This window comes from Salvelinus fontinalis, chromosome 12 (genome assembly GCF_029448725.1).
Source record: "Salvelinus fontinalis isolate EN_2023a chromosome 12, ASM2944872v1, whole genome shotgun sequence".
NCBI classification, from domain to species: domain Eukaryota; kingdom Metazoa; phylum Chordata; class Actinopteri; order Salmoniformes; family Salmonidae; genus Salvelinus; species Salvelinus fontinalis.
This window is the reverse complement of record NC_074676.1, coordinates 909,758-1,198,115: the sequence shown is the minus strand read 5'-3', so window position 1 is coordinate 1,198,115 and position 288,358 is coordinate 909,758. Positions and strand designations below refer to the sequence as shown.

At 42.4% G+C, this 288,358-nt stretch overlaps 3 protein-coding genes and 1 long non-coding RNA gene across 13 annotated transcripts in view; 3 read left to right on the top strand and 1 right to left on the bottom strand.

Moving 5' to 3' along the window:
* The window catches only part of LOC129866601 (uncharacterized), an 18,702-nt gene extending 13,128 nt beyond the window's left edge, over positions 1 to 5,574 (bottom strand). Inside the window, exon 1 of the long non-coding RNA XR_008761496.1 lies at positions 4,879 to 5,574. This is a non-coding gene — a long non-coding RNA (uncharacterized LOC129866601). The remainder of the gene's footprint in view (positions 1 to 4,878) is intronic.
* The window catches only part of LOC129866600 (reelin-like), a 293,866-nt gene extending 219,886 nt beyond the window's left edge, over positions 1 to 73,980 (top strand). Inside the window, exons 23-68 of one of the 2 annotated variants that reach the window (XM_055939357.1) lie at positions 954 to 1,066; positions 2,002 to 2,139; positions 6,321 to 6,507; positions 6,739 to 6,944; positions 7,266 to 7,437; positions 7,756 to 7,962; positions 8,475 to 8,710; positions 16,543 to 16,700; positions 16,993 to 17,200; positions 17,467 to 17,543; positions 17,731 to 17,889; positions 18,104 to 18,298; positions 18,839 to 18,967; positions 19,332 to 19,476; positions 19,741 to 19,881; positions 22,948 to 23,125; positions 24,806 to 24,890; positions 25,058 to 25,240; positions 25,550 to 25,718; positions 26,459 to 26,564; positions 27,221 to 27,447; positions 31,046 to 31,269; positions 43,620 to 43,770; positions 45,748 to 45,882; positions 46,270 to 46,393; positions 50,064 to 50,313; positions 53,372 to 53,540; positions 53,660 to 53,800; positions 53,986 to 54,163; positions 56,452 to 56,645; positions 56,883 to 57,139; positions 57,504 to 57,658; positions 58,110 to 58,324; positions 59,908 to 60,085; positions 60,359 to 60,534; positions 60,766 to 60,872; positions 61,008 to 61,250; positions 61,520 to 61,695; positions 61,883 to 61,956; positions 63,713 to 63,874; positions 64,185 to 64,342; positions 64,721 to 64,940; positions 66,751 to 66,948; positions 69,031 to 69,129; positions 70,637 to 70,769; positions 72,467 to 73,980. In XM_055939357.1, coding sequence (XP_055795332.1) covers positions 954 to 1,066; positions 2,002 to 2,139; positions 6,321 to 6,507; positions 6,739 to 6,944; positions 7,266 to 7,437; positions 7,756 to 7,962; positions 8,475 to 8,710; positions 16,543 to 16,700; positions 16,993 to 17,200; positions 17,467 to 17,543; positions 17,731 to 17,889; positions 18,104 to 18,298; positions 18,839 to 18,967; positions 19,332 to 19,476; positions 19,741 to 19,881; positions 22,948 to 23,125; positions 24,806 to 24,890; positions 25,058 to 25,240; positions 25,550 to 25,718; positions 26,459 to 26,564; positions 27,221 to 27,447; positions 31,046 to 31,269; positions 43,620 to 43,770; positions 45,748 to 45,882; positions 46,270 to 46,393; positions 50,064 to 50,313; positions 53,372 to 53,540; positions 53,660 to 53,800; positions 53,986 to 54,163; positions 56,452 to 56,645; positions 56,883 to 57,139; positions 57,504 to 57,658; positions 58,110 to 58,324; positions 59,908 to 60,085; positions 60,359 to 60,534; positions 60,766 to 60,872; positions 61,008 to 61,250; positions 61,520 to 61,695; positions 61,883 to 61,956; positions 63,713 to 63,874; positions 64,185 to 64,342; positions 64,721 to 64,940; positions 66,751 to 66,948; positions 69,031 to 69,129; positions 70,637 to 70,763 — 7,530 coding nt within the window. In that variant the 3' untranslated portion in view covers positions 70,764 to 70,769; positions 72,467 to 73,980. Of the gene's footprint in view, positions 1 to 953; positions 1,067 to 2,001; positions 2,140 to 6,320; positions 6,508 to 6,738; positions 6,945 to 7,265; positions 7,438 to 7,755; positions 7,963 to 8,474; positions 8,711 to 16,542; positions 16,701 to 16,992; positions 17,201 to 17,466; positions 17,544 to 17,730; positions 17,890 to 18,103; positions 18,299 to 18,838; positions 18,968 to 19,331; positions 19,477 to 19,740; positions 19,882 to 22,947; positions 23,126 to 24,805; positions 24,891 to 25,057; positions 25,241 to 25,549; positions 25,719 to 26,458; positions 26,565 to 27,220; positions 27,448 to 31,045; positions 31,270 to 43,619; positions 43,771 to 45,747; positions 45,883 to 46,269; positions 46,394 to 50,063; positions 50,314 to 53,371; positions 53,541 to 53,659; positions 53,801 to 53,985; positions 54,164 to 56,451; positions 56,646 to 56,882; positions 57,188 to 57,503; positions 57,659 to 58,109; positions 58,325 to 59,907; positions 60,086 to 60,358; positions 60,535 to 60,765; positions 60,873 to 61,007; positions 61,251 to 61,519; positions 61,696 to 61,882; positions 61,957 to 63,712; positions 63,875 to 64,184; positions 64,343 to 64,720; positions 64,941 to 66,750; positions 66,949 to 69,030; positions 69,130 to 70,636; positions 70,770 to 72,466 lie in introns of both variants that reach the window. The other variant, XM_055939356.1, reaches the window with a different exon arrangement.
* A 44,336-nt stretch (positions 73,981 to 118,316) lies between these two features.
* Positions 118,317 to 231,002, top strand: LOC129866598 (pleckstrin homology domain-containing family A member 5-like). Of its 5 annotated transcripts, none has more exons than XM_055939352.1 (25): positions 118,317 to 118,653; positions 157,192 to 157,312; positions 157,451 to 157,555; positions 164,972 to 165,044; positions 174,046 to 174,146; positions 175,798 to 175,913; positions 187,746 to 188,115; positions 190,863 to 191,074; positions 194,160 to 194,432; positions 194,640 to 194,904; positions 195,141 to 195,224; positions 205,905 to 205,967; positions 208,110 to 208,190; positions 208,507 to 208,656; positions 208,851 to 208,952; positions 209,597 to 209,752; positions 214,010 to 214,210; positions 214,892 to 215,009; positions 215,238 to 215,389; positions 224,662 to 224,913; positions 226,167 to 226,325; positions 226,612 to 226,745; positions 227,368 to 227,516; positions 227,838 to 227,986; positions 228,194 to 231,002. In XM_055939352.1, the coding sequence occupies exons 2-24, from the start codon at positions 157,232 to 157,234 to the stop codon at positions 227,948 to 227,950; spliced, it is 3,510 nt and encodes a 1,169-aa protein (XP_055795327.1). In that variant the 5' UTR covers positions 118,317 to 118,653; positions 157,192 to 157,231; the 3' UTR covers positions 227,951 to 227,986; positions 228,194 to 231,002. The 5 variants fall into 5 exon arrangements, with proteins under 5 accessions (XP_055795327.1, XP_055795326.1, XP_055795329.1 ...); XM_055939351.1 differs by having other exon boundaries at positions 187,743 to 188,115; XM_055939354.1 differs by lacking the exon at positions 214,010 to 214,210 and having other exon boundaries at positions 187,743 to 188,115.
* A 904-nt stretch (positions 231,003 to 231,906) lies between these two features.
* LOC129866597 (zinc finger protein AEBP2-like) lies at positions 231,907 to 270,528 on the top strand. 5 transcript variants are annotated; one of them, XM_055939348.1, is made up of 9 exons: positions 231,907 to 232,636; positions 243,181 to 243,418; positions 245,543 to 245,650; positions 245,855 to 246,047; positions 249,502 to 249,626; positions 261,607 to 261,674; positions 266,752 to 266,865; positions 269,214 to 269,243; positions 269,345 to 270,528. In XM_055939348.1, exons 1-9 carry the CDS (start codon positions 231,996 to 231,998, stop codon positions 269,349 to 269,351), a joined length of 1,524 nt encoding a protein of 507 aa, XP_055795323.1. In that variant the 5' UTR covers positions 231,907 to 231,995; the 3' UTR covers positions 269,352 to 270,528. The 5 variants fall into 5 exon arrangements, with proteins under 5 accessions (XP_055795323.1, XP_055795325.1, XP_055795324.1 ...); XM_055939349.1 differs by having other exon boundaries at positions 231,908 to 232,636; positions 243,181 to 243,403; XM_055939346.1 differs by having other exon boundaries at positions 231,908 to 232,636; positions 249,484 to 249,626.
* The last annotated feature ends 17,830 nt before the right edge of the window (positions 270,529 to 288,358 follow it).

The window sequence follows — 288,358 nt, the reverse complement described above, 5'->3', positions numbered from 1 at the left end:
CTGTTTAGGAGCCTCTTGGACCTAGACTTGGCGCTCCGGTACCGCTTGCCGTGCGGTAGCAGAGAGAACAGTCTATGACTAGGGTGGCTGGAGTCTTTGACAATTTTTAGGGCCTTCCTCTGACACCGCCTGGTATAGAGGTCCTAGATGGCAGGAAGCTTGGCCCCAGTGATGTACTGGGCCTTTCGCACTACCCTCTGTAGTGCCTTGCGGTCTGAGGCCGAGTAGTTGATATGCCAGGCAGTGATGCAACCAGTCAGGATGCTCTCGATGGTACAGCTATAGAACCTTTTGAGGATCTGAGGACCCATGCCAAATCTTTTCAGTCTCCTTTTGAGGGAGAAGTTGTTGTCCTGGCACCACCCGGCCAAGTCTCTGACCTCCTCCCTATAGGGCGTCTCATTGTTGTCGGTGATCAGGCCCACCACTGTTGTGTCATCGGCAAATTTAATGATGGTGTTGGAGTCGTGCCTGGCCGTGCAGTCATGAGTGAACAGGGAGTACAGGAGGGGGCTGAGCACGCACCCCTGAGGGGCCCCTTTGTTGAGGATCTGACTTGCGGATGTGTTGTTACCTACCCTTACCACCTGGGGGCAGCCCGTCAGGAAGTCCAGGATCCAGTTGCAGAGGGAGGTGTTTAGTTCCAGGTTCCTTAGCTTATCGATGAGCTTTGAGGGCATTCTCCGGTATTAGGTCTGTTTATGATCTCAGTTGTTAGTGGTACTGACTGAGCTACTCTCCAGAGCTTCTTTACAGCTCTTTTGTGGAACTGATGCAGCCATACATTAGTTTAGCAGACGGTTTTATCTAAAGCCACATACAATAAGTGCATTTATCTGATGTAGGTATAACAACCATAAAACATGTAGATACTGGAAGATCTATAATGAAGTGTGTCTGTACTGTCAGGTGTATTGATATGGAGTTGACTGAGTATTTTCTCCCCTTACCAGGCCTGCCTACCAGGGATGCCCAGCTGTTCAGAGTTCACTGCTCCCAGTGTGTACCATCCCTCTGAGTTCACTGACTGGAGACGCATCACTCTGCCCCTGCCTCATAGAGCATGGTGGGTAACACGCATTCTTTCATCCATACAGGTTGGTATACCCATTGACAGAATGCTTTACGAAAGTCTGAGTTGTGCACATTAATCTCAACTCTGAATTGGGCCCGCAGTGCGCACACACACACACACACACACACACACACACACACACACACACACACACACACACACACACACACACACACACACACACACACAATATGAACACTCAGATATTCACACACACCTCCCACTCCCCTCTCCCTGAGGGCACTCTGACCTACAACCAATATTCCTGTCTCCCTTCACCTCTCCATCCCCACCCCCCCACCCCACACCTTCTTCTACCCTCCCCTCCCCAGCCCTATGGCCTTAAATAAGTAGGTTTCCTAATCTCATCTCATTCATGAAGGATTCCTGGCCACCTCTGGGTCGATTTTGGGTCACTATTGCAGGGAACTAACCTGCTCTGACTGTAACAAATTAACCTAACTGGGCGTGGTGGCTCCACCATCCATCACCATCACACATGCAGGGTCATGCACTAAAATACACATTAGGGGTCTAGGTGGGGGTGCACTTTCATTTCACAGACATAATCCACTGGTACTCAGACATACGTGCTTGTATATAGTTACACAGGTGATGGAGCACCCCCATCACGGACGGTAAAGCAACAAAAAGGATGATATAGTATGGATGGATCCAATATTGATCCGTGTCACCTCCCCAGTCTCATTAGTGTTCTGGGGTTTTATAAAATGTGGTGTTCAAGCATATCATTTCTCCATTTGTGTTTTTAACAATCTGCCAATGCGCATTTTATCAACTCTGTTGGTATTCCTGCTCACCAAATGTATATCCTGGTCCTGACATTTGCTTATGAGCTTTCCTGACAATACATTCAGGATGGTTTGGTTCTCTTTGATGTGTCTGACTGTTGTCTGTGTGTGCAGGTCCAGTGCCACGCGGTTCCGTTGGATCCAGAACTACTATGGAGAGCAGGATGAATGGGCTCTGGACGACATCTACATCGGACAGCAGTGCCTTCAGATGTGCCACGGACATGGATGGTGCGACCACGGCCACTGCAGGTCAGTGAGGGCCACTGTTGGGGAACTTTACTTTTAAAAGTTTTTTTTTTTCGTGACAACATTACTTCCATTAAAAATAACTTATTAACTTACAGTGTTACTTAGTGTGGAAACTAACTCGATACATGACTTTTTACCTTGCCAGAAACAGAAAACCATCTGAAGATGCCTTGCGCGTGTTGATCATTCTAATACCCAGTAAGAGGGTGCACAGCGTTGGGAGTTTACATGTAACCCGTTACATGTGATCTGATTACAAAGACTGTAGTCTGTTACGTTACCATAAAATACATTGTAATCAGATTACAGATTCTTTAGAAAAACTACATGATTACTTCTAGGATTAGTTTAAAATGTAGAAAGGATGTTTGTGAAAAAAAAATACACCTTTCTGCTTTCTCAATGACATTCAAATCAGCATCGAGAAAAGTTCAAATTTGTTCCACCTGAGTCTGACCACAAGTCAGAGACCACTATGATGACACACCACCAAATGTGTTTGATGGATCGCAGGAAAAGAGCAGGAATATGCTTTTGTAGACAACAGTCGAATGGTGCAACTGCTGTCTGAATCCAAAGATTATACATCTCACTTCAATAAACACTTGCAGGTAAGTAAGGACAGCAGTGGTGTAGTTTACAAGCGATACGGTTATCACAATGATGTGAATCACACTGCTGCTCTCTCACCTCGGCCTATTTGCGCCCTACGGATTGTGGTTGTCGTGGATGGCTGTTCACAAATGTATAGGTGTATTTTAACCAAATAATGGTTGAATTGAAGAAGTGTAAGCTGCCTATCAATCATTGTTTTTGAGACCCATGGACAGACAGTGAAAAATGCAACAGCTGCTTAGTGCAGATCCCAGCCTATCCGTTACAAACATAGATTGCAGTTTTGAAACTGCAGTAAAAGTAGAGTAACTGCAGTCGACTGTGGTATTTTGTATGCAGTAATTGCAGAATAACTGCATTGTACTAGTTATACTGCACTCTGACTGCTATGTATTTTTTGTTACTCCCTCCTAAACTACTATCTGGTATTGTGCTCCACATACAGTCAAAAACAATTTAAGAAGACCCTGAGTGGGACTTTTTATTGCGCAATCTAATTTGTGCTGATAAACCCAAAAAATCCATAGGCTTAACGGACACATGCTCAAACTTGTGCTCTTTTGATATACAGTACCAGTCAAAAGTTTCCTTGCAGGGTTTTTCTATATTTTATTATTTTCTACATTGTAGAATAATAGTGAAGACATCAAAACTATGAAAACACACCTATGGAATCATGTAGTAACCAAAAAAGTGATAAGCCAATCAAAATATATTTTATATTTGAGATTCTTCAAAGAAGCCACCCTTTGCCTCGATGACAGCTTTGCACACTCTTGGCATTCTCTCAACCAGCTTCAAGAGGTACTCACTGGAATGCATTTCAATTAACATGTGTGCCTTGTTAAAAGTTTGTTTGTGGAATTTCTTTCCTTCTTAATGCATTTGATCCAATCAGTTGTGACAAGGTAGAGGTGGTATACAGAAGATAGCCTTATTTGGTAAAAGACCAAGTCCATATTATGGCAAGAACAGCTCAAATAAGCAAAGAGAAACGACAATCCATCATTCATTTCAGACATGATGGTTAGTCAATGTGGAACATTTCAAGTGCAGTCAGAAAAACCATCAAGCGCTATGATGAAACTAGCTCTCATGAGGACCGCCACAGGAAAGGAAGACCCAGAGTTAGCTCTGCTGCAGAGAACAAGTTCATTAGGGTTACAAGCCTCAGAAATTGTAGCCAAAATAAATGCTTCCAAGAGTTCAAGTAACAGACACATCTCAACATCAACTGTTCAGAGGAGACTGCATGAAATCAGGCCTTCATGGTTGAATTGCTGCAAAGAAACCACTACTACAGGACACCAATAATAAGAAGAGACTTGCTTGAGCCAAGAAACATGAACGGATGATCTCCGCGTGTGTGGTTCCCACCGTGAAGCATGGAGGAGGAGGTGTGATGGTGTGGAGGTGCTATGCTGGTGACACTGTCTGTGATTTATTTGAATTTAAGTCACACTTAACAAACATGGCTACCACAGTATTCTGCAGTGATACCATCCCATCTGGTTTGCGCTCAGTGGGACTATCATTTATTTTTCAAGAGGACAATGATACAACACACCTCCAGGCTGTGTAATGGATATTTGACCACAAAGGAGAGTGATGGAGTGGTGCATTAGATGACATGTACTCCACAATCGCCTGACCTCAACCCAATTGAGATGGTTTGGAATTAGTTGGACCGCAGTGTGAAGGAAAAGCACCAACAAAATCTTAAACAACAGGCCTATAGCAAATGCAGCACATGGCATTTGTTTTTCACATGCAAATAGCACTTTTCGATAGTGCCCAAGGCATGTCATTCCATGAGAGAATTGTGTTATTATCTGTATTGTAAGTAGAAATCAATAGGTTACAAGCCTACATAACCAATAAAGTGAAATGCAACACCCATTTCTAGCCAGCTATATAAATTCTAACTGATCTACCCTGCAATAGATGTTGTTCAATTGGCAATATTCCTTTTTGCCTTCTTCTAATGCTTCATAATGGGAAGTTATTTTACTGATAGAATTTTGGGCAGATAACTAGAAACTGTAACAGCAATAGCCCTTTTCAAAGGGAAAATGTATGCACATTATAACATGCGTGACTCAAAGTCAAAATAAAACAGCTCACCTTCATCTGCACCTTGGTTATTTATTTCACTGCATTCCTCCAAAGTAGAAATTATGCCGCAGGAAAATAAAAATCTCTCAAAACCTCTGTCTGGGAGCTGGTTACTCTTTGGAGTTAGGACGAAAAAGAAAAAAAGTGTCTTCACAGGCTCACTCATGGGCGTAACTACATGAGGACACTGAGGTCCGGACAACTGAAATGTTTTCTAATTAAAAATAAAGAAATAATACAAATATATATTTTGTACACAACCAAGGAAATAAATTATGGGTCAAGATCGTTAATATTGCTCCCAGCGTTGATCAAAGCTCAGAACGCTTATATTCTTGATCTGACTGAGTTCTAATCACGTCTGCCTCTGCGAACGAGTGGAATCATGAACAGTGGTTTGTTCGCTATGTTCGCCTGCGTCCCCCGGACTTTGCTCCCGGATTTGCCTTTTTAGCAGTACATTCACCACTCTCTCAAACGGCTAACTCTGCCCTCTCGCGACACAAGCCGAGGTGCCTGAAACGTTAAACGAACTACCCCAGCTCGAAGTTGTCTCAAGTAGGCTGCTGACAGTGTGTTCATGAAATGCCGGACAAAAGGCAATTTTAAAACTGTCCCGCGACTACTGCCGTGTCTACAGACATCCCCCGAACAAACATAAACCGCATAATGAGTGCACTGCTAAATAATCGCTTATAGATTTGTCAGTCAGTCAATGAATGCATGCAGAAGGAGACAGAGGAGAGAGAGCGAGAACGGAAGCAAGCAGAGAGAGGTTAGTACAGTGGTTCCCAAACCAGTGGCTCCCAAACCAGAACCTATATTCCCTACAGACCTACATTAAAATGCATAAAAAATGAAAACAATACAATTGTAAAATGTGATACGTTTTTGTTCATATCGGTGGTTGTTTGTCTTATCTCCATCGCCCATTGGAGTAGTTTACCCATTACCCACCTTTTACCACTACTTCACTGATATTAATACAGAATCGTAAGTAATATTCCAATCATTCGGAGGCAATGTGATTCAAATATCACCGGTGTGCTCCATTGATGTCTGTTTGTGTGGAGCTTGATTAGTAATGCCTAGGAATACAAATGTCAATGCTATGTAATCTGGGAAAAGAGTTAATGATGAGTAGAGTATGTTGAGTTAATGATATTATGCAACTCATCGATACAACTGACTGAACGGTCGCTGACGCTACATGTCAGTGTGAATCATTTCTCATATTTCCCCCCTGTCAGGGTTGTAACATTACAATTGTATAGCAAATAGGCTATGTGTTTGTGGCTTGACTGAGGTGATAATGGTTTGTGTCATTTTTGCTTGTTTTTGCTGTTCTTGAAATAGCATTCAAAGTTTTTTTTATTGTATAGAAATGCAGTAATGAGCTTGGGGAAACCCTTTATAACCCTTTATCATTTCTTATACTCTCCTCTCCCCAGGTGTGATGAAGGTTTCTCAGGTCCAGACTGCCAGGCATCCTCTCCTCTTTCTTCCAGCATCCTGTCAGACTTTGAGTCCCAGGATGGTCTGCTGGCCGTGTGGCAGGAGGTGATTGGTGGAGAGGTGGTAACACCTGACATGGGCTGTGGGGTGGTCTCCTCTGGGTCCTCGCTCTACTTCAGCAAGGTAGGATGACACAGACACACACACACACACACACACACTTACACAATGTGACATCATACCCGGTAGCTAAAACTGGTTGCAATGTTGTCATTATGATGTCTTTTATAGCATCATGGTCAGGTCGTATACTGGTTGTATAAGAAAGTTAGCAACCAGGCAAAGATGTGGTTATCTGACCCAGATAACAACCATTAAACAACATTATTGTTATGATGTGTGTGTGTGTAACAGGCCGGATTGAGGCAGCTGGTGAGCTATGACCTGGACACAGAGTGGGCAGAGTTTGTGCAGTTTTACCTGCGTGTGGGCGGAGACTGTGTACAATGTAACATGGCAGACAGCAGGGAGGAAGGAGTGCTGCTGCAGTACAGTAATGACGGAGGAATCAGCTGGGGACTCATCGCTGAGATGTACTTCACCGACTTCACCAAGCCACGGTAAGGAGAGCAGAGGGAGGGAGGGGAGAGAGAGGTGCTGCTGTACAGTAATGACAGAGGAATCAGCTGGGGACTCATCGCTTAGATGCACTTCACAGTCTTCCCCACGCCACGGTGAAGAGGAGGGACTGGTTCCTCTCAAGGGTTCTTCCTTTGAGACTACTATGCTTTTGCGCGCTGTTGGGGGTCTAGGCCATGCAGATGAATGTAAATCACATTATGACTGGTGATGTAAAAAGGGCCTTATAAATGTGATTGACTGACTGTCTGTCTGTCTGACCGGCATACTGACTGACTGTCTGACTGATCTCTCCTCCCTAGGTTTGTCCACTATGAGTTGCCACAGGCCTCTAAGACCCCGTGTACCCGGTTCAGATGGTGGCAGCCCCTTCACTCTGGGGACGGCTATGACCAGTGGGCCATCGATGATGTCATCATCTTGTCAGAGAGAGAGAAACACATCATCCCCATGGCCAACCCCACTATGCCACAGGTGAGTCTCTCATTGGCTGACGACCCCACGCTGCCACAGGTCACGATTTCATTAGTTGAAAATAACTGACAATCCTATTGGCTAACACTGAGACAGATGATAACAAAAGCCTTCTATACTTTGTGGCAATCTATCTGATTCTGGGATTTTGTGGTCAATATAATCACAATGAAACATAAACATTGGAAATTGTGTATAGGACATGTCTGAATGTCTGAGCTCACTATGATGCCGAACGTCAGCTATGTGTCTACTGTTGCAACTTATTGGCTGCAGTGCAGCACCATCCTTTAACATCTGCTATCGCTCTGTTTGTAGAACTTCTATGAGAAGCCGGCGTTTGACTACCCTCTGAACCAGATGAGTGTGTGGCTCATGCTGGGCAATGAGGGTATGGAAAAGGAGAGGAACAGCAGCTTCTGTGCTCCCACCCCCTCTGCCATGGTGTTCGGGCGATCTGACGGAGACAGGGTGGCAGTGACCAGAGACCTGGTGCTAAGACCAGGGTACACACTGCAGTTTAAGGTATGTGTACAGTCTCTCTCGCTCTCTCGCTCTCATTCTTTCTCTCTTCCTCTCCTCTCTCCCTATCTCTTTCGCTCTTCTCTCTGTTTCCTTTTCCCTCCTTTCTCTTTCTCTCATCTCTCCCTCCTTCTGTCTTTCTCTCAGGAAGTTTTAAGTTGACCTTCTAACACTTTTACAGGTTTGTACATAAGGCAATTACTTTTTTAAATGTTTTTTTTTATGTGTTTGTGTTATGTTTATTACTGACGCCAAAAAGTGGATCTAAAACAAAATGTCCCTCTCAATTCAGTTCAAAAGGTCTTTATTGAATGGGAAACATATGTTGACATTGCCAAAGTAAGTGAAAAAAATTAACAAGTGAAATAAGCAATCAGAAATTAACAGTAAACATTACACACACTCTCTCTTTCTTGTCTGTCTTTCTCTCTCTCTCTCTCTCTCTCCCCCCTTCCCCCTTCCCCATCACCCCCCCCCCCCCCCCTTCCCCATCATCCCCCCTCCTCCTTCTTCAGTTGAACATCGGTTGCGAGTCTCAGTTCAGTGCATCGGCCTCAGTCCTGCTGCAGTACTCCCATGATGCTGGCCGTACCTGGGCGCTGGTGAAGGAGGGCTGTTACCTAGGCTCCTCTGGGGCGGGCGGCTGTGAGGGCAGTGTGCGGGAGCTCAGGGAACCCACTGTCTATGCCACGGGAGACTACGAAAGCTGGACCAGGGTTACCATTGTCATTCCGCGTAACGTGGCCGCCAGGTAGGGGAATATTATGGGGTGGGGTCTTTGACACTGAGATCAATAACAAAGACACAATTACATGTACGAAAGATTGTGAGATGGTATAGGTTCATGTTCAGTTCATTCAATATTGGTCACTCAAGCTGGATTTGATTTAGGAATCAAACTTATGAAGACTTACAAACTTTCAGTGGTAGAATTAGGTATATTGTATTTCTTGTTGGAATTGCCCTGGTTTTGGCGGGGATGGCGGCACACATGGGGATGCCATCCCTGTCACTTCGGCACGGCTTCAGGTGTATTACTGAAGATTCTGTCACTGAGGAGGACTTTCTGGTCGCCGTAGGTGAGAAGGTAGGCTATGAAAATGTTGCTTATTCGTCACGGATGAATAAAACTGTGGTGTTTTTTCTTAAAGAAGAGCATCTTGTTGATTGTATGTTTGAGCATGGTGTACTTCTTAAAGGTATGTTTATTCAAGTTACAGTGGTTGCTCATCTAAAAGTTTTGTGATTATGCTGCGGGACTTAGAAGTAATTTGTGGTTTAGTACAGTACTCTGTGTCACTACTTCATTGCTCCAGACCAGCGTAAGGGGGAGTTAGAACATTGATTATGCTTTTGGGTCCCAAGGCGCTACTGTGTCTCTAACTGACAATGAATGGGCGACATAAACCAAATAGAAACTGATAATGGTGCACGACTTCAGTATTTCTTACTAAAACTGTTGTTACTCGAAGCGTTTTATTCTAAGAGAAACTTAGACTACAATTAGGTGTGGAAATGTTAGGATTATTTTGCTCTTACTGCAGCACTGTAGCCTACTCCCAACCGGTAACATTGTATAGCGCCTGAGTGGCGCAGTGGTCTAAGACAATGTGTCTCAGTGCAAACTACATTGCTACAAATGCTGGCTGTGACCGGGAGACCCGTGAGGCGATGGTAGGCTTTTGGTTTCTCTCCCTCTAAAAACAGAAATATAATTCTAAATAACAAACCGGCTTTATTTACAAATTAGTAAGCATGTCTCACCCCATGTTCAAGAATGGCCCTTTATCTCGCTCACTTTACGTTATTTGAAAACAAAATAATCTAAACAAAGCGATTATTATTATTAATTAATTTTGAACTATATACAAAAATAAAATAGATATTCTCACAGATATATATTATTAATCCTGTTTGTCACAAGCGTAGCAGGCTGTAAATTCTGCAAACAAGGTTTCTAGGATGGGCCATTAGCAGGACAATACAGTATATATTGGTCATATTGGTCATGGCTCCCGAATGGTGCACAATGGGATATCCTTGCAGTTCTTCAGCTGAGATAGCGATGGGCGCACGAAGTTCAAGGCACGAGGGCAGGGGGCACGGGACGGGCCACAGAAGATGGACCTAGCCCATGGGGAAGGAAGGGGGATGGGGAGGGGCCTTACCGAGCATTTCCATAAGTCCACGCACGTTTCTTCAACTGTCTTCTGACTGTGATTAGAGCGATGTTGATGTTGTGCCGTGATACCAGCAGATTACAGATGGCCTTTGCCGATCGCTCATCTTCTTCATTCATCAGTGAGTCGATGGCTTGAATAGTCTCGCTGGAAATGGAATACAATGTAAAAATGTGCAGCATACAGTAAAGACCGGCATTATTAGGCCTACTTTACAGTATTGTCGCCTACTGTACCTGTTCCTTTTCCTGGGCTTTCGCGTTCGGCATAACACAGGCATCTGATTATAGTGTTTGTGAATAGCACTGTCTTTTTTTTTAAATGTTTTTTTTAAATGTCTCCAGTAGATTTTCCATTCCTCCTGAAAGCCCTAATCTGCTCACTTAAATGAATAGAGGTCCTGGTCATGGTACGTTGTTACAGCATAATCAAAGTGAGGAATATCGGCGATCTACTGTATACTTATAGCCTATTGTAACCTGAAAGTCACACCTTTCCCAAGTACTCCTCACCCCGCCCCAATCGTCTACATTTTATTATTGATGGAGAGCCATATAGATCACAAAATAGTTGGGAAGTGATTCCGTGGCACATGATTTATGAATTGACATGCAATGTTCTGTTCCTCCTGAAAGCCCCAACAGTCAAAGTAATTATCTGCGTTGCTACAGATGCTGCAGACGCTGGTTCGATACCCGTGCACGCACAATTGGCCCAGCGTTGTCCGGGATAGGGAAGGGTTTGGCCGGCCAGGATTTCCTTGTCCAAAACCAACAGATGGAGAAAACCGACACCATTCGAGCAATTTATTTCAACAATAATCTTCATTTTTATTTGACTATACAAACAACAAGAGGTCTTATTAATTATAGTCTATTTCTTCGGAGCCTAGACCTATAGAAAATAACTTAACTGGCTGAGGTAGGCTATGAGGCTTAACAGCCTTAACAGCCTAATAGAAGTAGGATTTGTTTTATTAGGCCTACTTGCAAATGGTAAAAAAAATGTAGCATCCTACATAAAACAACAATTTAAAGAACAAAAGGCTGTCTGTGTCGGGATAGCCTGCTCTTGTAACGACAGAACAAACAGAACGTACTGTCAGCTTGAGACGTAAATATCCCTGGATAACCTCACACAATAATATTAGAATTGATTAAATAAAGTCATACAGGCCACTAAGCTACTTATTCAATGAGAAAAGTTGTATTTCCCCTCAGACACAATCTTGTGGATGTCTGGTTTGATGGATGGATGTGATTTTGATGTGCAGGCAGTCCTCGGATGACTTGTGTGAAAGCCGGTTCCTGTCGCGAGTCTATATTGCGCTGATAGAGGAAAATGAGGACTCATGTCGATCCAAACATTGTTAGCACATAAAATGCTAGTTTCTTTACTGTGCTGTATTCCTCTGAGCATGCCACCCAAAATGCACAGGGACTCGGCACTCCTGAGCGCATCCCTGATTTGTCTCGATGTCTGGAATTCAATCAGCTCAGTTTGAATTGCGGCCTCATCCGGCGAGGGTATAGTTTTCTTAGCGAGGGAGGAGTATTCTCCACCTGGGCGGACTGTGAGAGGATCACGTACAAACGCAATGAAATCCTTGGGCATGCTGTGGTCTTCAAATCTGGTGGATAAGTTGTCCCTCAGCTGCTTGATGAAATCATCCATCACCCCTGTGTTAATGCTGTGGTCTGGTCCAAATTGAACAACTCAAGCTTCCTAGTAAAGGCCTCAAATTTCTCCATCATGTCCACGACTGTTTCCCTCTTCCTTGTAACTGCAGATTTAACACGTTTAAGTTACAGAATATGTCCGCAAAAAAAGCTGTGTGTGCAGCTTGCAGTTAACGATTCAATGTTTCTGCTTCGGGCCTCTATATTGGGCAGGAATACCATTCAATGTTCAATGCTTAGATTCATAATTACGTCTGAGATTGAATTATTTGCAAACAGCAATATTTTAATTGCAAATAAGACACTGGTTTGGCATTAGGAAAAGATGGGAGATCTCTCTGTACATTCTTCTCTGAAACTTCGATTTCATTATCCACCTTCTTGATACTTTTTGAGAGTGACATTTTATCTTGCTATCAAGCAAATTATTCTGAACTAATGTTGACTTTAAAAAAAGTAGTGTAGCCTACAGTAGGCTACGTACTGTATACCTGTTTTTCCTCACCAATCAACGCACAGAGAAATAGACAAAAATAATAATTGAATAGAGACATAGGGATTTTATCAGATCAAAAATCGTATCTTATTGCCAGTGAATTTATTATGTGCTAAGCATATGTGTTAAACATGTTAAATGTGTAGTGTAGGCCAATTAATTGTGCTAATATTATATACTTATAATGCTCTGGCCCGCCGACTATTGGCTATTGTCACATGGCTATGAGGCTCTATGAGGCCTACCTGCAGACTCTGTTGCTCCGGCTGCAGGAGGGCACAGAGGAGCTCCTCCGGGAAGCAATGGAGGTGTCTCGCCTGCTTTCCCTGCTCCAGAGGGATGTGGTTACCTCCCAGTGCCATCTCTGGCTGGCCCAATCCCGTCTGCCATCTGCTCTCCAGAGCACTTTGCCACTCCCCCCATCACCCCAGGGCTGATGTTTGGCCCAGGGGTTGATGACATTCTGGAGCAGACCGATAAAGTTCGTAGGGACCGTGAGACCCTGAGACGGTTCATGCCGCCTCCTCAGGCCCCAAGTCCAAGGTAGATGGACCGTCACCACCCACCTGCACCCGAGCAACGGTGAGGTCCCTCTGCTGCCCCATCGCCTCGTGCTGAGGGACGACAGCGGGGTGGGGCACAGCGTGCGGTGGAGTAACAACCTGTCTAGCGTCACCGCCATAGGCGGGCCCTGGCAGGACACCTTATATACCCTTCCCAGGCCTCGGCCGCTTCTCCTGGTCTCATAGGGCAAAGTGGGAGGAGGGTGTGGAGTCCCCCTGGGTGTGGTCCACAATGCTCGACGGGTAGCGATGCCGGCCTCTGTCCTTCAGGGGCCTTCGTGTCACCACAGTGGCCAACCCCCTGAAGAAGAAAACCCTGCGGCTGGAGATCCTGAGCAAGGCCATGTCCAGGTACAAGTGGTTTGTGATGCTGGACCTGAGGGATGCGTACTTCCATGTTCCTGTTCACCCAGCTCATTGGCAGTACCTCCGATTTGCTTTCGAATGGACGTCTTACGAATTCATGGTTCTTCCCTTCGGCCTCTCCTTGGGACTCCAACACTTTCACAAAGTGCATGGTCGCTGTCCTGGCACCTTTCATGTCCCGAGGATTGTTGATCCTCAATTATCTGGACGATTGGCTGATTTGTGCGCAGAGACATGCTCCTGACCCACATCTGCAAGCTGGGCATTACTGAAAAATGACAAGAAGAGTCGTCTGACGCCCACCCAGAGCGTGGCCTTCATTGGCATGGAACTGGACTCCCCATGAGAGCATGCCATCCCACCAGAATGGTTCAGGTGATCTTATCTTGCCTCGTCCACTTTCGGCAGAGGCGGGTGATATTTGTCCTGAACTGCCAACGCTTGTTTGGCTTGCTGACGGCGGCCTCATTGCTGATTCCCCTGGGCCTGCTCCATCTCCGGCCTCTTCAACTGTGGTTCAACTCCCACCGGCTGCACCCGAAGCGCCACTGTCACCGCCAGCTGCAGGTGACCGCACAGTGCCTCAGGGCATTATTGAGGTGGAGCTGTTGCTCCTTTCTCTCAGGTGGGGTGGAGATGCTAAGGATGTGCTGCCAGGAGCTGGTCAGCACAGATGCCTCCCAGATCGACTGGGGAGTGTGACCAAGAGCAGGTTGGCCAATGGCTGTTGGCTACCCCCTTGGAGCAGCAGGCACGTCAATACACTAGAGCTCCGAGCTGTACTACTGGCCCTGCGATCTTTCCTTCCACATCTGAAGTGAAGACATGTCCTGGTGAGAATGGACAACATCACAGTGGGGGCTTACATCAACCATCAGGGTGGAATGAGGTCCCACCGCCTCCATCTTATGGCACAGGAGCTCCATCTCTGGGCTTGTACCTGGCATCCTGAATGTGACAGAAAGGTGGCTTTCTTGGTAGCTTCATGCTACCAGATGGACCCCAGTGGGAGGAATATATCTCTCCGCCCCAATACTTCATACGTCCCGAAGGGTCTGTTAGACAGGCATGTGAACATCCCTTTTATCCTGTCTGCTTACAACCCCCCCGGCAGTGGTGGGGGAGTCTGGATCTCCCTCCGGCATGCTGTGCCCTGTGCGGGCACTGGCTGCCTATGTGGAGCAGACATGGTCAGTGAGAACAACAGACCAGCCTGCTATGCTGCTATGGTGAGAGAGTCCTGGGAGTTGGGCTATCAAAGCACTCACTGGATTGTCTCTCACTGGATTGTGGACACGATTACGACAGCATGTCACCTGGCTGGCAGACCAGTGCTAGGATCTGTGGTGGCACATTGTACACGAGGTGTGGCTGCATCCTGGGCCCCTCACTGATATCTGTGTATCCTGCACCTTTGCTAGGTACTATCGGGTAAAGGTGGGACCTCCCTCTGCCATTGGTTCAGCGTTCCTGGGCATCGCCTTCCTTTCCGGGGACTATGCCGACTTTGCCGGGACCCCCTTCCAACATTGGCCCCTGCGTCTCGGTCCCGCGCTGGGACTTCGTCGCTGGCTGGCCAGGTCCCTGTAGCACCGACTAAATCTGATACGGGTATACCAATGTATTGGAGTGATCCAATATAGTGAAACATAATGACGGTTACGTATGTAACCACGGTTATGTGAGCTATATGGAACACTCCAATACTCTACGGTGGAGGCGCCTGAAAAATGACCCCAGCCGGGACACAGGTGTACAAGGGAGTAAATCTGTAAATCCTTACCTCACTTGTATCCCTCCGCCATGGAATGATACCAATATCGGTATATTGGAGTGATCCATATAGGTCATATAACCGTGGTTACATACATAACCTTTGCTATGTTGTTTCCGCGACAGGTGTTTATGTTTTTGGAGTCACCGGAGCGGGCTTTGGAGTTATCGTTTAAAGTCAAGTATGACAACAGACTGTATATGGATTATGCTAGTACGGGTAGTCAACAGTGTTGTCAGTGTGGAGATGTTGGCCATAAGCGACATGCTTGCCCAAAAAGGGAGAAGGCGGAGGGAGGGACGCAGGTGGTCCTCGTAATGCCTAGGCCCACTGATGTAGGGAGATGTGGCTGACAGTGGTAGAGCAGCCACAAGCACCTGTTGCTGAGGAACAAGTTGCTTGTGTTTAGGGTACTGAGTTGCAGCTTGTACAAGAGGGGGACATAGTGTCTGATGTGCAGCAATATTGTTGTAGGAGGTAAGGATGGATCTGGGGAGCCATTTCCCCAGACTGCTAAGGAGATGCCCAGTACGAGTGAAGTGGTACAGGAGGTGCGTTCAGATGGGGCCTGTCTCCCAGGCAGTGGAGGAGGTGCCCGGTACGAGTGATGGGATGCAAGTGGAGAGTGTTGAGAGGGATGTGGCGGAGGGGAGTCAGGGGTTTGTGGCCCCTGTTGAGGAGGATATGGATATGGACATTTTTGATATTCCTATTGATATGATAGCTGCTGGCAACGACTCAATTTTACAATCTAGATGAGGTAAATGGGTTCCTGGACCAGACTTTTGGGAAATCTGGTAAATTGGCAGATTCTTTTTTATGTTGATGTTGTGAGGTGTGAAGAAGTGTTTCTGCTTGTTACTGCTGTCATGGCAGTAAAAGGTAGTGGGAAAATTAAAACAACGATTATCATGCCTCATCAATCAAATTCATTCAAATGTATTTATAAAGCCCGTCTTACATCAGCTGATGTCACAAAGTGTTGTACAGAAACCCAGGCTAAAACCCCAAACAGCAAGCAATGCAGGTATAGAAGCACGGTGGCTAGGAAAAACTCCCTAGAAAGGCCTGAACCTAGGAAGAAACCTAGAGAAGAACCAGTCTATGAGGGGTGGCCAGTCCTCTTCTGACTGTGCCGGGTGGGGATTATAACAGAACATGACTAAGATGTTCAAATGTTCATAGATGAACAGCAGTGTAGATAATAATAATAATCACAGTGGGTTGTAGAGGGTGCAACAGGTCAGCACCTCAGGAGTAAATGTCGGTTGTCTTTTCATAGCTATCATTCAGAGTATCTTTACCACACCTTCTGTCTCTAGAGAGTTGAAAACAGCAGGTCTGGGACAAGGTAGCACGTCAGTTGAACAGGTCAGAGTTCCATAGACTGACCCGGTGAACAGGTCAGGGTTTATTGTGTTGTGGGTTCCCAGACCCAATTAAGTATTTTTTTAACTCTCTCTCTCTCTCTCTCTCTCTATCCCTTCGCTCTTTCTCCTCCCCCCACACACACTCTCCACTTCAGTAAAACGAGGTTCCGGTGGTTCCAGGAGAGTAGTGTGTACAGGGACGCTCCAGCCTTTGCCCTAGATGGAGTCTATATCTCTGAGGCCTGCCCCAACCACTGTGGAGGACACGGAGACTGCATCTCTGGGGTCTGCTTTTGTGACATGGGATACACAGGTACGTAATGATACATAATGATTGTAGAGAGGATGAGGGGGGAGCGTATGGGGACATGGGGTCTGCATCTCTGGGGTCTGCTTTTGTGACATGGGATACACACATACTGAGGGTGGGAAGAAGTAAGCAGAAAGAAAGACAGAGGGAGAGAGAAAGAGAGAGCGTGGGGAGTTCTAGCAGTTCTATAGGAAGAGTGAATAGGAGAGGCTTCTAAAAAAGTGGAGAGGGGTCTAAAAAAGACACTCACCTAATGATCAGTTGTTAACCAATTAAATCCTTGTGTGTACTCCAGTTGAGCAGGACAGCTGCGTGCCAGCCGTGGCCAGCCCCACAGAGCTGGCAGAGGGCTTTGAGAGCAAGCTGAGCCCGGTTTGGCAGACCCTGAGTGGGGGGCAGGTTGGAGGGGGCTGTGGCACCATCAGCGAGGGAAAGGCTCTGTACTTCAGCAGCTCTGGGAAGAGAGAGGCACGCACTGTACCTATGGATACGACGAACACACGGTTAGTATGATCACACTGCTGTATTGAATAGAATTGAAAGTATGCATACCTCGCCTGTCTTGTAGAGCAGCTTTAGGCAACTTCCAGAGGAAGTTTGCTCTAAACCTCCAGTGTTAACATATTTAATTGATGCAGCTAATTATATTCTACACCCCCTTTCGCTGGTGACCTAACCCCCCTCTCTGTCTGTCTGTCTCTGTCTGTCTGTCTGTCTGTCTGTCTGTCTGTCTGTCTGTCTGTCTGTCTGTCTGTCTGTGTCCCTGCAGGCTTGTCCAGTTCTACATCCGTATTGGAGGGAAGAATGTTGGACCCACCTGCACCAGACCTCGCTCCCGCAACGAAGGTGACTCTCCATCTCTACTGAAAACCTCCAATTCAAGCTCTGACAGACTCAAGTTTGTAGACCTCAATAAGGCTCTCTTCTGCCTCTGCGTGGTGGCCCTTTGACATTGCATGCATGCTGTTGCTGTTACAATGATTTTCTGGCTGCTTCCTCTCCTCTATGACCTCCCTCGTCTCCTCTTTTCCAGGAGTGATAGTCCAGTTCTCCACCAACAACGGGGTTCAGTGGCAGTTCCTACGTGAGCTGGACTTTGGTTCCTTCCTGGATTCCCAGGTGGTCACCATCGAGCTGCCTCCACCCGCCAAGACTCCCTACACTGTGTTCCGCTGGTGGCAGCCACAGCAGGGTGAGGCCCCCAACCCCTACATGGATCACAGGAACACACCATACAGTCATTGAGCCATCCATACAGTACTTGCAGGGACTCATGCAAAGAATGTGTATAAAGCAGCAGTCACACAGAGTGTATCCTTCAAAAAGGATGAGCCATACTATCTATCTCTCCCTCTTTTTCTCCTCTTCTCTCTCTCCCCCACCTCTCTCTCTCTCTACCCCTCTAGGTAAACACTCAGCCCAGTGGGCTCTGGATGATGTTCTGATCGGTATAAATGACAGCTCCAGGACTGGCTTCCATGATAAGTTTGACGGGACGTCTCCTCTGAGACACAACTGGTACCGCATACAGGGGGGAGAGATCACTGTAGACTGTCTGTCTCTGGATACAGCTCTGTCCTTCAACAGCGACACCACTGACAGTGAGTTAAACTACAGTACACACACACACACAGGGAAGGGGGAGATGTCACAGTTGTCTGTCTGTCTCTAGACACGGTCCTCTGATGCCACAGACAGTGCGTCCTACTACTGCACGCAGACACGCACATGACACGGTCAACTTCTGCATCACAAACAACCCAGGCTGCATTGAATCAGCCATTTTCATCCTGGTTGTTATTTATGTGTGCATCAAGCTGTGAGCGGATTTACTTTGTGCAAATATGACATTACATCCAGTCCCATCCATTACCCCAGACCTAGCAAGAGCAATTTTCCAAAATATCTAAAAATATTACACCCCAGCTAGGCAGCACAGCACGTTCCCGGATGCATAAAGCACTGTTAAATGTGATGTGTATTACCATGAATGGGGTTTGTTTCACTGCCATCTCAGACTGTGTGCAGGTTGTTACTAAAATAAACACTTGCATTAACATCTGCTAACCATGCGTATGTGACCAATAAAATTGTATTTTATTTTATTTTATTTGACCATGCCACTGTCTCTCTCCCTGCAGAGAAGCCGCGGTATGCAGAGAGCTGGGACTTTGAGGTGTCCGGCTCCTCCTTCCTGCAGTTTGAACTGTCTATGGGCTGCAGTAAGGTTGCCACCTCATCCCACGGTGTCAGGCTGGAGTACTCCACGGGTAACGAACTCTAATAACCGTCATGGGTGATCCTTTATAAATGATTATACATTACAGAAAAATCAAGAGAAAACTCTGTGCACAGCAGTGCGTCTAGATCCAGGTGCTGGTTTTGGCGGGAACAACTATTATTAGAAAACAACAGGGCAGCCATTTCTGGTGTGCGGTTTTTATTGTTTTTAAATTATTATACATGCTTATACATATTTATAAATGCTTTTTACATGGTTATAAATTATACAAATGCTCATAATTTATAATTATTAGAAATGGTTAGACATTTTTTCAAATAATTACTGAAAAGTTCAAAATGGTTCCTAATGTTTATACATGGAAGTTATTCTAACGTATTACCACCCGACAGACTGTGGGCGCCACTGGGCCCTGCTCACCCCAGAGTGTGTTCCACCTGCCATCGGCTGTGCCGGCTACACCATGAGCTCAGTCTACACCGCTACACAGTACAACCGCTGGAGGAGGGTTACGGTGTACCTGCCCAGCGCTGCCAAGTATGTGTGTGTGGTGTGTGCGTGCGTGTTTGTGCATGCTTGTGTGTGTATGTGTATATTATTAGTTTGCTTAGTGGCACATCAGAGCTTCTCTCTCTAAAATGTATCCTTGTGATTTGAATATTCCAGTCATAAACAAAATAATACGATTTAAGCATTGTAATAAAGTAACACTTCATGTGAACTATCCTTCATAACCCTTTATAATAATGCCATAAACATGTCATAAAGATTCATAGCATGTGTTCTATTCTGTGGTGTTAGTTCTCCCAGGACTCGGTTCAGGTGGATCCAGCCCCACTTCATCCCTGGGGCGGACGGTTGGGCCTTGGACAACGTGCTGCTGACCCCTGGCTGCCCCTGGATGTGCTCTGGACACGGACTCTGTGACAACGGATGCTGTTTGTGAGTTACACAAACATACACACACACACACTGTCTCACAGTATTTAATGTTGAGCTCAGAATTTTTGCATGGAATTTACTGGAAGTGTGTTATATTTTATGTGAAAACCATAGGGGGCTATTAGGGGGTTATTATTTGTATATATATATATATATATATATATATATATATATATATATATATATATATATATATATATATATATATATATACACTACCGTTCAAAAGTGTGGGGTCACTTAGAAATATCATTGTTTTTTAAAGACAATACAGTGTAGACATTGTTAACCTGTCTAGGATCAGCGTGGCGCTAGCGGCACTCCCCCCCCCCCCCCCCACTGAAAAACCAGTGCCGCGAAATTCAAAAAAAATATTTTTTTAAAATATTTAACTTTCACACATTAAAGTCCAATACAGCTAATGAAAGACACAGATCTTATGAATCCAGTCAACATTTCCGATTTTTAAAATGTTTTACAGGGAAGACACAATATGTAAAGATGTACATCTATTACCTAAAAACACATTAGCATAATCCACCATCTTTTATTTGTCCACCAACACCAGTAGCCATCACCAATTCGGCTAAACTAAGATATTTATAGCCCCTAACCAACAAAAAAACTCATTAGATGACAGTCTGATAACATATTTATGGTATGGGATAGGTTTTGTTAGAAAAAAGTGCATATTTCAGGTATATGGCATAGTTTACAATTGCACCCACCATCACAAATGGACTAGAATAATTACAATGAGCAACGTGTTTACCTAACTACTAATCATCAAACATTTCGTAAAAATACACAGCATACACGAATCGAAAGACACAGATCCTGTGAATACAGACAATATTTCAGATTTTCTAAGTGTCTTACAGCGAAAACACAATAAATCGTTATATTAGCTTAGCACATAGCAATTAGCAGCCCAGCATTGATTCTAGCCAAAGTGAGCGATAAAAGTCAACATCGCCAAAAGATATTAATTTTTTCACTAACCTTCTCAGAATTCTTCCGATGACACTCCTGTAACATCACATTACAACATGCATATACAGTTTGATCGAAAATGTTTATATTTAGCCACCAAAATCATGGTTAGACAATGTGAAATGTAGACAAGCTGGTAAAGAAAACGTCCTTGCGCCACTTAGACAGTGATCTACTCTTATACATAAATACTCATAAACGTGACTAAAAAATATAGGGTGGACAGGGATTGATAGACAATTTAATTCTTAATACAATTGCGTTATTACATTTTTTAATTTATCCTTACTTTTCAATACAGTTTGCGCCAAGCGAAGCTACGTCAAAAAACATGGCGTCCTAAGCCACTAAAATGTTTCGACAGAAACACGATTTATCATAATAAAAATGTCCTACCTTGAGCTGTTCTTCCATCAGTATCTTGGGCAAAGGATCCTTTCTTGGGAGAAATCGTCTTTTGGTGGAAAGCTGTCCTCTTGCCATGTGGAAATGTCAACTACGTTCGGGATGAACTGAAAAGCGTGTCCAACTTTTCACATCGTTGCAAAAATAATAGTCCCAAAATCGCACTAAACGGATATAAATTGCTATAAAACGCTTTAAATTAACTACTTTGTGATGTTTGTAACTCCTATAACGAGTGAAAAGATGACCGGAGAAATATAACAGGCTAAACTAACGCTTGGAACTGGAGAGGGTCGGTGTCTTCCACGCGCGTTACGCAGCAAGAAAAGACTTGCTAGCTAAAGGTTTTTTTCATTTGTAGGGCCTGTGAACGAGCAATCGAGCCCGTTGGAATCGTCATCACGTAAAGGCATCCAGGGGAAGACGTAAGAAGTGTCCGTATAGTCATAGCAACGACAGAGCCCTTTTAAATGACTTCAGAAAAGTGGCCAACGTTTCTCAAATCTGACTCCATGTCAGGGAAATTGCTGTAGAATGGGCTCTGTTCCACTTAGAGACAAAATTTCAACTCCTATAGAAACTATAGACTGTTTTCTATCCAATAATAATAATAATATGCATATTGTACGATCAAGGATTTTGTGGGAAGCCGTTTAAAAAATTAGCCACATTAGCATAAATAGTCTAAACAGCGCCCCCATCCCCAACAGGTTAATGTTCTAAATGACTATTGGAACCGGCAGATTTTTTAGGGAATATCTACATAATCGTACAGAGGCCCATTATCAGCAACCATCACTCCTGTGTTCCAATGGCACGTTGTGTTAGCTAATCCGTTTATCATTTTCATTTTAAAAGGCCAATTGATCATTAGAAAACCCGTTGCAATTTTGTTAGCACAGCTGAAAACTGTCGTGCTAATTAAGGAAGCAATACAACTGGCTTTCTTTAGACTAGTTGAGTATCTGGAGCATCAGCATTTGTGGGTTCGATAACAGGCTCAAAAAGGCCAGAAACAAAGCACTTTCTTCTGAAACTCGTCAGTCTATTCTTGTTATGAGAAATGAATGCTATTCCATGCGAAAAATTGCCAAGAAACTGAAGATCTCGAACAACGCTGTGTACTACTCCCTTCACAGAACAGTGCAAACTGGCTCTAACCAGAATAGAACGAGGAGTGGGAGGCCCCTGTGCACAACTGAGCAAGAGGACAAATGCATTAGAGTGTCTAGTTTGAGAAACAGCAGTACCCGCAAAACACATTTCATGGGAACGTTGCAAGAACGTCCTTTTTTCATCATTATACAGAGCATTAGGAAAGTATTCAGACGTCTTCCCTTTTTCCACATTTTGTTACGTTACAGCCTTATTCTAAAATGGATTCAATGAAATGTTTTCCTCATCAATCTCCAGCAACTGGGAGACTAGTCAGGATCGAGAGACCTGCAGAGAAGGATCTGCAGAGAAGAATGGGAGAAATGTTGTGTTAGCTAATTTTAGTTTATCAGTCTCAACGTCAACAGTGAAGAGGCAACTATGGGATGCTGGCCTTCTAGGCAGAGTTGCAAAGAAAAAGCCATATCTCAGACTCGCCAATAAAAATAAAAGAACACATATGGATATGAAATAAACAGTCACCTCACCTGTAACCCCCACCCTCTCCAACAGGTGTGACCGGGGTTATGGCGGGGCCCACTGCGTGCCCTTGGCCCCCCTCCCCTCCATTTTGAGAGACGACTTCAACGAGAACCTGGCGGCGGAGCAGTGGCCCGAGGTGTACGGGGCTGAGAGGGGGACTCTCAGTGGGGAGCCCCTCAAATCTGGCACCGCACTAATCTTCAAAGGGGTATGGGTTCTATTGTTTAGTGTGACCTATACTGTACAGACATTTATGTGAAAAAGACCTAGAGAGCAGATAGAGAAGACGCACGCATGCACACACACACTTGTGCACACACACAAACACACAAACTCACACATTATCTGCCTAGCAGACTTAGTAAGTGTACTTTATCATTGATTATAAACTCAGCAAAAAAATAAATATCTTCTCACTGTCAACTGCGTTTATTTTCAGCAAACTTAACATGTGTAAATATTTGTATGAACATAACAAGATTCAACAACTGAGACATAAACTGAACAAGTTCCACAGACATGTGACTGACAGAAATGGAATAATGTGTCCCTGAGCAAAGGGGATTTCAACATCAAAAGTAACAGTCAGTATCTGGTGTGGCCACCAGCTGCATTAAGTACTGCCGTGCATCTCCTCCTCATGGACTGCACCAGATTTGCCAGTTCTTGCTGTGAGATGTTACCCCACTATTCCACCAAGGCACCTGCAATTTCCCAGGACAATCCTGGGGGGAATGGCCCTAGCCCTCACCCTTCGATCCAACAGGTTCCAGACGTGCTCAATGGGATTGAGATCCGGGCTCCTCGCTGGCCATGACAGAACACTGACATTCCTGTCTTGCAGGAAATCACTCACAGAATGAGCAGTATGGCTGGTGGCATTGTCATGCTGGAGGGTCATGTCAGGATAAGCCTGCAGGAAGGCTATCACATGAGGGAGGAGGATGTCTTCCCTGTAACGCACAGCGTTGAGATTGCCTGCAATGACAACAAGCTCAGTCCGATGATGCTGTGATACACCACTTCAGACCATGACGGACCCTCCACCTCCAAATCAATCCCGCTCTAGAATACAGGCCTCAGTGTAACGTTCATTCCTTGGACGATTAATGTGAATCCGATCATCACCCCTGGACAAAACCGCGACTCGTCAGTGAAGAGCACTTTTGGCCAGTCCTGTCTGATCCAGCGACGGCGGGTTTGTGCTCACAGGCGACATTGTTGCTAGTGATGTCTCGTGAGGACCTGCCTTACAACAGACCTACAAGCCCTCAGTCCAGCCACTCTCAGCCTATTGCGGACAGTCTGAGGACTGATGGAGGGATTGTGCGTTCCTGTTGTAACTCGGGCAGTTGTTGTTGCCATCCTATACCTGTCCCGCATGTGTGATGTTCGGATGTACCGATCCTGTGCAGGTGTTGTTACACGTGGTCTGCCGCTGTGAGGACGATCAGCTGTCCGTCCTGTGTCCCTGTAGCGCTGTCTTAGGCGTCTCACAGTACGGACATTGCAATTTATTGCCCTGGTCATATCTGCTGTCCTCCTGCCTCCTTGCAGCATGCCTAAGGCACGTTCACGCAGATGAGCAGGGACCCTGGGCATCTTTCTTTTGTTGTTTTTCAGAGTCAGTAGAAAGGCCTCTTTAGTATCCTACGTTTTCATAGCTGTGACCTTAATTGCCTAGCTGTGACCATTCCACAGGTGCATGTTCATTAACTGTTTATGGTTCATTGAACAATCATTGTTTAAACCCTTTACAATGACGATCAGTGAAGTTATTTGGATTTTTACGAATTATCTTTGAAAGACAGGGTCCTGAAAAAGGGAAGTTTCTTTTTTTGCTGATTTTATGATCTTGATTTCTCTTTCCGTTTTGCTTGATTTGTAGGAAGGTCTGCGTATGTTGGTGTCAAGGGACATGGACTGCACCAGCACTCTCTACATCCAGTTCTCCTTCAAGTTCATCACTAAGGGTAGGTCTAATTTTCACATACAGTACATTCTGGCTATATCTGCTTACAGTTCTCCTACCACTTATGTCTGCAAAACTACTTCTAATCTTTACTATGTGTCATGTTTTGTAGATATGTTATACTGTTAACTATGTGTGGGTTGCGTTAACTCTGTGTTCTGTTCCCAGGTGTCCCAGAGCGCTCCCACTCGGTGCTACTACAGTACTCTGTGAACGGGGGGATCAGTTGGCTGTTGTTAGATGAGTTTTACTTCCCTACTTCCACCGATACGCTGTTCATCCACCTTCCTCTGCCCACCAGTGCCCAGACCAACGCTACCCGCTTCAGGCTCTGGCAGCCTTACAACAGCGGTGAGTAGTGAACACACACAGTGAGTCTGTGGTCCGTTTATCTACATAAGAAGTGTGTGCTTGTACACTCCACTTCATGGATTTTAAAGGAATGGACTGGTGTAAGGAAACGGTGGAAACTTCATCCAATCCAATGCGTTTAATGCAATGAGAGTGTACATTTTTGGGTGAAGAGTAGCGAATCGAATCACAACCAAAGACAAAGTGCAAATACACTCATACTTACAGTATACACACATCTCAAAATAATGACATACTGTATGAAGACATGTTGTATGTCTGACTGGCTATATGTGTTCTGTCCTATAGGTAAAAAAGAGGAGGTGTGGGTGATTGATGACCTGATCATCGATGGCAGCTCGCTCAACAACCCTCCTGTAGTCTCTGACAGCTTTGAAGGCGGACCCCAGGATTACAACTGGCTCTTCTACCCAGGAGGCAACACTGGACTCTACTGCCCCTACCAGAAGAGTGGCCTGTGAGTAGACCTACTGGTTGTACAACCCTTTAGTGCACTGTGTAAACACCGAACCTTGTACCTACAACCCTTCATCTCTGTGTGCCTCTAAGATGTAAATTCAACATATGTGCGTCAATGCCACTTTAATTCAGTAAATTCAAGAAGTTAACTACCAATTTAGTTTACATATTCATAAAGGCCCAGTGCAGTCAAAACATGTGATTTTCCTGTGTTTTATATATATTTCCACACTATGAGGTTGGAATAATACTTAGAAATTGTGAAAATTATGATAATGCCCTTTTAGTATAAGATCTGCTTGAAAAGACAGACTGAAATTTGAGATTGTTTTGGTGGGATGGAGTTTTGGCCTGACTGGTGACATCACCAGGCAGTAAATCAGAAAGAGAGTTCCAAACCTCTCTGCCAATAACAGCTAATTTTCAGTTTTCTCCTCCCCACTCGGATGACTCCCAGACAGTACTAGCAACATTCTTACTTCAGAAATTGCTCTTTGCTAAGAAGCTATTTTTGTTAATTTTTGTCCATTTTAATTGAAATCAATCGCGGAAAGTTACTTAATTGTTACCCAATATGTTTTTGATATTGATATTTTTTTTAAACTGCTGGATTGTCTCCTTTTAACGTAAAATGTCTGTTTACTTCCTGAATTTGATTCAATTGAGTTGGACTTGACCCCAACCCTACTGTAAAGGACTGTAGATAACAGACTTTGTCTAATGCATGTGCGTGTACAGGGAGGACGATGAGTCTGCCATGGTGTTTGTCTCCAGCGAGTTGGGAGAACATTCCATTACCACCAGAGACATTGATGTCAATGAAAACACCGTCATACAGTTTGAGGTATGAAGAGAAGAGAGAGAACAGACTGATTGGTTGGGAAAACAGAGCGGGAAAGAAAATGAGTGAAGTATAAGAGGAGAGGAATGGGGAAAGTGGGAAAGCGGAACAGAGACAGAGAAATTGAGTTGGAAAGAGAAATACTAACGGAAAAGATAAGAGGATAAAGAATGAGAAAATGTATCCCAATTTAAAAGTGGAGGGCAGAGCAAAGGGTTTTCATAACGATAATGACTGATTTATATGAATGATTCATATTCATAACAAGTTATTATAATTACAATTCTCTGTGATACAAATGAATGCGGGCTGGATAAGGATCATAATTATTTTATAATAATTCATCACAACATAATTATATGAAATAGAAGTATTTAGTGGTCTTGTTGATGCAAACACACTAATACTAATAAGTCAGTAGTATATCAAAGAACTACAGTGATCTTGCTGAAGCAAGAACATTAATGAATATAATACTGCATAATGTTCATAATTATACTAGTAATACTTTATAATATAACAACTAAGAATTTGATTGATATTATGTTTATAATTTAAACATTTGTCCTGTTTATTTTTCCTGTGTTGTGTTTCAGATGTGGTCTTTATAATGATAATGACAATAACATAGCAGTAATAATGTATTCATTTGTTCTCAGATCAATGTGGGCTGCACGGCAGATTCTTCCTCCTCTAACCCAGTGAGACTGGAGTTCTCCAGGGACTTTGGGGCTACATGGCATCTCCTGGTGCCCCTGTGTTCGGGGGGCCCCCAGCCCTCATCCCTATGCTCCACAGAGCTGCACCCCGCCAGCGTCTACTACCCCGGGACAACACAGGGATGGAGGAGGGAGGTCATCCACTTCGGCAAGCTCAGACTCTGCGGGTGAGAGACTACAGGACATAGAAGAGAGCCTAACTAATATGAAAACCATCCCATTGAAACTTCTCAAATGGCCAGTTGACATATATATATATATATATATATATGTATAGGAATGGGCCAAAATTCACCCAACTTATCGTGAGAAGCTTGCGGAAAGCTACCCAAAACGTTTGACCCAAGGTCAACAATATCAAGGCAATGCTACCAAATACTAATTGAATACTAAAGGCCGCTCAGCAAGGAAGAAGCCACTGCTCCAAAACCGCCATAAAAAAGCCAGACTACGGTTTGCAACTGCACATGGGGACAAAGATCGTACTTTTTGGAGAAATGTCCTCTGGTCTGATGAAACAAAAATATAATTGTTTGGCCATAATGACCATCCTTATGTTTGGAGAAAAAAAGGGGGGGGCTTGCAAGCCGAAGAACACCATCCCAAGCACGGGGGTGGCAGCATCATGTTGTGGGGGTGCTTTGCTGCAGGAGAGACTGGTCAACTTCACAAAATAGATGGCATCATGAGGCAGGAAAATTATGAAGCAACATCTAAAGACATCAGTCAGGGAGTTAAAGCTTGGTCAAAATTAGTCCAGGTAACCATGTTTACCTGTTCAGGAGTCTTATGGCTTGGGGGTAAAAACTGTTGAGAAGCCTTTTTGTCCTAGACTTGGCACTCCGGTACCGCTTGCCATGCGGTAGTAGAGAGAACAGTCTATGACTGGGGTGGCTGGGGTCTTTGACAATTTTTAGGGCCTTCCTCTGACACTGCCTGGTGTAGAGGTCCTGGATGGCAGGCAGCTTTGCCTCAGTGATGTACTGGGCCATACGCACTACCCTCTGAAGTGCCTTGCGATCGGAGGCTGAGCAATTTCCGTACCATGCAGTGATGCAACCGGTCAGGATGCGCTCGATGTTGCAGCTGTAGAACCTTTTGAGGATCTCAGGACCCATGCCAAATCTTTTTAGTTTCCTCAGGGGGAATAGGCTTGTCGTGCCCTCTTCACGACTGTCTTGGTGTGTTTGGACCATTCTAGTTTGTTGTTGATGTGGACACCAAGGAACTTGAAGCTCTCAACCGGCTCCACTACAGCCCCGTCGATGAGAATGGGAGTGTGCTCGTTCCTCCTTTTCCTGTAGTCTACAATCATCTCCTTAGTCTTGGTTACGTTGAGGGATAGGTTGTTATTCTGGCACCACCTGGCCAGGTCTCTGACCTCCTCCCTATAGGCTGTCTCGTTGTTGTCGGTGATCAGGACTACCACTGTTGTGTCATCTGCAAACTTAATGATGGTGTTGGAGTCGTGCCTGGCCATGCAGTCGTGGGTGAACAAGGAGTACAGGAGGGGACTGAGCACGCACCCCTGGGGAGCTCCAGTGTTGTGGATCAGCGTGGCAGATGTGTTGCTACCTTCCCTCACCACCTGGGGGCGGCCCGTCAGGAAGTCCAGGATCCAGTTGCAGAGGGAGGTGTTTAGTCCCAGTTTCAGTGTCTTTAGATATTTTTGTCAGATGTTACTATGGAATACTGAAGTATAATTACAAGCATTTCATAACTGTCAAAGGCTTTAATTGACAATTACATGAAGTTGATGCAAAGAGTCATATTTGCAGTGTTGACCCTTCTTTTTCAAGACCTCTGCAATCCGCCCTGGCATGCTGTCAATTAACTTCTGGGCAACATCCTGACTGAGGGCAGCCCATTCTTGCATAATCAATGCTTGGAGTTTGTCAGAATTTGTGGGTTTTTGTTTGTCCACCAGCCTCTTGAGGATTGACCACAAGTTCTCAACGGGATTAAGGTCTGGGGAGTTTCCTGGCCATGGACCCAAAATATTGATGTTTTGTTCCCCGAGCCGCTTAGTTATCACTTTTGCCTTATGGCAAGGTGCTCCATCATGCTGGAAAAGGTATTGTTTGTCACCAAACTGTTCCTGGATGGTTGGGAGAAGTTGCTCTCAGAGGATGTGTTGGTACCATTCTTTATACATGGCTGTGTTCTTAGGCAAAATTGTGAGTGAGCCCACTCCCTTGGCTGAGAAACAACCCCGCACATGAATGGTCTCAGGATGCTTTACTGTTTGCATGACACAGGACTGATGGTAGCGCTCACCTTGTCTTCTCCGGACAAGCTTTTTTCCGGATGCCCCAAACAATCAGAAAGGGGATTCATCAGAGAAAATGACTTTTCCCCAGTCCTCAGCAGTCCAATCCCTGTACCCTTTGCAGAATATCAGTCTGTCCCTGATGTTTTTCCTGGAGAGAAGTGGCTTCTTTGCTGCCCTTCTTGACACCAGGCCATCTTCCAAAAGTCTTCACCTCACTGTGCGTGCAGATGCACTCACACCTGCCTGCTGCCATTCCTGAGCAAGCTCTGTACTGGTGGTGCCCCGATCCAGAAGCTGAATCAACTTTAGGAGACGGTCCTGGCGCTTGCTGGACTTTCTTGGGCGCCCTGAAGTGTTCTTCACAACAATTGAACCGCTCTCCTTGAAGTTCTTGATGATCCGATAAATGGTTGATTTAGGTGCAATCTTACTGGCAGTAATATCCTTGCCTGTGAAGCCCTTTTTGTGCAAAGCAATGATGGCGGCACGTGTTTCCTTGCAGGTAACCAAGGCTGACAGAGGAAGAACAATGATTCCAAGCACCACCCTCTTTTGAAGCTTCCAGTCTGTTATTCGAACTCAATCAGCATGACAGAGAGCCTTGACCTCGTCAACACTCACACCTGTGTTAACGAGAGAATCACTGACATGATGTCAGCTGGTTCCTTTTCTGACAGGCTAAAATGTAGGGGAAATGTTTTTTGGGGATTCAGTTCATTTGCATGGCAAAGAGGGACTTTGCAATTAATTGCAATTCATCTGATCACTCTTCATAACATTCTGGAGTATATGAAAATTGTCATCATACAAACTGAGGCAGCAGACTTTGTGAAAATGTATGTGTCATTCTCAAAACTTTTGGCCATGACTGTATATATATATATATATATATATATATATATATATATATATATATATATATATATATATATATATATTCACTGATTGTACCAAACATGAGAAACACATTCCTAATATTAGGTTGAACAGCCATTATTTGTCAAAAGCATTCCACAGGGATGCTGGCCCATGTTGACTCCAATGCTTCCCACATTTGTGTCAAGTTGGCTGGATGTCCTTTGGGTGGTGGACCATTCTTGATACACACGGCAAAATGTTGATCAGGAAAAACCCAGCAGAGTTGCAGTTCCTGACACTCTCAAACCGGTGAACCTGGCACCTACTACCATACCCTGTTCAAGGGCACTTAAATATTTGGTCTTGCCCATTCAGTCTCTGATTGGCAAAGATACACAATCCATGTCTCAATTTGCTCAAGGCTTAAACATTTTTTTAACCTGTTTCCTCCCCTTCATCTACACTGATTGAAGTGGATTTAATTAGTGACAACAATAAGGGATCATAGCTTTCACCTGGTTAGTCTGTCATGGAAAGAGCAGGTGTTCCTAATGTGTTGTATACTCAGTGTATAGATCCCTTTCTCTCCATCTCTCTCTTCTTCTTCATCTTCTTTTTCTTCTCTCTCCTCTCAGATCCATCCGGTTCCGTTGGTACCAGGGCTTCTACTCTAGCGGTTCATCCCCCCCTACCTGGGCTTTGGACAGTGTGTACATTGGCCCCCAGTGCCAGGACATGTGTAACGGACACGGGTCATGTGTGAGGGGTACACACTGTGTGTGTGACTCGGGATACTCAGGACCAGACTGCTCCCAACCCGACACATCCAACCCTGACTTCCTCAAGGAAGACTTTGAAGGTAGGCAATGGGTATAGAACTGGTAGATATTGTATGGTTTCGGATAATGGCTCCATTAACCCTGCCTGATCTTAACACTTACAATTACCCTAACCTTGCTGGTTGAATATACATTTCCTTGAATGTGCAAGAAAACGCAGATACCCGCACAAACGCAGAGGGTGTGTGTGTGTGTGTGTGTGTGTGTGTGTGTGTGTGTGTGTGTGTGTGTGTGTGTGTGTGTGTGTGTGTGTGTGTGTGTGTGTGTGTGTGTGTGTGTGTGTGTGTGTGTGTGTGTGTGTGTGTGTGTGAGAGACTAGTAGACAGTCACTGTATCTGTGATGTCCAAACACAGTGTTCAGATATTGAGTGTTTAGCCATCAATACTGATATTGATCAGATGATCTTTTGAGAACTGTATGAATGGATGTGATTAATACACTTGTGGTAGAAAGGGCGCCTAAGTGTGACGAAATACGTTGTTGTGCGACCAGGAGTTTTATTTTGGCAGCAGATAATAATTGTTGTAATGATAAGGGTTAGCTGTACCATGTGCCCTAGTGTGTGCCCTAGTGCCCTAGTGAAACATTTAAGCATAGATTCATGGTTACACCATTACTGCAGCGAAAACGGCTTGTTTTTAACTTCTTATGGCTGCAGGGGCAGTATTAAGTAGCTTGGATGAAAGGTGCCCAGAGGTGCCCATAGTAAACTGCCTGCTCCTCAGTCCCAGTTGCTAATATATGCATATTATTATTCGTATTGGATAGAAAACACTCTGACCTTTCTAAAACTGTTTGAATGATGTCTGTGAGTATAACAGAACTCATATGGCAGGCAAAAACCTGGGAAAAATCCAAACAGGAAGTGGGAATTCTGAGGCTGGTCGATTTTCAACCAAGACCCTATTGAATTCACAGTGAGATATGGATGAGTTTGTATTCACTTCCTACGGCTTCCACTAGATGTCAACAGTCTGTAGAACCTTGTCTGATGCCTCTACTGTAAAGTGGGGCAGAAGGAGACAGGATTTAGTCAGGTCTATTATGACCTGACCATGCTCTGACCATGCGCGTTCACATGAGAGGGAGTTATGTTCCATCGCACATCTGAAGTCAATGTAATTCTCCGGTTGGAACGTTATTCAAGATTTATGTTAAAAACATTCTAAAGATTGATTCAATACATCGTTTGACATGTTTCTACTGACTGTTACGGAACTTTTGGACATTTCGTCTGCTTTTAGTGAACGCGCTTTCTGACTTTGGAATTGTTTACCAAACACGCTAACAAAAATAGCTATTTGGACATTACCCAACAAAACGAAAATTTCTTGTGGGAGTCCTGGGAGTGCATTCCGACGAAGATCAGCAAAGTTAAGAGAAGATTTATAATGCTTTTTATGAGTTTTGTTGACTGCACAATTTGGCGGGTAACTGTATGGCTTGCTTTTGTGGCTGAACGCTGTTCTCAGATTATTGAATATTGTGCTTTTGCCGTAAAGCTTTTTGAAATCTGACACAGCGGTTGCATTAAGAACAAGTGTATCTTTAATTTTATGTAAAACATGTATCTTTCATCAAAGTTTATGATGAGTATTTATGTTATTTGACGTTGCTCTCTGCAATTTCTCCGGATATTTTGGAGACATTTCTGAACATGGCGCCAATGTAAACTGAGGTTTTTGGATATAAATATTAACTTTATCGAACAAAACATATATGTATTGTGTAACATGAAGTCCTATGAGTGTCATCTGATGAAGATCATCAAAGGTTAGTGATTCATTTTATCTCTATTTCTGCTTTTTGTGACTCCTGTCTTTGGCTGGAAAAATGACTGTGTTTGTCTGTGATTTTGCAGTGACCTAACATAATCGGTTGCGGTGCTTTCGCTGAAAAGCCTATTTGAAATCGGACACTTTGGTGGGATTAACCTTTCATTGCTACCCATCCCGGATCCGGGAGCATCCTCATCAAAAAAGCTGACTAGCATAGCCTAGCCTAACGCGACAGGGATATCATATAATATAATTTTCATGAAATCACAAGTCCAATACAGCAAACGAAAGATAAACATCTTGTGAATCCAGCCATCATTTCCGATTTTTAAAATGTTTTACAGCGAAAACACAATATGTATTTCTATTAGCTAACCACAATAGCAAAAGACTCAACCGCATATTTTCACAATTTTTCTACCGCATAGGTAGCTATCACAAAACTGACCAAATAGAGATATAATTAGTCACTAACCAAGAATCAACTTCATCAGATGACAGTCTTATAACATGTTATACAATACATTTATGTTTTGTTCGAAAATGTGCATATTTGAGGTATAAATCATAGTTTTACATTGCAGCTACCATCAAAAATATCACCAAAGCAGCCAGAATAATTACAGAGAGCAACGTGAAATACCTAAATACTCATCATAAAACATTTATGAAAAATACATGGTGTACAGCAAATGAAAGATAAACATCTTGTGAATCCAGCCAATATTTCTGATTTTTTAAGTGTTTTACAGCGAAAACTAAATATTGCATTATATTAGCTTACCACAATAGCCAAAAACACAAATGCATTTATTAGCAGCAAAAGGTAGCGAGCGCAAAAACCAGCAAAAGATATAAAATGAATCACTAACCTTGACCAACTTCATCAGATGACAGTCTTATAACATCAGGTTTACTTCTTATGCCTGCAGCCCGACGCCGGTACACTTATGACAACAGCCAGCTCAAAGTGCAGGGCGCGAAATTCAAAATATATTTTTTTTAAATATTTAACTTTCACACATTAACAAGTCCAATACAGCATATGAAAGGTACACATCTTGTGAATCCAGCCAACATGTCCGATTTTTAAAATGTTTTACAGGGAAGACAAAATATGTAAATCTATTAGCTAACCACGTTAGCAAAAGACACCACTTTTTTTACTCCACCAGTTTTTTACTCCATCAGTAGCTATCACAAATTTGTCCAAATAAAGATATAAATAGCCACTAATCAAGAAACAACTTCATCAGATGACAGTCTGATAACATATTTATTGTATAGCATATGTTTTATTAGAAAAATGTGCATATTTCAGGTATAAATCATAGTTTACATTGCAGCTACAATCAGAAATTGCACCGAAAGCAGACAGAATAATTACAGACACCAACGCCAAATAACTAAATACTCATCATAAAACATTTCTGAAAAATACATAGTGTACAGCAATTGAAAGACAGGCATCTTGTGATTCCAGACAATATTTCCGATTTATCAAGTGTTTTACAGCGAAAACACAATAGAGCGTTATATTAGCTTACCACAATAGCCAAAAACACAAGCAATTTCCCAGTAGCAAAAGTTAGTGATCGTAACAAACAAGCAAAAGATATATAATTTTTGACTAACCTTGATTTTCTTCATCAGATGACAGTCCTATAATATCAGGTTATACATACACTTATGTTTTGTTCGAAAATGTGCATATTTAGAGCTGAAATCAGTGGTTACACATTGTGCTAACTTAGCTACTTTTTCCACAACGTCTAAACAGCAACGATATTTTTCTGACACGTTTTCTGACACACATATTCTGACCAAATAGCTATTCATAAACATAAGTAAAAAATACATGTTGTATAGGAAATGATAGATCCATTAGTTCTTAATGAAATCGAAGTGTTAGAATTCTAAAAAATAACTTCATTACGACATCCAGCTTCGGTATAGCTGAGTACCCCAAAGTTGGGCGCCCACGACTAATTCACATGCACGACAGATATATGAATTAGCATCATAAAATGTTTCTTACTTTTGGTGATCTTCCATCAGAATGTTGTAGAACACAGGTGTCAAACTCATTCCACGGGGGGCCGAGTGTCTGCGGGTTTTCGCTCCTCCCTTGTACTTGATTGATGAATTAACATCACTAATTAGTTAGGAACTCCCCACACCTGGTTGTCTAGGGCTTTATTGAAAGGAAAAACCAAAAACCTGCAGACACTAGGCCCTCAGTGGAATGAGTTTGACACCCCTGTTGTAGAAGGTGTCCTTTGTCAAGAACAGTCGTTGTTTGGATTTAGAACGTTCATTTTCCCTCTCGATTTAGCACGCGCACTTGCCAAGTGGCACAAAGCTCTCCAAGTCAACAAACGGAAGAGAACGGAACACGGCAAAACTCCCAAAAATTTTTCAATAATCTGATGAAACTATATTGAAAAAACATACTTTACGATGATGTGGTCACATGTATCAAATAAAATCAAAGCCGGAGATATTAGTCGTCCATAACGACAGCTAAACAGAAGGCAAATCCATGTCCCCTTTCGCGCGCTCCAGAAAACAGAAAATGGACGGTCACGTCATACAAAGAGCTTTTATTCCACCTCAGACCAAGATAAACACAAAATTTCTTCTCTCGCCGCCTCTTGACATCCAGGGGAAGGTGTATGAAGTGCACGTAGACTCTTACGTATCATGCCCATGTATAGGCAAGAAGTAGAACAGAGCCTCGATTTCAGACTTTCCACTTCCTGGTCAGGAAGTTTGTGCCAAATGAGTTCTGTTTGACTCACAGATATAATTCAAACGGTTTTAGAAACTAGAGCGTGTTTTCTATCCAATAGTAATAATAATATGCATATTGTACGAGCAAGAATTGAGTACGAGGCCGTTTGAAATGGGCACCTTTTATCTGGCTACTCAATACTCCCCCTGCAGCCCAAACAGGTTAAACAATACACTTATGTTTTGTTCGAAAATGTGCATTTTTAGAGCTGCAAACCGTGGTTATACATTGTGAATATGTAGCATCGATTCACCAAATTGTCCGGAGCTATTTTGGACACTCACCTAATCTGACCAAAGAACTCATCATAAACTTTACTAAAAAATACATGTTGGACAGCAAATGAAAGATACACTAGTTCTTAATGCAACCGCCGTGTTAGATTTTTTTAAATAACTTTACCATAACAAACAGCTTACGTTATAGCGAGACAGCGCCCGCAAAAAGGGCGAATAATAGGACTCAACATTTTCCACAGAAATACGAAATAACATCATAAATTGTTCTTACTTTTGCTGAGCTTCCATCAGAATCTTGTACAAGGAGTCCTAGGTCCAGAATAAATCGTTGTTTGGTTTTAGAATGTCCTTCTCTCCTGTCGAATTCGCTCCACAAGGGTAGCCAATGTTGATGACGTTCCCAATTTCTCTCGACGCAGAGAACAGAAAACTCCAAAAGTCCCATTAAACGTTGAATAAACTGATGAAACTCGGTTGAAAAAACCTACTTTATGATGTTTTTCTAATATGTATCAAATAAAAACAAAGCCGGAGATATTAGCCGTGTATACCGAACGCTTATCGTAAAACAATATGGAGGTACTTCCCGCGCACTGGTAGACAAAGGAAATTCTGGACACGTCATTCCAAGAGCTCTTGTTGGACCTCAGATCAAGCTAGACACCCCATTCCACCTTCCACTGCCTGTTGACATCTAGTGGAAGGCGTATGCAGTGCATGCATATCCATAAATATAAGGCAATTCAATAGGCAGGCCCTGGAACAGAGCATCGTTTTCAGATTTTTCACTTCCTGTCTAGAAGTTTGCTGCAAAATTAGTTCTGTTTTACTCACAGATATATTTCAAACAGTTTTAGAAACTTGAGTGTTTTCTATCCAATAGTAATAATAATATGCATATTGTACGAGGCAGTTTAATTTGGGCACGATTTTTTTCAAAGTGGAAACAGCGCCCCCATATTGACAACAAGATTACCTTTAAAATGGTATAAAATACATGTATGTTTGAGGAATTTTATTTATGAGACTTCTGTTGTTTGAATTTGGCGCCCTGCACTTTCACTGGCTGTTGTCATATCATCCCGTTAACGGGATTGCAGCCATAAGAAGTTTAACCCCACCAGGTCAAAAGATCTGACCCATATTACCTGCTCAACATTTGTTTCTGGGACCGCATTTTACATTAATAAACTGCTTGCACAGTTCAGTCATGTCATTGTGTGGGACTGATTTCTTCATCCCACTCCCGCCCACACATGCAGCTTTTCAAACTGCACTGGATTCCCACTTGCAAGAACTGGTTCCAAACCCGTGTAGTCCTGCATTTTAGCATGTGACGCAGCTCACTTGCCAGCCAGGTCCAAGCAATTTTGGGCCCTGTAGGCAATATCAAGGTGCGCAAAAATACCCTAAGAAGAAGGTTAAATTACCAGAGGTTTTCATGTGGACCAATATATTAATCTATCGTATTACTGGGATATATCAACAACTAAGGTAGACGTAGTTTGTAGCGAGAAGAGTTGGAGAGGCTTGCACTTTCACCTGACCTACATTTATAGCCTTATTTTTAGGAGTGGGACAATTTTCAGACGGAGACAAATATGGGTGATCAATATTTATTTATAGGAAATGTAGTAAACTATAGCCTGATCATATTTAGGATGTACATTTCCTTAGAATGATAACAGTCCTGTGCTTCCCCCGCCCATGCAGGCTATAGTCTACTCTATTTAATTGAGACCACACGCGCACCTGATCTTGCACATGTGGCTACAATGGGAAAGTAATTCTGCTTTGAAAGTTGATCAACTTGTAAACTCACTTTTGAGAAAACCGTCTTTCAATGTTTTGGTACTACTATTGGAGAGCCCTTCTTTGTCTACACCCATTCAGCATTGTTCACACCCTCTTAAGCCTTAGCCCCATCCATCTTTTTAACTTCTACCGATTCAGAAACCCGGATCCGGGAGCACCCCCCACCCCCCCACCAGTAAAAAAGCTGAATAGCATAGCTAGCATAGCGTCACAAGTAAATACTAGCATCTAAATATCATTCAATCACAAGTCCAAGATACCAGATGAAAGATCCACTTCTTGTGAATCCAGCAATCATTTCTGATTTGTAAAATGTTTTACAGGGAAGACACAATATGTAAATCTATTAGCTAACCACGTTAGCAAAAGACACCATTTTTCTTTGTCCACCATTTTTTCTCTCCACCAGTAGCTATCACCAATTCGGCCAAATAAAGATATTGATAGCCACTAACCAAGAAAAAACCTCATCAGATGACAGTCTGATAACATATTTTTTGGTCTAGGATAGGTTTTGTTAGAAAAATTTGCATATTTCAGGTAGAAATCATAGTTTACAATTGCACCCACCATCACAACTCGACTAGAATAAATACAGAGAGCAACGTGTATTACCTAATTACTAATCATAAAACATTTCTTAAAAATACACAGCTCACAGCAATGGAAAGACACAGATCTTGTGAATTCAGACAATATTTCAGATTTTCTAAGTGTTTTACAGCGAAAACACAATAAATCGTTATATTAGCATACCACATGTGCAAACGTTACCCCAGCATTAATTCAAGGCAAAGAGAGGATAACGTTATCACCACCAAAATATATTAATTTTTTCACTAACCTTCTCAGAATTCTTCAGATGACACTCCTGTAACATCATATTACAACATACATATAGAGCTTGTTCGAAAATGTGCATATTTAGCCACAAAAATCGTGGTTATACAATGAGAATAGTAGCAAAACTGGCCTGAAAATGTCGGGCGCCATATTGGACAGTGATCTAGTCTAATGAATAAATATTCATAAACTTGACTAAAAAATACAGGGAGGACAGCTATTGAAAGACAAATTAGTTCTTAATGCAATCGCTGAATAACATTTTTTAAATTATCCTTACTGTGCAATACCGGGTGCGCCAAAGCGAAGCTACCCCAAAGAAAATGGCGGAATATGCGTTTAACATTTTTCAACAGAACAGCGATTTATCATCATAAATAGTTCTTACTATGAGGTGTCTTCCATCAGAATCTTGGGCAATGTATCCTTTCTCCGGTCTAATCGTCTTTTGGTCGAAAGATGTCCTGTTGTCCCGTCGAAATGGCCACTAACGTTCGGTATGTACAGGAAAAGTGCCCAGATCTTGGAAGGGCGTCACAAAGAAATGCCTTAAAATCGCACTAAACGGATATAAATTGCTATAAAACGGTTTAAATTAACTACCTTATGATGTTTTTAACACCTATAACGAGTAAAAACATGACCGGCGATATATTACTGGCTAAACCAAAGCTTGGAAAGAGGCCAGTCCGACGTTCATCGTGCGTCAGGCGCAGGGAACAAAAGAACGGTACATCCGGTCTTTGGCCTTTTATACAGGCCCTGATTGCGCAATCGACTCCATTCAAATTGTCACCACTTACTGACATCTAGAGGAAGGCGTAGGCAGTGTTTGTATCCTCATAGCATTCACAGTGACATTAAAACTGACCTGGGACCAGAGGCCAAGATTTCTGAAATCTCACTCCCTGTCAGGAAAAGTGCTGTAGAATGAGTTCTGTTCCACTCAGAGACATAATTCCAACGGTTATAGAAACTAGAGAGTGTTTTCTATCCAATAATAACAATAATATGCATATTGTACGAGCAAGAATTGAGTACTAGGCAGCTTAATTTGGAGACGAAAAAATGCTAAGTCGAAACAGCACCCCCTATATTCGCAAGAAGCTAAGCGTTGATCCAACCGTTCTGTACTGACATGCCAGCTACTTCCAGATATCTAAGAGAGAGTGAACAGCTCACTGAACATTACTTGCCCTATCGCTCTGTGGTTTCTCGTTCAGAGCGCACACTGGACGCTCTGACCAATAAGTAGGATTGTTCCGAAAGCTTTGACCTCAACTACAGTCAAGCACCCAAGCTAACATTGGCTTGCTACTTCCAGAAACATAATGAGAGAACACACCATTCTGACCATTTTACTCCCCCTAGCAGAACTGGTTAGGCTTTGGTGACTGTATTGGTGACTGTAACTGTGCTGCTAACAACAATTGAATTAGCCGGACATATTCAACAGGTGTTGATTGAGTTAAAATATGCATCAGTTATTCTGCGCTCTGGCACACTAAGACGAGAGTCTTTTGTTAAGAAATGTAGCTAGATAGCTAGCTAGGTAAACAATGAATCCCAACGCATGACGAAACGTTAGTTAGCGATCCAGCCAGCTAACGTTAGCTAGCTACCTAACAGTACACAAACTTGAAATGAAAATACTTTGTCAAAATGAGATTGGAGTCTTTTGTTAAGACATGTAGCTAGTGTCAAGGATTTGCGTCAATTCAAATCTGGTATCAGGACAAAATGTGATTCAGAGTCACCGAATATACTTTAAGTATTTTTATTAAACTCAAGCGATAAATGGTAAATGCAATTTTCGTATTTACGGACTCTCTGTACCACCTCGCAGGGCAGAACAGAGGACTGGCAGGATGTAAGTAAACAGCTGTTCTTATTCTGTGACAGACTAGTTCCAACCCGTCTGTTGGCCTATCACAGTAGAGGCTGAGCGTGGTTTAAACTCTGCTCAGCCTGTCGCCGGCGCTCAGGCTAGTCCTAGCCTCTTTGCGCTCTTTGGTGTTCCGGCGCTGTTGCTGTGTAGATTACGCTCCCTCACCCCAGAGGCTGAGGTCAGACAGCTCTGCAACATTGTCTGAGCTATTTGCACCTGCATACAAAAGCACACTGTTCTCGCTCAAGGCTAACCACAGCTTCCCAGCACACTTATCTGGGGCTAACTGTTACTTCCAGCACACACACACAGACACCCAGGCGCCCAGGCCAACAGTTGCTAATATTCAATCACATGTGATATAGCATTGGGTTATAGTGCAATAAACACAAATCCTAACATTAGCTAGCTAAACAATGGACCATAATCACAACTCATGACGTTACTACCCTGCATGAATCTGCAGGTAGCTAACCACCAGGTTCTATGGCTATAACTAGTAAAACAAATGTGTCTGAGATACAAAGAATAAGATCATACACATAACGTTAGCTAGCGACCTAGCCAGCTAATGTTAGCTAGCTAACAGTACATTTGAAATTAAACCACTTTCTGTCTCCTGTCTGATGCCATGCATGGTTGCCTTAGTTTGACGATGTTATCCAGACTGGTGTTTTCTCCATCTCTTTAGCTATCATACTCGAATTCCACTGATTTCAAAACTCGGTCCTCCAGAAAATGGAGAGCATGCACATAACGTTAGCTACCGAGCCAGCCAGCTAATGTTAGCTAGCTAATAGTACACTTTAACGTGACATTAGGTTTATGCAGTTTTACTACACTATATTTTTTAAGACGTGTTTGACCCGATTACCTAAACATACTGGCCAGCTCCAATTGACAGATGCGTGCTTTATGGTAGACCAATCCAAACTCATCTCTCGGCATGTCCAGCCCACTCATTATTTCAGCCAAAAAGAGACATAAAAAAGGCTCTCTTTATTTAACTAGGCAAGTCAGTTAAAAACAAATTCTTATTTACAATGACGGCCTACCCCAGACGACGCTGGGCCAATTGGGCCAATTGTGAACCACCCTATGGGACTCCCAATCACAGCCAGATGTGATACAGCCTGGATTTGAACCAGGGACTGTAGTGACACCTTTTGCACTGAGATGCAGTGCCTTAGACCACTGCACCACTCGAGAGCTAATTGATAATTACTGCGTAGAATGTTGGCCAGTAAACGACTGGGACAATTACCATGGAAGAAATGGTTGAGTCTTACTCGATGGATGGTACATTCTGCTTTCTGTCTAATCAATAAATTGAATTCTGTCTTGACTTTGGAAAGAGTAACAGCTACCTGGTCTGAAAAATGTGTTTGATGGGAACACTAACACAGTTAACATCGACTGACTTTGTATTGATCATCATTAATTAATTTGATTTTCAAATCGATCACAGAATGTAGGATTTTGTAACAATGAACAGTTGAAATGCCATCTTTTGACTCTTAGGAGATTCTGACATTTTAAGTTGGCAGTAGTAAGCGTGGTGGTAAGACAAGCTTATTATGTTGAATTTCTATGTTCTTGATTAAAGAAGACAGAGGTGTAAATAATGTATCAAATCGGAAGTGTACTCTTTTGCTTTAGGATTGTTTGCTCGCCAGGCCTCAGAGTATATCCTGGAAAGCCTTGGTTGCGTATGGATAGTAGTTGGTCTAATTCAATATTTTCCTGCATGCCCGTCTGTCCCAATAACCAGACGGAATTCAGTTATTTCTAACAATATGCTGTTCAGAGAATTTAAAAACCTGGGTTCATATGAATTTGGAGCATACACATTAAAAAAGGCCATTTTCTTTCCATTATGGAAACATTGAAGGATTGTGATTCTGCCTTTTTGGTCTTCACTTTTATCCAAGATTGTAATTTTGAGTTTCTTATGTATCATTATGATTACACCTTTAGTTTTATTTGGGGTTGATGAAAAAGCAACCTATTTGTGTATCCTTTTTGTGTTTCTTGGAAGTATATCAGTATATCAGTATGGTTTCTTGATAGGATATCAAGACAGCTGGAACATTTAATAGGAGAGTTTACGCTTTCAAATTCCAAGAGAGAATAGCTAGCATTGCCATCATTTTAAATTAAATAATGTACTATTAATGATGTAATTGTTATCTTTAGTTTTAATAGGCCCGTGGATGTGAAACCAAAAGCAGGACCCACGGAGTGATTCTGTTTTCTTTTTTAGGAGATTGATTTCCCCTTCTAGCTTAGTTCGCGCTTTTTGGAGTCAGCCCTTTGTCACATTGTCCACTGTCTCAAACTTTTACACTTTAGTTGAGGAGGAATCCACTTCAGAAGTGACCAGTGCAAGAGATTAATTTATCGGTTTTAATTGCAAGTCGAGGGCAAAGGTAATTTCCTCACAAACAATCTCTCAGATAGTATTGGCTAAATCGTTCTATTGTTGGGTATTGAGAGCTGCCATGTTCCCACAGATGAATGATGAATTTACAGAATATTCGAGCTACTGGAGTGAAATAGACCTGCTATTGTTCCTTGTAAAACAGTGAATGTCTCACACCTAGTATGTTGACCTTTACTTGAAAATAAGTCTGACAAGTCATCGTTATTTTGCAGAAGAAAAAGCCACTAGAAAGCCACACGTTTTCAATGCATGCCACCTTTTAACTTTTAACTTGCTTTTATAATAAACTAATGTGTTAACAGTGTTATATATTAGTTTCTTGGGCACAACATGTGCTGTAAAAGTAGCTAGAATTCATAAAGCCCATTATAGGCTGTTATCTCAATCAATTAAACAATTATTCCTTTCTGGTGCTCCTAAATTTCATGTGATGCTCCTAAATTTTTAAAGTTGAGAGCACCAGTGCTACCAATGAAAAATGTTCATTTGTATGCCTGTGTGTGCGTTTGTGTGTGTTTGTCGTGCGTGCTTGTGTGCATGCCTGCTTGCCCTTGTGTGTGTGTGTACAGGAGGGGTGGTGGATGCTGACCGTTTTAGGCTGCTGAGTGGAGGGAAACCTAGCAGGAAATGTGGCATCATGTCCAGTGGGAACCACCTGTTCTTCAGCGAGGACGGCCTTCGCATGCTGGTCACCAACGACATGGACCTTTCCAACGCAAGGTACCGTGTGGTGTGTGTGTGTTTGAAGGTTGTTAACTGATAGCTGTGCTTCTGCGGCCAACTAGTGGTGAGTTGAGGTGACATAATGTATTTAACCGTTTGAGAAAACCTGGTCCTCACTTCTCAAGTGGAATGGTCCTCACATTGATAGTAAAATGTGTATGTGTGAGCTAAGTATAACCATTTGAATTCAGACGAAAAGAGAAAGAAGTGTATTTTCTCAAGACACACTTACACTTACACACACACACACACACACATACACACACATTAATGTACATATATTTATCAATGTGCATTATAATTATATATGCAGTTGAAGTCGGAAGTTTACATACACCTTAGCCAAGTACATTTAAACTCAGTTTTTCACAATTCCTGACAATTAATCCTAGTAAAAAATGCCCTGTCTTAGGTCAGTTAGGATCACCACTTTATTTTAAGAAAGTGAAATGTCAGAATAATAGTAGAGAGAATGATTTATTTCAGCTTTTATTTCTTTCATCACATTCCCAGTGGGTCAGAAGTTTACATACACTCAATTAGTATTTGGTATTATTGCCTTTAAATTGTTTAACTTGGGTCAAATGTTCCGGGTAGCCTTCCACAAGCATCCCACAATAAGTTGTGTGATTTTTGGCCCATTCCTCCTGACAGAGCTGGTGTAACTGAGTCAGGTTTGTAGGCCTCCTTGCTGGCACACGCTTTTTCAGTTCTGCCCACATGTTTTCTATGGGATTGAGGTCAGGGCTTTGTGATGGCCACTCCAATACCTTGACTTTGTTGTCCTTAAACCATTTTGCCACAACTTTGGAAGTATGCTTGGGGTCATTGTCCATTTGGAAGACCCATTTGCGAACAAGCTTTAACTTCCTGACTGATGTCTTGGGATGTTGCTTCAATATATCCACATAATTTTCCTGCTTCATGATGCCATCTATTTTGTGAAGTGCACCAGCCCCTCCTGCAGCAAAGCACCCCCACAACATGATGCTACCACCCCCGTGCTTCACGGTTGGGATGGTGTTCTTCGGCTTGCAAGCCTCACCCTTATTCCTCCAAACGTAACGATGGTCATTATGGCCAAACAGTTCTATTTTTGTTTCATCAGACCAGAGGACATTTCTCCAAAAAGTACGATCTTTGTCCCCATGTGCAGTTGCAAACCGTAGTCTGGCTTTTTAATGGCGGTTTTGGAGCAGTGGCCTCTTCCTTGCTGAGCGGCCTTTCAGGTTATGTCGATATAGGACTTGTTTTACTGTGGATATAGTTACTTATATACCTGTTTCCTCCAGCATTTTCACAGGGTCCTTTGCTGTTGTTCTGGGATTGATTTGCACTTTTCGCACCAAAGTATGTTCATCTCTAGGAGACAAAACGCGTCTCCTTCCTGAGCGGTATGACGGCTGCATGGTCCCATGGTGTTTATACTTGCGTACTATTGTTTGTACAGATGAGCGTGGTACCTTCAGGCGTTTGGAAATTGCTCCCAAGGATGAACTAGACTTGCGGAGGTCTACAATTTTTTTTCTGAGGTTTTGGCTGATTTCTTTTGATTTTCCCATGATATCAAGCAAAGAGGCACGGAGTTTGAAGGTAGGCCTTGAAATACATCCACAGGTACACCTCCAATTGGCTCAAATTATGTCAATTAGCCTATCAGAAGCTTCTAAAGCCATTACATAATTTTCTGGAATTTTCCAAGCTGTTTAAAGGCACAGTCAACTTAATGTATGTAAACTTCTAACCCACTGGAATTGTGATACTTTGAAATATAAGTGTAATAATCTGTCTGTAACAATTGTTGGAAAAATTACTTGTGTCATGCACAAAGTAGATGTCCTAACAGACTTGCCAAAACTATAGTTCGTTAACAAGAAATTTGTGGAGTGGTTGAAAACAAGTTTTAATGACTCCAAAGTGTATGTATGTATGTATGTATGCAAACTTCCGACTTCAACTGTATATATTTTGTAGGTTTATTCAGTTCTTCCTGCGTCTGGGCTGTGGTAAGGCCTCCCCAGACCCCCGCTCCCAGCCTGTCCTGCTCCAGTTCTCTGTAGACGGGGCTCTGACCTGGGGCCTGCTGCAGGACTTCTTCTTCTCCAACAGGTTAGCATAACTCTCACTGTACATCATATCAGGATAAGGTAAGACCCAGATGCAGACCGTGTCGAGAAAAAGAGAGGCTGGGAAAAGAGAGGAGCTGACAGGACAAACGCTGTTAAGCTTGACAAACAAGACCAACAGACAAACAGAAAACACAGGTATAACTACACAGGGGACAATGGGGATAATGGGGAAGATGGGCGATACCTGGAGGGGGGTGGAGATAATCACAAAGACAGGTGAAACAGATAAGGACGTGACACATCACTGTACTGTAAATGTTGTTTTGTGTTATACTGACATGCTTAATGACGCAAAAATGATTTACTAATGCATACAATAAATCATTACCTTCATCATAATCATCATCAACTTCCTCTTCTTCAACAGCAGTAACCAGGCTCGCCTCGTGGCCCTGGAGATCCCTCTACGTGCCCGTACCTCCGCCACGCGCCTACGCTGGTGGCAGCCCTCTGAGAATGGACACTTCTATAGTCCATGGGTTATTGACCAGGTGAAACACCTTACCTACATCTATCTATCACTACAGTGCTAATTTGCTAAATTGTAATTACTTCGCTACTATGGCCTATTTATTGCCTTACCTCCTCATGCCATTTGCACACACTGTATATACACTGTCTTTTTTTTCTATTGTGTTATTGAATGTACGCTTGTTTATTCCATGTGTAACTCTGTGTTGTTATTTGTGTCGCACTGCTTTGCTTTATCTTGGCCAGGTCGCAGTTGTAAATGAGAAATTTTTCTCAAGTAGCTTACCTGCTGCAAGCCCGAAGCCGGCAACAATATGACAACAGCCACTTCAAGTGCAGGGCGCGAAATTCAAAAGATATTTTTTAGAAATATTTAACTTTCACACATTAACAAGTCCAATACAGCATATGAAAGGTACACATCTCGTGAATCCAGCCAACATGTCCGATTTTTAAAATGTTTTACAGCGAAAACACCACATATATTTATGTTAGCTCACCACCAAATACAAAAAAGGACAGACATTTTTCACAGCACAGGTAGCATGCACAAAACCAACCTAACTAACCAAGAACCAACCAAACTAACCAAGAAACAACTTCATCAGATGACAGTCTTATAACATGTTATACAATAAATCTATGTTTTGTTCGAAAAATGTGCATATTTGAACTATAAATCAGTTTTACATTGCAGCTACCATCACAGCTACCGTCACAAATAGCACCGAAGCAGCCAGAGTAATTACAGACACCAACGTCAAATACCTAAATACTCATCATAAAACATTTCTGAAAAATACATGGTGTACAGCAAATGAAAGACAAGCATCTTGTGAATCCAGCCAATATTTCCGATTTCTTAAGTGTTTTACAGCGAAAACACAATATAGCATTATATTAGCTTACCACAATAGCCATAAACACAAGCCATTTACCAGCAGCAAAAGTTAGCGATCGTAACAAACCAGCAAAAGATATATAATTTTTGACTAACCTTCATCAGATGACAGTCCTATAACATCAGGTTATACATACACTTATGTTTTGTTTGAAAATGTGCATATTTAGAGCTGAAATCAGTGGTTATACATTGTGCTAACGTAGCATCTTTTTCCCAGAATGTCCGGATATTTTTATGACACTCACCTATTCTGACCAAATAACTATTCATAAACGTTACTAAAAAATACATGTTGTATAGGAAATGATAGATACACTAGTTCTTAATGCAATCGCCATGTTAGAATTCTAAAAATAACTTCATTACAACATCCAGCTTACGTTATAGCGAGAGAGTGCCCAAAATCTGGGCGCAAACTAATAGTACACATGTTAGACAGATATATGAAATAACATCATAAAATGGGTCCTACTTTTGATGATGTTCCATCAGAATGTTGTACAAGGGGTCCTTTGTCGGGAACAATCGTTGTTTGGTTTTAGAATGTCCTCTTCTCCAGTCAATTAGCACGGAAAGCTAGCAAGTGGCGCGAAGCTCTCCTTCGTGAACAAACGCAGACAACGCAAAACGCCTAACGTCCCGAAAAAATTTCAATAATCTATTAACCTGTTTGGCGTGCAAGCCCGACGTCGGTACACTTATGACAACAGCCACTTCAAGTGCAGGGCGCGAAATTCAAAAGATATATATTTTTTAATATTTAACTTTCACACATTAACAAGTCCAATACAGCATATGAAAGGTACACATCTCGTGAATCCAGCCAACATGTTCGATTTTTAAAATGTTTTACAGGGAAGACAAAATATGTAAATCTATTAGCTAACCACGCTAGCAAAAGACTCCACTTTTATTACTCCATCAGTTTTTGACTCCATCAGTAGCTATCACAAATTCGGCCAAATAAAGATATAAATAGCCACTAACCAAGAAACAACCTCATCAGATGACAGTCTGATAACATATTTATTGTATAGCATATGTTTTTTTTGAAAAATTTGCATATTTCAGGTATAAATCATAGTTTACATTGCAGCTACATTCAGAAATTGTACCGAAAGCAGCCATAATATTTACACACACCAACATCAAATACCTAATTACTCATCATAAAACATTTCTGAAAAATACATAGTGTACAGCAAATGAAAGACAGGCATCTTGTGATGCCAGACAATATTTCCGATTTATTAAGTGTTTTACAGCGAAAACAAAATGTAGCGTTATATTAGCTTAGCACAATAGCCAGAAACACTTGGGCGCCGGCGACTACGACAGATATAAGAAACAACATCATAAAATGGGTCTTACTTTTGCTGATCTTTCATCAGAATGTTGAACAAGGTGTCCTTTGTCCAGATGAGTCGTCGTTTGGATTCAGAATGGCAACTTTCTCTCTCCATTTAGCAAGCGCGCTAGCCGGGTTGCACGGATCTCTCCATGTAAACAAACGGAAGAGAACGGAACACGGCAAAACTCCCGAAAAAATTTCAATAATCTGATGAAACTATATTGAAAAAAATACTTTACGATGATATGGTGACATGTATCAAATAAAATCAAAGCCGGAAATAATAGTCGCCTATAACGTCAGCAAAACAAAAGGCAACCCCACTGTCCAAATCGCGCTCTTCAGAGTACCGGAAATTGGGTACACGTCATTCCAAGAGGATTTATTCCATCCCAGATCGAGATAATCACCTCATTTCTTCTCTCACAGCCTTCTTGACACCCAGAGGAAGGTGTATGACGTGCATGTATACTAATAGCTCTTGTGCCCATTTATAGGCAGGAAGAGGAAGAGAGCATCGATTTCAGACTTTGAACTTCCGGGTCAGGAAAAGTGCTGCAGAATGAGTTCTGTTTCACTCAGAGAAATAATTCAAACGGTTTTAGAAACTAGAGAGTGTTTTCTATCCAATAGTAATAATAATATGCATATTGTACGAGCAAGAATTGAGTACGAGGCTGTTTGAAATGGACACATTTTATCAGGCTACTCAATACTGCCCCTTGCAGCCATAAGAAGTTAAAACTATATTGAAAAAACATACTTTACGATGATATTGTCACATTTATCAAATAAAATCAAAGCCGGAGATATTAGCCGTCTATAACGACAGCTTTTCAGAAGGCAATACCCGGTCCCTTCTCGCGCCTTCCAGAAAACAGGAAATTGGTGTCACGTCATGCCAATAGCTCTTATTCGACCTCAGATCAAGATATACACTCCATTTCTTCTCTCACTGCCTGTTGACATCTAGTGGAAGGCGTATGAAGTGCATGTATACTAATACATATCAAGCACATTTATAGGCAGGCCCTAGAACAGAGCATCGATTTCAGATTTTCCACTTTCTGTCAGGAAGTTTGCTGCAAAATGAGTTCTGTTTTACTCACAGATATAATTCAAACGGTTTTAGAAACTAGAGAGTGTTTTCTATCCAATAGTAATAATAATATGCATATTGTACGAGCAAGAATTGAGTACGAGGCCGTTTGAAATGGGCACCTTTTATCCAGGCTACTCAATACTGCCCCTACAGCCCAAACAGGTTAAATAAAGGTGAATATATATATATATATATATATATATATATATATATATATAAAAATAAATAAAAATATATGTTCATCCACTTATTCATCCATCCTTCAATCTGTCCATCTTTATCAAATACAGTATCACGCATATGACACGAACCTATGTCTCTCTACTCTGCCAGGTGGTGGTGGGTGGCAGTGCCAGTGGCTGGGGTCCTTTAGAAGACGACTTCTCCTCTATGGACGTGCGTTCCTGGCTGCTCCACCCCGGGGGTACCCGCATGCCCGTGTGTGGTTCTGACGGGGCAGCCTTCGCTTTCATAGAGAAGTCCAACACGCGCTACGCTGTCACCACAGACATCAGCCTGGGACAAGATGCTTTCATACAGTTTGATTTCTCAGCTTCATGCTCTGTCACAAACTCCTGCTACGGTGAGCCACAAAATATATATATTTGACAGGTTGTCAATGTAAGTCAGAATATGTTACATTTATTTTGTCAAGGTAGTCAGAGAATAGTTTTATAAGAAAAGTAGGTAAAAATGTGAGCATTCAGGATTGTTGTTGATTGCTGTTTTCGCTTTTATTAATGTTCCCTGGCTATGCTGTCTAGGTAAGTGAGGTCGGGCACTGATGTTGGGTGATTAGGCCTGGCTCGCAGTTGTCTTTCCAATTCATCCCAAAGGTGTTCAATGGGGTTGAGGTCAAGGCTCTGTCCAGGCCAGTCAAGTTTTTACATACCGAAAGCACCACAAACGATTGTTAGGTCAGCGCCAAGTCACAGAAAAACACAGCCATTTTTCCGACCAAAAAGAGGAGTCACAAAAAGCAGAAATAGAGATAAAATGAGTCACTAACCTTTGATGATCTTCATCAGATGACACTCATAGGACTTCATGTTACACAATACATGTATGTTTTGTTATACATTGGCGCGTTATGTTCAGTAGTTCCAAAAACATCTGGTGATTTTGCAGAGAGCCACATCAATGTACAGAAATACTCATCATAAATGATGAAAATACAAGTGTTATACATGGAACTTTAGATAAACTTCTCCTTAATGCAACCGCTGAGTCAGATTTAAAAAAAGCTTTACCGAAAAAGCACACCATGCAATAATCTGAGTACAACGCTCAGAGACCAAAACAAGCCAAACAGATATCCGCCATGTTGTGTAGTCAACAGAATTCAGAAATAGCATTATAAATATTCACTTACCTTTGATGATCTTCATCAGAATGCAATCCCAGATCCACAATAAATGTTTGATTTGTTCGATAAAGTTCATCATTTATTTCCAAATACCTCATTTTTGTTTGCGCCTTGAGATCACAAATCCAAATTCATGACGTGCGAGCAGATGAAAAGTCAAAAAGTTCATCAATTATCAATGTCTACACTGTATTTCTGATCAATTTGATGTTATTTAAATGGACAAGAAATTTGCTTTTCTTTCAAAAACAAGGACATTTCTAAGTGACCCCAAACTTTTAAACGGTAGTGTGTATATATATATATATAGTATACCTTTACCAGACCTCTTATGTTTTACCAAACTGTTGGAGCTAGGAACATTAGCTGTTACCTATGCCCATGGTAACATCGTCAAAAGTATTCAGACCCCTTGACTTTTTCCATGTTTTGTTATGTTACAACCTTATTCTGAAATTGATTAAATTGTTCCCCCCCGATCAATCTACACATAATACCCCATAAAGACAAAGTAAAAACAGGTTTTAAAATGTTTGGGGAATTGTAAAAAATTATTTAAAAAATAAGAAATCACATTTACAAAACTATTCAGACCCTTTACTCAGTACTTTGTTGAAGCACCTTTGGCATCGATTACAGCCTCAAGTCTTCTTGGGTGTGACGCTACAAGCTTGGCATACCTGTATTTGTGGAGTTTATTTCCATTCTTCTCTGCAGATCCTCTCAAGCTCTGTCAGGTTGGATGGGGAGCTTTGCTACACAGCTATTTTCAGGTCTCTCCAGACATGTTTGATAGGGTTCAAGACTGGGCTCTGGCTCGGCAACTCAAGACTTGTCCCGAAGCCACTCCTGCATTATCTTGGCTGTGTGGGTAGGTTCGCTGTCCTGTTGGAAGGTAAACCTTCCATTCTGAGGTCCTGAGTGCTCTTGAGAAGATTTTCATCTTCCGAGGATTTTTCATAAAAGGATCTCTCTGTACTTTCCTCGGTTCATCTTTCCCTCGATCCTGACTAATCTCCCTGTCCCTGCCACTGAAAAACATCCCTACAGTATGATGCTGCCACCACCATCATGCTTCACCGTAGGGATGGGTGCCAGGTTTCCTCCAGACGTGACGCTTGGCATTCAGGCCAAAGAGTTCAATGTTGGTTTTATCAGAGAATCTTGTTTCAAATGGTCCTTTAGGTGCCTTTTAGCAAACTCCAAGCGGGCTGTCATATTCCTTTTACTGAGGAGTGGTTTCTGTCTGGCCACTCTACCATAAAGGCCTGATTGATGGAGTGCTGCAAAGATAGTTGTCCTCCAGGAAAGTTCTCCCGTCTCCACAGAGGAACTCTGGAGCACTATCAGAGTCACCATCGCGTTCTTGGTCACGTCCCTGACCAAAACCCTTCACCGCCGATTGCTCAGTTTGGCCGGGCAGTCAGCTCTAGGAAGAATTTTGGTAGTTCCAAACTCCTTCCATTTAAGAGTGATGGAGACCACTGTGTTCTTGTGGACCTTCAATGCTGCAGACATTTTTTGGTACCCTTCCCCAGATCTGTGCCTCGATACAATCCTGTCTCGGAGCTTAACCGACAATTCCTTCCACCTCATGGCTTGGTTGTTGCTATGACATGCACTGTCAACTGTGGGACCTTATATAGACAGGTGTGTGCTTTTCCAAATTATCTCCAATCAATTTAATTTACCACAGGCGGACTCCAATCAAGTTGTAGAAACTCTTCAGGGATGATCAATGGAAACAGGATGCACCTGAGCTCAATTTTGAGTCTCATATCGAAGGGTCTGAATACTTATGCAAACAAGATATCTGTTTTAAATTTTTTATACATTTTAAAACATTTCTAAAAACCTGTTTTCAGTTTGTCATTATGGGGTATTGTGTAGATTGATAAGAGATAAAATGTTTTTAATACAATTTTAGAATAAGGCTGCAAAATAACAAAATGTGGAAGAAGGGAAGCGGTCTGAATATTTTCCGCTGCTCCTGTTTGGCACAGCGGACTAAGGCACTGCATCTCCGGGCTTGAGGCGTCACTACAGACACCCTGGTTCGAATACAGGCTGTATCACAACCGGCCGTGATTTGTAGTCCCATGGGGCGGAACACAATTTTTCCAGTGTCGTCCAGGTTTGGCCGGTGTAGACCGTCATTGTAAAGAAGAATTTGTTCTTAACTGACTTGCCTAGTTAAATAAAGGTTACACATGTGTATGCGACTAATAACATTCGATTTGATTTATGCGTCTTTCTGTACCCTTGTCCATCACAGCCATTGAGCTTGAGTATTCTCTGGACCTGGGTCTGCACTGGCAGCCTCTGGTGCGTGACTGTCTCCCCACCAGTCAAGACTGCTCCTCCTACACCCTACAGAGACTGCTGGTGGCAGACATATACAACAAGTGGGGCCGAGTCACTCTGCCCATTCCCACCTACGCCAGGTCAGTTACACGTTGTTTGACTGCCAAACCAAACCGAGGTTGTTATTCTTCAAAATCACTGTCTAAACAGCTTTAAATGTTGGTACGAGTTGTATTATGTCATTAAAATGTATCTGCAGGTCTGCAGCTACGCGGTTCCGTTGGTTCCAGCAGGCTCCATTTGACAAGCAGCAGACCTGGGCTCTGGACAACCTCTACATCGGCGACGGCTGCTCCGACATGTGCTCCGGACATGGACGCTGCCAGCAGAGCTCCTGTGTGTGAGTGACTGATATTTCAATAACACACCAGCATGAAAGAATAATTACAGACACGAATGTGGTGTTCCATTGCCATGTTGAAGTAGTAGTCCCGACATCCGTAACAACAATGTCACACACAGCAACCTGAGAGGCCATTCAAAAACCTCCTTACCCCTTTCTCTCACCTCTCGTCCCCCATGTAGGTGTGACCCAGAGTGGGAAGGCGAGTACTGTGATGAGCCTGTGGCCCCCCTGCCCTCCCAGCTGAAGGACAGTTTCAGCCGGGCCCCCTCTCTTAGCCACTGGCACCTGGTAACCGGGGGAAAGCTCAGCACTGTGTGTGGGGCCGTGGCATCTGGGGCTGCACTGCACTTCAGCGGGGTCAGTGCCTATCAATCAATCCATTGTGCCTGTAGACCACACTACCTACAGAGAGAGTTTTCATATGTATTCTTCGTAGCTGTTTACATACCACCACAGATACACTTCAGCGGGATCAGTGCCTATCTATCAATCCATTGTGCCTGTAGACCACACTACCTACAGAGAGAGTTTTCATATGTATTCTTCGTAGCTGTTTACATACCACCACAGATAGACGCTAGCACTACAGTAAGACAGCATTGAATGAGCTGTATTCCGGCATAAGCAAACAAGAAAACGCTCACCCATAAGCGGAGCTCCTAGTTGCCGGGGACTTTAATGCAGGGAAACTTAAATCCGTTTTACCAAATTTCTATCAGCATGTTACATGTGCAACCAGAGGGGAAAAAACTCTGGACCACCTTGACTCCACACATGGAGATGCATACAAAGCTCTCCCTCGCCCTCATTTTGGCAAATCTGACCATAATTCTATCCTCCTGATTCCTGCTTACAAGCAAAAATTAAAGCAGGAAGCACCAGTGACTAGATCAATAAAAAAGTGGTCAGATGAAGCAGATGCTAAGCTACAGGACTGTTTAGCTAGCACAGATTGGAATAAGTTCAGGGATTCTTAGGATGGCATTGAGGAGTACACCACATTAGTCATTGGCTTAATCACTAACTGCATTGATGACGTCATCACAACAGTGACTGTATGTACATACACAAACCAGACGCCATGGATTACAGGCAACATCCGCACTGACCTAAAGGCTAGAGCTGCCGCTTTCAAGGAGCGGGACTTGGACTCTAACCAGGAAGCTTATAAGAAATCCCGCTATGCCTTTCCGATGAACCATCAAACAGGCAAAGCATCAATACAGGAGTAAGATCGAATTGTACTACACTGGCTCTGACGCTCGTCGGATGTGGCAGGGCTTGCAAAGCATTACTGACTACAAAGGGAAGCACAGCCGAGAACTGCCCAGTGACACGAGCCTACCAGAGGAGCTTAACTACTTCTATGCTCGCTTTGAGGCAAATAACACTGAAACCAGCTGTTCTGGAAGACTGTGAGCGAGCATGTGCTGACCAACTGGCAAGTGTCTTCACTGACATTTTCAACCTCTCCCTGTCCGAGTCTGTAAAACCAACATGTTTTAAGCAGACCACCATAGTGCCTGTGCCCAAGAACACTAAGGTAACCTGCCTAAACAACTACTGACCCGTAGCACTCACATCTGTAGCCATGAAGTGCTTCGAAAGGCTGGTCATGGCTCCCATCAACACCATTATCCCAGAAACCCTAGACCCATTCCAAGTTGCATACCGCCCCAACAGATCCACAGATGATGCAATCTCTATTGCACTCCACACTGCCCTTTCCCAGCTGGACAAAAGGAACACCTATGTGAGAATGCTGTTCATTGACTACTGCCAAAGGAGGCAAAGGAGATGATTGTGGACTACAGGAAAAAGAGGAACGAGCACGACCCCATTTTCATCGACAGGGCAGCACTGGAGCAGGTTGAGAGCTTCAAGTTCCTTGGTGTCCACATCAACAACAAACTAACATGGTCCAAGCACACCAAGACAGTCGTGAAGAGGGCACGACAAAACCTATTCCCCCCCAGGAGACTGAAAAGATTTTGCATGGGGCCTCAGATCCTCAAAAGGTTCTACAGCTGCACCATCGAGAACATCCTGACTGGTTGCATCACTGCCTGGTATGGCAACTGCTCGGCCTCTGACCACAAGGCACTTCAGAGGGTAGCACGAACAGCCCAGTACATCACTGGGACCAAGTTTCCTGCCATCCAGGACCTCTATACCAGGCGGTCAGAGGAAGGCCCTAAAAATTGTCAAAGACTCCAGCCACCCTAGTCATAGACTGTTCTCTCTGCTACTGCACGGCAAGCGGTACCGGAGTGCCAAGTCTAGGTCCAAGAGGCTTCTAAACAGCTTCTACCCCCAAGCCATAAGACTCCTGAACACCTAATCAAATGGCTACCCAGACTATTTGCATTGCCCCCCCCCCCCCCTCTCTGTTGTTATCAGGGTTAGAATGTATTACAATTCAATTTGGGAAGTGAGCTGACACTACAATTTAATAACAGAAAATTCCTTATTGCAAATAAACTGCTATTTTTACTTGAATTTGATTTTCTCTTTATCACCTCAATTAAAAATATTTAAATTGTCATTTTAATACATAAATTAAATTGAGCCCAAACCTGGTGTGTCTCTCTCTTCATCTCTTTAACCTCCATGTTTTCTCTTGTATCTGTCTCTCTCTCCAACAGAGTTGCAGTCGTCAGCTGGTGACGGTGGATCTGAACCTGACCAACGCAGAGTTCATCCAGTTCTACTTTATGTATGGCTGCATGACCCCGCCGAGCAACCGTAACCAGTGTGTACTACTGGAGTTCAGTCTGAATGGTGGAATCAACTGGATCCTGTTGACAGAGATCTTTTACGACCTGTACAGAAAGCCTGGGTGGGCCTTTTTTATGAAAAATAGATACACGCACACTTTGTTGATTGCTCCCACGGTTTATGTTCTACCCAAAGGTCTTCGTCAGGCTTAACACACATGAAAAAAGTAGGAGTATTTATAGACTTACAAGTAATGAAGTACAGTAAAATAGGATATACAGTAACTGGGAATTGGCTTTAACCTGTCCACTTCTTTCACATCAGATGTTCCCAATCCTAACCTGTGTGTCATGTGTAGATTCGTCAATGTACTGCTGCCCCATGCGGCCCGTCAGGAGGGTGTGCGTGTGCGCTGGTGGCAACCGACCCACGAGGGGTCCGACCACAGTGACTGGGCACTGGATAACGTCCTAATCGCTGGTTCCGACCCGCGGGCACAGATCTCTGACACCTTCGGAGGGGTGGCGCTGCCTAACCACGAGAGAGCGCCCGCTGATGGTACCCCCACGGGCAGGATAGGCCTGTTGAATGAGGGAGAGGAGGAGAGCACCTCAGGTATATACACAGGGGATCTGGACGAGACCACAACATACACCACCACAGGTACATACACAACTACAGGTACATACACAGTTGGGGGAGGATCTTTCAGTCATACAGGCCCCAATTCTGACTTGACTGCCCATGTCTGATTGTTGAGTTGAGTTTGCGCATCTCATATTAGGTTTCATCCTATCCTAATAAGCAATGACCGCATCAAATACAACTGCTTTCAGAAGGAACATTTATTGAATCTAGGTATTTGAAAAAAACGAATAAGGTATTTGAAAAAAGGTATTTTGTTTGATGAGATGGATGCTTACTTTCTCTCTCCCTCTTCCTTTCTCTGACCCCTCTCCCCTGCTTCCCTCTCTCTCAGTGAGTGATCACTGGCTGTTCAGTGAGGACTGTGCGGTTCAGAGGTTCTGTAGCTCTCCAGACGGAGTCATGGTGTGTGGTAATGATGACGGCAGAGAGGTGTATGCAGTCACACATGACATCGTCCCGGACAAAGGCTGGGTCATGCAGTTCAAGGTAACAATCTCTGTTCCTACCCCCTAGACCAGGGATGTTCAATTCCGAAACACTTCTGTTTTTTTGTTTCTACCTATTAGTTAATTGCTCTCACTTGGTATCCCAGGTCTGAATCAGTTCCTGATTAGGAGAGGATGAAAGCCAGAAGTGTTTTGGCCCTCCAGGACTGACATTGAACACCCCTGCTTCCCTAGACAGTTATGAGATTAACCGCTAGGTGTGTGTGTGTGTGTGTGTGTGTGTGTGTGTGTGTGTGTGTGTGTGTGTGTGTGTGTGTGTGTGTGTGTGTGTGTGTGTGTGTGTGTGTGTGTGTGTGTGTGTGTGTGTGTGTGTGTGTGTGTGTGTGTCTGTCTTTTGGGGGGTTGGGTGTGTTTGTGTATATTGTGATCAAAAGTACAGGATATGTGTGTATGTACAAGTAATGTTTTTGCAAGTCCATGTGTCTCTACAGATTGTGGTGGGCTGCAGTGTGCCGGAGCGCCATGCCGAGCATCAGGTCCATGTCCAGTATTCTGTGGACTTCGGTGTCTCCTGGAGGTACCTGGTGCCCCAGTGTCTCCCTGCTGACCCCTGCTGTGGAGGACAGATCTCCCAGCCCAGTGTCTTCTTCCCTGCCCAGGGTTGGAAAAGGGCCGTCTACCCCCTAAAGGACAGCCTGGCAGACACGTGAGTGACAAGCCTGATCCATACAATACAAACATGCACATAGAGTACCAGTCAAAACTTTGGACACATCTACTCATTCCAGGATTTTTCTTTATTTGTACAATTTTCTACATTGTAGAATAATAGTGGAGACATCAAAACAATGGAATAACACATATGAAATCATGTAGTAAGCAAAAAAGTGTTAAACAAATCAACATATATTTTTGATTTTAGATTCTTCGAAGTAGCCACCCTTTGCCTTGATGACAGCTTTCCACACGCTTGGCATTCTCTCAACCAGCTTCACCTGGAATGCTTTTCCAACAGTCTTGAAGGAGTTCCCACATCTGCGGAGCACTTTTTGGCTGCTTTTCCTTCACTCTGCGGTCCAACTAATCCCAAACCATCTCAACTGGGTTGAGGTCGGGTGATTATGGAGGCCAGGACATCTGATACAGCACTCCATCATTCTCCTTCTTGGTCAAATAGCCCTTACACAGCCTGGAGGTGTGTTGGGTAACTGTCCTGTTGAAAAACAAATGATAGTCACACTAAGCGCAAACCAGACGGGATGGCGTGTCACCTCCTCTGAACAGTGTTGAGATGTGTCTCTTACTTGAACTCTGTGAAGCATTTATTTGGGCTGCAATTTCTGACACTGGTAACTCTAATCAACTTATCCTCTGCAGCAGAGGTAACTCTGTGTCTTCCTTTCCTGTGGTGGTCCTCATGAGAGCCAGTTTCATTGTAGCACTTGATGGTTTTTGCAACTGCACATGAAGAAACTTTTTTAAAGATCTTGAAATTTTACGGATTGACTGACCGTGTTTTAAAGAAATGATGGACTGTCGTTTCTCTTCGCTTATTTGAGCTGTTCTTGCCATAACATGGACTTGTGCCAAATAAGGCTACCTTCTGTATACCACCCCTACCTTGTCACAACACAACTGATTGGCTCAAATGTATTAAGAAGGAAAGAAATTCCACAAATGAACTTTTAACAAGGTACACCTGTTAATTGAAATGCATTATAGGTGACTACCTCATGAAGCTGGTTAAGAGAATGCCAGGAGTGTGCAAAGCTGTCATCAAGGCAAAGGGTGGCAACTTAGAAGAATCTCAAATATAAAACAAATTTTGATTTCTTTAACACTTTTGTGCTTACTACATGATTCCATATGTGTTATTTCATAGTTCTGATGTCTTCACTATTATTTTACAATGTAGAAAATAGTAAAAAATAAAGAAAAACCCTTGAATGAGTAGATGTGTCCAAACTTTTGACTGGTAGTGTACGTAAGCATGCACACACAAACACACATAGTCAACCTGGCTGGCACACTCTCTCCTTGCTTCCTCCAATACTTTCTTTTGGTTCAAGACATTCGGACTGTCTCAAGTTACAGTTGAAAGGAGGCTTCCTTAAAAAACAGCCTCGGGAAGATCATTTAAAAGTCTTGCCTCACTTCATTTTTATGACCATCCTGTGTGTATTGTGTGTATGGCGGTGCATTTTTTTGGGTTCAGCACTCTGATATCCAGTGGGCTGTGGAGAACTTCTACGTCGGTTCTTAACCTACATTATGTGTTCTGTTCTGCAGGCCGGTGCGTTTCCGGTTCTACCAGCAGCACAGTGATACCCAGTGGGCAGTGGAGAACTTCTACATTGGGCCAGCGTGTGACAGCCATTGTGGGGGACATGGAGAGTGTCTGGACCAGCGATGTATCTGTGAACCAGGCTTCACCGGACCCAGCTGCTACGCCAGCACTGCACTCAAGGTATCAATCAGTTAATCAATCTTTATGTAGCACATTTCATACAATGACGTACAAAGTGTCCCTATCCAGCTTGAAGGACCATTTATTTTGTACACATAGCAAAAACAATGCAATTCAAAATGCGATTACGTTGCCCTCCCCCTAGGGATTCTGCACCATGGCAGATTATCTGGCTCGGAACGTTTGTGTGTGTCAGGGGGTGTTGGGAAAAGGGCAGAAGACAAATGTCCATACTATGGACAATAAAGTATCTATTCTATTCTATTTCCCCAGACATCTCTGAAGGAGCGTTTTGACTGGGAGGGGCTGCCGGGCCCTCAGTGGCAGGTGTTGGAGGGGGGTCGCCCCTGCACTGATTGTGGGGTTCTGGTGGAGGGGACCGCTTTGTACTTTGCAGGAGCAGACGCCAGGCAGGCCGTCACCGCTGACCTCGACCTCAGAGGAGCCAAGTTAGTACCTCTACTGATCAAAAGTCTGTCAACGACACAGGATTTTGTTATAACATTCCCTTTCGGTTCCTACTACCACTCAAACTTTTCATAAGATATATTGTTTTTCCCATATGTTCGCTAAGATCACTATCGCTGGAAATGCTTCACACACACACACACACACTGTGTTTGAGTCCCGCCATCAGTATTCCACTGTTAATGGCTGTATGAACTGTGGTTTATGATCAGGTTTGTAGAGTACTGGGCCAGGATAGGAAGTGAAGACAACATGACCATGTGCCATCGCCCTACCTGTCGCAAAGAGGGAGTGCTCCTGGACTACTCCAAAGACGGAGGTAAACTGTCATAAACTGTACGAAACAGTAGTAAACTGATGGAAAGTTTCGTTTGTAGTAGATGTAATCTTTAGTACACTGATGAAAAATAGAGGATTTTTTCCCCCCCTGAGATTTCATTCATACCCCCCCCAGGTGTGTCCTGGACCCTGCTTCATGAGATGGACTATCTGAAGTACGTGTCTGTGAGGCGTGATTACATTGTTTTACCAGAGGGGGCGCTGTCTAACACCACACGGCTGCGATGGTGGCAGCCCTTCTCTGTCTCCTCCGGTCTGGCATCACCCGGGCTGGAGCGTGCTCAGTGGGCTGTAGACAACATCCTGGTGGGAGGGTCTGACATCAACCCCTCCACCCTGCTCGACACCTTCGATGACGGTAAACACAGCATAGCATAACGTAATATAGGATAACAAAACATAACATCAATTCCTCCACCCTGCTGGACATCTTTGATGATGGTAGATAGTTTGTGCTGAAACACCTCTGACATGGAATGGGAGGTGAAAGCGTAAAGATGAATCTGGGCTCTGTTTTGTCCTGTTGTTGATTGTGAAGGTGTCTTAAGCTTGCCATTTTACTCTCCTTATCTCTCTTGAATAATATTCTGAAATCTTCTGGATCCTCTCTCTCTCTCTCTCTCCCAGAGGGTGTGTCCCATGAGGAGAGCTGGAGCTTCTATCCCAACGCGGTGCGTACGGCTGGATTTTGTGGCAACCCATCCTTCCACCTCTACTGGCCCAACAAGAACCAGGACAAAACACACAACATCCTAGCCACCCGAGAGCTTATAGTACAGCCTGGATACATCCTACAGTTCAAGGTATCGTTCGAGCACTTATAGACTGGCTAAATTCTATAGTTCAAGGTGCTACCTCTTAGCATTTACAACATGGCTACATTTGGCAGTTTAAAATTATTATCATAATCTACAAACATAGAGGTCCAAGAATCGATCCCTGTGGAACCCCACAACTTACTTGTGGCTCTCTCTGTCTCGCTGTATGTAGATTGTGGTGGGCTGTGAGGCAGACAGCTGTGAAGACCACCATTCTGTCCTGCTGCAGTACAGGAAGGATGCCAGGTAGGAGAGATTTCTTCCTATGTCCTAACTTACAGTGCTGGGACAAATATATTGGCACCCTTCCATTTTCTTAAATAATTCCCTATTCCTTCTCAAATTTGTATAGGATTTGTATAGGACACCATGTTATTGGATTTTATTTTTGTACATTTAAGTTTACAATTTTAATTTAGAAAATGAAGACAAACGGCTTGGACATAATTATTGGCACCCCGGAGCTAGCACTTTTTTTGTGCAGAATCTGCTCTAATCCTTCCAGGTTGGAGGGGTGCACTCCACCAACTGCTGTTTTCAGCTCTCGCCATAGGTTATGGGTGGGATTCAGACCTGGACTCTTCACTGGCCACTCCAGTTTCTTGAAACGTTCCAGGGTGCTTTTGACGAGTGTTTGGGGTTGTTGTTCTGAATGCAGACCCACAACCTTCAACAGAGCTACTGTTTTTCAAATAAAATCAAAAAAATTGAATAAAATTGTATTTGTAATATGCACCGAATACAACTGGTGTAGACTATACGGTGAAATGTATGCTTACGAGCCTTTCCTAACGATATATAGTTTAAAAATAAAATAGAAACACAAAACGAGTAAAATAAAATAAACAATAATGTAGCTATACACAGGGAGTACCAGCACCAGATCAATGTGCTGTAATCACTGCCAAAGGTGTTTCAACAAAGTACTGAGTAAAAGGTCTGAATACTTACGTAAATGTAATATTTCAGTTGTTGTTTTTAATACATTTGCAAAAAAAATCTAAAAACGTGTTTTTGCTTTGAGATTATTGGGCATTGTATTGGGCATTGGTGACGGGAAAAAAATAAATGTCATCCATTTTAGAATAATGCTGTAAGGTAACAAAATGTGGAAAAAGTCAAGGGGTTTGAATATTTTCTGTAATCACTGTATGTACATGAAGGCAGGGTAAATTGACTAGACATCAGGATAGATAATAATAAGAGTAAAATAAAGAACAGAGTAGCAGCAGCAAATGATGAGTGAAAAAGTGTGTGAGCGTGAACTTCTCAAACTCAACTGAACAAGCCTAAATCCTGGGAAAACATTTACGTGGACCAATTAAACAAAATTAGAGTTATTTGGTCCCGTGTGGCTCAGTTGGTAGAGCATGGCGCTTGCAACGCCAGGGTTGTGGGTTCAATTCCCACGGGGGGACCAGGGTTCAATTCCTACGGGGGGACCAGGATGAATATGTATGAACTTTCCAATTTGTAAGTCGCTCTGGATAAGTGCGTCTGCTAAATGACTTAAATGTAAAATGTAAATGTAAATTTGGCAATACAGATCAACGCTGTGTTTACTGACGACCAAATGAAGCATTCAATGAAAAGAATAGCCTCCCTACAATCGAAGATGGGGGAGGTTTTGTAATGCTGCGGGGTTGCTTTGCTGCTTCTGGTACTGGAGTCCTTGAACACATGCAAGGCATCATAAAATGAGCAGATTATCAGGTGTTTTTGAGTCAATGTTCAACTCAGTGTCCAGAAACAGGGTCTCCATTGAACATTGTGGATCTTCCAGCAGGACAACGACCTCAAACCCACATCTAAAAGCACCCAGGAACGGTTCAATAAAAGATGCTGGACTCTTTTGGAGTGGCCAGATCTGATTCACATCCATAACCTATGGCGAGAGCTGGAGACAGCCCTTGGTGGAGGGCACCCCTCCAACATTTAAGGATTAGAGCAGTTTACAATACAATCCTTTCTTTCTTCCCTCTCCACCCTCTCTTCTCTCCAGGTCTGACTCATGGCAGCTGGTCCAGTCAGAGTGTCTTCCCTCCTCTGTGAACAACGTGGGCTGCTCTCCCTTCATGTTCCATGAATCTACCATCTACAGTCCTGTCAACAGCTCTACCTGGACCAGAGTCACTGTCCAGCTGCCTGACCACGTCTCCTCAGGGTAGGACCGCTTTTGCAAATTAGCCTTTTGCCACTCACTAAGCTAGCAAGGTAACAAACTGGCTAATGACGTTTGTTGTGGGTAACTAAATGTGAGCATTCCATGCAGGAGCAGAACAGTTCTCCGAAAGAGAAGGGAAGCTTCTGAACCAGCATTTTATTTCTGTGTCTGAAGGGTGATCAAGGCTGTTATCAACGAGCTTCTATGAGGAACATTTGTGTCTGTAAATGGTATCTCTCTCAGTTCCGCTCTTTCTTGTCACAGCTCTATAACTCTTTATCTCTCTCACACTCTCACCCTTCTCCTGCAGTGCCACGCAGTTCCGTTGGATCCAGAAGGAGGGCGTTGGCGAGCGTCACGGCTGGGGGGTGGACCACATGTACATTGGGGAGGCGTGCCCAGGGCTGTGTAGTGGTCATGGTTACTGTACTAGCGGAGTGGTCTGTATCTGTGACGAGGGACACCATGGTGGGTCTGACTGAGTACCACACAAACACTAACCATAGGGGCCAGTACAATGTTCCCTTTACCTGACAGCTAGCATTCATATTGGTTAAACTTTATTCTTTATGCATTCAAATGTTAGGAGTGTTCCTACTGTCTCATCTAAAATGTAGCGCCATACGGTTGGGGTCAATTCCATTTCAATTCAGTCAATTATGGAAGTAAAGTGAAATTCCAAATCATCATTGCTTTTCAATCAAATATATATATATATATATATATATATATATATATATATATATATATATATATATATATATATATATATTCTTTAATGGACCCCAACTCTGTAGCACCACAATCTAAACAAACCACCCTTTCTTTCTCTCCTCCATCTCCCAGGTGATGACTGCTCCCTGTCCGGCAGTGACCTACCCAGCTCCATAAAGGATAACTTTGAGTCAGGCAGCATGTCAGAGGAGAGCTGGCAACTCATCCAGGGTGGCGGGGTGGGAAGTGGGTGTGGTCAGCTCTCTCCCCACGCCCACGGTGACTCGCTCTACTTCAACGGTTGTAAGATGAGGCAGGCTGTGACCAAGCCACTCGACCTGACACGAGCCAGGTAGGGCTGGACAATGGATTGTACTGTGCTGTACTAGCCTAGTCTTGCCAACTACTAAAGGGACAGTGAGAGATGCTCATTATACAGTAGAAGATTATACTGTACAGTAGCTGTAAAATGAGGCAGACCAAGCCTCTGGACCTCACATGAGACATGTACTGAACAGGGGTGTCATGCACCCCGAAAAGGGGGAAAAAGGTACGTGAGGATGGCTGGGCGGTGGAGAATTTAGTATTGTTCAAACACCTGAAGCAGCTTTTTCCTGCAATCTAGAGCCAAAATCATTATGCTTAATTCTATGTCAAAAATGTCTATTTTTCTCCATTTCTCTAAGCACACCACCTGAACTGTCTCTATCCACCTGACTATTTTTTCTTTTTTTTAGTTATTGCTTGCTTTTCTAAAGTCTACCGACCTTGCCAGCAGGCACGCCATTTAAACTCTCTAGGGGGTGTGGGACACTACCGTCCCACCTGGCCAACATCCAGTGAAATTGCAGAGCGCCAAATTCAAAAACAGAAATACTCATTATAAAAATTCATAAAACATACAACTGTTATACATCGGTTTAAAGATTAACTTGTTGTTAAATCCAACCACAGTGTCAGATTTCAAAAAGGCTTTACGGCGAAAGCATACCATGCGATTATCTGAGAACAGCGCCCAGCAGACAAATCATTACAAACAGTTACCAGCCAGGTAGAGGAGTTACACAAGTCAGAAATAGTGATAAAAGTAATCACTTACCTTTAATGGTCTTCATATGGTTGCACTCACAAGACTCCCATTTACTCCCATTCAATAAATGTTCATTTTGTTCGATAAAGTCCCTCTTTATATCCAAAAACCTCATTTTGTTTGCGCGTTTCGTTCAGTAATCCACAGGCTCAAAGGCAGTCACAACAGACAGATGAAAAATCCGAAAAGTATCAGTAAAGTTCGTAGAAACATGCCAAATGATAATCAATCCTCAGGTTGTTTTTAGTCATAATAATCAATAACATTTCAACCGGACAATAGCTTCGTCAATATAAAAGGAAAACAAGAAAGGCGTGCTCTCGGCCGTGCGCATGAAAAAACCTCTGGGACACTGCAGTGTCCACTCATTCAAAGTTGTCTTACTCCCTCATTTTTCAGAATACAAGCCTGAAACAATTTCTAAAGACTGTTGACATCTAGTGGAAGCCATAGGAAGTGCAATTTGAGTCCTAAATCAATGGCTACTATAATTACATTCAATAGAAAACTACAAACTACAAAATCCCACTTCCTGGATGGATTTTTCTCAGGTTTTCGCCTGCAATATCAGTTCTGTTATACTACTCACAGACATTATTTTAACAGTTTTGGAAACTTTAGAGTGTTTTCTATCCAAATCTACCAATTATATGCATATCCTAGCTTCTGGGCCTGAGTAGCAGGCAGTTTACTTTGGGCAGGTTCTTCATCCGGAGGTAGAAATAGTGCCCCCTACCCTAGTGACAAGCTAGCTACTCTTGATTGATAGCCTGAAATGTCTTCTTGGTAGATGGCTATGAGGTTGGGAGATTGGGAACGTATCTGGGCTAGCTAAAGCCAACTTCATAAAATTGCTGTGGCTAGTATTATTACAGATTTTTTTAAACGTATAGCACAAATCTGTGGCTCATCCTAGCCTAGCATAGCCCAGCCTAGCTAATCCTAGCCAATGCCAATGGTCAATATACCGCAGGACTAAGATGGAAAACTTGGAGCCTAAATTTGGTAGGACAAAAATACCAAGGCAATCTTACAATTTTTTCTCTCTCGCTCTCCCCTCCTCCACCCACAGTAAGATCATGTTCGTCCTGCAGATAGGTAGTGTGTCCCAGACAGACAGTTGTAACACAGCCCTGGACCAGCCTGACACAGTGGACAGAGCTGTGCTGCTACAGTACACTGTCAATAATGGAGTTAGCTGGCACGTGATCGCCCAGCACCAGCCCAAAGACTTCATCAAGGCCCAGAGAGTGTCCTACAACATCCCACTGTGAGTGAACCTATACATACAGAGATGTTTTTCCTTCCAATAAAGGTTTATTTCATTTAGATGTAAATTGCACACATTAATACTGACACACAGCTCTTTCTCAGTTCATCCTTCTGTGGTTCCTTACGTCCTCGCCCCAATATATCCAATTGTAATGTTCTAGACACGTTTCATTGGAATGTTTCATGAATATTCCTGTGTCTAGTTTTCTGAGGGTTAGGACAAAATTCCATCAACGCCCCATCAAACATACAATTTCTAAATGTTCTAGACACGTTTCATGGGAACGTTGCAGTGTATCAGTTGTCAGGAAGTCACCTGATGGTCCCAAAGAAATATTCTCATTGCACAGCACGCCTTGTTACTTGTTACTTGTTGGCTCTGATTAATGAACCACTCACAGCTCTTTCTCTGTTGGCAAACACAGTACTTATACAGTAATTATTAATCATCATGTCCTCACTTGTGATTTGAACTCACAACCTCTTGCTTCACTGCATTCCAATATTTCTACTACGCCACCATGTCTGTGTCAGTTAGCAGTTAATCTGACTACTCTTTCATCATTGATTTGATTTACTCATTTCAGCAAGGACTTTCTGTATAGTGCTCTAATGTTGCTGAGGCATTTTACCATGTTCTAATGTTACTCCTGAATCTCTATGATCCATAAAATAGTTTTTCTTCTGTGTACTTTTAACAAAGCACATTTTTTGTCCATTAAAATAACATCAAATTGATCAGAAATACAGTGTAGACATTGTTAATGTTGGAAATGACTTTTGTAGCTGGAAACAGCAGATTATTTATGGAATATCTTCATAGGCGTACGGAGGCCCATTATCAGCAACCATCACTCCTGTGTTCCAATGGCACGTTGTGTTAGCTAATCCAAGTTTATCATTTTAAAAGGCTAATTGATCATTAGAAAACCCTTTTGCAATTATGTTAACACAGCTGAAAACTGTTGTTCTGATTAAAGAAGCAATACAACTGTCCTTCTTTAGACTAGTTGAGTATCTGGAGCATCAGATACTCAAAACATTTTTTTTGCCAGAAACAACAAACTTTTTCTGAAACTCGTCAGTCTTTTCTTGTTCTGAGAAATGAAGGCTAATCCATCTGAGAAATTGCCAAGAAACTGAAGATCTCGTACAACGCTGTGTACTAATCCATTCACAGAACAGTGCAAACTGGCTCTAACCAGCATAGAACGAGGAGTGGGAGGCCCCAGTGCACAACTGAGCAAGAGGACATGTACATTAGAGTGTCTAGTTTGATAAACAGACACCTCACAAATCTTCAACTGGCAGCTTCATTAAATAGTACCCGCAAAACACCAGTCTCAACGTCAACAGTGGGGAGGCGAGTCCGAGATGCTGACCTTCTAGGCAGAGTTCGTCTGTCCAGTGTCTGTGTTCTTTTGCCCATCTTAATATTTTCTTATTATTGGCCAGTCTGAGATATGGCTTTTTCTTTGCAACTCTGCCTAGAAGGCTAGCATTCTGGAGTCGCCTCTTCACCGTTGACGTTGAGGCTGATAAACTTGGATTAGCTAACACAACATTTCTCCCATTCTTCTCTGCAGATCCTTCTCTGCAGGTCTCTCGATCCTGACTAGTCTCCCAGTCACTGAAGATTGATGAGGAAAAACATTTAATTGAATCCATTTTAGAATAAGGCTGTAATTGAACAAAATGTGGAAAAAGGGAAGGAGTCTGAATGCTTTCCTAATGCGCTGTATAATGATGAAAAAATTAAACTGGACACAGGAATGTTTTTGCAAAGTTCCCATAAAACGTGTCTAGAACATTACTATTGAATATTCTGAGAACACGGTAACCACGTCCTGGGTAAGCTCTGTTCGACATTAAGGGAATGGTCTCTTGGAAACAGTTATTGCACGTCACTGAACATTCCTATGAAAACGTTAGATATGACCTAATAACGCTTAAGGGAACGTTCACTAAAGTTGTGGGAACATTTGTTTTAAGCTAGGTAGAGAGGACATGAGTGATCAAGGAAATAATAATTGAGAAAGACCCACACCCGTTCTTAATCTCTGACCTCTAACTTTCACAGAGAGGCGAGAGTTAAAGGGGTGGAGCTGCGGTGGTGGCAGCCGCGTCACGACGGTGTGGGACATGACCAGTGGGCGCTGGACCATGTGGAAGTAGTTCTGTGAGTATCTCCAACCATCCTAGTAACCCCTGATTCCTCATTCCCCAAACAATCCCCCAGGCTGTTCTCCAAACCGCCCCGTTTTTAGGCTCAATCTGCCAGTCTGTCGTGTTCCTAATGTTTTGTACACTTACGAATTGCAATTCAAACAAACGTTATACATTACAATTTGTACAATATGTTACGAATTTGCAAAATGTATGATATGTTATGAATTCCCATTTCTTGTGGCTAACGTTAGCTAGGTGGTTACGTTAGCTAGGTGGTTAGGTGACTCACGCTAAGTCTAGGCGTTAAGGTTAGTGTTAAGGTTGGGAGTTAGGTTAAAATGTGAAGGTTAGGGTTAGAGGAAGGGTTAGCTAACATGCTAAGTAGTTGCAAAGTAGCTCAAATGTAGTAAGTAGTTGCTAATTAGCTAAAATTGTCCATGATGAGATTTGAACACGAAACCTTTGGGTTGCTGAACATTCGTGTTATATGGCTACCCATCCACCCTGACCAACCACCCTACGTTCTTTTTTGCCATAAGTAACCTTCTGTCTCACGTAACCATAACAAACGTAACACATTGAGTGTCGGAATTGCTTTTGCTATGTTACGTCTAGTCTATGAGACCAGGCTGCATAAGATGCTATTGATTGTCATTAAGTGGCCAATGCATTGCAAATGTTTCACATAAGTGACAGAATGTGTATGTATAGGCTTGATGTTCACTAAGTTGGTCCTGTCAGTGCTGGTATCGTCAGTTGGCAAACAACATATACCCAATATAGTACAAATATTCACTGTTTAGGTTTATATGATATTTGTCTTACGTCACGGCAAAGCACACACGTACAGTACATAATACATACAGTCCTTACATGAGCTGTCCCTGGTTTCGTTTGGCCTTGACCTGCACTCCTCCACTCCCACTCTCCCACTCCCATGGCTGGTTTTCAACATTCAACAACAGTGTCTGCTGAACAGAATAACTGTACGCGATCCTCACACTTCTCTCTTTTATTTCTGTCTCTCTGTTCCACCACCACCCCTCACACTCCTCTCCTCCTTTTCAATTGTTTCTTTCGTCATCCCGTGCCTCTCCTCCCTGGCCTCAATCACTAACATGTGTGACCATACTCCTCCTCTACCTCTTCCCTTTCCAACGCTTCTTCCTCTGCCTGCGCTTATGCTATTCTGCTACCTCATGTCTTATCATGGCTCCATCTCCTCCTTCCTCTTCCTTCCAATATCCCTTTTGTCCCTATTACTCCCGCTCTTGTTCTCTCTGGTGTATAATGGACGGATTGGTCCTCTCTTTATCTTTCACTCCGCCATTTCCATCTGTTATTGTCTATCGCTCTCTTTCTCTCTACATCCTTGGTCTCTTTTGCTTCTCTCTTACTCCCCTATTCCTTCTCTTCTCTCTTGCTCTACCTCTCTCTGCCTTCTTCCTGCTCCCTCTTTCTTTCTCTACCCCCCCCCCCCCCCCCTCCCTCCTCCCTGGCCCCCTTCGCCTCCCCAGGCGGCCGGGGTTCCTGCACCCCCAGACCTTTCTGCGAGCCTGCAGCACCCCCCTCCACCCCCTCCTCCCCTCTCGCGCTCTAACCTCTGCTCTCTTCTGTATTCTGCTCCCTGTGGCATTGCTGTAGAGTCAGGTAAGTCTTCCGCCTCTCCCCTCCTGTGACACCCCCTCACCCTTCAACTACACCCCTGACCCCTTTTTCTGTCAGCATCTCCTTCACCGGAATGCCCCCCACCCCATACTCCACAGAGGCACAGGACACCCATTATCATAACCCAGGTGCAGGCTCTTTTCAAGGCCCATCCATGACACAGACAGAGCTACAGTTCAGACAATACAGATAAATAATTTGAGGAAGCAGGTCTCTCAAAATGTAAAATATATAGCTTTTCTGAAGATCTCAATTGGTCTGCTTCATATTTATGTGTATTTGTGTGATATAATGCATCACTATGTCAATGTCTGTTGCGCTCTTGCAGCCATTGTGTTTTAAGTATGGGTTTTGTTTAATGTGGTTACATGTGTGCAGATCCTAGACACGTAGCACACTCTGAGGATGACACTGCTCACACACAAGTTACACAGTTCAGGCACTGTAATATGGGTAACACACTTACCTCTTCATTCTAACCTGAACATCTAACATCATATTAATTAAACCCAACACACACTAGAATATAGAGCATAGTGGCATAACTTCAGATTCGTCAGACACCACTAAAGACCTAAAACTCATCAGCCCCAATCATCATCATCAGAGTAACCTCCTCCATCCAAGTCCTTGCATGGCTTTTTAAATCCACCGTTGCAAAGCTCCCCCCCACCTCCATGGCTGCCGGTCCATGTACCACAACCTTCTCTGAGTTTGGAGCTCCCGCCATACTGTCCCTCGCTTTTGTTAATGATAAAAAAAAAGAGAAAAAACAGAAGCGGCCAGACAGACATCCCATTTTAGTTAGCAAAGCACCCCAACACACCCTCACCCCCATCCCCGTTTCTGCCACCCTCCGACCTTCAACCACACCCCTCCACCACACACCTCCCGACCCCCCCCCCCCCCCCCCCCAGCTTTGCAGAGGCCACTGGATGCACTCCAGGCTTACTGGCACCTCCCGCTGGACAGAAGATGCAATGACAGGCTAAGCAAGAAGCGCGATCTTCAATCACAGCTTCTTTTTGAGTTTAATTACCTTCTCTTTCAATGTATCTCCTCCCTCCCTCAATCCCCTGCACCTTTATTACTTTGATTTGTTTTTCCAAGTGATATGATGGCTGTTACTCTACGAACTCTGATCTCAAACACTCTCCTTCCTTAGATCCTTAGAACCGTGGTCAGAGTTAGAAAACCCCAGAACCCCGGCCACATCTGTAGCTAATGTCTGTGACCGTGTCTGTAGCTCTCTAGCTAGTCTTGTGTCCTCTAGTTTTGTGTTGTTCAATGTCTTGTCCTGTTGACCTGTCTGCTTATGATACTGCCATTGAGAACATGTCAATACATACAATATTGTTCACCTATAAGATGATGTTCACATACACATTTCAGTAAGTAATGCACATCTTTAAAAAACTGTCCACCTTCCGCTAAATCGAATATATTTTTTGAGTGTCAGAGGATATGTGTGAAACCCAACTGAAAATGCCAGCATGGATCTAGAAGTGTGTGAGCTTGCATATGAGAGTGTATGTGTGTACATGTAAGAGGGTGTCTGCGTGAGTGAGTGTGTGGATACTCTTAATACCACTTCCTGGTCACTAATGGTCTCCCTCCGCTCTTCCTCTCTTCTTCCCACTCTCTCTCTCCTCTCTCTCACTGTCTTTGTCTCCTCACAGCACTCGTAAACAAAACTATATGATGAACTTTGCCAGACAGACCGGCCTACGCCACTACTACAGCCGGAAGAGGCGGGCACTGCTACAACATCGTGCCTAACCTCTGAGAAGAGGATTCATCCTACGACCTGCCAATCACACATATGACCTACCAACCAACCACATTCCTTTCTCCTGATGACATATCACCCTGTTGAGTCCCACCCACCAGCCAATGGATTCCAGTCAGCCTTGGACCACACTCCCTCCCTCTCCAACCTTCCAATCCCCACTCTGCCAGACATGGGCCCATCCCATCAGTGTACGCTGTAGCCAGTCAGAAGCCTTCCCCACACCCATATGATGGGAAGTAAGGAGACGTGACGGAGCAACAAAGGCAACCATTTTGTTGACTTTTCATTAACTTTCGGGTTTCTAGTTGTTTTCTAATCGTTGCTCTACATGGTTATTATGATATGATGATTCCCTGTTCCAGTTGCGATACGATGATATCCCCTGGCTTTCCCCGTCACCCCATCCTACCCACCTCCTAGTCCTACTACTACCACACTGTGAAGTTATTCCGAGAAATCAGTAATGACCAGGTAGCATAGAGTTGGATAGAGGGCACACTGTCACAGAAGTGATAATGGCAAAGATAGGGAGTGAGCCCCCTTTCCAACTCTATGCCAGGGAGCTGGGCTAGCTGGATGCTTCCAAGATCAACTGAGCCGCAGGGAGGAAAATTCCTCTGCTTCGCGCCAGTACCTGAGGAGGAGGATGATGATGATGGAGATGAGGATCATAACAGTGATAAGGATGCTAAAAAAAAAGTACTGTGTTCTTGCTGTTCTGTTCAGTGTGTCTGTGTTCTTTTTGTGATGGTTTGACTGTTGTGTTCCGTTCATTCGTTTTTTACTAATTCATATTGTGCTATTTTTGATTGGATTAGTTTTTTCTCGTTTCCGTCTCCTCAGAGGCAGACGGAAGAAAGGAAAGAAGGAAAGAACAAATCGCAAAAGGGGGGAACAAAAGACAGAAAATAGAAGACAAAAAAGAAAATAAATTTAAGACTGAACAATGATTTTTTTATTTTATTATTTTTATATATGTTGGTTCCCGAAAATACAGATATTTATGGTAAGCGGTTCTCCACGTAACCTATTTAAAGAAGCACTGTGCGTGAAATCTGTATGTTATTTTCTAGTGTTAAGTTATTAGGCAGTCATCCAGCCTCTCTCAAGGCTATCGGGCTGCAACATCCCCCCCTCCTCCCCCCTCCTCTCCCTTCCCCCCCATTCTCTTGTGCTGTTACCCGCATCTCTCTCTTTCTCTCTGCTAAATTCTGCTCCCTGGAGATGAGGCTCCATCAGTGTTGTTTCTTGAAGTCTAATGTGTAATGTGGACCCTCTCCCAGCCCTATCTCTCAGTGTAACTCCAGTATAGCAGTCTCCTGTACATACAGTATATGTATATCCACTATGCGGAGACCCAGCAGCCTTATAAAAGGGAAATAAAGAACTGTCCAAACCTCAGATAGCTGCTTGGTACAGTGTGTGAGTGTGTTAATAGATTTATAAAACAACTTTTTACCCACATAACGTCAAAAGGAGACACCACTATGGGTACCGAATTAACTGCAACACTGTGTCAGGCGCTAAAATAATTATGGTTTTCACTAGTTACCACTGCCACAAAGTCAAAATTGGCTATATCATAAAAGGTCAACAGCAACTATAATCACAGCAGGTGTAGCTCATGGTGTAGATCAGGGTTCCCAAATGGTTATTGTTGGACATAAGACATGGGTTCTCAGATCCTCAAAACATTCTACAGCTGCACCATCGAGAGCATCCTGATGCCTGGTATGGCAACTGCTCGGCCTCCGACCACAAGGCACTACAGAGGGTAGTGCGTACGGCGCAGTACATCACTGAGGCAAAGCTTCCTGCCATTCAGGACCTCTACACCAGGCGGTATCAGAAGAAGGCCCTAAAAATTGTCATAGACCCCAGCCACCCTAGTCATAGACTGTTCTCTCTGCTAACGCACGGCAAGCAGTATCGGAGCGCCAAGTCTAGGTCCAAGAGACTTCTAAACAGCTTCTACCCCCAATCCATAAGACTCCTGAACACCTAATTAAATGGCTACCCAGACTATTTGCATTGCCCCCTACCACTTTTACACCGCTGCTACTCTCTGTTGTTATCATCTATGCATAGTCACTTTAATAACTCTACCTACATGTACATATTCCCTCAACTAACCGGTGACCCTGCACATTGACTTTGTACCGGTACCCCCCTGTAAATAGTCTCGGTATTGTTATTTTACTGCTGCTCTTTAATGTCATGTTACATTTATGTTCTTATTCTTATTTGTACTGCATTGCTGTTTAGGGGCTCGTAAGTATGCACTTCACTGTAAGGTCTGCAACCTGTTGTATTCGGCGCATGTGACTAATAACATTTGATTTGAAGACTGTAAAAACACAAGAAAATCAGCTCGTGTGGAAATATGTTCCCAAGTATTGCCATGCATAATAGAGACATGTGATCGTATACAAATGTAAGCAAAGGTTTGAAATGATTTTGCTTTAGTCCAATATTCTGTTTGGGCTTGCGGTCAATTTGCAGTCTACAAATGATTTGGAATTAATGTTCCGGCAACTAGAACCATCCGCTTAAGGAAAAAGCAGGTTATTGTTACAGTGCATGGCAGGGAGGAAGAGGGAGAAACAGGATGGTCGATAAGAGCTGGGAACTCCTGGGGGCTGATAACAGATCAGTGACTAGGAAATAAGGATGCTTTGTCTAACTATTTGTATAGGTCCCAATACTCATCATACTAATATATGCATTTAGCAGATGCTTTTATCCAAAGTGACTTAGTCATGCATGCAACAAAATCTGATGGGTGACCCAAGGAATCAAACCCACTATCCAGATGTTGCAAGCGCCATTTTTTTACCAACTGAGCCATGGAGGGCCCATTTTCTTAAAAGCTTCTTAAGGCTAAGTTCACCATTAGAACCTTTGTAGGAGCATTATGAAATCTCTGAGTTGTGTCCCAAAACCATCATTACCGAAGTTGAACTTGAAAACACTCGTTATTTATTGACTGCCTCGGACCATTCATAGAACAGCTAAGTGTGTCGTTAGATGCATTTTTTTCCCCTACCGAGTCACTTTATACACAGACGATCTCCGTTAAACATATAATCAATATGGTTATGTCTGTCTCAATATGGTCTGTCTCACTGTGACCACCGTTAACTTCACATCGAGTTGACTACAAATACAACGTTGCCAATGTCTTTGCTACATATGCCTATATATTTCAATGATATTGGAATCAATTTCATGTACATTTAATTGATTTATTTTGCTATTTGGCTACTGTCAATACATTTCCTGATGTGTAGCCTAATGTGTGCAATGATGTGCCAAATCTTGGTTTAGTGAATTACTAAAGCCTCAATATTTGCAGCCACAGGTGATAATTTCTCTCTAGGAGCTGATCCGTCATCACTATCATGGAATAATTCTAACGTTAAGGTAAGATTTGAATGGAACACTGATCCGAGAGCAGAGCTGGCTTTCTTTCAATTATATCAGTGCGAACACAGGCCTCAACGATACACAGCGAACGTTCTCTCTGCGTGGCGTTTTTGCGAAATGCATGTTACATCTTCGGCCGTTGCAGGAAAGATGCATTAGCCTTGCTGCGGGGACTTTCTTCCTTTCAGCCACAAGAGCATTAGTGAGGTCTGGCACTGATGTTGGGCGATTAGGTCTGGCTTGCAGGCGGCATTCCAATTCATCCCAAAGGTGTTCGATCAAATCAAAATCAAATCAAATGTATTGGTCACATAAACATATTTAGAAGATGTCATTGTGGGTGTTGTAAAATTGTTGTATTTTTAAGCTCCAACAACGCAGTAGTATCTAACAATTCACAACAATACACAAATCTAAATGCAAAATAATGGAATTAAGAAATATATAAATATTAGGACGAGCAATGTCGGAGTGGCATTGACTAAATACAGTACAATAGAATATTGTATATACATATGAGATGGGAAAAGCAGTTTGTAAACATTATTAAAGTGACTAGTGTTCAATTATTAAAGGGGCCAGTGATTCCATGTCTATGTACTATATAGGGCAGCAGCCTGTAAGGTGCAGGGTTGAGTAGCCGGGTGGTAGCCGGCTAGTGATGGCTATTTAACAGTCTGATGGCCTTGAGATAGAAGCTGTTTTTCAGTCTCTCGATCCCAGCTTTGATGCACCTGTACTGTCCTCGCCTTCTGGAGGATAGTGGGCTGAACAGGCTGTTGCTAGGGTGGTTGATGTCCTTGACCGTTTTGTCCTTCCTGTGAAATCAGGTGCTGAAGGTGTCCTGGACGGCAGGTAGTTTGGCCCCGGTGATGCGTTGGGCAGACCATACCACCCTCTGGAGAGCCCTGCGATTGCGGGCTGTGCGGTTGCCGTACCAAGCGGTTATACAGCTCTCAATTGTGCATCTGTAAAGGTTGCTGAGGGTTGAGGTCAGGGCTCTGTGCAGGACAGTAAAGTTCTTCCACACTGATCTAGACAAAACATTTCTGTATGGACCTCGCTTTGTGTACGGGGGCATTGTCATGCTGAACAGGAAAGGGCCTTCTCCAAACTGTTGCCACAAAGTTGGAAGTACAGAATCGTCTAAAATGTCATTCTGTGCTGTGGCATTAAGATTTCCCTTCACTGGAATTAGGGGCCTAGCCTGAACCATGAAAAACAGCACCAGCCAATTATTTCTCCTCCACCAAACTTTACAGTTGATACTATAAATTCGGGCAGGTAGCGTTCTCCTGGCATCTGCCAAACCCAGATTTGTCCGTCGGACTGCCAGAGTGCCCCAGTGTCTCCCTGCTGACCCCTGCTGTGGAGGACAGATCTCCCAGCCCAGTGTCTTCTTCCCTGCCCAGGGTTGGAAAAGGGCCGTCTACCCACCAAAAGGACAGCCTGGCAGACACGTGAGTGACAAGCCTGATCCATACAGTACAAACATGCACATGCAGTACCAGTCAAAACTTTGGACACACCTACTCATTCCAGGGTTTTTCTATATTTTTACTATTTTCTACATTGTAGAATAACAGTGATGACATCAACACTATGAAATAACACCTACAGAATCATGTAATAACCCAAAAAAGTGTTAAACAAATCAACATATATAAGTAGCCACCCATTGCCTTGATGACAGCTTTGCACACTCTTGGCATTCTCTCAACCAGCTTCACCTGGAATGCTTTTCCAACAGTCTTGAAGGAGTTCCCACACCTGCTGAGCACTTTTTGGCTGCTTTTCCTTCACTCTGCGGTCCAACTCATCCCAAACAATCTCAATTGGGTTGAGGTTGGGTGATTGTGGAGGCCAGTTCATCGGATGCAGGAGGTGTGTTGGGTAACTGTCCTGCTGAAAAACAAATGATAGTCCCACTAAGCATAAACCAAATGGGATGGCATATGAATGCAGAATGCTGAGGGAGACATGCTGGTTAAGTGTGCCTTGAATTCTAAATAAATCACAGACAGTGTCACCAGCAAAGCACCCCGACACCATCACACCTCCTCCTCCATGCTTTTTTTTGTCTGGGAACCACATATGCGGAGATCATCCGTTCACCTACTCTGCGTCTCACAAAGACACAGCGGTTGGAACCAAAAACCTCAAATTTGGACACATCAGACCAAAGGACAGATTTCTACTGGTCTAATGTCCATTGCTCGTATTTCTTAGCCCAAGCAAGTCTCTTCTTATTGGTGTGCTTTAGTAGTTTTTTTGCAGCAATTCGACCATGAAGGCCTGATTCACACAGTCTCCTCTGAACAGTTGATGTCAAGATGTGTCTGTTAGCATTTATTTGGTTTGCAATTTCTGAGGCTGGTACCTCTAATGAACTTATCCTCTGCAGCAGATGTAACTGGGACTTCCTTTCCTGTGACAGCCAGTTTCATCATAGCTCTTGATGTTTTTGCGGCTGCACTTGAAGAAACTTTCAAAGTTCTTGACATTTTCCAGATTGACTGACCATCATGTCTTAAAGTAATGATGGGCTGTCTTTCTCCTTGGTAATTTGAGCTGTCTTGCCATAATATGGCAGGGCTATATTCTGTATACCACCCCTACCTTGCCACAACACAATTGATTGGCTCAAACGCATTAAGAAGGAAAGATTTTCCACAAATTAACTTTTAACAAGGCACAACTTTTAATTGAAATGCATTTCAGGTGTCTACCTCATGAAGCTTGTTGAGAGATGTCCAAGAGTGCGCAAAGCTGTCATCAGAGCAAACGGTGGCTAATTTGAAGAATCTCAAATATAACATATCATTTTATTTGTTTCGCACTTTTTAGGTTACTACGACATTCCCTGTGTGTTATTTCTAAGCTGTGATGTCTTCACTCTTGTTATACAATGTAGAAAATGTAAAAAAGAAAGAAAAACCCTGTAATGAGTAGGTTTTGTCCAAACGTTTGACTGGTACTGTATGAAAGAAAGTACCACACAGGCCAATAAAATAGCCTACACATGGAAAAGGAACCTAAACGCACATACAGTACCAACCAATACCACCCAGTGCTACCTAAGCTGCAGTCTTCTGGTTTGGAATTGCACCTTTCTTCTTAGCAGCCGCCGCCATGGCATTAGTCAACAAGTTTAAGTTCAACTTGACTGTAGCATGCGTTACATATCAATACCCCCACCCCAAATCCAGATCTGAATGGCAGGAGTGTGCATAAGCTGTTGTTCCAGCCCATACCTGACTACAAATCATAGCCTATCGCAGTGATTTGGTACGTTGATTATTTAAGTCAGGTGTTAGAGCTGGGCTGGGACAAAACCCGACACACACTCCTGCTCTTCATCACTTCCTGCAATGGCTGAAACAGACCATAGCAGGAGAATAGTGTTCCAGGTTGAAACAGCTTACCTAGTTATGAAGACTCAGGCGCACCCATTGGTCCTGGAATTGAGGAGGTGCAAATAAGATTTGAAATTTGGCATCAACAATATGACAGTAAATCTACCTCAAAAACGAATGTGTGAATTCCAATTAATTTAAAACCCACCATAGCAGGTAGGACTAAATAAGGTTACATAACCTTGCCTACTAGCTATACTAATGATCTGCTGTCCAGAGGGTAACAGCAAACATATCCATGTTTTCCTGCATTAAAACAAGCACACTGTTGACCCAAGAGAGGATGCTAATCAGTCAATCTCTGAAACCTTTAAAAAGCCAGACTACAATTATACAGCTAGCTAGAGAAGCTACAAGTCAAATAGTACTTGAAGTAGGCTACCCAACCTTCACCCACAGACACAAACATACACTATAAATGACGCCTAACCCTAGCTTCACCATCTAAGTTAGCTAGCAAGGTAGACTGTTGGTTTATAAAAGCCAAAGAAACCTAAACTTGTATTTTATTGATTTATTTTGCATTTAAATGGCTAGACAAATGGACGGCTAATGTAGCCATCTTGCCAGGCTAAATTGGTTAACTAGCTAAACATGAGTTGGTTCGGCAGTCTTTTCCTCGATTCGGCAGTCTCATCCAGATCATCATGGCCCTAGTGAGACAGGCATTTGTAGTTCTGTATGATAGCCACATTAACAGCTAGTTAGTGTTTCATTTTTGGCGAGTAAATACAGCCGAATACCTTGTCTGAGAGAGATTTACACGGTTATCAAAACGTCACGCCAGGGTAAGCCTACATGAAACACAGCACTTATTTCAAGTGTTTCTAAAATCCTCAATGGATAAAATGAATGGTGGAAAAACGATTGGAACCATTTCCGTGTTTGACCGCTAGGTTTTATGGGTATTAGAACTCTGTGGTAGACTATAGGGAATTGCACAGTAGCCTGCAATTCCTCAGCAGCAGGAGCATGTGAGAGAATGGTGCTGAAGAGCGAAATCGGCTTTCAATCTGTTTTTCGGCCCAGAAGCTGGCAATTACCGGGCTAATGCAAACCCTAGTGAGTGAATGAGAGAGAGCGAGAGAGAGAGAGAAAGAGAGTCACTGTCCTCTGCCTGTGTGTATGTGTGTCTCACTGAGCTGAGAGCAGAAAGGTGGAGGCAGTGATCTCATTTGAGAAAGAGTGTGTTGTGTCACTGTGTGTGTGTGTGTGTGTGTGTGCGTGTGTGCGTGCGTGTGTGCGTGTGTGCGTGCGTGCGTGCGTGCGTGCGTGTGTGACTCTGTGTGTGTCACTGTGTCTGTGTGTGTGTTCTTTGTGTGTGTGCCTGGCAACTGTCCCATAAGCAGGCATGTTTCCAAGCTCCAGCTGCTGCCCTCAGATGACTCTCTGTCTCTCTTTAGGACTTTTCTAAAATGACAGTGACAGTGAGTGAGTGACAGATTTATTTAGGATCATCTTTGGACTAAATACTAATCTCCATGCTATAGGGTGTAGCCTGTGGGTTGTTGTCGTTTACACTTGCTAAGGCATCAACCAATGGTGATTCAAATAAAAAAGTATTTTCCTTGAATTAAGTGTAATTTGTTGATTTTGAAGAGGTAACTCAGCTGAATGTGAGCACTGAGAAGTGGTGAAATGACAACGACCACTTGAATAGATCCTGACAGCAGACTGTTGTACATTTAACCTGTTCCCAGATCAGGTTGTGCGGTGTAGCCATGCCATGCTAACATGCTACTACTGTACATTGGGGTCTGCAGCACACACACTGTGTGGTCAATTGTATCTGGTAGAGGGCATCAAAGCAGCATTATCTTTGTGAATTAAGTACTATTAGCTACAGATGTTTGCTGCAGCTCATGTTTTAAGTCGTACAGACGAGTATTTTGAGACTCAGGCAGTGTGGTAGGGATGTACCTGTGTTAGTCGACCACATGGTGGCAGTGTTGGATAAATGTATTGCAATCACTAATTCTCTCCATCTGCCTTTCACTTTTCCCTACCCTGGCCTGTTGTGCTGCCCTTCTCTGACCATTCAGGTACGTTACAATACATTTTTCCAGCTTGAGTGTTTGTACTATCCAACACATCTGGGGCCGGTTTACGAAGCTTTTGAAGCTTGGTCCTGGACTAAAAAGCATGCTGATTTTGTGTCCAGGAAACGGGCCATTGATGTAAATGTACATGATTATTTTATTTTGGATTGACAGCTAAACTTACCCTTCTAATGGTTGGGACTGGGAGCCTCTGTTATCTCTATCGATCACTTGTGCTGGGTGAATGACGGTCCTATTTATCAGCTGTCATCCCCCTCCAACTGTGTTGACAGTGCTGCCCTACTCTGTTATTGCTATTGATCTACGCAACGTCTATTTACGTCTGCGGTTTATACTGTTATAATACTGGAGGCTGAAGCTGCCAGAAACAGCTGTAAAAGGGGGGCTTATTGGGATGTACTGTGTTTTGAAGAGGCTGTCAACTGTAAAACTATGGTTGTCATAGTACTCTCCAGGATGCTAAATCACTATTGCCCGACAGGAGAAACTAGCAAAAGTAGAATGCTCTACACACTATAGCAGTTTAAGGCATTACTAAAAAGAGCTGTTATTTATCCAAACCAATCAGCAATTGTGTATTTGCTTTATACTTGACAGAGCAGAGAAAGCTTGTAGCACAGCACCCCCAGTAGTGGCTATGACAGGGGAGACGGTCTTTCTAGCTCCTCTGTTTTTCATTGTGATTAGATGGAGAAAACAACATAAGTCAACTGTTTCAACATGTCATTGTGACAGATGCCTCAATAGGCTACCAAATGCAAAACCAGCAGCGTGTGCATGCGCAAGTCTGTGTGTGTCCTATGTGCCACAGGGATACAGCAAAAAGTAGGATGCTAGGACCCTGCAAAATAGGATGATGTTGAGAGTGAAATATGAGACCTGACAGGAGTAAACTCACATGAACAATGACTTCACATCAAACTCAATCTAGCCAGACAGTCTACCTTTCAGGCTGAGATGTCTGTTCTGCTCTAGAAAGCAAGCTGGCCTCGTTTTCCCACTTCTCTCTTTCTCCCTCACTACCTTGATCTCTGTCTGTCTGTCTCGCTCTATGTCTCTATCTCTCACCCTCCCCTCTCTCTTGTTGTAGAGTTAGGCTACATACATTGATTGGCATCATTTACATGTCGATTCAGAGGATATTATACTATCAACATTGATGTGGATGTGGGACACTGTGGTGGACTTCTAGTTAGTGTTTTAATAGTCTATGTAGTGATATTATACTAATCATATCTTCCTCCATTAAATGAGGCTGATGCTAACTAACCGTTACTGCAGAGTATCTTGGGAAAATAAAATCAGGGCAGTTTGGGTTTTAGTTGCGCTCGGTTGTTGCAACTGAATGGAATGTCTTCCTTCAGAACATTCTGAAATGCTGATTGGTATGTTCTGGAATGAAGGAAGTGTGTGCATGTGCTGAGGACTATCTAGCCAGATCTAGGCTGATGTCTGAGCATGCACTTCCCCTTAGTTGCAGTCTGCTTCTTCAATGCTGCTATGCTGCTACTGAGAAGGACCATACAGAGCCATCGCCTGAGGATCCACAACACACTACATTATTCATGATCAACACATTTTGCTCATGTAGTGCCCAAAAGATCCTGGTTTGCAAACAATGAAACGAAACAAATGAAGAGCCTAATTGAGCGTGTCAGATGCAATGTATCATATAGTGAGGAGAACAATTGTACACCTGTACATTCACATGCGAAGGGCGCATTACTGCTCTCTCTCCCTCTGTCACACGCATCCATACACTCTTGATGACCCAGTTACTGCCCTGCCCATCATTACTTCCGATCAGTCAGCACTCTGTCTGAGCATGACCATGTTAGGCAGTGCTCCCCTGTCTCTCTATCAGGCCAGGCCAATGGCCTGCATTGGTTAACTCGGTCTGCCCTAGGGGCCTGGAGGAAGTAGAGCAGCCTATCCTGCAGCAGCCGGATAGGCTGCTGAGTCCCTGCTCTGCTCTGCTTCTTCTCATGATAGTGTCAGAGTAAGATCTTCTACATCTAAATCTGGCTCTGGTACTCACTGGTGTGCAGGGTTGGGCCGATGTACAGTGAATGCTCTATTGGGTATTGGTGATGTTTTAACTGTTCAGTACGGGCCCTCGTTCGGTTTGCACTGTGAACCCAAATGAGTACATAAAAATTATAAATACAAAATGTAAACACTAGGCCTATATGCTATGCTTACGCTGTGTTGTACACCTCTTGAGTAAATCCAGGGGCCAAAATCTGATATCAACTTTGGAGGGGACAATAACATGACATTTTCTCAAGAGCAATTCCTGAGGGGGACAGCAAAAGTAGTGCTGTAACACATAGCCTACGTTGTAATATGTTAAATGTATATTGAGGAACCATCATCACTACTACTGGATAAATGGTAGGTACAGTAGTTAACTGAAGGGTTTTCCCAACTTGTTCAAATATTTAAATCATTATAATACTACTACAAATAATAGTTATAGCAGTGTTCCTTATCAGTCCAGTATGTATTCAGGTATTTGTACTTACTACCAGCAATACCAAAAAAGGCCAGTAGGTGGCAATGGTACTGTACACTGTATGGGTGCAGATTTCGTAAATACAATGAACATGGTGTCCCTCTTGAGACTGTCCAGCCTGTATTTATGTACATTACAGACAACTATGCCATTCAGTCTCTCTTGGCCCATGCTAGCCCGTAGCCAAGTCTTTAACCTGCGGAGTGCACTGAAACTCCTCTCAGCCTCACATGAAGACACTGGCACCACAAACAAAATTCTGATCAGTACCTCAACTTGGTCAAACAACCCCCGCACCTCCACTGGAAGCCTCCTGAGGACCTCTGCTGCCTCTCCACTGCTGCTACAGGGGTATTTGTTGTGAAAGAGAGAGATTCTCTTTCAGTGCAGATCCATGTTCAGCTCTGGGTACTGATCTAGAGACTCATCCAACTCCCCCGTGAGAAGCGCTCTTTCCAACTTTTGCAGGACGTTTAGACTGTCCTGGTCAAAACGGTACCCAAACTGAACCTCCACACCATCCAACACTTAAAAAAATTCTGTCCTGTAGTGATCCACTGCTTTGCCAGCAAATCGTCTTAAGTGTGTCTCAATGGATTCAATGGATTCAATAGAGTCAATCAATGTTGTTGCTTTCTCATACAGTGCAAGGTAGCTTTCGTAATTTCTCGTGCCCCTAAGAGATGACCGCACACACTCGACTGCAGCCTGCATACCAGAGACAATCTGAGTTTTCTTCTGCATTGAAAAGATTAGACATTCAAGCTCTCCAAGAACAGCAGAGGCAAGTGTGAGGCCCAACACAGTCTTGCCTTTGCCGAAGTGCTCAAATAAGCCACTGGCAGTTGAAGATGTCTTGGATGCAGTTTTTGCCATCTCCTCTAGGCTGCTTAGTACCCGCTCATACTGCCCTAGCACAGCTCTAATAGCAGTATTTCTGCACAGTCCACCTTGTTGGACATAGGGGTTTCAGGGTGGTCAGATTTGTATCTTTGGACGTAGCAATTGATTCAAACATGCTCTTAAACTTTCCTGACTGGCCATAGAGGACACCTAACTGATGGACCCAAGAAAGGGAATCCCGGATCAGTGGGAGGCTGAGCAGCCAGCCTGTGTAATCAGATTTACACCGTGTGCTCAACAATGCACATAGAGGGCTAATGGCTGCTGCCTCCTCACAATTGCCTGTGCACCTGTGTATTTTCCTACCATGTTTGAGGCACCATCGTAACTCTGCCCACGTAAGCCAGACATGGGCAAATTGAGCCTCAACAACACATCAGTTGCCACTTTCGCAATGCCTTCGCCTGTTGTCTCCGACACCCTGTATAGCCCAATAAACTCCTTGTGAGGGACAAGGTCATGGTCAACGTAACGCAGACAGACACTCTCCTGTTCAGCACCAGAGACATCTTGAGTACCATCAACAATTACTGAAAATTGTACAATCGGAAAAGACCTAATCTCAGCTGCAATGCCTCGAATGACTGTATTGTCCATGATGTTCAGAATTTAATTCTGTGCTTTGGGGCCTGTGTACATTGTGGTACGCTCTGTTAACCACTTCAGCAAAATGGGATCATCCTCTTCTGCCCTAAGTTTCAAAAGCTGGTATAAATTCCCACTGTCATCCGTGTGGCCTCTAAAGGCTTGTCCCTGTCTAACTACATGCCACACCGCACTAACAATTTTCATCAAGCAATGCCTTGCGTCCTCCTGCTGTTTACCCCACCCGCTGGATAACTGGACACTGATTGGATTTAGCTGGTGTGCTGTCACAGTTACAAAGTGGCGGTGGGTTTGGCAGTTTTGATGTGCTGTGAATTTTTCAATGGCTTTTCTCCAGTTCCTAAATCCTGCACTAATGAAGGCAGCATCTGCTCTTTGGCCAAAAGATGGCTGGCTTGAAAACTCTTGGCTACAGTGAAAACACAACATTCCTTTTATTGATGGATTATAATGTAGCCAGGGGAAATCGCGAAACCTTCTCTCTTGAAACGTCAACACTCTGTTGGCAAGAGTTTGCGGTTCTATAAATTGTGGGTGTGGCTGATATGGTTTTGTGCCATCATTGAGGTAACTGGACAATGCTGTGCCACTGTCCTATACTGGTGCTGCTGGCAGCAAGGTTGACACCTGGTCCTGCCGTGGCTGTGACACTGTCCTCTGAAGTCTATCTCCCTGGCTCTTTCCCTTTCACCACCCTCACTGACTCTGTCTCCTAGAAAAGAAATAAGGTGTTTGCCCTACTCCTAACTACCGGTACACAAAACTACACAATTAATCACAACAGCAATATCATTGCCTGAAACAAATCTTAGTTCAGTCACCAGTTTAAATTGAGAGTGGGGGTATGCATGACATTTTCCAATGATGTCCCTATCATAATTTTGCCAAACAAAGACTCAACAAACTTACCTGAGACTCCCTGTCTCTGCCAGTCTGTCCCTGCATATCTGTCCCCAGCTCTGCTGTCTGTGTGCCATCTGTTGCCTGCTCTGCCTAATGACACCATTGTGAAACATTTCCATTAGCATTTCACTTCTTTCTTATGAACATTTTATCAACTCGTCTTTGAGATATTAGGCTACTAGGGTTCTTGCGTTGCGTTTTGGTGTACTGAAAAATACTCTGATGTCTGTCTTTTTTTCCTGCCATTTTTTCTACCTGGCTGGCTGGCTGGCTAGTTGGCTGGCTACACACACACACACACACACAAGTGTGTAGGTTATTTACAGTAGGAGATGGGCTTCTATCATCTTATCTTCTATCCTTCTATATGGGCTTCGATCTAAAAGGTAGCTAGCAAATGTGAAACGGATTGCAGTGACAAGAGTTGACAGCTGTATGAGTTCACCATTTACACAACATATGCTGCAGCCTTTTGTAATTGTAATATAGATTGTTTCATATTGGCTGGCTTCCAACAATAGCTGAATTTGCAAAGCTAGCGAGCAACAATTCCCTTTCTGTGGTGTTTACTATAATCTTTGCTACCTGGTTAAATAAAGGTGAAATAAAATGTTATTAAAAAAGTTCCCTAGAGACAATTTAGCTTTTGCAACGAGACCATTAAATATATTTAAGACAATGGTATAAGAGAGTGTAGTTCTGTTCAGTTTGGACTTCAGTTTATCGATTAGCCTCACGTCAGTTACTTGCGTTGAGTGCCTTTCAGACAGTAGATATGAACCCTCTGTTACCTTGCCAAGGAACTGGCAGTGGATTAAACCATTGTGAGGCAAAGGGCGGGGTTTCGCAATCTTTTAAAACTTAAAAACACGCTATTAAGTGTCTATAATCAGCACAAGTGCTTTCATTGTGTATTATTAATATTATTGAAATGACATAGTTATGTTTACAGTGATATATTGGAGGGGACAAATCAAATTTTTCCCAGAATGGGATTTCCGCCTATGAGTAAATCTGAAGTAGGGCTGGCCGATATATCGAATTCTCTGGATTCATTTGAGTATACGTTTTAGCGCAAAATTCCAAATGCCTGTATCGCAAGTATGTAACGATATGACCTGAGAGTCGAGAAGCAAGTTCAGGGAGTAAGTGTTTTAATAAAAAACAACAATAAATAAACATAACATAATACAAAAAATGGAACAATAACAATGCACAGACATGGAACTGAAACAGAAACAACGCCTGGGGAAGGAACCAAAGGGAGTGACATAAATAGGGAAGAGTAATCAGGGAGGTGAGTGCTGACGTGCAGGTGCGCATAACGAGGGTGACAGGTGTGCGCCATCACGAGCAGCCTGGTGAACTAGAGGCCGGAGAGGGAGTACAAGTGACAAAGTATCACTTTTTTTTACCGTATTTTCATTTATGAGTTTATTTCCACTTGTTCTCATGTTGTCTTTTTGGTCTCATCTCCATTCCATTCTGTGCCGTGTGCTCCTTCCTATTTATTCACACACACCAAACCCCTCCCCCTGCCAATCACAACAACAAAGATGAGAGATCTCTAACTCACTATTTGCATTTGAGGTTTGGTCCAACAGAATCAATCATATGGACATCGAAAGACATTGAGACATTATTGTACTGTAATAGGAGCAGTGAACCTTTCTAACCATACCCTTATTATGTCACAACTCCTTAAATTGGGTGCAGAGCAGACACTACTAAAACAGGACTTCTGAATATTTGATTCTGGAAAATGAATGCTCAGTTTGTCGCATTGCGGTACAAAAACTGAATTGGCAACTCGTTCTCATTCTGAGAAATAAGGTAGGTCAAGTGATTTCAACATCTGAAATAAGTGGACAGATGAGCATGCTGTTCAAACAGTTGGAGACGGACAGAAGCTAGAAAATAGATCCAGTTAGCTAGCAAATAGATCCAGTTAGCTAGCAAATAGATCCAAGTTGGCTAAAATTTAAATATAAAGATTAGCTTGTGTTTGAGAGATTTGTTTATGAGACCTGCTAAAATAAGTTAATCATTATTAGTGAATGTGCACTATGCATACATAGTTCTGGTTGAATTTATAACAAAAAGGGCCTTTAGATGTACAACAAAGCTTAGTTAGAGAACATTATTTTAAAATCAAGATACGGTGTATTCGGAAACAATTAAGACCCCTTGAGAATTTACGCCCGAGCTCTTCTCCAGGTATGTCGACAGCGGCGTACAAACATCTGGGCCGAGAGTACACTGACCTCCTGCTCTTGTTCCTGGAAGAGTGGAGGTTGATACCCCAAAGCACTCAAAAGGACATGTTCCGGGCATACTCCACCCAGACCAGTTGTCGGCTCCAGGTAGTGGGGTTGGTTGAGACCAGGTATCTCAGAGGGGTTTCTAGGTCTTGGATGGCTCGCTCCAACTGGCCGTTGGATTGGGGATGAAATCTGGAGGACAGGCTGGCCGACGACCCAGTAAGGGTACAGAACGCCTTCTAGAACTGAGATGAGAACTGTCCACCAGGAGTCCATGGATGCGGAAGACGTGCTGCACCATAAGCTGGGCCATCTCCTTGGCAGAGGGTAGTTTTGGGAGAGGGATGAAATGGGCGGCCTTGGAGAACCGGTTGACTACCGTCAGAATGACAGTGTTGCCATCAGATGGAGGGAGCCCAGTGACAAAGTCCAGAGAGATAGGGGACCAGGGACAGGTAGTGGCTGAAGAACGCCAGAAAGAGCTTGCCGTGGAGTCATGTTCTGAGCACACCCTGTGCACACGGTGACGAAGGCAGAGACGTCAGGAACCATTGTGGGCCACCAGAAATGTTGTCGGGTGAAGGCTAGGGTACGACAGGAACCTGGATGACAGGTCAGCCTTGAGGAATGAGCCCATTCCAGGACCCAGGACCGGACTGAGTTAGGAACAAATAACCGGTTAGCCAGGCCCCTTTCAGGTTAAGGCTGGGAACGTTGGGCCTTGCGAACCAAGGGTTCAATACCCCAATCCATTGAAGCAGCAAGGCATGAGGTAGGGAGAATGGTTTTGGAGACCGAGGGTGTGGCAGAGGAACTGTATATGCGGGAGAGGGCATCCGGCTTCACATTTTTGGATCCTGTGCTGTAGGAAATGGTGAACAATAAAGCCCACCGGGCCTGCCTGGAGTTAAAACCTCTTAAGGACAGGGGGTGCTGTTTTCACTTTTGGGGAAAATCGTATCCAATTTAAACGGCCTCGTACTCAATTCTTGCTCGTACAATATGCATATTATTATTAATATTGGATAGAAAACACTCTCTAGTTTCTAAAACCGTTCTAATTATTTCTCTAAGTGAAACAGAACTCTTTTTACAGCCCATTTCCTATCCGGAAGTGAGATTTCCAAAAGCGAGGTCTCTCTTCAAGAGCTTGTCTATAAAAGGGCATGTCACTTATGACTGTAGAAACACGTCATACACCTTCCCCTGGGTGTCATGCGGAAGAGAGAGCAGAAATGACTTGATTATCTCGTTCTGGGATTGAATACAACCTCTTGGAGTGAGAGGTCCGCCATTATTTTTTTTTGGAAGGCGCGAAGTTGGACCTGGAATCGCCTCCTGGAAAACCGTCGTTATAGGTGAATATGATCTCCGGCTTCGATTTTATTTGATACATGTCACAATATCATCCTAAAGTATGTTTTTTCAATATAGTTTAATTATATTATTGAAATTTATTCGGGACTTTAGACGTGATGCGTTGGAGGAATTTGTTCAAGAAGGAGAGGTTAGCGCCGCACGGCCAGTGTGCTTGCTAATTCAAGAGGGAAATAGTTCGTTCTGGATCCAAACAAAGACGGTTCTGAACAAAGGACCCCTTGTACAACATTCTGATGGAAGATCAACAAAGATAAGGACCCAATTTGGGATGCTATTTCATATATCTGTCGAACTGTGCTATCGCTACCGTTTGCCTTGAATCAATGCTGTTGTGTGATAGCTATTGTAAAAAGCTAATATAACAATATATTGTGTTTTCGCTGTAAAACACGTCAAAAATCGGAAATATTGGCTGTATTCACAAGATCTTTGTCTTTCATTTGCTATCCACCATATATTTCTCTGAAATGTTTTATGATGAGTAATTAGGTAGTTGACGTTGGTGTCTGTATTTACTCTGGCTACTCCCGTGCTATTTCTGACTGTAGCTATGATGGTAGCAGTAATGTAAAACTGATTTATAGCTCAAATATGCACATTTTTTGAACAAAACATAGATTTATTGTGTAACATGTTATAGGACTGTCATCTGAGGGAGTGGTTTCTAGGTTAGTTAGGTTGGTTCTAGGTTAGTTAGGTTGGCTTTGTGCATGCTACCTGCATGCTACCGGTGCTGTGAAAAATGTCTGTCTGTCTTTTGTATTTGGTGGTGAGCTAACATAAATATACGTGGTGTTTTCGCTGTAAAACATTTTAAAAATCGGAAATATTGGCAATATTCACAAAATCTTTGTCTTTCATTTGCTATCCACCATATATTTTTCTGAAATGTTTTATGATGTGTAATTAGGTAGTTGACGTTGGTGTCTGTATTTACTCTGGCTACTCCCGTGCTATTTCTGACTGTAGCTATGATGGTAGCAGTAATGTAAAACTGATTTATAGCTCAAATATGCACATTTTTTGAAAAAAACATAGATTTATTGTGTAACATGTTATAGGACTGTCATCTGAGGGAGTTGTTTCTAGGTTAGTTAGGTTGGTTCTAGGTTAGTTAGGTTGGCTTTGTGCATGCTACCTGCATGCTACCGGTGCTGTGAAAAATGTCTATCTGTCTTTTGTTTTTGGTGGTGAGCTAACATAAATATACGTGGTGTTTTCGCTGTAAAACATTTTAAAAATCGGAAATATTTGCTATATTCACAAGATCTTTGTCTTTCATTTGCTATCCACCATATATTTTTCTGAAATGTTTTATGATGTGTAATTAGGTAGTTGACGTTGGTGTCTGTATTTACTCTGGCTACTCCCGTGCTATTTCTGACTGTAGCTATGATGGTAGCAGCAATGTAAAACTGATTTATAGCTCAAATATGCACATTTTTTGAACAAAACATAGATTTATTGTGTAACATGTTATAGGACTGTCATCTGAGGGAGTTGTTTCTAGGTTAATTAGGTTGGTTCTAGGTTAGTTAGGTTGGTTTTGTGCATGCTACCTGCATGCTACCGGTGCTGTGAAAAATGTCTGTCTGTCTTTTGTATTTGGTGGTGAGCTAACATAAATATACGTGGTGTTTTCGCTGTAAAACATTTTAAAAATCGGAAATATTGGCTATATTCACAAGATCTTTGTCTTTCATTTGCTATCCACCATATATTTTTCTGAAATGTTTTATGATGTGTAATTAGGTAGTTGACGTTGGTGTCTGTATTTACTCTGGCTACTCCCGTGCTATTTCTGACTGTAGCTATGATGGTAGCAGTAATGTAAAACTGATTTATAGCTCAAATATGCACATTTTTCGAACAAAACATAGATTTATTGTATAACATGTTATAAGACTGTCATCTGATTAAGTTGTTTCTTGGTTTCTTTGGTTTGTTCTAGGTTAGTTTGGTTGATTTTGATTTTGCTACCTGTGCTGTGAAAAATGTCTGTGGTTTTTTCTATTTGTTGGTGAGCTAACATAAATATATATTGTGTTTTCCCTGTAAAACATTTAAAAAATCGGACATGTTGGCTGGATTCACAAGATGTGTATCTTTCATTAGCTGTATTGGACTTGTTAATGTGTGAAAGTTAAATATTTAAAAAAAATATATTTTTTGAATTTCGCGCTCTGCCTTTTCAGTGGAATGTGGGAGGAGTTCCGCTAGCGGAACGGGGGGGGGGGCGAGACAGGTTAAGGCGCTTGGCTGTACGGAGATATTCCACCTTTTTATGGTCGGTCCAGACCACGAAGGGCTGTTCTGCTCCTTCCAGCCAATGCCTCCACTCCTCCAGCGCCAACTTGACAGCCAGGAATTCTGTTGCCAACGTCATAGTTCCTCTCTGCGGGACTGAGACGATGAGGCAGGAAGGCACAAGGATGGAGCTTCTAGTCCTGTGTAGATCACTGGGACAGGATGGCTGCCACTCCAACATCAGAAGCATCAACCTCTACCACAAATTGACAAGATGGATCTGGATGGACGAGGATGGGTGCTGTGTTGAACCGAAGTTTCAGGTCCACAAGGGCTTTGTCAACCGCTGGAGGCAATGTGAACGGTACTTTGGGAGAGGTGAGTGCCGAGTGGTGGGCCGCCAGAGTGCTGTAACCCCAAATGAAACGGAAAACGTTGCAACTGCACCCTGGCTGTAGGTTGAGGCCACTCCACCACGCTTTCACTTTTTCCTGATCCATTTGGACGTTCCATCAGCGATGACGTATCCCAGAAAGGAGATTGTTGAGTGGTGAAACTCACATTTCTCGGGCTTCACAAACAATTGGTTCTCCAGGAGTCGCTGAAGGACTTGTCTGACATGAAGAACGTGTTCTTGGGCAGACCGGGTTAAAAACAGAATGTCGTCAAGGTAAATGAACACAAAACGGTTTAGCATGTCCCGGAGCACATCGTTTACCAGAGCCTGAAAAACAGCAGGGGTGTTGGTGAGTCCAAACGGCATGACCTTATACTCATAATGTCCATTTGCTGTATTAAAGGCTGTCTTCCACTCATTTCCTTTGCGTATTTCAGCCACACCCATTGCCTACAGGTGTATACAATTGAACACACAGCCATGCAATCTCCATAGACAAACATTGGCAGTAGAATGGCAAGTACTGAAGAACTCAGTGACTTTCAACATGGCACGGTCATAGGATGCCACCTTTCCAGCAAGTCAGTTCGTACAATTTCTGCCCTGCTAGAGCTACCCCTTGTCAACTGTAAATGCTGATTGTGAAACGGAAATGTCTAGGGTCAACAATGGCTCAGCTACGAAGTGGTAGGCCACACAAGCTCACAGAATGAGACTACCGAATGTTGAAAGGCATAGCGCGTAAAAATCGTCTGTCCTCAGTTGTAACACTCACTACCGAGTTTTACAACCAAACTGCCTCTGGAAGCAATGTCAGCACAATAATTGTTCTTCGAGAGCTTAATAAAATGGGTTTCCATGGTAGAGCAGCTACACACAACCCTAAGATCACCATGTGCAATGCCAAGTGTTGGCTGGAATGGCTCGCCGCCATTGTATTCTGGAGCGTTGGAAACGCGTTTTCTGGAGTGATCATGCTTCACAATTTGGCAGTCACAATAGTCAAATCTGGGATTGGTGGATGCCAGGAGAAAGCTACCTGCCCCAATGCATAGTGCCAACTGTAAAGTTTGGTGGAGGATGAATAATGGTCTGGGGCAGTTTTTCTTTGTTCGAGCTAAGCCCCTTAGTTCCAGTGAAGGGAAATCAACGCAACAGAATGCAATGACATTCTAGACGATTCTGTACTTACAACTTTGAGGCAACAGTTTTGGGAAGGCTCTTTTATACATGAAGGGCACATTTCGGCATTTTCTGTATGATTATTGAGAAACTCCATATTGGAAATGTACGGTCCCTTACTAGACGTCCGCGAATGTTTGTAAAATTCGCCGACGGTGGCGGGCCGTGCACCGGGCGAGATCTTCCGGGAAGATATCGAACGAAGTCCCTCGGACATTCGGTTTCCGTTTTTCAAAATGTTCACATTTTTGTCATTTTTCCGCTGTCCCGGTAAATTCCAGCAGATGGCGCATGGAATCTTAATGCAAATGTACAAAACTTCACCAATCACGACATGGCCGTTTCTCCTAAATGGAAAAGTCTTCGAAGACGAAACTTGGTGAGCATAGGTTTGGCATAATGGGCAGTTAGCCCCGAACAAGATGACATTGAGGCCTCAACGCTTTTTGAGTTAAGGCCATTTTTCTGGGATTAAAGGTCAAAAACTAAAATAGAGCGCTAATTTGACCGCTTCACGTCAAAGTACATGAACCTATGGTGTCAGGAAAAAAGAACCAGCCATTTATCTATCGTAATCTAAGAGAAATTGTACAATGTACAATTGGTGATGCTCAAAGAAATGTGTTTTTTTTCTCCAAAAAAGTTACAGATCCAGTTGCGGCATGTTCAGACGAATCTGTTAAGGTGGGTTTCGGAACTCTACGTGATTTCTGTGATTTTCGGTGATTTTCGGAAATAACACTCAATCATTCAACCCTCTGTAAATAAGTCAGTTCTTAACGTAAATACTTAAAACTCAAAATTGTGTAAGAACCTACCCCAAGGAAGATATGTGTTCACTTTCAGCTTCCTGTGCCAACCGGAAGTGCCTTAAAATGGTTTCATAGGGGCTGTTTCAAAGGGTTAAAAAGGTCAGATCTTTTCATAACTTCATATGTGTGATTAGACAACCCTCATGAACTGTAAATCAGTCCTTTCTCCCAACAGATGTCAACATTTTTTAAATGGTTTTTAATGCCTTTAGGGGGGTGCAAGGGGTCCACTGTTGGGTAGGGAGCACCCCCCACCCGTGCCCATCCAATAGGGTGCCTCTGGTCATTTGGACGTTAAAAAAAATGGGTATAGACAAAGAAGAGCTCTCTAGTAGATTCCAAAACATTCAAGGGAGATTTTCTCAAAAGTGAGGTTACAAGTTTATCAACTTTCAAAGCAGAATTATTTTCCCATTGTTCCTCAACTGTAATGTATGACATACCATTTTCTAGCTCTGAGTCTCCACTTTTATCCAATGTAAAAAACACAATTTCAAATTTTGCTACTTTAGACCGAATCGGGACGGTTTGTCATATATGGTTGAAATTTCATCATCAAAACAATGTATTTTCCACTGAAATTCCACGTCACAATACGTCAAAATTTAAACAATGTTGATTCAACCAGTTTGTGCAGAGTGGACGTCTTCTCTCTGAGTTATCGGTGATAACGGAACTCTGTATTCATGCTGCAGTGTTCTCTCCCACCATCACTCAGAAGGAACAGATGACGCAGGGCAGGGCAGAACACACACACACACACACTAACACTGTCTGATTAAGCTACACTCTACTGCTGTTACTGTGATCACATCACGGAACCTGCTACTGCCCAGAGTAGAGAAGGCCGCTGTTGTTATTGCTGGGAAAAGTCAAGTACCGTACACTCACTCACTAACAGGTAATAACTAGGAGAGGGGGAGGAGGGAGGGAGGGTAAGGATGGTGGAGAGGGGCACATAGGGGAGTGAAGGAGGGAGAGACAGAGGGTGGGGGAGAAATGGAGGAAGAAAGAGGAAGACAGAGGGGGACATAGAAAAGGCAGCAGCCTAGTGTGAGTGGGCGGAAGAGAATCCTCGGAGAGTAGATAAACATGTGAACACTTAATGCTGGGTCCGCTCTCTGTCTGTGTGTGTGTGTGTGTATCAATTCCCGTCTATCCTGTTGACTGTGTGGGAAGTTAATGGGACCAGCTGCTTTTCCTCTGTATCTGCCAGCTAAGGATTGGTTGGAGCCTGCAATGGCAAACTGTATAACTGGTCCTCAAGTAAATAAATAGGAAAAACATCAACTATTTATTGAGGATTAACCAGCTGGCTGACTCAATTGAGGTTAGAGAACTGTTGATAGCTAAATGTGTGTGCTTCATTAACCTGTAAATGTATCCCAGAGAATGTCAGCACAGTGGTATGAAAACCTCAACGGGATCGGTGTCCCCCCCCACAGGACGGTTGAGCTATCGTAGGCTAATGTGATTAGCATGAGGTTGTAAGTAAGAAGGCATTTCGCAGGACATAGACATATCTAATATGGGCAGAAAGCTTAAATTCTGGTTAATCTAACTACACAGTCCAATTTACAGTAGCTATTACAGTGAAAGAATAAGCTATTCTTGAACCCTTTGTAATTACCAAGCTATTGGTCATAAAACTGTAGACAATCTAGACACTGAGTGGACCTGAGTCATGTTGTGGGGGACGATTGTGTGTGTGTGTTATGGGGGTAAGATGGCACAGGTAGAGTGTGACATTGGTGTGGTAAACCTCTCCAACCCCCCATCCCATTAACCTTATATTGCAGTAGGCTTAATCAGGGTGATTATTTGTAGTCTTAAACAAATCTACTTTGAAACAATGTACCATGTACCATTTACCATGTACCATTTACCATGTAAATGTATTACATTTTTCGTTTGCATCACAGAAGACTGAAATATAACAAAACTATTTGACATAGAAACACAGAATTTTAATCAGTTAAAAAAATATATATATTTATTAATGATTAAATTATTACAAATATTTATGACATGAGAGGCTACCCATGGGTCCGAAGAAGGTGCTTTTGGTCAAAGGGTTTTAAAAAGCATTCTTGAAGCAGCATTTAGTTTCTCTCACTCCTGAAGCTGTTTGATGTTATTCTGGTGCACCACTACTCATTTCCAAACTCCCTTCCCTCATTCCCTTCCCTGTTGTCCAGCCCCTCGACCCCCCCACACCCAACATTGAATTGTAAGTATTGTGTGAGTTTACTTTAGAGGGTTCATATCACACAAAATGTGATTGGTTTAGCTGGGAACAGTATGATCAAGCAAGACAACCATTATCATGAGAGGCTAGTGACTAGTGCTTAGGGACAACTTCACCAGCTAGGAAGTAAAGCAAACAGGTGCAAGCGGACCTGGCTGAGGCAGGCAGTGTACTATATTACTGTGAGAAGTGGGACAGAAGATTCTTTGCAGAATCTAAAAGGGGAAACCCTATTTCTGAACCCTGACTCTCATACAGTAGGCCTACTGAGTGATTAGTCATTCATGAGATGCATTGCACAAAGTCAGATACAGAAAACAGAGGAAACTTTGTTCTGTTGAATGCATAACATCCATATACAGTGCATTCCGAAAGTGTTTAGACCGGTTGACTTTTTCCACATTTTCTTACTATACAGTCTTATTCTAAAATGGAATAAATAAAATGTTCCTCGTCAATCTACACATAATACCCCATAATGACAAAGTCGCTGCCAAAGGCGCTTCAACAAAGTATTTAGTAATGGGTCTGAATAGTTAAGTGAAGGGTCTGAATAGTTATGTAAATGTGATATTTCAGTTTAGATTTGCACTCATTTATAGAAACCTGTTTTTGCTCACTCATTGCGCGGTGTGTGTAGATTGATGAGGGAAACAAACAATTGAATCCATTTTAGAATAAGGCTGTAACGTATGCACTGTATTGAGTGACAGAGTGGATTCCAGTGGAAGACTCATTTCAAATTCTCTGGCTGAAGATGCAACAGCAATTACAGAACTTGGCTATCATTTTATTTGGCATTTTATAGGGATGCCAGGAATGTTTTGATCTTTGTTGGAGGAAGTGAAATGTTTGTTTTTCTCTGTCTGTCTGTCTCTGCACGGTCTCAGTGATGTAGAATTGGGTGAACTCGCTGTGTTCTGCGAGAGACCACTCTACCCCGAACCCATCATATAACATTTCAACTATAGGCTTTACTTCTTGTCTTTATACTGGGGTTTGCCTTTCAACTGAGCTTTATTGAAGTCTTCATAATGGGTTTTGCCAATTGACTTTCAATGTAATTTCCTTGTCACAATAGGCCTTCCTTTATGGCTTTCATTAGCACTTTGGGTGGCATTAGTTTTGTCAACTACAGTGTTGTACAGTACACTCCAGTGTTGAGTTGTTTTTCTGTGACATCAACATACTACTAGTCTGTATAATGAGGGTTGCCTTTCAATGCAATGTCCTTATTATAATAGGTCTTCAAATAGGATTTCAACATTGAGTGCTAAAATTCTTTGTCGACATCAGTGTTGTACAGTACACTCCAGTCGTATTGCTTTGCTGGGACAACAACACGACACTGCCTATGTGCAGATGGTTGAACAGCTTGCTGCGACTCAGACTTCCCCCTCTCCACCCTTGTTCCTTGTGGGGGCGTATATACTTAAGCAATAAGGCCTGAGGAGGAGTGGTAAATGGCCAATACACCATGACTAAGGGCGCAGGGTGTGGCAGGTACAGTGGCAAGAAAAAGTATGTGAACCCTTTGTAATTACCTGGATTTCTGCATAAATTGGTGATAAAATTTGATCTGATCTTCATCAAAGTTACAACAATAGACAAACATAGTGTGCTTAAATTAATAACACACAAATTATTGTATTTCTATTGTCTATATTGAATACATCATTTAAACATTCACAGTGTATGTTGGAAAAGTTTGTGAACCCCTAGGCTAATGACTTCTCTAAAAGCTAACTGGAGTAAGGAGTCAGCTAACCTGGAGTCCAATCAATGAGACGAGATTGGAGATGTTGGTTAAAGCTGCCTTGCCCTATAAAAAACACTTACAAAATGTAAGTTTGCTATTCACAAAAAGCATTGCCTGTGAACCATGCCTCGAAAGAGATCGCAGCCCTAAGATTTTCTATTTTTTTTATTTCACCTTTATTTAACCAGGTAAGCTAGTTGAGAACAAGTTCTCATTTACAACTGCGACCTGGCCAAGATAAAGCAAAGCAGTGTGACACAAACAACAACACAGAGTTACACATGGAATAAACAAGTGTACAGTCAATAACACAATAGAAAAAAAATAAAGTCTATATACAGTGTGTGCAAAAGGCGTGAGGAGGTAAGGCAATAAATAGGCCATAGTAGCAAAGTAATTACAATTTAGCAAATTAACACTGGAGTGATAGATGATAGATAGATGAGCAGATGATGATGTGCAAATATAAATACTGGTGTGCAAAAGAGCAGAAAGGTAAATAAAAACAATATGGGAATGAGGTAGGTAGATTGGGTGGGCTATTTACAGATGGGCTATGTACAGCTGCAGCGATCGGTTAGCTGCTCAGATAGCTGATGCTTAAAGTTAGTGAAGGAAATATAAGTCTCCAGCTTCAGCGAATTTTGCAATTCGTTCCAGTCATTGGCAGCAGAGAACTGGAAGGAAAGGCGGCCAAATTAGGTGTTGGCTTTGGGGATGGCCAGTGAGATATACAGTGGGGCAAAAAAGTATTTAGTCAGCCACCAATTGTGCAAGTTCTCCCACTTAAAAAGATGAGAGAGGCATGTAATTTTCATCATAGGTACACTTCAACTATGACAGACAAAATGAGAAAAAAAAATCCAGAAAATCACATTGTAGGATTTTTAATGAATTTATTTGCAATTATGGTGGAAAATAAGTATTTGGTCAATAACAAAAGTTTATCTCAATACTTTGTTATATACCCTTTGTTGGCAATGACAAAGGTCAAAGGTTTTCTGTAAGTCTTCACAAGGTTTTCACACACTGTTGCTGGTGTTTTGGCCCATTCCTCCATGCAGATCTCTTCTAGAGCAGTGATGTTTTGGGGCTGTTGCTGGACAACACAGACTTTCAACTCCCTCCAAAGATTTTCTATGGGGTTGAGATCTGGAGACTGGCTAGGCCACTCCAGGACCTTGACCTTGAAACTACAGAAAACGTTTGGTTGAGGTTATTGCTGACAAAAGAGTGTCAACCAGTTATTAAATCCAAGGGTTCACATACTTTTCCCACCCTGCACTGTGAATGTTTACACGGTGTGTTCAATAAAGACATTACAATGTATAATTGTTTGTGTGTTATTAGTTTATTAATTAATCACCCTCCCGGATCCGGGATCATCCTCATCAGAAACGCTGACTAGCATAGCCTAGCCTAGCGCCACAGGGATATTCATATAATATAATTTCATGAAATCACAAGTCCAATACAGCAAATGAAAGATAAACATCTTGTGAATCCAGCCAACATGTCCGATTGTTAAAATGTTTTACAGCGAAAACACAATATATATTTATGTTAGCTCACCACAATAGCCAAACACACAACGCCATGTTTCCACCGCAAACATAGCTTCACAAAACCCACAAATAGAGATAAAATTAATCACTAACCTTTGAACAACTTCATCAGATGACAGTCTTATAACATCATGTTATACAATACATTTATGTTTTGTTCGAAAATGTGCATATTTATAGCTACAAATCCTGGTTTTACATTGGTGCCATGATCATAAATGGCACAAACAGCCAGAATAATTACAGAGAGCAACGTGAAATACATAAATACTCATCATAAAACATTTATGAAAAATACATGTTGTACAGCAAATGAAAGAAAAACATCTTGTGAATCCAGCCAATATTTCCGATTTTTTTTAAGTGTTTTACAGCGAAAACACAATATATATTTATGTTAGCTTACCACAATAGCCAAACACACAACGCCATTTTTTCACCGCAAACATAGCTTTCACAAAACCCACAAATAGAGATAAAATTTATCACTAACCTTTGAACAACTTCATCAGATGACATTCTTATAACATCATGTTATACAATACATTTATGTTTTGTTCGAAAATGTGCATATTTATAGCTACAAATCTGGGTTTTACAACGCAGCCATCGTCACAAATAACACCAAATTGTCCGGAGAAATTTTACACAGCGACGTAATCTAACCAAAAAACTCATCATAAACTTTGCTGAAAAATACATGTTGTACAGCAAATGAAAGATACACTTGTTCTTAATGCAACCGCTGTGTTAGATTTAAAAAAATAACTTTAGTACAAGCACAGCATGCAATAATCTGAGACAGCGCCCAGCCATTCTCCTCCATGTTGGAGCCAACATATTCCACAAAAATACGAAATAACATCATAAATATTCTCTTACCTTTGATGATCTTCCATCAGAATGCAGTGCAAGGAGTCCTAGTTCCACAATAAATCATTTTTTTGTTTTAGAATGTCCATTTCTTCTGTCGAATTAGCAACTTTGGCTAGCATGGTAGAGCGCACATGTCCATGAACTCTTGGCGCATGGAACGAAAAATTCCAAAAGTCATAATAAACGTCGAATAAACTGGTCAAACTCAGTTGAAAATCCATCTTTATGGTGTTTTTCTCATATGTATCCAATAACGTCCAAGACGGAGCATTTCGTCGTGTCTACCTAACGCATTGCAGAAAAGAATATGGTGCTCTCTGGTGCGCAGCAAAATACTGCCAATATGGTGGACCTGTCACTCCAAAAGCTCTCATTCGGTCTCACATCAAGCTAGACACCCCATTCAACATTCTACTGCCTGTTGACATCTAGTGGAAGGCGTATGAAGTGCATACAGAACCATAAATATAAGGCAATTGAATAGGCAAGGCCTTACACAGACACCCATTTTCAGAATCTTCATTTCCTGTTTGGACGTTTGCTGCCAAATGAGTTCTGTTTTACTCACAGATATAATTCAAACCGTTTTAGAAACTTCAGAGTGTTTTCTATCCAATAGTAATAATAATATGCATATCGTATGATCTAGAACAGAGTACGAGGCCGTTTAATTTGGGCACGATTTTTTCCCAAAGTGAAAACAGCGCCCCCTATTAACAAGAGGTTTAAGCAGACTGTGTTTGTCTATTGTTGTGACCTAGATGAAAATCAGATCAAATTTTATTACCAATTTATGCAGAAATCCATGTGTTTCCAAAGGGTTCACATACTTTTACTTGCCACTGTAGATGAAAACATTTACCAGCCACTGTGGCAGGTAGAAGAAAAAATCTGCCAGCCACTCAGATTTCTTACCAGGAAAAACGGTGCACAATTGGCCCAGTGTCGTTCAGGTTAGAGTTTTTTCCACTGTAGGCAGTCATTGTAAATAAGAATTTGTTCTTAACTTACTTGCCTAGTTAAATAAAGGTTAAATAAAAATATCCTTGAGCTGTTTCTACAACTTGATTGGAGTCCACCTGTGGTAAATTCAATTGATTGGACATGAATTGGAAAGGCACACGCCTGTCTATATAAGGTCCCACAGTTGACAGTGCATGTCAGAGCAAAAACCAAGCCATGAGGTCGAAGGAATTGTCCGTAAAGCACCGAGACAGGATTGTGTCGAGGCACAGATCTGGTGAAGGGTACCAAAAAATATCAGCAGCATTGAAGGTCCAAGAACACAGTGGCCACCATCATGCTTAAATGGAAGAAGTTTGGTACCACCAAGTTTGGTACCGCCTGTCCAAACTGAGCAATTGGGGGAGAAGGGACTTGGTCAGAGGAGGTGACCAAGAACCCGATGGTCACTCTGACAGAGCTGATGGGAGATGGGAGAACCTCTCAGAAGGACAACCATCTCTGCAGCACTCCACCAATCAGGCCTTTTATGTTAGAGTGGCCAGACGGAAGCCACTCCTCAGTAAAAGGCACGACAGAGTTTGCCAAAAAAGCCCCTAAAGGACTCTCAGACCATTAGAAACAATATTCTCTGTTCTGATGAAACCAAGATTGAACTCTTTAGACTGAATGCCAAGCGTCACACCTGGAGGAAACTTGGCACCATCCCTACGGTGAAGCATAGTGGTGGAACCATCATCCTGTTGGGATGTTTTTCAGAGGCAGGGACTGGGAGACTAGTCAGGATCGAGGGACAGATGAACGGAGCAATGTACAGAGAGATCCTTAATGAAAACCTGCTCCAGACTGCTCAGGACCTCAGACTGGGGCAAAGGTTCACCTTCCAACTTGACAATGACTCTAAGCACACAGCCAAGACAATGCAGGAGTGGCTTCGGGACTAGTCTCTGAGTGGCCCCGCCAGAGCCCGGACTTGAACATGATCAAACATCTCTAGAGAGACCTGAAAATAGCTGTGCAGTGACGCTCCCCATCCAACCTGACAGAGCTTGAGAGGATCTGCAGAGAAGAATGGGAGAAACTGCCCAAATACATGTGTGCCAAGCTTGTAGCGTCATACCCAAGACGACTCAAGGCTGTATTCGCTGCCAAAGGTGCTATTAACAAAGTACTGATTAAAGGGTCTGAATACTTATGTAAATGTCATATTTCTGTTTATATTTTCAATAAATGTGAAACATTTCTACATCTGTTTTTGCTATGTCATTCTGAGGTATTGTGTGTAGTTTGATGAGGGGGAAAAACTATTTACTCCATTTTAGAATAAGGCTGTAACGTAACAAAATGTGGAAAAAGTCAAGGGGTCTGAATATTTTCCGAATTAGCGATTTGCTCAATGCAATGTAATTGTTGTGACCTGAATCTTTTAACGAATGCACTGTATGTTCAAATAAATAATTTTGATACAATAGTAAAACAGATAAACAGTTCTATAACTGAACATCAACAATGTGCCTGCCCTGTCACAAAATGCTGAATGATTTTGCTTATTTATTATTCTAGTTCAGGGCTGTAACGCTGAATTCTTTTTTTTAAGGAGTACATAAGTTGATATTTTGGAGTACACAACTAAATAGAGGATCACAGTGAAATTATTTAAGTGTTTTAATGTTCTGGATACTGTCACGACATCCGCCGAAGTCGGTCCCTCTCCTTGTTCGGGCGGCGTTCGGCGGTCGACGTCACCGGCTTTCTAGTCATCGCCGATCCATTTTTCATTTTCCATTTGTTTTGTCTTTGTTTTCTACAAACCTGGTTTCTATTCCCCAATTACATGTTCATTATTTAACCCTCTGTTTCCCCCATGTTTGTGCGCATGTTTGTTTATAATGTTCAGGTCGTTACTTGTTGGCTGGTATTGTTTGCCGGGTTTGTTATTACGCCCACTATTTACGAGTGACCGGTAATTTCCCGCACCTTTAGTATTTGTTTTATACTGTTGCTGTTCGTGGAATAAATTATCTTGTACACTCATCTCTGCTCTCCTGCGCCTGATTCCGTGCACCAGTTACCCACAGCCTGACAGATACAGCCCTTAGCCTTGGTAATATACCACAAACCCCAGATGTGCCTTATTGCCTATTAAAAACTGCTTATAAACATAATTAGAACAGTAAACAAGTAATTTTATGTCATACCCGTTGTAAATATTGTCTGATATACCACGGCTTTCAGCCAATCAGCATCCAGGACCCAAACTACTCAGTTTATTAGGTAGCCTAGACTACCACAAGCTTCCCATTCTCCATGGATTCCTCTCTACATTTTACATGGCTTAGGTCACCAGTCATAGCACAAAAAAAACCTTGCGCTCTTCCGAAGGGTTTCATAGTTGGTGCGTTTCAGTTGGCTACTACTGTACTAAACAAAAATATAAATGCAACACGTAAAGTGTTTGTCTCATGTTCCATGAGCTGAAATAAAAGATCCCAGAAATGTTTCTTACGCACAAAAAGTGTATTCCTCTTAAATGGTGTGCATAAATATGTTTGCATCCCTGTTTCTCCTTTGCCAAGGTAATCAATCCACCTGACAGGTGTGGCACATCAAAAAGCTAATTAAACAGCATGATCATGTTGTTGAGATGCTGAGATGTCTCAAGTCCAACCGTCCTCACAACCACAGACTACGTGTAACAACGCCAGCCCAGAACCTCCACATCCGGCTTCTTCACCTGCGGGTTCGTCTGATACCAGCCACCCGAATAGCTGATAGAACTGAGGAGTATTTCTGTCTGTAATAAAGTACCTTTTCTTTGGAAAAACTAATTCTGACTGGCTGGGCATATGCCCTCCCAGGCCTGGCTGCGTCCCTGCCTATTCATGTGAAATCCATAGATTAGGGCCTAATGAATTTATTTCAATTGATTGATTTTATAATATGAATTGTAACTCAGGAAAATAGTTGAAATTGTTGCTTGCTGTGTTTATATTGTTGTTCAGTATGTAATGTCTCCTCCAGGCTCCAGAGGCGGGGGTAGGGGGGGGGGGGGGCGTTGCTGTGGTCTTTTCCCAAGTGGTCGGACCCTCCCCTAGCTCGGAGGCTCCAGCAGGAATGGGTCTGTTACGGTCCCTGGAGAGCCTGGCTGAAGGTCTTCATTTATGATGCAATATTGTCACGCCCTGGCCTTATTATTCTTTGTTTTCTTTATTATTTTAGTTAGGTCAGGGTGTGACATGGGGAATGTTTATGTTTTGTTGGTTTTGGGTGTTTATTTGGTAAAGGGGTTATGGGGTGTAGTAGATGGTTTTGTGTTGAGTGTATATGTCTAGAGTTGTCTATGTTGGTTAGTTATCTAGGAGAGTCTATGGTTACCTGAATGAGTTCCCAATTAGAGACAGCTGATTTCGGTTGTCTCTGATTGGGAGCCTTATTTAGGGTAGCCATAGGCTCTCATTGATTGTGGGTAATTGTCTATGTAAGAACGTTAGTAGCCTGTATGTTTGTGCACAACGTTTGTAGCTTCACGGTCGTTTTGTTATTTTGTTGTTTTGTTAAAGTGTTTTTGTGTCGTGTTCATCTTCGTGTTAAAATAAAAGAAGATGGCATATTTTCCAACTGCTGCATTTTGGTCCGTTAATCCGCCACACGATCGTGACAGAATTACCCACCATAGGACCAAGCGGCATGACCAGCGGCAACAGGAGAAATACAAGGATTCATGGACATGGGAGGAAATTTTAGACCGGGAGGTACCAGGAGAATATAACCGCCCCAAAGCTGAGCTGGAGGCAGCGAAAGCAGAGAGGCGGCGATATGAGGAGCTAGCTCGGAGACAGGAAAAGGAACCTACAAAGGATCTGGGCTACACTACGTGGGAGGAGATCGACAGGTGGGCGATCAACCCAGGGAGAGTGCCGGAGCCCGCCTGGTATTCTCTGGCGCAGTGCGAGGAGGGATACCGGCGAATGGAGGCAGCACGACGAAGCGGTAGGAAGCCTGTGGGAAAACCCAAAAAATTTCTTTGGGGGGGGCTTAAAGGGAGAGTGGCGAAGTCAGGTAGGAAACCTGCGCCTACTCCCTGTAATTACCGTGGAGAGCGAGAGTACGGGCAGACACCGTGTTACGCAGTAGAGCGCACGGTGTCTCCTGTACGTGTGCATAGCCCGGTGCGGGTTATTCCACCTCCCCGCACTGGCAGGGCTAGATTGAGTATTGAGCCGGATGTCATGAAGCCGGCCCTACATATCTGGCCACCAGTGCGTCTCCTCGGGCCGGTTTACATGGCACCAGCCTTACGCATGGTGTCCCCGGTTCGCCTACATAGCCCGGTGCGGGTTATTCCACCTCCCCGCACTGGTCGGGCAACGGGGAGCATTCAACCAGGTAAGGTTGGTCAGGCTCAATGCTCAAGGGAGCCAATACGCCTGCACGGTCCGGTATTTCCGGCGCCACCTCCCCGCCCCAGTTCAGTGCCACCAGTGCCTACACCACGTAACAGGCTTCCAGTGTGTCTCCAGAGCCCTGTTCCTCCTCCACGCACTCGTCCTATGGTGCGTGTCTCCAGCCCGGTATCACCAATTCCGGCACCACGCACTAAGCCTCTTGTGCGTCTCCAGAGTCCTGTGCATCCTGTTGCTGCTCCCCGCATTAGCCCTGAGATGCGTGTCCCCAGTCCGGTACCACCAGTTCCGGCCCCACGCACTAGGCCTAATGTGCGTCCCCAGGGTCCAGTATGCCCTGTTCCTGCTCCCCGCACTAGCCCTGAGATGCGTGTCCCCAGCCCGGTGCCACCAGTCCCGGCACCACGCACCAGGCCTACAGTGCGCCTCAGCCGGCAGGAGTCTGCCGTCTGCACAGCAATGACTGAACTGCCCGTCTCCCCAGCGCCATCTGAGCCATCCGTCTCCCCAGCGCCATCTGAGCCATCCGTCTCCCCAGCGCCATCTGAGCCATCCGTCTGCAATGAGCCTGCAAAGCCGCCCGTCTGCCATGAGCCTGCAAAGCCGCCCGTCTGCCATGAGCCCACTGAGCCGTCCGCCAGACAGGAGCCGCTAGAGCCGCCAGCCAGACAGGAGCCGCTAGAGCCGTCCGTCAGACAGGATCTGCCAGAGCCGCCAACCAGACAGGATCTGCCAGAGCCGCCAACCAGACAGGATCTGCCAGAGCCGCCAACCAGACAGGAGCAGCCAGATCAGTCAGCCAGCCATGAGCAGCCAGATCCGTCAGCTAGCCATGAGCAGCCAGATCCGTCAGCCAGCCATGAGCAGCCAGATCCGTCAGCCAGCCATGAGCAGCCAGATCCGTCAGCCAGCCATGAGCAGCCAGATCCGTCAGCTAGCCATGAGCAGCCAGATCCGTCAGCTAGCCATGAGCAGCCAGATCCGTCAGCTAGCCATGAGCAGCCAGATCCGTCAGCTAGCCATGAGCAGCCAGATCCGTCAGCCAGCCATGGGCCATCCCTCAGTCCGGAGCTGCAGTCCCTCAGTCCGGAGCTGCCATTCTTCAGTCCGGAGCTGCCCCTTACCCTGGTGCTGCCCCTTACCCTGGTGCTGCCCCTTACCCTGGTACTGCCCCTTACCCTGGTACTGCCCCTGATCCTGGTACTGCCCCTTACCCTGGTACTGGACCTTAGTCCGGAGCTGTCCCTTAGTCCGGAACTGCCCCTTAATACAATGGGGTTAATGTGGAGGGGGGTCGTTTGGAGGAGGCCTAGGAGGTGGTTAGGTACTGTGGTGACGTGGGGACTACGACCAGAGCCGGATCCGCCACCGTGGAGGGGAGCCCACCCAGACCCTCCCCTAGACTGTGTATGGTGCGCCCGGAGTTCGCGCCTCAAGGGGGGGGTTATGTCACGCCCTGGCCTTATTATTCTTTGTTTTCTTTATTATTTTAGTTAGGTCAGGGTGTGACATGGGGAATGTTTATGTTTTGTTGGTTTTGGGTGTTTATTTGGTAAAGGGGTTATGGGGTGTAGTAGATGGTTTTGTGTTGAGTGTATATGTCTAGAGTTGTCTATGTTGGTTAGTTATCTAGGAGAGTCTATGGTTACCTGAATGAGTTCCCAATTAGAGACAGCTGATTTCGGTTGTCTCTGATTGGGAGCCTTATTTAGGGTAGCCATAGGCTCTCATTGATTGTGGGTAATTGTCTATGTAAGAACGTTAGTAGCCTGTATGTTTGTGCACAACGTTTGTAGCTTCACGGTCGTTTTGTTATTTTGTTGTTTTGTTAAAGTGTTTTTGTGTCGTGTTCATCTTCGTGTTAAAATAAAAGAAGATGGCATATTTTCCAACTGCTGCATTTTGGTCCGTTAATCCGCCACACGATCGTGACAAATATTTAGAGGATAGTCAGTGGAAGAACCAGTCTGGATGGTTAAGTAATGTTGTTAGTGCTAGTAGGATGAAGTTTGTGCTTCTGATTTTTTTTAAATACATAAGAGTTTGACAGTTTCAATCTGGTTGGGGTATTACGAATGTTGTTCTCACTTGTTAGTTACACACAGTTTGTGCTTTTCACTTAGAAAAAAATGCATTTGATTTAACATTGACAGTTGCTCATCATTCATGGTTTTTCTGAGAGCTGAAGTAGGCCTATTGGGGATGTGCATCTTTCCCTTTCAAGATGATTCAACACATATCTAGATACATGGGCTCTGATTTGATACAGAAACAATACATTTTAGTTTGAAACGATTTGGTGCGATTCGGTTGATTAGAGAACGAATCAATGTACAGTACCTGTCAAAAGTTTGGACACACCTACTCATTCCAGGGTTTTTCAGATATTTTTACTATTTTCTACATTGTTGAATAAAAGTGAAGACATCAAAACTATGAAATAACACATGGAATCATGTAGTAACCAAAAAAGTCTTAAAACAAATCAAAATATATTTTATATTTGAGATTCTTCAAAGTAGCCACCCTTTGCCTTGATGACAGCTTTGCACACTCTTGGCATTCTCTTAACCAGCTTCATGAGGTTGTCACCTGGAATGCATTTCAATTAAAAGGTGTGCCTTGTTATTAAAAGTTAATTTGTGGAATTTCTTTCCTTCCTAATGTTGTGACAAGATAAGGGGAGGTATACAGAAGATAGCCCTATTTGGTAAAAGACCAAGTCCATATTATGGCAAAAACAGCTCAAATAAGCAGAGAGAAATGACAGTTTATTATTACTTTAAGACATAAATGTCAGTCAATCTGGACAATTTTAAGAACTGAACATTTCTTCAAGAGCAGTTGCGAAAACCATCAAGCGCTATGATGCAACTGGCTCTCATGAGGACCACCACAAGCAAGGAAGACTCAGAGTTACCTCTGCTGCAGAGGATAAGTTCATTAGAGTTACCAGCCTCAGAAATGGCAGCCCAAATAAATGCTTCACAGAGTTCAAGTAACAGCCACATCACAACATCAACTGTTCAGAGGAGACTGCATGAATCAGGCCTTCATGGTCGAATTTCTTTAAAGAAACCACTACTAAAGGACACCAATAAGAAAAAGAGACTTGCTTGGGCCAAGAAACACGAGCAATGGACATTAGACCGGTGGAAATCGGTTATTTGGTCTGGTGAGTCCATGTTTGAGATTTTTGGTTCCAATCGCCGTGCCTTTGTGAGACGCAGAGTAGGTAAACGGATGATCTCCGCATGTGTGGTTCCCACCGTAAAGCATGGAGGAGGTGGTGTGATGGTGTGGGGTTGCTTTGCTGGTGACAATGTCAGTGATTTACTTAGAATTCAAGTTCCACTTAACCAGCATGACTACCACAGCATTCTGCAGCGATACACCATCCCATTTGGTTTGCGTTTAGTGGGACTATAAAACAAGTTTCAGCAGGACAATGACCCAACACACCTCCTGCATCAGATGATCTGGCCTCCACAATCTCCTGACCGCAACCCAATTGAGATGGTTTGGGATGTGTTGGACCTAAGAGTGAAGTAAAAGCAGCCAACAAGTGCTTAGCATATGTGTGCAAAGCTGTCATCAAGGCAAAGTGTGTCTACTTTGAAGTATCTAAAATCTAAATTATATTTTGATTTGCTTAACACTTTTTTTGTTAGTACATGATTCCATATGTTATTTAATAAATGTCACTATTATTCTAAAATGGAGAAACTAGTAAAAAAAAAAATTACAAAAATGCAATGACTATGTGTGTCCAAACTTTTGACTTGTACGGTAGCTGAGCTGAGACATAAGGGAGACCCCACCACCACTATCCGATTTTTTGTCCCCCTACTTTGGTTCTGAAATCACCAACACCCAATAGTTAACTTGTCATTTTTGCAGATGAAGTGTTTTAGCTGGTAATGTATCAATATTTATTGTTTACAAATTAGGTATGTATATATAACGTATATGTATATATAAACCAACATTTGGATTTCACCTCCATCTCGAAATCAAATAGTTTTACCATTTGGAAGTTTTTGTGGAGTGATTTTCTCCTCTTGCTTTGGCCATGCAGTGTGCCCCGCAAAAATGATTGACGTTGTCGTTATGAAATTATCAACTTTACCCTGTATACCTAAAAATGACCATACACTGATTGTTTAAAGCAAAACTACCAAAACTATTGCTGATGGTGAACCTGAACAATCAATATAAAACCCCGTTCAGCAGGTATAGCCAGATGAGTCAATTTTCAACAGTGCATAGATAACAATAGCCTAGAAAATTACACAGGTTGTCACTCAACTAATAAAGCCTATTATCACCCAAGCCATTTTAAAATGCTGAAGGTTCTGCACAGATGTGTAGGATCAGGAACAGGCCACCTTACCTCGCTTTTGTCAGTGTGCGAAGCTGGCCACAGTGCGCAGTTTGATTAGGCTACTGACATTTGCTTGGGGTTGTTCGGGATGCAAAATTACTTGTAAATCAATGACTGTCAACACAGTTACCTGCAGTTCGACACTGGAGGAGAGGATGCATAAGTTGTCATAAGACGAGAGGTATTTCGGAAGGTAGAAAGTGAACCATGGATTCGTAACAAGTTTCTGACAGATGCATACTACATTTGGATTCGGTTTGGGGTCTGTGGACCGATGTACTTGTATCCTAAACATTTGAATCGGTTACAGGTGTGCATTGGTGAATCATTACATCTAAGGCCTATCATAAATACTTGTGTGTTCCAATATACTGCCAGGCAGCATGGATCTGCTAATGAAAAGCCATCCTATTCACTACCTATGTGTCCTTGTGGCCCTTCGTGCTCCATTGAAGATGCATTAACTGCAACCAGCAGGTTGAGGAGTGGTCTGTAGTGGATTCAGACCCAGTCCTGGCTGTTCTGCTACTGTAGGCAGCTCTCCTCCTATACCGAGCAAAACTAGAATAGTCCCAGTAAGCAAAATGACGTTGAAAAGATGACTAACATATATTTTTTACGGACGTTGAAGTTAAGTTCATTGTAGTTTCCGAATGAAAGGTGAAAATATGTATTTTCCGGACATTGAATCTACATATTTTCCGTTTGTTTAAATCAAGTACATTTTCAGTTTAAAACATGTAAATTATAGATATCTATGTTTGGACTAAATCAAAGCCCGTCCAGACTGGACCAAATCTATGATTTTTTTTCAAAAGACGTCGGCGTTGGTCCATGCTTACTGGGGTGTAGCCTACAGTGTCTGCTGCAATGGAACTTTATGAAAGCCAATCCATGTGGTAGGCCTACCATTTGTAAGACAGGCAGTTGCATTGGATTTATTAGTCCTGATTCCTGTGACTAATCAATTTGGCTAAGGATCGGATTCTTTATTAAATTTTTGACTGAAACGACATACCTAAATCTATCTGCCTGTAGCTCAGAGCTGAAGCAAGGATATGCATATTATTGATACCATTTGAAAGGAAACATTTTGAAGTTTGTGGAAATGTGAAATTAATGTAGGATAATATAACACATTAGATCTGGTAAAAGATAATACAAATAAAAAAACATGCATTTTCTGTTTTTTGGGGGGTTCAATCATCTTTCAAATGCAAGAGAAAGGTCACAATGTACTATTTCAGGTTAGAAGCAATTTAGATTTTAGCACTAGATGGCAGCAGTGTATGTGCAACGTTTAGACTGATCCAATGAACCATTACATTTCGTTCAAAATGTTGTATCAAGACTGCCCAAATGTTCCTAATTGGTTTATTAATACATTTTTAAGTTCAGAAATTTGCACTCTCCTCAAACAACAGCATGGTATTCTTTCACTTTAATAGCTATGGTAAATTGGACAGTGCAGTTAGATTAACAAGAATTTAAGCTTTCTGCCCATTTCAGATATGTCTATGTCCTGGGAAATTGTCTTGTTACTTGCATCCTGTAGCACAAACTCCAAAAAGTTCTGGGACACTGTAAAGTCCATGGAGAATAAGAGCACCTCTTCCCAGCTGCCCAGGTTAGGAAACACTGTCACCACCGATAAATCTACGATAACTGAGAATTTTAATAAGGGCTTTTCTACGGCTGGCCATGCTTTCCACCTGGCTTCCCCTACCCCAGTCAACAGCCCTGCACCCCCCACAGCAACTTGCCCAAGCCTTCCCCATTTCTCCTTCCCCCAAATCCAGATAGCTGATGTTCTGAAAGAGTTGCAAAATCTGGACCCCTACAAATTAGCCAGGCTAGACAATCTGGACCCTCTCTTTCTAAAATGATCCGCCGAAAATGTTGCAACCCCTATTACTAGCCTGTTCAACCTCTTTTGTATCGTCTGAGATTCCCAAAGATTGGAAAGCTGCCACGGTCATCCCCCTCTTTAAAGGGGGACCCAAACTGCTGCATACCTATATCTATCCTACCCTGCCTTTCTAAGGTCTTCGAAAGCCAAGTTAACAAACAGATCAGAAACCATTTGGATTCCCACCGTACCTTCTCCGCTATACAATCTGGTTTCCGAGCTGGTCATGGGTGCACCTCAGCCACGCTCAAGGTCCAAAACGATATCACCATCGATAAGAGACAATACTGTGCAGCTGTATTTAATCTACCTGGCCAAGGCTTTCTACTCTGTCAATCACCACATTCTTATCGGCAGACTCAACAGCCTTGGTTTCTCAAATGACTGCCTCGCCTGGTTCACCAACTACTTTTCAGACAGAGTTCAGTGTGTCAAATCGGAGGGCCTTTGTCCGGACCTCTGGCAGTCTCTATGGGGGTGCCACAGGGTTCAATTCTCGGGCCGTCTCTCTTCTCTGTATACATCAATGATGTCGCTCTTGCTGCTGGTGATTCTCTGATCCACCTCTACGCAGACGACACCATTCTGTATACTTCTGGCCCTTTGGACACCGTGTTAACAAACCTCCAGACAAGCTTCAATGCCATACAACTCTCCTTCCGTGGCCTCCAACTGCTCTTAAATGAAAGTTAAACTAAATGCATGCTCTTCAACCGATCGCTGCCTGCACGTTCCCGCCTGTCCAGCATCACTACTCTGGACAGTTCTGACTTAGAATATGTGGACAACTACAAATACCCACGGGGGGGACACCAATCCCGTAGAGGTTTTAAGCTATGAATATCAGCTACCCAACTTTATCAGGAGTTATCCTAAGCATATTTGCAATGAGAACCAATTTGTTACACTGCGTGACATGCAGAAGTATTTTATTTTTTGCTATGATCAACCAGTCCAAAATTGACAGATAAATTGACTTGAAACCACTGATCATGACAATTTAGCCCATGAGATGGGATATAGTGTTTGTTAACATATGTGTGACTCATTTCAGGAAAAGTCTCTACTTTACAGGGGAGCCATTTAACTTATTTTTACCTTTATTTAACTTGGCAAGTCAGTTAAGAACAAATTCTTATTTAACCCAGCAACTCTGGGCCAATTGTGCACCGCCCTATGGGGCTCCCAATCACAGCCAGATGTGATGCACCCTGGATTTGAACCAGACCCTGTAGAGACACCTCTTTCACTGAGATGCAGTGTCTCAGACAGCTGCGCCACTCAGGATCTTCAACATTTCTTTGGCAGAAATGCCTTCTGGATCATGAACTTTCATAACAAACTTGTACGTCATCTGTAAATATGAATACAATTGTTAAATTACGAGCCTAGTTGGTTTAGCCACAGAAAAAGCCAGCAATCTTCCCACAAGCCAATATTGACTTGTGGGAAGATGTGTAGGTAATCCTTGCTGGTCAGTATGTGTAGGTAATCCTTTCTAACGCAGCTTTGTTTTTTAAAGATATCACCTAGTAGAACTGCATAAGTGTTTCTCTCCACTTTCTGGAGAACCGAGTTTTGAAATCAGTGGAACTAGAGTATAATAGCTAAGAAGATGGAGAAAATGCTGGCGTTTGATTGCAAATATGCAGAGGGAGTCGAAAAGAGAATACAATGAAGGCTGATTACATCTTCAAACTAAGGCCAAACACTGCATCCATGACAGACAGGGGGAAGCGTTCATCCATGTACACAGGCAAGATAGTCTAGCTAGCTGCATTTTCAGATATTACACATTTCAAATTTTGTCAGAAAGATGTTTTTATTTCAAGTCAAAGTGTACTGTTAGCTCGATAGTTAATGTTAGCTGGCTGGTACCCAGCGAAAGTTATGTGTATGATCTGTGTAGTAATATTATTAATATCTCATAGCCATTTGCTTTGCTAGTTTTTAACCTAATTTAGCTAGCTAACATTGAACCTGGTCCTGCAGATTCATGCAGGAAAGTAATGTTATGAGTTGGGATTATATTTCATTATTTAGCTAGCTAGCTACATGTCTAAACAAGAGACTCTGCTATTCAAGTAACTATTTCAATAGAACGTTTTGATGTCACTGCGACAGGTGTTGATACACGTAGCTGGTAAATTCTCTCTGGCAATCTACTCCAATATCTGAGCACTCTCGTCTGAGTGTGCCAGAGTGGAGAATAACTGACAAATTTACGAACGCTCAACACTCATTAAAAATGGCCGGTGTCGGTAAACGCTGTTAAAAAACAATTAAATTGTTGCCAGCTGCACAGTTGCAGTCACCAATGCTCTGGATAACATAAAAACAGCCTGAACAGCTCTGCTAGGGTGAGTAAAATGGTCAGAGTGAGCTGTTCTCTCATTTGTTAGCCAGTTAGCTTAGGTGCTTGAATGATGTTGTTAAGTCAGAACGCTCAGATCAACCCGACTCTTCGTCCATGTGCGCTCTGAACGCTCTGAGAGTGAAACACACTGAATGGGGCTAAAGCTTAAAAGTTTGTTAATGGTGCTGAATGGGTGTACACAAAGAAAAGCTCCCCAGTATGTACCAAGGGCCAGTTTCTCATAAATGAGGTTGCAAGTTTATCAACTTTCAAAGCAGAATTACTTTCCTATTGTTCCTCAACTACAGTGTATGATATACAATTTTCTAGCTCTGCGTCTCTACTTTTATCCAATGAAAAAAACACAATTTCAAATGTTGCTACATAAGACCGAATCGAGGTGGTCGGTAAAAATGTTTCTTTGATTGGCCACCATTTAGGTCAGGCTATTTGACCGAAGTAAAGTGCATTATGAAAAAGCTGTCTATCTCATTATTAGCTTGTAAGCTACAGAAAAGGCTACATAGCCTACTCTTTCTACCAAAGATTATCTGCTACATGATTTACAGTGCCTTCGGGAAGTATTCAGACCACTTGACTTTTTCCACTTTGTTCCATTTTGTTAGGTTACAGCCTTATTCTAAAATGTATTAAATTGTTTTCCCCCCTCATCAATCTACTCACAATACACCATAATGACAAAGGAGAAACAGGTTTTCAGAATTCTTTGCTAATTCATTAAAAAAAACAGAAATATCACATTTACATTAGTATTCAGACCCTTTGTTGACATACCTTTGGCAGCAATTACAGCCTTGAGTCTTCTTGGGTATGACGCTACAAGCTTGGCATACCTGTATTAGGGGAGTTTCTCCCATTCTTCTCTGCAGACCCTCTCAAACTCTGTCAGGTTGGATGGGGAGCGTTGCTGCACAGCTATTTTCAGGTCCCTCCAGAGACGTTCGATCGGGCTCTGGCTGGGCCACTCAAGGACATTCAGAGACTTGTCCCGAAGCTACTCCTGCGTTGTCTTAGTTATGTGCTTAGGGTCATTGTCCTGTTGGAAGGTGAACCTTCACCCCAGTCTGAGGTCCTGAGCGCTCTGGAGCAGGTTTTCAACAAGGATCTCTCTGTACTTTGCTCTGTTCATCTTTGCCACAATCTTGACCAGTCTCCCAGTCCCTGCCGCTGAAAAACATCCCCACAGTGTGATGCTGTCACCACCATGCCTCACCGTAGAGATGGTGCCAGGTTTCCTCCAGACGTGATGCTTGGTATTCAGGCCAAAAAGTTAAATCTAGGTTTCATCAGACCAGAGAATCTTGTTTCTCATGGTCTGAGAGTCTTTAGGTGCCTTTTGGCAAACTCCAAGTGGGCTGTCATGTGCCTTTTACTGTGAAGTGGCTTCTGTCTGGTCACTCTACCATAAAAGCCTAATTGGTGGAGTACTGTAGAGATGGTTGTCCTTCTGGAAGGTTCTCCCATCTTCACAGAGGAACTCTAGAGCTATGTCCGAGTGACCATCGGGTTCTTGGTCACCTCCGAGACCAAGACCCTTCTCCACCGATTGCTCAGTTTGGCTGGTCGGCCAGCTCTAGGAAAAGTCTTGGTAGTTCCAAACTTCTTCCATTTAAGAATGATGGAGGCCACTGTGTTCTTGGGGACCTTCAATGTTGCAGAAATTATTTTGCCCTTCCCCAGATCTGTGCCTCAACACAATCCTGTCTCGGAGCTATACTGACAATTCCTTCGAACTCATGGCTTGGTTTTTGCTCTGACATGCACTGTCAACAGTGGGACCTTATATATACAAGTGTGCAGCTTTCCAAATCATGTCCAATCAATTGAATTTACCACAGGTGGACTTCAGTCAAGTTGTAGAAACATCTCAAGGATGATCCATGGAAACAGGATGCACCTGAGCTCAATTTTGAGTCTCAAAGCAAAGGTTGTGAAAACGTATGTAAATAAGGTATTTCTGTTTTTTAATACATTAGCAAAAATGTCTAGTGCTGCAGTGATGTGTCTCTTCAACAGCACCCTCGATTTGGAGGCGGCTTATGGTAGAGAAATGAGCATTCAATTTACTGGCAACAGCTCTGATGGACATTCCTTCAGTCAGCATGCCAATTTCACGCTCCCTCAAAACTTGAGACATCTGTGGCATTGTGTTGTGTGGCATTGTGTTGTGCTGTTTATTCAGCTTCAGGTGGATGGATTATATTGGCAAAGGAGAAATGCTCACTAAAAGGGATGTAAACACATTTCTGCACAAAATTTGAGCGAAATGTGCTTTTTGTGCATATGGAACATTTCTGGGATCTTTTATTTAAGCTCATGAAACATGGGACCAACACTTTACATGTTCCATTTATATATTTTTCCAGTATAGTTCATACCTATTTTATGTCAATGCAAAAGAGTCACACTATTATATTAGATAGTTGAACCTCTATACTCACTTGTTGGGGTGATAGCACAGCTATGAAGTTTGTCATTATTGAGGCTCCTCCCTGCTAATATTGCTGTGAGCAGATTTTTCATCAGAACTCTTTTCCTGATTCAAATTCTGGTTATTTTAACACCTCTATCTTTCTGTTCCATTGACATTCCAGCGCAACACCTTCCTCTCATCGTTCCAGTAACACCTTCCTCTCAATCAGGGCGCTGGGTAGCCTAGTGGTTAGAGTGTTGGGCCAGTAACCAGAAGCTTGCTAGATGAAATCCCTGAGCGGACAAGGTAAATATCTCTCGTTCTGCTCCTGAACAAGGCAGTTAACCCACTGTTCCTAGGCTTTCATTGTAAATAAGAATGTGCTCTTAACTGACTTGCCTAGTTAAATAAAAGGTACAAAAATGTTTTATCTCACCCTGGTTTTACCACGAGCCACTGGGAGCAACTGACATACAGAAGAGTGCGCTTTAATTCTAAAGAGAATAGGAGGGTGATCTCAATGCAGGTTGTGCATCCCCTCACTGGCTCCTGCACACACAGAGACAGTAAATGCTGTTGAAACTGTTTTCTATGACTCCTCTCTCTGATTCCCTTTGTTTGGATTTGTGCTGAGAGAGAGAACAGAGAGAGCGCTGGCCACTTTGGTTTGAATAGAGCTCAGCCTGGAGCTGGAGCGTGACGTCACACACCCTGCCTCTCAGGTTTCAGCAGCATTTTTACTCCAGGCTGCAGCCACACCACATGGTACGTGGGCAGGGAGCAAGGCTCCATGCATCTTGACAGCTGTGACACTTTATTTCCTCGCGAGCTCTGTGCCATCGTAGTGCACTTCACAGGAGACGCAACGAACTATCTTTCCACTTGTTATATTTTTCCTTGAACTCTTCTACACTGCTGTTTCTCTCCTGCCGACCAACAACTGATGTTCCGTTGTTCTGCTCCGCATCTGGATAAGGGTTTAGAAGATTCCTTTTCGCTAATAGATTACCCATTTACCGAAGATATTATTGCACCACCAGTCTGGATTTTTGTGTGGAAGCTTTTCATTGTAAGTAGATGTGTCATTTTTCAATGCTGGTTTGGCTATTTATGGCGCTGTTTGTGTTTGCATTCGATAGGAATAGCACATTCGCGTAATTGTGTGTGTGATAGACGTAAGATGCGAGTGCATTATGTAATAGCGATTTTGATGTTGTCATTTTCACGCCTTGGCAGTCGTGGAAAAAGTATCCAATTGTCATACTTGATGAAAGTTAAGATACCTTAATAGAAAATGACTCAAGTAAAAGTGAAAGTCACCCAGTAAAATACTATTTGAGTGAAAGTTTAAAAGTATTTGGTTATAGATAAACGTAAGTATCGAACGTAAAAGTAAAAGTATTAATCATTTCAAATGCCTTATATTAAGCAATATAAGGCATTTATATGATTATTTTTTTATTTACGGATCGCCAGGGGCACACTCCAACACAGACATAATTTACAAATTAAGCATTTGTGTTTAGTTAGTCCGCCGGATCAGAGGGAAAAGGGATGACCAGGGATGTTCTCTTGATAAGTGTGTGAATTGGACCATTTTCTGTCCTGTATTCAAACTGTAACGATTACTTTTGGGTGTCAGGGAAAATGTATGGAGTAAAAAGTACATTATTTTATTTAGGAATGTAGTGAAGTAGAAGTTGTTAAAAATATAAATTGTAAAGTAAAGTACAGATGCCCCCAAAAAACGATGTTTTCTCTCTGTCTAAAGGCGAATATAAGAAAACACTCCAGACCTCTGCAGGTTTGAAAACCTGTTATCTTTGTTTGCGTAGAGTTTGCATTATGTTTGGTCGATGTGTTGAGTGTTGTTCAACTCTTGATGTCTGTTGCAAAATGTGTTTAGTCCATTGGTGAATGGTTGTGACTGTTGCTTCTACATTTTGTTTGTATTTTATTACCTAGGGATGTCATTATTGTGTCTCAAATACAACTTAGCAAAGCTGTTATTGCTGTGCCAATTACAACATTTTCGACCTACAGTGTATTGATGGATAGAGCATATGTTTTCAAGAACTCTTGGAATACAGGGAAAAGTTACTTTTTCCAGACTGCATTCCAAAGCTTTATGACCTAATCATGTTTTCTTTTGTTTTTCTCTGTGAAAAGCAGGACGATGTCAGTTATTTACTGTCCATTTGGCCATAATTGCAGCGTTAGTTTCCCACCCACTCTCTCTATCTATGCCTCAGATCAATGACCTGAAAAGGGCTTCTCTAATAGTATGGCTGCACCCTCTGTCAATTCAATTCAAGGGGCTTTATTGGCATGGGAAACGTATACCAAAGCAAGTGAAGTAGATAATGAACAAAAGTGAGAAGAAAAAAACAATAAAAATGAACAGTAAACATTACACTCACAGAAGTTCCAAAATAATAAAGACATTTCAAATGTCAGTTGTGGCCAAACGTTTTGAGAATGATACAAATATACATTTTCACAAAGTTTGCTGCTTCAGTGTCTTTAGATATTTTTGTTCAGATGTTACTATGGAATACTGAAGTATAATTACAAGTGTTTCATAAGTGTCAAAGGCTTTTATTGACAATTACATGAAGTTGATGCAAAGAGTCAATATTTCTTATATATCTTTTTCAAGACCTCTGCAATCTGCCCTGGCATGCTGTCAATTAACTACTGGGCCACATCCTGACTGATGGCAGCCCATTCTTGCATAATCAATGCTTGGAGTTTGTCAGAATTTGTGGGTTTTAGTTTGTCCACCCACCTCTTTAAGGATTCACCACAAGTTCTCAATGGGATTAAGGTCTGGGGAGTTTCCTGGCCATGGACCCAAAATATCGATGTTTTGTTCCCCCTCGCCACTTAGTTATCACTTTTGCCTTATGGCAAGGTTCTCCATCATGCTGGAAAAAGCATTGTTTGTCACCAAACTGTTCCTGGATGGTTGGGAGAAGTTGCTCTTGGAGGTTGTGTTGGTACCATTCTTTATGCATGGCTGTGTTCTTAGGCAAAATTGTGAATGAGCCCACTCCCTTGGCTGAGAAGCAACCCCACACATGAATGGTCTCAGGATGCTTTACTGTTGACATGACACAGGACTGATGGTAGCGCTCACCTTGTCTTCTCCGGACAAGCTTTTATCCGGATGCCCCGTACAATCGGAAAGGGGATTCATCAGAGAAAATTACTTTACCCCAGTCCTCAGCAGTCCAATCCCTGTACCTTTTGCAGAAATCAGTCTGTCCCTGATGTTTTTCCTGGAGAGAAGTGGCTTCTTTGCTGCCCTTCTTGACACCAGGCCATCTTCCAAAAGTCTTCACCTCACTGTGCGTGCAGATGCACTCACACCTTCCTGCTGCCATTCCTGAGCAAGCTCTGTACTGGTGGTGCCCCGATCCCGCAGCGGAATCAAGTTTAGGAGACGGTCCTGGCGCTTGCTGGACTTTCTTGGGCGCCCTGAAGCCTTCTTCACAAAAATTGAACCGCTCTCCTTGAAGTTCTTGATGATCCGATAAATGGTTGATTTAGGTGCAATCTTACTGGCAGCAATATCCTTGCCTGTGAAGCCCTTTTTGTGCAAAGCAATGATGACGGCACGTGTTTCTTTTAAGTTAACCATGATTCCAAAGACTTTGCAATTAATTGCAATTCATCTGATCACTCTTCATAACATTCTGGATATATGCAAATTGCCATCATACAAACTGAGGCAGCAGACTTTGTGAAAATGAATATTTGTGTCATTCTCAAAACTTTTGGCCACGACTGTACAGTGTTGTAATGATGTGAAAATGGTTAAAGTACAAAAGAGAAAATAAATAAACATAAATATGGGTTGTATTTACAATGGTGTTTGTTCTTCACTGGTTGTCATTTTCTTGTGGCAACACGTCACAAATATTGCTTCTGTGATGGCACACTGTGGTATTTCCGTCAGTAGATATGGGAGTTTATCAAACTTTAAAAAAAAATCATTCTGGATCTGTATAATCTGAGGGAAATATGTGTCTCTAATATGATCATACATTTGGCAGGAGGTTTGGAAGTGCAGCTCAGTTACCACCTCATTTTGTGGGCAGTGTGCACATACGGCAGCCTTTCTCAATAGCAAGGCTATGCTCACTGAATCTGTACATAGTCAAAGCTTTCCTTACGTTTGGGTCAGCCACAGTGGTCAGGTATTCTTTCACTGTGTACTCTCTGTTTAGGGCCAACTAGCATTATAGTTTGCTCTGTTTTATGTGAATTCTTTCCAATGTGTCAATTAATGATCTTTTTGTTTTCTCATGATTTGGTTGGGTCTAATTGTGTTGCTGTCCTGGGGCTCTGTGTGGTTTGTTTGTGAACAGAGCACCAGGACCAGCTTGTTTAGGGGACTCTTCTCCAGGTTAATTTCTCTTAAGGTGATGGCTTTGTTATGGAAGGTTTGGGAATCACTTCCTTTTCGGTGGTTGTAGAATTTAACAGCTCTTTTCTGGATTTTGATAATTAGCGGGTATCGGCCTAATTCTGCTCTGCATGCATTATTTGGTGTTTTACGTTGTACACAGAGGATATTTTTTCAGAATTCTGCATGCAGAGTCTCAATTTGGTGTTTGTTCCATTTTGTGAATTCTTGGTTGGTGAGCGGATCCCAGACCTCACAACTATAAAGGGTTCTATAACTGATTCAAGTATTTTTTGCCAGATCCTAATTGGTATGTCGAATTTTATGTTCCTTTTGATGGCATAGAAGGCCCTTCTTGCCTTGTCTCTCAGATCGTTCACAGCTTTGTGGAAGTTACCTGTGGCGCTGATGTTTAGGCCAAGGTATGTATAGTTTTTTTGTGTGAGCCATGGCAACGGTGTCTAGATGGAATTTGTATTTGTGGTCCTGGCGACTGGACCTTTTTTGGAACACCATTATTTTGGTCTTATTGAGATTTAGTGTCGGGGCCCAGGACTGGCAGAATCTGTGCAGAAGATCTAGGTGCTGCTGTAGACCCTCCTTTGTTGGTGACAGAAGCACCAGATCATCAGCAAACAGTAGACATTTGACTTCAGATTCTAGTAGAGTGAGGCCGACTGCTACAGACTGTTCTAGTGCCCTCTCTCTCTCTCTCCCCCCATCTCTCTGCCCAGCCAGTCAGCAACATGTGGTTGGTTGATCATCAAATCTCTGTTTTCATTTGAGGCAATAGTTGAGAAACTAGTTCCTCATGGTCATGTGTGGGTGTGTGTATTTAGCCAGATGTGTTATCACAAGTTTTCCTTAAAATAGTTTAAAATAGCTTTAATATGAAGGAGTGTACCCACTACATGTCCTTCTTTTTGACCATGACTTGTTTTTGTAAATATAGAGTTGGAAACCCGATGACTATTTGAATCATAAATTGCTATTAGAGCCCGACTGATTTATCGGTATATTAGAGTCCGACTGATTTAGCGGTTGACGGATATTATTGGCTGATATTAGCCTTTTACTGATGTAGGCTATTTATATCGCATTTAATCCACCAAAAAGGAGTGATATAAGATGTAAGATATAAGAATACGTTCTTCATAGAATATTACGTTTTTTTCTATATTTAATTATTTATCTTGAATAAGGCTCACTTTACATGGCTATACATTGCCTGGCGCTCTACAGCAAGACTAAACACTATCACCCAACACAACGACACCAGTCGGAGAAGAGAGTGAACTACTGTGAACTAACTGAGTGTTTTATGTTATCCAGAGCATTGGTGACTGCAACTGTGCTGCTGGCAACAATTGAATTACATTTTTTTGCCACGTTTACTGACTCCGGCCATATTCAACGGGTGTTGAGCATTTATACATTTTTCAGTTATTCTGCGCTCTGGCACACTCAGACGAGAGTGCTCTGAAATCGGAGTAGATAGCCAGAGAGAATTTACCAGCTACGTCCATTGACAGTTGTCGCAGTGACATCATGAACTTTCTATTAAAATGGTTACTTGCATAGCAGAGTCTTTTGTTTCGACATGTAGCTAGCTAGCTAAACAATGAACCATAATCCCAACTCATAACGTTACTACCCTGCATGAATCTGCAGGTAGCTAACCAACCAGGTTCAATGTTAGCTAGCTAACATTAGGCTATAACTAGCAATGCAAATGGCTCTGAGATACAAATAATATAACTTTACAGATCATACACATAACATTAGCTAGCGAGCCGGGCAGCTAATGTTAGTTTGCTAGCTAGCAGTACATTTTAATTTGAAATGAAAATACTTTCTGACTAAATGAGAAATGTGTAATATCTGAAAATGTAGCTTACTAGACTATCTTAGCCATATACATGGATGGACGCTTCTCTCTCTCTGTCACGGATGCCATGTTTGACCTTAGTTTGAAGATGTAATCCGGAGACAGGTGTTTTATATATCAGCCATCTGTTTGTTTTCTTTTCGACTCCATCTGCATATTTGCAATCAAACAACATAATTTTCCCCATCTCCTTAGCTATCACACTCTAATTCCACTGATTTCAAAACTCGGTCCTCCAGAAAGTAGAGAGCAACAGTTCTACTACGTGAAATCTTTCAAAAAAGCTCATGTTACAGACAGAAGCAAGCTACATGGCAGACCAATCCGAACTCATCTCTCAGCATGTCCAGCCCACTCATTATCTCAGCAAATAAGGGCTAGTTGGAAGGTTGCTGGCTTTTTCTGTGGCAAAACCAACTAGGCTCGTGATTTAACAATTTTGCTCGTATTTGCATATGGCATACACGTTTGTTATTAAGACACATGCATGTTCACATGTTCCAGAAGGCATTTCTGCCAAAGTTTACATTCAAATGGCTCTCCTGTGAAGTGGTGATGCACAACATATGCATCGTTTCCTGAAACGAGTCACATATACGTTTACGTGAATATTCATGGTTGGGTGTCATGACACAGTGGATGCTATGTCCAAATGTAAAGCAAGTCCTGTGCTAAGAATGTTCAACTCTGTGGTAACGTTAACGTTACAGCCATTAAGTGAAGACCCTGAAATCCAGTTTGTTATATTTGCTCTTTGCGAAGGCTATTCTTCAAGCTCTGTCATTCAAATGTTTTCAGAGACACAAAAAATATAGCAAGTTACATAGCAAGTATCTCTTCGTAGCTACATTTTGATGTATGGGTTGTCACTTTTCAGGGACTGGTACAAATTCACGTTTCGCCACCCCCATCTGGCCAGCTAACTAGCTGTGTAAGAGTACTTGACCCTGTTCATTGAGGGTTAGGGCTATCCGGAATCCTTGGGATGTCCCTACTCTAAACCCTAACCGTAACACTTACCTTAACCATTTTAAATGTCAATGGCGCAGTGACGTCCCAAGGATCCCGAATAGCAAGGACCGTTCACTGAGGAAGCGCTTGGGGCGAGAGGCAGCGCTGTGGCAACGGTGAATTTGTGATTGATGCTTTTCCTTTCAACAACCAGAAATTCACTGGCTACAGCCCTGGAATCGATAAAACATGGCTAAATACCAAAACATTAAGAACGTGTCCTATGTTGTTGTTTTTCACATGGCTAGCATGAGACAGCTCAGTCTTCGGAGCTTAAGCCCAGGCATCACAGGAACATTTTTAGATTTTGCTTCCATCTGTCAATTTTCATATTTTGGGATATTTTGCAACTATAACTTCCATACTTTCATATAATGTACAAAGAAATTGGCAATAATGTAAACTCTTTTTCAGGACCCTGTCTTTCAAAGATACTTCAGAAAAATCCAAATAACAAATAACACTGATCTTCATTGTAAAAGGTTTCAACAGTGTTTCCCATGCTTGTTCAATGAACCATAAACAATTAATGAACATGCACCTGTAGAACGGTTGTTAAAACACCAGCTTACAGACGGTAGGCAATTAGGTCACAGTTTTGAAAACTTAGCACACTGAAGAGGCCTTTCTACTGACTCTGAAAAACACCAGAAGAAAGATGCCCAGGGTCACTGCTCATCTGCGTGAACGTGCCTTAGGCATGCTGCAAGGAGGCATGAGGACTGCAGATGTGGCCAGGGCAATAAATTGCAATGTGAGACGCCTAAGACAGCGCTACAGGGAGATAGGACGAACAGCTGATCATCCTCGCAGTGGCAGACCACGTGTAACAACACCTGCACAGGATCAATACATCCGAACATCACACCTGCAGGACAGGTACAGGATGGCAACAACAAATGCCGAGTTACACCAGGAACGCACAATCCCTCCATCAGTGCTCAGACTGTCCGCAATAAGCTGAGAGAGTCTGGACTCAGGGCTTGTAGGTCTGTTGTAAGGCAGATCCTCACCAGACATCACTGCAACAACGTCACCTATGGATACAAACCCACCGTCGCTGGACCAGACAGGACTGGCAGAAAGTGCTCTTCACTAACTAACAAGTCACGGTTTTGTCTCACCAGGGGTGATGGTCGGATTCGCATTTATCGTCGAAGGAATGAGCGTTACACCGAGGCCTGTACTCTGGAGCGGGATCGATTTGGAGGTGGATCCATCATGGTCTGGGGCGGTGTGTCACAGCATCATTGGACTGAGCTTGTTGTCATTGCAGGCAATCTCAACGCTGTGCGTTACAGGGAAGACATCCTCCTCCCTCATGTGGTACCCTTCCTGCAGGCTCATCCTGACATGACCCTCCAGCATGACAATGCCACCAGCCATACTGCTCATTCTGTGCATGATTTCCTGCAAGACAGGAATGTCAGTGTTCTGCCATGGCCAGCGAAGAGCCCGGATCTCAATCCCATTGAGCACCCCTGGGACCTGTTGGATCGGACGGTGAGGGCTAGGGCCATTCCCCCCAGAATTGTCCGGGAACTTGCAGGTGCCTTGGTGGAAGAGTGGGGTAACATCTCACAGCAAGAACTGGGAAATCTGGTTCAGTCCATGAGGAGATGCACTGCAATACTTAATGCAGCTGGTGGGCACACCAGATACTGACTGTTACTTTTGATTTTGTTCAGGGACACATTATTTCATTTCTGTTAGTCACATGTCTGTGGAACTTGTTCAGTTTATGTCTCAGTTGTTGAATCTTGTTATGTTCATACAAATATTTACACACAAATATTTACACGTTAAGTTTGCTGAAAATAAACGCAGTTGACAGTGAGAGGACGTTTCTTTTTTAGCTGAGTTTATATAAATACTTTATTTGTATCATTTTATCCCCACTCCGTCAACTACACCTACCATCAATGTCGTTCTTGATAGAACTTCAACCGCTATTTTTAAAATGCTCCATGTTGAATCATATATCATTCAAAAGCTTGTTTTCCGGAGCATATCGATAGCTAGTCCATACATGGCTATATCCTTTGTAGACATAGTGTTTCGTGCTGAAATATGAGTAATTTTCTGACATCCAATTGGTTACTGGCATTTAAAGGCCCTTCCGGCAACCTGATTGGTTAAAATGCCTTGTACCGCACAGGACTTTCTTTTTTGAAAATATCTCCCGCGAAGAATCCACGTAAAGAGAGAGAAAATGAGACAATCTCTAAGAATATACCTACAGTATGTGAATAAAAATAGGCGATCTCAGTTAGACAATGCGAGAAAAGCAGTGAATGAAAGAAAAAATTTGCCTGATCAGCCGATTGAGGCAGTGGCAGTACAGGTAGAGGAGGAAAAGTAGGTAGCCGGCAGCAGCACGTTGTGGAGCAAATTAGTTAAGATGAAGATGACAACTAGCAGAGATCAACCAGACAGCAGCCAGCCAACAGTGGCTTTTATTCTGCGTCACAAATAAACCAACTTGTACATGATTTGATTTGCCCTAGGTGTCTAAACACTGGACGGAAAATCACCGTAGACCCCACCAACCAGTGATTCTGTAATTCTGTCGTGATAGAATGTGCAGACTGTGAAGGTGATCGTGATGAATTTAGGAGGAGTGTTTACAATTCCTCCAGGAGTGCTCCAGGGGAGATGTGGCATTTGATATAAATGTTTGGATGGTTCCTCCAGCCCATGAACTTGGACTTGGTTATGCAGCTCTAAAGAATATAAGCAAAGGGATTTGCGTCTCAGCTCATATCAGAGACATGGCAGGAGAGTGACAGGTAAATAAAAGGAGAGAGTGGCCCATTATTGTCAGGTGACTTGATGTGTATAAAAAATATTTATTTCCTTGCTCCAGCAAAAGTATTCAAAGTTAATTAAACAGAGTGATAGGAAAACATAACTATACAATGAGACTGCCACACAGGCCTACAGTGTCATAGGGCTGTAGCCTACTGTGATTACTGAGAAATTAGCTTTACATAAAGTAAATGCATGCTAATATGCTAATATTTACATAGGGTAACATGCTGATATTTAGTCCTGCAGTTATGACTAATGTCGACAGACATAATAAGTACTCCCCCCCCCCCCCCCCCCCCCCCCCCCCCCCCCACTTTAGTTGCAGAGATTCAGAGAGGGCTACAGTCTGGAGAGTGCTACAAAGATAATTAGAAGAGCATACGCAGATATAGAACCAGACATAGCAGAGTTGCTGAAGGAGGATGAGGATGCCATCATAGACATTAATGTATCCTTCGATGGCACATGGCACAAGAGAGGATTCACTTCCAACTACAGGATGGGTGTGTGCATTGGTGCTGGTACAAGCGAGCCATAGAAAATGGTGAAGATCCACCCTGTCAATAAAACCTCGGAGGCCATACATTTTTTTAAAAGAGAGGTTGCACAGAAAATGGTACATGTATATCATAGGATATAAAATAATGTAGCACGGAGGAACCCAGAATTCATATGAATGTCTGAACTCTGTAATATGGTCGCGATGCCCCAAAACCTTCTTGGTGGGCAAAAGACGCATTGACGGTGCAGCCTGTATGGCAGTAGCCACGTTTAATGAGGGAGCTGCTGTATCAAATGCGATGAACAAATTGTGGCTTGACAGCACTTTGGTGACACTGGAAGCAATCAGAGAGGAGTTGTGAGAACTGATGCTGCTTCAATGGAGTGTGCCAAGTGTAAGCGCAGGTCCCATGACACAGTCAAGAAAGTCAAAGAGGGCCTTACATATGGGGCAGGCATAGCTGATTAATGTTTTGCACATTTCAACAGCCATACAAAATCATTGTATGTGACAAATAGAGAAAAGTGATATGAGAATTTTCCCAAAACTGCATATTTGCCCAACAGAGCAGTATTCAAAGCATATGCTCTATTAATTGAAACAAATGTATTAAACATGCTAATGTATTTGTAAAAACTATATTTTATGTTTATTTGTCAGTTTAGAAGTGATACATGAATACTAGCTTAATTAATGTGGCATAAATGGTCATATTTATGGGAAGTACATTTTAATTACATTAGCTTATTTTATTGGCCGTTTTATAAAAATGACATGTTCCCGGTGTGCCAATTCATTCACATTATTCCACACACAGGTTCTTAGGTCTTATAGTCAGACTTTTACAGAAGCTTTTTTTAAATATCTTGTATCGTTTTGATTTTAAGTGTCATTTTATGTGTAATTATAGTCAAAATATGCATCTGATTTGACACCCTGAACTCTGTCTGAGAAGTAGTTGGTGAACCAGGCGAGGCTGTCATTTTAGAAACCAAGGCTGTGTAGTCTGCCGATAAGAATGTGGTGATTGACAGAGTCGAAAGCCTTGGCCAGGTCGATGAAGACTGCTGCACAGTTTTTTCTTTTATCAATGGCGGTTATGATATTGTTTAGGACCTTGAGTGTGGCTGAGGTGCACCCATGACCAGCTCGGAAACCAGATTGCATAGCGGAGAAGGTACGGTGGGATACGAAATGGTCGGTGATCTGTTTGTTAACTTGGCTTTCGAAAAGCTTAGAAAGGCATGGTAGATAGATATAGGTCTGTAACAGTTTGGGTCTAGAGTGTCTCCCCCTTTGAAGAGGGGGATGACCGCGGCAGCTTTCCAATCTTTGGGGATCTCAGACGATACTAAAGAGAGGTTGAACAGGCTAGTAATAGGGGTTGCAACAATTGCGGAGGATCATTTTAGAAAGAGAGGGTCCAGATTGTCTAGCCCAGCTGATTTGTAGGGTTCCAGATTTTGCAACTCTTTCAGAACATAAGCTATCTGGATTTGGGTGAAGGAGAAATGGGGGAGGTTTGGGCAAGTTGCTGTGGGGGGTGCAGGGCTGTTGACCGGGGTAGGGGTAGCCAGGTGGAAAGCATGGCCAGCCGTGGAAAAATGCTTATTGAAATTCTCAATTATTGTGGATTTATCTGTGGTGACAGTGTTTCCTAGCCTCAGTGCAGTGGGCAGCTGGGAGGAGGTGCTCTTACTCTCCATGGACTTTACAGTGTCCCAGAATTTTTGGGAGTTTGTGCTACAGGATGCAAATTTCTGTTTGAAAAAGCTAGCCTTTGCTTCCCTAACTGCCTGTATATATTGGTTCCTAACTTCCCTGAAAAGTTTCATATCGCGGGGGCTATTCGATGCTAATGCAGTGTGCCACAGGATGCTTTTGTGCTGGTCAAGGGCAGTCAGGCTGGAGTGAACCAAAGGCTATATCTGTTCCTGGTTCTACATTTTTTGAATGGGGAATGCTTATTTAAGATGGTGAGGAAATTAATTTGAAAAAATAACCAGGCATCCTTTACTGACGGAATGAGGTCGATATCCTTCCAGGATACTCGGGCCAGGTCTATTAGAAAGGCCTGCTCGCAGAAGTGTTTTAGGAAGCGTTTGACAGTGATGAGGGGTGGTCGTTTGACCGCAGACCCATTACGGATGCAGGCAATGAGGCAGTGATCGCTGAGATCCTGGTTGAAGACAGCAGATATGTATTTAGAGGGCATGTTGGTCAGGATGAAATCTATGAGGGTGCCTGACTAGTCTCCCAGTACCTGCCGCTGAAAACATCCCCACGGCATTATGCTGCCACCATCATGCTTCACCGTAGGGATGGTGCCAGATTTCCTCCAAACATGACACTTGGCATTCAGGCCGAAGAGTTAAATCTTGGTTTCATCAGACCAGAGAATCTTGTTTCTCATGGTCTGAAAGTCCTTTCAGTGCCTTTTGGCAAACTCCAAGCGGGCTGTCATGTTTCTTTTACTGAGTATAGGCTTCCGTCTTTATTTTATTTTATTTTACCGTTATTTTACCAGGTAAGTTGACTGAGAACACGTTCTCATTTGCAGCAACGACCTGGGGAATAGTTACAGGGGAGAGGAGGGGGATGAATGAGCCAATTGTAAACTGGGGATTATTAGGTGACCATGATGGTTTGAGGGCCAGATTGGGAATTTATCCACACGTCTATCCACACTACTATAAAGGCCTGATTGGTGGAGTGCTGCAGAGATGGTTGTCCTTCTGGAAGTTACTCCCATCTCCACAGAGGAACTTTTTTTGATCTCCAGTATTTTCCACAACTTGGCAAATTTATTCCACACATCTGACTTCCCCTTTCCCTCCTGGGCAACCACTAAACATTCCCCCATTTCAAGTTTATTTGTACTTGCTGTCATGTGTTAGTGTTCAGAGTTTGTTATAACCAATTTAATAATGTGATTATGATATATTATACTGTAGGTCAGGCTCAATCGGTCACGTACATGTGATGCATACATGTGTCATGTAAAAAGAGCAAGGGTTGAGGGAATAGGTTATGTTTTTCCTAAACAAATGAGGGATTTCGGTAACGTAACTTTTCAGCCTGAAATGGCAGTAATTATGTTGCAGCTTCCGCAACGCGGACAGCACAATAAACACTAATGTTCTGTAGCAGGGAGGAGAGAGAGACACACCGGGTGCTAGTCACACAGTCACTTGCTGTCATTTTTTTTTTTAACACAGCGCAGCAAGTCTGTCAATCAAATCAATTGCAGTCGGACTCCCTCCATTCATTTGTGTGTCTTAATAATTTCATCAAACATTGCACTTAAAGCATCAGACAAGCTCGGTGCATATAGTTGATTTGATTAAAACACGTAGGATGTCTCTATACTGTATATGGAAAAATACACATTTAAAAAAAATATACCAAAAGATAGTTTTTGAGTGGATTTTTCTTTTAACTGCAATCGCAGCACTAGGTGTGGAGCAGTGTACAGCTAGCCAGACAAGTGTGAAAGGATACGGAAAGATAAAGTAGGCTATGCATTTCAAATGCCACCCTATTCCCTTTCTAGGGTACTACTTTTGAACTGGGCCCATTTGGGACAGAGGCAAATGGTGCCGTTAATCTGTCCTGAGACCTCACACAACGCTCCTCCTGCCAACAATGCTTGCAATAATTACAGACTAGCAGCTAGGGCAAAGGCTTCACTCCAGGCTAAACTGAAACTGAAACCCCCTATTTCAAGACTTACCATTGTCTCTACTTCACTACATGGAGTTTAAAGTCAGCCTATGTTTAAAGCCAGTATTATTTTTGGCCTGCATGCATCACTGTGGACTGGAGCTAGCCTGTTTTCTGTTTTTGTCTGACTACTAGGCCTGTATTTTAAAGCAGCTCAAGTGGTTTTGCAGATTTTGACCCGTTTTCTGACCCTTTCAGACAGACAGTTCAGAGTATGTTCTGTCTCCATCTTCTGTGATCGATCGTGCCACAGATGGTGGAGAAAGCAGGCACTCCCTGGCCACACCACACAGGGTGCCACACTTCCATCCGGTGTCGGCCAATAAAGGTATATTTTTTTTTATTCTCAGTAGCACGTACTTGTGTTCCTAAACACATTGCTACTGGAATGTCAGGCCTATGGCCTCAAAGCCATCCCCCTATAGAGTTAGGTACTGATGGAACCTGTCTCTGATGATGTAACTCAGATCAAATGATGTATCTGATGTATTTATTTAATCTAATGTCTTAATAATGCCATTATCAGATAGGGTGTTACTTAGCCGGTTCTCAACCAGGAGCTAACTCACTGTACAGGGACTTTCACAGACTGCTTTCAATACAAATTACGGTCATATAAATTAAGTCTGGATTTATGACAGGCAGCAGCTGACAATGAGGAGCATCTGAACCAGTAATAATGAGTGATTCCCCTGGACAACAACCCAGCCCTCGGGCCCTCTGAATCAGACTGGACTGTCTCTCTGTAATTGCTGATAATTGAAGATGACTTGTCCTTGGCTGTGCTCCTTCTCTCCTCTGCCTGCACTGTGGTGCTCTCTCCCTACAATGTACCGGCGGTGCGCCAATAATGTTTGTGTGGAAGGAAAGGAAGAGAAAGAAGGGACTTTCATAGAAATATAATTACAGGACATCCCCATTCAAGACAATGGAATTAAGTAGCCTAATTATATTTGTATGGGGACTACTCTGTGTAGTGGAGAGGACTCTAATTGGTCCATCAGCAGCAGGGTGGGTGGGTGGTTGGGAGCCTGCATGTCCGTGTGATCAGGCCATGACTGGATGACCGGAGCTGGCAGGGTAGGCAGTGCAGGAGAGAGGGAAAGTCTGCTGGAGACTGGGGTCAGAGAGAGTTCCTCTCGCAGGTTCACACTCAGAAGTTAGAGCCCGAGAGAGTAGCCTATGCTATAGACTCCACAGATACATTGGAGTGCGAGGCAGAAGCTTACGGATAGATAGAGGATACTTACGGCAAGATAGCTGGAAAGGATAGTCACTAGTGTCAGTATACTTACTGCATGTGAACTGGTGTGTTTTCATGCATGGCCCGGTGAAGAAGGAAGAGGATCACGATGTTGAAGTTCACTACAACACACTGCTCCAGGTGTGTAATGCACTTTACTGCATACATGTGTCCTCTGCACTGCTTTGGGCTAAAAGGGGATCTTCCAGAGGGTCTAGTGGTGCTAGAATTTCTCCAGCGCAGTGATCCATTGCAACCTCTTGTATTTATGCACTGCATCTGTAGGCTAGGCTACTTCTTACTGCCTTCATTGTCCTCGATTTCTTAGGTTTTTTTGAGAGGCAAATGGTACTCTGAAGAGAATGGATTAGCCTGCTAAAGAAATGAATGCTATTCTGTATTTGAGCGTGTGTGGTTTGCTCCTGTTCACCCCTCTGGATGTTTCTATTGTGTTCAACTTTACAAATAGTAAAGCTACAAATCTACGTTTACAAGAGCTTTTCTCTTGTCTGTTTTCTGTTCGTTTTAGTTTTCTGTTTTATAAGTCCAGACAGGTCAGGGTTTAATAACACAGGCTTTACTGTTATGTTATATTCCCCAACTCCCCTGGTGTGTGTGCTTCTGTGCGTGTGCGTGTGTGTGCTGGTGTTTGTGTGCGCCAGAGTGACCCAGGGTAATGTGGATGTGGAGCTTTCACCTCACTGATACATTCCCTGACTAGCACAGTACAGTGTGATCTGATCACCCCATAACGGCTGTCTGCGTCATCCTATAAATCACAAACTCTCCCATTTTAAATCCTGACCTCAAGGATGGGTACAGTAAAGTGGCAAAAACGGATGCCAATAGGGCATGTTTTATAGTGGGGCAGCTTAGCAAAACAATCATTTATTTTGTGATAAAAGGACCAAATTTGATTGATTTATGTACCCTGAAAATATGTTGATTTGGAACCACTCCAGCTTTGGTCCCTGGGGGTGTGGCAGCATTTTTTTTCAATTCAGAAGGACTGTTTTTAAGATTAAGGCTCCAAATTTGGCACAGAGAGAATTTTGGACCCTAAAACGACTTAAATTAGGAGCCACCACAGATATAGCACCTGGGGGCCATAGCATCTTACACAATGGCCACTTTTGGTAATACAATGTTAAAGTTCTGAAGGCCTTTTTAGAGAAAAACACTCCAAATTTGGCTCAGAGGTAGATTTATCTACCCTGAAATGATTTAGATATCGAGCCACCACAGATTTGGCCCCTGGGGGCTGTGGCAAACTTCTTTGAAAATATCCACCAGCAGTACCATTGTTTTACAATTCAGAAGGAATATTTTAAGATAAAGGCTCTACATTTGACTTAAAGCATTTTCACACAAGTTTGTTTGCTATATTTCGAATGAGAGTTAGATTATTTGTTACATAGATTTAAAATGTTTTTGGTCCGGCTGGTTTCACATTGCCAAATGCCAAACGAACTAAAATGCATATACAAACCACATGTTAATGCAAGTAATTCATTTTTTGGACAATACTGCCCTACAAAGGCAAAGTGCAGTAACTATGTAAAAACAAATCCTGCAAAATCTGACTTTTTCTGTCTAGACAAAAAGCAATTTCTGGTACTTATATATATATATTCTATATATATATATATATATATATATTATACTTGATATATTCTGTAAGATTGGCTTGTTCCTGTGTCAGGAAACTAAATATCACTTTAAACAGATATACAGTGCATTCGTAAAGTATTCAGACCCCTTTATTTTCTACACATTTTGTTAAGTTATTCTAAAATGGATAAAAAAAAAATATATCCTCATCACAATACCCCATAATGACAAAGTGAAATCAGGTTTTTAGAAATGTTTTCAAATCTATTTGAAAAAAAAATAAAAAACGGATACTTTATTTACATAAGTATTCAGACCCGAAATATGAGACTCGAAATTGAGCTCAGGTGCATCCTGTTTCCATTGATCATCCTTGATTGGAGTCCACTACACTTTTAAACTCTTGATGGTTGTAATAGGCAGTACCCTATTAACATCGTCCTGGCATTTCTAAACTTTGCAGGGCATGTCACTTCACCAATCTCTTTGCATAACCCACCACTAAGCATGCACTGTTTTCTTACTTACTAACCTCAACTGGATGGATCCATAAATAATTACTGTGGGAATAAATATCACTGAATGACAAAAATATTAGACTAATGCAATTGAAGGCATGTATGAAATTGTTGCTTACTGAAACTCCCAGTCATCCAATCCTTGTAATAAATTTGAAGCAATAGCCTACCCGCATGTGGTCAATTAGATGATCATTTCAGCACCATTTTGATTGGGACAGCGCCATCGCGCTGATCTGAGACAAGTGTGGGGACTCGTCTAGATAAATCAATTAATGTTAGATTTTCTTTTTCACTGTATCTCCGTTTGGATATTGGTTAGGGTGCAAATAGGCAGGGGAAATGTTAGCTAAGTTGAGGTGAGTGATACTCATGATCATCTTCTCTAGTTGGCTCATTGATTAGAACACTTGGCCATGTTATGTAGTTCAACAAGTGGATTATTTTGCTCTTCTGAATCTCTGTCCATATAGGCTATTTGGTTAATTTGTTTCTGGCTGGGCAAATACGTGGAGGTGGTATAGCTTATATATTATATATTTTGGGGCGGCAGGTAGCATAGTGGTTAGAGTGTTGGGCCAGTAACCAAAAGGTTGCTGGATTGAATCCCTGAGCTGACAGAGTAAAAATCAGTCTTTCTGCCCCTGAACAAGGCAGTTAACCCACTTTTCCCCAGTAGGCCGTCATTGTTAAATAAGAATTTGTTCTTAACTGACCTGCCTAGTTAAATAAAGGTTAAATACATTTTTTTATAAATATTTGTTTGCTCATCTATCATTGATCAGAAACATTTAGCATGCAATAATAAAGCATAAATCAAGATTATTTTGCACGATCACGTATAGGCAACTCCAAAAGCCTGCGGAGGTTGTGAAATATGAACATGAGACTCACATGCTTTTGAAAATATAGATTTTGGTGAAGATAAGACCCTACAACTGCTCCCTAAGAAAGTAGAGTGGGGCAGGGAAGAGATTAAACGTGGATCAAAAAAGCATGGGCTTGGGCTCTGTTTCAAAATATCACTTTTTTAGCGGTTCCTGTGTGGTTCCCGTTCCCGTGTGGGAAAAATATTTTTTGTATTTTATTCTGTTATATTCCATTATATTCTTACTATAATATACAAAACATTATATAGCTAGAGGAGTCCTGATATCTCCGGGAGTAATACGTATAATTTTTCTTTATCTGTTGTGGTCTAGTACTGTCCTTTTGCCTGTCTTCCCAGTGGCCTACTTGTTGTGTGAACTGCTGACTGCTCATAATTATGCAGATAGTTGTTGACACATCAGCCAGGACCAAGGGGCAGGGCAATTTATGACTTGTTTTGATAATCAGTGTCTGTATTGGAGGGGGAGTGGTTTCATCTCTTTTCTGAGTGTATATCACCAGTCCACTGGTCTCATTCACACAGAACTACCCTACGCCTTGACCTTTTTCTCACCTCTCTCTCCAGATGACATCCTGCGACTAATGAGGTCTGGCCGCCTAACAACCTGCCTGCTCAACCCCACCCCCTCATCCCTTCTCCAGACCATCTCTGGAGACCTTCTCCCATTCCTCACTTCCCTCATCAACTCATCCCTGACCACTGGCTGCGTCCCCTCTGACTTCAAAATGGCCCGAGTTGCTCCCCTCCTCAAGAAACCAACACTCGGCTCATCTGACGTGTGGTGTCTCTTTCAACTTTCTCATTATCTATCTCAGAACGATCTTCTTGACCGTAATCAGTCAAGCTTCAAGACGTGTCACTCAACCGACTTCTTCTTTGTGTCACGGAGGCTCTCCGCACTATCAAAGCTGACTTTCCTCCTAGATCTATCCGCTACCTTCGACACTGTGAACCATCAGATTCTCCTCTCCACCCTCTCAGGGGCGGGCGTCTCAGGCTATGCACACTCTTGGATTGCATCCTACCTGGCAGGCCAATCCTACCCGGTGATGTGGAGAGGGTCTGTGTCTGAACCACGTATTCTTACTACTACTTCTGGTGTCCCCCAGGGCTCGGTTCTAGGCCCTCTTATCTTCTCTATACACCAAATCACTCAGCTCTGTCATATCCTTACATGGTGTCTCCTATCATTGCTATGCGGATGACACTGAAGTACTATTCTCTTTCCCCCTTTCTGACACACAGGTGGTGACACGCATCTCTGCGTGCCTGGCAGATATCTCAACTTGAATGTCGGCCCACCACCTCAAGCTCAATCTTGACAAGACGGAACAGCTCCTCCTCCCTAGGAAAGCCTGCCCTCTCAAAGTCCTCTCCATCACGGTTGACAACTCCACAGTGTCGCCCTCCCAGAATGCTGCGTGACCCTGGACAACACCCTGTTGTTCTCTTCAAACACCAAAGATGTGACCCGCTCATGCAGGTACGCAGCACCCCGCCTGGTTTTCAACCATCCCAAGATCTCTCATGTTACCTTGCTCCTCTGCACATTCCAATGGCTTCCAGTGGAAGCTCGTATCCACTACAATACCATGGGTCTTACCTAAGGAACATTAATAGGAACTGCCTCTCCCTACCTTCAGGCTATGCTCAAACCCTACACCGCAACCCGAGCACTCCGTTCTACCTCCTCAGGTCTCTTGGCCCTTCCACCCATAGGGTAGGGCAGCTCTCGTTCAGCCCAGTTCAAGCTCTTCTCTGTCCTGGCACCCCAATGGATGAACCAGTTTCCCCCTGAAACTAAGACAGCAAAGTCCCTGCCCATTTTCTGAAAACATCTGAAACCCTACCTCTTTAAACAGTATCTTAAATAATCTTCCTCCTCACTTCGACCCTCCCCCCAAAAAATGTAATAAAATAAAAATAAATAAAAAGAGAACACTTAACCAGCACCAGCACCACCCCACCCAACCTTCTAGCTCTGACTCTACTAATAGCTACTTTATTGAGGATAAAAACAAATGATATGCCTGTGATATGAGGCTGTCCCAGCTAGCTATCTTAAGATGTGTTAGGTTCTCAATGAATCTAGTGACGATTAGTAAAGCTTAAACCAAGTTTATTCACCCATTGGGTCATACAGCTGCATAAGACAAATACATATTTCCACCAGTGGTAGTATATATACCCCAATTTGTGTGGTCTCCTCCTTCTCTCTAAACATTACATATTTATTACTAGGCAGGAAGTTAAGTAATGCTGGAAACAAACTGTTCCTTCTTCCTTAATGTGACCTGATCTCGACCCCCTTCCTCGCTAATCCACAGCTCTCCACCATAATCAGTGACTGCAATCATGTGATTGCCTCTCCTCTACTCAGCACCTCCCAAAGACCCCTGGCTCCTATCCAACCTTCATGGACACACCATATGAACTCAGGAAAAAAAGAAACGTTCCTTTTTCAGAACCCTGACTTTCAAAGATAATTTGTAAAAATCCAATTAACTTCACAGATCTTCATTGTAAAAGGTTTAAACACTGTTTCCCATGTTTGTTCAATGAACCATGAACAATTAATGAACATGCACCTGTGGAATGGTCGTTAAGACACTAACAACTTACAAATGGTAGGCAATTAAGGTTACAGTAATGAAAATTTAGGACACTGAAGAGGCATTTCTACTGACTCTGAAAGAGCCAAAAGAAAGATCCCCAGGGTCCCTGCTCATCTGCGTGAATGTGCCTTAGGCATGCTGCAAGGAGGCATGAGGACTGCAGATGTGGCCAGGGCAATAAATTGCGATGTCCATACTGTGAGAAGCCGAAGACAGCGCTACAGGGAGATAGGACGGACAGCTGATCGTCCTCGCACAGTGGCACACCACATGTAACAACACCTGAGGGCTTGTAGGCCTGTTGTATGCAGGTCCTCACCTGACATCACCGGCAACAACGTCGCCTATGGGCACAAACCCACTGTTGCTGGACCAGACAGGACTGGCAAAAAGTGCTCTTCACTGACGAGTCGCGGTTTTGTCTCACCAGGGGTGATGGTCGGATTCGCGTTTATCGTCGAAGGAATGAGTGTTACACCGAGGCCTGTACTCTGGAGCGGGATCGATTTGGAGGTGGAGGGTCCGTCATGTTCTGGGGCAGTGTGTCACAGCATCATCGGACTGAGCTTGTTGTCATTGCAGGCAATCTCAATGCTGTGCGTTACAGGGAAGGCATCCTCCTCCCTCGTGTGGTACCCTTCTTGCAGGCTCATCCTGACATGACCCTCCAGCATGACAATGCCACCAGACATACTGCTCGTTCTGTGCATGATTTCCTGCAAGACAGGAATGTCAGTGTTCTGCCATGGCCAGCGAAGTGCCCGGATCTCAATCCCATTGAGCACGTCTGGGACCTGTTGGATCGGAGGGTGAAGGCTAGGGCCATTCCCCCCAGAATTGTCCGGGAACTTGTAGGTGCCTTGGTGGAAGAGTGGGGTAACATCTCACAGCAAGAACTGGCAAATCTGGTGCAGTCCATGAGGAGGAGATGAACTGCAGTACTTAATGCAGCTGGTGGCCACACCAGATACTGACTGTTACTTTTGATTTTGACCCCCCCTTTGTTCAGGGACACATTATTCCATTTCTGTTAGTCACATGTCTGTGGTACTTGTTCAGCTTATGTCTCAGTTGTTGAATCTTGTTATGTTCATACAAATATTTACACATGTTAAAAACTTCTTAAGGCTAGGCATCCCGCTAGCTTGACAACTTCCTGTGAAACTGGAAGGCGCGCAATTCAAATAAATAATCATTACAATTATGGATATTAAACATTTAGGTACAAACAAGTGTCTTATATTGGTGAAAAGCTTAAATTCTTGTTAATCTAACTGCACTGTCCGATTTAGAGTAGGCTTTACAGCAAAAGCGTGCCATGCGGTTGTTTGAGGAAGGCGCCCCACATTAAAATATTTTTCCACCGGCACAGGTTTAATAAATTCACAAATAGCGATGAAATATTCCCTTACTTTTTGAAAATCTTCCTCTGATTTGTCATCCAAAGGGTCCCAGCTATAACATGTATTGTCATTTTGTTAGATAAAATCCTTCTCTATTTCCCAAAAAGTCAGTTTAGTTGGCTCCATCGATTTGAGTAATCCACTTGTTCAACATGCCAAGATAGGAATCCGAAAATGTACCCTTAAACTTTGTTTCAAAAAGTCAAAATACATTTCTATTTAATCCTCAGATACCCTAAAATGTAATTAAACTATAATATTTAATACGGAAAGAAGTATGTTCAATAGGAAAGCGATATTAGCAGGTGCGGGTTCTCTTCAACGCGCGCGCGTACACAAATGCAAGTCTGTGTCCCTGTAGTAAAACTCATATTTCTTACTCGTTTTGGAAGAAACATGCCTGAAACCATACTGGGAGCTAGATTTAATTATTTCCCTATACGTTTCTTTGGATGAGCATGGGCTCTCAAAAGAAAGAAATTCTGATTGGATTTTCTCCTACCATACCTATTGTGTTATAGTCTCCTATATTATTTTTTACATTTCTACAAACTTCAGAGTTTTTTCTGTCCAATGGTAACAATTATATGCATATCCTTGCTTCAGGACCTGAGCAACATGCAGTTTACTTTGGGCACGTCAGTCAGGTGGATATTGAGAAAAATAGCCTGAAGAAGTTAATTAAGTTTGCTGAAAATAAATGTAGTTGACAGTGAGAGGACTTTTTTTTTTTGCTGAGATGTGTATTAATCAGACTATGGCACTCCTCATGTCTCTAGTATAATTGATGATTAACAATATTTAAAGTTTAGAAATCCGAACCCATCAGGTGAATGCACTAACTGTAAGTCGCTCTGCATAAGAGCTAAATGACTAAAATGTCAAATGTAATTTAGAGCACCTTTTCTTTTCATGACATAGACTGACGGTGAATCCAGGTTAAAGCGATGATCCCTTATTGATGTCACTTTTTAAATCCACTTCAACCAGTGTAGTTGAAGTGGAGTAAATCATTTGAGACACTTGAGACATGGATTGTGTATGTGTGCCATTCAGAGGGTGAATGGGCAAGACAAAGAATTTAAGTGCCTTTGAATGCTAATGGTAGTAGGTGCCAGGCACACCGTTTTGTGTCAAGGCCTGCAACGCTGCTGTGTTTTTCACACTCAACAGTTTCCCATGTGTATCAAAGGACATCCAGACAACTTGACACAACTGTGGGAAGCATTGGAGTCAACATGGGCCAGCATCCCTGTGGAACGCCTTTGACACCTTATAGTCAAGTCTATACCCCGATGAATTGAGCCTGTTCTGAAGCCACAAGAGGGTGCAGCTCAATATAATGGAGATGTTCCAATTGTTTGGTATAGTCAGTGTGTATGTGATCAGGTAGGTGTGTCTTGTCTGTTTAATTAATAAAATAACAAACTATTGATTTAATTTGGATGGTGCAGCCATGGCTGCACAGACCCGTAACATAGACCTAATTAAACTCAAAATATGCTATTCTATTCTTAGGACCTGCCTAAACAAATTAATCATGGATTTATTTTTGATGTTGTATATTCTCAATGTATATTTTAAAATAGACGCCCACCCACATCTTCACACCACTTCTACCACTCGTCCCCATAAGGGGGGTATAAAAGGCGTATAAGAATAACAAGAAAAATCTCAAAGAGCATAAAATAAAAGATAAACAGCAACAGTAAACATCTTTCCACACGAAAGATGCTGCGCCCCCCCTTTGGCCAATTGTGTGACTTTGAAATTTCAGTGAATTAATTTTGTATATGCCGGATCCCTATGGCAAGACACCTCATTCACCGAAGTTTCATCGAAATCGGGCTAGTGCTGTCGGAGATATCGTGTGTGACTTGTGTACAAACATACGTACAAACAAACTAATGGACGGAAACAGATCCAAGGTTCCCTCCCTGATTTCATTGGTGGGGACAATTAGAAACAATTTTGGAATTAGGTTGTCGATAGGCCTACAGTATATTCAAACGAATAAACAATAATATTCAAACAAAGGAATTCATACATACAGTGCATTCAAACAGTATTCAGACCCCTTGTCATTTTCCACATTTTGTTATGTTACAGCCTTATTGTAAAATAGATTTTTTTAAAAAAATCAGTCTCACACATAACCCCATAATGACAAAGCGAAAACAGTTTTTTTTAAAACATTTTTTCAATTTTATTTACATAAGTATTCAGATCCTCAGGTGCATCCTGTTTCCATTGATCATTGTGGTAAATTCAGTTGATTGGACATGATTTGGAAAGGCACACACCTGTCTATATAAGGTCCAACTGTTGACAGTGCATGTCAGAGCAAAAACCAAGCCATGAGGTCGAAGAAACAGGATTGTGTCGAGGGACAGATCTGGTGAAGGGTACCAATAACCCGATGGTCACTCTGACAGAGCTCCAGAGTTCCTCTGTGGAGATGGGAGAACTTCCAGAAGGACAACCATCTCTGCAGCACCAATCAGTTCCTTATGGTAGAGCGGCCAGATGGAAGCCACTCCTCAGTAAAAGGCACATGACAGCCCGCTTGGAGTTTGCCAAAAAGCACCTAAAGGACTCAGACCATGAGATACAAGATTTTCTGGCCTGATGAAACCAAGATTGAACTCTTTGGCCAGAATGCCAAGCGTCAAGTCTGTAAGAGACTTGACACTATCCCTACGGTGAAGGATGTTGGTGGCATTATCATGCTGTGGGGATGTTTTTCAGAGGCAGGGACTCGGAGACTGGTAAGGATCGAGGGAAAGATGAACAGAGAAATCCTTGATGAAAACATTCTCCAGAGCGCTCGGTAACTCAGACTTGGGGCGAAGGTTCACCTTCCAAAAGGACATGGACCCTAAGCACACAGCCAAGACAACACAGGACTGGCTTCGGGACAAGTCTCTGAATGTCCTTAAGTGGCCCAGCCAGAATCCGGACTTGAACCCAATCAAATATCTCTGGAGATACCTGAATATCTGTGCAGCGATGCTCCCCATCCAACCTGACAGAGCTTGAGAGGATCTGCACAGAATAATGGGAGAAACTCCCCAAATACAGGTGTCTCAAGCTTGTAGTGTAATACCCAAGAAGACACAAGGCTGTAATTGCTGCCAAAGTAAGAGTAAAGGGAGTAAAGGGAGAGTAAAGGGTCTGAATACCTACAGTACCAGTCAAACGTTTGGACACCTACTCATTCCAGGGTTTTTCATTATTTCTGCAATGTTCTACATTGTAGAATAATAGTGAACACATTAAAACTATGAGATAACACACATAGAATCATGTAGTAACCAAAAACGTGATAAACAAATCTAAATATTTTATATTATTCAATGCAGCCACCATTTGCCTTGATGACAGCGTTGCACACTCTTGCCATTCTCTAAACCAGCTTCATGAGGTGGTCACCGGGAATGCATTTCAATTAACAGGTGTGCCAGGTTTTTTTTTCAACAGGACAACGACCCAATACACTCCAGGCTGTGTAAGGGCTATTTGACGAAGAATGAGAGTGATTGAGTTCTGTATTAGATGCCCTGGCCTCCACAATCACCAGACCAAGACCCAATTGAGATGTTTCGGGATGAGTTGGACCGCAGAGTGAAAAGCAGCCTGGAAGTGCTCAGCATATGTGGGAACTCCTTCAAGACGGTTGGAAAAGCATTCCAGGTGAAGCTGGTTGAGAGAATGCCAAGAGTGTGCAAAGCATCCATCAAGGCAAAGGGTGGCTGCTTTGAAGAGTCTAAAATCTAAAATATATTTTGATTTGTTTAAAACGGTTTTGGTTACTACGTGATTCCATGTGCGTTATTTCATAGTTTTTATGTATTCACTATTATTCTACAATGTAGAAGATAGTAAAAATAAAGAATATCCCTTGAATGAGTGTCCATAATGAGTGTCCATAATGAGTGTTAATAATTCTTACACACTACCGTTCAAATGTTTGGGGTCACCTAGAAATGTCCTTGTTTTCCATGAAAACATACATGAAATTAGTTGCAAAATGAATAGGAAATATAGTCAAGTATTTGACAAGGTTATAAATAAGGATTTTTATTTGGAATAATAAATGTGTACTTCAAACTTTGCTTTTGTCATTTGCAGCAGTTGCAGCCTTGCAGACATTTGGCATTCTAGTTGTCAATTTGTTTAGGTAATCTAAAGAGATTTCACCCCATGCTTCATGAAGCACCTCCCACAAGTTGGATTGGCTTGATGGGCACTTCTCACTTACCATACGGTCAAGATGCTCCCACAACAGTTCAATAGGGTTGAGATCCGGTGACTGTGCTGGCCACTCCATTATAGACAGAATACGAGCTGACTGCTTCTTCCCTAAATAGTTCTTGCATAGTTTGGAGCTGTCATTGTCCTGTTTTAGGAGGAAATTGGCTCAAATTAAGCGCCGTCCACAGGGTATGGCATGGCGTTGCAAAATGGAGTTGCCTTCCTTCTTCAAGATCCCTTTTAGCCTGTTCAAATCTCCAACTTCACCACCACAAAAGTACCTCCAGACCATCACATAATTTGTATTTATTTAACTAGGCATATCAGTTAAGAACAAATTCTTATTTTCAATGATGGCTTAGGAAGAGTGGGTTAACCGGGGCAGAATGACAGATTTTTACCTTGTCAGCTCAGGGATTCGATCTTGCAACTTTTTGGTTACTAGTCCAACGCTCTAACCACTAGGGTACCTGCCACCCCACCATGCTTGACAGATGGCATCAAGCACTCCTCCTGCATCTTTTCATTTTTTCTGTGTCTCACGAATGTTCTTCTTTGTGATCCGAACACCTCAAACTTATATTCGTCTGCCAATATCACTTTTTTCCAATCTTCCTCTGTCCAGTGTCTGTGTTCTTTTGGCCATCTTAATCTTATCTTTTTATTGGCCAGTCTGAGATATGGCTTTTTCTTTGCAACTCTGCATAGAAGGCCAGCATCCCGGAGTCGCTTCTTCACTGTTGACGTTGAGACTGGTGTTTTGCGGGTACTATTTAATGAAGCTGTCAGTTGAGGACTTGTGAAGCGTCTGTTTCTCAATCTAGACACTCTAATGTACTTGTCCTCTTGTCCTCTTGCTCGTGCACCGGGGCCTCCCACTCCTCTTTCTATTCTGGTTAGTGCCAGTTTGTGCTGTTCTGTGAAGGGAGTAGTACACAGCTTTGTACGAGATCTTCAGTTTTTTTGCAATTTCTCGCATGGAATAGCCTTCATTTCTCAGAACAATAATAGATTGACGAGTTTCAGAAGAAAGTGCTTTGTTTCTGCCCATTTTGAGCCTGTAATCGAACCCACAAAGTCTCGTGCTCCAGATACTCAACTAGTCCAAAGAAGGCCAGTTATATTGCTTCTTTAATCAGTACAGCAGTTTTCAGCTGCGCTAATATAATTGCAAAAGGGTTTTCTAGTTATCAATTAGCCTTTTAAAATGATAAACTTGGATTAGCTAACACAACGTGCCATTGGAACACAGGAGTGATGGCTGCTGATAATAGGCCTCTGTACGCCTATTTAGATATTCCATAAAAAAATCTGCTGTTTCTAGTTACAAAGTCATTTTCAACATTAACAATGTCTACACTGTATTTCTGATCAATTTGATGTTATTTTAATGGACACAAAATGTGCTTTTCTTTCAAAAACAAGAACATTTCTAAGTGACCACAAACTTTTGAATGGTAGGTTATAGATAGTATTATTTTTGCATTTTCCTGTCTGCATGATTTGAAAAATTCTGCAAATATTGAAGCATTGTAACAAATAACGAGAATATTGATAGTCCAACATAGTAGCCAATGAGAGGGGGCGGCTTTCGCAAATGTTATAGTTAAACAAACAGCCCTACTTCCACACTATAGCTAGCCTAAATAACTTCGTCGAGACTGATCGAGACTGATCTGTTACAATATCACATTTTAATTCAAGAAAATGGATAAGCAAGATGATATAGATAGGGATTAGCCATGCAGGCAGGGAATGATGAAGATGTAGGCCTACAGCAAGAAGTTAAAAAAAGTTAGCCCAACTAAGTATTCATTAATGATTTGCATTATCTCAATTATCATTCTGTCACTGCATGACAATACACCTGTTAGCCTATGGCCTACAATTGTTATTGTCTTTAAAGCCAAAATAGATGTTGAAATGCTCTAAATGGCAAGTTGTTGAATTGTGTTTCTTTTCATAGCTATCTATGAAACTAAAATTGCACTAGCCCACTGGACCAATGAATGAAAATATCAATTGCAGCTATCACAACCTATATTTGTATAGAAATGAAATAGCTTTCGTTTTTGAATAGTGTCCGAAAAGGAGGGATCACCCGCCTCCGAATTCCCATTTCAATTAACCTCTGGCAGTCAGATTACAACAAGGCTTAAAAGGCAGAGTTAAAATGCCCACATCAAATTCAAAGCAATCGGCGCACTGCCTAAACGGCTGACTGGCAAAGCAAACTGGCACTCTCTGCTTTCTTAAAGTGAGAGAAAAGGTGTGCGGGCTGGCAGCTGCTCTCCAAGCGATGCTCTGCATGGCCCTAAAGCCAGCCAATCAATACGCTAAACCACTTTTACAATTTTATCGGGATTGGAATGACTTTAGTTTACATTACATTTTCGGTCTTGAGGTAGAACTGACGCCCCTGACTATAATCCAATGAGTAATTTACTATATTGCTGAAAACTATTTAATCATTTTTTAGGGCACTGGCTCCCTTCAGAGCTCACTTTACCTGCCAACCCCAGCTATTCCCGCCCCCCTGATAGATAGCCCTCCTAGAACATGTTCACTTTTACAACTGCCACAAGTAGCAGAGGAGGATGATACGTACTGTGCTGTTTACTACCAGAGACTCACACTTCTGTGCTATCTTAAAACCTGATCTGGCAGAAGGTGTCTTACACAAGTCTCTTTCACTTCCTTCAGAATTCTGGCCATTATTTTTTGTTGCAACTGTTCAAACTAGTTGTTTGTCTTTTGAGTTCAAGTTCAATCAATGCCATAACAAATAGCATCTCCCCCTCTCCTACTTCTTCCTTGAAAACAATAAAAATCACTCTGTAAGTATGGAATTGCTAGGGCCATAGCCCAATTTTCAGTGTGATATAACTACAATCTCTCAATCATACACCATAAGTGAAAAACAACAATTAAAGGCACTTCCATTTGTTATGATGAGCGAAGGGGGGGAACCCAAGAGCGGACTCAGAAGAGGAAGCCGGGATGAATGCACAAAAAGGTTTATTGATCACAGAGAAATGGGGAGTGCAGAACCGGGATAGCTCAGATGAGTTGCAAAAACCAGGAGTGTAGAGTGAGGTTGGAGTTGGCTGAGTAGAACAGGGGAACAGGTCCTGAGGGGAATCCAAGGTAATAGTGGTGAGTGATATCCAGAGCAAGGTGGTTGGTGGTGAGATGTGGAACAGGAGACAGGAGCCAGAGAGGCAATGAGCAGAGATTACGATCTGGCAGCGTGGAGGTGGCAGGAAAGAGTATATGTAGAGGTCTTGATTTTTTGGACGATTTGCAGCTGGTAGGGATCTGCTCTGAGTCCAGCACACCTGTCTCCAACCACACACACAGAGCGAGAGCGAGAGTATACAGGGGGAGAGAGAGAGAGAGTATACAGGGGGAGTACTGCAAGTTAGGACGACACCGGATGGGCGTAGTGGAAGCAGATGTGACACCATTATGTGGACTTGTGGTTTCTACGCATATTTAGTTATGAAATTGTAAGTCCAACTGTCGCTTGTGTTTTTTTCTCTCTATGGCCTTATTTGAGTTCATCCAGTTTAGCTGGAATTAGCAGTTTAGCAAAGAGCTGGAATAAGTTAACATTTTCAAGTTTATTTATGTAATTAACACTATACATTGCAAAGTCTTAATCACCTGAGCTCTCATAATAAAAACACAATATAAAACGCCAAAATATACAAAAAAGCAACAATGAAATGGTCAAATCTGATAATACATAAAGTAGTACAGTAAAAAACAAAGGCCTAGTGTGACAAGTTATCTGTTCTGCCAGGATTGACCCACTGTACCCTGCACCCACATTCTACTCCTCACGGAGTGAAAAATGCAACCAAACTTTATGAGATGGTTTCTTTGACACAGATGAAGTCTAGTCATGGACTAAAAAGTATTAAACAACGGAGATGTGTTGCATAAGGCTGGTTTATGCATAATCAAGCCAAAATCTCAACGGCTGGCTATTATTGGAGAAAAAATTATAATAGGAGTAAATCTTTCACTCGGGACCAGTAGAGAAAAGGCTGAGGAAGATTATTTCCGCTCTCCTCCAACCCCCTGGATAAAGACCTTTCTGAAAATCACTGTTTAATCCGGCGCTCAGGAGGAAAATGGGCAGAAAAAAAGATTACCTCATCTTAGTTTGGATCTTGGAAATGTCACATTGTAAGATTGGGAGGCTTGGGAAACCCAGGCAATGAAGTTGGGATTACACCCTGATTCTATTTTTATAGGACTCTAGGATCTCCTCACACTTCATTTGAAATTAAACTCACTTAAAGTATTGCTTTTGGAAAAGGTTTCTTTAGACGAGACATAAATGCACAAATATATCAGAGTAAATCATTATATACAGTAATATTTGTATTGTATTATACATGGGTTTATAGTACAATAATTTAAATACATGCTCCGGAACTTTGGTGACTACGAAATATTTTATAAACCTTCCGCTTTGGGCTGGATATGTCATTGTGTAGTTCGTACATGCATAATCTATGAGCAGAATTACTTTCTTACCTCAGTTAGCCACAACGTCCCTAGTTTTGAAGTCTGTTCCCACCATGTTTCCACCCATCCAGGACATCTATACTGAACAAAAATATACAGGCAATGATTTCAACAATTTTACTGAGTTACAGTTCATATAAGAGGATCAGTCAATTTAAATAAATTCATTAGGCCCTAATCTATGAATTTCACAAGACTGGGCAGGGGCGCAGCCATGGGTGGGCCTGGGAGGGGCATAGGCCCACCCACTTCGGACCCAGGCCCACCCACTGGGGAGCCAGGCCTAACCAATCAGAATGAGTTTTCCCCACGATCCCGCAGGTAAAGAAGCTAGATGTGGAGGTCCTGGGATGGCGTGGCTAAACGTGGTCTCCGGTTGTGAGGCCAGTTGAACGTACTGCCTAATACTCTTACAATTCCAAGGCTCTGTATGGGCTTTGTTTATTCAAATTGATCCCTGTGGCTGTTTCATCAGACTTATACAATGCATTTGGAAAGAATTCAGACCCATGAACTTTTTCTAAAATGGATTAAATACATGTTTTTTCCTCATCAATCTACACACAATACCCCATAATGACAAAGCGAAAACAGTTATTCAAGAATTTTTGGGGCAAATGTATTAAAATAAAAAAACGGATACCTCATTTACATACGTTTTCAGACCCTTTGATATGAGACTTGGAATTGAGCTCAGGTGCATCCTGTATGCATTGATCATCCTTGAGATGTTTCTACAACTTGATTGGAGTCCACCTGTGGTAAATTAAATTGATTGGACATGATTTGGATAGGGTCACACCTGTCTATATAAGGTTCCACAGTTGATAGTCCATGTCAGAGCAAAAAGAAAGCCATGAGGTTGAATGAATTGTTGGTTGAGCGCTGATACAGGATTGTGTCGAGGCACAGATCTGGGGAAGGGTACCAAGACATTTCTGCAGCATTGAAAGTCCCCAAGAACACAGTGGCCTCCATCATCCTTAAATGGAAGAAGTTTGGAACCACCAACACTCTTCCCAGAGCTGGCTGCCTGGCCAAACTGAACAATTGGGGGAGAAGGGTCTTGGTGAGGGTGGTGATGTTGTCAGGAGTTGTGCACATGAGTCATGCATCAAACAATAAGCGTAGGGCCTAACTAAGCATACAGCATCGATTTAAAGACATGTTTGGGAGCTGTTAATTTCCCTACTGACATGCAGTCTCTATACTAGGCAATCTCTTAAAGGTCTAATGGTAACACCATTACATGTTAGTTGAGTGTAACATGCTGGAAGGATGCAATTCTGATGCTGTTCAACACAATGTGGACATGACTTGTTTATTTTCTCACTCTTTTGCAATATGAAATAAAATGTGTCCCCTACTCTCTTGTAGCTTTAATTATGTAAAAGTGATTTTTCCCAACATCTTACAGGCCTGGGCAATTCCAGTCCTCGGGGCCTGATTTGTGTCACACTTTTCCCCCATCACAGCTGATTTAAACTAATTGCATTCCAAACTGAAGGTCATGATAATTTGATTATTGGAGTCAGGTGTGTTAGCTGGGGCTGTGGCAAAAGTGTGACACCAATCAAGCCCCTGAAGACTGGAGTTGCCCAGGCCTGCGGGTACAGTAAAATACTGCTAGATTCGAATGGATGCCTTTGTGTTAGTGTCTATTCTGTGTAAAGCATTTGCACCTACATCCATCTGTTTGTTGTTCTACACTAAAAGCAAACCCTTGGTGTTTTACCAGATGTTGTATTCTGTATTTATATTGCAAAGTCCTGCTAGTTCTGTATGGTGTTTGTTCTTGTCTGAACCATGTTCAACCAAATCATCAAATTAAACAACTGATAGAACATCTGCATAATAATGTCCTGGTTACAGTCCTGGTTCTTTCATCTGCCTTGTGAACAACAAGTACACTCTTTTATTCGATTTTTTTTTTTTACCCCTTTATCTCCCCAATTTCATGGTGTCCACTTGGTAGTTACAGTCTTGTCCCATCGGTGCAAGCCGCACTGCTTCTTGACACAATGTCCTCTGAACCCGGAAGCCAGCCGCACCAATGTGTCGGAGGAAACACTGTATACCTGGTGACCGTGTCAGCGTGCATTGCGCCCAGCCCGCCACAGGAGTCGCCAAATGTGCGCTACCTAATGGGTCTCCCGGTTGTCGGCAGGCTGTGACAGAACCTGGACTCGAACCAGGATCGCTAGTGGCACAGCTAGCACTGCGATGCGCCACTCGGGAGGCCCCCAACAAGTACACTCTTGCACTTTCTGTTGTGATCTAACTTTATGAATACGGGCCCTTGTCTAGTTGCCATTTTGTCATAAAATGATGAGCTTGAAGAAGGGTCAGGTTCACCACAAAGCATGTCTCCTAAACGAAGCAGCCCTCAGTCTCCCCCTTTTCATTAGAAATGCTGTCATGGTCATTTTAAACTGCATTCTCAGACAGTGTGTCCCCAATGTGCTTTTCTGGTAGGGTAATCCCTCCATACCCACAAGAGCACTCACATGCGCACGCACATGGCACCAAGGGGCCAAGCATGGGGGGCTATCTGCACATCTGAGATTGTCTTTTTGTGCACAAATTAATACAGGGGCTTTGTTGGCGCTGCATGGAGTATTTTGTGTGAGCATACACATCATCCTCCCTCTACATGAGGGCAGCGCAGGGTAACACTTGGTCCAATGTAACTGAGTACAGCCCTGACATTGACTAGTACACCAACTGGCTGTAGCATGGCTCTTAAACTACTGGAGTGACAGCGTTTGTGATTAAAAGTGAAAATGTCAGGTGTCCTGCTGCTATGCTCCTCTATGCTCTATGCGGTATATTTGAGTCTCTGAGACACAGTTGCTGTGACAAAGTAAATCGTTGTGACTTACAGTACAGCAGGGAATTCCGCTCATTTCTCGTGTAGCAGACTGCCACAACTAGAGGAGTGTGGGTTGTCTTATTTACTACCAAATGTATTTTAAGACTAATGCTGTGATGAGTTGTGCCAACTCACAAAATAAAGAATTCTTGGAGAAGGAGACCAAGGAGACCCGAAACAAAAACAAAGAGGGGAAGAATGGAAGAATTGATAAGTTAACCATGTGGGGTGTACTTGTTGACATTCTGAGTAAGCCAGTCAGCTATGCACCAAGCCACACAAGAAAGCAATTTTGGAGAAGACAGAAATACTAAACCAGAACAAGGGAAGAATTGTAAAGTTAGCTATGTGGGGTGTACTTGTTGACATCCGGAATAATAATCTAACTATGCCAGACAGAGTAGAGCAGTGTTGTGACAGAGGAGTGATACACCAACCCACACAGTGAAGTGTTGACGGAAAGAGGCCACAAACAGAGCTAGGGAAACCATGTGAAGCCATGTGTGGTGTACTTGCTGACAACCACAGCAGAGCAGCAGAGGAAGCAATATTGGAGAAGACCAAAATAAGACTTGGAAGAATTGTGAAGTTAGCCATGTGGGGTTCCTTGTTGACAACCACAGCAGAGCTTCGTGCCGGAGGAGAGATGGAAGGAATTGGTGGTCTCCCCTGTGTGTGGGCATTGTAGCACTGGGGCATAAAGCGCCACTCAAACTTACCCAGAAGCTGTATGAAGGCAAGTGCCGAAAGCCCAAAACGTCATTTTTTTAAGACATTTCCCCATGTCCAACCAAGAGTTGCTGTATTTTTCATCATGATAATGAAAAATCACTCACCATGAAGAACCTCTGTCCTGTCCTCAAAAAGCACAGTCAGCCTCAGCTAGGCTAATCCTCTTTACCCATGTTTAATCATTGACACAGCCCAAGCACTGCTTACCCCCTGCCTAACATGGTCCCACCACATTATCAACAACCCAGCTCTGTACCCCACCAGCCTGACAAACAGCCATCTCTATAGAAATCATCATGGTCCCCCTTTGTGAGCACAAATTCATTTTTTAAAGATTGAAGCTGTAATAGCTTCTCCATTTCGTTAAGAGAATTTTAACTTAAGCAAACTGTTTTCCACTCTGCAATGTGACTTGAAATTATGCTATCACCACATACACTGAGTGTGCAAAACATTAGGAACACCTTCCTAATATTGAGTTGCACCCCCTTTTGCACTCAGAACAGCCTCAATGTGTCGGTATATGGACTCTGCAAGGTATTGAAAGCAGTATCCAAAGGAATACTGACCCATGTTGACACCAATGGCTGGATATCTTTTGGGTGGTGGACCATTTATGATTACACACGGGAAACTGTTGAGCGTGAAAACCCCAATGGATTTCACAAATGACATCAATAAGGGATCATAGATTTCACCTGGATTGACCTGGTCAGTCTATGTCATGGAAAAAGTAGGTGCTTGTAATGTTTTGTATACTCAGTGTATACCTGGCTATTACAACAGATCAAATATTTTTTACCAAATTCGTAGTCACTGCACTTTTCCTTTGTAGGGCAGAATAATGCTCATATTAAATCAATCTATGATCATCATCGAGCATCACCTGTGTGTCCCAATCTTCATAATACGTTCACTTAACAACTGTGACGTGCAGTGTATATGGGAGACAGTACGCAACTCTGCATCGGATGCACTTAAAATGCGCAGCTACTCACAAAACATTTCAGATATACATTTGAAGTCGGAAGTTTACATACACTTAGGTTGGAGTAATTAAAACTAGTTTTTCTACCAAACTATAGTTTTGGCAAGTCAGTTAGGACATCTACTTTGTGCATGACACAAGTCATTTTTCCAACAATTGTTTACAGACAGATTATTTCGCTCATAACTCACTGTATCACAATTCCAGTGGGTCAGAAATTTACATACACTAAGTTGACTGTGCCTTTAAACAGCTTGGAAAATTCCAGAAAATGATGTCATGGCTTTAGAAGCTTCTGATAGGCTAATTTGTCACGCCCTGACCATAGAGAACCATTGTTGCTCTATGGTATAGTAGGTCAGGGCGTGACTAGGGGGGGATTTAGTATATGTATGTCTATGTTGTTTATTATTTATATGTGGGTATTTTAGTTTTCATATTTCTAGGTTGGTGTGCTTGATATGGTTCCCAATTAGAGGCAGCTGGTTACCGTTGTCTCTAATTGTTGATCATATTTAAGTAGCATTTTTTCCACCTGTGTTTTATAGGATATTGTTTTGAGTTAGTGCACGTAGCACCTCTGTAGTCACGGTTCGTTGTTTGTTTCATTCTTTCTTTGTTGTTTTGTGCGTTTTCAAATCAATATTATGTGGAAACCATATCGCGCTGCAGTTTGGTCCGATATTTATTCCAGCGAACTTGACATAATTGACATAATTTGAGTAATTTCAAGACTTACCTTCAAACTCAGTCCCTCTTTGCTTGACATCATCGGAAGAACTCATAACTCAGGAAAGAAATTGTAGACCTCCACAAGTCTGGTTCATCCTTAGGAGCAATTTCCAAACGCCTGAAGGTACCACGTTCATCTGTACAAACAATAGTACGCCAGTATAAACACCATGGGACCACGCAGCCGCTCAAGAAGGAGACGCATTCTGTCTCCTTGAGATGAACGTACTTTGGTGTGAAAAGCGCAAATCAATCTCAGAACAACAGCAAATGACCTTGTGAAGATGCTGGAGGAAACAGGTACAAAAGTATCTATATCCACAGTAAAAGGAGTCCTATATTGACGTAACCTGAAAGGCCACTCAGCAAGGAAGAAGCCACTGCTCCAAAACCGCCATAAAAAAGCCAGACTACGGTTTGCAACTGCACATGGGGACCAAGATCGTACTTTTTGAAGAAATGTCCTCTGATCTGATGAAACAAAAATAGAACTGTTTGGCCATAATAACCATCTTTATGTTTGGAGAAAAAAGGGGGAGGCTTGCAAGCCGAAGAACACCATCCCAACCGTGAAGCACGGGGGTGGCAGCATCATGTTGTGGGGGTGCTTTGCTGCAGGAGGGACTGGTGCACTTCACAAAATAGATGGCATCAGGAGGTAGGAAAACTATGTGGATATATTGAAGCAACATCTCAAGACATAATTCAGGAAGTTAAAGCTTGGTCGCAAATGGCTTCCAAATGGACAATGACCCCAAGCATGCTTCCAAAGTTGTGGCAAAATGGCTTAAGGACAACAAAGTCAAGGTATTGGAGTGGCCATCACAAAGCTCTGACCTTAACACTATATAAAATTTGTGGGCAGAACTGAAAAAGCATGTGCGAGCAAGGAGGCCTACAACCTGACTTAGTTACACCAGCTCTGTCAGGAGGAATGGGCCAAAATTCACCCAACTTATTGTGGGATGCTTGTGGAAGGCTACCCAAAACGTTTGACCCAAGTTAAGCAATTTAAAGGCAATGCTACCAAATACTAATTGAGTGTATGTAAACTTCTGACCTACGGGGTATGTGATAAAAGCTGAAATATATCATTATCTCTACTATTATTCTGACATTTCACATTCATAAAATAAAGTGGTAAACTTTTTATTTTATGAATGTGAAATGTCTGAATAATAGTAGAGAGAAAATATATTTTTCAGCTTTTATTTCTTTCATCACATACCCCGTTGGTCAGAAGTTTACATACACTCAATTAGTATTTGGTAGCATTGCCTAAGACCGGGAATTCTTACTAGGATTAAATGTCAGGAATGGTGAAAAACTGAGTTTAAATGTATTTCGCTAAGGCGTACGTACATTTCTGACTTCAACTGTTAATGCAACCGGTATCTTAGTGGAAGACACACAGAGGATGCCGTTTCAACTTTGTTACACTGTCAGTAATTACACTGCTATTTTATTAATAGCATAAATGAGAAGTATAGTAAACTAACAAATTAAAATGGAAGATACTGCTCTTGGCTTTGGTATTACCCTGCAATGTAGAAACATATCATGGCAAGGAAGAAGGCAGTAACTGCCATTTTTAAGGGTCAAAGGTCATGTCAGATGTCAGGGTCAACATGAATAAAACATTTACTCATAGTAATGCAACAGAACACTACATCTCCAATGATCTCCCTAGAATTAATTTGGCTGGACAATTAAAAAACTTTCAAGACATTTTTCTCAGTTCCACGCTATGAGCAGTTACTGCCTTTTTTCTTGGGAGGGCAGTTTTCAGCACAAGTAGATCTGGGGCTAGGCTACTGCAGTATGACCCTCCCATTATTGTATGTTGGTGTAAACCTCCTGTTGCTCACCCCTCTCCTCTGTGTTTACCAACCTACCTGTTGTCCTATCTACACCTGTTCTGTTGAGCAAAAGCATGCAGACTTACTACTCAAATCTGAGTTTGATATTAAAGGGTCACTGAAGGGTCATTAATGGATAAACGGAGGGATGTATTGGTGGATTGAGGGAGGGAACAAAGGGTGGATGAGTTGAGGGAGGGAGGAGTGGATGTATTGGGTGGTAGTATATGTGCGGGTATGGGTTAGGCTACTGTATGGCTGAATTGAGTTAGAATGAGGAGGTGTTGTTGACTGCCCCACAGTGCAGCTGTAACCAGGGTTTCTGACTGTCCTTGTTCACTGACCTGAAACCCAATATATCCAAGAGATTCATTGTTGTTTTTTTACTGCAGTATTTTTGTTCAATTCTCTTTTTATAGTGTCATTCCTTGTAGACCACAACATTGTACCATAGCTACAGATTGTAGGCTAAGACAGAACATCTCTATGGGACAAAACACTTGCTGTTATTTCACTGCAAGGAGTCCCATCAACCCTAAGGGTATATATTAAAATGGACGTTTAACCTTTTTTTCTTTAAACTTTACTTTTAAAACTTTCCAGCCTTTCAGCAAGACACACTTTTTTATCAGTCAAATTGACCTGACTTAACACATCTACACTGCCCAGGGAGTCAGTCAACAGCAGTTGAAAGCCTCAGCCCTCAGCTATAATAAGCTCAACATGGCCCCGCTGAATCAAGCCAATTACTCTGTCCATGTCACTGCACATACATTTCCCTGTCTTGTCTCTCTAACAACTTTAAATGGGCTGTAGAAGTCTGGCTGACAAATTGAGCTCCAACAGTTTATGCAGCAGTGATGTAGGCCAAGAATGAGTGACTCTGAGAGGCTTCGAGAAAGTTTTGCTCAGAAGTATCTCATGTAGATCAAACATGTAGAATACGGAATTATGTGAGCTCATCTGTGATAATTTCCTACCACTTTTATTTCCTGTTGTGTAGGTCCAGCCCCAAAGCGCCAGCGAATGAGAAGGAGTGCCCAATGAGCACCATGAGTAGTGAGGCCTCCAACTACACAGGCGGCTCAGACTACGCTACTCACCCCAGTAGCCCCGTAGCAAGAGTGAGTTATAGTGATTACTCACACACAAGCATGCTCACGCACACTCACACAAACACACACATGAAGGGACAAACTATAATGATCTAGATTCTAGAGTAACTTAACATCAATGTGAGTGTATAATTTACTCATTTTCAGCCCTCAAGATCCTCAAAAAAAATTCACAACTTTGGGAAGAGATCTAACTCGATAAGAAGGAACCCCAATGCGGCGGAAATCAAGAGTAACTGGCTTTACAAACAGGTGAGTGTGTGTGTTGATGGCTTTGTACAGCAGTATACAGTAGTCACTACAGTGAATCAATCTATGAGTCAGGGAGACAAAGGGTGTTTCTCAAAATGCATACTACCATGCTCCGATCATGCAAATTGGAGAACGGGAGGATCTGAGTATCAAAGTATGAGTCCAAATCAAAGTATGCGAAACAAAGCATGCAAGGCATACATTTTTCTTCTTGAAATCAATGGCGGCCATTATTTGAGCTGAAGCGAGAGAAAATACATTCCGACTTTGGAATTAAATGTTGCCTATTCACATTTCATATGTTGCCTGACTACAATATTTTATCTTGATACGTTAATAAATACATGCTGTGCTAATTTTAGCATGTTTACCTTAAATCACAAGCCCATAATAAGTCAATAGGGCTAACTGGCTAGCTACTACTGTTAGCTAGCCTGATAGCCACGAAGAATCTATCTTGCATAATCTGGCCATTTTTGCCTGTTTAACTAGCTGGCTAGCTAGATTATTACGATTCAGATATTTATCTGATAATTATAAAGTAAAACTTTTGCTTTGTGTATATCTTGTTTTGTCTATTGTTGCCATTTTCCTGGCTGGAAGAAGGATAAGTGAATAGGGAGGTGAAGTGTAAAGTAATACAGTAGTGCAAGTGCTTCTCTAATGCTTTATGCATTCTTCACACTCTCGTCCTCACAAGAACACGCTCAGGAGAACGTCGTCGGAGAATGCACTCGGAGCATGAGAGTGTGGAGCACGGTAGTGTGCATATTGAGAAACACTCAGAGGTTTGACATGTACTTTTTGAAATTACGTAATTGTTGTTTTTGATTATTGGGAAAGCTGGTATAACTGACCTCAACCTACACTATATATACACAAAAGTATGTGGACACGTCTTCAAATTAGTGGATTCGGCTATTTCAGCCACACCTATTCCTGGCAGGTGTATAAAATCGAGCACACAACCATGCAATCTCCACAAACAAACATTGGCAGTAGAATGGCCTAACTGAAGAGCTCAGTGACTTTCAACGTTGCACCATCATAGGATGCCACCTTTCCAACAAGTCAGTTCGTAAAATTTCTGCCCTGCTAGAGCTGCCCCGGTCAACTGTAAGTGCTGTTATTGTGAAGTGAAAATGTCTAGGAGCAACAATGGCTTAGCCGCGAAGTGATAGGCCACACAAGCTCACAGAACGGAACCGCCGAGTGCTGAAGTGCGTAGGGTGTAAAAATCGTCTGTCCTCGGTTGCAACACTCACTACCATATTCCAAACTGCCTCTGGAAGCAATGGGTTGGAAATTATGCACATTTGTGGCCTGCTGGAGGTCATTTTGCAGGGCTATGGCAGTGCACCTCCTTGCACAAAGGTGGAGGTAGTGGTCCTGCTGCTGGGTTGTTGCCCTCCTACGGCCTCCTCCACGTCTCCTGATGTACTGGCCTGTCTCCTGGTAGCGCCTCCATGCTCTGGACACTACGCTGACAGACACAGCAAACCTTTTTGCCACAGCTCGCATTGATGTGCCATCCTGGATGAACTGCACTACCTGAGCCACTTGTGTGGGTTGTAGACTCCGTCTCATGCTACCACTAGAGTGAGAGCACCGCTAGCATTCAAAAGTGACCAAAACATCAGCCAGGAAGCATAGGAACTGAGAAGTGGTCTGTGGTCACCACCTGCAGAGTCACTCCTTTTTTGGGGGTGTCTTGCTAATTGCCTATAATTTCCACCTTTTGTCTATTCCATTTGCACAACAGCATGTGAAATTTATTGTCAATCAGTGTGGCTTCCTAAGTGGACAGTGTGATTTCACAGAAGTGTGATTGACTTGGAGTTACATTGTGTTGTTTAAGTGTTCCCTTTATTTTTTTGAGCAGTGTATGAATAATGTAAAGGGGCTTACATTCCCTCCCTGTGCTGTCAGAGTTTGATCAACAGTCTAAAGATGGGCAGCACAGTGGAATCTTTCCATTGTCTTACAGGATCTTGTACAGCCTCTAGCCTTTCTGCTCTGCTCTGCCAGTCAAAGAGAGTGTGTGTGTGTGTGTGTGTGCCAGTCAAGCAATGCAAAGCAATATTTAAATAGCAGTTTCCTTAATCACAGTTCCATGGTTACATACACCAAGGCCTGTACTCATAAAGCGTCTGAGTAGGAGTGCTGATCTAGAATGAGGTTCACCCTGCACATTTCATTGTGTTCATAATTGATCAAAAAGCATAACTGATCGTAGATCAGCACTCCTCTGAGATGAGACTATTTGTGAATAGCCCCAGGTTGAAGAGTGGTGAGCCTAAGGGAGACGGGTAGCCAGAGGGGTCCTTCTTATTCTTTTACACTCGTGCACAACGTAGGGCCTCCTCATTTAGTTGTGATTACGACGGTGCACAGTTGACCCAAGACCCAGGGCTTTCACTCCATACAGCTTGCAGCAGATGTTTGGAAGGGGTCCCCATTTGAGCTGATGGTGTGTGGGCATGCACATGCAAGTGTGTGTGTGCAAGTTTGTTAATGTTTTTTCTTCGAGGGGACTTCATTCAGGGTGATCGTAGTAGTTCAAGTTCAGAGGGAGAGATGTGGATTTACACTTCTCTTCTGGTTCCATTCATTCAAATGTGCAATCTATTGAAGTTCTGTTCTCTGCTGAAAAGGGCTGCAGCACTACTTCAATTGAGTCAGGCTGAGCACCACATAATGTCACACTGATTCATTGTGCCTAACATGTGTTCCAAATGGTACCCTATTCCCTACATAGTGCACTACTTTAGACCAGAGCCCCAGAGCCCTATGGACTCAATAGGGAGCCATTTGAGACACATCCCTCATTATTCTCTTCCCGCCCAGCCCAAGCTCTATTACTAGCCGTGTGTGATCTATTTGACAAACATGACGGTTTGAGAATGGAATGGTACCTCATTCATGAACGCAAAGCACAGTCATGACATTCAGGAATAGAATCATAAGGGAGCCGGGTTGGTGGTGGATTCTGTTATTGGAACAAAGACATTTCAATACATCTCAATACTGCCATAGAAAAAAAATGCCACGTTCAAATGCATATACCACCCGGGAATGTTTGTAAATGTCTGATCTGCAAATGTACTGGGAGCATATGTCTATGTATTGTAGTGTAATGCCACCAGAACCAGCCAACCACACGCCAGGCAAGTTTACAGATGGATAAACATTGGTGGCCTGAGGATTTTCCACTAAATGGTAATGAGAGTGAGTTAAAATCACTCTGGGTCCGTGCTGGTTACAGAATCGAGTCCTAGATTGTAGTTCTGGAATCCTAGATTATTTTAAGGAGTTTAGAGTTTAAACAAGAAGGAGAACATCACTTAGTTTTCCAATAAAGAGAACCGAACCGAGGCAGTTGTTGCCCTCTCTTTCAACCCCTTACCTCACCCCCCCCTGTTACAAACAGTAGCCTGAAAAACCCTTTGAACACAGCATCCAGTGATACCGGAGAAGGACTGCAGAGGCTTGAGAGGCTTTATTATTCACATTTTTTTTATTTTTTTTATTTCACCTTTATTTAACCAGGTAGGCTAGTTGAGAACAAGTTCTCATTTACAACTGCGACCTGGCCAAGATAAAGCAAAGCAGTGCGACACAAACAACAACACAGAGTTACATAGAATAAACAACCTACAGTCAATAACACAATAGAAAAAAAAGAAAGTCTATATACAGTGTGCGCAAATGGCATGAGGAGGTAAGGCAACAAATAGGCCATAGTAGTGTCACGTATTTCTAGGAGTGGTGGGTGTAGAGTCAGGCGCAGAGAGCAAACTTCCAAAGAAATGCGTTTATTGCGCGTGGTCTAGCCAAACAAACAGGCAATGACCATAGAACACGTTGGTCTCCAAAACAGGAAAGAACATACAACACAATACGCAGGCGAAAAAGACAACTGACAGTAAGGATAAGCCCGCACAATAGCAAGCGAGCACTAGAAGTTTAAATAGACCAAATAATGAACCAAAATGAGCAACAGGTGAAAACAATCAAGACAAAACCAACAGAAAGGAAAAAGGGATCGGTGGCAGCTAGTGGACCGGTGACGACGACTGCCGAGCATCTCCCGAACAGGGAGAGGGGCCACCTTCGGTCGAAGTCGTGACAAGTAGCAAAGTAATTACAATTTAGCAGATTAACACTGGAGTGATAGATGGGCAGAGGATGATGTGCAAGTAGTGATACTGGTGTGCAAAAGAGCAGCAAAGTAAATAATAACAATATGGGGATGAGGTAGGTAGATTGGGTGGGCTATTTACAGATGGACTATATACAGCTGCAGCGATCGGTTAGCTGCTCAGATAGCTGATGTTTAAAGTTAGTGAGGGAAATGTAAGGCTTCAGCGATTTTTGCATTTCGTTACAGTCACTGGCAGCAGAGAACTGGAAGGAAAGGCGGCCAAAGGGGGTGTTGGCTTTGGGGATGACCAGTGAGATATACTGGAGCGAGTGCTACGGGTAGGTGTTGTTATCGTGACCAGTGAGCTGAGATGAGGCGGAGCTTTACCTAGCATAGACTTGTAGATGACCTGGAGCCAGTGGGTCTGGCGATGAATATGTAGCGAGGGCCAGCCGATTAGAGCATACAGGTCGCAGTGGTGGGTGGTATAAGGTGCTTTGGTAACAAAACGGATGGCACTGTGATAGACTGCATCCAATTTGCTGAGTAGAGTATTGGAAGCTATTTTGTAGATGACATCGCCAAAGTCGAGGAGCGGTAGGATAGTCAGTTTACTAGGGTAAGTTTGACGGCATGAGTGAAGGAGGCTTTGTTGCGATATAGAAAGTCGATTCTAGATTTGATTTTGGATTGGAGATGTTTGATATGAGTCTGGCAGGAGAGTTTACAGTCTAGCCAGACACCTAGGTATTTGTAGTTGTCCACGTATTCTAGGTCAGAACCGTCCAGAGTAGTGATGCTAGTCGGGCGCGGGCAGCGAACGGTTGAAAAGCATGCATTTGGTTTCGCTAGCGTTTAACCTCTAATTCCTCCCAAACTCGGATCCGGGAGCACCCCCATCAGTAAAAAAGCTGACTAGCATAGCCTACCATAGCGTCACAAGTAAATACTAGCATCTAAATATCATTAAATCACAAGTCCAAGACACCAGATGAAAGATACACATCTTGTGAATCCAGCCATCATTTCTGATTTTTAAACTGTTTTACAGGGAAGACACTATGTAAATCTATTAGCTAACCACGTTAGCAAAAGACACCACTTTTTTTACTCCACCAGTTTTTTACTCCATCAGTAGCTATCACAAATTCGACCAAATAAAGATATAAATAGCCACTAACCAAGAAACAACTTCATCAGATGACAGTCTGATAACATATTTATTGTATAGCATATGTTTTGCTAGAAAAGTGTGTATATTTCAGGTATAAATCATAGTTTACCATTGCAGCCACCATCACAACTCTCACCAAAGCGACTAGAATAGCTACAGAGAGCAACGTGTATTACCTAAATACTCATCATAAAACATTTCTTAAAAATATACAGCGTACAGCAATTGAAAGACACAGATCTTGTGAATCCAGACAATATTTCACAGCGAAAACACAATATAGCGTTATATTAGCTTACCACAATAGCAAACATCACAACAGCATTGATTCAAGCCAAACATAGCGATAACGTATAAACCACCAAAATATATTAATTTTTTCACTAACCTTCTCAGAATTCTTCAGATGACAGTCCTATAACATCATATTACACAATGCATATAGAGTTTGTTTGAAAATGTGCATATTTAGCGGCACAAATCGTGGTTATACAATGTGATTAGTGGCCAAAACTTCAAGCAATCTGGCCGGCGCCATCTTGGAGAGGCACCTATTCTTATCGAAAACTATTCATAAACTTGACTAAAAAATACAAGTTGGACAGCAAATGAAAGATAAATTAGTTCTTAATGCAATCGCTGTGTTAGATTTTTAAAATTAACGTTACTGCGCAATACAGCGTGCGCTAAAGCGAGACCGCACCATAATTCATGGCGGAATTATTATTTGACATTTGTCAACATAAGTACGAATTAACAGCATAAAGACTGCTTACTATTAGCTGAGCTTCCATCAGAATCTTGGGCAAGGTGTCCTTTCTCCAGAACAATCGTCTTTGGGTTGAAAGATGTCCTCTTGTTCTGTCGAAATAGCCGCTAACGTTAGCCACCCACTGGAGAGGTGTCCAACTCGTGAAAGCGCATCACAAAGAAATCCAGGAAAATCGCAATAAACTGCTATAAACTGCTATAAGTCGGTTTAAATGAACTACCTTATGATGTCTTTAACAACTATAACGAATAAAAACATGACCGGAGATACAGAACTGCTAAAACGAAAGCTTTGCAGGAGGCCATAGTGATGTCCCTGATGCGCCAGGCGCACCGTTGAAAAGAACGGTACTTCCGTTCCACGGTCTTATATAGGGCCCCAGATTGCGCAATCGACTCCATTCAAATTCTCACCGCTTACTGACATCTAGATGAAGGCGTATGCAGTGCATGTAGCCCGATGGCTTACATGGGGACTTATAAACTGACCTCAGAACAGGGACCTCGATTTCTGAAATCTCACTCCCTGACAGGAAATGTGCTGCAGAATGAGTTCTGTTTCACTCAGAGAAATAATTCAAACGGTTTTAGAAACTAGAGAGTGTTTTCTATCCAATAGTAATAATAATATGCATATTGTACGAGCAAGAATTGAGTACGAGGCAGTTTAATTTGGGAACTCATTTTTACAAAGTCGAAATGGCGCCCCCATAGGCTCAAGAGGTTAAGAGCAGTTGGAGGCCACGAAAGGAGTGTTGTATGGCATTGAAGCTCGTTTGGAGGTTAGTTAACACAGTGTCCAAAGAAGGGCCAGATGTATACAGAATGGTGTCGTCTGCGTAGAGGTGGACCTAAATCCAACAAAGAACTCAGAACTATGTGTGTGTGTGAACCTTTATTTTAATACAGAACAATGACCCTGTCTTAGGGGAAGGTTGTTTACTTTTTTTAATCACATCTGGAGTAGACAACTGACTTTTTTAAATCTCCTTTATTTAGAACCAGTAACCACATTCTACGTCTGAACAGAACACCAGAAGACTGTCTGATGATCCTTGTTTCTAGCTCTTAGAACGAGTGACTCAGCAGAAATACATCGTAACAATTAAGTTATTCTCTTTTTGTACTCGTTGGGTTAAATGACCAGAATCAATACATTTATTGTCTACAGAAGGTGGGATAGTTTCCCAAACCTCTCCTTGGGGTTCCAAAGCCATTACATCTATTCAACTGCTACGTTATCAAGTCTTTGACTAGTTGTATGTAAGGTGAGCTGAGGAGACACACTTTGGTCTGACTGTTTCTGTGTTCCTCCGTTATGTTTCAGGACAGCACGGGGATGAAGCTATGGAAGAAGAGGTGGTTTGTGCTGTCAGATATGTGCCTGTACTACTACAGAGGTGAGTCCACTATGAATTTTTTTTTTCTAAACAGTAAGCATAAATATAGCACAACCGATACTAGCCTCATCCTGGATTCTATTGCCTACATCTGCAAATGTGTTGTACAGAAATACCATTTTGATGTTCATGGTGTCTTGAATCTCTTGCTGTAACTGGTCAGAAGTAAACATTTATTAATTTTGTTTAACCTTTATTTAACCAGGAAGGACTCATTGAGATTTGAAATCTATTTTGCAAGAGTGTCCTGGCCAAGATTGGCAGCACCATGTCATTGCACAATTACAGACAGACAACACGAAAAACTACAGGTAATCTAGTAAAAAACCATAGAATTCACAAGAGTATAACAAAATCATAAAACAGCTAATTAAAAACATTGACAAGTCAGGGAATCAGCCTCAAAATACTTCATCAATGATTTAAAACACCAATCGGGACAAGTTCTTCCAGTTTAAAAGTATTTTATAAGGTGCTCCAAGCCGATGGCGCAGAGTACATAAAAGCCCTTTTACCAAATTCAGTTCGGACATTTGGAACAGTTAGCAGGATAAAGTCTTTGGAACGAAGAGAGTACCCACCACATTTCTGAACAATAAAAATGCCCAAATAAAATGGTAGTAAACCCAAAATGGCTTTGTAAATAAAAGTATACCAGTGACTGAGCCTACGATTGACTAGAGAAGGCCAGCCAACCCTTGTATATAAAGTGCAGTGGTGCGTAAGGGTTTTGCAGTTTAAAATAAATCTCAATGCTCCATGGTAAAGGGTGTCAATTGATCTCAAACACTGAACGAAGCATTCATATATAAAATATCCCCATAGTCTAGTAAAGGCATAAATGTAGCTGATACTAGCGTCCTTCTGGCTTCAAAAGAAAAACAGGCCTTATTCCTAAAATAAAATCCCAACTTCCGCTTAAATTTTTTTACAAATAGTTGAATATGCAATTTAAAAGAAAGGCCGTCATCAATTAAAATTCCAAGATATTTATATGAGGTTACTGTCTAAATATCATTGCCCCAACAGGTAGTAATATGTGAAAGGTTCAGAGGTCTATTTCTTGCTTTTTTGTCAGATTGAGGATAAGCTTCAATTGACACAAGGTATGTTGAGCAGTATAAAAAGTAGTTTGCAAGTTCTGGAAAGCTTTTGTGAGAGCCACAACAATACATACAGTATCATCAGCATAGAAGTGAAGTTGTGCATTTTGCACATTTTTGTCTAACTTATTTATATAAATAGTGAATAAGAGGGGACCAAGTACAGAGCCCTGGGGCACACCATTACAGACAGACAATTTAACAGACATGAGCCCATCAAATTGAGTGCACTGAGTTCTATCAGACAGATTGTTAGCAAACCATGCAGCTGCATGCTCCGAAAGACCTACAGTTCGCTCGACAATCTCTGCCTCAGTATAGCATGATCAACTGCATCAAAAGCCTTAGAGAGGTCAATTAAAAGTGAGACACAGTGCTGATTTTTGTCAAGGGCTTCAGTGATATTATTTAAAACCTTCATGGCTGCTATAATTGTGCCATGCTTCTTCCTGAAGCCCGATTGGTACATTGATAAAATTGAGTTAGTATATAAAACTATTTTAGCTGTTCACAACAAGGGTTTCAGGTATTTTCGCCAGGGGTGACAGCTTTGAGATTGGCCTATAATTAGAGATTGGCCTATAAGATTGGCCTATGAGATTGGCCTATAATAATACAAGACAGCTCAGAAGAAAACCATGGGTTATCCCGTCCTTTAACTCTGAACCTGTGGAATGGGGCATGTTTGTTTACTATTTGTAAAAACCAACATGAAAGAATTTCCAGGCAGTTTCCACATCAGGAATAAGATCAATCTTGCTCTAGACAAAATAAAACAAATCATGAAAGAAAGCCTGCTCATTAAAACTCTAAAAATGTATCTTACGAATAAAGCATGGGTTTGTCTTAGTAACCTTTGAATTTCTAACAGCAACAACTGCACAATGGTCACTTAAATCAATCATTACAAAAAACACCAACCGCAGAATATTTATGTGGAACATTTGTCAATATCAAATCAATTTAGGGTCGATTTCTCTGGACATTTGAGTTTTGGGCTGGTGGGTGAGTTAACCTTTCACGAGCCTCTACCCCGGGTCCGGGAGCACCCCCCCCCCCCCCCACACACACTGATTAGCATCGCTAGCATAGCGTCACAATTAAATAGTAGCATCTAAATATCATTCAATCACAAGTCCAAGACACCAAATGAAAGATACAGATCTTGTGATTCAAGCCATCATCTCTGATTTTTTAAATGTTTTACAGGGAAGACACAATATGTAAATCTATTAGCTAACCACGTTAGCAAAAGACAACAATTTTCTTTGTCCACCATTTTTTCTCTCCACCAGTAGCTATCACCAATTTGGCTAAACTAAGATATTGATAGCCACTAACCAAGAAAAAACCTCATCAGATGACAGTCTGATAACATATTTATTGTATAGGATAGGTTTTGTTAGAAAAATGTGCATATTTCAGGTATAAATCATAGTTTGCCATTGCAGCCACCATCACAAATCTCACCAAAGCGACTAGAATTACTACAGAGAGCAACGTGTTTTACCAATTTACTCATCATAAAACATTTCTTAAAAATACACAGCACATAGCAATGGAAAGACACAGATCTTGTGAATTCAGACAATATTTCGGATGTTCTAAGTGTTTTACAGCGAAAACACAATAAATCGTTATATTAGCATACCACATATGCAAACGTTACCAGAGCATTGATTCAAGCCAAAGAGAGCGATAACGTAATCATCGCCAAAATATATTAATTTTTTCACTAACCTTCTCAGAATTCTTCCGATGACACTCCTGTAACATCATATTACAACATACATATAGAGTTTGTTCGAAAATGTGCATATTTAGCCATAAAAAAACGTGGTTATACAATGACAATACTAGCAAAACTAGCCTGAAAATGTCGGTCGCCCTCTTTCACAGTGATCTTGTCTCATGGATATCTATTCATAAACTTGACTAAAAAAATATACGTTGGACAGCTATCGAAAGACAAATTAGTTCTTTATGCAATCGCGGAATTATATTTCTAAAATTATCCTTACTGTGCAATACAGGGTTCGCCAAGCGAAGCTATAGCAAACAAGATGGCGGAACGTGCGTTTAACATTTTTCTACAGAACAACGATTTATCATCTTAAATATTTCTTACTATGAGGTGATCTTCCATCAGTATCTTGGGCAATGTATCCTTTCTTGGGTCTAATCTTCATTTGGTCGAAAGATGTCCTCTGTCCGTCGAAATGCCCACTAACGTTCGACCGGGACCCCGAAACGTGCCCGGTGCTTGAAAGTGCATAACAAAGCAATGCCTCAAAATCGCACTAAACAGATCTAAATTGCTATAAAACGGTTCAAATTAACTACCTTATGATGCTGTTAACACCTATAACGGGTAAAAACATGACCGGAGAAATATTACTGGCTAAACAACAGGTTGGAAGGAGGCGAGTCCGATGTCCTTCTCGCGCAAGACGCAGGCAGCAAAGGGAAGCTACTTCCGGTATTTGGTGATCTATAGAGGGACTGATTGCGCAATCGACACCATTCAAATCGTCATCACGCACTGACATCCAGGGGAAGACGTAAGAAGTGTCTGTTTCTCCATAGCGTTTACACGGACCTTTAAACTGACTCCAGATCAGGTGCCAAGATGTCTGAAATCTGACTCCCTATCATGAAAAGTGTTGTAGATTGAGTTCTGTTTCACTCAGAGACAAAATTCCAACGGCTATAGAAACTAGAGAGGGTTTTCTATCCAATAATAGTAATAATATGCATATTGTACGAGCAAGAATTGAGTAGGAAGCCGTTTAATCTGTAATGCAAATTATGCTAATGAGAAAACAGCACCCCCTATAGTCGCAAGAAGTTAATCAACTGGGTAAGATTCATAGAATTACAACACATTTTAAAATCATCAGACACCGGCTTTAACCAACACCAGTTGAGATCACCAATCAAGATAATTTCACTGTAAAGAAGTTTAGACATAAGGGGTCTATAACAGCCAATCACAGTTATAGAGAAACCCTTTGAAACCTCACGATTCAAAGCAAGAAATTCCAACGGTTTACAAATAGTATCAGACTTTGCCACACTTACAAGGAATTTAGTTTTTACATATATAGCCACTCACTCAGTATGATACACATTGTAACCATTTATACAAATATCCTTATCAAGAACAGACTTGCTGAGCCAGGTTTCAGAAAACACAATTACATCAGCATCAGTTGAATTAGCCCAAATCCAAACCCCATCAATTTTTGACAACAGGCTGCCCACATCTAAATGAAAAATACCAAAACCACATCTAGATTTAAAATCTGAGAGGGTTGGGAGACATATCAGGGCCAGGGTTAGGTTGCACGTTACCTGATATCAACAACAGAAGAATAACTAGGCACCTCTGTTTAATAACCTGGTAGAGAACAAGGCCTATGGCCACCTAGGGTATGACCTTCACTGGTGTGCGGTTCTGTGGTTGTGAATCCGTTTTTTTAGCCATGTCCCTGTGTTTATACAAGATCTACTGTATATAACGCACGCACACACTCATGCAAGGGGTTGGGTAGATTACTTTCTAAATGTAATCCGTTAAAGTTACTAGTTACATGTCCAAAATTGTAGTCAGTAACGTAGTCAATGCAACATGCCGAAACAAAATTAACTATGCAAAACTAGATATGCAAAACTAGATATGCAAGAGATTTTGTTGTAGGCAGAACGCATTGGAGTAGGATCCTATTGCATTGACACACACGACTCAGCCGTACTCTACACAGACCGGTGCGGGATTACCATTCAGAGTTGCAGTAGGCCTATATGCAAATAGACCATTGCCATATATGGATCTGAGCCATTTACTTTGAACTGGAAAACAAATGGGGAAAATAGAGGTCAATTGTTTTAGTCTCAAGGGTGCCATTGAGAGGTGTGATTACTGGGGTAGGGGTAAATGTGAATGTTGACCAACTGAAGGGGAAGATTCACGGTGTTCGTTACGCTCGTCATTTGGTGCGACACAGACAGGGTGGAGTGAGTGTTGAAACAGAAGAGTCGTTGTCTGTTCTTTTGAGTTTTGATGTTGAGTCTTTGCCCGACAAAGTGATGTTAGGATATGTAAGTTATCCCGTACAAGCTTTTGTGCCGAGTACATGATGTGGTTACAGGTGTCAAGCTTATGGGCATGTGGCAGCAGTGTTTAGGAGGGAGGTTCCTAGGTGTGAGAAGTGTGCAGAAGGACATGAGACAAAGGAATGTGTAGCATTGGGGAAAGTAGTGGTATGTGTTAATTGTAGGGGTTCCCATGGGGCTGGGGATCACCAATGTCTGGTGCGAGAGAGGCAGGTTGAGGTTTCCAGGGTTGGAGTACTGCAGTTATCGTATACTGAGGCAGTGAAGAAACTAGAGAAAGACGGGTCAAGGGGGAGGGATCATGAGAGTAGTGGTGTGAGCAGTAGAGGGATCGGCCCAACAAGTGATATATGTTTCAGTAAGATTGGATTTTTAGCATTTAAAGCAATGGTTATCAAATGTACTGCAGGGATGAAACGTAAGTCACAGAAAATGGAGGTGCTTCTCTCCAGGGGCTGATATTTCTTCTGAGCAGCAGTCCCTGGCAGCTGCAGAGAGGTATTTGGGTGTGCGAGACTTGATGTCAGAAGAGTTACAGGGTGTGTTAAGTGGTGGTGTCCCATCCTATCAGACTGTTGGCCTGAGGTAGGATTAAGTAGATTTAAATAGTGGAGTAGGTTTTTAGTGAGTGTAGGGTCAGATGGTAGGGTATTTGTTGATTTATTATTATTTATATATTTTTTCAAGCAAAGTATAAGGGATTTGTACACCAGTCTAGTTGGTGGCGGTATGTAGCCACGTGTGCACATTTTGTTAATATCCTTTGATAGTTAGTGAGTTATTGGCCAAGTTATAAATAATTTGTAGTCAGCTATAATGGAGTGATTGCTTCCTACAAGAGCACAAAACATGTACATTTCTAGACATCTTAGAAAAGCAAGTCAGGTAAAGAGCTTTTTTTTGTCTTAAAGGGGCAGTGTTGTATTTTGAGACAGGCTTGAATAAGCTAAGTAGCCAATAGGCAGAGGGTAGAAGAATTTGTCTGTTTCTTTGTAATAATGGTATGGGAATAATAGTGCATTTTGTTTTGTAAAGTGGTTTCTTGCATCAAACAACACAACATTTCCAGTCACCTCCATGTCTGAAGGATAAGTTGAGAAACAGGTTAATGTCATTTCAGTCTCATGAAATGTAGGCCTACATTGAACACCACACATTGGTTGCAACCGTAGGCTGAATGATAGAACAGCTATTTCCATGTTAAAATGTTATGGGATGAATTTATCCATAGTTTTTTATGGTAGGCCACTCTGGTAGGCCTAGATTATGATCAAATAGCCACAGTAGCCTGCTTGGCCACTGTTGAAACTGTAACTTGAAACGGGTACAGCCTCAGTATTCATATTAAACGGGTGCTGGAAGTTGCACGTTCAAGTTTGCGCGATCAGCAGACCTGACATTTGCTCTGTGCCTATTTTCTTTTGATGGAACCTTGCTTTCAAGTCTGGAGATTGCGTTGGCTATTGCAAAATGTTGATTCTGTGGCCAATTAACCATTTCTTTGTGGATTTCGGTGTGTGCTAGGGGTTATTGTCTCGCTGGAAGATCCACTTGTGGCTAAGTTTCCGCCTCCTGGAAGAGGCAGCCAAGTTTTTAAAAATGTCCTGGTACTCGGTAAAGTTAATGATGCCGTTGACCTTAAACAAGGGTCCCAAGACCAGTGGAAGCTGGTCCACAACCATATTTTACAGTAGGTATAGGTATCTTTTTAGCCTGACGACTCACACTAAATTCTTCCGCTGCCCTGTTGTTCGCTACATACATTAGTCTGAGACTGTGGTTTGTGGTGACTAGGGGCATTGTACAAAAGTCATAAGGGATTTGATTGTCTCTAACCAATCAGTATCAAAGCCAATGACAAGTTTTCAAACCGCCGCTTTACCCATCGGTTTCTGGACCAATCAATCAGCCCCGAATGCGTTCGCATCCGGTGACTCATTGATCCAGACTCGTTGCGCAGGAGAAACTAACGTCCATGGGCGTGGCGTTTGGCCGGTGCAAGGCGTCTGGGTAGCCAGGCAAGTTATTCATTCTTATTTTTTTTACATTTTTTTTTTTACATTTAAGTAATTTAGCAGACGCTCTTATCCAGAGCGACTTACAAATTGGAAAGTTCATACATATTTATCCTGGTCCCCCCGTGGGAATTGAACCCTGGTCCCCCCGTGGGAATTGAACCCACAACCCTGGCGTTGCAAGCGCCATGCTCTACCAACTGAGCCACACAGGACCACGTTATTTTGATGCCAAACCCACCACTGGTGTGCAGTGGTGGACAAAGTAACCAATTGTCATACTTGAGTTGAAGTAAAGATAACTTAATAGAAAATGACTCAAGTCACCCAGTAAAATACTATTTCAGTAAAAGTCTAAGTATTTGGTTTTAAATATACTTAAGTATCAAAGGTAAATGTAATTTCTAAAATATACTTTAGTATTCAAAGTAAAAGTATGAATAATAAAAAAAAAATCCTTATATTAAGCAAACCAGACAGCACCATTTTCTTGTTTTTATTTATTTACGGCTAGCTAGGGGCACGCTCCAACACACTTTAATGCTCCAATAATTTACAAAATAAGGATTTGCGTTTAGTGAGTCCGCCAGATCAGAGGCAGTAGAGATGACCAGGGATGTCCTCTTGATAAGTGTGTGAATTGGACCATTTTTTGTCCTGCTAAGCAATCGAAATGTAACGAGTAATTTTGGGTGTCAAGGAAAATGTTTGGAGTAAAAAGTACATTATTTTCTTTAGGAATTTAGTGAACTAAAGTAAAAGTTGTCAAAAATATAAATAATAAATTCAAAAACGACTTAAGTACTAGTAGTACTTTTAAGTATTTTTTCTTAAGTACTTTAAGTGGCCAATATCATACAACAAATGTCAACTGCTGGACTTTGCTAAACGGCATTGGCACTTGGATTGAAACTGGTGCTTTGGTCAGACGACCAAATAGAGCGGTTTCATTGCTAGCTTGGGGGCAGCAGTGAGTGGTAGAGTAAGAGAGAAACGGAAACAGTTTTATTACAAACCAGTGATTCCACAGGAAAATGGTAAGTGATACATCAAACACACAGAGCCCTTTGAACAGCAGGTATAGCTTACATATAGTATGGCTGCATCTGAAATGGCACCCTATATGGTGAAATTTGGGACGCAGCCATAGTCTAGGTCAGGGATGGGCATCTCCAGTCCTCCGGGGCCAGATTGGTCTCACACTTTTCCCCCAGTTAGTGTGAAATCTCATTTACTGCACTTTACTGCCTTATGGAGGGAGGGAGGGAGGGAGGGTGAGAGGGAGGCTGGGAGTGAGAGAAGGATGGAGAACAAAACAGGCTGGAGGACACAGATCGATCCTGGAGCCAGGCCTCCCAGTCAGAGCCCCAGGACAAACGGTTTCCATCCACTTCCTACCACAGAGAGCACACACACACACACGCTTCGCAGTACACACGCAGACACGTGCGCGCACACACACACACACACACACACTTCCACCCAGTATGGTCTCTCAGCTGGATGTAATACGGCTTAGCGAAAGGTTCTCTCTCTGCTGGAGTTTAATCAATGGATATATGCTAATCTCTTTCCCTGCCTGTCATTTAAATCACTGGGTAACCTCCTTAATATGATTTTCTATAATTATCCTGGTGAGGAAGAGGGATTTGTTTCACAGCAGCAATAACTGCATGGACAAACTTCTGAAGAAGATACAATAAGGATCTATCCTACAGATGAAATACAACTCATCTTTGTTTCCTCTTTGTTTTTTGTTTCCTTCAGATGAGAAAGAGGAGGGTATCCTCGGCAGCATCCTCCTGCCTAGCTTTCGCATATCTATGCTGTCTGTCGACGACCACATCAACAGGAAATATGCCTTCAAGGTCAGTACTTGTTTTCATTCTGTTGTCAAATTGTCGTTTGGCCACAGTGGTTGATTCTTTCTATTTGGCGTCTGAGATTCCAGAGTTAAGGGGAAACGAGTGAGAGATTCATTAGGTGAACAATTCAAGTTTGTTTGATATATAAAAAAAAGAAACGTGAACAAGAAGAAAAGAGTGAGTTTAGTCAAGGATTAAGAGGGAAGAGAAAATGCTGTTTTTTTCTGGCGTGTGCTGCCACTACTAAGCATTGTTAGTAAGCTAAGTTTAGTCTTGGTCAAAGAGAGGAAAAATAAGGCTGTTTTATCTGGCATCTGCTGCTACTGCTATAGAGTATTGGTAGTAAGCAGCAGGAGCCGCCTTCAGCTCTAGAGCCTCAGAGTCCAGTGGCAGCCAGTCCTATTTAATTTTATGGCATCTCTCTCAGTGCTGTGGCTTTGGAAAGGAACCCGACCAGAGAGAAAGCCACAGCACCGAGAGAGAGACGAGGGTTCGGCTAAGCCCTGCCAAACAGCACAGCCACACAGACGCCCAGGAGTCTTCCCAAGTTCTCTCTAACCAACCACACACATACTCAGTTTCCATCTCCTCAGAGAGAGAAGGATGGAGGAAGGGAAATGAAGGGGGAGGAGGAGCTGTGCATGACCCCTGTAGTTCTTAGGAATAATAATAATAATGGCAATATTTTACATAACTCAAAGGAAATGGAATGACGCTAGGAGTCTTCCCAAGTTCTCTCTAACCAACCACACACATACTCAGTTTCCATCTCCTCAGAGAGAGAAGGATGGAGGGAGACAGATCATGGAGGAAGGGAAATGAAGGGGGAGGAGGAAGAAAACAGAGCTGTGCATGACCCCTGTAGTTCTTAGGAATAATAATAGCAATATTTTACATAACTCAAAGGAAATGGAATGACGCTAACTCAACATTATGCCAATCATTTTAAACTCTCCATATTCCTGTCTCTTGTGGCAAACATGGCAGTTTCATAAGCCCCTTATTTCTCACTGACTGTTGTTACAAATACATTTTTGGATGACACAGGAATTAGTCTTCAGTCCCTGGTCAACAGAATATTGGTATTACTCAGTGTGTTCTTGTCTTGTCTGTCTTTCTCTCTCTGCTGTCTCCTTCGTCCGTGCACACACTAACAATGCCTTTGTTTGTCTACTGCGAGCGGATCTTGAGTGAGGGGAATCAGCAGCCTGTTTACCAGTCCAAGTGTTGCATGGTGAGTCCTGATTCCGTAATGTAGTGGTATACAAATCCGATGAGTCATGGGTTTAGATGGCTTTGGCCTACATGGTGGTGTGGATTTTATTATATCAGGATAAAATGATGTCAGAATGATATTATGTCCTACATATACTTTCTATGCGTCCTAAAAAAAACATTCACACCAGCAGGAAGAATTTAACTAGTCAATGATGCTGTGAACAAATGAACTGAGATTGGTTATGTCCATCATTGATAAGGGATGATGCTGCTGTAGCAAACTATTCTGACTGACTGTTCACATGTACAGTGTTAGCTTTAGAACTCAAATAAAGCCAGGGTAAACGAGACCACATCCCAGTTGACTCAACTAACCCGCTTCTTGCCCTTTCTCTCTTCCCTTCCAGGTCTCTTCTCTTCGACTCTGATCCGGCAGGCGACACATCCCAACATGCGCACGTACTACTTTTGCACAGACGCAGCCAAAGACATGGAGTCGTGGATGAAGGTGATGACAGACGCTGCCCTGGTGCACTCAGAGCCTATCAAGAGGTTTGTACTCAATCAATCAATAAGTGACACTTCGTTTCCCATTCGGTCGAGATGTCAGTGCTGAGTAGTAACAATACAGAGATCCTATTTCCCATTCAGTCGAGCTGTGAGGCTCAGTCTATACTGGACTATTGTCTTAGTCAATTTAGCTACTGAACTTGGAGGAATAGTTTCATTGGATCTCAGACAGTGTTTGAACGGTGGTAACCTCCTAGATAGAAATATTAAGGAGCTGTTCTGTTTTACTGTTATTTGAGCTCTCTGAATTGCTTTCCTCAGCATGTAGTTGATTAGGGAAGAGTCTCATCCACCTCAACATATTCCAGTCCTCTAGAGTGAGACTGAGTGATACAGAAAACGCGGGCTCTTCACTACTGTTGCATAACCTGGCTATTGTCAGAGGATAGGGGTGTGTGTGTGTGTCCTGGATGCACAATGCAGGTGTAGCGTGAAGGACGTATGAGCTACAGTACAAACTGTACTGACTGACTGACTGACTGACTCTGTGTGTGTGTGTGTGTGTGTGTGTGTGTGTGTGTGTGTGTGTGTGTGTGTGTGTGTGTGTGTGTGTGTGTGTGTGTGTGTGTGTGTGTGTGTGTGTGTGTGTGTGTGTGTGTGTGTGTGTGTGTGTGTGTGTGTGTGTGTGTGTTTGATAGAGGCGTCATGTGAAGGGATTATGGGGACTTAGAGTGAAATAACAGTCACCTGGCAACCTTCCTCAACAACGCTTCCTCCTCTCTACACGGCAGAACAGCGTGTGTGTGTGTGTCATCTACCTGGCAGAGTGAAGAAGAGGCCTAAACGGTGAAGTGATTTTTAATTAAATGAAGTGATGTGATTTTGTCTCTGGCTGCAGTCCTCAGGGAGATACGATAGCTAATTGAGCAGGTGACACCGGAACAACTCTGCTGCCAAATCAAAATAAAATCGAAATAAAATTGTTTTGGTTGCATACACATATTTTGCAGATGTTATCGCGGGTGTAGCGAAATGCTTATGTTCCTACCTCCAACAGTGCAGCAATTCTTAACAATACAAAACAATACACTCAAATCCCCAAAATAAAAAGAAGGAATTAAAGAATATAGAAATATTAGAACGATCAATGTCAGAGTCCGGAATATACAGTGCAGACTTTTTCAACATTTTGTTACATTACAGCCTTATTCTAAAATGTATTAAATCGTTTTTCCCCCTAATTAATCTACACACAAACCCCATCGTGACAGCGAAAACAGGTTTTTATAAATTTTTGCAAATTATTACTAATAAACACCTTACTACTAAGTACTAAGAAACACCTTATTTACATAAGTATTCAGAACTTTTGCTTTGAGACTCGAAATTGAGCTCAGGTGCGTCCTGTTTCCATTGATCATCCTTTAGATGTTTCTACAAGTCCAGCTGTGGTAAAATCAATTGATTGGCCATGATTTGGAAAGGTACAAACCTGTCTATATAAGGTCACACAGCTGACAGTGCATGTCAGAGCAAAAACCAAGCCATCAGGTTCTACAGCTGCACCACAGAGGGTAGTGCGTACGGCCCTGTACATCACTGGGGCCAAGCTTCCCGCTATCCAGGACCTCTATACCAGGAGGTGTCAGAGGAAGGCCCTAAAAATTGCCAAAGACTCCAGCCACCCTAGTCATAGACTGTTCTCTCTGCTGCCACACGGAAAGCGGTACTGGAGCACCAAGTCTAGGTCCAAGGCTTCTTAACAACTACTACCCCCAAGACATAAGACTCCCGAATAGCTAATCAAAGGGCTACCCAGACCCCTCTTTTACGCTGCTGCTACTCTCCGTTTATTATCTATGCATAGTCACTTTATTAACTCTACCCACATGTACATATTACCTCAATTACCTCAACTAACCGGTGCCCCCGCACCTTGACTCTGTACCGGTTCCCCCTGTATATAGCCACGCTATTGTTATTTTACTACTGCTGTTTAATTATTTGTTACATTTATTTAACATTTTTAAACTCACCTTTTGACACTCACAACCGCAGACCACGTGTAACCACGCCAGCCCAGGACCTCCACATCTGACTTCTTCACCAGCGGGATCATCTGAGACCAGCCACTCAGACAACGGATGAAACTGTGGGTTTGCACAATTGTAGAATTTCTACACAAATACTCAGAAAACGTCTCAGTAAAGCATTGCTTGTCGTTTTCACCATGGTCTTGACCTGACTGCAGTTCGGCGTCGCAGCCAACTTCAGTGGGCAAAGGCTCACCTTCGATGGCCACTGGTACGCTGGAGAAGTGTGCTCTTTACGGATTAATCCTGGTTTCAACTCTACCAGGCAGAGGGCAGATAGGGTGTATGGCATCGTGTGGCAAGCAGTTTGCTGATGTCAACGTTGTGAACAGAATGCCCCATGGCGGTGGTTGGGTTATGGTATGGGCAGGCATAAGCTACGGACAATGAACACAATTTGAATTTATCGATGGCAATCGTCCTCTGCCATCACCTCATGCTTCAGCATGATAATGCACAGCCGTCGCAAGGATCTGTACACAATTCCTGAAAGCTGAAAATGTCCCTGTTCTTCCATGGCCTGAATACTCACCAGACATGTCACCCATTGAGTATGTTTGGGATGCTCTGGATAGATGTATACGACAATGTGTTCCAATGCCTGCCAATATCCAGCAACTTCGCACCAATCTTCGCCATTGAAGAGGGACAATGTTCCACAGGTGACGATCAACATCCTGAAGAAGTCTATGCAAAGGAGATGTGTCGCGCTGCATGAATCAAATGGTGTTTTCTGATGGTGTGATGGTGTTTTCTCTGACCATCAGATACATATCAGTATACCCGCTCATGTGAAATCCATAGATTAGACCCTAATTTATTAAATTAAATTTAAATTGGCTGATTTCCTTATGTCAAATTGTATTAGTAACATGCCAAATACAACATTTCTGTCACGCCCTGACCTTAGAGAGCCTTTTTATGTCTCTATTTGGTTTGGTCAGGGTGTGATTTGGGGTGGGCATTCTATGTTTTTGTTTTCTATGATTTTGTATTTCTATGTTTTGGCCGGGTATGGTTCTCAATCAGGGACAGCTGTCTATCGTTGTCTCTGATTGGGAACCATACTTAGGTATCCCTTTTCCCTTCTTTCAGTGTGGGAACTTTGTTTATGGCACATAGCCCTTATTCTTCACGGTTGTTTTGTATTGTTTATTGTTTTTGTCGGCTTTATTTCTAAATAAAAGGAATATGTACGCTCACCACACTGCGCTTTGGTCTCCTCCTTTTGACGGCCGTGACAATTTCACCTTACAGTGAAATGCTTACTTACGAGCCCCTAACCGACAATGCAGTTTCAAAAAAAAATTTGGAAAAGAAAAAAAGATAAAAGTAACAAGTAATTAAAGAGCAGAAGTAAAATAACAATATCGAGGCCATATTCAGGAGGGTACCGATACAGAGTCAATGTGCGGGGGCACCGGTTAGTTGAGGTAGTATGTGCATGTAGGTAGAGTTATTAAAGTTACTATGCATAGATGACAACAGAGAGTAGCAGTGGTGTAAAGAGAGGGGGGGGGGGCAATGCAAATAGTCTAGGTATTCATTTGACTAGATGTTCAGGAGTCTCATAGCTTGGGGGGTAGAAGCTGTTTAGAAGCCTCTTGGACCTAGACTTGGCGCTCCGATACCGCTTGCCGTACAATAGCAGGGAGAACAGTCTATGACAAGGGTGGCTGAAGTCTTTGACAATTTTTAGGGCCTTCCTCTGACACTGCCTGGTATAGAGGTCCTGGATGGCAAGAAGCTTTGCCCCAGTTATGTACTGGGCCGTTCGCACTACCCTCGGTATTGCCTTGCGGTCGGAGGCCGAGCAGTTGCCATACCAGGCAGTGATGCAAACAGTCAGGATGCTCTAGATGGCACAGCTGTTGAACCTTTTGAGGATTTGAGGATCTGAGGACCCATGCTAAATCTTTTCAGTCTCCTGAGAGGGAATAGGTTTTGTCGTGCCCTCTTCACGACTGTCTTGGTGTGCTTGGACCATGTTAGGTTGTTGGTGATGTGAACACCAAGGAACTTGAAGCTCTCAACCTGCTCTACTGCAGCCCCATCGATGAAAATGGGGGCGTGCTCGGTCCTCTTTTTCCTGTAGTCCACAATCATCTCCTTTGTTTTGATCACGTTGAGGGAGAGGTTGTTGTCCTGGTACCACACTGCCAGTTCTCTGACCTTCTCCCTATAGGCTGTCTCATCGTTGTCTGTGATCAGGCCTACCACTGTTGTGTCATCAGCAAACCTAATGATAGTGTTGGAGTCGTGCCTGACCGTGCAGTCATGAGTGAACAGGGAGTACATGATGTTAAGTTCATGTTTTAAGTATCCCTATATTTCTGTTATTACGAGGCTATCACTCAGTCAAGAGTGCGCATGCGCAGGAAGTCTTGGGGTTGTTGGACCTAGCCTGGAGTGTAATGGCTACCTTGTAGTGTGTTCATATAGTAGAGTAACCTTTGTTAAACTGGAACCTTGTCGTTGTGTCATTTCGAGGTAACATTGGTAGCAGAAGATGGCTTCTAACTACAACGTGCCACCTCGCTTCGACGAGAAGAGGTCGTACGAAAGTTGGAAAAATGAACTGGGAATCTGGATACGCGTTACTAATCTGGAGGCGAAAAAGCAAGCACTTGCGGTGGTATTATCGCTCGAGGGAAGAGCGAGAGATACAGCACTGGAAATATCCGTTGAGGATTTGAACAAGGATAACGGTATGGGAACTTTGATCACAGCACTGGATTCTGTATTTCTCAAAGAAGAGAACAACCAGTGACTCTTGAACTTACTACCTCAGGCCACTATTGTGTAAACATTTTAGACAAAGACATCACACAGAGTCCATGCAAAAATGAGATTCTGACTGACACAGAGCACATGAAGATTCTGACAGTCACAGAGAACATGAGCACTAAAGAAAAACACAAAGTATTGTTAAAGCTTTACAAACAGTTTGGACATGATACAGTTAACAGACTTCAGAAGTTACTCAGCAGTTCAGGGAATAATGATGATGAGAAGTACGAAACTGGAAACAAAGTGTACTACAAACAAGTTGACTGTCAAGAGTGGAAAGGACCGGGAGTAGTCATTGGTCAAGATGGTGTGGTGATATTTGTGAGGCACGGAGGCATGATTGTCAGGGTGCATCACTCAAGATTGCGGAAAGTAAATGATCAACAAGATAGAGGGGCTGTTGCTGAGAATCAGTCTCCTAATGAAAATGACAAAAAGGACACAGTAACAGACACAAACCTACCAGATGTCGCATCCGATGATATGGACACCGAAACTAACACAGGAAATGGAGCAGAGACCTTCAACCATGCCACAGGTAATACTGTTGAGCGTTCAAATGAGGAAAACATTCAACAGCCACATGTGTTAAGAGAACATGGTTGTTCCAATCTGAAAACTGGACAAACTGTTAAATACACGGACAGAGAATGTGGTATTCCACATACAGCAACCGTCATTGGACGAGCAGGAAAAGCAAAACACAAGAACTGGTACAACTTGCAGTACTCTGAACCAGCTACACTTTCTGGTACAACAGGGTCAGCTGACCTGCCACTTGTAGATAATATCAGAATTGAACCAATGGAAAATCGAGAAAAACAGAATGACATTCAAAATGATGATGTACTTGAAACAAAGGGCGTGTCATTTGACTCAGCTAAGCTAGATGAGCTCAGTAATTGGAGGAAAAATGGAGTGTTTGAGGAAGTCAAAGACATTGGCCAAAAGTGTGTCTCAACAAGGTGGGTGTGTACCCTTAAAGAATCCTTAACTGGAATAGTGCCCAAAGCACGTCTAGTGGCTAGAGGTTTTGAGGAGCTGGCTGCTAAAGAACTCCCAAAAGACTCACCGACATGCGCCTCAGAGTCACTCAGATTGCTGATGTCAGTGATCTGCCAGAAAAAAATGGAAACTTAATTCCATAGACATCAAATCTGGATTTTTGCAGGGAACAGAGCTGTCAAGGGACATTCACATCCGACCTCCGCCCGAAGCTAAAAGTGAAGGAACACTGTGGAAAATAAAAAAGTGTGTGTATGGACTGGCAGATGGATCACTCTACTGGTACAACAAAGTCAAGGCAGCAATGCTGAATACAGGTGGAAAAATGTCACAAGTGGATCCTGCAGTCTTCTATTGGCTTGATCAAGACTGCAATGTGACTGGAGTACTTGCCTGTCATGTTGATGACTTTATCTGGGGTGGCTCACAGACCTTTGCTTCAACTGTGATTCCACACCTCAAAGCTGTTTTCTAGGTTGGCCGTGAGGAGTATGATCATTTTTGTTATGTTGGCATAGAGTTTATTACAGTTGATGGAAAAATACTGATGCAACAGGAGAGCTATATCAAGAATCTTCAACCCATCCACATGGATTCTTCAAGAGCCGTACAAAGGAATTCCCCTCTGTGGAATTGAAGCTGGTCAATTGAGGTCAAAGATGGGACAAATTTTATGGGCTGCGAGACAGAGTAGACCTGGTTTGATGGTTGCAACTTGGAATCTAACACAAAACACGCCACTGTACAAACCATTCATGAGGCAAACAAAGTTGTTCGTAAACTGAAATCACAAGTGACTTTAAAGTTTCAGCATGTTGGAAAAGATGACTCTTTGAAACTAGTTGTCTTCCGTGATGCTTCGCTAGGTTATCACTGGTGGGACAAAACGGCACTTCCTACCTGTAGTTTGTGTCACTGACAACTACTCATTAGTTGATGCTGTGAAGTCAACCAAGTCTGTCACAGAGAAAAGACTTTGAGATTAGCAGCATCAAGGAACTTATTCAAGCACAGAGAATCCAGCGGATTCTGTGGTCGACCACAAAGGAACAGCTTGCTGACTGTCTGACTAAAAAAGAAGCATCCGGTCTTGTGCTCCTACAGGCTCTCGCTCCTACAGGCTCTCAGTAATGGAAAGTGGCAGCTTGAGTAATACAAATAAGAACTGTCACACAACCCATTTGTAATGGGGATCTTGAATAATACTTGGACATTTAACTATGTTGTTGATGTTTTATTTGTCTTTAAAGAAAAGGGGGAGATTGTTAAGTTCATGTTTTAAATATCCCTATATTTCTGTTATTACGGGGCTATCACTCAGTCAAGAGTGCGCATGCGCAGGAAGTCTTGTGGTTGTTGGACCTAGCCTGGAGTGTAATGGCTACCTTGTAATGTGTTCATATAGTAGAGTAAACTTTGTTCAACTGGAACCTCGTCGTTGTGTGATTTCGAGTTAACACATGAGGGGACTGAGCAAACACCCCTGAGGGGCCCCTGTGTTGAGAATCAGCGTGGTGGATGTTTTGTTACCTACCCTTACTACTTGGGGGCGGCCCGTCAGGAAGTCCAGGATCCAGTTGTAGAGGGAGGTGTTTAGGCCCAGGGTCCTTAGCTTATTGATGAGCTATGGGGGCTATATGGTGTTGAATGCATGAGTTATAGTCAGTGAATAGCAGTCTCACTTAGGTGTTCCTTTTGTCCAAGTGGGAAAGGGCAGTGTGGAGTGCAATAGAGATTGCATCCTCTGTGGATCTTTTGGGGTGGTATGCAAATTGGAGTGGGTCTAGGGTTTCTGGGATGATGGTGTTGATGTGAGCCATGACCAGCCTTTCAAAGCACTTCATGGCTACAGACGTGAGTGCTTCGGGTCGGGAGTCATTTAAGCAGGTTACCTTTGTGTTCTTGGGCACAGGGACTATGGTGGTCTGCTTGAAACATGTTGGTATTACAGACTCGGACAGGGAGAGGTTGAAAATGTCAGTGAAGAGACTTTCCAGTTGGTCAGCTCATGCTTGCAGTACACGTCCTGGTAATCCATCTGGCCCTGCGGACTTGTGAAGGTTGACCTGTTCAAAGGCCTTAATCGACTTCGGCTACGGAGAGCCTGATCACACAGTCTTCCAGAACAGCTGGTAATCTCATGCATGTTTCAATGTTATTTGCCTCGAAGCGAGCATAGAAGCACTTTAGCTCATCTGGGAGGCGTGTGTCACTGGGCAGCTCTCGGCTGTGCTTCCCTTTGTAGTCTGTAATGGTTTGCAAGCCCTGCGACATCCGACGAGCGTCGGATCCGGTGTAGTAAGATTCAATCTTAGTCCTGTATTGATGCTTTACCTGTTTGAAAGTTCGTCGGAGGGCATTGCGGGATTTCTTATAAGCTTCCGGGTTAGAGTCCCACTCCTTGAAAGTGGCAGATCTAGTCTTTAGCTTAGTGTGGATGCTGCCTGTAAACCTTATCGATGCACTTATTGATGAAGCCAATGACTGATGTGGTGTACTCCTCAATGCCATCGGAGGAATCCCGGAACATATTCCAGTCTGTGCTAGCAAAACAGTCCTGTAGCTTAGCATCTGCTTCATCTGACCACTTTTGTATTGATCTAGTCACTGGTGCTTCCTGCTTAAATTTTGAATTGTAAGCAGGAATCAGGAGGATAGAATTATGGTCAGATTTGCCAAATGGAGGGCGAGGGAGAGCTTTGTATGCGTCTCTGTGTGTGGAGTATAGGTGGTCCAGAGTTCTTTTTCCTCTGGTTGGCATTTAACATGCTGATAGAAATTTGGTAAAACAGATTTAAGTTTCCCTGCATTAACATCCTCGGCTACTAGGAGCGCCGTCTCTGGGTAAGCGTTTTCTTGTTTGCCTATGGCAGAACAGCTACGAAGAATACAGATGAAAACTCTCTCGGTAGGTAGTGTGGTCTACAACTTATCATGAGATATTCTACCTCAGGCGAGCAATAGCTCGAGACTTCCTTAGATATTGTGCACCAGCTGTTATTTACAAAAATACATAGACCACTGCCCCTAGTCTTACCAGACGCCGCTGTTCTACCCTGCCAGTACATCGTATAACTAGCCAGCTGTATGTTGATAATGTCGTCGTTCAGCCACGACTCTGTGAAGCATAAGATTTTACAGTTTTTAATGTCCCGTTGGTAGTTTAATCTTCCGTGTAACTCGACGATTTTATTCTCCAAAGATTGCACGTTTGCTAGAAGAATGGAGGGAAGTGGGGGTTTATTCTACGAATTCTTAGAAGGCAGCCCACTCTTCGGCCACTCTTTCTCCGCCGCCTCTTCATGCAGATCACAGGGTTCGGGGCCTGTTCCCGAGGAAGCTGTATAACCTTCGTGTCGGGCTCGTCAGATTCGTGTAAGGAAAAAAAGGATTCTGCTAGTCCGTGGTGATTAATCGCAGTCATGATGTCTATAAATTATTTTCGGTCATAATAGACAGTTGGGGAAACATTATGTACAAAATACGTTTAAAAAAACGTTTTTACAACGCAGATAAACAAACAAAAAAACACAATACGTCTGCCTTCCTCCTGCGCCAACAATACTTCAACATTGTTGCATGTCGCGTTTATGTTTTTCTTCAGTTTACACAGGGCATCAGTCTATAAAGTGCAGGGTTGAGTACCAGGTGGAAGCCGGCTAGTAACAGTGAGTAAAGTTCAGGTCAGGATACTGGGCGGAGGCTAGCTAGTGGTGACTCTTTTACAGTCTGATGGTCTGGATATAGAAGCTGTTTTTCAGTCTCTCGGACCCAGCTTTGATGCAGCTGTACTGTCACCACCTTCTAGGTACTGGGGTGAACAGGCCATGGCTTGGGTGGTTGAGGTCCTTCCTGTGACACCAGGTGCTGTCAATGTCCTGGAGGGCAGGCAGTGTGCCCCTGTTAATGCGTTGGGCTCTGGAGAGCCCTGCGATTGTGGATGGTGCAGTTGCCATACTAAGCGGTGATACAGCCCGAAAGGATGTTCTTAAGGGTTCATCTGTAGAAGTTTGTGAGGGTCTTACGGGCCAAAACACATGTTTTCAGCCTCCTGAGATTTGAAGAGGCGCTGTTTTGCTTTCTTCACCACACTGTCTGTGTGGATGGATGGACTATTTTAGGTTGTCAGTGATGTGCATGCCTAGGAACTTGAAGCTTTTCACCCTCTTCACTGCAGCCCTGTCGATGTGGATGGGGTTGTGCTTCCTCTGCTGTCTCCTGAAGTCCACGATCAGCTCCTTCGTTTTGTTGACGTTGAGGGAGAGGCTATTTTCCGGGCACCACTCTGCCAGGGCCCTAACCTTCCCCCTGTAGGGACTGGTGCAAAGGGCACCATCTCCTATACTGCTTTTGCCCTTTTCCTTACCTTCTCTTACTCTTAAAACCCGGTGGTACAGTCTTAAAATCTGCCTCTTGTAATTTGACCAAAACGTCCCAATATGTTGCTTTATTTTGGAACGCATAATAACCTTTACTCTATTTGTACCCATTGTACCTCTACTCTAGGTGTTTGAGCATAAAACCTTTCATACATTCATAAAACCACCAAAAAAGTAAACAGCCTTAAATACAAAAATAAAACTACCTCGCAGCCTTTCTTCCAGCTAAATATACTCCTGATCAGCCAGTCAGTGGTGTGTAATGCAGCAGAAACATGCCTGATGAGGTCATGCAGACAAGGTTTTCATAGGGCCCTATGTGACTTCCATAATCCTGAAAGAGACACAGACAGGCAGAGGGCAGGGAAACACATTATGTTGCTGGCTACTGCCATTAAATGCCAACAGACTGAGTTTGGAAACTGGGACGGCTGTCAAACAGATTGGTCTCTCTTACTTTTCTTTCTATCTCTTTTTCTCTGTGTCTCTATCGCACTCTCTATCTCTCTCACCCTCTTCTCACTTTTCTCTCTCTCTCTCTCTCTCTCTCTCTCTCTCTCTCTTAACACTGAGATTCCCACACTGTGTCTTCCTGGTGGATTGCCTTTGTTGATGTGACCTTCAGCTCATACAAGGCAAAGGACCAATGGTATCCATTACCTTGAGAGAGCCAAGGCACCAACCTGTTTAACAGATATGTGTGCGCGCCTGCATGTGTATGTGTGGAACTCATATGGAACTGCGTGAGTGTGTGACCCCAGAGAGGTCAGGGAGGGGTTGCCAGCAGGTCTGAATGAGCGGCAGAACCTTCCGGGCCTGTCAGTCTGGACTGGAGTCAGAGCCAATAGTTTATAGGCCTTCTCTGGTTTCCTCTCTCTCAGCACTGGGCTGGCAGCTGCAGGATCTATTGTAGCTTAGCCCCTCATAGGATCACTTTCCCTTTGTCCCAGAGCTGCAGCAATATCAGTATAAAGCATGGCTGAGTGTCAGAGATGGATCCGGGTTCAAATTAGTTTTGAAATATTTCAAATCCTTTGAGTGTTTGCTTTTGTCTGCAATGCCAGTTGGGTGGAATTTGCACTTCTGTGACTATTCTATTGGTTCCATTGTGCCAGGCAAGCTCAATCCATTCCAGATAAAGTACCAGTATTTGAAAACATAAAAAATATTATTTGAACCAAAGTCTGTCTCAGAGCTGCTGCCCACATATTTTAAGGTATGGCTGAGTGTCAGAGAGAAAGGTTCTATTATGATATATTCTGACTGGATAAAGGACACAATCATTGCATCTGTGGATACGCTGACATCGGTTTCCAGAGTTTCCCCAGTGCCTTATATAAGGCTTTGCTTGGCTGATTTAGTTATTGGTCTCTATGTGGGGTGTTGCTCCCTTCTCTCTCTCACTCTCCTGTGCAACGGTATCTTGATTGTATCTTGTATCTTGGATCATTGACTTTGCTCTCCTGTTATTCTTTCTCATTCCTCCCTCTCTCCATACCCCTCTCTCCTCATCTTCCTCCTCCTCCCATTCTATCCCATCCTCCTCCCATCCTCTCTCCCATCTTCCTCCTCCCATCCTCTCTCCCTCTTTCCATCTCTCCAAGCAGGTTACTAAAAGTAGAACAGTGCCGTCCTCAGGACTTCAGTAACCACATTACCCAGAACCACCGACCAGTCCTAACCCGACCAGTGATCCAGAACAACGAGCGGAACCAAGCTGAGGCTGAGCGGGAACGGGAACTTTACACCGTTGCCGCCATAACCACGGTAACCTCCACCGAGGAGAAGGGGAACAGGAAGCAGTGTGACGCGGAGCGCTACGGTTTCCAGAAAGAAGGGGCAGAGAGAGACCGTCCGCTTACTAAGATCAACAGCATCAAACTACAGCCGGACCAGGCAGCAGCTGTTGCTGCGAACATCCGAGATGGATCCCCACGACAGCCAGACACACCAGACGGGCTCGACAGATACCCACAGGTGAACACAAGATATACAAATGGACATAAGAACCAGTGGTGAAAAAAGTACTTGAGTAAAAGTAAAGATACCTTAATAGAAAATTACTCAAGTAAAAGTGACTCACACAGTAAATTAGTACTTGAGTAAAAGTCTAAAAGGTCTAAATATACTTAGGTATTAAAAGTAAAAGTATGAATAATTTAAAATTCCTTATATTAAGCAAACCAGACTGCACAATAAAAAAAAAAAAAATGTTTTATGGATAGCCAGGGGCACACTCCAACAGTCAGACATAATTTATAAACGATGCATTTGTGTTTAGTGAGTCCGCCAGATCAGAGGCAGTAAGGATGACAAGGGAGGTTCTGTTGATAAAGGTATGAATTGGACCATTTTCTGTCCCACTAAGCATTCAAAATGTAATGAGTACTTTTGGGTGTCAGGGAAAATGTAAGGAGTGAAAAGTTGTATATACAAAAGTTTGTGGACCCCCCTTCAAATTAGTAGATTTGGCTATTTCAGCCAGACCCGTTGCTGACAGGTGTATAAAATCGAGCAAACGGCCAGGCAATCTCTATAGACAGACATTGGCAGTAGAATGGCCTTACTGAAGAGCTCAGAGACTTTCAACTTGGCACCGTCATAGGATGCCACCTTTCCAACAAGTCAGTTTGTTAAATTTCTGCCATGCTAGAGCTTCCCCGGTCAACTGTAAGTGCTGGTATTGTGAAGTGGAGCTGGTATTGTGAAGTGGAAACGTCTAGAAGCTCAACGACTCAGCCGCGATGAACGGGACCGCAGAGTGCTGAAGAACATAAGCACGTAAACATCGTCTGTCCTCGGTTGCAACACTCACTACCGAGTTCCAAACTGCCTCGGGAACCAACGTTAGCACAATAACTGTTTATCAGGAGCTTTATACTCTGAAGGATCCGCCCCTTTTTTCCCTTTAAGGATATGCATATTATTGGTACCAGTTGAAAGGAAACACTTTGAAGTTTGTGGAAATGTGAAAGAAATGTAGGATAATATAACACAATAGATCTGGTAAAAGATAATACAAAGAAAAAACCAAACGTTATTTTTGTACCATCTTTGAAATGCAAGAGAAAGGCCTTAATGTATTATTCCAGCCCAGGTGCAATGTATATTTTGGCCACTAGATGGCAGCGGTGTATGTGCAAAGTTTTAGACTGATGCAATGAACCATTGCATTTCTACTAAAAATGTTGTATCAAGACTGGCCAAATGTGCCTCATTTGTTTGTTATTAAATGGGTTTCCATGGCCGAGCAGCTGCACAAAGGCCTAAGTTCACCATGCGCAATGCCATGCGTCGGCTTGAGTGGTGTAAAGCTCGCCGCCATTGGACTCTGGAGCAGTGGAAACGCGTTCTCTGAAGTGATGAGTCACACTTCACCATCTGGCAGTCTGACTGCCGAATCTGGGTTTGGCGGTTGCCAGGAGAACGATACCTGCCCCAATGCATAGAGCCAACTGTAAAGTTTGGTGTAGGATGTATAATGGTCTGGGGCTGTTTATAATGGTTTGGGCTAGGCCCCTTAGTTCCAGTGAATAGAAATCTTAACGCTACAGCATATAATGACATTATAAACGATTCTGTGCTTCCAACTTTGTGGCAGCAGTTTGGGAAAGGCCCTTTCCTGTTTCAGCATGACTATGCCCCCGTGCACAAAGCGAGGTCCATACAGAAATGCTTTGTCGAGATTGGTGTGGAAAAGCTTGACTGGCCTGCACCGAGCCCTTATCTCAACCACATCAAACACCTTTGGGATGAATTGGAACGCCAACTGCGAGCCAGGCCTAATCGCCCAACATCAGTGCCCGACCTCACTAATGCTCGTGGCTGAATGGAAACAAGTCCCCTCAGCAATGTTCCAACATCGAGTGGAAAGCCTTCAAAGAAGAGTGGAGGATGTTATAGCAGCAAAGGAGGAACCAACACCATATTAATGCCCATGATTTTGGAACGAGATGTTTGACGAGCAGGTGTACACATACTTTTGTTTTTTGTGGTGTAGTTCTGCGCTATAGATCGAATCAGAGTTAGATTATTTGTCACATTGTATTTTTTTCATTTGGTCCAGTTGGTTTCGCATTCTCTTTGGTCTTCCAACAACATTCTGGATGAAAACAGTGCAATAGGCGCTCTAACTGCGACGTGCAGGGCCTAGGCTATATTCAGTAGCCTATGTCCCCTGTATAGCCCCTGCCACCCCTAATTATGCACTCATAAAGGCACTGCTACTCACAAAATGTTTCAAAGATATCAAGTTGTGATAATGTGTCATCAAATGCTCACAGTCAAACAATCGATATTACTGCAAGCCTCTCGTTCTTTTCTTGTGTTTGGTCCGGACTGCGTTCACACCTGCAACGATCCTTACCATGGTACAAATGGAGAATGACCGAGACCACTCTTTTTGAGTGAACCACTTTTGGTGCACTTCTGCGTGTGGATAGTGTGTTCACACCAGTCCAAACTAACCGAACTAATGGGGTAAATGCACCAGAGTTTGGTAAAACCGCTCCAAAACTATTTGGTGTGAAGGCCCCCTTAATGATATAAATTCTATTGCTGTTGTTTCCTTTATTGGAATACTCTATTTTACGTAATTTTTATTAGTTGAAACATTGTTCATTGTAAATTGCAGCTGTAGTCTTTTATTGTAAATGTCAACCATTTCGAGGAGAGCTTGTGGTATTTCTACAATGTGAGAATAATCTTTGAACTTCGAACTCTAGGTGAACGGGTCCGGGGACCAGAGCTCAGGGGAGATGATGGCCCACCCCGAACCCCACCAGACTCCCTCCATCCTGGGTAGCATGACTCCTACCCCCCAGTACCCCCAGCAAGAGCCTGAGCCCAGGGCCCTGACCAGGACCAGCTCCATGCAGCAGCTGGAACAGTGGGTCCGCACACAGAGAGTACGCAACCAGGACGACGACACTAGAAGGTGGGTGGGTGGGTATTTTCTTGGTGTCCCAAGATGACATCTCAGAGAACTTGAAATGTTGTATGTATTCCCGGACTGAACAAATAATTCCGGAATAGAAAGTCAATTCAGAAGCCTATACAGTAAAAGACTGCATGAACTGCCTCAGTTCCTTCAGTTCTAGTGCAGTTTTAATTGTTTTTATTACATATTTGTGATCACTACAAGTAGTGTGCAAGACTTGTTTTTCTTAATTTTTTACACATTGTTCACTGACCTCTCTGGTACTTTTTCAGACCCACAAAATAGTGTGACAGCGTCCTCTCTCTAATCCAAACCCTTTTAGAAATGTAAAGCCCTCTGTAGTTTCCTACTTTTTGATTCCAGTCACACTGACCAGACTAGAAGACATACGGCAGGCCTACCATTGATGCCGAATGTATGAGAGTCTGCTCTTGTCTTAAGTGCAGTAGAGGTTATTGTAGGACAGTCAATTGTGTATTGTTCTTTCTGGACTGGAAGAAAAATGGATCAATACAATATTCTTCGTCTTATAGCCTGTATCATCTGACAGCCAAGGAAAGAGAGGGGTGAAAGTGAACTTCTCTTAGTTCTGTTATAAATTCTGAATCATGCAGCAACCCAGCACCAGCATCTAGTGACAGAACGTGTATGTGTGTGTGTGTGTGTGTGCGTGCGTGTGTGTGGCCAGTCAGCAGGGATCCTGTTTCTCTCGCTCATCATTAGCTAGCAACCTTACCAGTGCCTTTAGCACAGTTCACAGTCTGAATAAGCTTTTTATTTTTCCAAAACACTGCAGTTTAAAGCACCTCTTTTTTACAAAACAAGAATGACAATTATTATATCTACTTTCAGTAGACATCCATTATTTTAAGCCACACATATTTGGCATGAACTATGACATCTCCCCGAAACCAAGCAGGCAGCAGCATTTGCAAACTCTACAGTTTGAAGTGCGTATTAAAGTGAGAATAGTCATTCAGCAATATGAGATCATTGCTGGGTGTTTGGATTTCAGTATTGTGTTAAATCTGTTCCTCGAGCCAAACAGAACAGATAGGAACTCATAAATCATTCAAGGTAATGCAGTAAACCACAGAGCTGCAGAGGTAAACAATGACAGTACAGTGGGCAGAGGACGAGAGATGGACTGACTAACCGACTGCTCATCTGGGTAAAGTTTGTGTTCATTAGGCACCAAACGGAATAAAATGGACTGAAACAGGGAGGAATTATCTGGACTCTGGTCTAATAAGACAATAAGACATTTTCAGAGTCAAAATGTTTTGCTACCGTGCCTTACTGAACACAACCCAGGGCTTGCCCGCTTAATTGGGGGGAAGAATGCTCAGCTTGACCCATCCAGCCAGATCCTTCAGAGCATCTCCTCATCTTAATTTGGGCTATGGCCTGATTTCTCCATCTAGACAGCAGCCACTTAATTGTTTGGTCCATCTGAACTCCTACTTCTCCAGCAGTGTGTGTTTGTGTTTGTGTGTGTGTGTGCGTGCGTGCTCTGTTTACCATTACTGGGCATAAATGGTCTCCATGCCTCACCCCACCCTGCTCCACCGCAGCAGTCACACATGATGCTTCATTTCCCCTGAGTTCAGTAGCAGTCTCCAGTCTCTAGTTGCGTTATCCAGCATCTGTAAGTGAGGGTAAAAGCCAGAGCAGCCTATCTTTTTTTTCTGTCTCTGGCTATCTCTCAGTCTCTATCTGCACTGTCTCTGACCTGTGCAAATATTTTTGCTTGGTAGAATAATCGTATTTGTCTTAAGTGTGTTTCTTCTCTTTCCTTTCGAGCATGTCGGTGTGCGCACGTATGCTCACACACTTCACACTTCTCAAACACCACGGTGTGTTTATCATATCTGTTGCACACACACACATGGGTTATGGCAGCTGACAAATGATTCAAATTAACAGTGGCTAATGGTTCGTAGCACAGATGAACTCACCACAAGGTTGGACAAAAAATGTCATCTGGATTTCAGCTTGGAAAATGTGTCGTTAACAGTGTGTGTATGCACTCGCTCCAGGAACAGAGCATCACTGCCGTTAGATGCGTCTCTGACTGTGATGTTGGCAGTCTGTTACTCTGTTAGATTCACACCCCCGGGATAGTGGTGAGAAGTTTTACAATTGAAGCTGCTGGCTGTTAGCTTGTTTATAAAGTTTCATAGATACAGAGTTTGCTAAGGAGAGGAAGTTTCTTCATCCTCTGCATACAGTGCATTCGGAAAGTATTCAGACCCATTGACTTTTTCCACACATTTTGTTACATTACAGCCTTCTTCTAAAATGTATAACATTGTTTTTTTCCCTCATTTAATCTATGTACAATACCACATAATGACAAAGCAAAACAGATTTTTTTTAAATGTTTGCAAATGTATTCAAAGTAAAAAACTGAAATCACATGAACATAAGTATTCAGACCCTTTACTCAGGACTTTCTTGAAGCACCTTTGGCATTTGTATTCGGTCATGTCATGTCATGTTTCCGGTCGCTTTGCCATGATTAAAAGCAGTGGTTCGGGCTTTCAGTTTTGCGCAAATGCTGCCATCAATCCACGGTTTCTGGTTAGGGAAGGTTTTAATAGTCACCGTGGGTACAACATCACTGATGCACTTGCTAATAAACTCGCTGAACAAGTCAGCATATACATCAATGTTGTTGTCTGAGGCTATCTGGAACATATCCCAGTCCACGTGATCAAAACAATCTTGAAGCGTAGAATTCGATTTGTCGGACCAGCGTTGGGGCGGCAGGTAGCCTAGTGGTTAGAGTGTTGGACTAGTAACTGAAAGGTTGCAAGATTGAATCCCAGAGCTGACAAGGTAAAAATCTGTCATTCTGCCACTGAACAAGGCAGTTAACCCACTGTTCATAGGCAGTCATTGAAAATAAGAATTTGTTCTTAACTGACTTGCCTTGTTAAATAAAGGTAAAAAAATAAAAACAGACCTGAGCATGGGCGTTTACTGTTTTAGTTTCTGTCTATAGGCTGGGTCCAACAAAATGGAGTTGTGGTCAGATTTGTCTTGATCACATCTCTGATCCTCCTCTTTCTCTTCTCAGTATCATGTCGTACCAGACCCTGCCTAGGAACATGCCCAGCCACCGGGCACCTCCAGTCATGCCCCACTGCGGGGACCCTGGCTACCGTACCTTACCCAGGAACAGCATGGTGCGGCCGGACAGTATCTCCAGCATGTCCCCTACCATATACGACCAGGCCCTAGGCATGGGGCTGGGCCTGGGGATTTCGCCTGCAGACAAGAGGCGCTCCATGAGGGACGACACCATGTGGCAGCTGTACGAGTGGCAGCAGAGAATGGGCTACACTCCCAGGTAGGCATGAGACTTTAGAAATATAATTTCTAGATTTGGAATTCCCATTCAAGTTAATGTTTTGTAATGCTGGACCGTCAGCCATATTGAGTGTACCCATGAGTGCACCAGTCAAATTGCAGCGGTCTGAATTGGAATTTCTATTGACTTCCTGAATTGATGGAATTGAAATTAAATGTACCCTAAGCAGTATAATGTCACACCTAGCCCCAGGCCAACGTCATCCAGGCCCGGGCCGTATGGGACCCTGCCCAGCCCCAAGACCATGATCAACTTGTCTGAGCACCAGGGTGACAGTCAACAATCCATCCCCCCCTCGCCTTCCCACGGCTCCTTGTCCATGTACGGGGGCTACTCGCCCCTCCGCTCCTCCTACAACCACAGCTCCACTAGGTCAGAAGTGGGCTTGCCTGTATACCAGGGGGATATCACTATAGACAGGAGACACAGCAGGACATCCCACCTCAATAAGGTGAGAGGACTAGTATGGACCTGGGTCTTCTAACACCTGGCTGTATTCAGTATTTTTGCAACGTGACATGAGTATCAACGATTCTCATTGAACAATTGCAGGAAGTTCCTCCATGGTCCAGTTTGTTTTCAACCTTTTGGTGCCTAATGAACACAACCCTGGCCAGCAATGGGGATGTATGCTTGCTGAATATTCCCCTGATTGAATACAACCCTGCCTCTCTCTCTCTTCTCCAGTATGCCTACCCACCTGACAGGAGGCCAATGCCAGCTGGGATCCCTGTCCAGAACATCACTGCCCAATCTCTGCAAGGCAAAACAGTCAGTTCCCTTCCCTCTCTCCTTCTTTCCCTCCCTCTTGTCTGGTCTGGCCTACTGTACCCTGCCCTTGGCCTTGATACACAGTCAGGCTCACTTCTGTGATATATCATCTACTTATAAAACTAATAAAACATTTAAAATGGATTGGTTGATTAAAGTAAGGAAATACAGTATGTTTTCCAAGCACTAGCTGCAGTTTTGGAATAATCGATGTGTCTCATCTATTTTAAGCTTTTTGCAAACGCAGCTACAGTGTGCCTAGGCAGGTTCCAGAATGAAATATGCAACCAAAACATTGTTTTGATGAAGGCAAATAGCGTATTCATTAGTCAAAGGGCCTACCTTTTAAAATGATTAACAAAAGCCTGCCTACCAAGTTTAAGCTCATAAATCAAACACAGTGCAAAACAAAAAAGCACCAAATCCAAGTACAGTTGAAGTCAGAAGTTTACATACACCTTATCCAAATACAGTTTTTCACAATTGCTGACATTTAATCCAAGTACAAATTCCCTGTCTTAGGTCAATTAGGATCACCACTTTACTTTAAGAATGTGAAATGTCAGAGTAGAGGGAATTATTTATTTCTGCTTTTATTTATTTCATCACATTCCCAGTGGGTCAGAAGTTTACATACACTCAATTAGTATTTGGTATCATTGCCTTTACATTGTTTACCTAAGGTCAAAGGTATCGGGTAGCCTTCCACAAGTTTCCCACAATAAGTTGGGTTAATTTTGGCCCCTCCTAACAGAGCTGGTGTAACTGAGTCAGGTTTGTAGGCCTCCTTGCTCTTACACGCTTTATTAGTTCTGCCCACAAATGTTCTATCGGATTGAGGTCAGGGCTTTGTGATAGCCACTCCAATACCTTGACTTTGTTGTCCTTAAGCCATTTTGCCACAACTTTGGAAGTATGCTTGGGGTCATTGTCCATTTGGAAGACCCATTTGCAACCAAGCTTTAACTTCCTGACTGAAGTTGAGATGTTGCTTCAATATATCCACATCGTTTTCCTGCCACATGATGCCATCTATTTTGTGAAGTGCACCAATCCCTCCTGCAGCAATGCACCCCCACAACATGATGTTGCTACCCCCGTGCTACACGGTTGGGATGGTATTCTTCGGCTCGCAAGTCTCCCCCTTTTTCCTCCAAACATAACGATGGTCATTATGGCCAATCAGTTCTATTTTTGTTTCATCAGACCAGAGGACATTTCTCCAAAAAGTATGATCTCTCGTGTCCCCATGTGCAGTTGCAAACCGTAGTCTGGCTTTTTTATGGCGGTTTTGGAGCAGTAGCTTCTTCCTTGCTGAGCGGCCTTTCAGGTTATGTCGATATAGGACTCGTTTTACTGTGGATATAGATACTTTTGTACCTGTTTCCTGCAGCATCTTCACAAGGTCCTTTGCTGTTGTTCTGGGATTGATTTGCACTTTTTGCACCAAAGTACTTTCATGTCTAGGAGACAGAACGTGTCTCCTTCCTGAGCGGTATGTCACCTGCGTGGTCCCATGGTGTTTATACTTGCATACTATTGTTTGTACAGATGAACGTGGTACCTTCAGGCATTTGGAAATTGCTTCCAAAGGATGAACTAGAGTTGGGGAGGTCTACAGTTTTTTTTCTGAGTTCTTGGCTGATTTCTTTTGATTTACCCATGATGTCAAGCAAAGAGGCACTGGGTTTCAAGGTAGGCCTTGAAATACATCCACAGCTACACCTTCAATTGACTGAAACAATGTCAATTAGCCTATCAGAAGCTTCTAAATCCATGACATCATTTTCTGGAATTTTCCAAGCTGTTTAAAGGCACAGTCAACTTTGTGTGTGTAAACTTCTGACCCACTGGAATTGTGGAACAGTGAATTCTAAGTGAAATAATCTATCTGTAAACAATTGTTGGAAAAATTACTTGTGTCATGCACAAAGTACATTTGCCAAAACTATAGTTTGTTAACAAGAAATTTGTGGAGTGGTTGAAAAACGAGTTTTAATGACTCCAACCTAAGTGTATGTAAACTTCCGACTTCAACTATATATCATTCTATTGGTTGTGTAACGGCTGTCCTCCTCTTCTTCATCCGAAGAGGAGCAGGGATTGAACCAAGGCGCAGTGGAGTTTGAATACATAATGAATTTATTGACAAGACGAAAAAACACGAACTTGACTATACACTAACAAAACAAATAAACGGTGTAGAACAGATCTGAACGACGGACTCACATAACACACGAGAACGCACGAACAGGGAAAAAGCCTACACATAAATGACACTTAACAAACAAACCGAAACCAGTCCCGTGTGGCGCAACGACATACACAAACACAGGAGACAATCACCCACAACGAACACTGTGACAACGCCTACCTAAATATGACTCTTAATTAGAGGAACGCCAAACACCTGCCTCTAATTAAGAGCCATACCAGGCAACCCAAAACCAACACAGAAACAGAAAACATAGAATGCCCACCCAACCTCACGTCCTGACCAACTAACACACATAACAACTAACATAAATAGGTCAGGAACGTGACAGGTTGCAAGAAAATGTGAAGTTTTGAACCCAGTGTCGTTTTGCGTATCAGTTCATAAACCATGTGCCATGGAATCGGTAAGTCGAAAAGCTCTTCCCAACTATTTTGCAATCTATATGGCAGCGCTGTAATTTTTTGGGTCCTTAAATTAAACTGGTGTACTTTATATATATCACCATTTTCTTTCAACAATTATGGTCTTTCACGCAGGGCCGACAGACAAGTTCCCTACTTTCCCCCCTTTCCACTTTCCTCTTCCATTTTTGCAGTACACCTGCAATTAGTTGCTTGTAATTTTGGGTAGAGCAGACATTTCCATAAATTGTTGTTTGCTGCATGTGTGACATAACAACACCAGTCCTATTATGATATAATTTAGAAAGATGATACTTGAAAAAACATTTTTTAAACTTTTTTATATCTATTAGTATTTGAATTTAACCATAACATTTGTTGTATTATTTGTTCTGTTTTTTTCTCTCAGGTGGATTAAATTGGAATTGCACCCAACTTTCTATGGCTTGTTTTAAAAATAGCTATATTTCCTTTTCAAATAACTGAAAGTGTTGAAACCTGAATAACTTTTGTATGACTGAAGCCTTAAGTGAGAGATCTAATGCTAAAATATTGAATAATTTCTGTCCTCCGAATTCATATTCCTTATACGGCTTGCCGTTCCAAATAAGATTTAATCTTTTTTTCTCATATAATTTAAAAAACTGTTCGCTAGGTGTGGGCAATACCATAATCAAATACAGTAGGTAAACTGGGATTTGACTAATGTGATTAATCTGGATGATTTTCCCACAAATAGACAGGTATTTTCCTTTTCATGGTAGCTATATCTTATCTATTTTTGCTAACTTTAAATTAAAATGTATTGGAAACAGATAATTTATTTGGTCAGGGATATGTATACTGAGTATGTCCACATCACCATCAGACCATTTTATTGGTAAACTACACGGTAATGTAAAAGTTGTATTTTTTAGTTGTCCAATACCTAATATACAGTAGTACACATCATAATTTCTTGTAATCCAGAGAGTTTAGAAAAAGTGTCTAGATCCTCTATGAGGCTGTGGAGGGATTCTAATTGTGGATTTAAAAGAAAACATGAATCATCAGCGTACAATGACACCTTTGTTTTTAATCCCTGGATTTCTAACCCCTTGATATTATTGTTGGATCTGATTTTAATAGCTAACATTTCGATGGCCATAATAAATAGATATGCCGATAGTGGACAACCTTGTTTTACTCCTCTTGACAGTTTAAAACTTTCTGAGAAGTAGGGTTACTATACATGACTTTAACCCATTTTATAAGAAATTCTCCAAATTGTAAATGTTCCAGGCATTTGTATATAAACTCCAGTCGTACTTTATCAAAAGCCTGGTTTCCCAGATTTTCTAATTAAATGCAGTAACGTACGCTGAAGAGACACACACAGCTTACTCCCTAAATAGAATCTCAGCAGATGTTGCCCGGAAATTAGAAACTCCAACTTAGTGATCTTGAAAAGTGGACCAGCTAAGTAGGCTTAGTGGGGTTGTGTACAGTAATGAATTCAGGACTTTGTTTTTTTAAGTGTCTTTTAAGTCGTCAGACAGGGATTTAAGTAATGTAGGGCACCCAAACTTGTGATGGGAAACGGTTGTTTGTGATCAAGGGGTTAATAGTGGCACCACTGCATGTATAATGGTAACACTTTTGTCAATGGTGTGACATTGATTTTCTTCATCTAGTCGTCATGGCATTCACGCAGTCAGTGGTGTTGTGTAACACATGACATGCCTATGACCTATTATACAATACAACACAGTAAGAAAAATGGTGGGGTTTTCTATCCTCCATTTACTCACATTCATCTTCTCATCTCCAACAGTTTGTCCCTCTATGTATCTCTTAGATCTGACTTGTTTGCCCTGTCTGTCTATCTTTTTCTGTCATTCTCTATCTTTCTGTACATCCTTCTGTCCTTTTCTTATGCCTAACTATCCGTTGCCCTCGCTCCCTTTCCCTTCTCTCTTTCCTCTCCTCTCTGCTATCCTCTGCACTGCTGACCCACGCTAGAATGCCATTTTGTCTCATCACCTCCAGAGGAACCTCATGTATCTGGAGAACCAGGTGGAGTAACTCTAACACGTGGTTCTTATTTTGGGACGGATCTACCTACCGACTTTCAGACTTGCTCTGTTTCCGTCTGTGTGTCTTTGTGGGCGGATATGCTGTCTAAAAGTAGTTGTTTTTCCAAGCTGCATTCGCGATGTCATCTCATGTGGGTCAATATTTGAAAAGTTTGAAGGTATGCGATGAATACTAGCTTGTGTGTGTAACTTTAATTGGGGCTTTCCCTGGTTGTGTGACATTTTGGATGAGAGTATGTTCATGCGTGTGATCTATTATGATTTAAAAAGGTGGAGCTGGCATCATTGACAGTCAGTGTTGTTTCTAAACTGTTCCCATAGTGTTCCCATCCTCCTCCTTTCCTCCATAATGAACAGATGAAGGAAAATTAGCCTTTAATCGTGATGAATCACACGTTGATAGAGAACTCAGCCCCCAGACCTCAACTGTACCACCACAACTTAAGAGTAAGGTATTGGCCAGCCAACCCCAGCTAAACATTGATTTCTTCTATCCATCCACAGTTGTGTTTTTGGTCCGTCTTGCTCCTGCAATCCTCCTCTGGTGGCAAAATCTTTCATGGCATCTCAATACCTCCTCCCTGTATTGTTTGTAAATGTAGCACTTCTCATTCATACAGCTTTTACTCTACTGTCTCCTCTATTTGTTGGAAAGTCATACCACTAATGTGAGCATGGTTTACATACATACGTATGATGTGTACTGTATGCTCCACTGTCTGGTTAAAACCCCTCCTTCACTATTGACAGGTGTGTTTGTGCGTGTGTGTGTGTGTACCTGTGTGTGTACCTGTGTATGTTTGTGCTGCTAGGTACATTTATATTATATTGTTGTGTTGCCAGTATTATGGGCCGAGCGCACAACTCTGTTTCCACCAGTCTCTGTATGGGCAGTGAGAATTCCCACTTAAAACGAACTATTTGAAACCACATATGTGACCGACCGCCTCGATTAGGTCTTATGTAGCAAAATTTGAAATGTTTTTTTTTTTACATTGGATAAAAGTAGAGACTCAGAGCTAAAAAATTGTATATCATACACTACAGTTTAGGAACAATGTGGAAGTAATTCTGCTTTGAAAGTTGATCAACTTGTAACCCGACTTTTGAGAAAATGGTCCTTGAATGTTTTGGTACACCTATTTGGAGAGCGCCTCTTTGTCTACACCCATTCGCACCCTCTTAAGCCTTAATAACACATATGGATTCATGTAGTAACCAAAAAGGTGTTCAACAAATCAAAATATATTTTATATTTGAGGTTCTTCAAATAGCCACCCTTTGCCCTGATGACAGCTTTGCACACTCTTAGCATTCTCTCAACCAGCTTCATGAGGTGGAATGCAATGCAGTTCAATTAACAGGTGTGCCTCCTTAAAAGTTAATTTGTGGAATTTCTTTCCCTTCTTATTGCATTTGAGCCAATCAGTTGTTTTGTGACAAGGTAGGGGTGGTATACAGAAGATAGCCCTATTGAGTAAAACACCAAGTTCATATTATGACAAGAACAGCTCAAATAAGCAAAGAGAAATGACAGTCCATCATTACTTTAAGACATGAAGGTCAGTCAATTCAGTTACTTCAATTAATGTTGCAAAAACCATCAAGCGATAGGATGAAACTGGCTCTCATGAGGACAGCTACAGGAAGGGAAGACCCAGAGTTACCTCTGCTGCAGAGGAGAAGTTACCAGCTTCAGAAATTACAGCCCAAATAAATGCTTCACAGAGTTCAAGTAACAGACACATCTCAACATCAACTGTTCAGAAGAGACTGTATGAATCAGGCCTTTATGGTTGAATTGCAGCAAAAAAAACAATAATAAAGGACACCAATAATAAGAAGAGACTTGCTTGGGCCAAGAAACGTGAGCAATGGACATTAGACCGGTGGACATTTATCCTTTGGTCTGGAGTCCAAATATGAGATTTCTGGTTCCAACCGCCGTGTCTTTGTGAGACACGATGTGGGTGAACAGATCTCCGCATGTGTATTTCCCACCGTGAAGCATGGAGGAGGTGGTGTTATTTTGTGGGGGTACTTTTCTGGTGACACTGTCTGTGATTTATTTAGAATTCAAGGCACACTTAACCAGCATGGCTACCATAGCATTCTGCAGCGATATGCCCCATCCCATCTGTTTTGGGCTTTTTCAACAGGACAATAACCCAACGCACCTACAGGCTGTGTAAGTTCTATTTTACCAAGAAGGAGAGTGATGGTGTGCTGCATCAGATGACCCGGCCTCCACAATCACCCGACCTAAACCAAATTGAGATATTTTGGGATGAGTTGGACCGCAGAGTGAAGGCAAAGCAGCCAACAAGTGCTCAGCATATGTGGGAATTCCTTCACGACTGTTGAAAAAGCATTCCAGGAGAAGCTGGTTGAGAGAATGCCAAGAGTGTGCAAAGCTGTCATCAAGGCAAGCATGGCTATTTGAAGAATCTCAAACATAAAATATATTTTGTTTTTTTAACACTTTTTTTTTGGTTACTTCAAAAACGGAGCGTGTGTGCTGGGAGTCAGGAAGCAAGTTCAGGGTGTGAATCATTTAATCAATAAATGAAACATAATACAAAACAAGAAACACGAACAACACACAGACATGAAACTGAAACAATAACGCCTGGGGAAGGAACCAAATTGAGTGACATATGGTAATCAGGGAGGTGATGGAATCCAGGTAAGTCTGAATATGCACTGGTGCGAGTAACGATGGTGACAGGTGTGTGCCATAATGGGCAGCCTGGTGACCTAGAGCGCCGGAGTGGGAGTATACGTGACAAGAAAGGACTGTCAATACATACTGAACAGCTCACGTTATAGACAGAAGCGAGCAGACCAATCCAAAATGTCCAGCCCATATTTTATCTCACCCAATCATGGCTAGTGGGGAGGTTCCTGGATTTTTCCATGGCTAAACCAACTTGGCTCGTAATTTAACAATTGTATTTGTATTTATGGATGGAATACAGGTTTGTTTTTGAGGCACATGAAAGTTCACATGTTCCAGAAGACATTTCTGCCAAAAAAAGCATTTTGATAAAAAAATAAATGTTTATGTTGCTGCTCCTAGTGATGTGCGACATACGCCTAGTTTCCTTAAACAAGTCACATGTCATTGTTGTTCTGTTTTGATAGGATGAACTACTAGGGCTGACACCAATTTGTTGTTTTAGACCTCCCTTGCTTGCTCCCTCGAGAGTGTAAAGTGGCCTATGTATTCATGCTTTCTAAATTACTATGCAGGTGCGTATTTGCAGGAGAAGCTGTTTTTTTGTGACGATTGCATGACGCTGCACACCACTTCTCTGCCACTTTTGTGAACACCTCGGAAAGTGTAAAACTACTGCTGTCTTCCTCTGTCCCCATATGTTGTCGGCATATCAGTACAGCGGTTGCTGCATCCACACCTGACTGTCAGAGAAAATACTCCCCCCTCCCAGGCTAAAACTCCCTGTGATTTCAGAGAGCCGGCATGCTCCTTGTGGAATGTCACCAACATACCACCTGGTCCACATGCTTTCTTTGTGCTGTGGTGTGGTGCTGACAGAAAACTGTGTATGTGTGTGTGCGTGCTGTGGTGTGGTGCCGACAGAAAAGTGTGTGTGTGTGTGTGTGTGTGTGTGTGTGTGTGTGTGTGTGTGTGTGTGTGTGTGTGTGTGTGTATGGTGTGTGTGTAAGAGAGAAGGAGAAAGATTGCTGTTTGTCTGGACTGTCACAACTTCCGCCGAAGTCGGTCCCTCTCCTTGTTCGGCGGTCGACGTCACCGGCCTTCTAGCCATCGGCGATGCACTTTTCATTTTCCATTTGTTTTGTCTTTGTCTTTACACACCTGGTTTCACTCACCCAATTACTTGTTCATTATTTAACCCTCTGTTCCCCATGTTTGTTTGTGAGTGATTGTTCGTTGTAAATCGGTCCGTTATTGTGGGCTCGCTATATTGGTTTGTATTTGTGTATTTTGAGTAAAGTACGTTGATTACTCATATCTGCTGTCCTGCGCCTGACTCTCTACACCAGCTACACACAGGACCATTACATGGACTGACTTATGTTAATGTATTCTGTAAGGAATGCCCTAGATTGATTTTGCTCAATCTATTGTCAGTACAATAGTTTTTCTTTTAAATTATTTAGAATTTGCTCAATCTATTGGAATAAAAGCAATTGTCAGTACAATGCATTATGGGTTGTGAAGTAGATGGGGTACTAGTGACACTAATTAGCAGAGGGACAACCCTCAAACCCTTTTCTCAGACCTCTTCCCTTGTTATTAAGGCCAAACTTTTGTCCCAATGAAACTCTTTGCTTCACTAGGAGCTAAAAGGAAAGGAACAAGTCAAGTCAACTATTGGCCCAATGTTCAGTCACTGTCTCAAATAAACCAATCCTGTTTGGGGCATTTTATTTTTCTTAGCATTGTTAATATTATAGCTCTATTTGGCTCTCTATCTATATAATCTGTGGTCTGTGTGTCAGTTTGGGACACGTTTCATCTGTTCTGTTTTGTAACACTAACACTAGCCAAGACCACAGAGACTAGACAAACAGATTCATCTGAAGACTTTATCTGTGGCGAAGGCCCAATCTGGGGTTTTCCTGTGAGTAGGAGTGCGAGTATGTAGATTATGAAGAGTAGGGGTCCCAGCACTTTGCCTTGGTGCACACCCTGTTATTTTGAATGAAAGATGCCGTTTGTCCTATTTATTCTAGAAGAATATCATAAATGCATATCACTTATGTCTATAATATCCCCTAGAGTCTATTGACGCACCAGTGTCTCAATCTTTTTTTATTCGATTTTTGATTTAACCTTTATTTAACTAGGTAAGTCAGTTAGGAACAAATTCTTATTTACAATGACGGCCTATGAACATTGGGTCAACTGCCTTGTTCAGGGGCAGAAAGACTGATTTTTACCTTGTCATCTCAGGGATTCAATCTAGCAACCTTTCGGTTACTGGCCCAAAGCTCTAACCACTAGGCTACCTGCCTAGTGACATACGTAACATAATAAATAAATAAAAACATAAAAATCAGTCCATTTAAGCTAAAGAGATCAGTTTTGCATGGGCTGCGTCTCAGTCCCTCGCATCCGCCTATGTTAAATACTGTGTGTTAAAAAAACAAAAATATTTCCAGAGCTTTCTTATATGTCCTAGATATATGACAGACACTTCCAAACCTGTTTCCTTATTATTTTTTTGACTGTCTTTTTTTTGTCATTTGTGAATGGTTTAGTCAATTCATTTTTATGTGCTTTAGTAATAATGGCCAAATTCAGTATTTTATCAAATAATTTGCTGTATATTTTTTTGATACTTTAGGATGTGTCCTTAAATTCCAAATCAAATAGCTAAATGATCCATGGTATGACCTTCTTAAAACAATTGCATATGTCAGCTTAGAACCCCCCTCCCTCATAACGGCTTAGACTTTAAAGAAATAAGCGGTTACACTTGGCAAGCCAAGTAGCAGGGGATTATTTTGGGGAATTGCAGACTGACCATTTAAAGTATGATGGTAGTTGGACAACAACCACCAGACATAGTTGGTGGCCTGACAGTTTGACAATGTAGTTGAGTAAGCACATAGTTGTACCTGCCTTCTCATTGCGGTGCCCTCTATAACCACTGTATTCTGCTGAGGAAGACACATCCCTCTGGGTGTTGAATGCACCAGAAGCCTCAGAATAGACAGGCTGTTTAGACTAGACTGCCTGTTGTCCTGGTAGCTATCCGTCTTATGTTTGGTGGTTTTGTAAATGTAGATGTTTCTGGTTCAATGAGAAATGACAAACCATTAGCACAATTGAATTCAATAAACTTTACTTATCCCAGAGGTGCGATTATTTCTGGCAGGCATAGGATACAGATTGAAAGACAATAACATACACTTAGTTAATACAACAGGTCATAATATGACCTTATGAAGCTGCATTAGTTCTGATTCTACTGTAACAGCATGTCCTTCTCTACAGATGAGCCCAGAGGAATACAAGGAACACTCCTGCATGTGCAGGCCGGAGGAAGTCGACATTGATGTAAGTCCAACACACTCAAGTATGGCTACTGTGACAAATTTTCCTATGGGAAATACTGTGAACTGTCTTGGGTATGATAGTCTTAGGTATGGTGTAAGCAAGAAAAATATGGATCTCCTATAGTTAACTGGACTATATAATGTACACCATGTACAGCCTGTTCTGACCTTTCCCCTGTGTTGTGTTGACTCTGGAAATATCTGCAAAGATATACACAATATATACAAAAGTATGTGGACATCCCTTCAAATAAGTGGATTTGGCTATTTCAGCCACACCCATTGCTGACAGGTGTATAACATCAACACATGCAATCTCCATAGACAAACATTGGCAGTAGAATGGCCTTACTGAAGTGCTCAGTTACTTTCAACGTGGCACCGTCATAGAATGCCACCTTTCCAACAAGTCAGTTCGTCAAATTTCTGCCCTGCTGGTTTTTGAAGTGGAATTGTCTAGGAGCAACAACGGCACAGACGCAAAGTGGTAGGCCACACAAGCTCACAGAAGGGGAATGCCGAGTGCTGAAGCTTGTAGCGCGTAGAAATCATCTGTCCTCGGTTGCAACACTCACTAGAGAGTTCCAAACTGCCTCTGGAAGAAACTTCAGCACAAGAACTGTTTGTCGGGAGCTTCATCAAATGGGTTTCCATGGCCGAGCAGCCGCACACAAGCCTAAGATGGGGTGGCAGATAGCCTAGTGGTTAGAGCGTTGGACTAGTAACTGAAAGGTTGCAAGATTGAATCCCAGAGCTGACAAGGTAAAAATCTGTCGTTCGGCCCCTGAACAAGGCAGTTAATCCACTGTTCCTAGGCCTTCATTGAAAATAATAATTTGTTCTTAACAGACTTGCCTAGTTAAATAAAGGTAAATTAAACATTTAAAAAAGATCACCATGGGAAATGCCAATTGTCAGCTGGAGTGGTGTAAAGTTGTAAAGTTTGGTGGAGGAGGAATAATGGTCTGGGCCTGTTTTTCATGGTTAGGGCTAGGCCCCTTGTGAAGGGAAATCTTAACGCTACAGCATACAATGACATTCTAGACAATTCTGTGCTTCAAACTTTGTGGCAACAGTTTGGGGATGGCCCTTTCCTGTTTCAGCATGACAATGCCCCCGTGCACAAAGCGAGGTCCATACGGAAATGGTTTGTCGAGATCGGTGTGGAAGAATTTGACCTGCACAGAGCCATGACCTCAGCCCAATCGAACACCTTTGGGATGAATTCGAACGCCAACTGTGAGCCAGACCTAATCGCCCAACATCAGTGCCCGACCGCACTAATGCTCTTGTGGCTGAATGGAAGCAAGTCCCCGCAGCAAGGTGCCAAAATCTAGTAGAGCCTTCCCAGAAGAGTGGAGGCTGTTATAGCGGTAAAGGGGGGACTGACTCCATATTAATGCCAATGATTTTGGAATGAGATGTTCGACAAACACATAACTTTTTTCATATAGTGTACAGTATCTCATCTGATTGTTTCTGTTCTCCTCCAAATCCATCCAAAAAAAACATCAAAATCAGTCAATTTAAGCTAAAGACATCAGTTTTGCATGGGCTGCGTCTCAATCTCTCGCATCCGCCTATGTTAAATACTGTGTGTTAAAAAAACTAAAATATTTCCAGAGCTTTCTTATATGTCCTAGATATAGCACAGACACTTCCAAACCTTTTTCCTTATTATTATTTTTTTGACTGTCTTTTTTTTGTCATTTGTGAATGGTTTATTCAATTAATTTTTATGGGCTTTAGTAATAATGGCCAAATTCAATATTTTATCAAATCATCTGCTGTATATATTTTTTGATACTTTAGGTGTCCTAAAATTCCAAATTAAATAGCTAAATGATGACCTTCTTAAAACAATTGCATATGTCAGCTTAGAACCCCCCTCCCTCATAACGGCTTAGACTTTAAAGAAATAAGCGGTTACACTTGGCAAACCAAGTAGCAGGGCTACCATTGTTTTTGGAATTTGCCGACTGACCTTTTAAAAGTATGATGGCAGTTGGACATTAACCACCAGACATAGTTGGTGCCGTGACAGTCTGACAATGCAGTTGATTAAGCACATAGTTGTACCTGCCTTCTCATTGCGGTGCCAGTGTACAGTATCTGATCTGATTGTTTCTGTTCTCCTCCTCAGGCCAAGCTGAGCAGGTTGTGGAAACAGGACAAGGTTGTCCGGACGCAGGAAGACAAGCTACAGCAGCTACACAGAGAGAAGGTAATGGATCTGTCTACAATACACCCAGCTGATGTGCTGTCTCCTCACCACTTACTTAACAAAGCCTAACACGTGGAGTGGGCCCACTATAGAGGTGTCCTGACACTTTATGGCCCTGTAAAATCCATGTTGCGCATTGGATCACAGAATCCAGACATTGAAATGGAATTCAACAATATTTAAAAATGTATTGGACTTAGTAGGAAATCAACTAAATGTATTGAACTGACTAGAAAATGCTTTAATTTTTACCTTCTTCTGGTTGAGATGGAAAGGCTTTGTGTGTTGTTGTCTCTAATGGGGGTCCCCTCCACAGCGTACCCTGGAGATGGCCCTGCTGTCGGCCAGTCAGGAGATAGAGATGAGCTTTGAAAACCCAGCCACTGTACACGGTGTCATCCAGCAGAGTGAAGTGCTACAGAGTGGCCTGCTTAGTACCTGTAGAGAGCTATTCAGAGTTAACACTGTGAGTATATGTATACACTACATGCACACACACACACACACACACACACACACACACACACACACACACACACACACACACACACACACACACACACACACACACACACACACACACACACACACACACTGCATGCCTGAGAGAAGAGTCTGTATGATTTTAAGCAATGTCATTGCCTCTCTTCCTCTCCCCAGGAGTTGGAGCGGTCATGGAGGAAGTATGAGAAGACGGAGAGAGACGTCTCATTGGCCAAAAACAACCTGTTGGAGCAACTAGAGGCACTGGGAAGCCCTCAGGTACACAACAACAACCACCATTAACCCCTGCATTACTCTGCCTTACTCTGTGGGAGTATGTAGATTATGAAGAGTAGGGGTCCCAGCACAGAGCCCCGACTTTGAGAGTGTCAGAGGGGTACCTATTGAGAGTGATGAATGGTTTCTTATTTAGTGAGGTAGGATCGGATCCGTCCAGCCGTGCTTCCATCCCTTCATCCATCCATCCATTCATTCCTCTCAATATCTCACTCCCTCTCAATTTCTCCCCCATCCTGTAGCTGATAGAGGTGTTATAACAAATAAATCTGTAAATCAGAGCCCAGAGCCCAGCCCAGTCAGAGCCCAGATTCATTAATACAGCCTTAGTGCCCTTCATAGACACACACAGGCATGTCATCAGCAGGGAGTGGCTCATTATCTGCTCCTCTCTTTTCTTATCCCTCAGACACAAGGCTAATACAAGGTCTCACTTGTATAGGAGCATTGTCAGCCTTACTCTCTCCCCTCTTTCTCATTAACTTTTATCATCTCCTATTTTTTTTTATTTCAAACAATGTTTATCTTTCTGTTCAACTGTTATAGTTATTTTATAGTCTGTGTGTGTGTGTGTGTGTGTTCAGACAGAGCCACTCTTTTTACATGTATCTCTCTCTCTCTGTCAGACGGAGCCCCCCAGCCAGCAGCATGTCCACATCCAGAAGGAGCTTTGGAGGATCCAGGACGTGATGGAAGCCCTCAGCAAGAACAAGGCCCAGAGGAGCTCAGACACACAGGGATACTATGGTTCCACGCCCATCTCCAACAAACACAAGAGTGAAGTGAGGAGCACACATGTACTGTGTGTACAAAACATAAAAAACACCTGCTCTTTCCATGACATAGATTGACCATGTGAATCCAAGTGAAAGCTGTGATCCCTTATTGGTGTTAACTGCTCATTCTTAGGGCTAGGCGTCCCACCACAGTTGTCGACAACTTCCGGTGAAAAAGGAAGTCGGGCAATTCAAATAAATAATTATACAAATGATGGATATTAAACATCTAGGTACATACAAGTGTCTTATATCAGTTAAAAGCTTACATTCTTGTTAATCCAACTGCATTGTCCGATTTACAATAGGCTTTACAGCAAAGCATGCCATGCGATTGTTTGAGGACGGCGCCCCACATCAAAATGTTATTCCACCAGGACAGGCTTCGTAAAATCACAAATAGCGATTAAATATTCACTTACTTTTTGAAAATCTTCCTCTGATTTACAATTCAAAGGGTCCCAGCTACAACATGCATGGTCGTTTTGTTAGATAAAATCCTTCTTTATATGCCAAAAAGTCTGTTTAGTTGGCGCCATCGTTTTGAGTAATCCACTCGCTCAAGAAAGGAGTCCTAAAAGCTAAACTTTGTTAAATCAAGTCAAAATATGTTTCTATTTAATCATCGGGTACCCTAAAATGTAATTAAACTATAATATTTCATACGGAAAGAAGTATGTTCAATAGGAAAGTAAAATTAGCAGGTGCGTGTCCTCTTCGTCGCGGGTGCACAGACTGATTTCCAACTCTGACTCCCAGTACCAAAACTCAAATGTTTTCCTCGTTTGGGAAGAAACAAGCCTGAAACCTTGAACAAATACTGTTGACATTTAGTAAAAGCCATAGGAATTGCAATCTGGGAGCTGGAATTGCTTTTCAATATAAGAGCATGGGCTCTCAAAAACAAAAATCCTTTGGATTTTCTCCTACCATATCTATTGTGTTATAGTCTCATACATTATTTTAACATTTCTATGAACTTCAAAGTGTTTTCTATCCAATGGTACCAATTATATGCATATCCTAGCTTCTGGGCCTGAGTAACAGGCAGTTTACTTTGAGTTTGTTGTGGAGGTTGTGGAGAAAAATAGACCCTAGCCTAAAGAAGATGTATTAAATCCACTTAAAATCAGTGTAGATTAACTTATTATGGCAACAATCCCGTTAATGTGTTAGGTTCTTATTTTTCAGAGTAAATGACTCACTGACACTAGAGAAGCTTTAACTTCTTGGCGCTACGGATCCCGTTACCAGGATCATTTTCCTAAACAACCACTGAATTGCAGAGCGCCAAATTCAAAAATAATCCTAAAAATATTTATAATCATGGAATCACAAGTGAAATATAATCTTCGGATGTTTGCACTCACGAGACTCCCAGTTACACAATAAATGTTATTTTTCTTCAATAAATATTAGTTTTATAACAAAAAAAACGCCTTTTGGGTTGCGCGTTATGGTCAGAAAACCACATGCTCGTTCCGGTCCTGAAAGGCAGAAGAAAATTCCAAAAAGTATCGGTAATGTTTGTAGAAACATGTCAAACGTTTTTTATAATCAATCCTCGGGTTGTTTTTAACATACATAATCGATAATATTTCAACCGGACGGTAACCTATTCAATAAAAGAGAGAAAGAAAATGTCGAGCTACCCCTCTCGCGCGCAGGAACTAATCAAAGGACACCTGACTCGTTTTCGAAAAATCTTGCTCATTTTGCAAAATAAAAGCCTGAAACTATGTCTAAAGCCTGGTCACAGCCTGAGGAAGCCATTGGAAAAGGAATCTGGTTCATACGCCTTTAAATGGAGGAGGGGCAGGCAACAGAACAGGGATAAAACATTTAAAAAAAGAAGCACTTCCGGGTTGGATTTCCTCAGGTTTTCGCCTGCATAATCAGTTTTGTTATACTCACAGACAATATTTTGACAGTTTTGGAAACTTTGGAGTGTTTTCTATCCTAATCTGTAAATTATATGCATATTCTACGTTCTGGGCCTGAGAAATAGTCTGTTTACGTTGGGAACGTTATTAAAAATAAAATAAAATAAAATAAAACAAATAAAATTCTGGCACCTAGCGTCAAGAAGTTAACCAAGTTTAATCATCCCCAAAGGTTCTGTACAACTGTGACCAGACAGCAAAACATTTCAGACATCACAATTTATATACATCCCACTTAAGACACTCCTCTTTCTCTCCAATCCTTACATTTTATGGCTCTACAGGAAGCTAATAAAGAGGGTAACAGGATTCCAAACATGTTATACTCTCTTAAGAGAATCTGTCCTCACCTTCTGACCTCAACCCTCTTTCATCTAATACACAGATGTCCATCTGTCTTCCCTATATCAACCCCTCGCTTTCCTCTCCTCCATCAAACACATTCCAAAGCCTTCTGTCTTTCTTCAGAGAACCATTAACTTCTAACATAACACCCAGTCTCTTTCATTTCCTATCATTAATTTAATATCTCAATGTTCAAAGTTTATTCCAACAAATGGGATGAGGCATGGGTTGTGTATTTGTGCCATTCAGAGGGTGAATAGGCAAGAAAATGATTTAAGTGCCTTTGAACGGGGTATGGTAGTAGGTGCCAGGCACACCAGTTTGAGTGTGTCAAGAATTGCAACGCTGCTGGGTTTTTCACTCTCAACAGTCTCCCGTGTGTATAAAGAATGGTCCACCACCCAAATGACATCCAGCCAACTTGACACAACAGTGGGACGCAATGAAGTTAACATCTCCGTGGAATGCTTTCGACACCTTGTAGAGCAGGGATCATCAACTAGATTCAGCCACGAGACAATTTTTTTATTGAGCTGATGATCGGTGGGGCCGGAACATATTTACAAATAATTTGTAGACTGCAAATTGACCGCAAAAAGCCCAAACAGATATATTATTTGACTAAAACATAATGATTTCAAACCTTGCTTACATTTGTATATGATCATGTGTCTCTTGGAGCTGATTTCCTGATGTTTTTACAGTTTATGTCCAACAATGAATATTCAAGCAACAAAATAAAACCACCCGGTGGACAAAATTCTGCCCGCGGGCCACCAGTTGAGGAACCCTGTTGTGGAGTCCATGCCCCAACGAATTGAGGCTGTTCTGAGAGCAAAAGGGGTGCAACTCAATAATAGGAAGGTGTTCTGAATGTTTTGTACACTCAGTGTAAATGTCAGTGTAAATGTCAACACTGCACTGTCATGTGCAGTGTTAGATGTGTAAGTCAGTGACCTTATCCCTGGGTGATGTACTGTGACTCTTTATAACGAGATCGGAGGTCCTGTCCAAACCAGCAACTCTACCATAAAGGCCTAATTGGCAGTGTTGCAGATATGGTTGTTCTTCTGGATGTTCTCCCATCTCCACAGAGGAACAGAGGAACTCTAGAACTCTGTCAGAGTGACCATTAGGTTCTTGGTCATCTCCCTGGCCATGGTCCTTCTCCCCCTATTGCTCAGTTTGTCCGGCAGCCAGCTCTAGGAAGAGTCTTGGTGGTTCCAAACTTCTTCCATTTAAGAATGATGGAGGCCACTGTTTTCTTGGGGACCTTCAATGCTGCAGACATTTTTTGGTACCCTACCCCAGATCTGTGCCTTGACACAATCCTGTCTCGGAGCTCTAAGCCTCATGGCTTGGTTTTTGCTCTGACAACTCTGGGACCTTATATAGACAGGTGTGTGCCTTTCCAACTCATGTCCAATCAATTGAATTTACCACAGGTGGACTCCAATCAAGTTGTAGAAACATCTTAAGGATGATCAATGGAAACAGGATGCACCTGAGCTCAATTTAGAGTCTCATAGCAAAGGGTCTCAAAACCTATGTAAATAAGGTATTTCAAAAAACATTTTAACTTTGTCATGATGCAGTATCGTGTGTAGATTGATGAGGACATAAAACAAATATATATTTTAGAATAAGGCTGTAACGTAACAAATTGTGGAAAAGGGGAAGGGGTCTGAATACTTTCCGAATGCACTGTGTGTATTTATATCATTTTAAGTGATGTTGCTGAGCGCTGCCATGTTGAACAGCTCTCTCTTGTGAACAAGATATCTCAAACCGGTTTGAGTCTAGCCTGTCAGCTTCTGACACCAATGGGTTGTGGAAGTCCTGTGGGAGTGAAAAAGTTAGTCCTGTCACAGGTTTTTGTTCATGTGTATGATGTGTACCTGTCATAACAATAACAAAATTGATCACACAAAAATGAGTACATCCTGTATAAATAAAGGTTAAATAACATCTCTAGGAGGAGGAGTTGGAAGTGGAGAACCTCTCAGCTCCCCCGTGGCCACCCTTACCCCAGGCCTACGAGCCGAACCAGCCCAACCTCCCTGCTTTACCCCCCCTGCCCTCTCCGGTTACCACCATCTGGCGACCGCCACAGCCACCACATCGGGGTCCCGAGGATAGGGACCGGAAAGCCGGCCAAAGGAACGGAACACACAGCGTAAGCTGTTGATCTCTGACTTATGTCATTACCCATGCGGGGCTGTCATCAGACATGATCACATTGATCCCGCTCTTGTTTTTTTTCAGTGTCATTTTGGTGCTTATTTTTTGATAATTTTCAATATTCCTCATCATAAGGACCAATATGTTTATGAAGTTCCTTCATCCACTTGCTTTGTGAATCATCCAGATGTCGCCTCTTTCCATTTCATTATTTAAATATTATTTTGGTGGACTATTTTGGGATTCTTTTGAGTTTTCCCTCAAACTTTACTCGTCATAAATGTGGATGTATTTTTTGGTTCTTTTTATTTTCTTCATAAGAGGCTTCATCAGCTTTCTTTGTGAATCATTCACATTTCTTTGTTTTATTTTGTTGATTAGTTTGTCGTTTTGGAGGTTATTTCAGTTAACTACACTTATTTTGTTTATATTGTTTGGTTGGTTGGTTTGTCGTCCTCTCATTTTGAGCTTTGTGATTTATGAACACTTTATTGTCCATTTCTTTAGTAGATCATGGAAATATATCCTTTTGATTTTGAGCTTGTCAACATGTCTTTATTGTGAATAAATCATTTATTCACCCATCTCTTCTGATGTCAGTGCATGTACTGATCTTTCACCTGTCATGTATCTCTGTGTACTGACTGATCTCTCTCTCTCTCATGTCCCCCTGTAGGGTCCTGACTACAGGCTGTATAAGAGTGAACCAGAGCTCACCACTGTAGCTGAGGTGGATGAGACCAACGGAGAGGACAGATCTGAACAGTCTGACAGAGACCCCTCTGACACCAAAGGTACACAGTAGAAAACACTCCCAAATGGAATGAAAACGGGAGGGACTATTTTACCTTGTCCAATTAGATTTTTAAAATTTACCGGATGCCCTAATGAACACGACCCTGGATAGAGGTGCTACTCTGTTAGCTGCATTACTAAACTATTAGCAGAACTAGCTTCACCTTTCAGAAGCTGTATGAGCTCAGATGTGTTACATAACTTTCATATTTCTGTTCTCCCTCCAGGATTGTCATACCCCGTTGGCATCGTTCCCCCCAGAACCAAATCTCCCGTTGGCATCGTTCCCCCCAGAACCAAATCTCCAATAATACCAGAGTCTTCCACCATCGTGTCCTGCGTCACCCAGAGGAAGGGCATGAGGCCAGACCCACGCATGGTGAGTGCCACTGTGTGTGTGTGTGTGTATGGCATGATCAGTGTAGTTACCCAGAGGAAGGGCAGGAGGCCAGACCCACGCATGGCGAGTGTGTCTGAGATGTATGGACATAATCAATATACCTAGTTAAGGAGTTGGATATTAGATCATATCTAAGTAGAATTTAAGTGAAATCGGTTAAGTGGGTGATATTAGGCTAAGCGTTAAGGTTAGGCATAGGGTTAACAATCCACAATCCAGAACCATTCAATATCTTCCAGCTGTACATACACTGCCTATAGTTTATTTGGCCCAATGTCATTGCTCACTCTGCAGGCAGCCTGTTAGTGATAACAACCATTGGAATTCATGATGGATCATTAGTGTGTAGAGTGGCAAAATGGCCACCACGACTTCAGTATCTACTCTACAGCCTTTACAGTGGTGGAAACATTTCATAGGGGCTTTGTTTGTGTCGTTTTTTGTTGATGTGGAGGAGGGCAGGGTGCAGAGTGATCCCCTAATATTGTGGTCTATGGTGTGACGCACACACTGTGGCTAGGGTGGGTCTGTGACTCATGCTTTCCTACAGGACTGGAATCAAATATAGCAAACCTTGATTTATACACACAGTTATAAGTACCAAAGGCCTACACAGCTCCACTTAAAACGACTCACCATGTTATTAGGATAGTCAGGGATGGCTGTGGCTACCTTTTGTGCGGAGTGTGTGCCCACTTCACTGGTGTGCCAGCTGTGTTAGTATCAGGGCTCAAAACTGCTACCAAACTACTCGCATAAGCTACCCTTTTACTTGGCAGTGTGACATCAGTAAAAAATGTTGGGCTGGTCATGTTCGTTTTTGCTTCACAATTAACTTTTTTATTATCAAAATGTGTTACAACGTCCTCCCGGGTGGCACAGTGGTCTAAGGCACTGCATCTGTGCCACCAGAGACTCTGGGTTCGAGCCCAGGCTCTGTCGCAGCCGGCCGCGACCGGGAGGTCCATGGGGCGACGCACAACTGGCCTAGCGTCATCCGGGTTAGGGAGGGTTTGGCCGGTAGGGATATCCTTGTCTCATCACGCACTAGCGACTCCTGTGGAGGGCCGGGCGCAGTGCACGCTGATCTAGGTGTACGGTGTTTCCTCCGACACATTGGTATGACTGGCTTCCGGGTTGGATGCACGCTGTGTTAAGAAGCAGTGTGGCTTGGTTGGGTTGTGTTTCGGAGGACGCATGGCTCTCGACCTTCGTCTCTCCTGAGCCCGTACGGGAGTTGTAGCGATGAGTCAAGACAGTAACTACTAACAATTGGATACCACAAAATTGGGGAGAAAAAGGGGTGAAAATGAATGTATACATTTTTTAAATATAAAAAAATGTGTTACAACTGCAATGGGTATGCAACAATGGGTATACAAACCAGGTATTCAAAAAGTTTAGTCTGAGGTTTTGGTTGTATCTTTGCAATGCACAATGAAGATTTCGAAAGGCTTTCCCCAAAAAACCTTCACATTTAAATGTTGACTGCAAAGTAGACCTACCTGGCAGAATGATATCATCATGACTTGTATCAATTGCCGGGCATTTGTTTTGCAAACTCTGCCATCACATGTACCCTACACAGTACACCCATATTGCAAGCTGCACAATTGAATGAAAGGGCAACAATACCCTCCAAATTATATCTAATTGTTATTGTTCCTTATGTGTTTTAAGCATTGTTGTGAACTTAAAACATCCAATTGTTGTAGTTTTTCTATAAAAATTTGTGATTGAGTGAAAACCTGAAAAAAATAGAAAACATTTTTTTTACCAAAAGATAAAACTGAGTTTATCTGCAACTGTAGAGTGACTGTCCAAAATTGCTAACAATAACAGCCTTTTTTGAGATTGCGCAAAGGTTTGATTGTTTGGAGGGAAGAAAACCTAAATATGGTTTTGTCAAGTTAAAATAATATCATTTGTGTATGGAGGGTACAGTAGGTCATTATAGGCTACTTGCTTAACCCACAAATGAAAGATAACATTTAAATGATGCACGCATCATTCACTTTCTCGATGTGCCACTGGGACATTTATCTGAATATCAAGCCCCGCAGGGGCATGTTCATTTAAAATATGGCTAGTCATTATGTGCCTGGTTCTGCATGGAAAGCAGGTTGTAACAATGGTAAATGTAATAACGCTGCTTTTCTATTGCTAATGTAATAAACCCAGTGAATGTAATAACTTGCCAAAATCTAAAATATATATTGATTTGTTTAGCACTTTTTTGGTTACTACATGATTCCATATGTGTTATTTCATAGTTTTGACGCCTTGAATGAGTAGGTGTGTCCAAACCTTTGACTGGTACTGTATAATGTACTAAACATTAGGAACACCTTCCTAATATTGAGTTGCACCCCCTTTTGCCCTCAGAACAGCCTCAGTTCGTCAGGGCAAGGACTCTACAAGGTATCGAATGCGTTCCACAGGGATGCTGGCCCATGTTGACTCCAATGCTTCCCACAGTTGTGTCAAGTTGGCTGTGGTTCCTTTTGGTGGTGGACCATTCTTAATCAAATCAAACTTTATTTGTCACATGCGCCGAATAGAACAGGTTGTCACGATCGTGTGGCGGATTGACGGACCAAAACGCAGCAGTTGGAAAATAAGCCATCTTCTTTTATTTTTAAAAAAGATGACGAAAAAAATAAACACGAAACACTTAATACAAACTATACAAAACAACAAACGACCGTAAAGCTAAATAACGTTGTGCACATACACACACACAGGCTACAAACGTTCTACATAGACAACACTAGACACATGTACTCCACACAAACCCATATACTATACAACAACCCCTTTACCATAAAAAACACCCAAAACCAACAAAACACAAACATTCCCCATGTCACACCCTGACCTAACTAAAATAATAAAGAAAACAAAGAATACTAAGGCCAGGGCGTGACACAGGTGTAGACCTTAATGTGAAATGCTTACTGAAATGCCCTTAACCAACAATGCAGTTCAAGAAAGAGTTAATAAAATATTGACCAAATAAACTTAAGTAAAAAATGATAAAAAGTAACACATTAAAATAACACTAACAAGGCTATATACAGGAGGTACCGGTACCGAGTCAATGTGCGGGGGTACAGGTTATTCGAGGTCATTTGTACATGTAGGTAGGGGTAAAGTGACTATGCATAGATAATAAACAAGTAGCAGCAGTGTAAAAACAAATGGGGGGTCAATGTAAATTGTCCATCAATCTTATCTTCTTGAGAATACAGGGGGTGCTGTTTTCGCATTAGCACAATTTCCTCTACAGATTAAACTGCCTCTTATTCAATTATTGCTGTTACTATATGCATATAATTAATACCATTGGATAGAAAACAAGCTATAGTTTCTAAAACCGTTTCAATTTTGTCTCTGAGTGAAACATAAGTCACTTGACAGCACTTTCCCTGAGCAAGAAGAAGATTGCAAGATGTGTATGCTCGCTTCAACGCTCTGCCTATATATGGTCACGCCACCTATGACCCGAAACACACTTCATTCGTCTTCCTCTGGGTGTCAAGAAGACGTCAGAGGAGAATTTTTTTGTTTATCTTGTACTGACGTGAAATAAGACCTATTTCTTTAGCGTGACCGACAACTTCCGGTTCTCTGAAACGCGCGTTTTAGAGGTGCAATTGTCTTTTATTATGCTGCCGTTACGGATGAAAACTATCTCCGTCTCGAAGTTTGTTTGATACATGTGACCATATCATCTTAATGTATGTTTTTTCAATATAGTTTAATCAGATTATTTGAATTTTTTCGGGAGTTTTGCCGTGTTCCGTTCTGTGAGTTTTTTAACTTTGGACAGAACCGTGCTAGTCGACCAGTACCTATGCTAAATGAAGAGGGAAAGTTGCCATTGTGAATGGATTGAACGACTCATCAGGACTAAGGACACCTTTATCAACATTCTGATGAAAGATCAGCAATAGTAAGACCCAATTTACGATGTTATTTCATATATCTGTCGTGCATGTGAACTGGTCGGGCGCGCCCAGCTGGTTCTGGCTGGCGTGGCTATGCTAATTTAGCGCTACATTTTGTTTTCGCTATAAAACATTTAATAAATCTGAAATATTGTTTGGATTCACCAGATGTTGGGCTTTCAATATCTGTACGCTGTGTATTTTTTCTGAAATGTTTTAAGACAAGTAATTAGTTATATGACGTTGGTCTCTGTAATTGTTCTGGCTGCATCAGCACTATATCAGATTGCAGCTGCAATGTAGAACTGTGATTTATACCTGAAAAATGCACATAAAAAAAAAAAAAACTGCTATACCATAAATATGTTATCAGACTGTCATCTTATGAATTTGTTTCTTGGTTAGTGGCTATATATATTTTCATTTAGTCGAATTAGTGATAGCTACTGACGCAGGAAAAAACTGTTGGAGTAAAAAAATTGTGTCTTTTGCTAACGTGTTTAGCTAATAGATTTACATATTGTGTCTTCCCTGTAAAACATTTTAAAAATCTGAAATGGTGGCTTTATTCACAAGATCTGTGTCTTTCATTGGGTGTCTTGGACTTGTGATTTAATGATATTTAGATGCTACTATTTAATTGTGACGCTATGCTAGCGATGCTAATCAGTGTGGGGGGGGTGGGGGGTGCTCCCGAATCCGGGTTAGGTACTCGGTAGAGGTTATGGCTTGGAGGTAGAAGCGGTTAACCTCTACCGAGCACCTACCCCGGGTCCGGGAGCACCCCCCCCCCCCCCACACTGATTAGCATCGCTAGCATAGCGTCACAATTAAATAGTAGCATCTAAATATCATTAAATCACAAGTCCAAGACACCTAATGAAAGATACAGATCCTGTGAATAAAGCCACCATTTCAGATTTTTATAATGTTTTACAGGGAAGACACAATATGTAAATCTATTAGCTAAACACGTTAGCAAAAGACACAATTTTTTTACTCCAACAGTTTTTTCCTGCGTCAGTAGCTATCACTAATTCGACTAAATAAAAATATATATAGCCACTAACCAAGAAACAACTTCATAAGATGACAGTCTGATAACATATTTATAGTATAGCATAGTTTTTTTTTTTTAAATGTGCATTTTTCAGGTATAAATCACAGTTCTACATTGCAGCTGCAATCTGAAATAGTGCCGACGCAGCCAGAACAATTACAGAGACCAAAGTCATATAACTAATTACTTGTCTTAAAACATTTCAGAAAATATACACAGCGTACAGATATTGAAAGCCCAACATCTGGTGAATCCAAACAATATTTCAGATGTATTAAATGTTTTACAGCGAAAACAAAATGTAGCGCTAAATTAGCATAGCCACGCCAGCCAGAACCAGCTGGGCGCCCCCGACCAGTTCACATGCACGACAGATATATGAAATAACATCGTAAATTGGGTCTTACTATTGCTGATCTTTCATCAGAATGTTGATCAAGGTGTCCTTAGTCCTGATGAGTCGTTCAATCCATTCATAATGGCAACTTTCCCTCTTCATTTAGCATAGGTACTGGTCGACTGGCACGGTTCTGTCCAAAGTTAAAAAACTCACAGAACGGAACACGGCAAAACTCCTGAAAAAATTCAAATAATCTGATTAAACTATATTGAAAAACATACATTAAGATGATATGGTCACATGTATCAAACAAACTTAGAGACGGAGATAGTTTTCATCCGTAACGGCAGCATAACAGTAGACAATCGCACCTCTAAAACGTGCGATTCAGAGAACCGGAAGTTGTCGGTCACGCTAAAGAAATAGGTCTTATTTCACGTCAGTACAAGATAAACAAAAAATTTCTCCTCTGACGTCCTCTTGACACCCAGAGGAAGACGAATGAAGTATGTTTCGGGTCATAGGTGGCGTGACCATATATAGGCAGAGCGTTGAAGCGAGCATACACATCTTGCATTCTTCTTCTTGGTCAGGGAAAGTGCTGTCAAATGACTTCTGTTTCACTCAGAGACAAAATTGAAACGGTTTTAGAAACTATAGATTGTTTTCAATCCAATGGTATTAATTATATGCATATAGTAAGAGCAATAATTGAATAAGAGGCAGTTTAATCTGTAGAGGAAATTATGCTAATGCGAAAACAGCACCCCCTGTATTCTCAAGAAGTTAAGGAGCCTTTTGGTCCTAGACTTGGCGCTCCGGTACAGCTTGCCGTTCGGTAACAGAGAGAACAGTCTATGACTTGGGGGACTGGATTGTCTTTGACAATTTTTGAGGCTTTCCTCTGACACCGCCTAGTATATAGGTCCTGGATGGCAGGAAACTCTTGGCCCAGTGAGGTACTGGGCCGTACGCACTACTCTCTGTAGCTTACGGTCAGATGCCGAGCAGTTGCCATTCCAGGCGGTGATGCAACCGGTCAGGATGCTCTCAATGGTACAGCTGTATAACTTTTTGAGGATCTGGGGACCCATGCCAAATCTTTTCAGTGTCCTGAGGGGGAAAATGTGTTGCTGTGCCTTCTTCACGACTATCTTGGTGTGTTTGGACCATGAAAGTGCGTTGGTGACGTGGACACCTAGTCCCAGGATCCTTAGCTTAGTGTTGAGCTTTGTGGGCACTATGGTGTTGAACGCTGAGCTGTAGTCAATAAACAGCTTTCTCACATAGGTGTTCCTTTTGTCCAGGTGTGAAAGGGCAGTGTAGAGTGTGATTGCATCATCTGTGGATATGTTGGGGCGGTATGCGAATTGGAGTGCGTCTAGGGTATCCGGGATGATGCTGTTGATGTGAGCCATGACCAGCCCTTCAAAGCACTTCATGGCTACTGACGTGAGTGCTAATGGGCGGTAATCATTTAGGCAAGTTACCTTCACTTCCTTGGGCTCAGGGACTATGGTGGTCTGCTTGAAACATGTAGGTATTACAGAGCTGGTCAGGGAGAGGTTGTCACTGACACTTGCCAGTAGGTCCGCGCTTGCTTGGAGTACACGTCCTGGTAATCTGTCTGGCCCTCTGGCTTTGTGAATGTTCACCTGTTTAAATGTCTTGCTCACATCGGCTACTGAGAGCGTTATTACACAGTCATCCAGAACAGCGCTGGTGCTCTCATGCATGCTTCAGTGTTGCTTGCCTCGAAGGGAGCATAAAAAAGGTATTTAGCTCATCTGGTAGGCTCACATCACTGGGCATCTCGCAGCTGAGTTTCCCTTTGTAATCTGTGATTGTTTTCAAGCTCTGTCACATCCGACGAGCATCAGAGCCGGTGTAGTAGGATTTAAGCTTAATCTTATACTGACACTTTGCCTGTTTGATGGTTCGTCTAAGGACGTAGCGGGATTTCTTATAGGCGCCCGGATTAGTGTCCCGCTCCTTGAAAGTGGCAGCTCTAGCCTTTAGTTCAATGTGGATGTTGCCTGTAATCCATGGCTTCTGGTTGGATTATGTACGTACGACATTGTCGATGCACTTTTTTATGAAGCCGATGACTGAGGTGGTGTACTCCTCAATGCCATTGGATGAATCCCGGAACATATTCCAGTCTGTGCTAGCAAAACAGTCCTGTAGCGTAGCATTCGCGTCATCTGACCACTTCCGTATTGAGGGAGTCACTGGTATATCCTGATTTAGTTTTTGCTTTTAAGCAGGAATCAGGAGGATAGAATTATGGTCAGATTTGCCAAATGGAGGGCGAGGGAGAGCTTTGTATGCGCATCTGTGTGTGGCGTAAAGGTGGTCGAGAGTTTTTTCCTCTGATTGCACATGTGACATGTTGGTAGAAATGAGTTAAAACAGATTTAAGTTTCCCTACATTAAAGTACCTGGCCACTAGGAGCGCCGCTTCTGGATGAGCTTTTTCTTGTTTGCTTATGGCGGAATACAACTCGTTGAGTGCGGTCTTAGTGCCAGCATTGGTTTGTGGTGGTAAATAGACGTCTATGAATAACGTAGATGAGACATTTCTTGGTAGATAGTTTGGCATACAACTTATCATAAGGTACTCTCTCAGGCGAGCAATACATCAATACTTCTTTAATATTAGACATTGTGCATCAGCTGTTTTTGACAAATAGACACCCCCGCCCCTCGTCTTACCAAACGTAGCTTGTCTGTCCTGCCGGTGCATGAAAAATCCCACCAGCTCTATATTATTCGTGTCGTCGTTCAGCCACAACTCGTGAAACAAAATATATATTTTTTAAATGATGTCCTGTTGGTAGGATAGTCATATATCATCCATTTTATTTTCCAATGATTGCACGTTGGCCAATAGAACAGATGGAAGTGGAGGTTTACTCACTTGCCTATGAATTCTCAGAAGGCAGCCCGACCTCCTCCCCCTTTTTCTCTGTCTTTTCTTCACGCAAATGAAGGAGGTTCAGGCCCGTTCCCGAGAAAGCAGTATATCCTTCGCGTCGGACTAGTTAAAGAACAGAATCTTCACCCAGTAATCGCTGTTCTGTTGTCCAGAAGTTATTTTCGGTCATAAGAGACGGTAGCAGCAACATTATGCACAAAATAAGTAAAAAAAATAAGTTACAAACAACGCGTAAAAACTAACAAAATAGCACAGTTTGTTTTGAGCCCGTAAAACGACAGCTATCCCCTCCTGCGCCATTCACACGGAAAACTGTTGAGCGGGAAAAACTCTGCAGCGTTGCAGTTCTTTACATACTCAAACCGGTGCACCTGGCAACTCTAACATACCCTGTTGAAAGGCACTTAAATATTTTGTCTTGCCCATTCACCCTCTGAATGGCACACATGCGTAATCCATGTCTCAATTATCTCTAAGCTTAAAAATCCTTCTTTAACTGGTCTCCTCCCCTTTACCTACACTGATTGAAGTGGATTTAACAGGTGACATTATAAAGAGATCATAGCTTTCACCTGGATTCACCTGGCCAGTCTGTCATGGAAAGAGACAGTGTTCCTAATGCCATTTAGGAATGTTACAGTCATGCATGCATGCATACACTTCACAGTGTTGAATTTAAATCCACTGTGTCCATGAAGTTCTGCATCTTGTCGTGCTCTTGGGTCATCGCTTATCGATGACTTAGGATTGGCAGGCATTAATGTCACATTAGTGTATGTGTGTGTGCGCTCGTGCCTATGTGTGCCATGTGCTGTGTCCTACTGTGAGTGCCTCTTTATTCACTCCCCAAAGGAGCGACCTTACTGTGTGGTAGAGCAGCTGTGTGTCGTATAATATGCGTCCATGTGAGTTTCTTACATGTATGTTGTGTCCCTTTCTAACCAATTTTCTGTTCCCCTCTAGGAGCGTCCCCGCAGTGCAGTAGACCAGCTGTGTGGTGGGCCTGTGGAGAAGGAGAGTGGCAGGCCCAGGATGAGTGTAGAGGAGCAGCTGGAGAGAATCAGGAAACACCAACAGGGGGCGCTAAGAGAGAAGAAGAAGGGGCAGCTAGGCCTGCAGGACAACACACACAGCCATCCACACAGTCACAGTAACACACCAACACCCTCACGAAGCACCTCGTTCACCAAAGAGAACCCCTTCCATAGCCTGCAGGTAGGTAGATGCACAAGGATGCACAATATAAGCATACATATCTGACCTGAGCCCAAGGTTGGTTCACACACCAAGTTTCCAGATGAAAACTTTCAGAAACAGAGACTTACTGAGACAACGATGTATCTGAAACAGAGGCATATCTGAACTTATCCAATAAGACATTTTCATCTTCCGTTTTAAAACAGTTTGCTACGGGTACCTTGAGGATCGGACCCTTTTTTTCAATGTTCGCCTAAAATGACATCCCCAAATCTAACTGCCTGTAGCTCATGACCTGAAGCAAGGAGATGCATATTATTGATACCATTTGAAAGGAAACAGTTTGAAGTTTGTGCAAATGTGAAATTAATGTAGGAGAATATAACACATTAGATCTGGTAAAAGATAATACATAGAAAAAAACATTTTGGGTTATTTGTTTTGACCATCAATTTTGAAATGCAAGAGAAAGGCCATAATTGTCACGATCGTCTGAATGAACGAACCAAGGCGCAGCATACGTAGAGTTCCACATGTTTAATCAAATGAAACTCACAAAAACAACAAAGAAGAATAAACGATACGTGAAGCTCAAGCAGTGCTCACAGGCAACTACACAGAAACAAGATCCCACAAAACACAGTGGGGAAATGGCTGCCTAAATATGATCCCCGATCACAGACAACGATAAACAGCTGCCTCTGATTGGGAACCATACCAGGCCAACATAGAAATAAATGCACTAGATCACCCACCCTAGTCACACCCCGACCTAACCAACATAGAGAATAAAAAGGCTCTCTATGGTCAGGGCGTGACAATAATGTATTTTTCCAGACCAGGCCCAATTTAGATTTTGACCACAGCAGTGTATGTGCAAAGTTTCAGACTGAACCAATGAACCATTTTATTTCTGTTCGAAATGTTGTTTCAAGACTGCCCAAATGTGCCTAATTGGTTTATTAACATTTTTTTCAAGTTTGTAACTGTGCACTCTCCTCAAACAATAGTGTGGTATTATTTCACTGTAATAGCTACTGTAAATTGGACAGTGCAGTTAGATTATCAAGAATTTAAGCTTTCTGCCCATATCAGATATGTCTATGTTCTGGGAAATGTTCTTGTTACTTACAACCTCATACTAATCAACCGTCCCGCGCGTGGGGGGGGGGGCACCGATCCTGTAGAGCTTTAATGAAAAGAACCTAGGGCTCATTTAATTTCCTGTAATAATTAGAATTTACAATTAAGAGTCATATGTTGTGTTCCAGAACCGTCGTCAGCGTGACGAGGTGATGAGCAGTGACATCCTGGAGCTGGAGGCGTCACTCAGAGAACAGGAAGTGTTCAGAGAACAGGAGACACCTGCCGAGGAAATAGCACGCCTCAAAGAGGCCTCGTACACTGACCACTACAACATGGACAGAGAGGTAGGAAAGGAAAGATCATCTACATTAATGTCTGTCACCTGGTCCCAAATCATTCCCTTCCCCTTGGCTCTAAGATCTGTAGATCTGAATGGTCTGGATTGGTATAAGCAGTGTAGTGGTGGAGGTTACACCATATCGCTTCAACCTTACAGATCTACCTCTATTGAAGGGTTACGGCCAAGGGGAAGGGGCAGAGAGGAAATTTGAACAGGGCGTAGTGTCTGTCATTATCATCTGCTGTATCAGATCTCTAACACCATCCTATTTTCTCTCTCCCTCGCTCTAGTTGTCAGTCCCTGAGAAGGTGTTGATTCCAGAGCGTTATGTAGAGTCAGATCCAGAGGAGGCTCTCAGCCCAGAGCAGGAGGCTGACAAACAGAAGAAGGTGGACCGTATTAAAGCCCTCATCGCCAAAAACAGGTACTTTTCACTTTGTCCTTGACAGTTTGGTTGCAGGTACTATGGTGGATGTGCATTCAGACCAACACAGTACAGTTTGGCTCAGCTTGGCTCAGTAGTTTCAAAAGGGTATTACCGTAGTAAAGAAAAGTGACCTATGACTCAACCACATCTACTTATCTTTCCCAGGTATCTGAATCACCCTGTGTAAGGTCATTTATTACAGCTGGTCAGGGTTGATGTTTACCAGTGCACAGGACACAGCAAATACTATATACAGTGTAGAAAGAGAGTTCTGTGTAACGAGTGCTCTCTCCGGAATAGCTGGACAGGCAGGCTCAAATGAGTCCCCACCACACATGCTTCCTTCCTGGTCTTTCTATGCAGATCAGTGCATAGAAAAACCATGCTATTTCCATTAGCTACATTCTACATTCCACATTCTAAATGTCAGACACAAGAAATTAACCAATTTGAAGTGTGTGTGTGCGTAACAAACAAGGTCCTGTGTGTCTCAGTTCTTGGTAAAATGGGGAAGGTTGTGGCTGTGGGTTCGATCCCTGCCGAGGTCAAACTCACATGTACTCACTATACTTTGTCGCTTTGGATAAAACAGTCTGCTAAATGCCATATGTCTGCCCAGTATGCAGAATGTTCTCTCACCTCCCAGTGGGGTGCTGAGCCCAGAGGAGGAGGCTGAGGAGGAGGCTACAGCTCAAGAGCAGGAGAAGATGATCAACATCTCCTATGAACTGGCTGCTGAGGCTTCCAAACGGAGCAAGCTAGTCGCAGGTACAGCACAGCACAGGACAGTATGGAGTATGGGAGGAGGTAGAGCAGGACCAACTAAACTAAATGACAAAGATGGTGGAGATTAGACCTTTGAATCACAAATGATTGCAATCCTCTTTAATCTGTCCAGTTCTTTTCATAATAAGCAATCCATGATCACCCTGCTTATAACAGTATTCATTTGTTTTAGATCAAATGTATTTTCTTTACTTGTTTTATCATTCATTAACTTCCCGCAACTTGTTTGTTTCTGCCATTGTGCGTGTGTGATCATGTGTGTGTGGTCCACGTGCGTCCTGTGTGGTCCTGTGTGGTTTGCAGTGCGCAGCTTGTCCTCCTCACCTCTTCCTGAGCCCCAACCTTCCTCGTCTCCACCTCCTAACACACAGCCACCACCCCAGCTCACTGATGGGTCCCACTTCATGTGTGTGTAACAGGAGTAGCATCAGTAATTGTGTGTAGGATTGCCCGTAAGAGCCTCCATCTCTACACAGCCCCTCCTCTCTCTTCAGACTCTCTTTACACTTGCCGTCTCTCAGGCTTTCAATTGCTGTCAACATTTTTGACACACATCTCTCCAACTTTTCTCTGTCTCTGTCTGACCTGTCTCTCTCTCTCTCCCTCTCTCACACAATTTTTATTTCGCTCTTTTTTTTCTTCTCTCCCTCTCGTTTTAGCCCAGGCCCTGGCTTCCGTGAAGACCTACAGGTGAGAGATGTGACACAGAGAGATGAGGAGGCTCCTGTTTGCTGTAAAGAAGACCTCTACACAAGGACATGATACACCCAGCACAAAGTGTAGACCAAGAGAACTGTACCCGACAGACAGATAGTTGGACCACGCCATGCGCTGGGCCTTATATGCTGTCTGCTCAATCTATGCCTCACTGTGACATCACATCCTCCTGTGCCATGGCGTCACTTCCTGTGATGTCATCACCCTTTGACGTCATCACCACCACAACCTCCCCTCTCCCGCCCTTCCCCCATGGGATCACAACTTAGCAACAAAAACACAATAAGACATCGATACTGTTGGTTGCTGTTAGAGTAGTTTCATTGCCGTTATTTATATTGTTTGGAGTTTGTTTGAATATGGCTGATGTGTGTGTCAAGAATATATGGACTGAACCCTGCTGTGATGAGGATGGCACACTGTTATGCCATTGATTCTTTCATAGTTTAAAAGTTCCATTGTTCAGCATTGTTTTATTAACTCTTATTGCATTTCAGTTCATATTTTAGTTTGTATTGAGTTTACATTTTAGTTCAATCCCAGAACACAAACCATGTATGTTTTATGTGTAAAAGTATAAATATATAAGAAGAAAGAAATATACTTGATTTATAATTCAAAGAAGGTGCCACTTTATTCCTACTGCAGTTTATTCCTACTTTTTTTCTGGTTGGGTGTAATTATATTTATATGTCGGTTTTTCTGCCATTCCCTGGCTGTTCCAAATGGCACAATATTCCCTATGAAGTGTACTAATTTTGACCTTGGTCCTATGGGGTCTAGTCAAAAGTAATGCACTATATAGAGAATAGGGTGACATTTGGGACAAACACCCTGTCGCACTGTTGTTGCCGACTTGCACGAATGTTTTGGCTTTAAAAATATTCTTTGTTTAGTTTTTCTATTTCTGAGAAGAAAAGAGAATGTATGTTTTTACCAGACCCATATGGGTACTGGTCAAAAGAAGTACACTATGTAGGGAATAAGGTGCCATTTCAGATGCATACACTTTTTTTTGGTCTACAAAATGTAATTACCAAGAAGTTATGTGTATATACTGTACTATGGTACACGGCACAGATGGATGAGATGAGAGGATGTAGGGTATGCAATGCATTCGGGAAAAGTATTCAGAACCCTTGACTTTTTCTACTTTTCCCACATTTTGTTACGTTACAGCCTTATTCTAAAATGGATTAAATAGTTTTTACCCTCAATCTACACACAATACCCCATATTGACAAAGCAAAAATAGGTTTTTAGAAATGTTTGCAAATGTAAAAAAAAGAAGGAAATATCACATTTACATAAGTATTCAGACCCTTTACTCAGTACTTTGTTGAAGCACCTTTGGCAGCGATTACAGTCTCGAGTCTTCTTGGGTATGACGCTACAAGCTTGGCACACCTGTATTTGGAGAGTTTCTCCCATTCTTCTCTGCAGGTCCTCTCAAGCTCTGTCATGTTGGATGGGGAGCGTTGCTGCACAGCTATTTTCAGGTCTCTCCAGAGATGTTCGATCGGGTTCAAGTCCGACCTCTGGCTGGGCCACTCAAGGACATTCAGAGACTTGTCCCGAAGCCACTCCTGCGTTGTCTTGGCTGTGTGCTTCGGGCCGTTGTCCCGTTGGAAAGTGAACCTGGTCCTGAGTGCTCTGGAGCAGGTTTTCATCAAGGATCTCGCTGTACTTTGCTCCGTTCATCTTTCCCTCGAGCATGACTAGTCTTCCAGTCCCTGCCGCTGAAAAACATCCCCACAGCATGATGCTGCCACCATCGTGCTTCACTGTAGGGATGGTGTAAGGTTTCCTCCAGACGTGACGCTTTTCATTTAGGCCAAAGGGTTCAATCTAGGTTTCAACATCAGACTAAGAGTCCTTTAGGTGCCTTTTGGCAAACTCCAAGCGGGCTGTCATGTGCCTTTTACTGAGGAGTGGCTTCCGTCTGGCCACTCTACCATAAAGGCTTGATTGGTGGAGCGCTGCAGAGATGGTTGTCCTTCTGGAAGGTTCTCCCATCTCCGAAGAGGAACTCTGGAGCTCTGTCAGAGTGACCAATGGTTCTTGGTCACCTCCATGACCAAGGCCCTTCTCCCCCGATTGCTCAGTTTGGCCATGCGGCCAACTCTAGGAAGGGTCTTGGAGGTTCCAAACTTCTTCCATTTAAGAATTATGAAGGCCACTGTTCTTGGGGACCTTCAGTGCTGCAGAAATGTTTTGGTACCCTGTCCCAGATCTGTGCTTCGACACAATCCTGTCTCGTAGCTCTACAGCCAATTCCTTCGACTTCATGGCTAGGTTTTTGCACTGACATGCACTGTCAACTGTGGGATCTTATATAGACAGGTGTGCGCCTTTCCAAAGCATGCCCAATCAACTGAATTTACCACAGGTGGACTCCAATCAAGTTGTAGAAACATCTCAAGGATGATCAATGGAAACAGGATGCACCTGAGCTCAATTCCGAGTCTCATATCAAAGGGTCTGAATACTTATGTAAGTATGGTATCTGTTTTTATTTCTAATACATTTGCAAAAAGAAATGGCATGGTCATTATAGGGTATTGTGTGTAGATTGATTAAATAGATTTTTTCATTTTAGAAAAAGGGTGTGACGTAACAAAATGTGGAAAAGGGGAATGGGTTTGAATCCTTTCCGAATGCACATCCATAACAAGCTACAACGCTATTATTAGAGTCGGGATATGAACATTTGCACATGATCTGTTTTATATAATGTTAAATGTTTCTGATAATACACAGTTGTCGTTTGGTGGTGGTTACTATTCTGTCATATAGAGTTGTATTGGAAATGATTAGTATGGACACCTAACTATCCTAACTGAGGGCTGTTAGACTATACAGTATTGAAGAAAATATGCACATGGGGATGTTGGAAACTTCCTTCTCAACCTTAAGTGTCCCTCTTGCATCGCCTCGTTAGCTAGCTTTTGAGGTGGCGTGGTAGCTAAGACGCTTGTGTACAGCAGTCATGTGTTTGTGCAGAGGTCCCAAGTTTACGCCAGGTAAGGGCGAATCGGGAGGAAGTGGTCCTCGCTAAACAAGCAGCGTTATGTCCTTTACACACAGATAGTGTTTTTTTTTTTACTTTCCAGTTGCTTGGAGAACAATAAGAAAGTCAGGCACAGGTGATCTTGGATGATCCATAAATAACTGCATGGATCTCAAACCAACACTGAAGTTGTGGCCTAAGAGGTAAAACTGCTACAGGAGACCATTATGAAGGTCTTAAAGTGATCACAATCTGCATGTGCTTCCATTAGACTTTAAATGAGATGTTTGTCGTTTTTGCACTAGGCATATAACAGGGGGATGTCACTGGTATAGTAAGGTGAAGTTCAAAGGAAACCCCTAGAACGGAAGGTTTAAAACTAGAGCAATGGCTCCCCCGTGTGGTCACAGATAAAAACAGCTCTGGATTGGCAGGCTGCTACCCATTTTTAGATCCGTGATTATAACCATTTTGCAACTGAGATACAATTGCGCAATGTATCGGCGATTGACCTATCCGTTCAATCTCAAATATCTGCAGGCAGCCTTGCAATCCCGTTGTGATTTCTCACACACGTGATTTGTCAAGGATCGAAAATATGACGTCACTATTTATCCCCGCCCCGCTACGCTTCTGTCCAATGTTTACACCAGGCCAGTCGTGCGACAAATGACGATGGGCAGTACAGCAATAGCTGTGGAAATCGTGAACGTAGCCATTGGTGTTCTGCAAACATGGCTACCGATGCTTCTGTGTTGGAGACTCCCGTATTGAGCGAGGAAAACAGCGAAATGCTTACAGAAAAGACCGAAAAGGTAAAGCAGCAAGATCCAGAAGCAGTGAAAGATGAGGCGGGGGATAGCTGTGTAGATGCACCGCTGAAAATTGCGGAAGCGGTTGCGGAGTGCGTGCAAGACGGAGAAGTAGGGGATGCGAAACCTGCTGCAGAGGAGGAGGCCGTGGCTATCGGAGCGGTAGCGGCTGCGGAAGCGGTAGTAGTGGTGACAGTGGCAACAACAGTCGCAGCAGCAACAAGGGACGCGAATGATAACGTGGTGGTGGGATGCCAATTTACCAAATCAGAGGAAGATAGACCGGTCCCGGAGGACGATGTTGATACTAGTGATAATATTTTTGACGATACGGTAAAGGAATTAGAAATAAAACCAGAAGAAGAGCCGAGAGAAGAGCGCCAGTTGCCTGTTATAGTGAGTTGCGTGAAAGGAAAAGCCACCAGTGAGGATGCCCCGGAGTCTGCGGAAGAGAAAACAAACACAGGAGGCGGGGGACTTGCGGTTGGGGACAAGAGGAGAGCCAGTGTAGAAATGTCATCCTCGGACGGAGAGCCACTCAGCCGGATGGATTCAGAGGACAGGTTGGTTCTTCTAAGATGTCTAGACAAACATCGGCATATGTTTTGATTTCACACTCAACTAGAGCCCTAATCATATTGAGTGAATGGGCGGCTACGAATACTATAAGAAAAGTTTTTCTGCGAATACGCTGGCGCATTCATGATCCAGTACATTGTATCCAGTGCCCTCTCTCCCATGTCACATCTTGTGCTTAAGAAATGTACTTATAAATGATTTGTGAAGCTAAACAGGTTATGTAGGCTTCATTCAGGTGCGGATTTTGAGGCCCAAGACAGAGACCAGTTTAATAAGAGATGTAATTGAACTATCAAAATGTCAGTCTGAGTCCAGAGCTGTTTGGCTCTGACTTGAAATTCCCATCACTAGTAAAGTTCTTTACGTCACCACATAAAAGACAAGGAGGCAGGAAAATAGATAAGAGGAGAAAGAATATTACTCTATTAAATGCATTGGATTTATTTGATAGGATTATTAATACATATGTATTGGCTGGGCCCCTCTTAGGATCCTCTTAAGTGCTGCTTGGTGTGTGTGTGTGCCATCTTGTGATTAAGGCTGCTGAGGTTTTCTGCCTGAGTGGTGATCTTCATCAGGTCTGTGTCCTGTAGGGTTGGGTGTTATCCAGATTTCCATACCTTCATACTGTGCCTGTGTCATCCCGGGATACACGGTTTTAGCAGTAGTTCACACTGCCCCAAAAACTTCACTTACCAGAATATGGTGGAGAGCGCATCTCCATCTAGCTAGCAGTCCTTCAATCTTTCTACTTTGACTGAATCGAGTTATCCATCTGTCTATACACACACGCGCAAATAAGAGCCGAAAGGTGAAAACGACTTCAGGAGATGAAATAACGCTTTGAACACACCAACGGCGTCATTGCGCAAAATAGTATGCAGCATCATCTGGATAAGTATGCAACAAAAGTTCAACATTCACCTTCTGCTACCATTTCTGTCAAGCCGTCTACACATACAGTTTGACGCATTCGTTCGATAAATCCAACATATGCACCACAATGTTGCAATGCAAAAGCAGCGTTTCATTGGAAATTAATGTAATTCTGGTGTAACAAAATGCAATGACGCTGTTGGTGTGATCAAAACGTAAGGACTTGGACCCCAGCCCTCTAGTACCTAGACAACACCCAGAGCAACCAAGACAGCAATTCTTCCCAGGGGCTTCGTCAGGATGCGATCCCAATCGCTGCCAGTCTGTGGCTTGACACAACCACTGGTCTCCTTCAAATCATTAGCCCTGGACATCAGAGCTTTAGGCTGCACCCCATACTGCTTCTCCACCAGGTTAAAGTAGTCCTGCTTCAGGTTGGACAATAGAACAAGTCAAAATTCACCCAAGGCTGAAAAATGGCTGAGCTGGAACACTAGCGTGATGCCATAGCAAATGAATTGAAACAAACCTTTGCAGAGCCTCTTCTGACTGGAGTGATGCTTAGAATGCTTAGATGCTTATATTCCATTTCCCCTAAATTGCACAAAAAAATCTGTCTTTCAAAGATAATTCGAAAAAATCCAAATAACTTCACAGATCTTTATTGTAGAGGTCGACCGATTTATGATTTGTCAACGCCGATACCGATAACGATTATTGGAGGACCAAAAAAAGCCGATACCGATTAATTGGCTGATTTAAAAAAATAAAAAAGTATTTGTTATAATGACAATTATAACAATACTGAATGAACACTTGTTTTAACTTGATATAATACATCAATAAAATCAATTTAGCCTCAAATAAATAATGAAACATGTTCAATTTGGTTTAAATAATGCAAAAACAAAGTGTTGGAGAAGAAAGTAAAAGTGCAATATGTGCCATGTAAGAAAGCTAACGTTTAAGTTCCTTGCTCAGAACATGAGAACATATGAAAGCTGGTGGTTCCTTTTAACATGAGTCTTAAATATTCCCAGGTAAGAAGTTTTAGGTTGTAGTTATTATAGGAATTATAGAACTATTTCTCTCTATACGATTTGTATTTCATATACCTTTGACTATTGGATGTTCTTATAGGCACTTTAGTATTGCCAGTGTAACAGAATAGCTTCTGTCCCTCTCCTCGCCCCTACCTGGGCTCGAACCAGGAACACATCGACAACAGCCACCCTCAAAGCAGCGTTACCCATGCAGAGCAAGGGGAACAACTACTCCAAGTCTCAGAGCGAGTGACGTTTGAAACACTATTAGTGCGCACCCCGCTAACTAGCTAGCCATTTCACATCGGTTACACCAGCCTAATCTCGGGAGTTGATAGGCTTGAAGTCATAAACAGTGCAATAGCTGCTGGCAAACGCACAAAAGTGCTGTTTGAATGAATGCTTACGAGCCTGCTGCTGCCTACCATCGCTCAGTTAGACTGCTCTATCAAATCATAGACTTAAACTATCATTTCGAAAACAAAACGTTTATTCTTTCAGTGAAATACGGAACCGTTCCATATTTTATCTAACGGATGGCATCCTAAGTCTAAATATTGCTGTTACATTGTACAACCTTCAATGTTATGTCATAATTATGTACAATTCTGTCAAATTAATTACAGCTTTTGTTAGGAATAAATGGACTTCACACAGTTCGCAATAAACTGCTGCATATACCCTGACTGCTTGCACGGAACACAAGAGAAGTGACACAATTTCCATAATTATAAGAAATTCATGTTAGCAGGCAATATTACCTAAATATGCAGGTTTAAAAATATATACTTGTGTATTGATTTTAAAGAAAGGCATTGATGTGTATGGTTAGGTACATTGGTGCAACGACAGTGCTTTTTTCGCAAATGCGCTTGTTAAATCACCACCGTTTGTCGAAGTAGGCGAATCGATTATATGCAACGCAGGACACGCTAGATAAACTAGTAATATCATCAACCATGTGTAGTTAACTTGTGATTATGTCAAGATTGATTGTTTTTTATAAGATAAGTTTAATGCTAGCTAGCAGCTTACCTTGGCTTCTTGCTGCCCTCGCGTAACATGTAGTCAGCCTGCTATGCAGGCTCCTCGTGGAGTGCAATGGTTAGAGCGTTGGACTAGTAACCGGAAGGTTGCAAAAAGGAATCCCTGAGCTGACAAGGTAAAAATCTGTTGTTCTGCCCCTGAACAAGGCAGTTAACCCCCCGTTCCAAGGCCGTCATTGAAAATAAGAATTTGTTCTTAACTGACTTACCTAGTTAAATAAAGGTGTAAAAAAAATATATATATAATAATAAGAAAGAAAGAAAGAGGCAAATCGGTGTCCAAAAATAACCGATAGTTATGAAAACTTGAAATCGCCCCTAATTAATCGGCCATTCCGATTAATCGGTCGACCTCTAATATATAATGCATGTATACTAATGTTGAGGTTAGCTCATCTGACTTATGATTATTTGGCCAGAGTTCAATTCCCACTGTTTACATTTTTTTTGCTCTCCCAAAAGCAACACAGCCCTAATACAATATATGTATATATATGTATATGTATATGTATATATGTATATATGTATATGTATATGTGTATATCTATATGTATATGTATATGTATATGTATATATGTATATATGTATATGTATATGTGTATATGTATATGTATATGTATATATGTATATATGTATATGTATATATGTATATATATGTATATGTATATGTATATATGTATATATATATGTATATGTATATGTATATATATGTATATGTATATGTATATATATGTATGTATGTATATGTATGTGTATATGTATGTATATGTATGTGTATATATATATATACATGTATATATATATATATATATATATATATATATACACACACAAGATATACATTTTTTTTTTTGAGCTGTAAGGTAATGAGTAACCATTTTTTTTAATCATGGGACATATACAGTGGGGCAAAAAAGTATTTAGTCAGCCACCAATTGTGCAAGTTCTCCCACTTAAAAAGATGAGAGAGGCCTGTAATTTACATCATAGGTACATTTCAACTATGACAGACAAAATTAGGAAATTAGGAAAAATCCAGAAAATCACATTGTAGGATTTTTAATGAATTTATTTGCAAATTATGGTGGAAAATAAGTATTTGGTCACCTACAAACAAGCAAGATTTCTGCCTCTCACATACTTGTAACTTCTTCTTTGAGAGGCTCCTCTGTCTTCCACTCGTTACCTGTATTAATGGCACCTGTTTGAACTTGTTATCAGTATAAAAGACACCTGTCCACAACCTCAAACAGTCACGCTCCAAACTCCACAATAGCCAAGACCAAAGAGCTGTCAAAGGACACCAGAAACAAAATTGTAGACCTGCACCAGGCTGGGAAGACTGAATCTGCAATAGGTAAGCAGCTTGGTTTGAAGAAATCAACTGTGGGAGCAATTATTAGGAAATGGAAGACATAGGAGACCACTGATAATCTCCCTCGAGCTGGGGCTCCACGCAAGATCTCACCCCGTGGGGTCAAAATGATCACCAGAACGGTGAGCAAAAAACCCAGAACCACACGGGGGGACCTAGTGAATGATCTGCAGAGAGCTGGGACCAAAGTAACAAAGCCTACCATCAGTAACACACTAGGCCGCCAGGGACTCAAATCCTGCAGTGCCAGACGTGTCCCCCTGCTAAGCCAGTACATGTCAACCGTTCTCTGTCGTGGGTGATGTTGGCTTTTGCCGACTGGTCGAGCACCGGTACACACTACCAGGTGCGCTATTTTTCAGATGTTGCCCTAAGAGTTACACAGTAATAGCATCACTGCTATTAGCTTCACGACATACATACTATAGAACGCCGTTTGGGTCTTTGCGTGTCTAAACAGATACAGTAGCACTGTCAAAGCTGTACACAAGCAAGGTTGCCACTTGTTGTTCGCCTATTGAAATTGAACTTCAGTTCATGAAAATAAATAGCTAGCCAGCTACTTAACCCTGTTGCCCAAAGCTAACGTTATAAGCAGCCAGCTAGCTTCATCTGGCTAATGAGGCTGGACCGGACCCGGGTTATGTGTTGTGAAGTTGGCCACAATAAGGATTAGGCACAATAGTGGAATTTGCAGTTTGCCTTCAAAATAAAAAATTAAATAAAAGCTTCTCATAGATAGGTCCAACCACCATTAATCAAATAAGAACTGTCTTATAAATTAGGGTTATTTTAGATGTCTTGCTATGTTTTTGGGAAAAACATTGTTTGCATCCATGAGCTAGCTAGCCTTTTTTTTATGACCAGCACTGTAGGTGCGCGAGACAACTTTACTAGCATCATAGCATACATATCGATGAATCGTTGTGACATATGAAATACGAGTGATAGTGTAATCAATGTGTAATAACTACATAAATGTATGAACTGGTTAATTTATTATGTGACGTGCAGTCATATTCATGTCCTGATTGGTCAACAAGCTTATTTGACATGTCAAATAGTGTAATTTGACACGTTATTTGACATGTATCTTTTTTGACACGCAAAGAACCCAAACAGCGTTCCATAGAAATCCTGGTTGAGAATTAAACAAATGAACAATGAAACAGCATAGCAAATAAGTGAAATAAATAGGTTTTGATTATGTTTTTCTGGTAATGGGGACATACGTAAATGCCCCAAAAATTACTTTTTGGTCAGTATGGTGTGTGTTACCTTTATTTAACTAGGCAAGTCAGTTAAGAACAAATTCTTATTTACAATGACGGGCAACGCTGGGCAAATTGTGGGCAAATTGTGCGCCGCCCTATGGGACTCCCAATCATGGCCGGATGTGATACAGCCTGGATTCGAACCAGGGACTGTAGTTACGCCTCTTGCACTGAGATGCAGTGCCTTAGACCGCTGCGTCCATGTGTGTGTGTCAACTATTTAACTGTACTAGAATGCTTAAAAGGCCACTAACATTTTAAATATAGGTCATCGGTATGTTTTTTTGTTTTGCATCCAAGGAAAATATTGGATATGGTACCGGACAAAAATGTCATATCGATGCATCACTAGTGTAAAGTAGACGCTGGGAGTCGAGAAGCAGGTGGTAAGTTTAATATAACAAACATGTAACGATACAAAGTAGGAGTAGTGTCTAGACATGAACAACAGAAACAATACTGCCTGGGGAAAGAACCTAAGGGAGTGCCAGATAAAGGGGAGGTAATGGAGTCCAGGTGTGCCTAATGATGAGGCGCAGGTGCGCGTAATGACGAATGTCAGGTGCACGTAATGTTAGTAAACCGGCGACTTCGATCGTTGGAGGGGAGGAGCGGAAGTAGACGTGACAGGTAGCCTATAGGCCTACTTTTTTGCATGCGCGTCCTTAATCTACATTGACAGGAGGGCTCCAAAATTAAGACAATCGTTAAATTGACAAAACTCGGAAATGGAATTAAATAAACCTACATTTGTTTCTCACATGTGTAGCATAGGTTGTGCGCTCTGCAAACAGTGTGTCCACTCAGACAATCAGAACGGGAAAACTGGAGTCATAATATTGGATGCATTAAAATAATTACCAAAACCAAAGCAACAAACTTTGTAAATTAGGTAATTAGTGGTAAATGTACTTCTGGTGATATGTAATAGGGAATTGATATACACTAACAATCAAACGCAAACAATTCACACTATTAAGTTATGAAACAATGAATGTGTACAAATCGTCGCATTCTGGAGAGAGAAGTGCATTGTGCATCTGGGTGCATGGTCAATCCGACGTCTGCATTGGTCATACGTCATTTACAGTGATATGGCCTCAGCATTCATTCGTCTTGCACTTCACGGAGCAGTGCAGAGTGGTTGTCAAGGAATTGAGTTTGTGTTTATAAAGGATGTATACTAGAATATACAAGCCATGTAATTTTGTCTCAGTTTTTCACAACTTTTTCTGTTGTCACTACTAAATCTCCGAAAGGACTGGGTCCCCACTTTGAAGGAATACAATATCTCTGATCTGATATGGCTCCTTTTTGACAAGATCACACCTCTGTTTGTCAAGACAGTGCCTCCGGTCACAATGCTTCATCATCACTTAAACACATGCTCTGTAGTAGGTCCACGTGCTGGTTGATCTCTGTGACTCTTGCAAAGCAAGGGCTGGGGGTGAATCAGGCTCTGAATCCGAGCTCTTGCTTTAGTTGGACATCAGCGACTGCTTTGCTGTTTCTAGTGTTAGCCGGTAGACAGTACTGATGATGAACCACCGACAGCCGCAGAGGCAGTAATGCTTTTGGTTGAAGTGCTAGCTAGGCTAATGTTGGTGGTTGTTGAAGTGCTAGCTAGGCCTGGGCCTGTCTCTGGGCTGGTCGTCGTGTCCTCTCCCTCGACGATGATGCCAGTATTATCAGCGGCACCTGTCTTTATACTAAAGAAATGCTTTTCTGTTCAAATTAAATCAGACTTTTTTATTTTCTCTGCCCCACTCTTCTGAAAGCGCCTCGAGTTTTTGCTGCAGCTTACTTTCAATGAAAGTCACGTTTGCAATCAGCAGCACGGTCATGGCTAGAAGGGTCCCAGCTTTTGTCAAATTAACGTCAAATGTTGAACGTTTTTGCATTTTATCTAACCCTAACCATTTTCTTAACCTTAACCTAATTCTCCTAACCTGCTACGTTAATTCACCAAACCTGCTGCACAAGTTATCCTAACCTACTACGAAAGGTCAAATCTGACGTTAATTTGAAAAAAGCAGGATTCCTTCTAGCCATGACCCGGCAGCATGGGAACTCAAGTCAGGATGGAAGAGTCCATTATAAATATGAACCAGTCCATGGGTGATTGACACATATTTCTACTATATACATTTTGATTATATTGGTTTGAAATGTATGGAAAAACATTGATCTATTATGAATTATTATTCGGCTATATGGATTAATTTACTTTTTTGGAGGCCTTTTGTCAACAGTGTGGCCTCAGTGGCTATTTTAGCATGTACACTTTGGTGGGGCAAACTCCCCCCAAAATATTTGGGATCAATGCCAGCAAAGCCACAACACGACACAAAAAAATACGTTAATTGCACTATAACGGTGACAAACGGTGCACACAACCTGTTAGGGCCTATATAAAGGTGTCCCAATAGCAGAGTACCAACAGCAGTCCCAACACCTTACCACTGCTACACCTGGCTATCAGCAAACACTAGTCTGCCAGCAAAACAGTTCATTCATCCTCATTTACTGCCTTTTAAAAAACATACCTGATATGGCTATGTGGTTTCTACTGACAATTGAAATGTACAAACTATGCCATAAGGGGGAGACAAGCGGATAAAAGGTAATCCGTAATTTCAATGAAGACATTAATGAGCGAGCTAGGATGGACGTAGTCAATATAAGTATTTGTTCAGCACTTTTGAAATATACAATGACAGAATTCAGAACATGTGCCGTTCTTAGTGTTCTCCCTCTACACCAACTCACAACCGTAGGATAAATCAAGGGGGCATATAAAGCAGACAATAAACTCTTACAATATTCGATAATTACATTTCTCTAAAACAGGCTATAGGCTACAAGTATACCACCAAGTCAGAACAGTAGGCGAAATTATGAGGATTATGGGTGACCAAAATATCCGGGTGAGCCACATGGGCCACTAACAGCTTAGTACACAACATACACTTAGTATACATATCTCCCTGGCATATTACGTCATTTATGCAGCAGCATACAATACATTTTTGGAATCACCTTGTTGTGCTGTGCTCACTTGAACAGGAAGGTGGTACGGCGGTCCTTCGTGGGCAAATTTTGTCATTAAACTTTGTCATCAAAGTCTGGGATTCTCTGGATTTATGATGCTTTCAAGACAACTGGGAACTTGGGAAAAAAACAAGGTTGAATCATGATGACGTCAGTGATCTTCAGGTCGGAGCTCTAGAAAGAGGCCCGAGTTCCTGACTTGCAATTCCCTGTTGGATGACCTTTCAAAACGTATTTTCCCAGTCGGGGGTCATTTTTTTTCAGAGTTCCTAGTTATCTTGAAGTCACTGATGTCAGATTTCCCAGTTCCAAATTTCCAATTGTTTTGAGCGTGGCAAAAGTAATGCTGGATTACCAGCATGGCCAATGTTGAATGTTTATCCTTTTAAACTTGGAAAAGAGCCCCTTAAACTCAGACTTGGGACTACACACCCACTCCACTGAATATCAGGCTAGTGATTGCTTTGCAATGCTTGCAGTTAGCCACTGATTCCTTCCTTCCATTCATTGTTGAAATTGCGATTTCCAACTTATTGTATAATGTTCATCTCCAATAGCTGATGATTACCGATACTTTTTATCTATCATTTCTCTTCAATATTTCTCTTCATATGACAAGGATTGAAAAAGATTTGCGAGTAGATTGTCCATTTGATTCATAATGACTGCTAGTTTCCTAGTATAACGTGATTTGACGTCATTTTATCTCTGGCTAATGACCTTGAGCCTTCTTGAATGGGCACTGTATCACATCCAGCCGTGATTGGGAGTCCCATAGGGAGCACACAATTGTCCCAGCATCGTCCGGGGTAGGCTGTCATTTTAAATAAGAATTTGTTCTTAACTGACTTGCCTAGTTAAATAAAAAAGTTACACGTAGCACCCAAGAGGCTTGAATTTTTGAGCTCTACCCTTCGATTTGGTGGTGACGTAGTGTCCCCATGAGTGACAGAACACTGAACCAATCATGGCACGACTAGAAAACATTATCAACCCTTATGCTCTGTATTTTCCGCTGGCTGCCCCACCACCACAGAAAGCACTGAGCTAAGCTGAAACACCTGCTTTTTGGAGCTGCCTTGTTTGTATGCGGCTTTATTAACTCAATAATATATATTTTTTTAACATTGTTTGCAAACTGATATGTGACACGTATTAATGCCAAAATATCCATTAGAAATGTTGAAAGAGGGGAGATCTAAAAATGCAACAACTATCATGGAGTGCTAATATGACTAGGATAATGTCTTTGGCTGCTAGACAATGAAAGAAAGTTGGGGGGAAAAACAATAGAAGAGGAGAATGCATATGAGGAAGTCTTAAATAAAGGTTAAATAAAAAATAAAAAAATAGGAAGTTATTTAAAATAATTGTTTTTTTACGGTGGGATTTTGGCAATAGGCTACATTGAAGCAAGGTAAGACATGACTCATAATATGAAGTAAAATGTCTTGGTTTCAAACGATTTAAGGAACAGGAAAAATATAGGTATGCTAATGAGGGACCTAGCTGTCTTCTAGTAGATGGAAAGGCTTTCCCAAAAACCTTCTCAATTAAATGTTAACTAGCTACAAAGTACTATGCCTACCTGGCATTTTAATATCATGCAAACTCTACAGAAACATGATAACCAAACAGTGCTCTTTACTGTCATGTATAGAATACAGATGTCTACTTCTTTTGCACTCTTAATTCTTAGTAGTGGATCCCAGTCTAAAGACAGATAATATAGAGATGGAGGCTACTGGAACTCCTGGACTATTTTTGCTCTGGTCAGTTTGCTACAGTGATTTAATTGTAACATCTCTTTAACCTTTCAATCACAATTTTTTCTCATTCTCTTGCTCTCTCTCTCTCTCTCAGTGTCAGCAGTACCCTAATGGACATGGAGAGCACGGTATCCAGCGGGAGGTCCACCCCAGCCATGATGAATGGACAGGGCAGTGCCGCCCAGTGCCACTCCACTACCAAGGGCCAGGCGGTTGGCTATACCTGTTGCTGGGACCAGTGTGGCCTCTGCTTTACCTGCAGCCCTGACCTGGCTGAACACATCAGGGGCGTGCATGTCGATGGACAAAGAGGAGGGGTGGGTAGAACCAGGGTAATACAGGCTGTTCTGTAGGCTACAAGTATTTAACCTTTTATGGCTGCAGCCCGGTGTCGGTACACTTATGACAACAGCCCGTCCAAGTGCAGGGCGCGAAATTCAAAAGATATTTTTTCGAAATATTTAACTTTCACACATTAACAAGTCCAATACAGCAAATGAAAGATACACATCTTGTGAATCCAGCCAACATGTCCGATTTTTAAAATGTTTTACAGCGAAAACACCACGTATATTAATGTTAGCTCACCACCAAATACAAAAAAGCACAGACATTTTTCACAGCACAGGTAGCTTGCACAAAACCAACCTAACTAACCAAGAACCAACCAAACTAACCAAGAAACAACTTCATCAGATGACAGTCTTATAACAAGTTATACAATAAATCTATGTTTTGTTCGAAAAATTTTCATATTTGAGGTATAAATCATAGTTTTACATTGCAGCTACAATCGGAAATAGCACCGAAGCAGCTAGAACAATTACAGAGACCAAATTGAAATACCTAAATACTCATCATAAAACATTTATGAAAAATACATGGTGTACAGCAAATTAAAGACAAACATCTCGTGAATCCAGCCAATACTTCCGATTCTTTAAGTGTTTTACAGCGAAAACACAATATAGCATTATATTAGCTTACTACAATAGCCAACCACACAACAGCATTGATTTGTTAGGCACGTTAGCGATAGCGAATAAACCAGCAAAAGATATTAATTCTTTCACTAACCTTCTCAAACTTCATCAGATGACAGTCCTATAACATCATATTACACAATACATATATGGTTTGTTCGAAAATGTGCATATTTAGCGGCACAAATCGTGGTTATACATTGGGAAAACTTAGCATCTTTTTCCCAGAATGTCCGGATATATTTCTGACACTCACCTATTCTAATCAAATAACTATTCATAAACGTTATCATAGACTTTACAAAAAAATACATGTTGGACAGCAAATTAAAGATAGCTTAGTTCTTAATGCAATCGCCGTGTTAGAATTCTAAAAATAACTTAATTACGACATGCAGCTTACGTTATGGCGAGAGAGCGCCCAAAATCTGGGCGCAAACTAATAGTACACATGTTCGACAGATATATGAAATAACATCATAAATGGGTCCTACTTTTGATGATCTTCCATCAGAATGTTGTACAAGGGGTCCTTCGTCCAGAACAATCGTTGTTTGGTTTTAGAACGGCCTTTTTCCCTCTCGATTTAGCAAGCAAAACTTGCCAAGTGGCGCGAAGCTCTCCATCGTCAACAAACTCAGAGAACGGAACACGCCAAAACTCCCGAAAAAATTTCAATAATCTGATTAAACTATATTGACAAAACATACTTTACGATGATATTGTCACATTTATCAAATAAAATCAAAGCCGGAGCTATTAGCCGTCTATAACAACAGCTTTTCAGAAGCCAATCCGGAAGTCCTTTCCGCGTCTTCCTGAACAAAGGAAATTGGGGTCCTGTCATTCCAAGCGCTCTCTTTTGACCATAGAAAGAGCTAGAGACCCCATTTCACCTCTCACAGCCTATTGACATCTAGTGGAAGGCGTATGAAGTGCATGTCTACTAATAGATTTCAAGCAAAAGATTAGGTAGGCCCTGGAACAGAGCCTCGATTTGAGATTTTTCACTTTCTGACAGGAAGTTTGCTGCAAAATGAGTTCTGTTTTACTCACAGATATAATTCAAACGGTTTTAGAAACTTGAGAGTGTTTTCTATCCAATAGTAATAATAATATGCATATTGTACGAGCAAGAATTGAGTACGAGGCCGTTTGAAATGGGCACCTTTCATCCAAGTTACTCAATACTGCCCCTGCAGCCATACGAAGTTAAGCTTTGTGTGTCTCTGTGGGATCACTCTCCCCTCTCTCTATTCCTCTTTAGACCCACTTGTTAGACCGCAAACGGCTGTCTGGAGAAGCGACTTCTTCTAAAAAATGTTTTGCTTGTCTGATCTTTCTCTCCACCATATCCAACTCTTTCTCCCTCTCTTTTCTCTATCTCTGTCTCTCTTCTCTCTCTCTCTTCTCTCTCAACTCTCTTCCTCATGCCATCTCGCTCTCTCTCACTTTCTCACACTCTTCCTCCAGGTGTTTGTGTGTCTGTGGAAGGGCTGTAAGGTGTACAACACCCCTTCCACCAGTCAGAGCTGGCTCCAGAGACACATGCTGACACACAGCGGAGACAAACCCTTCAAGGTAATGTAATAATATATTCCACTAGGCAGACACTTTTATCCAAAGTACAGTGAATGCATATATTGTTTTGTATATGCATGCGATCCCTGCAGCAATTGTAGCATTGTTACCAGATGGTGGTCAGGTGGTTTACTGAATGGTGACCTGCTTGTCACTGACCCTTGCTCTCGCTCTCTTTCTCTCTTCCTCTCTCTCCCACTGTAGTGTGTGGTCGGGGGCTGCAATGCCAGTTTCGCGTCCCAGGGGGGGCTAGCGCGCCATGTTCCCACCCACTTCAGCCAGCAGAGCTCCTCTAAGCTGTCCAGTCAGGGCAGACTGAAGGAGGAGTCACCGTCTAAGGCTGGGCTTAATAAGAGAAAGAAACGAATCCTGATGAACAAACGCAGGCGCTCCCTACGTATGTACCCACTACAGTGTGTGTTTGTGTTCTGGAAAATGTTTTACTACAATATGCCTTCATGTACATTTTCTAAAAACTAGTTATAGCCTACTTTTTATTTGATATATTTTATTGAAGTAGAATACATGGCAAACTTTATTAAGGAATAGCAGTGGACTTATTTATTTATTAGTGTGTGTGAGTAGTTGCTGTGTGTGCAAGTGGTTGCTGTGTGTGTGTCACTCTAAAAGAGATGTTTTAGCCTCCTCTTAGTCCTCTGGGAAGAGAGGTTAGAATTGGACTGCACATACACACATAAAGTGCCTTCAGAAGACATTCATACCCCTTAATTTATTCCACGTGCTGTTACAGCCTGAATTCAAAATGGATTAAATCAAATCAAATTGTATTTGTCACATGCGCCAAATACAACAGGTGTAGAACTTACTGTGAAATGTTTACTGACATGCCCTTAACCAACAATGCCGTTTTAAGAAGAAATATAAAACAGTAACAATAAAATAACAATAACGAGGCTATATACATGGAGTACCGGTACCGAGTCAATGTGTGGGGGTACAGGTTAGTAATGAGGCTATATACATGGAGTACCGGTACCGAGTAAATGTGTGGGGGTACAGGTTAGTAATGAGGCTATATACATGGGGTATCGGTACCGAGTCAATGTGTGAGGGTACAGGTTAGTAATGAGGCTATATACATGGGGTACCGAGTCAATGTGTGAGGGTACAGCTTAGTAATGAGGCTGTATACATGGGGTACCGGTACAGAGTCAATGTGTGGAGGTACAGGTTAGCCAAAGAAATGTATGTTTTTCTCACCCATCTATAATGACAAAATGAAAACAGGTTTTTAGAATTTTTTTTGCAAAAGTATTGCAAATTAAATACAGAAGTTAGTATTCACACCCCTTTGCTCCGACCCTCCAAATTGAGCTCAGGTGCATCCAACTTTTTTTTTTTTTTTTTCCCACCTTTATTTAACCAGGTAGGCTAGTTGAGAACAAGTTCTCATTTACAACTGCGACCTGGCCAAGATAAAGCATAGCAGTGTGAACAGACAACAACACAGAGTTACACATGGAGTAAACAATAAACAAGTCAATAACACAGTAGGTCTAGGTCAATAACTTCCTTTGATCATCCTTGAAATGTCACTACAACTTGATTGGAGTCCACCTGTGGCCAATTCAATTGATTTAGAAAGAAATAGGTCTTTCTAATAGGTCCCTATTAGGTATGAAGGTGGGGTGCAGACCACGTCGAAACATGTTTCAACAGGGGCAGGCGATTGACAGGTCAAGGCAGGCAGTGGTCAGTAAACCAGAGGTGGGGCAAGAGTACCAGACAGCAAGCAGGGTCAGGGTTAGGCATAGTGTTCAGGCTGGTGGGCTCCGATTCAGGACAGGCAAGGGTCAAAACCAGGAGGACAAGAAAAGAGAGACTGGAAAGAGCAGGAGCTGAGATACAAAACGCTGGTTGACTTGAACAAACAAGACGAACTAGCAACAGACAAATAGAGAACACAGGTATATATACACAGGGGATAATTGGGAAGATGGGCTACACCTGGAGGGTGGTGGAGACAATCACAAAGACAGCTGAAACGGATCAGGGTGTGACAGTCCCACAGTTGACAGTGCATGTCGGAGCAGAAACTATACCATAAAGTCCAAGGAACTGTCCTTAGATCTCTGAGATATAATGGTGATGAGTCATATATATGGGGAAGGGTATAAAACAATTTCTAGAGTGTTGAAAGTTTCCACGAGCACAGTGCTCTCCATCATTGGGAAATGGAAAAAATATGGAACTACCCAGACTCTATGTAGAGCTTGCCGTCTGACAGAACTCAGCAACCGGGCAAGAAGGACCTTGGTCAGGGAGGTGACCAAGAACCCAATGTCCCAATGACAACTCTGACAGAACTACAGAGTTCCTTGACTAAGATGGGAGAACCTTCCAAAAGGAAAACAGTCTCTACAGCACTTCACCAATCTGGGCTTTATGGGAGAGTGGCCAGAGAGAAGCCACACCTAAGAAAAATGCATGTTTGCAATAGGCATGTGAAAGACTCAGATCATATGGCAAAATATTTTGTGGTCTGATGAGACAAAAATGTAAGTATTTGACCTGAGTGCAAAGCGCTACGTCTAGAGAGAACCAGGCACAGCTCATAACCTGTTTAACACCATCTCTACCGTGAAGCATGGGGGGGGCAGCATCATGCTGTGGAGATTTTCAGTGGCAGGGACTGGGAGACTGGTAAGGATAGAGGGAACAATGAATGGAGCCAAATACAGGTAAATCCTGGATGGAACCTGCTTCACAGTGCAAACAACCTTAGACTGGGGTGAAGATTTACTTTCCAACAGGACAATGACCCCAAGCATACAGCCAAAGCAATGCTGGAATGGCTTCAGAAAAAGAATGTGAAAGTCCTTGAGTGGCCCAGCCATTGCCGAGACTTGAGTTCCATTGGGAATCTGTGAAAGACTTGAAGATTGCTGTTCTCCATCACTCCCCTTTACACTTATCAGAGTTTGAGAAAATCTGCAAGGAAAAATGAAAGAAAATCTGATACAGACATACCAAAGACGACTCAAAGCTGTAATCCCCGCCAATGGTGCTTCTACAAAAATATTTATTCAGAGGTGTGAATAATTATGTAAATTAAATATTTCTGTATAAATTAGCAAATCTTTCTAAAAACATTATTTGTCATGTTATCATTATGGGGTATTGTGTGTAGATGGGTGAGAATTATCATTATTTTTAATCCATTTTGAATTCAGGCTGAAACACAACAAAATTAAATGTGGAGTAAGTCAAGAGGTATGAATACTTTCTGAAGGCACTGTACAGACAGACAGACAGATAGACAGACAGGTTTCCTAAGTACTGAGGGGTTGGAATGGTTTGTTACTTCAGGTACCTCCTTCAGCTTGAATGGGCCATTCTCGGGAAAACAGGCTTTTTGAGCTCGTCTAGACTTCTAAGAAAGATTGATAAAGGGCCATACAAAGTCAAGATGTGTCAAAATATTACTTCTCACTCGGAACAGCACTTGGGAGGAAGTTTGGATGGTGTCTGGCTCTTTGTCAGGAGAGAGAGAAATGTGAGAGTAGGACAGACAACACTTTTCTAAATATCTTTTGACATGAAAATGCCCTTGATTAATTTTCAGCCAGCCAACACATTCTCTCTCAACTATATCCCTGCTCTCTAGAATAATATGTTCAGCTCATAGTAGTAATACAGTAATAAAGCAGCAAGAAACCATTCAACAAGTTGTCTTATTTCACACTGTTTCATAGTAATCATCTTTGTGAGGAGAGGGTAGTGTTGGTGCTGGCCTGGTCTCACTGCGGTCTCACTTGTCTACATGGTGTCTCCTCACCTCTCATCCCAGACTCTCTCTGCTCTCATCCCAGTGTCTCCTCTCCCACCAGCGAGGCCCCATGACTTCTTCGATGCCCAGACCATGGACGCCATCAGACACCGGGCTATCTGCCTTAACCTGGCCACACACATGGAGAGCACAGGCAATGGACACAGTGTGGTGTTCCACAGCACGGTTAGTCCGTAAAAGGCATACAGATGCGCACACACACGCACACACACGCACACACACACACACAGAGAGCACCGGCAACGGACACAGTGTGGTCTTTAACAGCACGTTTAGTCTATTAACCCTTGGGATCCTGCTACACCAGTCCTGGCCACAAGGCCTGGCCACAAGGCCTGGTACATAACCCCAAATGAACCTCCTAGTCCTTACCCCCTAGGCACTGGTGTAGATCTGAGAGGATTGGATAGGAATCTGCAAAATGGCAACAATTCCACTTGGACTATCAAGGGCAAGATGGAGCTACCACCATATTACTTAGACATATCCAATCCTCGGAAATCTACACAAGAGTCTGGGCGTTAGGGTTTAATGGTTGATTTGGGATTCAGAGTTAGTAGAGATTCTCTCATCCTGAAAGTGTTCTCACATCTGTCTGTGCTGTTTTTGGATCAGTCTTTCTCACTTTAGCCCTAGGGGACGTCAGAGACCAACATTTTACAAAAGTGTCTCTGTTCTCACTGAAGATGTTCTCCATGCACTTGCAGTGAACCTTGTGAACGCCCCTAGGATTGATTCAATACTTTTTGAATTCCTAGCTGGGTACACAGGCGAGACAATGGGTCTGTTTTGTTATTTGATGCTTGTTGCTAAGTAATATATTATGAATGAGTCATAACTGCATTAGCACTTTACTGCCTCCGGGGGACATTCCAAATGGCACCCTATCCCCGTCATAGTGCACTACTTTTGACCAGGGCCCATATGGCTATGTTAAAAAATAGTGTACTATATAGGGTAAAGGGTGCCATTTGAGATGCAGTTAAGGAGTGGACCGACCTCACCTAGGCACTTCTTTGATTTCCTTATTTTAAAAGAAATTTACAGATAAGGCTATTTCTGTTTTGCTGACTAAGGCTTTCTCCTCTTGTGTGGCGATTGGTTGACTTTTTCAGCCATGTATTAATAGATGCATATTGAATAGTGATTGTCAGTGTGAATACTGAATGGTGGGCTGAGATTTGTGAATGACTGTCTGTAATATCGTAGGGCATCACTAGAGGGCAGTTTGTCCCCTTCATTAAAATGGTTGTAGGTTGGTTGGTCTCTTCCTTTAAGAGCAGAGGAAAGCAAAGGGTATCACAATCAACTGTGCTATTTTATCGCTCACCAGTAGCTGAGTGATTCCTAGTTTGCAGAGGAATGGCACTTGTGACTGGGCAGTATCACAGGGCACCCATGTATCAGTGAGTTTGCCTGCACACACTTTCACACTCAAATCAAGACAAATCAAATTGTATTTGTCACATACACATGTTTAGCAGATGTTATTGCGGGTGTAGCGAAATTCTTGTAATGCTCTCATTACAGTACTCAAATGTACACTTCTGTTGTCATCTGATGAAAATTAAGCTATTTTCTGCCGAATGTGTTGCACTAATGTATATTCTGTGAAGGAAAATGGCTATTATAATAATGTTCATGATGTCCTGGTCAGGGTAACAAAACATTTCTTTATTAAAACTAACAGAAAGAATGTTGGTACTTATTTATTTTGATCCAAAGCCATGAATGAGTGAGTCACTTAGCTTTATGTGTCATCAACTTGATAATATATAACGATATTTTGGAGGTTATTTTGCCTTCAAAAAAACGATAGAGAGTGATTGTAATCTGAATAAAGGCCCAAATAATATTTGTAAAGGCCAAAACATTTATTTCTGTTTTTAGAGGGAGAGAAATGCTGGGCCAATTGTGCGCCGGCCATGAAGGCCAAAATATAGCCCTGCTAATAGCCATAATGGCGCTGTACAACGTGACCTTGTGTTTGAAAGAACAGTAAGCAACAATTAGTTTATCTTCATTAGACAACTTTGTTCCAATATTATATGCAGACAATTACATTGATGGAAGCAGCATTCTTTTCGCACCCCTAAGAAAAAAAAGGGAAAAAAACTTTGTTACAATATTTCTGTAATTCAGTGATATTTATTCTCATAGTAATTCGTTATGGATCCATAGCTAAATAAACATCAGCATTTTGAAGGAGTTATTTTTCTCATTATTTTATTAACAAACGCATAAAGATGGTGATGAAGAAATACTGTACTGCTGTTTTGAGTTAGAAAAGTAACACTTCAGAGTTGTCACGACTTCCACCGAAGGTAGTTCCTCTCCCTGTTCGGGTGGCGCTCGGCGTCGCCGGTCTACTAGCCATCACCAATCCCTTTTTCTAATTCTAATTCATCCCTTTTACATTTGTGTCTATTTGTGTGTACGGTAGTTGTTGTGAATTTGTTAGATTACTTGTTAGATTTTACTGCATAGTCGGAACTAGAAGCACAAGCATTTCCCTACACTCGCATTATCATCTGCTAACCATGTGACCAATAAAAATGTATTTTACATCTTGTTTACATTCTTCATTGTAACCACAACATCACAAATAATTTCTATCTACCTTTCCAATTACTTTTAGAGTTTGGGATTAATTTGATATTATGGGGTTTCTATTCCAAGGAAACCGAAAAACCCTCTGGGTTTCCGGCCAGGATGGAACGGAAAATATGGCGCTGTTCAGCATGACGGGCTATTTAGCTAAAGAGTCGAGTGTCCTGCGGGAGACCAGGGTTCAATTCCCAGGTGGGGATGAAGCAGTAGGCTGTCCTTGTAAAAAATAATTTGTTCTTAACTGACTTGCCTAGTTAAATAAAGGTTACACTAAGAGCGTAACATTTCTACACCCTAATTTTCTAATTCTAGTCTAATACCCAAACGAAGATTCAGTGAAAAAAACATCTCATTGATATATCAAGACCAGTTCCCATGCTTGTCTCAGAGCAGCGCGAAACGGTGCTAAAATAGTTGTAGGCTTTTGCTTCAAATTCTATTGATTCTAACTTCAATATGCTCTTTAAATAAATAAGACCTGCACCACTTTTATCAGCACATTACTCAACACTAGTGAGACTCATGTCGGCTACTGTAGGCCTAGAGTATATAGAAATATATGACGTGACTCTCTTTCAATAATTACATATAGAGGGTTGGAGGATATTTCTGTAGTTCAGTGATATTTATTCCAATAGTAATTTGTTGGGGATCCATAACTAAATAAACATTGGCATTTTGAAAGAGTATTTTATAATTATTTTATAAATGAAAGCATAAAGATGCCATAGTTACATTATTTTTGTTTGAATGTGCAGACTGGCACTAAGAACAGAACAACGGGAACATTTCCCTAGTCAGTGCCATTTATTAATGCAATGCCCCTTAAAAACCTGTCTAGGACTTTTTGTCTAGGACCCCCCCCCCCCCCACCCCCACTGAAAAGGCAGAGCCGCGAAATTAAAAAAAAATGTTTTTTTTAAATATTTAACTTTCACACATTAAAGTCCAATACAGCTAATGAAAGACACAGATCTTGTGAATCCAGCCAACATGTCCGATTTTTAAAATGTTTTACAGGGAAGACACAATATGTAAAGATGTAAATCTATTAGCTAAACACATTAGCATAATCCACCATCTTTTCTTTGTCCACCAACACCAGTAGCTATCACCAATTCGGCTAAGCTAAGATATTGATAGCCACTAACCAAGAAAAAAACTCATCAGATGACAGTCTGATAACATATTTATGGTATAGGATAGGTTTTGTTAGAAAAATGTGCATATTTCAGGTAGATGTCATAGTTTACAATTGCACCCACCGTCACAAATGGACTAGAATAATTACATAGAGCAACGTGTTTACCTAATTACTAATCATCAAACATTTCGTAAAAATACACAGCATACACTAATCGAAAGACACAGATCCTGTGAATACAGACAATATTTCAGATTTTCTAAGTGTCTTACAGCGAAAACACAATAAATCGTTATATTAGCATACCACATATGCAAACGTTACCAGAGCATTGATTCTAGCCAAAGAGAGCGATAACGTAAACATCGCCAAAATATATTAATTTTTTCACTAACCTTCTCAGAAATCTTCCGATGACACTCCTGTAACATCATATTACACAATCCATATACAGTTTGTTCGAAAATGTGCATATTTAGCCACCAAAATCATGGTTAGACAATGACAAAAGTAGCTCAGCTGGTCAGAAAATGTCCTGCACCATATTAGACAGTGATCTAGTCTTATACATAAATACTCATAAACTTGACTAAAAAATACAGGGTGGACAGCGATTGATAGACAATTTAATTCTTAATACAATCGCGGAATTACATTTTTTAAATGTCCTTACTTTTCAATACAGTTTGCGCCAAGCGAAGCTACGTCAAACAAGATGGCGTCCTAAGCCATTAACATTTTTCGACAGAAACACGATTTATCATAATAAATTGTTCCTACTTTGAGCTGTTCTTCCATCAGAATCTTGGTCAAAGAATCCTTTCTTGGGTCTAATCGTCTTTTGGTCGAAAGCTGTCCTCTTGCCATGTGGAAATGCCCACTGCGTTCGGCATGAATTGGAAACCTGCCCAGCGCTTCAAAGTGTCTCAGAAATAAATGTCCCAAAATCGCACTAAACGGGTATAAATTGCTATAAAACGGTTTAAATTAACTACCTTATGATGTTTTTAACTCCTATAACGAGTAGAAACATGACCGGAGAAATATTACTCCCTACACTAATGCTTGGAACAAGTGCGGGTCGGTGGCCACCGCGCGCCTGACGCAGCTGGAAAAGAGTTCCTACCTACAGGTTTTTTTGATTTATAGTGGCTGTGATTGGGCAATCGACACCATTCAAATCGTCATCACGTAAAGGCATCCAGGGGAAGATGTAAGCAGTGTCTGTATGCTCATAGCTATAACAGTGGCCTATAAACTGACTCCAGATCAGGGGCCAAAATGTGTGAAATCTGACTCCATGTCAGGGAAATTGCTGTAGAATGAGTTCTGTTCCACTCAGAGACAAAATTCCAACGCCCATAGAAACTATAGACTTTTCTATCCAATAATAGTAATAATATGCATATTGTACGATCAAGAATTTAGTAGGAAGCCGTTTAAAAAATTACACGATTTACATAAATAGTGACAACAGCACCCCCTAGCCTCAACAGGTTAAAGTGTTGCCAGTGGGGTCCACCCCCCCACCCCCCACCCCCCACCCCCCTTCCTCCTCCTCCTCTCTTCCCCATGGGCTCCGTTGGTCTTCTTTGCGCGGCTCTGCGACCCATCCCGAGCCTCCTGCCCTCATGCCTTGAACCTTGCGCGCTTTCAGTGGATACAGCTGGAGAACTGCAAGGCAGTCCCATTGTACGCCTCTCTGGAGCCATGACCAATATATATTGTCCTGCTAATAACAGGGTTAATAATATATCTGTGAGAATATCCAACGAGATTTTATATAATTCTAAATTGATAATAATGACAGTAATCGCTTTGTTTAAAAAAATATTTTGGAAATGATTTTGTTTTCAAATAACTTAAAATGAGCAAGTAAAAGGCCATTCTTGAACATGGGGTGAGACATTGTTACTAATTTGTAAATAAAGCCAGTTTGTTATTTAGAATGATTTATTTCTGTTTTTAGAGGGAGAAAAACCAAAAACCTACAGTCATCTCATGGGTCTCCCAGTCGAGGCCGGCACGTGTATTGAACCAGCATAGACCGTTGCACCACTCAGGCACTGTACAGTGTGACCAGTCAGGAGTGGCCTACAGTAAGAGTAAAATAATCCTAACAAAATAATATAAACCTTAGTGTAACAACAGTGTTGGTAAGTAATACTGAAGTCGTGCACAATTATCCGTTTTTATTTAGGTTTATGTCACCCATTCATTGTAATAGACACAGTAGGACCCAAAAGCATAATCAGTGCTCTAACTCCCCCTTACGCTGGTCTGGATCAATGAAGTGGTGATGCAGGGTACCGTACTGAACCACAAGTTACCTCTAAATCGCGTGGCGTAAACTCGCAACTTTTGAAGGAGGAACCACTGTGAATGTGTGATATTTGTGCATCTGTAACTTTGTCACTCATAATTATTCAAGATTTATTCAGGATTTTACGTAATCATGGATAGCATCATAAGAAACATTCTAAACAGGGCTCCGGGCAGCCGAGCGGAAATGGAGGAAAACTCGCCTCCCTGCGGACCTGGCATCCTTTCACTCCCTCCTCTCTACATTTTCCTCTTCTGTCTCTGCTGCTAAAGCCACTTTCTATCACTCTAAATTCCAAGCATCTGCCTCTAACCCTAGGAAGCTCTTTGCCACCTTCTCCTCCCTCCTGAATCCTCCCCCCCCCCCCCCCCCCCCTCCTCCCTCTCTGCAGACGACTTCGTCAACCATTTCGAAAAGAAGGTCGACGACATCCGATCCTCGTTTGCTAAGTCAAACGCCACCGCTGGTTCTGCTCACACTGCCCTACCCTGTGCTCTGACCTCTTTCTCCCCTCTCTCTCCAGATGAAATCTCGCGTCTTGTGACGGCCGGCCGCCCAACAACCTGCCCGCTTGACCCTATCCCCTCCTCTCTTCTCCAGACCATTTCCGGAGACCTTCTCCCTTACCTCACCTCGCTCATCAACTCATCCTTGACCGCTGGCTACGTCCCTTCCGTCTTCAAGAGAGCGAGAGTTGCACCCCTTCTGAAAAAACCTACACTCGATCCCTCCGATGTCAACAACTACAGACCAGTATCCCTTATTTCTTTTCTCTCCAAAACTCTTGAACGTGCCGTCCTTGGCCAGCTCTCCTGCTATCTCTCTCAGAATGACCTTCTTGATCCAAATCAGTCAGGTTTCAAGACTAGTCACTCAACTGAGACTGCTCTTCTCTGTATCACGGAGGCGCTCCGCACTGCTAAAGCTAACTCTCTCTCCTCTGCTCTCATCCTTCTAGACCTATCGGCTGCCTTCGATACTGTGAACCATCAGATCCTCCTCTCCACCCTCTCCGAGTTGGGCATCTCCGGCGCGGCCCACGCTTGGATTGCGTCCTACCTGACAGGTCGCTCCTACCAGGTGGCGTGGCGAGAATCTGTCTCCTCACCACGCGCTCTCACCACTGGTGTCCCCCAGGGCTCTGTTCTAGGCCCTCTCCTATTCTCGCTATACACCAAGTCACTTGGCTCTGTCATAACCTCACATGGTCTCTCCTATCATTGCTATGCAGACGACACACAATTAATCTTCTCCTTTCCCCCTTCTGATGACCAGGTGGCGAATCGCATCTCTGCATGTCTGGCAGACATATCAGTGTGGATGACGGATCACCACCTCAAGCTGAACCTCGGCAAGACGGAGCTGCTCTTCCTCCCGGGGAAGGACTGCCCGTTCCATGATCTCGCCATCACGGTTGACAACTCCATTGTGTCCTCCTCCCAGAGCGCTAAGAACCTTGGCGTGATCCTGGACAACACCCTGTCGTTCTCAACTAACATCAAGGCGGTGGCCCGTTCCTGTAGGTTCATGCTCTACAACATCCGCAGAGTACGACCCTGCCTCACACAGGAAGCGGCGCAGGTCCTAATCCAGGCACTTGTCATCTCCCGTCTGGATTACTGCAACTCGCTGTTGGCTGGGCTCCCTGCCTGTGCCATTAAACCCCTACAACTCATCCAGAACGCCGCAGCCCGTCTGGTGTTCAACCTTCCCAAGTTCTCTCACGTCACCCCGCTCCTCCGCTCTCTCCACTGGCTTCCAGTTGAAGCTCGCATCCGCTACAAGACCATGGTGCTTGCCTATGGAGCTGTGAGGGGAACGGCACCTCAGTACCTTCAGGCTCTGATCAGGCCCTACACCCAAACAAGGGCACTGCGTTCATCCACCTCTGGCCTGCTCGCCTCCCTACCACTGAGGAAGTACAGTTCCCGCTCAGCCCAGTCAAAACTGTTCGCTGCTCTGGCACCCCAATGGTGGAACAAACTCCCTCACGACGCCAGGACAGCGGAGTCAATCACCACCTTCCGGAGACACCTGAAACCCCACCTCTTCAAGGAATACCTAGGATAGGATAAAGCAATCCTTCTGCCCCCCCCCCCCCCCCCCCTAAAAGATTTAGATGCACTATTGTAAAGTGGCTGTTCCACTGGATGTCATAAGGTGAATGCACCAATTTGTAAGTCGCTCTGGATAAGAGCGTCTGCTAAATGACTTAAATGTAATGTAAATGTAAACAAACTGAAACAAACATTATTTATCATTCATTTCTATTGGGCACAAAATCATCTAAAACACAACCAAAACAAACATCAAATGCATCCAACAAATGTGTAGAGTCCCGGTGTCGCCTCTTCACTGTTGAAGTTGAGACTGTTGTTTTGCGGGTACTATTTAATGAAGCTTCCAGTTGAGGACTTGTGAGGCGCCTCTTTCTCAAACTAGACACTCTAATGTACTTGTCCTCTTGCTCAGTTGTGCTCCGGGTCCTCCCAGTCCTCTTTATTTTCTGGTTAGAAACAGTTTGCGCTTTTCTGTGAAGGGAGTAGTGCACAACGTTGTACAAGATCTTCAGTTTCTTGGCAATTTCTCTCATGGAATAGCCTTAATTTCTCAGAACAAGAATAGACTGACGAGTTTCAGAAGAAAGTACTTTCTTTCTGGCCATGTTGAGGCTGTAATTGAACCCACAAATGCTGATGCTCCAGATACTCAACTAGTATGAAGAAAGCCAGTTATATTGCTTCTTTAATCAGAACAACAGTTTTCAGCTGTGCTAACATAATTGCAAAAGGGTTTTCTAATGATCAATTTGCTTTTTAAAATGATCAACTAGGATTACACAACATGCCATTGGAACACAGGAGTGATGGTTGCTGATCAAAATCAGCCGTTTCCAGCTACAATATTCATTTACAACATTAACAAAGTCTACACTGTATTTCTGATCATTTTGATGTTATTTTAATGGACAAAAAATGTGCTTTTCTTTCAAAAAACAAGGACATTTCTAAGTGACCTCAAACTTTTGAACTGTGGTATAAGTATTCAGACCCTTTACTTTGTTCACACCCTCTTAATCCTTAGCCCCACCCATCTCTTTAAGGATTCATTTGTGAGGCCCTGTGCTAAACAGAGCGAGTAGTGTAGTAAACAACCAAAGATTTCAAGACTAAAAGTGGTGAAAGTAGTAGCCTACAATAAGAAAAAACTCCAGGTAAAAATACTAGTCCTTGGCATATATCCTAATCTGACTTTGGTGCAGGTCGTGTTGTTCTTCACATTAGTCTCTGGTAAACACACACTATATCAATAAAATCTAGGTTCATTTGTCACATGCACAGGGTATGGAAGGTGTGAACGGTACTTTCAAATAGTTACTTGCATATTTGCATAGTAGCAATATCAAAAACAGAAAGTGTCCAGATAGAAATATGTTATAATTATTAGATGATGCTTTCCCAGACACACTTGTCTAAATTGATTGGTCATGTGAAAGAAATGCTGTAACCACCCCCGGCCACATCTAGCTAAGTGAATGGGTCACTATTGTCTAGACATTTACACGTGTAAAATACAATAGATGGCCGTACTCACCCCCAGCCAAACCTGGCTAACTTGATGGGTCATGTAATCATCTGAAGAAGCGGAGTATTTTGTTTAAACATGTAGCTAGCTAGCTAAACAATAAAATGGCATAGTCCCACCTCATACTACTACCACTAGCGCAAACTGATTGTCATAGCTGTAGTATGAATCTCTAGGTAGCTAAAGCTAACCAACTAGGTTCAATGTTAGCTAGATAGATAACATTGGGCTATAACTAGCAATGCAAATGGATTTCTGATACAAATAATATTACTACACATATTATACATGTAACATTAGCTAGCGAGCCACCAAGCTAATGTTCACTAGCTAGCTAACAGTACGCTTTAACTTGCAATGAAAACCATATAACTTTATGAACTCGACTGCCTGTCTTTGCAATTGTTATTTTTGCACTCGTTAGCATATTTAGCTGGCAGACTCCATGGAAATTGTTATTACTTGTGCTAATTTTGTTAGCATTCTGGTAATAGACGCCCAACAGGCTTTTTTGTGCCTTGTGTACTAAACCGGTAATACCGTAAATCCCGGGATGAGAGAAGGATGGTATGATGATATGAACATCTGGATACTGCACAACCCTAGTTGGTGTCAGTCTCAGTGTGCCACTTTGGTTCCTGCCACCCTATTCCCACTGCAGCAGTCTCCCAGCAATCTTCCAGCCAACAGGGCGATCCTCATTCATTACCGTCCCAAACCAATTCCAGAATTTCCTGGCATGGTGCTCTGCCAGGCTGTGGTGTCTAGTGTCTCTCTCAGTGTGCCTCTATCCCTCACCACAGCAGTCCTTCAGCAAACAGGGCATTCCTCAAACTGGTTATCCCTGTCCCAAACTCCAACCCAGACATAGAAGGCTTAGCCTAATGAATGGAGCGTTCCAGTTCGTTCTAGAAGGAGCTTGATAGTCTGCAGCCTGACAGAAATAAATGAGGAGGCAATGTCCCTATCCAGTTCAATGGACCATGATAAAGATAGCCACCTTTTGTTTTTGTACAGGCAAACAGTAGGACCTCAGGTTGGCTTGTGACCTCCTGAGAGCTATGGCTTCAATTTATGCATAACTATACACAGAGAGAGCGGCTGAGTCTGGTCTGGGCACTCAAGGCTAGAGAGGGGGATGGAGACAAGTGTACAGGACGTTGTGAAAGAGAGGGAAAGTGAGAGCCAGGTGGGGAGGCGGAGAGAGGGAGAGTTGCAGGAAGTGAAAAAAAACAGGAAGAGGTGGACATGGTTGTTAAAAGGAAACATTGAGAAACTAAGATACGGTACTCTGTGGTGGGCAGAGATGTGAAGACAGGAGTGTGGAGAGAGAGATTCTAGGTTCCTTTCCTTCACTCTTCCCTCTCTCTCTCTCTTCTCTCTCTCCCTCTACTCCCCCCTCTCGCTTTCTCTATATCTCTCTCCCTCATCCTGTCCCTTCAACCAGTTTGCATGAATGCCTCAGCCATTCCCTGGAGTGGGGAGAGTCATTTCAAATATTCTCGTGATTAGGACAAGTTCTTCACATACTGTATGAGCAACACTATAAAAAGACTTAACCGAATTTAAAAAAAACACTTTGACGCAAGAGTTTATATCTGCAACTATTTTTGAGAATTCTAGTTGTTCTTCTACTCTCCCACTCCGGCCTACTCCCCACTGACAGTGTTAGGGTGAGTGAATTCCAGATTTCAGAACTGTTCCTGGAAACTTGAGTCCTTTTGATCTAGTGTTTTTACAAAGAAAAGTGTGCCAAATGTTCAAACAAATTGTATGATTGACTGTATTTTGGGGGGACGATGGATGTCTTGACAACTTTTTTGGCCATTGTCATGCCAAACCAAACAGAGATGGCAAGACAATTCAAAGAGACCTCGTTCCTAGCTATAGATTTCTGGCTCCAGTAGGCTGAAACATGATGAATGAGTCAATTTATATTTTCCAAATTCAAATGTCCCTAACCCAGGGACAGTATGTGTGTGCGATCCCTGTGGGATTTGAACTTACAAACCCATTTGAAGTATCTCCTCTACAGGACTGAGATTCTCCACAAACCTCAGAGTTTTTTATGAGGCTAACTGCTCACTGTCTCTCTAGATTCCTGCGTCTGTTTCTAGCACCGTGGAATGGGAGATATGTGATAAGAAATCCTTTAGCATCAACCCTGGAATGGATACCTGAGCTTCTGTCTGTCTGGATTGTGGAATGCCATGTGCTTCTTACTGTACTGTACATCACAGAAAGGGGAATGTAGAAGAGATTCCATTCCAAAATAGAACTGTTATGTCTTCACTTCACTCATTCATCCCTATCAAACTATTAGACTTCGGTCTGTCTTTGCTCATCTTCTCCACTGTGCCCCAGCTCTGCTGACTGTCATTTATCTCAGTCAACATTTTGCTCCGCAAGTGTTGTGTTTTGGTATTACTTTAATCATCTAATGAATATTACAGCATTCCTGACTCATCTTCTCCATTCACCAGGTGATAGCCAGGAGGAAAGAGGCCTCTGGGAAGGTAAAGGTGCTGCTCCACTGGACTCCAGAGGACATGTAAGTAGTATAGACTATCTTGGACACCCTAATTGACTCTGAAGGGAGTATTATGGTCTATTCAATTTGTCTTTGTGTAACCAGGAGAGATCACTTAGCAACAGCCCTGGCTGTTTGAGGGATCCATAAAAATATCACATTGAATAAATCACAAAAATTCACGATAAAGCAACATAAGAAATTGGTTGATGAGCAGGCGATGGTGTTTGTGTGTGTTTGTATCTGTTGCTGATGTTTTTATGCATGTCTTTTCCATCCTCCTCCATACTACAAAAAGTTGGCAACTCCTCACTGGGAGATTCTGGGTTCAAGCCCAGGCTCTGTCGCAGCCGGCCGCGACCGGGAGGCCCATGGGGCGGCGCACAATTGGCCCAGCGTTGTCCGGGTTAGGGTGTGTTTGGCCGGCAGGGATATCCTTGTCTCATCGCGCGCTAGCGACTCCTGTGCCGGGCGCATTGCACACTTACCAGGTCGCCAGGTGTACAGTGTTTCCTCCGACAGCGGCTAGCTTCCGGGTTGGATGTGCATTGTGTCAAGAAGCAGTGCGGCTAGGTTGGGTTGTGTTTCGGAGGATGCATGGCTCTCGATCTTCGCCTCTCTCGAGTCCATGCGGGAGTTGCAGCGATGAGCCAAGACTGTAACTACTACCAATTGGATTCCACGAAATTGGGGAGAATTTTTTAAAATAAAAAATAAAAGAAATGTTCATTCAAACAGTGCATGATTACTGAATTGCACATCACAAAGATTCAACCAAGACTTCGACCAAACTTTTTGAATGTGCTGCCTGGTCTGCATACCCATTGTTGCAGACTGGTTGCTGTTTGAATACATCTTGATAAAAATACTTTTAAAAAGGTAATTGTGAACCAAAAAACTAAATGTGACCAGCTACATTTTTTTCACTGGCACTCTAGTGACCAATTTGAGACCCAAGTCAAAGGGTCTCAAATGCAAGTGTTTTGGTCACAGTTTTGAGTCCTGTCATGGTCTCTCCACTGAAAGAGAAATAGAGTCCACAATCAGTCAATGCCATCACTCAGTGGTCTGCTTGAAAATCCAGCTAGTCCCAGAACCCCAACCCCAGACACCTTTTAGAGGCATAGTTGGAATAGTCCTAAACCACGCTCTGTAAGTCTGCCTCCTCTCCCCATGCATCCGGTTGGCTCTTGTCAGTCCAGTACAACCAAAACAAATTTGGGTTTCTGTCTTTCTCACAATCTTTCTAATAGTGACTTAAAAGTGTGGCAACCCATCTCAGCCCTGGCCAACCAATTCCAGGCCAGTACTGCTGTGTTGTTAACCTGTTTGGCGTGCAAGCCCGATGTCGGTACACTTATGACAACAGCCACTTCAAGTGCAGGGCGCGAAATTCAAAATATATACTTTTTAAATATTTAACTTTCACACATTAACAAGTCCAATACAGCATATGAAAGGTACACATCTCGTGAATCCAGCCAACATGTCCGATTTTTAAAATGTTTTACAGTGAAGACAAAATATTTAAATCTATTAGCTAACCACGTTAGCAAAAGACTTTTATTACTCCATCAGTTTTTGACTCCCATCAGTAGCTATCACAAATTCGGCCAAATAAAGATATAAATAGCCACTAACCAAGAAACAACCTCATCAGATGACAGTCTGATAACATATTTATTGTACAGCATATGTTTTGTTCGAAAAATGTGCATATTTCAGGTATAAATCATAGTTTACATTGCAGCTACATTCAGAAATTGCGCCGAAAGCAGCCATAATATTTACAGACACCAACGTCAAATACCTAATTACTCATCATAAAACATTCCTGAAAAATACATAGTGTACAGTAAATGAAAGACAGGCATCTTGTGATGCCAGACAATATTTCCGAATTATTAAGTGTTTTACAGCAAAAACAAAATGTAGCGTTATATTAGCTTAGCACAATAGCCAGAAACACTTGGGCGCCGGCGACTACGACAGATATATGAAATATCATCATAAATTGGGTCTTACTTTTGCTGATCTTTCATCAGAATGTTGAACAAGGTGTCCTTTGTCCAGATGAGTCGTTGTTTGGATTCAGAATGGCAACTTTCTCTCTCCATTTAGCAAGCGGGCTAGCCGGGTTGCACGGATCTCTCCATGTAAACAAACGGAAGAGAACGGAACACGGCAAAACTCCCGAAAAAATTTCAATAATCTGATGAAACTATATTGAAAAAACATACTTTACGTTGATATGGTGACATATATCAAATAAAATCCAAGCCGGAAATAATAGTCGCCTATAACGTCAGCAAAACAAAAGGCAACCCCACTGTCCAAATTGCGTTCTTCAGAGTACCGTAAATGGGGTACACGTCATTCCAAGAGGATTTATTCCATCCCAGATCGAGATAATCACCTCATTTCTTCTCTCACAGCCTTCTTGACACCCAGAGGAAGGTGTAAGACGTGCATGTATACTAATAGCTCTTGTGCCCATTTATAGGCAGGAAGGCAGGAAGAGGAAAAGAGCATCGATTTCAGACTTTGAACTTCCGGGTCAGGAAAAGTGCTGCAGAATGAGTTCTGTTTCACTCTGAATTATTTCTCTAATGGTTTTAGAACCTAGAGAGTGTTTTCTATCCAATAGTAATAATAATATGCATATTGTACGAGCAAGAATTGAGTACGAGGCCGTTTGAAATGGACACATTTTATCAGGCTACTCAATACTGCCCCTTGCAGCCATAAGAAGTTAACAAACAGATCACTGACCATTTTGAATTCCACCGTACCTTCTCCGCAATGCAATCTGGTTTCCGAGGTGGTCATGCCACGCTCAAGGTACAAAACGATATCATAACCGCCATCAATAAAAGACAATACTGTGAAGCCGTCTTCAGCGACCTGGCCAAGGCTTTCGACTCTGTCAATCTCCACATTCTTATCGGCAGACTCAACAGCCTTGGTTTCTCAAATGTCTGCCTCGCCTGGTTCACTAACTACTTCTCAGATAGAGTTCAGTTTGTCCGGACCTCTGGCAGTCTCTATGGGGGTCCCACAGGGTTCAATTCTCGGGCCGACTATTTTCTCTGTATATATCAACGATGTCGCTCTTGCTGCTGGTGATTCCCTGATCCACCTCTACGCAGATGACACCGTTCTGTATAATTCTGGCCCCCCTTTGGACGCTGTGTTAACAAACCTCCAGACGAGCTTCAATGCCATAAAACACTCCTTCCGTGGCCTCCAACTGCTCTTAAATGCAAGTAAAACTAAATGCATGCTCTTCAACCGATCGCTGCCCGCACCCACCTGCCTGTCAAGCATCACTACTCTGGACGGTTCTGACCTAGAATATGTGTACAACTACAAATACCTGGGTGTCTAGTTAGACTGTAAACTCTCCTTCCAGACTCAGATTAAACATCTCCAATCCAAAATGTAATCTAGAATCGGCTTCCTATTTCGCAACAAAGCGTCCTTCACTCATGCTGCCAAAGATACCCTCGTAAAACTGACTATCCTACCGATCCTTGACTTCGGCGATGTCATTTAAAAATAGCCTCCAACACTCTACTCAGCAAATTGGATGCAGTCTATCACAGTGTCATCTGTTTTGTCACCAAAGCCCCATATACTACCCACCACTGCGACCTGTATGCTCTCGCTGGCTGGCCCTCGCTTCATATTTGTCACCAAACCAACTGGTTCCAGGTCATCTATAAGTCTTCGCTAGGTAAAGCCCCGCCTTATCTCAGAACACTGGTCACCACAGCAGCACCCACCGGTACTACGCACTCCAGCAGGTATATTTCACTGACCATCCCCAAAGCCAACTCCTCCTTTGACCGCCTTTCCTTCCAGTTCTCTGCTGCCAATGACTGGGACGAAATGCAAAAATCACTGAAGCTGGAGTCTTATATCTCCCTCACTAACTTTAAGCATCAGCTGTCAGAGCAGCTTACCGATCATTGCGCCTGTACACAGCCCATCTGTAAATAGCCCACCCAACTACCTCATCCCCATGTTATTTATTTGTTCTCCTTTGCACCCCAACTCTACTTGCACATTAATCTTCTGCACATCTATCACTCCAGTGTTTAATTGCTAAATTTTGTAATTATTTCGCCACTATGGCCTATTCATTGCCATACCTCCCTAATCTTACTACATTTGCACACATTGTATATGGATTTTTCTATTGTGTTTTTGACTATACGTTTGTTTATCCCATGTGTAACTCTGTGTTGTTTTTGTCACACTGCTTTGCTTTATCTTGGCCAGGTCACAGTTGTAAATGAGAACTTTTTCTCAACTGGCCTGCCTGGTTAAATAAAGGTTAAATAAATAAATAAATGAAAATATATAAACTCCAGTCATACTTGATGTTTCATAATGTTCTGATGTTTCCAGTACTTGTCTTATATTATCTCCAATGTATCGTCCATGTAAAAACATGGATGAATAATATCCGATAATACCTTTTAAATTCTATGCGCTATGCATTTTGCTAGAATTTTTGAATCACAACACTGAAATGTAAGAGGCCTCCAATTTTTTTAAAGGACTGGATCTTTATATTTCGCACTTGTATCCTGTTTCAGTAATAATTACATCCAATCTTCTTGTTGAGTGTCCGATAATCTACCATTGATATAGGAGTGGTTAAAACATGTAATAATGGTCCTCTGAGTATCTCATAAAAGGTTTGGTATACCTCCACTGGTATGCCATCCAGTCCTGGAGTTTTCCCAGACTTAAAGGCTTTAATTGCATCAAGAAGTTCCTCCTCTGTACTTTGGCCTTCACACAAGTCTTTCTGTACAGCTGTTAATTTGATATTATCTATAGAAAGAAAATTCATACAATTATCTTCGGTTAGTGGAGATCCCCCCCCCCCCTCCCATCGTCTCTTGCCAACTCTCCCTTCCCCTTTGCACCGCCATATTTCTCCTCCTCTTACCTGCTTACCATCTATCACCCCTTCTCTCCTTCTCTCCTCTCTCTCTTTTTCTCCGACCACATGTTCTAACAAAGCCCATGCTCTGACCACATGTTCTGTGTCTCTCTCCCTCTGTGTTTGTGTGTCATCCTGCAGCCTGCCTGATGTGTGGGTGAACGAGACGGAGCGTTCTCAGCTGAAGACTAAAGTGGTTCACTTATCCCAGCTACCACAGGACACCGCTATGCTACTAGACCCCAACATCTACAGGTCAGTGCGTGCGTGCGCTGATCAATAAGTTGTGATCACAATAAAATCTGGATGCCCCCAAAATAAAGTACACTTCATGGCCAAAAGCATGTGGACTCCCCTCCAATTGAGTGGATTCGCCTCTTTCAGCCACACCCGTTGCTGACAGGTGTATAAAATCGAACACACAGCCATTCAATCTCCATAGACAAACATTGGCAGTAGAATGGCCCATACGTAAGAGCTCAGTGACTTTCAACGGGGCACCGTCATAGGATGCCAACTTTCCAACAAGTCAGTTCGTCAAATCTCTGCCCTGCTAGAGCTGTTCCGGTCAACTGTAAGGGCTGTTATTGTGAAGTGGAAACATCTAAGAGCAACAACGGCTCAGCCGCAAAGTGGTAGGCCACACAAGCTCACAGAACGGGACCGCGAGTGCTGATGCGAATAGCGCGTAAAAATCGTCTGTTCTCAGTTGCAACACGCACTACAAAGTTCCAAACTGCCTCTGGAAGCAACGTCAACACAAGAACTGTTCGTCGGGAAAATCATGAAATTGGTTTCCATGGCCGTACACAAGCCTAAGATCACCATGCGCAATGCCAAGCGTCAGCTGGAGTGGTGTAAAGCTCGGCGCCATTGGACTCTGGAGCAGTGGAAACGCATTCTCTGGAGTCATGAACTACGCTTCACTATCTGGGGAAGGCCTTTTGCTGTTTCAGCCCGTGGAGGCTGCTGAGGGGAGGGTGGCTCATAATGGCTGGAATGGAGTGGTATCAACCACATGGAAACCACGTCTTTGATTTGTTTGATACCATTCCATTTACTCCATTCAGGTCATTATTATGAGCCGTCCTCCACTCAGCAGCCTCCACTGGTTTCAGCATGACAATGCCCCCGTGCACAAAGCGAGGTCCATATAGAAAAGTTTTTTTTCGAAATCGGTGTGGAAGAACTTGACTGGCCTGCCCAGAGCCCTGACCTCAACCCCGTAGAACACATTTGGGATGAATTGGAACGCCGACTGCCAGCCAGGCCTAATCGCCCAACATCAGTGCCCGACCTCACTAATACTCGTGTGGCTGAATGGAAGCAAGTCCCTGCAGCAATATTCCATCATCTAGTGGAAAGCCTTACCAGAAAAATGGCTGTTATAGCAGCAATGGGGGGATCAACTCCATATTAATGCACAGGATTTTGGAATGAGATGTCCAACGAGCGTACTACTTTTGGCCATGTAGTGCCTTAATACCATAAGCTCTGAGTGGCCAAAGATGCACCCCTGTCCGTGATCTGTGCCATCCCTCTGCACATTACTGCTACCCACAAGGTGGCGCCAACCCTTGACTTCCCCTCTAGAAAACCAGGTCGCGAAGAGATCAACATCCGACGAGCTTCTCCTTCACATCTCTATGGATTAAAATGACCATTATTGAGCCTCTTCACATTCACACCACTCACCAAGAACAAAATGATGTCAAGCCAAAAAAGAGAAGTGGTAATGAAACTGCCATTTCCCATGTGAGATGTGTGTTCTCTGTGTATGTGTAGAGGCAGGTGTCCTATGCTCATAAATGCTGTCCCAGCCTTCTCCAATGCTATTGGCTGCAGTTAAAGCTGGAGAGGAATATGAGGTGAGGTATAAGCACACTGCCATTAGAACTAAGGGCAAGGTTCACCATGATAATGCATGGTCAAGTGGCTTTGGCTAAGACCTGAAGGCAATATAGCCCCCTCAGAGTGACCAGGCTAGCAGCTTGAATCCCCCTCATAGTATCCATTATATTAAGATCTCTGCAGCACTGTGTAGGGCAGGGCTATCCTTCACTTCACCGTACTTCCATAGCCACGGCAAGGTAATGGAAAATAAGGTTAGGATTATGACCTGCCATAAGACTGAAAATGATTACTGAAACAATGTGCCTAAAATAACAAAACGGTCATAAATCAGGAGATATATGGCACGCAACAGAGGCACGGCTCCAGTCCTGTCCCAGCGATTTTAGGGAGAGAGGGGACAGGTACTGATGATTTTAACTTTGCATGATGGCGCGACAGAAAAAAAAGACTTCCGGACAATGGATGTAAAGGACTTTATAATCCAGTTTAACCCCCCCCCCCGTCCTCGTCGTCTGACTCTGTCTTTATCAGGCACATTCATACTATCTGACACACTCTCTCCCTCCCTCCCCTGTATGGCTCACTTGGTAGAGCATGGCACTTGCAAAACCGTTGTTGTTGGTTCGATTCCCACAGGGGACCAGTATGAAAATGTATGCACTCTCTACTGTATGTCGCTCTGGATATGAGCGTCTGCTAAATGACTGAAATGTAAATGTCTTCACATAAGCTCTGTTATGTCTCCTCAGACCGTTACCACAGAAGCAGCTGAAGCGAAGGTAAGCATTACATGTCAAGAGCTGATCCTTTCATTGTCCCTACAGTCTGAACTACTGGTGAGGTCATATTTACAATCTCACATCTTTTTCCTTATTTGCAGTCTGTAAGGAGTCTTCTGTGGACAGAGGACTACAGAAGGGAAGAACTCCTGTTCTTAGGATGTGGGTCTATATGGGAGCCTATATATGGGAGACGAGCAGAAGGGACCCTGGACAGAGGAGAGATGTTACATCCTTTTTCTGGGTAGAGTAGAGAATGTTTCCGCTTTCCTCTGTATTTTTTAAACTCACCACTGCATCAGTCTGCAGTGAAAGTGGGTTAACCATTTAAAAAGGTTCTGTTCTTTAAAAGGTAATGAATGTTTTATATTAAGTGCTAAACTTGAAAAGAAAAACATGTATAAAGGATTTTAAGTGTACTACTAAAACTATGGTTTGGTTGTTATACACAACTGCGTAAAGAAAGAGTTTAATTGTGTAGAAAGTAACATACGGTATTTTTTTGTAGACATTGTTGTAAATATTTTTTGCAGATTTGTAAGTTATTTTTATACCATGAAATACTGTAGTTTATTGTGAAGCATAATATGTAATTATTGTTTCAATGTGAAAGCTCTTTTTGTAACCTATTATTGTTGAAATTATGTCAAATTAAATCATCAGTCCATGTAGTGTTCATATTGTCTCCGATGATTATGATAAAATGGGGATAATGGAAATGTTGACTTGTATAGGCTACCCATTATTGCATGACAGTGCTTATTCTTGGGCTCTCTTGCTGTTGTCAACAATTTGATAGACACTATCTTCACTAGTTACCACAGCCACAAAGTCATAAACCCCGGCCATTTCTACAATTTATCTCCTTACAATTTGATTTTAAACCTAACCTTAACCATTACCACACTGCGAACCTTATACCCTAACCTTAATTAAGACCAAAAAGCCCGTTTTTGTTTTCATTAAGTTTTACGATATAGCCAATTTAGACTTTGTGGCTCTGGTAACTAGTTGAAACCGATCGATACAGACGTGTACATTGAAGCATGACCTCTAACCTTCTAGCACCTGTGACCACTAACTGCATTAGTGTTAACTAGAACTCCTTAACCCCAAGGCATGGCTAATTCATGAGTGTGTTATTATTATAGCCTATTTACCATGTATATGTATAAAGTTCAACATTCATATGAGGACTTGTGAACTTAAATTTCACTCTGTATGTTGAAAGTGGAATATATCACCAATAAAACAAAAGAAGGTAAAAGGATCTTGTTGAACAGCACTAACTATTGCAGTGTGTGTGTGTGTCCTCTTCCAGAGGGATAGTTCGCTCACTCCACTCATCTACTCATTATCTACAGGCCAGAGGAGTGAGGAGAGGGACAAGAGGCAGGAGAGTCAGGAAAGAGAGGAGAGGCATCTCAGACATATTCCACCATAGCACAACAGCAGTACATCTCTGTACTGTACATACTATTCACCACCCCCCCCCCCCACCTTTATTAACACCCGGCCTGTCTTTGGGAGGCAGGTTGACAGGCTGTCATATTGCCTTACGTATGCGTGCGCATCTGTCATGTATCACTGACTAGGTCAAGTTATTGAACAAACAACTCAGGGATGGGAAATAAACTTGAGGATCGTTCAGCTGTGGCAGAGCAAATTGGTACACCTCTGAACATGAACTATGAATGTCAGGGATAAAGAATGCCTGTATTTGACATGTGGCTAGGTGTGGTCCGGTGTTCAGAGGGCAGAGTGAGACCAGATATCTCTATGCTCTGATCACAGCCCTGTAATCTGACCCTCACACACCAGTCAGTTAATGTCCTCGGTTCTGAGCAGTCACCAGGAAGTCAACAAGAACTCAAACAGTAATCCCCTACAGGTATAAATTAGATACAAAAGGGGAGTGGAATTCTGTTCCCCATTTTTTTATGAGAAAAAACATGCCCCTTGTATAAATGTTTATTTAAAGCTTGAAGAAGCCCGGATTCTATCAGCAATGTCTGGTAGGAAGAGAATGATCACATAGTGAAATATAGTTTTGAATTTATGAGTTAGTCTTTACGATTAAAAATGATTAAAATAATTTCGGTGTATTCTTCTTGGGAACATCATGGTTTGATCTTTTAAGGACACCACTGTCATGGCTGGCTGTTCCCTTCTAGGAAAAGCCTTGTTGGGTAGACACAAACAAACACACATTGGACTGGAACACAAGCTAATGGGCGGGTTAGCCATTACATGTCTAAACCAGTGGAGGCTGGTAGGGGGAGCTATAGGAGGACGGGCTCAATGTAATGGCTGGAACGGAATAAATGGAACAGTCAAACATGGTTTCCACATGTTTGATGTGTTTCATACCGTTCCCGGTCACCTCATTCCAGCCATTACAATGAGCCCAGGATCCACTGAGGTAAACCCTACTAAAAGTCTTTGTTACATCCTTGGAAAGCTCTGCAGTACACTTGGCAACAGAGCTCTTCTCTCATTGTTTTTGGGCCTGACTCCTTATTGGCTTAAGAGCAACAGAGATGAGAATCCAATGTTTGATTGTCTGTCTGATGCATACCCACACATACCAACTCTGTCACACAAACAACCTCTCACACGAATACACCCAGTCTACACAGTCCCAAGTTATTTCCATATCTGGCAATGGGGTAAGGGGGGCATTTCATCCAGTGATGAGAGAGGGAGAGAGACCACACAGGATGCAGGAGGAGAATAATTGTGACAAACCACTAAAGCCTCGAACAAAATAAAAGGAGACAGACCACAAGGGGAGAGGCAGCGAGCCAATCAGATTCTGACGACAACTGCATTAATCAAAGAAGGGTTCCACTTGGTCTTGGAGATGGGAAAAAAGAAACAAACCCAGCTGAACAGCCATGCCTCAGTTACTGTGTTGACAGTTAGTTGATGGGTAGTCCCTTCTAGTAAATCTATTTCTATAGCGGTAGGGATGATGTGGGAAAGCTGTGGCAGTCCTCATGAAAGGCAGTTTTATCATAGCGCTTGATGGTTTTTGCGACTGCACTTGAAGAAATGTTCAAAGTTCTTGACATTTTCCGTATTGATGGACCTTCATGTCTTACAGTAATGATGGATTGTCAATTCTCTTTGCTTATTTGAGCTGTTCTTGCCATAATATGGACTTGGTCTTTTATCTTCTGTATAGCACCCCTACCTTGTCACAGCACAACTGATTGGCTCAAATGCATTAAGAAAGAAATGAAATTCCACAAAATTTACTTTCAACAAGGTTGTACATGATTTGTAACGGCACACACCTGTCTATATAATGTAACAGCAAAAACCAAGCCATGAGGTCAAAGGAATTGTCCGTAGAGCTCCGAGACAAAACATTTCGAAAGCATTGAAGGTCCCGAAGAATAGTGGCCTCCATCATTTTTAAATGGAAGAAGTTTGGAACCACCAAGACTCTTCCTAGAGCTGGCCGCCTGGTCAAACTGAGCCATCGGGAGAGAAGGACCTTGGTCAGGGAGGTGACCAAGAATCTGAGAATGGAGAACGTTCCAGATGGACAACCATCTCTGTAGCACTCCACCAATCAGGTTTTTATGGTAGAGTGGCCACACTGAAGCCACCCCTCTGTAAAAGGCACATGACAGCCCGCTTGGAGTTTGCCAAAAGGCACCTAAAGGACTCAGACCATGAGAAACAAGATTCCGTGGTTAGCCGTGGTATATTGGCCATGTATCACAAACCCCCGAGGTGTCTTATTGCTATTATAAACTGGTTACCAACGTAAGTAGGGACAGTAAAAACAAATGTTTTGTCATACCTGTGGTATATGGTCTGATATACCATGTCTGACAGCCACTCAGCATTCATGGCTCGAACCACCCAGACTATAATGGTCTACAATCAAGACAGGCAACTTTTTGGTTCTGAAGCACAGATTAGATGTTTATTAAACAATAATTTGGTGCAATATTGTAAGCCTATGTTCGAAACCAGATCAACTAGGCAAAGGTATAAATATATAATACAAGTGGTAAGCATATGTAGCCACTTAAAACATGTATGAAAAATATGTATTTTTCCCATTTAGTTTCATACTCGCGACTCCCCAAAACTTTCTCCACTTTGAGAATTGCCCAATTCTGATGTTACCCAAAATAAAGTTGAACTTTGAAATGGTTAAGGTAAGGGTTAGGGTAAGGACATCCCAAGGATCCCTGATATCAAGACAAAAAACAAGTCCAAATCAGGAAGTTTAACCACCCTTTAAGCTGGAAGATGATGAGTCCCTAAAGTACTGTATAGTCCTCTACATGTACAGTGGGGCAAAAAAGTATTTAGTCAGCCACCAATTGTGCAAGTTCTCCCACTTAAAAAGATGAGAGGCCTGTAATTTTCATCATAGGTACACTTCAACTATGACAGACAAAATGAGAAAAAATATATGGAAAATCACATTGTAGGATTTTTAATGAATTTATTTGCAAATGATGGTTGAAAATAAGTATTTGGTCACCTACAAACAAGCAAGATTTCTGGCTCTCAGACCTGTAACTTCTTCTTTAAGAGGCTCCTCTGTCCTCCACTCGTTACCTGTATTAATGGCACCTGTTTGAACTTGTTATCAGTATAAAAGACACCTGTCCACAACCTCAAACAGTCACACTCCAAACTCCACTATGGCCAAGACCAAAGAGCTGTCAAAGGACACCAGAAACAAAATTGTAGACCTGCACCAGGCTGGGAAGACTGAATCTGCAATTGGTAAGCAGCTTGGTTTGAAGAAATCAACTGTGGGAGCAATTATTAGGAAATGGAAGACATACAAGACCACTGATAATCTCCCTCGATCTGGGGCTCCACGCAAGATCTCACCCCGTGGGGTCAAAATGATCACAAGAACGGTGAGCAAAAACACCACACGGGGGGACCTAGTGAGTGACCTGCAGAGAGCTGGGACCAAAGTAACAAAGCCTACCATCAGTAACACACTACGCCGCCAGGGACTCAAATCCTGCAGTGCCAGACGTGTCCCCCTGCTTAAGCCAGTACATGTCAGGCCCATCTGAAGTTTGCTAGAGAGCATTTGGATGATCCAGAAGAAGATTGGGAGAATGTCATATGGTCAGATGAAACCAAAATATAACTTTTTGGTAAAAACTCAACTCGTCGTGTTTGGAGGACAAAGAATGCTGAGTTGCATCCAAAGAACACCATACCTACTGTGAAGCATGCGGGTGGAAACATCATGCTTTGGGGCTGTTTTTCTGCAAAGGGACCAGGACGACTGATCCGTGTAAAGGAAAGAATGAATGGGGCCATGTATTGTGAGATTTTGAGTGCAAACCTCCTTCCATCAGCAAGGGCATTGAAGATGAAACGTGGCTGGGTCTTTCAGCATGACAATGATCCCAAACACACCGCCCAGGCAACGAATGAGTGGCTTCGAAAGAAGCATTTCAAAGTCCTGGAGTGGCCTAGCCAGTCTCCAGATCTCAACCCCATAGAAAATCTTTGGAGGGAGTTGAAAGTCCGTGTTGCCCAGCAACAGCCCCAAAACATCACTGCTCTAGAGGAGATCTGCATGGAGGAATGGGCCAAAATACCAGCAAGTGTGTGAAAACCTTGTGAAGACTTACAGAAAACGTTTAACCTCTGTCATTGCCAACAAAGGGTATATAACAAAGTATTGAGATAAACTTTTGTTATTGACCAAATACTTATTTTCCACCATAATTTGCAAATAAATTCATTAAAAATCCTACAATGTGATTTTCTGGATAATTTTTTTCTCATTTTGTCTGTCATAGTTGAAGTGTACCTATGATGAAAATTACAGGCCTCTCTCATCTTTTTAAGTGGGAGAACTTGCACAATTGGTGGCTGACTAAATACTTTTTTGCCCCACTGTATGTCTGTTGATCATTTAACTGAAACAATATCACTCTGTACTTGTATATCGCTTAAAAATATATTGACACAAGATCGATTACTTGTATTAAGCCTTCGTTGGGTTAAAATAAGCAAAAGTATCTGCCAATGTCTTTAGATCATTTTGTTTGGTAAGAAAAAAAACAGGTAGTTTACCTTATTTCAATATATTCTTCAATATATTTTACCTTAATCGTCTTATTAAGGTAAAATATCAAGAAATAAGACACATTACTTGTATTAAACCTTCTTTAGGTAAAGAAATAAGCAAAAGTATCTGCCAGTTAGACAATTTAGCTTGTTAAGAAAAACACATTTTAAGTAAATTATCGCTCAATATAAGATATTTAGGCTTACTTAAATGTCACTTTTTGCAGTGTAGAACCTTTGTAGGAGCATCGTTAAACCATCGTTAATAAAGTTACACTTAAACGACTGTTGTTTACCAACTGCCTCAGACCACTCGTAAATCAGCTAAGTGCCTCGTTAGATGCGTTATTCCCACATTATACACAGAAGATCTCCGCTTTACATAGACTTCAAATGTTTATCTGTCTCTCTGTGACTGCCGATAACTTCACAATGAAGTTGACTACAAATACAAAATTGCCAATGTCTTTGCAACTGACACAAACTAGCGAAGGATAAAAAGATGCTTCAAATTAAACCTCAGATGACTGCATTAAAAAATACACAGAGTGTACAACATTAGAACACCTGCTCTTTCCATGACATAGACTGACCATGTGAATCCAGGTGAAAGCTATGATCCCTTATCAAATCAAATTGATTTATATAGCCCTTCGTACATCAGCTGATATCTCAAAGTGCTGTACAGAAACCCAGCCTAAAACCCCAAACAGAAAGCAATGCAGGTGTAGAAGCACGGTGGCTAGGAAAAACTCCCTAGAAAGGCCAAAACCTAGGACGAAACCTAGACAGGAACCAGGCTATGAGGGGTGGCCAGTCCTCTTCTGGCTGTGCCGGTTGGAGATTATAACAGAACATGGCCAAGATGTTCAAATGTTCATAAATGACCAGCATGGTCAAATAATAATAATCACAGTAGTTATCGAGGGTGCAGCAAGTCAGCACCTCAGGAGTAAATGTCAGTTGGCTTTTCATAGCCGATCATTAAGAGTATCTCTACCGCTCCTGCTGTCTCTAGAGAGTTGAAAACAGCAGGTCTGGTACAGGTAGCACGTCTGGTGAACAGGTCAGGGTTCCATATCCGCAGGCAGAACAGTTGATGTTACTTGATATATTATTGATGTCACTTGATAGATCCACTGCATTCAGTGTAGATGAAGGGGAGAAGACAAGTTAAATAATTATTTTTAAGCCTTGAGACAATTGACACATGGATTGTGTATGTGTGCGATTCAGAGGGTGAATAGCCAAAACAAATTATTTAAATGCCTTTGAACAGGGTATGGTAGTAGGTGCCAGGCGCACCGGTTTGTGTCAAGAACTGCTGTGTTTTTCATGCTCAACAGTTTCCCGTGTGTATCAAGAATGGGTCACCACCCATGGGACATCCAGCCAACATGGGACAGTATCCCTGTGGAAGGCTTTCGACACCTTGTATAGTCCATTCCCCTACGAATTGAGGCTGTTCTGAGGGCAAAAAGGGGAGAGGAGGGTGCAAATCAATATTAGGAAAGGGATCTTAAAGCAGGGAAACTTAAATCCGTTTTACCAAATTTCTATCAGCATGTTATTTGTGCAACCAGAGGGACAAAAACTCTTGACCACCTTTACTCCACACAGACGCGTACAAAGCTCTCCCTCGCCCTCCATAATTCTATCCTCCCGATTCCTGCTTACCAGCTAAAATTAAAGCAGGAAGCACCAGTGACTCGGTCAATAAAAAAGGGGTCAGATGAAGTAGACGCTAAGCTACAGGACTGTTTTGCTAGAATTGAGTACACCATGTCAGTCATTGGTTTCATCAGTAAGTGCATCGATGACGTCGTCCCCAGTGACTGTACGTAGATACCCCAACCAGAAGACAAGGATTACAGGCAACATCCGCACTGAGCTAAAGGCTAGAGCTGCCGCTTTCAAGGAGCGGGACTCTAACCCGGAAGCTTTTCAAGAAACCCCGCTATGACCTCCGACGAACCAACAAACAGGCAAAGTTTCAATACAGGACTAAGATCGAATCGTACTACAACGGTTCCGAGTTAAACTACTTTTATGTTCGGGGTGAGGCAAATAACACTGAAACATGCATATGAGCACCAGCTGGTCCGGGAAGACAGATCACGCTCTCCGCAGCCGATGCGATTAAGACCTTTAAACAGCTCAATATTCAAAAGGCTGCAGGGCCAGACGGATTACCAGGACGTGTCTTGTGAGCATGCCCTGAGCAACTAGCAAGTGTCTTCACTGACATTTTCAACCTCTCCCTGTCTGAGTCTGTAATACCAACATGTTTTAAGCAGAACACCATAGTGCCTGTGCCCAAGAACACTAAGGTAACCTGCCTAAATGACTACCGACCTGTAGCACTCACGTCTGTAGACTCTAATAGTCACTTTAATAATTGTACATATTAACCGGTGCCCCCGCACACTGACTCAATTCCGGTACCCCCTGTATATAGTCTCGCTATTGTTATTTTACTGCTGCTCTTTAATCATTTGTTACTTTTCTTATCCAGATTATTATTTTAACTGCTTTGTTGGTTAGGTGCTCATAAGTAAGCGTTTCACTGTAAGGTTGCATTCGGCGCATGCGACTCAAAATATGATTTGATGATCAATGGAAACAGGATGCACCCGAGCTCAATTTCGAGTCTCATAGCAAAGGGTCTGAATACTTAGGTAAATTAAGGTGTTTTTTTTTGCAAAAAGGTCTAAACATTTTTGCTTTGGCATTATGAGTGTGTGTAGATTGATGAGGACTTTTTTTTACATTTATTTAAGCCATTTTAGAATAAGGCTGTAACAACAAAATGTGGAAAAAGGCCAGGGGTCTGAATACTTTCCGAACATAATGTGTGTGTGTGTAAAAACGTAAATCTTAAATTGTATCTCTTGATTCTTCGCCGCCGCCTCCCATTGAACCTTTTTATCAAATGAGTTTGAGAATGAGAAGGAGGATGGAAGGAATCATGATTGAGATTCCCTTTAGGCTGTCTCAGTACTCTAAAATGGCTTCTTCTCCTCATATCCTTTCCTTCATGAACACAGAGGTGAAAAGATACGTTTCCACTATATTGCTTTCACCTGCCATGTTCTGCCAGATCAGTAATCAGCAGAGGATAGGATACGTGGAAAGGTTTAAACTTTGAGACAGAGCCATACATACACGACAGATTCAAAGGAACAGCTGCTCACCTGCAATTGTGCTACTGGAAGTATTATCTGTCGAGGCCTAGGAGAGAAATGGAGGAAAATAACTGACTGGATAGCTTTGTACAATCTGTTGATTCAATTTTGATAAATACAGTGGATGGATTGGTAGAGGATAAATCTCAAACTTATTTTAAAATGAAGCCTATATTTATGTTTTGAACTTAAAATAAATATTATATCCTGTTGAGATGTAACCACACTTAGTATTCCCCATAGCCTACCTGCTGAGAAACTGGCTAGGTCAGCGATGCAAGCTGGGACACAGATCTCAGTGGGGGTAGCAGTGATATGATATTGGAGGTGACACTTAGGGGCTGAAGGAACGTCTTACTATAAGTGGCGAGTTTAGAGACAGCAGGTGGTTTGGCTGGTTTTGGCAGGAAGCCCGAAGATAAACTTTCACACACATTTGATGGTCTTTCTGGTTTCCTTGAAGCCTTAGATGTAACTATGGGAGAGGACTTGACCAGAAAGTTGGGACCCAACTCCAGGGTTTCATCCAAGGTGAAGGTGTCACCATCTCTCCCGGACGGGCCTGGCTGGGACTGTACCGTATGTTCACGGACATCGACTTCAGAACTTTTTGTTGGTTCGTGGTCAGTTTGAAAAGGGGTGCGTGCATTGCCAACAATGGTCACTGGCTCAGTGGTTGCATTTAAATGCGGGTTAGTTTGAAAAGTGTTGTTTGGTACCATCATAAGTCTCTTGTTCAGTGGTTGCATTGAACTTCAAAGGAAGGATAACTTCAAAAGGCTCAATCAGGGGCCTACTAATCTCCACAGACTCCAGCGCAGTAGTCGTGACAATGGGCTCGGTAAGGACCATAGTGGAGTTGGTCCCAGTATTGGGCTCCAGTGTTGCTTCAACCAAAGGTTCAAAGGTGTCGTTGTTCACCCTCTTGTCATCACACAAGGCACCAAATGTTGACGAGGACAATGGCACTGTATAGGACGCAGACACAGCACTATCACTGTCATTAAGTACACTTTCTCCGGAGCAGTTTGGTAAAGTTACATCTTGAATCCTCCAGGTCTCTGAGGCATGCACGGAACTCAAAATTGGGGAGCAGGACTTCTGTCTGACTGGTTATCGCTGGGCTGCTTTGACTGAATGGGATCTTCCCTGCAAATTGGTTGCTTAATTAACTTAGCATCAATAGGCCTGACATCAGTGTAATGGGACTAATTGACACTGCTGGTGTCTTTTAAGGTACTTCTTTGCTCCAGAGCCAGGGGGCAGATTTCGTACTTTATGCTTCAAAGCAGAAACATGTGTGTGACCCCAGAGATCATTGGTAGTAAGGTTCAGATTGTCCTCGTCAGTGGCTTGTAGGATAGAAATAGAAATTACCATAATCAAATCTAACAAAATTATATACGCCCAACAGGCAATGGCTGCAGCTATGACTAGGTTAAATAACTGCATATTTTATGAGTTCAACCATAATAGGATAGAGCCACCATGGAACAAAATGGGAGGAACAGGAGATAAATGTTGAGTTTATAGGGATAACATTCAAGTTTACTTTTCAATATTCATAGATCAACCTGAAAGGTTTCTCACAACTTTTTTGATTTATTTATTTAACCGGGTAAGCTAGTTGAGAACAAGTTCTCATTTACAACTGCGACCTGGCCAAGATAAAGCAAAGCAGTGCAACACAAACAAAATTACACATGAAATAAGTCAAAAGAAAGTCTACATACAGTGTGTGCAAATGGCATGAGGTGGTAAGGCAATAAATAGGCCATAGTAGCGAAGTAATTACAACTGGAGTGCTAGATGAGCAGATGATGATGTGCAAGTAGAAATACTGGTGTGCAAAAGAGCAGAAAAGTAAATAAAAACAATATGGGGATGAGGTAGGTAGATTGGATGGGCTATTTACAGATGGGCTTTGTACAGCTGCAGCGATCGGTTAGCTGCTCAGAGAGCTGATGTTTGAAGTTAGTGAGGGAAATATACGTCTCCAGCGATTATTGCAATTCGTTCCAGTCATAGGCAGCAGAGAACTGGAAGGAAAAGTGGCCAAAGCAGGTGTTGGCATTGGGGATGACCAGTGAGATATGCGTGCTACGGATGGGTGTTGTTATTGTGACCAGTGAGCTGAGATAAGGCGGAGCTTTAACTAGCAGACTTATAGATGACCTGGAGCCAGTGGGTCTGGCGACGAAAATGTAGCTAGGGCCAGCCGACTAGAGCATACAGGTCGCAGTGGTCAGTGGTATAAGGGGCTTTGGCAACAAAACGTATGGCACTGTGATAGACTGCATCCAATTTGTTGAGTAGAGTATTGGAAGCCATTTTGTAAATGACATCGCCGAAGTTGAGGATCGGTAGGATAGTCAGTTTTACGAGGGTATGTTTGTCGGCGTGAGGAACCCGATTCTAGATTTAATATGAGTCTGGAAGGAGAGTTTACAGTCTAGCCAGACACTTTGGTATTTGTAGTTGTACACATATTCTAAGTCAGATCCGTCCAGAGTAGTGATGCTAGTTGGGCGGGCGGCGAACGGTTGAAAAGCATGCATTTGGTTTTACTAGCGTTTAAGAGCAGTTGGAGGTCACGGAAGGAGTGTTGTATGGCATTGAAACTCGTTTGGAGGTTAGTTAACAGTGTCCAAAGAGCCAGATGTATACAGAATGGTGTCGGGTGGATCAGCCGTAGCAAGAGCGACTTTGACAGCTCTGCAATTGAGATACCTTAATATTGTTAAACTGTATACAATTCATTTTTATATTGGTAATTATAATATTCTGAACAAAAATGTGTTGGTCCTATGTCAAAAAGACAATTTCTCAATTTTTGTGATCAAATTTGTTTTATATCCCTGATATTGAGCATTTGTCATTTGCCAAGAATCCTGCCACCTGACAGGTGTGGCATATCAAGAAACTGATTAAAGAGCATGATCATTAGACAGGTGCACCAGATGTCTCAAGTTGAGGGAGTGTGCAATTGGCATGCTGACTGCAGTAAAGTCCGCCAGAGTGGTTGCCAGAGAATGTAATGTTAATTTCTCTACCATAAACCACCTCCAAATTTGTGTTAGAGAATTTGGCAGTACATCCAACCAGCCTCACCAACCGCAGACCATGTGTACTCATACCAGCCCAGCCCAGGGCATCCGGCTTCTTCATCTGTGGGATGGTCTGAGACCCATCCCTACCTTTTTAAGTATCTGTGACTAGATGCTTATCTGTATTCCTGATCATGTGATATCCATATATTAGGGCCTAATGGATTTGTCAATTGACTGATTTCCTTATATTAACTGTAACATCTTTAAAATTGTTGCATGTTCCGTTTATATTTTTGTTCAGTGCAGTTACATTTTAGAGTATTTTTTCTCTCCAATTAAGGAGTCTGAAATTAACTTTTGATAACAAGCCGAGTAGACAGTCAGCCAAAATGAGGCAAGGTTGCTAGCTAGCTAAGCTAACATTAGCTACTTGATTTAGCTCTTCGGTCATCTTGTCTTTATGTTTAATGTTTTCTTTAATAACTGTACAAAATAAAACGCTCATTGACAATTTGAAGAGTATTCGTCATTAGGTAGGCTATTATTAGGTAGAGCAAAAAAGAACTGGCTAGTGATTTGATAAGTAGTTAGCTCGCTAGAAGATAGGGCTGATGCAGGATTGCTAACGTTATTTTACCAGTAAAATTTAGCTTTTAGAATGTACCTTTTAATGTGGCACAACCAGTCATGATGTTTTCATCTGATTACTTCAAAATGCTCCTCCTGTAAGTCACCCACTAAAATAATGACAGCATCCAAATAGCACACTGTGCACCCACCACACGAATGGAAAAATACATACATGTTCCAAAACATGTAATGATATTTGCCGATTGTCTTGTAGCCTGAAATTATGTGTCCACTACTGTCCGTGCGCGACTCGGCCATACATCTACGCCTTGGCGAAACATTGGTGTTCTCAAACCACACACACACAGCACCCATGTTCAAGTCCATTTGCTCTTTTTTCATGTGCCTTACATGCAGTGATGATAATTAATGATGTAATAGCCTACAGCTTTCTTGGCATTTAGTTTTAGTTAGTGACACACCGATATTACATTTTTGTCCGATACTTTCCTTACCACCCCCCCCCCTCCAAAAAAACAATACTGATAATTACAATTTTAGCGGCCTTTTAAGAATTCCTCGTACAGTTAAATAGTTACACACACACCAGTCTAAGGCACTGTGTGACGCCCTGACCTTGGAGATCCTTTTTATGTCTCTATTTTGGTTGGTCAGGGTGTGAGTTTGGGTGGGCATTCTATGTCTGGTGTTCTATGTTGTTCTTTGTTTTGTATTTCTATGTGTTTGGCCTGGTATGGTTCCCAATCAGAGGCAGCTGTCTATCGTTGTCTCTGATTGAGAAACATACTTAGGTAGCCTGTTCCCACCTGTGTTTGTGGGTAGTTGTTTTCTGTTTTGTGTGTCTACACCAGATAGAACTGTTTCATTTGTGTCGTTTTGATAATTGTTGTTCTAGTGTTCGGTTTTAATAAAAATCATGGACATGTACCACGCTGCATCTTGGTCCTCACTTTCTTCCACCAACAGTCATTACACACTGCATCTCGGTGCAAGAGGAGTCATTACAGTCCCTGGTTCAAATCCAGGCTGTATCACATCCGGCTGTTATTGAGAGTCCCATAGGGTTGCACACAATTGGCCCAGCGCCATCCGGGTTTGGCCGTCATTGTAAATAAGAATTTGTTCTTAACCGACTTGCCTAGTTAAATAAAGGTCTCACACACACACACACCAAAAATATATTTTGTTGGCATTTACACATGTCCCCATTAACAGTAAAACAATCAAAACCTATTTCTTTCACTTATTTGCTGTGCTGTTTCGTAGATCATTTGTTTAGTCGTTTCATTCTCAACCAGGATTTCTATGTAACACCGTTTGGGTCTTTGCTTGTCAAAAAATATATTATTTCACACTAGTTGACGTGTCAATTAAGCTTGCTGACCAAACAGGACCTGAATATGACTGGACGTCACATAATTTAACACGTTCATACATTTTTGACGTAGTTATTACACAATCACTCGTATTTCATGTCACAATGATTCATCGATACGTATGCTATGATGCTGGTAAAGTTGTCTCGCACACCTACAGTGCTGGTCAAAAAAGCTAGCTAGCTCATGGATGCAAACACTGTTCTTCCCCAAAAACATAGCTTAACGACAATCTGTTTTAGTAGCTATAGTTAGCTAACTAACTAGCTAGGTGTCATCTAAAATCACCCTAATTTATAAGACAGTTCTTATTTGATTAATGGTGGTCGGACCCATCTGTGAAGCTAGCCAAAATAAGGATTAGCCACAACAGTGGACTTTGCAGTTAGCCTTCAAAATAAAGGTAAGGCATAATTCTACTTTGTATTCATTTGCATCACTGTCAATGATACTTATTTTGAAGGCAAACCGCAAATTCCACTATTGTGCCTAATCCTTATTGTGGCTAGCTTCACAACAAATAACCCGCTCCGGTCGAGCCTCACTAGCCAGATGAAGCTAGCTGGCTGCTTATAACGTTAGCTTTGGGCAACAGGGTTAAGTAGCTGGTTAGCCATTTATTTTCATGAACTGAAGTTCAATTTCAATAGGCGAACAACAAGTGGCAACCTAGCTAATACATTTTTATTTATTTATTTTATTTAACCTTTATTTAACCAGGTAGGCAAGTTGAGAACAAGTTCTCATTTACAATTGCAACCTGGCCAAGATAAAACAAAGCAGTTCGACACATACAACAACACAGAGTTACACATGGAGTTAAACATACATAGAGTCAATAATACAGTAGAAAAATAAGTCTATATACAAGTGAGCAAGTGAGGTGAGACAAGGGAGGTGAAGCCAAATAAAAGGCCATGGTGGCGAAGTAAATACAATATAGCAAGTAAAACACTGGAATGGTTGATTTGCAGTGGAAGAATGTGCAAAGTAGAGAGAAATAATGCGGTGCAAAGGAGCAAAAAAAATTAAAAATAAAATACAGTAGGGAAAGAGGTACTTGTTTGGGCTAAATTATAGATGGGCTATGTACATGTGCAGTAATCTATGAGCTGCTTTGACAGCTGGTGCTCAAAGCTAGTGAGGGACATAAGTGTATCCAGTTTCAGGGATTTTTGTAGTTCGTTCCAGTCATTGGCAGCAGAGAACTGGAAGGAGAGGCGGCCAAAGGATGAATTGGTTTTGGGGGTGACCAGAGAGATATACCTGCTGGAGGGCGTGCTACAGGTGGGTGCTGCTATGGTGACCAGCGAGCTGAGATAAGGGGGGACTTTACCTAGCAGGGTCTTGTAGATGACCTGGAGCCAGTGGGTTTGGCGACGAGTATGAAGAGAGGGCCAGCCAACGAGAGCGTACAGGTCGCAGTGGTGGGTAGTACATGGGGCTTTGGTGACAAAACAGATGGCACTGTGATAGACTGCATCCAATTTATTGAGTAGGGTATTGGAGGCTATTTTGTAAATGACATCACCGAAGTCGAGGATTGATAGGATGGGTCAGTTTTACAAGGGTATGTTCTGCAGCATGAGTGAAGGATGCTTTGTTGCGGAATAGGAAGCCAATTCTAGATTTCACTTTGGATTGGAGATGTTTGATGTGAGTCTGGAAGGAGAGTTTACAGTCTAACCAGACACCTAGGTATTTGTAGTTGTCCACATATTCTAAGTCAGAGCCGTCCAGAGTAGTGATGTTGGACAGGTGGGCAGGTGCAGGCAGCGATCGGTTAAAGAGCATGCATTTAGTTTTACTTGTATTTAAGAGCAATTGGAGGCCACGGAAGGAGAGTTGTATGGCATTGAAGCTCGCCTGGAGGGTTGTTAACTTCTCTAGGATATGTGGGACGCTAATGTCTGCCATATGAGTTCTGTTATACTCACAGACATCATTCAAACAGTTTTAGAAACCTCAGAGTGTTTTCTATCCAATAGTAATAATAATATGCATATATTAGCATGTGGGACAGAGTAGGAGGCAGTTCACTATGGGCACGAAATTCATCCAAAAGTGAAAATGCTGCCCCCTATACCAAAGAAGTTTACTTCTTATGGCTGCAAGGGGCAGTATTGAGTAGCCTGATAAAATGTGTCCATTTCAAACGGCCTCGTACTCAATTCTTGCTCGTACAATATGCATATTATTGTTACTATTGGATAGAAAACACTCTCTAGTTTCTAAAACCGTCTGAATTATTTCTCTGAGTGAAACAGAACTCATTCTGCAGCACTTTTCCTGACCCGGAAGTTCAAAGTCTGAAACCGAGGCTCTCTTCCTCTTCCTGCCTATAAATGGGCCCAAGAGCTATTAGTATACATGCACGTCAAACACCTTCCTCTGGGTGTCAAGAAGACTGTGAGAGAAGAAATGAGGTGATTATCTCGATCTGAGTTGGAACACATCATCTTGGAATCTCGTGTCCCCCATTTTCGGTACTCTGAAGAGCGCGAGCTTGACAGTGGGATTGCCTTTTGTTTTGCTGACGTTATAGGCAAATATTATTTCCGGCTTTGATTTTTTTTGATACATGTCACCATATCATCGTAAAGTATGTTTTTCCAATATAGTTTCATCAGATTATTTACATTTTTTTCGGGAGTTTTGCCGTGTTCCGTCCTCTGACTTTGTTTACGTTGGAGAGATCCGTGCCACTTGGCTAGCGCGCGTGCTAATTCAAGAGGGAAAGAGTCCGTTTTAAATCCAAACAACGACTGTTCTTGAAAAAGGACCCCTTGTCCAACATTCTGATGAAAGATCAGCAAAAGTAAGAAACATTTTATGATGCTATTTCATATATCTGTCGAACTGTGTACTAGTCGTGGGCGGCCAACGTTTTGGCTACTCTAAGCTATACCGAAGCTGCATAACGTAATGAAGTTATTTTTAGAATTCTAACACTGTGATTTCATTAATAACTAATGGATCTATCATTTCCTATACAACATGTATTTTTTAGTTATGTTTATGAAAAACTATTTGGTCAGAATATGTGTGTCAGAAAAAGTGTCAGTAAAATATCCGAACGTTGTGGGAAATAGTAGCTACGTTAGCATAATGGGTAATTACTGATTTCAGCTCTAAATATGCACATTTTTGAACAAAACATAAGTGTATGTTTAACCTGTCTAGGATCAGCGTGGCGCTAGCGGCACACCCCCCCCCCCCCCACTGAAAAACCAGTGCCGCGAAATTCAAAAAAAATATTTTTTTAAAATATTTAACTTTCACACATTAAAGTCCAATACAGCTAATGAAAGACACAGATCTTATGAATCCAGTCAACATTTCCGATTTTTAAAATGTTTTACAGGGAAGACACAATATGTAAAGATGTACATCTATTACCTAAAAACACATTAGCATATTCCACCATCTTTTATTTGTCCACCAACACCAGTAGCCATCACCAATTCGGCTAAACTAAGATATTTATAGCCCCTAACCAACAAAAAAACTCATTACATGACAGTCTGATAACATATTTATGGTATGGGATAGGTTTTGTTAGAAAAAAGTGCATATTTCAGGTAGATGGCATAGTTTACAATTGCACCCACCATCACAAATGGACTAGAATAATTACAATGAGCAACGTGTTTACCTAACTACTAATCATCAAACATTTCGTAAAAATACACAGCATACACGAATCGAAAGACACAGATCCTGTGAATACAGACAATATTTCAGATTTTCTAAGTGTCTTACAGCGAAAACACAATAAATCGTTATATTAGCTTAGCACATAGCAATTAGCAGCCCAGCATTGATTCTAGCCAAAGTGAGCGATAAAAGTCAACATCGCCAAAAGATATTAATTTTTTCACTAACCTTCTCAGAATTCTTCCGATGACACTCCTGTAACATCACATTACAACATGCATATACAGTTTGATCGAAAATGTTTATATTTAGCCACCAAAATCATGGTTAGACAATGTGAAATGTAGACAAGCTGGTAAAGAAAACGTCCTTGCGCCACTTAGACAGTGATCTACTCTTATACATAAATACTCATAAACGTGACTAAAAAATATAGGGTGGACAGGGATTGATAGACAATTTAATTCTTAATACAATTGCGTTATTACATTTTTTAATTTATCCTTACTTTTCAATACAGTTTGCGCCAAGCGAAGCTACGTCAAAAAACATGGCGTCCTAAGCCACTAAAATGTTTCGACAGAAACACGATTTATCATAATAAAAATGTCCTACCTTGAGCTGTTCTTCCATCAGTATCTTGGGCAAAGGATCCTTTCTTGGGAGAAATCGTCTTTTGGTGGAAAGCTGTCCTCTTGCCATGTGGAAATGTCAACTACGTTCGGGATGAACTGAAAAGCGTGCCCAACTTTTCACATCGTTGCAAAAATAAATGTCCCAAAATCGCACTAAACGGATATAAATTGCTATAAAACGCTTTAAATTAACTACTTTGTGATGTTTGTAACTCCTATAACGAGTGAAAAGATGACCGGAGAAATATAACAGGCTAAACTAACGCTTGGAACAGGAGAGGGTCGGTGTCTTCCACGCGCGTTACGCAGCAAGAAAAGACTTGCTAGCTAAAGGTTTTTTTCATTTGTAGGGCCTGTGAATGAGCAATCGAGCCCGTTGGAATCGTCATCACGTAAAGGCATCCAGGGGAAGACGTAAGAAGTGTCCGTATAGTCATAGCAACGACAGAGCCCTTTTAAATGACTTCAGAAAAGTGGCCAACGTTTCTCAAATCTGACTCCATGTCAGGGAAATTGCTGTAGAATGGGCTCTGTTCCACTTAGAGA

Coding starts and splice junctions, on each gene's coding strand:
- LOC129866597 (XM_055939346.1), top strand. CDS start 231,996: ATGGCTACCGATGCTTCTGTGTTGGAGACTCCCGTATTGAGCGAGGAA. Junction 246,048..249,483: donor CAAACGCAGGCGCTCCCTAC/GTATGTACCCAC, acceptor CTCTCATCCCAG/TGTCTCCTCTCCCACCAGCG. Junction 266,866..269,213: donor CTAGACCCCAACATCTACAG/GTCAGTGCGTGC, acceptor ATGTCTCCTCAG/ACCGTTACCACAGAAGCAGC.
- LOC129866598 (XM_055939351.1), top strand. CDS start 157,232: ATGAGCACCATGAGTAGTGAGGCCTCCAACTACACAGGCGGCTCAGAC. Junction 215,010..215,237: donor AGACCCCTCTGACACCAAAG/GTACACAGTAGA, acceptor TTCTCCCTCCAG/GATTGTCATACCCCGTTGGC. Junction 226,326..226,611: donor ACTACAACATGGACAGAGAG/GTAGGAAAGGAA, acceptor CCCTCGCTCTAG/TTGTCAGTCCCTGAGAAGGT.